Source organism: Haemorhous mexicanus, chromosome 12 (assembly GCF_027477595.1).
Source record: "Haemorhous mexicanus isolate bHaeMex1 chromosome 12, bHaeMex1.pri, whole genome shotgun sequence".
Classification (NCBI taxonomy): Eukaryota; Metazoa; Chordata; class Aves; order Passeriformes; family Fringillidae; genus Haemorhous; species Haemorhous mexicanus.
The window spans coordinates 15,248,002-15,501,433 of NC_082352.1; the positions used below are offsets into that span (position 1 = coordinate 15,248,002).

The window sequence follows — 253,432 nt, forward strand, 5'->3', positions numbered from 1 at the left end:
TTTTTTTTTCCTGGCTGGTCTTTCCAGCACTGAGAAGTCCTTTAACAAATGATTTCTCTGTATAGAGATGTCTGGGATTACCCAGGCCAGATACATCAAACCTTCACAAGGAATAGCTGGGCTGCACAGGGAGCCATGAATCTCTTTATGGAGCAAACCCAGGAATTAGCCCAGCAACGAGGCTGGTCAGGAAGCCAGTTTGTTAAATAACACTTCTCCAGGAGCAAAAGGAGCAACAGCTTTGCCAGCTGACTGGGGAAGGCTCCAGCTGCTAACAGAACACAGCTCCCTCCTCTGCTGCTCTGAGAGCCCTCCCTCCCCACACAGAGGCAGCAGAGCAGACAGCAAATCTCCCCTCAGAAAGGACATTTGAGGCTGTAATGGCACCTTCAGTCCCGTGGCTTTGCTCCTCTCCACTGCTCAGCAAGCTTTTCTGCCTCACTGGGCACACTGGTCCCTGCATGCCCTCAGCTCGAGAGGGGACCCTGGGGACCAGCCCCTCCACACTTTCAAGCTCACTGGGCTGCATCTCTGTGCAATCCTCAAACCCTGCACATAAGGGCAGCCTATTTTTTTTTAGTCTCACTGGCAAACTGAGCTGAAAAGCAGTTGGGGAGGAACATTCACTTGGGAAAGCAGAATTTCTCCTTCCCAGCAAGTAGCATTTGCAGGGCAGCAGACAAACTGGCTGACATTTGCAGAGAGCTCTGAAGGCACATAACCCTCTGGAAATGTGCATCATCAGTCCTGCTATTCTTGGCCCACTAAGCTTGTTTGTCTCCCACAAAAGCTGTGAGAGAGCACAACTCTTGCACACGTGCTGTCTCCCTGGGAACTAATCCTACGTTTGTCCTCCTTGACTTGAGGGTTCATTTGAGCCCACAGCAAAATTTCAAGGCCTAGAAACACCTGGCATGGAGTGAAAACAAAGGTCAGGTATCGAGCACAACCTCTCCTGGGGATGTACACCCAACAAGAAACCCTCTCTCACTATGCTCATAATCCAGGCAAACAGCTGCTCTTGGAGACAGAAGCAATTCAAGGAACTTCCCAGCACATCCCTCCCAAAGCCCTGCTTGGTCCCTTGGCAGGGCAGGGGCTGCTGCCAGCATGGGCTTCCTTCCTTCCCAAATTCCCCCCTTGACATCCCACTTGCCCCAAGTCCAGGTACGAGTCCACCACAGCAACAGCAGCTGTGCTTCCAGTAAAATAAATTCATCTAGAAGAGAAAAGGCAGCTGGCATCTGCTCCCTGCCAGAGCCCCCAGCAGACATTTCTACATGTTTTATAAGGCTCTTTTCACTCCCTTTCACTCCACATAAAGCAGAGTGCACGCATGATCAGAGGGATCAGGCACACAATCATGGAAAGATTTAGGTGGAAGAGACTTTCAATGTCTTTGGTCCAAGCCCTCTGCACAAACCATACAACTTCCAAGTTAAAACAGATTATGTGGGGAGGCACCCAGCAGGTATCTGCCAGGATGGAGATTCCCCACCTCTCTGGCTCACAGAAGCTTTCACCTGCCTTTAAAGTTACCAGACAAACATCTGTCAGCTATAAAACAGCTCCAAAAGATACCATGTGCCACGATCCTGTAGTCCTTGCTCTGTAAGTAAACCTCTGCCTAAAGCTTCAATGTCCTTGGCTCTTTGAAAAGAAGAAAAAGGCTCCTATTGTGGGTGGTGTTTGTTTTGAAGCAGCCATGTGTTGAACCAAAATGCCAACTGTTTCATAGCATACAGCAGAAAGGCACTGGGGTTATCTGCCCTGCACATACAAGTGCCAGAAGATGGGTAACAGACCAAGAATCCCAGAGAAATAAAAGCAACCTCTTTTAGCAACCTTTATCTTTGGTCCCTCTTCTTCATGGCCTCTTGCAGTCCCACAGCACCAGGCAGGCACTATCAAGGCCATGGCATCACCACCATCTGCTTCCCTGCCGGGGCAATCAGCTGAACATAAACACAGCACATCAGAGATGGGCTCCCAGACAGCTGATTGCACAAACCAAAGGGATCAGCCAGGAAATAGTAAAGAGAGGCCTGAGTCACAAACAGCCTGACAGAGCGTGCTGTAAATGGGCTGATGAAAAGGAAAAAAAGGAAAAAGGCTCCCAAAGCACCTAAGCCATACCACAGAGGAAAGGTCAGAAAGCAGGGAACATTCCAGAGTCAGGCCAGCTGTAAGTGAACCCAGCTCACAGCTCAGGAAAGCAGAGCTGGAACACGTACTGAGCGCCAAGATTTGCTCAGCTAATATATGCCAAACAGCAGCTCTATTTGTTTTCCACTGGATGAATAATCCTTTCTATCAGGATGCAATCAGAAGCCTAACTCTGATTTAGCTGGGACAGCCTTTCCTCTGATTAGGAACCTGGAAATCTCAGCTCAGCCACTCACAAGTTTCTTGCTTGCAGGGAGATTGTTTATAACAGCCCAGCAGATTAAATACAGCAAACATTCACTGCAAAAATCAAAGCAAAGCCAGAGCTGCTGCTGGCCTCTTTATACAGCCACAGAGCTTTTTAGTTGAGGGAGCAGAGCAAAGGATCATTCCTTTGCTGATCCCCTAAAATTAAAATTATGCAACTGCTTTGTATCACTCATTGCCATCCAAATTTCAGTGATTAAAGGTGTTCATTTCTTTCCAGACTCAGGGCAAAATAATTAGGACTTGCCACATCCATATGCCTGCACTTTGAACTTTTCCACATGTGACTTACACAAGCACTGCAATGACAGAATGCAAAAACCAAAATCTCTCCTAACACCTGATAACTGAACCTAGAGGGGCACAGCTCACAAAACAACAGGGCCAAGACCTGAAACAAATGCAAGCCCAGGATATGGAAAAAACAGGGAAGAGGATACAATGCTGGAAGCACCAGATTCCTGAGCTCTCTGGCCAAAATGTTCTGCATGCTGGATTTCCATCAGACTGTTAGTTGGGAGTCTGAATGTTTAAGGCTGTCCTCTACCTTCCTAGAGGGGTCTGACTCCTACAAATATGCACTAGAGGTTCTTAATTCACTCAGCCTTGGCAAAAAAAAAAAAAAAAAAGAAAAAGAAAAAAAAAAGCTGTATCCTAATGATAATTAGCAGACCCAAGCTGAACATTGGATCACTGTGGAAGTCACTGTCAGAAGTCCAAGACAGAAAAGCAAAGGTCTTCCTCCAATCTCCATCAAAAGGGAATGATTCCAAAGTGCCTTCTGGGTAGTAAATCAGTCACTTGCAGACCAACCAAGTCTTTGAGAATGCAGTGGAAATTTCAGACTCTAACACCAGAAAAGTTCCAGATGTCTTCAGCACAGGGCTGGCTGAATTCTCCCCACCAAGGGAATTAGCTAAACACAGTTTAGCTCATTTATCAGCTTAGTCCAGAGCACTTTTAAATCCCCACATATTGATCCAAGTTGCCAGAGGTGTTTTAACCCTTGAGACCTCAAGACGCTAAACACTGGTTGAGACAGCAATTTTAAACACACATCTTATTTTCTTCAGTGTTTCAATGACTGTGAATGAACTGCTCAGCCATCCTTGGAGTCTACCAGCTCTTGCTAGGAGTAGGGTTCATTCAGCTCCATTTTGTATGCAATTCCTGCTTGAAATACTGAGCTGAATCAACAGATTCTGTCCTGGAGGAAAAGACAACCCTGCCCTGAACCTCTGTGCACCACACAGTCTTAATCTGGCTCTGCAAATGAAGGGCAAGAAGCAGGACAGAAACAGAATAACCAATAAATTGGCATAAACTGCTGGCTTTTGAGGCCTGGTATGCCCCTCCTAAATGAAACATCCAAACCCACCTGGCTAAAGGACTGTTCCTTCAAGTACCAGAAGCAATACAGTAATCCCTCTGTTCTTCTCCTGGTTCTGGTCACCAGAGGCTGTCCATCAGCCCATGGCCAGAAAAGCTCATATCCTCATTAAAGGCAATGTTTAAAGCCCAAAGCAACAAAGGTAAGAGACTCCATGGCAGCACACAGCAAGTGAAAAAAACACAGAAGCTTCTGGTAATAATTCTTTGAAGGGAAAACTAAAGTTTATAGGGGTCACTACTGGAAGGCTCTTAGGGGAAAGGGTTAAACATCCTCAACTGGGAGATTGAAGCACTGCCTGGGAAATGTCAAATGCTGTCAAGATATGACAATGCTCTCTGTAGTGATGCCCTAGCAAAGGGCTCATCTCTGAGAACACAGACTGATCAGACTGGTGGATCATCAGCACTGCCAAGAGAAAGGAGTTTATTAGCAATTGGTACAGACAGTACAGCAACCTCAAAAAAAAAAAAAAAGTCACTTCACCAAGACATCCAGCATCTCCCTCCAGTACTCAAGTACTCACAGGCACATCTGCAGCCCAGCCCTTGTGTCAGGAGTCCTTTCAGAACATCCCGTCAGTGCTTTCAGGCTTCCAAACCCTGGCTGTCTGGGAGCTGTACTCAAGCCACTTCAGGAATAAAAAAAGATTTAGATGTTCCTTAACTTCATCAGCAGACTTCCAGGAATTTTCTCACCTCAGAGAAAATTAAATGAGAGGAACATTTTTATTCATTTGCTCCAAAACAAAATAAAGCCAGCCACTGCAGCAGTAAGACAGCTATCACTGGAGTAGAGCTCTTCAAAGCCCTGAAATTAATAGCCTTGCCTCTAGCTTCCAGCTGCATTGAATTGCTTTACACCACCTTAAACAAAATCCAAAATTAAATGCCTCCTACAAGTTATCAAAGAAACAGCATTAAAAATGTTATTGATGCCCACAGGATTAGGCATTAGCTTCTAAATTTCCCCATCCTTTGGACTCGATAACAAACCTTCAGATCCAACTCAACCCCAGCATTAGGCTGGTCTGCTGAAATGGTAATGAAAGTGCCTTCAGCAAGATCAGACAGATCTCAGAATATCCCTTCCTTATTAGCTCAGGTTCTGCTCTCTCTGGCCAGCTTGATTCCCACAACAGCCACTTGGCCCATGGCAGCTGAACAGCCACAGAGCCTGAGCAGCAGATGAGGCAAAGCCTGGGGAAGAAAAGCAGTTGTGAAAGAGACTGACAAAGCAAGGAGCACTGGGATCTGAATGTCACACCATCCCTTCAGAAATGTCCCCGTCTGGCTCCAGAACTATAGAGGCTGGTGCTCCAAGAAAGAGACACCTGATGCTTTCTCTGCCCTTGCTTGGCATGTCAATATTTAAGCAACAGATGCCTTTACATCACCTCCAAGATATTCTTTCAAGGGAAAGAAGAAGGGAGAGAGAGAAAGAGATGGGGAACAATATACCTTCCAAGGAAGATTAAAAGAATCAAGGCTTCACAAAACCAATCCAGGTCCCAGACATTTTTCTGTCTTTACAGGTGTTACTATACAAGGAATGGCTTACCATTAAAATCCATTTCACAGGGAGAAGAGAAAAGCTTTGGAGAAGAGCACAAAGGACAGTGCTGCAAAGTCTTTCAAAGCCAGTGGAGCCCACCTCCTCCTGGGGGTGGCCAGCTCTAATTGCCACATTGCTACCCAGTAATGATAGGAGGAAGGGAGTCAGGACAGCTGCAGAAAGTAAATGAGACTTCTCAAAGGAGAAAAAAGGAAAGAGAAAATAACTAAAATCTCTTTACCATGATATTTGAGACAAGAGCCATCAAAGCGTGAGAGTCAGTGATGGACAGCTGGAGAGAACAGACAGGGTTCAACAAAACTGCTCAGACAGGATAAAATCAGAGTGAAAATTAATATTCAGCAAAAGAAGTAGTCTTTTGCTTTGCCATAGAGATGCCACTGTGTCACGAGGTAAATATCCCATTCTGCTGCCCAGATGCAAACCAAGACCCCTCTTTTCCTGAGGGTGACAGCCACAGCTCTGTAGGAGGGGAAGGACTGGACACCATCTCTTCTCTAGCTGGGAAAGAGAAGCTCCCTCCTGATCTGACAGGTTCACTTTGACAGGCATCAGAGTGGGCTGTCCTGCTCACAGACATGTATGGTAGGATGGGCAATTGTTCATGGGCTTGTCAGAGCCACAGAGGAAGCTAAATCCAAAGATCAGTCACCCTAACTCTCCTTTCTGCTCTAGTTTCATAAAGGTAAGGTTTTGAAAATATCTCTGTGACTTATCTTTTGTGTCAATGATTCCATCTTCATCAGGGTTGGCACTCTTTTCTTAAGTAAAAAGGAAAGGGCAGAGGAAGCCTGACTGAGCAAGGTGTTTCCCTTCTGTGGGGGCATTTTTGCAGCCTTCCACCACTGGGAGGCAAATTAACTTGTGGTGCAAGGGCAGAGAGTTCAGCACAGCTCTGCTAGCAAAGAGCTTGGCCCAGGTCTCCCTTGTTGATTCCTGCTTTTTAACAAGCATTCAATTTTAAAGTCAGGATTTTAAAAAAGGGGGCATCCTCACAGCTGAGGAGACACAGGATACCACTCCCTCCTCCTGCCTTCCACAGCAAACTTAACACCCAGGAAAAACACTTGGGAGTCATCAGATGTAACATCTCATTTATTCCTTACAGCTGCCCCTGTTCTTTCCCCCATATTATTATGGGCAAAATATATGGCAATTACAGTCCCCCCTGCTGGTACATTCTCCACCAGCTTTTGAAGTGCAGCTCTGAAGCAGAGCTCCATCTAAATAGAGCCAGCTTTGACATCTGCATCCCAAAGCTCAGTGGGAAATGGGCAGCTCAAATCCTTAACAAAACATCAAGCAAGCCACCTAGGACACAGTGCCCTGTGCTGACTCCCTTCACTGCATCAGAGGTGACAGTGTCACTTGACAAATCACTCCTTCTTGCTTTACAGGACTCTTATGTCACAGCATTGCCTCCAAAGTTTCCCATTTCCCCTACAGAGCAAAGTTAGCTCAGCATTTAAACATTAGCCAACAGGTTTACCTGACACTAAATTTAGAGTCAGCTAAGGCACAGCTCAGGCCCTGCACAATTTACAGTGCTCCTGGAAGCTGGTGGTTACAATTCTGATAGCTGTGCATTCAGAAAAATCCCAGCCTTGTCTCACCTGCCAGAGCCCCCACACTGTCCACTGGGTCTGAAGGCAAATTTTTCATTGCCCTTCAAGTCCCAGAAGGCCAGGACTTGAAAGGGACACCCTAAGGAGACAGTCAGAGGGACCCTGGTTGTAGTGAGAGAATAAAATAAGTAAGATAGAAACTAACACGTCTTCCAGTTAGTTTCCAGATATCCTCAAACAACAGAGAATTATTCCACACAATAACTTCTGCAGCCTGGGGAGACAGAGCCATGCATTTGAATACACACACAACCAGGGGGTACAGGCTTGTAGCTGGGTGCTCTGCATTCTTCTCTCTTCATTTGACTCCTCAGCCCTAAATTTTGGTTCTGCAATAATTCCCCAAATAGGCAAACTACAGTTTCAGGCATCCCATTACCTGAGGAGGAAATGATCCTGGAAGCATGACTGACCACAATTCAATCTTTCCCATAAGAAACAATGGACAGAGGAATGTGTGCAGGCATTCCAGACATGCACACAACCTGAGCCCACAGGGATAGGAAGATGGATGGACAAGCAAGACCACTGGGGTTGTCAGCTGCCAATTCAACACCTGGTAATGACAAAAGTACAAAAGAAGATTCTGCTTTTAAAGTACCAAGAACTAACTGCTTATTAGTCTGAAGTTGAGTGGAAAATCCCTTTATAATGCAAAATTAAACTTCATCATGTCCTGGTGACCCTGTCTGACCCATCTTGAAACACATCATCCTTCTGAAAGATCTCAGCTGCTTCACCTGTGAGGCTGAGCACCGTACCCATCTCTCACAGCCAGTGCTCCTGCTGCCTCTTCCAATCCATTACATTTTCATCACCACCTTCCAACGCCTGCTGCTCACCGAGGACAATTAAGGATGAAGGATGAAGAATAGCAGGACAATGACAGCAGTAACCAGAGCAGGGTATTAAATAGCTGACAGCAGAGCTCTGAAACAGAAGGGACAGACAGTGAGGTGTTACTGTACACAAGCTTCCACAATGCAAATGCAGAAGAGACAGGGCTATAATCTCCTTCCAGGTAGAACCTAATCCCCTCAGCAGCAGCAGCACTACTTACACCTGCAAACTTACTTATCTAAGTCTTAAGGACACAGGAGCTTCACTTTGATCCAGATCCAGCTCAGCTCTGAGCTGTGCTGCCATTTCTCTCTGCTGTGGGGCATTCTCAGCATCATGACACAAAATCCTAAAGCAGAACACTTACACACAAGGTTGGGTGCAAGCATCCTGATGTCCTGTTCCGAAAGGAAGTTGCAGAGCAAGGAAGTCTGTCTTATCCTCAGAGAGCTTGCAATAAGCATTAACAATACGTGCACTACCACCCAAACTACTTTGAGGAATCCTTCCCACCCCCACTGTCTGGCTCACCAAGCACAAAATACCTGCTCTGGATCAACCCTTACTGTCTCTTCCTTCTCCCACACTGCCAGTTCCAGGTTGGACATCACCACTTGCCAGTCATGACTTGCTTTAAAAGTGGGTTTGTTTTGCATGTTATGTTCTATGTTTGCTGTGGTACTTTGTGAAAATACAAGCCTGAAAGCACATTCTTCTTAGCAGTTACAGGCACTAACAAAAACACACAAAAGAGAACAAAAAGCTCTCCTAATTCTAACACAAATAGCCTGGGATTTCATGAAAAGTTCAAGGCTGAAAGGAAGCGAGGAAGATTTAAAAGATCGTTCTGCAGTTAGGGGTGCACAAAACTAACACAGCAGAACTGCAGAGAGTCCCATCAAAACCTGCAAAGCCCTAAGTCATGCCTTGCTTTTGTTTCAACCCTCAGCTTCACATGAGGCTCAGAGTCCATCCACACACCTGTCACCCTTCCCCAGCAGCAGCTTTCAGGTATATGGACCCCTTACACTTGGTTAGCCAGTCAGGCCCTATTTCAGTAGCATCACTGCACCTTGCTCTGCTCTTGTAAGGGTCAAACATTAGCATTTCCATTTGCCCATGCTCATGAGCCAAGACTGCACTGCAGAGACCTGGGAAGGCTTCTTGGTACAGAGACAGCTCCTCTGGAATTAATGCACCTTGCATCAACAAAGTCTTAATATTTCAGCAGGAACCAAGACTTCATGTGTTGGCTCTATTCCAAAAACTTGGGCTACTTACATCACATGCACTAGATTCAAATAAAGCAGCATTATGATTTAGTTAATTTTTTCTGCTCCATATATCTCCACAGGCATAAGAAACAGGCTTCTGAATTTGAAATGGAGCCTGAAGTTTCTGCAGAGCTTCACTTCCCAAAAAGCAAATATTTACATCCACTAGCACCAGCTGCCTCTTTTCTTTTTTCCTCCATTTCATTTCCAGATGCATTGTTGGTACATCTGCTCTATTAATTAAAACTGATTTACACAAGACAAAATAGAATCATTATTACAAGCCTTGAGTGCAAACGAGTGATGTCTAAAATTGCACTGACATATTCCAAAATTCCCATGTCCCATTTTTGCACCTTTCCTGCTTGAAAAGTGTTTTGCTGTTCAAATCCACTGGGCATTCCTAGAGCCGAAAACTAAAAGATATTTCAGCCTAACCTGACTCTCCTGACTTGCTCTTAGCTCCTGCCACAAATGATTAACAGTGGGGAATGAGGGGAAGGCTGGTGGTGTTTGGCTGTTTGTTTGCACGATCTAACCATTTTTCAGGCTCATCTTTAGGAGAGCAAGGAGTGGTGATGTAGTTTAGCTTCTGGCCTTAGCTGACCTGCCAGTGCATAGCAAGGCAAAACCCAGCACACACCTCCTAAAGCAACACAGTGCTACAGCTCTGAGGAGCAAAGAGCTTCCCCACAGTGACCCCCACAGCCACTGGTGTCCTCCTTCCTCAGAGAGTGCTACTGGCCTCACTCAGGTTTGCCTCTTGTCAGTGACCCAGTGGCAACTTCAGGTCAGGAGGGCTCCTCAGCAATCTTGCCTTTCATTATCCCATTCTCTGAAAGGTGACATCTTCCAGACATGGCTCAGAAGGGCTTGAGGTGAGAAGGGGAAGAGAAGAGCACAGAGACAGAACAATTTCAATTTATGTCCCCCCTGGAAAAGATAACACCCCTCTGCCAACTACAAAGAAGGTTCTGTCCGTGTTTTTCCAACACTTTTCTGACACCCTGCTGGCCATTCCAACAGAACCTTGCCCTCACGGTCTCTGCAGGAGACATCAGCCATAGGGGCTATCACATTCCCCATACCTTGATCCCAGCTTCAATTTAATCTCTGCTGTGAAAAGCCACAGAAGTGGAGTCCTTAAAACTCACCTACCTTCAAGGGAAAAAGTAAATATACAAGTTGGCTCCAAGAGCAGATGGTGTCTAAAGGAAATTATGATAATTAAGCATCCAAGTTGTAGATTTCCAAGGGACTATTCCACTCTCGCACCAGACCTCTAGGCCAGTGCAGCAGTTAAAAGTTTCACCACACTTTATTAATTGCTAATTACTGCTTCATTACTTCCACTCATGCTCCTGAGACTGCTGCTGTCACTGTTTCCTTCAGGGGTCACTTCAAAACTGCAGAGAGTGATGTGATGAGTAAGGTCAGTTAGTGAAACATAAAAGGTCTTCTCAGCTGCTGCATGTGCTCAGCCCCAAACCAGCTCTGAGGCCTGTTACACTCACTAAGCACAGTTTGTCATCAGGATCGTACAAGAGGACTCAGAATTTGTCTAATTTACAATTGTACATTTGTAAATTTATACAATTTACATTTGTAACTTCAGTTCTGGCTCCCTTTTGGTAAGCCCCACTGTCCCACCATCCAGCCTAAGGAGCAGCGGCTGTCCTGCCTGTCCCCTCTATAATCTAGTGAGGAACTAGTCAGAGGAATTTACATTTGAGTTTAATCCATTTCCTACTCAAACTCTTCTCTCCAAAAAGTCTGAGCAAGTCCAGTCAGAGTCAGTCTCAAGTTTTTGCACATAGCACAGCAATACTGCTGGGAATTGAAAGTTGGACAATACCCAGAGCTTTGAACAGGTTTCCAAGTCTGAAAACAATTTTCAAGCACTGAACTATCACAAAGCTATTCACATAATTAAGAGCCAAACCACTTATATGAATATGAATTTATGGGCTTATACTACCCTGTTTCATAATGGAAACAAAGTTAATTTGGGTTTTATTCAGTGCCAGTGCTATTAACTATGAATCTTAAGCATAACTGAACTTCTCCATAAATCTAAATTTTGTTAACATCCTGAAATTAATTACTTTGTGATTTATAGTTAAGACCATAGTGCTGACAATTATTAAACACCAGCCTCCTCTGGTGTTTCCACAAAAAGTGCAAGCTCATCCTAGGTGTGGACCAGCCTCTCCAGTGTTCCCAAAGAGCAAAAGTAAGTTTTTGAACTAGCTTTCCTTTAATTCCCAATACATTAGCTGGATGCAGGTCCTTTCCAGTTTGTGCTAACACTCAATGCCATTTCAAAGAGCTGCTGTGTGGTTTTCAGGTGTGACAACAAGCTTCTGCTGCCAAATATCACCATTCCCACCAGCCAGGAATCCTACAGCCATCCCAGCCCTAGGTGCACTAATCCCAAACACATCCTGTGCTGCTCCATGCAGGGTTCTGCCTGCTGTCTGCACAGCTGGCAGCGTGGTTTGCTCCAGCTGCATGGCTGGGTACCATCAGCACCGCTGCAGTAGTGAGGCAGGGAGCTGCTCAGAGGGCTCACACAATTCTGAGGGCCCCACACTCCTCTGCTGAACACTCATCTGTCAGAGCACACCATAATTTGTGGGGACATGCAGCTGTTCAGCAGCCACCTTGGAATTAGGTTTAATTGTGACCCCAAGACAGATTTCATTACGTTTCAACTCAATGGTGTTGAGTTGCGTTCTGTCATCAACCTGGGGCAGTCAACTGATTATAAAGCAAGTATTTAATCACCTTAACCCTCTAGAGACTTAAATTAAGGCACTTCACCACAGTCCCTTTATTCCTTAGTCTTAATTGAGGTTTCATTACCCACTGGCTACAGGGTCATTGTTTTGAGGCACAGGTACCTGACAGCTGAGGACCTGGAGCTACCTCGGCATGAGCTTTCATTTATATCAGGCAGCATTTGCTCATTCATCTCTTTGATACCCAGATAATGATCTCTGGCTTCAGCAACAAATAAGTTTTGAGTATTGATTCACTTTCACCCTGCTATCCCCCAATCTAAACAAATCAATTCACCAGCAAGTGACAGGCATTTCTCCCTGCTATCCCCCAATTTAGATAAATCAATTCTTTAACAAGCGAGTCATCCCCATTTAGTAAAGCACTATGAAAATGCACTTCAATAAATCTCTTAAAGTTTCCTACAGAGGAAAAAATATCGTTTTAATATACAATTTCATATTATTGTTTTAATAAAAGGAGCCATTAACTGTGGTGCTCTAGTGCAAGTTGTATTACAGGTAAAATTTCATCTCCCCAGTCTCGATGGGAGACACAGAGGACCTGACACGAGACAGAAAAAGGACATTTGTTAAATAGCTGTTCAGCCAGGGAGAAAGCTAATTTGCTTTGGGCTCAGTGCTTTGTCTTTGCTTTCAACTACTTGAACTCAAAAACTGCCTGGCATGCTAGCATATTAAGATCTATCAAAATTCAAATAAGATGCATAATCTAAATAATGCAGTGTATAAATTGACTTTAAGGACTGAAGAAGTTGCATGTGCATCTTTTAAGGTCTGTAGCAGCAAAATGAAGACATCCATATTTTCCCTTTACTTTCCAATCTGCCATTTCATGTCTTTAGGCACTGTTTTTATACTGTTATATTGGGAATGCAAATATTTCATCAAACTTTTTATAAGCTTGAATACAATTCTAAGCATTTACATTTCCCTGTAATTCAGTAAAACCATAAACCCATTAAATAGTATTTCCACCAAAATCAACCTGACAATCCCCAGAATGAGCACTTCCAACCCAGTCTCCTGTTCCAAGGATGCTTCCAAAGTCCTCACATCCCCTGAAGAACATTTTGACATTAACAACCAAAGTCTTCAGCTTCATTAAAACCAAGAGAGGCAAGGCTATCATGCAGTTCAGCATCCATTCAACTCCACTTCTTGCACAAAGATTTCCCCAAGAATCACCACTAGCTGTGTAGAAATGAAGGTATTAGAGCAGGATTCATTTCCTGTGTCATCTCACACTTCAAGGACAAAGAATGATCTTCCCCAGGTCTCTAATTTGGCACTTCCTTCCAAAGAGAAAGACAATGGGAAAAACACATTAGCATTGATAATTGCAATCAGAATGAGTTAGCAGACAGTTCTACAGACAAACTGGACAGCCAACCCAAAGACAATTACCTGGAACCCCTGGCAGTGCAGCAGAGCCTGCTGAGGAGTAAGGCACACAGCTTTTTCTCAATCACACTACTTGGTGAAGGCAAGCAGCTAGGATGAGAACATCTGGATAAGAATAATGGACTTTGCAGACAAAAGTACATAACAACGTCATCCTACCTGAGCAGTTGTCACAGCCAGGAGAAACTGAAGATCCTTGAGACAAAATCCTTGCTGCTAAAAGTTACAGGAACCAGAGAGGGACATGGATTGTCAGGCTCAGTGACAAGGCCAAGGGAACTGTGTGCAGGCCTCCTCCACTGCTTTGACCACATCTGCAAGAGGAGTCTCTCCAAGGTGGTAAACTCCAGAGTTAAAGTTAGAGAGAAGCAAAGATGACTATACCCTTCACTCATGAAGGATGGATAAATGACAAGATTAGGAGAGCCTGGCTAAAAAAAAAAACCAAAAAACCCATTTAAACCTTCCCAGGCTCCCCTACTCCATTTCATTGATTTCTTCCATACTTGGTAATGAAACATGTAAACAGCAACACTGAAAACCGAAAATAAAAGGCTTTATTTTCACCAAACAGCAGTTGTTTTCCTTTTTTTAAAAAAAGTCTTAACATTTTCAACATTTGTCAATAAAATGAAAATATACAACAGCCATGTAAATCAACACCTTTTCTTCTACTTAAAAAAATATATGCATCTTTCTCATCAAAAGCACACACTGATTACTTACAACACAAAAGCTTCAGGTTGTACAACCCTGAGGGCTCCCACAAAAACATGAACACACTTGTGTGCACAAGAAAGACAGCACACAACTGGTGAACTGTTTGTTCAGGAGGTAGCGCCTCAAAGCCTTTGTTTTAAGGATTTTTAGCATGGAAAAGCTGGCAGATCCCAGCAACTACATGTTATGAGCCTCTCATGGCTGGTGGAAGTTTCCTGCATTTAAATGTCTCCTAAAGGCTCTGCTTGTTACAAGCCTAAGTGTCTACAGCCACTGGCTAATTCTTTTAGCAAATTTCATTCTCGAGAATTGAGCTCAGCTTTGGACCCATAAGAAGTCACAAGAGAGGGCTTGATGGCAATCCAAATTGTTGCCTGAAGAGTAAGCAATGAACAGCCAGAGGCTGAGCACTTCTCTGGCATAAACAGCTCCATTTGATCCTTCTGTCAAGTGACTGAAGTGCACAAAGAACTGGAACTCAGGATATCAGCATGGCATTCACAAAACAGCTGCAAGAATGAGATGGAGAAACCATTATCAGGCTTTGGCAAGGAAATTTTCATCTCAGTCCTCACTCACTGAAGTGCTAAAGAAGAGGCTGATATTCAAAGGCTAAGAGGTGAAAATTCAGAGGCTCTTGTTTAAGAATGGTAAATGGGGACACATACCCATAACCACCACCATTTCATACCGTCCAAAATGGTAAGGCAAGCTACACAGGATTTCCCCCATGACACCATTAAGAATTAAACCAACTGTAAATTAAAGGGATGTCAAAAGACAGTTTTTAAAGATGGTAATAGGAGGCTCTGAGGCTTATGCTCACTTGTCAGCCCTTGCTTCCATTGAATCAAAGATTCCATGTTATTCTGCATCCTAAAACACCCAGCTCAGAGGCCAGAAATCAAGGTCTGGCTTTCTTTTTTCCTATTTCCTACACATACAATATGGTGCACCTAGGATTGATAGCTCAAAACATCCTGCCAGCACCCTCAATGTCACACCAGTTTTGCATTAATGTTACCTTCACATTAACAATGTTTCTAACACCTTCTGCTTGCCTGTGAAACCAGGTCTAGCAGCAGCAACTCACACAGTTCTAGAATTATTTTAAAGTGGGATGTCACTAGTCATTCGCTGCTGCTGAGCTTGCACAATCAGGTGGAGCTGTCTCTTTGCAATGGCTGTGTTTAAATCCCACAGAAACTCCAACAGCTTGCCCTGGAGGAGTATCTCCATGGGCACGAACTGCAGAACCTGCTGGGGAGAGTCTGTGTCCAGCAAAGAGCTCATGAGTGCATTCAGATGCTGCAGGTACTGCACCACGGGCGCGGGGAGGCCTCGGTAGCCGACGCAGAGCAGAGCGGCGCCGCTCCTCAGGGGCTCCCGCGAAGTCGGGCACGCGAACGCAACGCTCCTGAAGCAGCAGTGCAGGATGAAGACCAGGCCAGCAGTGAAGCGTGTCAGGCAGGAGAGAACAGGCAAAACCAAGGCATCTCCTGCTGCCAGCTGCGCCAACGAATGCAGAACACACTCCAAAAGCTGCTGCTGGTACTTCGGTTCTCCATCGTACAGCAAAGAGAAGCTGAAAGTCAGCAGCGTGCCTGCGTCCATGGGCTTTATTTCCATACTGGGCTGGCTTTCTGTGTCACAGAGGGTGGGAAAGCCCACCACAAGGCACTTGAATTGGTCACTACAGCTTTCATTTAGGACTTCCTGATGGCACCTGGAAAGATCTGACACTTTTGCCAGTATGAGCTCCCCAGAAAGAACTTCACAAGAGTGACAAGGCTGCAGCATTGTTCTGCTTTTCAGCCTCCCCCCACCCAACTCCTTCACAGCTTCATTAAGATTTTCTAAGACCTGAACATCACAAAATGGAGAACACTTTACTCTTGGCAATCTTCTTCCTTCCAAAATGTACCAAAAGCTACATTCAAGGTTAGAAAATGATCCTTCCAGAACACACATGTTCCCAGCATTATTTAAACTATGTTCCTCAGCCCAGTGATTAAAATAGCCCTTTGCCACTTTATCATTCCATGTCAGGGTTTCCATCATCTTCCTTTCATTGTATGTACTAAAATATTTGTTTCTTTGCCCAAACCATTTTGCATTCATGCTGCAACCAGCCTGGGATTTCTTGACAAGCCAGTTATTTCTGCCAATGGGTTTCAGGTGGAACTTCTGCATGAAGACCTCTACTGCACAGTCTCTTAACTTGTTCAGTTTCACCTGCTCTGCTTCTTCCATGTGCTCAAAAAGACGGATATTCTCAGAGATAGTCTCTATCTGGCACTTGTGGAAGAACATGCAACACTCTTCATGTGTTTTAAGGAATGATTCTGGAAGTGTATGCTGGGAGAAGAGAGCTTTGTTGACCATTTCTGTTCCAAAGTTCTGTGTCATTTTAGGAAGAAGCAGATGAAGGCTTTCTCTGCCCATATAGCGAAGGCAAACCACATAGGCCTCTGAGTTTCCAGCTTTGCTGGTGGCTGGTTTAAAGACATGGACCTCCTCAAAAGAGCAGTTTAACAGAAAGAGCAGATTGATAGAACAGTGTTCAAACAGAGTGAACATCTTCAAAACAAAGGATCCTCCAGTGCCCAGGATCATTAAAGCAGTGACTGTTTCACAGTAATGAAGGGGTGAGACAAGAGCTTCCTGCTCACCTGGATTTCCCTGGCAATCAAAGCTGCCATCAGCAGTTACCAAGTGGACTGTGGTCATACTGCTCACAAAGCTCTGAAGTCCTGTTAGATGTCTTAATGTCATCACATCCCCAGTGTTATCTGGGCCAAAGTACCACCAAGGTAATGTGTTTGCTATCAGACGGTCATCCATGATCATCATAAGGATGTCGTTGGCTTCATGATAAGGGTTTAGAGTATTAGCTACCCAATTCCAGTGGCAAGGGACATGGTGGGACTTCAAGAAGTGGTTAAGGCTGGCTATAAAAGCTCCAGGTGCTTCACAGAGGTGGACAGAATTCAGTTCTCCATCTTGAAGAGCTTCTTCTGGGAGAAGAGAAAAGCTGCACAGGATCTCATGAAATTTGCACCATGCCTGGGTACAGAGCTCAGCATTCACAGATTTCTTCACATGCGATATTATTTTCCCTGCTTTATTGGTAAACGAGGTGTGCTGATGCCAGTCCTCCAGGTTCTTATCACTCAGTTGGTTCTTCACTTCATTCATTGAGTCCTTGAGAGCCAGGAGTGAGTGAAATTCCACATGATCACATGTAAAAGCATTGCTGGGATCTGGCAGCTTCCATTCATCATTCACTGGCTTAGTGTACGTAAACTTCTTCTCAAAGAGCTTCTCAATTTCAGAAAGAATTTCAGGACTGAACTTTTCAAGGCTGGTCTTCTGGGTAACATTAGGCTGCTTACATTTATCCATTCTTGGGTAGACTCACAACCTGGACAATATCAGGGGAGAAGAAACCATGTCATTCCAATCACACCAGTACCATAAAAAGCTTTTTATAAAAAAATAAAAACGTGTCCTGCTTAACAGCTATATTCTAGAACACAGGTAAATGCTTCATGGAATGATCCACCACTGAGGAATGTAAATGAGGGCTATCCTAAATAAAGTGTTTTGAAAATCAGGAGGTTCACCAGTTCAATTGCCCTTCTTGCTATTTACACAGCAAGTGAAGAGGAGTTTGCTGGTGCGGGCCCTTCACTGACTTTGAATATTCTGCTCCCTGTATGGATCTAAACACTTAAATACAAATATCTCTCTCAGTCACAAAAGAGAACACACCACAAGCTCTCCAAATTCAGCAAGTGGCCCAGAAATGTTATCATCTGATTATGGCAGCGTTTATCCAAGAGCTCTAAGTATGGAGAGTGGGGAGCCACAAGCAAAGGCAACTTTAAGAGGGAACACAGCTGCTGCTCCTCCAATTTCCCAAGTGGGAACAACCCTCCCACCTCTTCCACCAAACCCAGTGTAATGCTGGGGTAGCCCTCACTGGCACCCTCGAGAACTGCCCCTCAGCTGAAGGGCCCTGGAGGGATGCTGGACACCAGCCAGCGAGCAAAACCTTTCCCTTCCTCTGCTCAGCATTACTGCTCTCTGCCAGATGACTGCAAACCCTTATGCCTTCCTTTAATGACTGAAAAAGCTGTGATAAACCTGAAGTGAGAGGACTTGGTTGCAGCTGTGGTCAATGGGAATACGTGCTTGATGTTAAAGAAGAAAGTAGTGCTAAGTGCTGTGCTGTGAGTGGGTAAAGGCCAACAAACACCAGCACACTCCACACCAAGCTGACGAGGCTGCTGCAATCTGCTCCACTGCTTAGCACAAAACACACAACTGACTGGCAATAGCCAGAAATCAGCCAGCCAGCAATTTATTCCAAACTAAAATGTTCATTTAAGCAAAATAATTCAATGAAAATTACCACCCGAGAGAGGAAATCTCTCAGCCTATCTCTTTAACCACCCCTCAAGCCTTCCCCTTCCCACAAATGCAAAATACAATGACCTTAAGTGTTACATAACAATGGAGTTTGAAAAAATATTGGATTAAAACTGAAAGAGCTGAGAAAGTCTGGAAACAATGGCCACCCTCCTCTCAAACCCATGCAGCATCTCAGGCCACAGATCACATCTGTTTACCCTCTTCACCACCAGCCCCCTGAGGAGAGGAGAGGCACATGGTCACACACACAGCTAAGGTTTCATCTTGCCTTTCCTCAGTTTAAGGCCTTTCAACAGGTAGATTTAATTTCACTGTCTTCTATGCAGGTGGGCTCTAGCTTTAATCTCATCCTTTCTTGTAGTATGTTTTGGGTAAAGAAGAAAACTGGGAAAAACACAGACTACTGTTCCCTCGTGCAATTTATTTCATTTTAAACAGCAACTATGAGTATGGGCTTTTAATTACAGCTCACCCCAGTAATTCATAGAAGAGGTTTGGAAGGGACCTTAAACACCATCTCATCCCAACCCCCTGCCATGGGTAAGGGATAGCTTCCACTAGACCAGACTGCTCAGACTTCCATCCAACCTGGATGGCTTTGGACACTCCAGGGATTGGGAAGCCACAGCTTCTCCAAGCAACCTGGCCCTTACCACCCTCACAGGAAAGAATTTCTTCCTAAGATCCAACCCAAATCTCTCCTCTTTTAGTTTAAAAACGTTTCCCCTTGCCCCACCACTATCTGCCCATGTAAAAAGTTACTCTCCTTCTTTTGTATATGCCTCTTTTAAGTACTGGAAGGGGCTCTAAGAGCTCCCCAGAGCGTTCTGCAAGGCTGAACAACGCCAGCTCTCTTAGCCTGTCCCAGAGGTGCTCCAGCCAGAATACTAACAAGCTCAACCTAAATCAAGCTCACTCAGCACATAGCAAGAACAGCCAAACGCCTGCTTTTTCATCATCATTTCCAGACCCCTTCCGGCCAGGACCGGGCTCTGGGCTCGCCCCACCGCGCAGCTCCTCACCCATCCCCGCGCTCCGCTCCCCGCCCGCCGCCTCAGCGCGGCCCGGCCGCCTCCCTCCGCCCCGGCCGCTCGTAGCGCCGTGCCCGCCCGAGGCGCCTCCCCGCGCCGCCTGCTCCCTACGCGAGACCGCGGCTGCAGCGCGGCCTGGAGCCGCTCCCGCTCTTACCCGGCGGGAGAGCGCCCAGCCCGGCCCCCCGCCAGCCCGGCACGCCCTCTCCTCGGGGGGCACCGCCCTGGCCCGGGGCGGGAGGGTCCTTGTCCCTGCGGCTTTGCCCTCAGCGGCGGGGGCGGCTGGCAGCCCGTATAGGTGAAGGGCAGCCGAGTCCCGGGCAGGCCGGGGAGGCGGCAGCGCGGCTCCATCTCCTAAACAGGAGCCCAAGCGCGGCTGTTTCTCACGAGGAAAAGGGAGCAGAGGAGCCACCTCCGAGCAGCGGGGCAGCCCGCAGGACAGCGGTGCTAGAGGTTTTCCGCGCAGCACTTACCAGCGCTAACGCTGACAGGTTGCTCGGGAAGCAAAGAGGACACAGGCTGTGTTGGGATGTGTGGCCACCCGCTGGAGAGGCAGGGCCGGGGCTCAGCGCCCTGTGTGTTTTTTCCCGATGCCCTGGGCCGCCTGCCCTGGGAGCCTGAGCCCGGTGCGATCATCTCACAGCCCTGCAGGGACCCCGGCTCAGCGCACGCTGAGTCTCCGCAGTCAGCAGTGATGCTCCTCCAGAGTTTGCTTTGCCCTCTGGAACCCACAAGGCGGGTACTGAAGAAGACTCTTCACATAGTAACCCACCTTGCTGCCCTTTCTAAATCCCCGGGAGACTTGTTACACCCAGCTTGGGTTAGCAGGAGGCAAGAGCCTTGAAATATTAACAGTCATAATGAGCATCACTGAGCATCCATTGCAGCATCCCTGGAAACACATAGACACTTTAAACAGCAAAATAGCATCTAATCTGCACACAGTAGCAGAAAGGTCAAAGCATATTCATTATTACAGTAGACAGCAGGTGCAAGTTGCTTTTGAGACTTTAAATATTATGGGGAATTTCCTATATGCAGGTTCAGTAACATGGCATTCCCCAGCCCTTCTGGGAACAAATAGCCAACAATGGAGCATGAGTAAGCAGAAATCCTTTTGCTTTAGTATGAGGCTTCCTGCTATTGATTTTTGCACTCTCACGTATTCTTCATGAAGCTCAATCCAGTCCTAAGCCAGAAGTAGTTTTGGTACAGGTATTCAGTGCTATCAGTACTAGGCACTCCAGAACTGATAACTTGGAAAATTTTGCTTGAAGCCCCATAACGGAAAAAAAAAACCCAAAACTTTACATGTCCCTCTTAAGGATACAATAATGTATACATAAGAGATCTTTTCTCCCGCTCTAGATACATGAGAGAATTTGTATGTTAAAGTCATAACTGAACACAGAGATCTATAACCTGACAATTTTCCTCCCCTCTTTTAATCTACTTCCTTGCTTTCTAAAATGAAGCAATATTACTACAAAATAGAATCTTAAGTATAGAAAAAGCCCAGTGCTACCTATAAACAGGAATACTCTCTAAATCCCTTGAGGGGGAAAAAAGAGAGAATGTCTTTTTCAAGCCAAATCATGTCCTATTGACCCCTAATAGTGGTGTACCATAATAGTACCTACTGGCTGCCTCATCAGAAAGAAGTTTTACCTAATGAGAAAGAGCTGAGGTGCAGATGGAAGATTTCTCTGTCTCAGTGCCTCTTCACCCTTTAACAGGCCTGTTTGAAGATCATCTTTACTCAACCAAGATTTTTTGCTTTGTAAAAGTAGAGGCAAGATGGATGAAGACAAGTGGGCAGCTGGTGAGGTGTGGAGCTGATGGTGTGGTGGGTTCTCCAGTGCCTGGTCTGGTCTCTCTTGATTGTACAGGGCACACAGTGATGGCATTGCTAAAATCTTATCTTTAGCTCATGAGAATTTAAAGTTGGCGAGAAGGTCAAAGGTATGTTACAGTCTGAAATGTTTGTGTTTGTAGTAAAAGCCTGAGCAGAGCTTTCCTTTAGTTTTGGCTTTCTTACTGATATTTCCAGTGGTGCTGGGATGTTTTGGTTGCCTTCCTTCTTTGTTTCTGTGTACTCACATGCCAGCCACAAGGTTTTCACTGGCTGACTTCTGTGGGCCATAGGTAATTAAAGAATTGAGTTTAAGGGTTAACTTTTTAAAATTTCTTCTTACACACATCACTTTTCACATGTGCTTGAGTGCTTGGATAACACTACCAAGAGAACAGCTACAGTTCAGCTCTTAGGGCAAAGTGGTCTCTAAGCAAGACTTGACCTTTGCATTTCTACCCTGCCAGGCTTTTACCGTAGCTTGCAGCTTCTCAGTGTCACACTCCCCTGGACTCCTGGAGATAAGCCTCTTCCAAATCACAGGAGAGAACAATTCATCACTGAGTGCATGACAGCACAAGAGTCCTAGCTAAAGTAAATGTGATTGAATAGCATGCTTAAGAAAAATGTGGTTCTTTTTCTGAAATTAAACTTTCAACTCAGCTTGTGAGCTTCAGGATTCTTCTATGTTTTCTGAAATCTCTTCAAGTTAAAGCAGAAATTTGAGTAGACACTTCTGTCTTATGCAAAATAATCTCTCTTTTTTTGTTGTTGTTGTTTGGTTTGGTTTTTTTGGTCCGTTTAATATATTTAAAATGACAACATAGCACTTTCTTCCTGCGTTAGCCCTGCTTCTATGGAGCTAAACTTTTATCAGCTGATCTTCAGCTGATATTTTCCCAATCACACCGTATCCTCTGTGCACAGCTGTGGCACCAACAGCCCCAGATGGAAGCATCTGTCTTAAAGGGAATATTGGGCAGTTAAATGCAGGAGGTTAAACATCTCATTAAGAGCAAAGTAGTCTTGTTTATGCCCCTGATTTTTTTTTTTTTCTTTTGTACATATAGGGTATAACTCTACTATGTGATGGAACTGGAGAGTATTGCTGGAGTGTTTGGGAGCTCTTTCCATCATACTGGATGTGTGTAGGGAGTCATCTGGGAAGACTATGCTGAGCCATGGAAGAAACTTCCATAGATTCCATGGGATACCCAGTACTTCTCACCCTGCTTCTAAAGATCAGTCCCAAACCCACATAATTTTGCACCAGCTCTCACCATGGTTTTATATATCACTGTGCTGGATGCAGGATATTTGTCAATTGGGATGATAACATTGGTGTGGCAGAGCAGTTGAGAGAAGGCTGTCAGTGAGACATGAGAAGAATTATCCACAGTGATTATGTGGATGATTATGATTAGATTTATTGCTAATAGAGTATCTAAATTAACCAGTGTGGTGTCTAAATCACAACACTCTTGTCTATTGCAGTGTGGTGCACAATGCTGGGCCAGCTGGTTGCCCTTAATGAGGTGGGTTTCCATGACCTTGGGGACTGATCTGTAAGGGTCATTCTTCTTCTGCTTCTGGCTTGCAGTCCAAAGTCAGGCAGATTTTTGTTCCGCTTTCATCACCAGAGGAATTGCAGCCACTATCTGCTACAAGGAAAGTGAGTTGGGAAACTCCAGTAAACAGTGTCTGACATAGCCATTTGGTAAAATGACATACAATTGTCTAACCTTTGCTTCTTTAAACAAAAATCACTGAAATGAAAGGGAAAACCTATCAACTGTTCAATAATGTGTTATTATTGCACCACAGACAAGATAATGAGGAAGCATTGATCCTGTTGGAACAGCACAAATACATCCTGACAGACCACAACTACCAGTGGTAGTGGGTTCACCTACTGACCTCCAGAAATCAGCATTTTCCAAAGGGAGCTTTGGGAAAATGAAGACATGGTCCTGAGACCTAGTGAAAGGTCTGGCATTTCACTGTGTGAAAGTATTATCAATTATTGAAGGGGAAACCAGAACACAGAGCAGGATAAACTGTGGTCCTGTGTTGTTTTGATATGAGTAAGTGACCTTCCTAGGGAGAAATCATATTCTTCATATGGAGAAGCATCTTGGAGCCCCAGGCCAGCAGCTGGCTGTGGTGCCAGGTGCATTTACCTGTGTTGAATAGGGAAATATATCTATTGTCAAGGATTCTTAGTGATACATGGAGCTGTGTAGTATAATTTAATTATCTGAGAATTGTTTTCTTCTGTGACAAGCCTGAAAGCATTTCTTCCTTATCCCTTATAATTTTTAGTTCAAGTTATTTGTGTTTATTGTAGACCACAGGGGTACCTGGCCTTTTTTAGTCTCTAGTCCACCAGGATCTGTGGTTTCTTTTCCACTTATTGTCACTAAGGATTGTTTCAGCCCTCCACCACACCTCCCCCTGTATTCTCTGATTTTTTGCATGCCTCAAAGCACTTCCACATTGAAAAGCCCATCCTTTCATCCCAAGCCTGCCATACTGCTGATCCCTGGTTGTGCTCTTTGTATCCCTTCAGAAGGTTCAACTCCTTTCCCTCAAACCCCCAAATAATCCTTTTTATACTCTTTCTCTCTAAGTTCCTTGCCATGGGTGCTTTTGCTTCCACAAACTCCCATGGCCACAACCCCAGTCTTACCCTTTGCTGTCTGATACATCTCCTAGAGCTGAAGGATGGAAGTGTTGGTTGCTCTCTTACTGATTTCTGTGGTATCATTTATTCTCAGGTTTCGTCAAGTTGCTTCCTTTTTCTGCCTGAGTCTTATAAAGATGGTGAGGTTTTACAGAGCAGGCATATAATTTGTGAGTGCTGTGGCGGCTTACCTACCAGTAAACATCATAAACCTTTTACATTAACTGATCTCTGTCCTAAAAGCCTTTTCTCACTGCCCTCACAGGAGGGCTATTTAGGACTGCACATTTTGGCCAGCTGGAAGCTTTTTTCTGACGTCTGGCCTAACTGAACACGCATCTCCTCGGTTTCCTGCTGCCTGTCTTAAGTTTCTGTATCTCTCCTGCCTCCATGGCAACATTTTCAGGCTGTCATGGAAGCATTGCTTTGCTCTCATTTTGCTCAGCTAACCATGACAGGCTCTTTGAACGTCTGGTTTTCTGTTCCCCTGGCCAGCCCTTTGCTGCATTCAGTGTGGTCAGAGGTCTCTTTCCTGTCAATGTACAATGAGCAGTATGCTCACCACTCCAGGCAGATCTTGTTAGAGGTTGTTATTAAAATGATCTGTTGGGGAATAGCTTTTCTGGTATATGATTCAATTTTATCTACCTTTCTTGTGGCTAGTAACACTCCAGTGGCTCTCTGGCTCGCCAGTGTACAGACAATAATGAGTTTTCTAAACAAAGCCTTTCCAAATTGCTGCAAAATTCCTGATTAATTCTTGGCAGTAATTTTTAATCAAACCTAGAGTGTGTGCTTTCGGTAGTCGGCAGAAAAGCAGAATCTTTCCAAGCTTTAGCCATTTCACCTTCCTTCAAAACACTGAGGCACAATCCTGGCTTTTTTCAGTATGAGAGAACTGGGAGAAATGCCCCCCAGGTTAGTGCACCAGTAAGGGCATGGTAATGCCTGTAGTGCTTTGGGGGGATACTTTCTTCTGGGCAAGGCTGTCCCCACTGTGTAGACACTCTGTGAATATTTCTGCAGCTCAGTTCCTCTTCCCAAAAGAGTGATGTGCAGTAGGTGTGAGAAGACTGCAAAATAATTTGATACAGTGATAATGTCAGCACACAGGAAAGTGGAGACTTACCCTAAAGCATTAATTAAATGTTTTGATGAAATGCTTGCAAAATACTTCATGAACATTCTTTAGATGAAAATTGCTGTAGGAATGTACAGCATTGTTAGAAAATAATTTCAGGTGATTGTATCTGCATCCTGTAGCAGTTGAAGTTCTCACTATGGAAGCAGGGCTTGAATGACAGCCAAGGCAGTAAAATCAGTATTATAGATACAAATTGCTGCAGACACATACAGACAGAGACAACTGAGATTCCTTCAGGACAAAAGACTCTCAATAATTTTTTTCAGCATTACGCAATCTATTCAATACCTTCTTTTTCTAGATAAATCTGATTTGGAGCATTCCCTGCAGCCTAATTGGCATGAATGTCCTCAGTGCTCAAATTAATTTTGTCCTAGTAGGGTAAACGTTTATCTCGAACTTGTCCAGCCAATGCAGCATTACAGGTTAAAACTCAAGTAATTTCTGCTGCTGTTAAATAACAGGCATTGCAGAAAGATAGATAAAATGGCCCCTTTTTGATAATCCTGTTTTCCATGTAAATCCAAACTAGGAAGGAGATTGTCTTAGATGAGAGCAAATTGGGAAGAGCTCTCAGGCTGTCTGAGCTCTCTTGTCTGCTTTGCAAAAAAAGAATCAGATTAATGAACGTAATCAGATTAAGGCTGAAGAAGGGAACATATCTGGGGGGCATCAGAACTCTGCTGATACCAACAAGCTATATGGAAAATCAACATTAAGGGCCTAACATTGCTCTGTAATTTAATTTAATGGCAGCAAATAATGGGTTTCAAAGAAGTCCTGAGTAGCGGCAAGAGGAGCCTGGACTTCCAGAGGGCAGAAAGACTTGAGTGAGCTGGTAAGTGGCTCTAAGACCCTGGGTTTGGGTGAATGTTGCTTGGCCTGATGGTGGCTTCCAGAGTCCTTTGGCACAGTGGCTCACAGCCAAGCAGTGTGGGCCCTCGTTGGGCACAGGGTTTGGTGCAGTTAAATCTGCCTCAAACCAAGTCTGCTCTCAGTATGCTGTGTTTTGTACAGAAAAACAATGCTGAAAAAAGGAGGATATACCTAGAACAGGCAGAGGCAGATATGGCCAAGATTCAGAAGTACAAGAATGAGAATGACAAAAAGGAGACATATCTGAAAAATGAGGGGAAACATGGTAAAAACAGAGTTAGAAAGAGGGCATAGAAGGGAAAATTATTTATAGCTCCCTAATGTTGATTTTCCCACTGCCTCCAGCAAACCAAGAGCAAGATGCACCATGCCAGTGCAGCAATGTACTGTGGGTCCTGACATGGCAGCACATCACGTGCTTGTCTCTGTAGAAGAGGCAGTTTAAACTTTCTAAGAGAAAGCATGAAAGAAATGAAAGTGTGAACTTGAGGGAGAAAGGGAGGTCAAGAACTTGATGGGAAAGACCCTTGTTATGGTTTCACTTCAGATCCATTTTCTATTTCTTCGGTGCCAACTGTATTTTTCAACAAATAAAACAGAATTGGATTTTTAAATTCTGCTGGTTGTTGCAGATTCCCAGCCTGTGCTAGCATCGCTGGGTTTCTGCTTTTACCTTGTTTGATTTTGAAGTTCTCAGAGACAGTTTTCTGGGGCAACAATGGTCTGTTTGATGCAAGATCTTCAAGATCAAAAAGGAAAGAGGAATATAAGAAGTAAGAAATCCAAGACCTGAAATGGGTGCTGCCCAGTTTTCTGAATTTTTGTTAATGTCTGGATGATTTGTTTAAGAATTGACAAGTTCTAATTGAGGTTTTGTCCCTGCTTGGGATATTTATAAATTATACCCCCATGTGTCCTTTTGGATCTATTAAGCTGAGAATGCATATTGTAGATGTGGCCTTTCAGCTAGGGCGTGTAAGGTCTCAACTCATCACTGCTTTCCTTGAATTTTTTTGGCATTCAATTGTCTTGGAAACATCTCTGGCTCTGTAATATATGGTTCACATCAGTTGCTGGGTTCAAACACCAATGCACAAACAGATCCATATGACAAGTTTGTTTTTATATTTGTTTTCATACACAGCAAAGCTAAAATTAAAAAGACAGATGGTGGGGTGTCTGTCTTCTTTCCTGTGTCTCCCACATTCTGCTGAATGGAGGTTTAGCATATCTCAAATAAGTATTTCCTCTTGGGAAGGGTAAGACAACTAGATATGAACAAAAAACCCTGAGGGGAGCTACTGGGTCATCACCCCTGGTTGCCATGAAAGAATGGCAAGGCAATGATGTGAGATGTGGAAAGGTCTGGTGTCAGTGGTAGGTGCTACAGGTCATCTCGCAGGGTCTGCACACTCCCAGGGGTTTGAATTGCACGGGAGCAGGTGACTCCAGCTGGTTCCTAGGTGATGCAAGAGGTGCAAATCCAGGCAGATCCCTTGTCAGCCACTGAAAAGTTGTGTGCATGTGTGTGAAATTTCTAGGCTTAATCTGCATTACAGTGTGTGTGTGCATGCGTGTAAGCTTTCTGCAGAGCTCTAGAGCATGTATGTCATGTGGGGTGAGGCCAGAAAAGCAGATGTCCTGACCATGCCCCTCCTACTCAGGGATTAGAGATGCTCAGGGGACAGCAGAGAGAAGCTGGGACAGACTTCCCTGACTCACTGCCAGAGACAGCAGCAGCTTCTGCAGGTTCAATAGGCCTCTGCTCTTTGGTCAAATAAAACCCTGCAGCTCCATTTCCAGCAACCATCCCCTTCTTTTGGTTAACAAGAGAGGAGGAGGATGGCCTATGCTGAGGAAGACAGGTAAGGTGCTGTGAAATAGGGGATGCACGGACATCCAAGCTGGATGGGGCTTACAAAATTACATCTTTTCTTCACCTTGTTTCCTTTCTACTGGGCACTCAATAAATGTCAGATAAAGGCTGCTCAGAAGTAAACATCTTATTACTGGAGAGCAATCTGGCCATCTGCCTGTGCAGGTGCTGGTATTATGAAATATGGCAGCGAGTAGGTGACCTTGGGAGAGGTTATGGGCCAGAAGAGGCAAATATCTCCTGTGGAGAGGCACAGACTGTGAATACTTATGGCCATGTGCCCCCAAACATAATGCTTTAGCTGTTTATTGGGATATGTCTGCTTTTCTACATAGATTTGCTTTCAGCCAACTTAGAAGCAAATAAGAGTGGGGTTTTTTTCATGCCATAAAAGATCTGTCACCGGTGACAGTCCTGTGTTTTGCAACAGATGTGTTTCTCCAGTGGATGACAGCAATCACAATAAAGGGGATTGTGTTTTCAGCTGATCCTGTGATTTAATCCAAAGCGATGCTACCGAGCACTATTATTAGGTGTGCATTGTTAGAGCAGCTAGAGGGGCCTTTGTGCTACATGTATTAATTCAAGCTGTCAAAAAGCTTGCTCAGGCCTTGTGCTCATGCAGTTCCACGCTGAACACTCTGCTGGGTGACCCATGGGTCAAACTCCCCCTTTGCTCCTGCTGAGCAGGTATCTCCCATGCATTCAGAAATTATCAGTGCTTGCCAGTCCCTTTGATGTCATCCGGAAGGTTTCTGAAAGCTAAATATTGCAAGCAGATTAATTTTGGCATCTCTGTGCTCTCAGCACTGGGGACAGCTCTGATGTGCCCAAAGCCTTTGGGATGGACAGGGCTCTGTCAGGCCCCTGTGCACTTGCTGGAGCTCCTTTCAGGCAAGGAAACATATGCAGCATGGGAGATTTACTTCTTTGGTTAAGCAGTATTTTAATATCTTCTGTTTAAAAGGAAAAAAATCCACTGTATCTTGGCATAGCTCAGTCAGTCCTGATGTCTTCAGCAGACATTGAATGGGTTCCATCCCACATTCCTAAAATTTCTGAGGATATAGGACTAATATCCATTCTTTAATGTTATTTTGCAATTGTTTATGCACTTAAAAAAAAAACAAACTGCAAACTGAAACAAGCAGTATTATGGTCATGAGGAAGAGTAGATCCTGGTGACCTTGTTCTTTTCTCATGCCTGCCACAGGTATGTCAAAACCTTGGGCGTTACATAAAAATTCTCTTGGTTCCCTTGAATTTCTAAACAAGGATTACAGTTATTCAACAGAGAAACTGGGGGGAATTGTTCATTAATATATGTAAAGCACTTCTAGAGCTTTTGTCTGGGAGGAAGTGATAACGTAGTCAAGTGTAGTCTTTATTAATGTCATTTTTACAGCTCCTGCTTATTTCAGGAGCTCATGATGCACTTAGAAAATTCAGTATGTGATGGTAAATAAACTCTCTTATTTCCAAACTTTTCCTTTGAAAAGTACTTCAGCTAAGTATGACTCTTCATTTTAATCTATGTGTATGGAAGTTATTTCTTCCCACTGGATTGCAAGTTTATGATATTTTTGGGTATTTTTGACATCACAGTTTGTAACTAGGACTGTAAGTTTGAGGTATCATATGCTGGGTAGAACTTAGAGTAGTAACTAGACAGTTAAGAGGATAAATGCTCACAGGAAACACCTGTGCAGTACCTACTGACCCTGTCAGTATAAAGAAAGAAAAAGCATATAATTGAGAACCTTTGTTTCAATATCTGGTACTTTAGTTGGAGGAACGAGTTGTACATGCACAGTCAAATCCTCTTAGTGGCCTGAGACCTCCTAGAGTGAGGAGCACCTCACCTCAGAAAGCTTTTCTGTCTATCCTCTAAGACTGCTGAGAGCAGCATCACAGCATTACTAAGATTTAAACCCCTTGAAAAAAGAGACTTGGTAAAAAAGAACCAAAAGAAACATTCCTGGATAGATAGTGACTGCTTATCAGCACCTCCAGTCAATTTTACATCACCTGCAACCTCACAGTATCTGATTTTCTCACCTCTCAATAGTCAGATCAACTTTTCATAGAGAGAACTGCTGCCCCTCCCTGTGGGTTCACTCCAGGACCCAGTCCTCTACCATGTACAGTCATTAATTCTACTCATCAATGGTAATGATTGAGTTGCTTCCAAGAACTGCTATTAGTACTCCTGCTTTTGAGGATAGTTTCCAATCAACCTTGATATTGACTTTCAGAAAGTGTCTGCATTGTCCTATTGGAAACAGGATTATAGGATTATTTTGCTATTGATTGTGTTTCAAAACTGTGATTAAGGCATCTGAACAGTGGGCTAAGAGGTTAAAAGCTGAACTCTTCTCCTTTCCCATGAGACAGATGTACAACAGGTACTGTAATGTCAACTTCTATCCCACCTTCAGGCAATGGGGCTCCCTGCTGGATAAGACTTTTTTTAACCAAGGTATTTGCCAAGTCTCCCTCTTGAATCACTTTAAACTCTGGAGCCAAAATTCCTGGTTTTCACTTGTTTTGATGGAGACTGATGTCATTGGGCCTCTTGGCTATGTCTGGGCCGCAGGTGTGATCCCATGCCCACTCTATGGGAGAGAAGAGGCTGAGTAAGATCTCCATGTTTATCTTTCTGTACTGAAGGCACGAGGTGTCGAGAGGGTGGGTGTCTGACATGTGGTACCAGCCTAGATGGAAGTAGTGGGAGCTGATGGCACTCAGCACTTACAGAGATTGGCTTCTCCATCTCTGTAGATGATGCTTGACCCATGTCTCAGAGGTTTACCTGAATCATTACCTGCTGCAGATGACAGTGTCTACTCCTTCATCAGCACAGCATTCCAGCTGTGTTGTTCAGGTGTCTTCAGAACTCCACACATTTTTATTTCCCCATCACAGGCTGGACATCCCCATGCACACTCATATAGGTTGGCATTTCCCAGTCTAATTGTGCTTTTCCCTTTCTTTCGGAACTCGGGAGAAACCAGAGCCCATCAGAAGCAGGAGTGGTTATGCCTTGTGACATTTCTGTGATCTGGGTATCATTAGCCATTCTTCATCTACAGAATGAAACCAGCCAAGGGGATTCAAATGATTTCCCTGTAGTCAGGGGTAAACTACATGAGATTAAAAGTGATGCATCTTCAATAATAGCAGTGAAGCTTCTATTATTATAGTCTTAATGAAATTTCTTTTTCTCTGCACCTTTTCAGGACTTTTATCCTTTGAAGCTTGTTCTTTGAATGGGCTGGTAAGTCTCCCTGACCTGTTCTCCTCCTGCAGAAACAGCTACGAGGTGTGTAAGGAAGCAGCAGACTGGTTGCGTGCCCGTGCTGCCCAGCGGCCCAGGATCGCCATCGTCTGCGGCTCTGGGCTGGGAGGTCTGGCTGACATGTTGGACAGCAGGACAGTCTTCTTGTATGAGGACATCCCTCACTTCCCACGGAGCTCAGGTGAGCACAACTCAGGCCATCAGCACCCCAGCCACCAGCAGCCTGCAGCAGAGCCTCACACAGGGATCACTCAAGTCTGCAAACCAGTCCCACACTGGTGAAATGTGTGTTCACAGTAAAGAACCATAAATATCATAGCACAGATATAGGTGTTTGTAGCCACAATTCTCTTTACAGAGAAAAGCAAAGCTCAATTTCCCAAGAATTTCTTCTGGGAAAGGTAGCAAGAAAACCTCAGAGAAGAAGGGAAAACAATTCTTATCTCTGCTTGCTGCTCCTGTTGTTTTGCACCTTTGGAATGCGTTATGGAGGTTGTTTATCCAAAGTGATTTGTCAATTAGATTCTGCTGAAGATTGTTTTGTTTCCTTGACAAATGGAAAAAGTTGCATTCTGACTGTTGAGAGACATGAGTTTTCTTTAGTATTCTTTAGTATTCTTTAGTATTCTTTATAATATAATTATTGTATAGTTGTACTATAGTATAATTTTAATAAGGTGAGCATTCAGCATTCCAAAGCCTTAGAGCCAGATGCCAATCATTTCCTTCATCGGGGGCCCTACTTTTTGGTAGGTATTTATTTATTTATTTGATTTCCAGCTCCTGCTTTTGCACTGCTTGGCCCTGCGGTAAAGCAAAATCATCAACTAACAGATCTCTCTAAAGTCAAATTCCTTGAGACCTGTAACTAAAATGACACTTTGTTAATTTCCAGTGTCAGGGCATGTTGGCAGATTGGTGTTTGGGGAGCTGAATGGACAGCCCTGTGTGTGCATGCAGGGGCGTTTCCACTCCTATGAAGGCTACTCTCTCAGCACGGTGAGTTCTCCTGAAGGAAAGCGTTCACCTAGGGGAGAGGTATTGTAAAAGCTGCAGAAGTGTCTGCTTGCCTTGCTGTCTAAATGCAGGATGTTAGCTCTTGCAATGAACTTACAGTGCTCTTGAAATGAGTCTTTCTTAGATTTCAGATCTGCCCCCAAAGAATAAAATTGGGAGCTCAAACCAAGAGGTAGTTGGCTTCTGCTGAGTGAAGGTGATGCTGCACAGCCACACAAATTGGCTGACCCTGCTACTCTCACAGAGGGAAATAGTTTATCATATAAGGCAGATTAATTTACATGCTTTAACTTAGTCAGTTCAATCATGATTTAAATCAGCAATGAGAAAACTTCAATAAGAATAATCTGTTTTAATCTTCTATTGCATTTGTATAGTTTACAGCTTTTTTTTCCCTAGAGAAAGTTCCCAGGCTACTGCAAGCTGCTATAACCTCCCAGCTAACATACTGGAATGTGTGGAGATTTATGTTACCTACCATGCACATATGTACTTTTCTGCTAGAAAACAACAATAATATTTATTTGTTGGCTCTTTTTTTAATTTGTATAGCTCTGTGATTTTCCTTTTTTGCATTGAGGTTGCTTGCATTTGGATATAAACCGTAATTTCTGGCGCGACCCAACTTCTTATAGAAAACCAGCTATTTTAAAATCACTCAATACAAAATTAGCTTTATCAAGACATGTTTGTCTATTAAAATTAACTTACTTCTTGAAGAAGTGGTGCCCATTACTAGGAAATGTTTTGCTCACAGTAGCATTTGATTGATAGCAGGTATCATCCAAATTCCTTTGTGACTCCTCAAAATCAAACTTCTCTAAATTTTTTTTCTCCAGCTCCCAACTGTTCCTTAGCTTTGGATTACTCTCCAAGTCCATGTGCATAAGTAGTTACTTCAATCAGTACAGTGGCTTGATCTCTGCAAGACCTTGGCAGTGAGCAAAAACTATCTGCATGTTCTTTCTGTACCACCTTTATTTGACCTTAGTGCAACTGTGGGAAATGTGGTCTTGGATTCTAATACAAGATTTTGTTTCATTGCAAGATTATGTTCAATTTGTTTTAAAAGCATTAACATTCTTTTTAAATTAGAGGAGTGCTTAAAATTGCAGAAAGTTGTTTTGTCTCCACATGTAGGCTCTTTGCATCCACAAATTGTGATGTTACAAATGCAGTAGCAGTGGCTGTGTGCTGACTGTGATACTCATTGCACATATGCTTTCTTGCAGGTCACCTTTCCCATCAGGGTGTTCTTTCTCCTGGGGGTGGAGATCTTGATTGTCACTAATGCTGCTGGAGGTCTGAATCCCCACTTCCAGGTGGGGGACATCATGTTCATAAGGGATCACATCAGCTTGTTTGGCTTGGGAGGGCAGAATCCCCTGCGTGGACCAAACGATGAGCGGTAAGAAGGCATTGGCTCTGCTGTTACCAGTTAATCCTTTCTCCCTTCAGCCATGGGCTGGGGCTGCCAGTTGTGTCTACTGACAAATATTTACTGAGATGCAGAGTTTGGCTCCAGGTAACCACAAGGGAAGAGTTACAGCAGTAGCTGTATGTGCTGTACCACCTGCCCTGCCTTCCTTTGGCTGTTGCTTACTTGTACAAGCCCACAAGGAGCTTACACACAAACCCCCAGAAGGTTTTGTTTTGTACAAGTAGGCTTCTGATCCTTCTCCTGACATGACCAGCTGTACCACCTGCTGAAGACACACACTGCTCCTCTTCTTATCAGCCCCTCTCTCTGTTGGTTCCTCTTAACTGAGCAATCAGTGAGCTGTGCTGTCTCCAGCCTGGGTTTATCAACAGCCATTTCTGGTGTGATGGAATTGGGTACAGCAGAGGCCAGGCAGTAAGTGGAGAGCAAAGCAAAGATGAAGCCTCTAAATCTCCTGATCACCACTGCTGTATCCAGGTCTTCAAACTGGAGTGCCTTTGTATTCACTGAAGGCATTGCTCTGATGAGAGGCAGTTGTCTTGGCAGCTTCTTCAGAGACCTTGAGATCTACAAGAGCCACCTTCTGCTGGCTGAACTGGGAAGTCAGGTTTCCTGTACTGGCTGTGCAGCAGAATCTTTTCCTTACTGAGAGTGCAGAGTGGAGCTTCTAACATATCCTCACCCCTGAACTACAGTTGCCACCAGATTTGGATTTGCTTTGAGCAGGATGCTGGACTAGATGACCTCAAGGTCCCATCCAAAATGAATTTATGATCCCAAAATCCTTCCAAGACACCATCAGACTGGTAAGGTGGAAGGCCCATCATGAAAAATGGACATGTTTGCAGGGCAGGCATCTGGATTGTCCTCAGATCTTTCCAGAGAGAAAGTTCTGCTGAGAGTAAGGTGTCCTGCCTGGTTTTCAGTTAGTTCCTTCCGGATGTAACAGCAGACCTGGCTCTTGCTTCTGAAAGAATCTGAAAGGGGCTGGCAGCTGCCTCAGGAGAAATAATCACTGTGCTGCTATTCCATGGCAGGAGGACAGTACCCATCTGAAGTGGAACATCTTTACATTTTTGTAGGTATTGCCGTGGGTTGAAGGAAAGTGATCAAAAGCAGAGAAGCTACATGTAGTGTTTAAAGCTCTCTGGGCTTGCATAATTGCTCTGGAGCAGGAGGAGAAACTCCAATCAAACAACTGCATCTGGACAGCATTCAAAGGCAGCATAGCTGCCTCATTGCCTCCCCAAAGCAGCTTCTTGGTGAAGACTGCAGTGCTCTGGGAGGTGACTTCTGTACTGCTGACCAAGGCATCAAAATGAGCAAAAGGTCTTTATGAATCAGGTTTCAAAGTATTGCAGAGATTTAGCTGAGCAAACTCCTAAAATCCTGTCCAGCTGAGCTACCAGGAAGGATTTATCTAAGCACAACAGAGCAAAACTAGAGGCAATGAAGTGATGTGGAAATAATATTTTTTTAATAAATTAGAGATTGGGCTTCTGCATTGCTGGCCATCCTTCAGAAAAGGGAAGCAATTTTCATGGTGATGAATACTTACTACCTTAGACCAGAAGGGGAAGTTTGTTTTTATTTATATAATATTTAGTGTTTATAAAAACAAAATAAGCCACCTACTGCCCTAAGCATTCAGCTGGAAGAACATGTAAACAAGCAGAAGATTTAATAGCATAAATGAGGGACCTGGTCCACTCCTACTGAACTGCATTGGTGAACATGGCTGGGAGTTTATTTTCCAGGTTTCCTCAGTGGCAGCATAACAATCTTTGCCATCTACTCCTGCAGGATTCACTCCAGCAGGATTCACTCCAGCAGGAGCAAGACTGAGCTGCTATTTTAAGACCAAAAGCAAGAGACCCAGTCTTGAAGCAGAAGATGAAAGCTACCTAATATATGGCCCTGGAGCTCCAAGATGTAAAGTAGCTGCCTGCTGTGATCAGCTTAAATGTAGGGACTGATGCTCCATCAGGCCAGGCTCAAACCTCCATCCAGGGACAGCCTGAGGGACTCTGTGCCTCAGAGCAGCAACTGTCTGGTGGGGAATGTTTAAAAGACATCATGAGCAGTTACTGAGGAGAGAGAGAATTGGCCATCAGTGCTCCCTAGAGACAGGAGCCCTTGAAAGATCATTCCAGAAGGGTTCCTGCAGAAGGGAAGTAGTGCCAGACCTTCCAACAGCCATAAGCTCTGTGTGCTGACAGTTTTGGATGACTAGATCTAGCAGGAATGTCACTCCCAGGTAGGTATCCCATTCCTGGAAGTGTTTAAGGTCAGGTGGGACAGGACTCTGAGCAACCTGTTCTAGCTGAAGATGTCCCTGCTCACTGCATGGGTTTTGATGAGATGGCCTTTGAAGGTCCCTTCCAACCATGATTGCTGGCAGAATTACCTGACGATAAGAGTGGAATGAGAGAGATTGCATCCATGACAGGTCTGGCCTTTTCTCTAAAGAATGACCATCCCTGGACTCTGATGGAGGGAGCAGTAGCACGATCACACAGCTGTGTCCTTTACTGCCTTTCAGGTTTGGAGTGAGGTTTCCCTGCATGTCAGATGCTTATGAACAAGATCTGCTCGGCCTGGCCATGGAGAGTGCACAGGAGCTGGGGTTCCTGAGCTTCACCAGGGAAGGAGTGTACTGCCTGCAGGCTGGGCCCAGCTACGAGACCATCGCTGAGTGCCGCCTGCTGCAGGCGCTGGGAGCTGATGCTGTGGGTGAGCTGCCAGGCTGGGCTGCCAGGGTTCTTTGAGCACATGGATTGAACAGTTAATTCTGCTCAAGGCTGACTTGCTTCAGTTTTTGACTCTCTAAGTCTCCTGGGGCGGGAGAAATGAGCTCTGTGTATTTCTGCTTCATTCTGCAGTGGCTTGGTGCAGCTCCTGGGAGGATCTGCACAAAGTCCCTGTGCTTACAGCTGAGTAGGACAGGGATCCCAGCACAACTTTGTGTTTATTTCCTAAACACAAAGTCTCCCATGCTCAGATGGCTCCACTTCAGGAGGACTGAGTGGGGCTCAATAAAAATGAAGTCTTTTTGTAGTATTTTTCTTTTAATTCTGACATTGTAAAGATTTTCACTGTGCTTTTTCTCTACAAACCAGCCTTCCTTATGAGTCTTGTTTAGGGATGGTAATCATGGATACCTTCCCAACTGTGTAAAAGAAAACTAAATGCCATGATCCATATGATTCCTCCAGCTATGATTCCTTCCATGACCCCTTACTCCTGGAAGTCTGTATATTAATACCTGCAGATTTGTTGTGTGTGAGGAAAGGAGCTCAGCTCCCCTCAAAGCCATTTTTATTTGCAATAGCTTTTTTAGCCAAGGAAGAGCCAAATGACACAGCACATCAGTACTGCCTTAGCAAGTTTGCAAGCAGTCTGACACATCTTGAGGAGGGAGCTGTGGCACAAGGATCAAATGCAGGAGGTTTATTGTGCTGAGCAGAGTTGTAACTGTAGTCTGCAGCTATTTGAGCCTTGTACATATCACAGCCTTTAACTATTACAGAGTTCAGACACAGAGCTGGGGGGAATGAGACAAGGGTGTGTGCTTAGAGGTAGGATTGTGCAGCCTTGGAGAGATCTTGTTTTGGTGTAAATCCTGACTCATTCTGGTCCTTTCTCTCCTCCTGTAGGCATGAGCACTGTCCCAGAGGTAATTGTAGCCAGGCATTGTGGTCTCCGAGTCCTTGGGATCTCCCTCATCACCAACAAAGCAGTGATGAGCTACAACAGCCAAGAGAAAGCCAACCACGAGGAAGTGCTGCGCATCTCAATGGTCCGGGCTGAAGCCCTACAGAAACTGGTCTCACACCTCCTTGGGAAACTGGGGGAAAGCGCAAACTCTCTATGACCTCCAGCCACTAATCCTTCATATCATAACGTGTGTGAGCACTACCAAGTGTTGGGGGAGAGCTGTTGGTGGGACGGTCCCTTTCTCTCCCAGTTTTAAATAGACCTTTTGATCTTTGTGCTTTATCTGAGCAGGTGCAGAGGTTCACTTTGAATTTTGCCAGGGTGATCCCCTCGTCAATAGCCAGAGACCAAAGCAGCTTACTGGCACTTCAACACATTCCCAAACCCCAGTGTCAGCAGAGCCCCAGAGACTGTGATCTCCAGCTGTCTCTCTTGGGACACTCTCCTGCCCCAAGTCTCTGCTCCCCATTGCACATAAGCCAGGTCAAGGGTTGGTCATGGGGCTTGGTGCCTGCTGGGAATGCTTTGGTAGGGCCTGATCTGAAGCCAGTGGAAGCCCACAAAAAGACTGAGTTTTGGATACATGAAATGGGCCAGGCTAAAGAGATCTGCCTGGAACAAGCTATGGTGCAGAGCAGGTGAATTTTGCAATCAATTTTGCAATTGATTTTACAGCTTGGAAAACCACTGCATTGCCATGGGGTTCTATGACCTTCCCCTCCCAGAAGGTCTCCCAGAAAGCCTACTCTTCCTCATCCTTGGAACTTCATGACCAGCTCAGAGCTCAGTAGCTGTTTGCTACAATGCAGCACATCCCCAGCACTCTTCACACCTCTCAATTCTGTTTCATTGCCCAATTTAGCAGGACATGAAAATTCAGCTCAGTACAAGGCATGGCTTACCATGTAAACATTGCCAAGCCGGAAACAGAATCCAGGTCTATCTCTCCCTGGTTTTGATCAGCTTCTGGATGTCTTGGAGATAGTGGCTTCAGCACTGCAGATTGGTTTCCTGTTGGTGCCCAAAGACAGAGAGATCTGTTTAATCTCATGTTTCACATGAGCTTTGCTACTGTCCCTGCAGCAGATTTTGGAGCAACAATGGTTTGTGGATTTTAGCAATGTGAAATTACAAAGGAATTATTTTGAAAAAGATATAATATTTTTCTGGGACATTTTTGGTCCGCTTACATAAAGCAAATGAACCAAACAGTGAGTAAAGGACAAACAGGAGAGGTTCTCCCTTACCAGTGTGCTGATGGTCTGTCAAGAAAGGGGGAACATTCACCAGAATGGTGCATTATTCATTGTTCCTCAAAGGTCAAGCTGAGCTGTGGATGCAGCTGGATGTGAAACAGTGACAGTAATTATTAGATAACCTTTTTCCCTTCATTTATCTTGTAGTTCTCTATAAAGCCCATCACTGTCATAGCTAAATGTTTTTAGTTGACTCAGTGGTCTGAACTGAAGACACCCAACCAGTCATGGAGAGCTCCCAACCTGCCTTCCTAAATTTAGCTGACCGGTTGTTTACCATTGACACTTGCCCTCTGTCACAGCCTTCAGCCTTCCATGACATTTCTTCCATTTTTTTTTTTCCAGAGGGGTATTTGCTTGAAGCCTTTCATGATGCAATTACTGGTGTCAGCTGCAGTATTCATGGTGCAGATGTTGCCACCAGGAGGAACAGTTGTGCTGTGAATGTTTTCCATTAAATAGTAGCACTTCAGGTGTAGGGGAGCTCTTGGGGTGGCCCCCTTGTCTTCTGCTGGGCAATGTCACCTGTGGTCAGCCCTGAGAAATATCTGCCCAGGCTGGTCTGGAGGATTTGTGGAAGGACAGGGATTAATTGCTTGTGCTTTCCAAGCAGATTCACTTGTTCAGCAGCTCCTGGCACTTGGAGGAGCCCTCAGAGACAGCAGCTCTTCCCGTTTTGTGGGTCTGACTGTCAGGACAGTCTCTGGGATCAGTTCTGGTGGTGATCTGCAAAGGGAGAGAGGCTCCAGCTCCTTTTTTCACAATGCTGTTCCCTTTCCAGATCAAGCAGGAGTGAAGTGCTTGTCAAGGGGGGCAGCATGAGCGGGGAAATATGAAAAGTGGCAGATGTGCAGAGCAAGAAGGAGCCACTTCTACCTGCTCCCTTTTCAGACTTGTCCCAGTATGAGCTTGTTACAGGGCAGGGAGAGAGCAGATAATTTCCCCTGCCTAGAAATGGTGCTTCACATTCATCTAATTAATACTTGGTAAATACAAAGTCTCTCAAGTGGGAGTGGAAGGCAGCTGTGCAGTTCGCTGTAGCTAGCAGCAGCCAGAGTAGCTAGGGCTGGGATTTAAGCAAACTCCATTAATTAATCAGAGTCAGGCTGGGCTGGGATGTGAAGGGAAGCATCCAAAAAAACCTGCTGTTGTGCTGGTACTTCTCAGGCAGGGTTTGAGATGATGAGGAGCTTGGCAGCAGCCTCTGCTTTCAGCAGGCCCTGTCTGCTCCTCTCTCCAGCTGCACCAGAGGCAGATACCATGCTCTTGTGTCTGAATACAGCTGAAATGCAACTTAAAATTGAACTTGAAAATCACCGTACAGCTAAATCTTCAGCAAATTATGTCTGATTAAAAAAAATTTAAAAAATCTAAATTGCATCTGAGCCCTTAAATAGTTTGGGGCTCTTCTTTCAGCTGGCCAGAGCTGGCTTAGATGGCCCAAACTTTGCATGAGCATCCCAATTTTTGTACCTGTCCATGATAAGAGGAAGATGCCCTGGGCACTTTGGAAAGGATCTTATTCATTTGCAGGTGAGAGGGGAAATACAAAACAGAGTGAGCTCATCTGGTTTTGGAGATACTTTTAATACAATTTTGGGTTCTTTTACTGCTGATGTATTCCAAAATTCTGAAATACTGTGATACAAGATGGGCAAGACATGGGGAAGGAACTGTGAGGAAATAAAACATGCTGTGATCCTGAAAACTCTGTTTTTGTTTGCTGTGCCAATGCCACTGGTTAGAAAGAAGGGAAGTGCTTAACTGCTTCCCCTACATCCAACTGCCATCCATCCAGGCTGGAGGGTAACCCTGGGAAACCCCACAGAACCACATCCCTGGGGGACCAGAACTCAAGCTCAGGAATAAGCAGGACCAACATTTGACCAGCACTTGGCACAGGTATTTCTTACTGATCCCACTAGGCTGACAAACTTACGGAAAAAATGCCAAGAACCAAAGTACCTTGACTTAACTTCTGAGCAGCTGGGAAGTGCAATGGGCTGTGGTAATGCCAGAGCAGCAAGTCATCTATGCTGGAAGCAGGACACAGATCCCTTCATGCTCTGCCTTTAGTGTAGTGCTTTTGGTGGTTTCTGGCAATATCCACGGCTGAAATGACAACCTTAAGTTTCTTCATTCCTGTACTCTGTGCCACTTACCTGCTTCTGAAGTCCAGGGCATTGTGTTCATAGGGATAAACTGAAAGATGCATGAAAAGCTAAGACACCTGGCAAGGGGTAAAAGAGCCCCAAATGACATGATGATGATCCTTGCTGTCTCAGTGCTGTGGTTGGCAGTGAGCCCAGGTCCTGCCTGATTAGGGAATGCCACCAGCACAGGCTGTCCCATGTGGCTGTACCCGTGGCAAAGGGACACCTGGAACACCTGTGTCAGTGCAGGACAGAGCTGGCACAGCTCCTCCTTTACTCACTCACAGCCATGGACTCATGAGCCAGTCTGTCGCATCCTCTGTGCCAGCCTTTTCTTTTTCCTTGCTCATCAGTCCAGAGAAAACTTTCCAGATCACAGGGTCCTGCTGTTTCCAGTCCCCTGGAGAAGACAGAGGTGTTACATTGATGCCTTCATGTGAGATTCATATAAAAGTGTGAGGCCAAGAGGAGAAACCTCTGCCACAGCCCTTGGCTGGACCATATCATGAGTATTTAAATAGAGATCTCTGCTATTATCTGAGAAACAACCCTGTGACCCAAAAAATCTGATGGTGTGATTCATCCTGTTTCCTTTGCAAGCCTCGGTTTCCCACTTCTTCTTTTTATTTTTTTCTTCACATGAGGTTTACCTTTTGTATTCTTTCCTGTTTAAAAGTAAATCAGAAAGCTTTTAAAAACCTGTGCTGTCTCAGCTCAGCAGCAAGCGTGTGCCTTGCCTTCAAGTTATCAAATTTCCCTTAGATGTTTCTCTTTATTGAAAACCTGAAGTTGAATTAAGGGGATTCTGCTATAGTGGTGTGTTGTTTGGGGTTTTTTTCCAAAAGCTTTAGGTCTTCACTACAAGGATTTCATTTGGAGGAAAGAACTAAACTCTCCCCTGCTGTGCTGAATGTGCAGAGCAGGGGGAAGTGATGTGGGTCATGGCAGTGGGTTGATCTCAGAGTGTTGCTGAATTAAGTGCTGGCTCTGTAAGCAGCATGATGGTCTCTTCTTTCCAAAATCTGATGGCATATTCAGATTGAATCATAGACTGTCCTGAGTTGGACCCACGAGGAACATCAAGTCCAACTCCTGGCATTGCACAGGACATCCCAAGAATCCCATAATGTGTTGATGTGATGGATCCCATCATCCTTGAGAGTGTTGTCCAAATGCTTCCTAAACTCTGTCAGGGTTGGTGCTGTGACTACTGTGACCCTTTCTCTGGGTGAAGAACCTTTTCCTGATATCCAGCCTAGGTGGTGGGACAGGGGTGAAGGCTGGAGGAAACCATCTAGCCTTTTCTCCTGCAGAAGGGACATCCCAGTGCCTGAACATCCATGTGGGAGATGGCTTCAAACAGCAGCACAACTACCCCTTGCTTTCCTTTCCTGAAGCTTCACAGCCCTCTCTAAAAGTCTTTCTCAATTTTAGCAAATCCTTTCCTACAGCAATGAGCCCCTCTTGCACCACCAGCTGCTTCAGAGAGGCAGCCTGGAGAAGCATTTCCCCAGAGAAGGGAGGGAGTACACCTGGAGCCCAGATATTGCTCCCAGGGCCCACCTTGGAGCAACCTTGGCTCTTTGTTAGCAAGGAGGTGGGTATCATGGAGCGACATGAATGGCTGATGATCCAGAGCCATCCCCATGCTGGGCTGGAGCTCTGCTCCCTGTGGAGCAGCTGATGGACCAGTGTTGGTCCCTGTGCCCATTCTCTCCCCTGCCTGGGCACAACTGGGGACACATCTCTAAACCCAGCCCTGCAGAAGCAGTGAATGTCCCCTCTCAGCCCCCAGGAAAAATCTGCTCTGGAGGATGTGGGACAGTAAAGCAATGGGCTCTGCTGGGGGAAATTGTGCTGCAATAATGGAAGAAAAGAGGCTTTTTTTTTACTAATTTCTGTGCCAAACCACAGGAAATGTAAATGGAATACACAGGACACCCTTCAGTGTCCCATGTGTGCCTGAAGGCTGTGTTGTGCAGCAGGGAGGAGGAGAAGGCCATTGCACTGCTCGCTGTCCTAGTGTGGCTTTCCTCATGGGATGCTGGCACAGCATCTCTTCCCCTCTGTGTCCTGCCTTGCCTCAGCTTCCCACAGCATTAGAGCCAGGTGTGGCTCCATCTACACTGCACTGAGCTCCTCCAGGCCCCTGCCATTCGGAGGGAGCACCTCTACCTCCCTGTTCTTCCAGCCAAAAGCCAAAAATGAGAGGCAGCAGCACTGGGCAGGATGGGCAGTGCCCCAAATAACTCCCAGCAGCTGCCTGCTGCCGACTGCGTCCCCGTTCTGTGCACATCTGAACTTCCCTGATGCCTTCTCATCTTTAATTAAGCACTTCCATCAGCTCAGCCTTCTTGCTGGATCTGAATTTTTTTTTTTCCCTGTAGCCATGGCAACGCTTCCCCTGGGCAGGCTGTGCTGGAGCCAGTGACAAACCCCATGTGTGGCTGTTTTGTTTGGGCCTGGAAACTTCACTGCCGTTTGGGAAAACTTGGGAAAAGAAAATCCTGCAACGAGCTGGTGAGCGGCAAGAGGAGCCAGGGTGATAAATGTGTTTTGGGCTGAGCATCCCTTCTATCCCACAAGGAGCCCTGGTCCAGCAGGGATGGCAGAGCCTTGATCTCAGGATTCCTTGGTTTTTCCTCCAAAAGATGGCTGCAGTGTCCATGTTTTGTGTGGGTGTACTCCAGCCATGGGTGCAAGTGACAGCCCTGCTGTGGCCATTGCATGGTCCCTTGGTGGTGGTGACATAGGGACTGCCACTGCCCTGCTCCTCCTGCCAGGACCAGCAAATCATAAGCCATGAAGCTGCTATGAGGCAGAGGGATAATGACACAGTTGTGGTGACACAGGGCATGGACATGGTGACTGGGGTAGGACTCGGTGGCACAGGACAGGATGCAGGGACTCGAGGAAGGAATGGAGTGACTGGCAGGAGGAGGCAGCCAGACAGAGTGACAGGGCAGTTAGGTGTCAGGAAAGGGGTAGGTGACATTAAGCAGGGTGGATGATGTGGGAAAGGGGTAAGTGCACAAGGTAGGGATAGGTGACAGGGCAGGAGTAGATGCCATGGGACAGCGGTAGGTGAGAGTAGGGTTAGGTGACAAGGCAGGGACAAGTGTCAGCGCACTGGCTGCTGACTCCAGTGCCCAGTGCTGCTCCCAGTATCCCAGTATCCTGGTGTCTCGGTATCCCAGTGTCCTGGTATTCCACGGTCCTAATGTCCTGATATGCCGATGTCCGGGTGTCCCAGTATCTCGGTATCCTGGTGTCCCAATGTTCTTGTATCCCGATGTTCTGGTGTCCCGATATCTCGATATCCCTCTGTCCCGGTGTCCCGCTGTCCGGGTGTCCCGCTGTCCCTCTGTCCCGATGTTCGTGTGTCCCGCTATACCGGTGTCCCGCTGTCCCGGTATCCGCTGCCCCCCGTGCCCGGCCGGTGTCCCGGGGCGGCGGCGCCCTCTGGCGGCGGCGGGCGGCGTGGCGGCGGCGGGTATAAAAGGCGGCTGCGGGCGGCGGCGGGATCGGGAGCGGCGGGATCGGGAGCGGGATCGGGAGCGGGATGGCCGGCCCGCAGCAGGCCCCGCACCTCCACCTGGCCGAGCTCACCGCCTCCCAGTTCCTCGACATCTGGCGGCACTTCGACGCGGACGGTCAGTCCCGGGGCGCGCGGGACACTTCGCTCCTCAAAAAACCGGCGGGGAGGGCAGCGGGCTGAGCATCCCTGGGGGCGCGGGGCTGAAGGCGGGGGGGGGGGGGGGTGGTGAAGAGTCCCTGGGCATCCCCGGAGGAGAGGATAGAGCCTCCACCGCCGCAGCCTGGGGCTAACGGGTGAGCCCCCGGGGTGATGGAGAGACCCCGGGATGCAGAGACTCCAGGATGGAGAGTCTCCGGGGTGATGGAGAGTCTCCGCGGCGCAGCCCCGTCGGTTGAAGCTCCGGGTTCAGGGAAGCAATCGGTCTCTCAGGACTCCCCCGTCGGGAAAGGACGGGGAGGCCCAGAACTGGACCCCACTGGGAGCCCTCAGCCCATGGGACGCTGAGCCCGGGATATCCCGGGTCTCCTTGATACGTCCCCCGGGTGCCTTGAGAGCTGGGATTCGCTCGGGGCTGGTGTCACCTCTGGGTGCTGCTCTGGGCGTCTTGCCCTTCCCGGGGTGCCCAGTGTCCACCCTCGGTCCCCTCTGTCTCCCCGCCTCGGCAGTGCCCCACACCTGGTACCTGGAAGGAGCAGGGCAGCGTGGCCACCAGATTGGCCCCAGGGCCAACCCCTTGCCAGGAGTGACAGAGCGGGTGTCCCACGCCTGGAGCAGGCTGAGGAACGGTCCCTCCACGTCTGGAGTGCTTGGTCTCTGCCTGCCTGCTCTCCAGCCTCCCCAAACCTCTCCCCATGGATGCTGGCAAAAACCGTGTCCACTATGGGGATGTCACCTTCCCATGGAGTCACATCTGGGCAGCACATCCCTGTTTCTACCACTGTCAGCCCCAAAAAGGGGGGAAATGCAAAAACCAGCATTGTTTTGTGGGAAAACAGTTTCTTCCAGTGCTGCGGTGCCGTGAAGGAGGCTCAGCCTACTGGGAACAGCAGCCCAGGGGAAAGCTCCTGTCCTTCACTGAGTCTCCTGCTCCTGCAGGGAGGTTTGGGGACCAAAAACCTCCTGGGAACTGCGTCATGTAGTCTCCCCAGCTGTGCTGCTGGAACTGGAGCTCAGCTTGCTCCTGGCTGCATTTTGAGGTCCCCCCCCCTGCAGCCTCACAGCATTGGAGACACAGACACAAGTCACTGTCACTGCTGGCACTGGAACAGCCACCAAGGGGCTGGGAAGGTGGCACTCCAGTGGGAGTGGGTATCTCCCAATGTGAATGTCCATCTGCCTCCCTGCAGTGTGTCCCACTGTGCCCTTGGATGTGCTCTGTCATCTCCAAAACACCGCGGCAGGCACGGATCCAGCTTGGCCCACGGCCCCCAGGCAGGGCAAGGCTGTCGAGCTGCAGCACGGCAGGTGCCCAGGAGAGGAGGGACTCAGGCATTGGGAAGGAAGGTGGCCTTGACAAGGACAATGCTCAGCTGCACCAGGCAGGAGCTCCAACAGCTCTGGCAGCTTCCCTGTGCCAATGGAGGGACCTGGGGTTCGTTCCGCTCTGCATGGGACTACTTCACCCAAGCTCATCCCTGCATTTAAACCCCTTCAATGTGGCTTCCATGCCTTGAGCCGCTTCCCCTCAAGGCTTGTCATGCCCCAGAGATGTCCCCTTGGATGTCTTTGATGACCTCACTTTACCAGCCACAGCTGCCCCGAGGCTCTGAGGTGGAGCTGCATGGACTGGCTGTGGCTGTCCCGAGGGGATTTTCCATGACACTGCACATCCCACTGCTCTGCGGACGTGGATCAGACCTGTCCAAGCTGCTGCTTGGAGGAAGCCAAGATACTGGCCACAGCTTTTCTTGGCCTTATTATTTTTTCCCCTTATTCTTTTTTCCTTATTCAAAACTCCTGTTGATTTTTCTTTTTTCCCCAACTGAATTCAAAGCCACTTGGGGTTCTCCTGCACCCACAAAACCAAAGCCCCTGGGAAGAGCAGTGGGAAGCCAAAGTACCTCAGTGGGTAACACCAGTGCCCCAATATCACCCAAGCCCCTCATCCCCTCCTGAGAAGGATGCTGCTCATCATTGGGATGTGGTCACCGAAGAGAAAGGTACCCTGGGATCTCCCCAGTGCTTTGAGCTGGGATGTGGATGGGTTATTCCCAGCTGCTGTGTTGAAGTGGGGAGCAGATGCTGCTGAGGAGCCTGCAGGTGATAACGCCGAAGGTGGCGCAGAGCAAGGAGATGTGGTCCAGGCCTCCGGAGGCTGAAATGCAGAGCAGTTCTGGGGAAATGTTCACAAGGAAGAGCCCTGGCTATCCCTAACCCAGGCACTTCAGGGGAAAGGGCAACATCCCTCTGCTGTGTCCAGATGTTCTTGGAAGGGAGGATTTCTGGCAGGGAGGTGACACCTTGCCTGACAGCACCATGGAGCCAGTGTTTTCACTGCTGTCTCCAACTGTGATGTGACCCTGCTGCTTCCAGGCACAGCAGCTACCCCCTAAAGCCACCAAGGGCCAGCACTGTGGGAGCCGTGTGTGGCTGAGCCCTGGCTGAGCCATCCAGCCATTGAGCATCCCACAGGCAGGGCAGGCCTACAGATACCCCGGGTTCCAGGGGAACCACATCTCAGCACAGTAGCGGCAGTGAGAGGTACGAGGTACACAGGACAGGGATCTTTTGAGCTCCTGGCCATGCTGACGATTGGCATTGGGGTCACCCCTTCCTGGAGCTGATCCTGCACTCAGGATGGGGGGATGCTGTGCCGGGTGCCTTGTCTTTGCTCCCCATTTGCCCTTGTGGCCCCCACAGAGGGTTGAGAAGAGACAGTCCTGATTGGGAGATGCTTGCACAGGATGGGTTGCCTTTATTTAAGGCATCTGATTGAAGCATCAGATACAGAAAATGCAGGAAAGACCAAGATAAACAAAGTCCCCTGTGCTCCACAAATGAGTGCAAGGGACAAATCCAGGGCTGCATGTCACCTGGCAAATTTGGGCATCACCAGTATGTGTAACACTCAGCATCAACATTGGCTGGCATTTCCTTGTTGCCACAGCTGCCTTGGAGCCATGTCCTGGTGCAGAGGGAACAAGTGCTGTGTCCCCTGGGACCATCTGTCCCTCTCCTCCTGTGCTCTGACACTGTAGAAGTCTTACTGCATTTTTTTTCCTCCCACAGGAAATGGCTACATTGAAGGCAAAGAGCTGGAAAATTTCTTCCAGGAGCTGGAAAGTGCAAGAAAGGGGGCGGGTGTGGTAAGAGCATCTTCTGGTTTTGGTCCCTCCTTCCCCTGTTCCCTTGTGCCCAAAGACTCATGCTCATGTCAGCCCCACCTCCTTTGGGCACTCATGAGTGGGACTGGGACTCCTCTGGGAAGAAAGCAGGAGAAGACCAGCACAGGGAAGGGGGAAAATGCTCCCATTCCCTCTCTCCTTGCTGGCAGGACTCAAAGAAGGACAATCTGGGTGACAAGATGAAGGAGTTTATGCACAAATATGACAAAAATGCAGATGGCAAAATCGAGATGGCAGAGGTGAGTGGTGCTGGACCTGAAAAACCCCAGGTTGTTCATGTTCCACCCCCATGCTCATGTTTCACCTCCACCATTCCACCATGCCTGTGTTTCCCACAGCTGGCCCAGATCCTGCCCACGGAGGAGAATTTTCTGCTGTGTTTCCGCCAGCACGTGGGCTCCAGTTCAGAGTTCATGGAGGTGAGAGGGACAGGCTGCTCTGGGGGATCCCCAGGGAATTCAATCCAGCTCTACCAAGGGGAAACAACTGGGAGCTTCAACTGCCCAGAGCTCCCCTGGTCTCCCCAAAACTCTTGGCATTAACTCAGCACTGGGAGGCAGTGTTGGTTTATGGAAGAGCAGGAGTGGTGAGTTTTCCCAGTTCTCAGCACCCCTTGGATACTTCTCAGGGCAGTCAAGTGCCTCATTCCAGCCTCCAGGCAAGGTGACCTGTAAGACTCTGGGGCTTTTTTGTAAACTTCCCCTCATGGTTGCTCCTAAGTGCCTGAGGGATGTGCCAAAACCAACACTGTTCTGGGCCACCCCACAACCTTGCTGGGGTGCCCTTGCATGGGGTGAACCCACACAGGTGGGAGAGCAATTGCAGATGGGGAATAAAACATAGCTGGGGGTGGAAGGGAATGTGCAGCATCCTGGAAAAGAAGGAGCTTGTACATGGAAACTGAACCCTGGGTGGAGGGGAAGGCTGAAAGAGGAGCACTTCGTGATATGGGTGGTACGGGGGGGGGGGGGGATGGGGTGGTAAGCAGACACTATTGTTTAATTGACGGATGCAATTAAATATTATTAAATATTAAAGCCTGGTCTTGCATACCGGCATGAGGATAAAGGTGCTTGAACTCTTGGTGTGGGGCTGAATAAAAGCATCTAGCCCCAAGGGAGAGCAGATGATGCCACTGGGAGCTGTGAGATGGCCCCATCTCCCTTGGGGTGGTGGGGGACACTCTCAGTAGGGGTTTATGGGGGGACACACATCAGGGGGGAGTGGGGGACATGAGCCCCTGCAAAGGCTCATGGCAGTCCCTCCGCAGGCTTGGCGCAGGTACGACACGGATCGCAGCGGCTACATTGAAGCCAATGAACTCAAGGTGGGCTGTGGGCATAGGGTGGGCTGGGCTGGGTCCCTGCCAGTGGGACATCCCTGCTGGGACAGCCAGGGATGGGGACAGCCAGTAAAACCCTCTCCTCCCAGGGCTTCTTGTCGGACCTGCTGAAGAAGGCAAACCGGCCCTATGATGAGCCCAAGTTGCAGGAGTACACACAGACCATTGTGAGTGGGACCTGGGTCACTGTGTCCCCACCGAGGGTCTCAGCACCCCGGGTGGGTGGCAGGCAGGGGAGGAGGAGGTGATGGGTGACAGGGTGCTGTTTGTATCCCCACAGCTGCGGATGTTCGACATGAACGGTGATGGCAAGCTGGGCCTCTCTGAGATGTCCCGGTAAGGTCATGGGCAGCAAAAAGGAAGAGCTGGGGAGGGTAAGACACCTGAAATGCTTATGTTTAGGAAGAGTCTGCTCCAGCTTCCAGGGAAAACTGTTTTCCTCTTTAATTTACTCCTGTTTCTGAGCAAAACATGACTGTGATTTAAGAAAATGCCTTTTTCTGGCTGCTTCTTGCTCTTCCCTGTCTTTCTTGTTTTCCAGACTTTTGCCTGTGCAAGAAAACTTTCTTCTGAAGTTTCAGGTAACATAATAGTACTCCTACTGCTAATAATAACAACAAAAACAACCCATTCCCGTTGCTTGTACGTCCAACCCCTCTCTCATACCCTCGTACCTCTCTCATTCCCTTGTCACTTCCCAGGGAATGAAGCTGTCCTCAGATGAGTTCAATGCTATCTTTGCCTTCTATGACAAGGTAGGGAGCCAGCTCATGGGAAACCACCCCAAATAAATATAACCTGGCAAAAAATAACCCCAAATCATATGGTTTTGGTTGGGGCAATTCCCTTCTCTGGTTTGCGGTGGGAGAACTGGGTTTACCTCAGGCTGTGCCGAGTGAGGGTCTGGGGATGCCCATGTCCAAGGGGGAATTGCAAGGCTTGTGTCCTTCCTGCTGTTGATGTCCCTCCCACACTATCCAGGACGGAAATGGCTTCATTGATGAGAATGAGCTGGATGCACTTTTGAAGGACCTGTATGAGAAGAATAAGAAAGTAAGTCAGGGCAGAGTTTGGGTGCCACCCCTAGAGCCCCCCAGTTCCTTCTTCCATCTCCCAGCAGCATCTTTCCATGTCCATGCTCCATGGGTACCAGGAGATGCTGGTCTGAGTGCTGACCCTCCATCCTCATGGGAAGCTGCACTGGAACTGGGGGGAGTGTAATCTCAGCCTGGGGGTACTCCCCCCAGAGAAAGGGGATGCCCACCCCCAGTGCCCCCCATGCCTTGCAGGAGATGAACATCCAGCAGCTCACCAACTACAGGAAGAGCATCATGAACCTCTCCGACGGGGGCAAACTCTACCGCAAGGAACTGGAGATGGTGCTCTGCAATGAGCCCCCCATGTAGGACCCCCATATACACAGCCCACGCTCCTCCTCCCCGAAAACAAGCACAAAGGGGAGCCCCCATCACTGCAGAGCTCCCCCAACATTTCTTGGGTTTGCTGTAGGTTGCTAAAATCCCATTTGTGGGGGGGGAACTTTTTTTTTCCCATCTGCCTGGTTTGTTTAATGATATGATTTTTTTTTTCTTTGCGGGGGTGTTGTTTTCATTCCTTTGGTCTCTTGAGTTTTTATCATTTACCAAAGAACAGTTTACTAATAAATTCAAGTACTGCTAGACTGAAGCCCCTATTTCTCCATCCCATGGTGGGCTGCACGGTGACAGGGAGGAGGGGGATATCACACTCTGATCCCACAGAGGATGTGGCTGCTGGGTGGGGAAGAGAGATGGAGCATTTGGGAAAGCCCCTATGGAATGAGGGTCATTGGAAAATCCCTGGGGAGCAGAGTGCAGACAGGCTGGGTGGGGACACTGTACCTCCCAGTTATCCCTCCCATTCACCCCTCTCACACACTGCCAAAGTCTCTGGGACATCCCAAGGGTTGTTTCCCCCACTCCCAGTTTTGGAAACTAGCCCCAGGGTGACGATGCTGGTGGTGTCCCAGTGCAACCTTTCCCACTGCTGTACTATCCAGTGCAGCCCAGCTGAGGCCTGAATGGCCCAGTATGGTCCAGGGCAGTCCCACCTGGACATGTACAGCCCAGTACAACCCTGTACAGCCCATTATGGCCCAGTAAAATCCCACACAGTACAGTATGGCTCAGAACAGCCCAGTATGGTACAGTGCATCCTGTATGCCTGCACAGGACTGTATAGCCCAGCATGGCCCAATACAGCCCTGTATATCCCTCTGTGGCTCAATACATTTCTGTATGGACCAGTACCACACTATACAGACCTGTGTGATGTTGTACAGCCCCGTGTAGCTAAGCACAGCCCAGTACAGACCTTTACAGTTCCACATGGCCTGTACACCGCAGAATGGCACAGGGCAACCAAGTACAGCCTCTTAGAGCCCAGTATGGTGTAGTACAGTCCTGTACAGTCCTGTACAGCTCCATAGGGCGAAGAACAGCCCTGTATATCCCTGCAGAGTCTCATACACTGTGTTACAATCCTGTATAGTTCACTGTGGCCCAAGACGGCCCCGGCAGACTTGTATGACTCCATATAGTGCAGTGCCGTCCTATACAGCTCAAGTACAGCGCTGTGCAGCCTAGTATGGTGCAGTACCATCCTGTATGTCCCAGTATAGCCAAGTACAGCCTGGGAAAAGATGGTCCAGCACAGCCTAGTATGTCCCACCGTGTCATAGTTGAGTCCTCCTTATCCCAGTACAACCTACTACAGCCCAGTATAGTGCAGGACAGCCCAGTACAGCCAGTATTGCATGGTACAGGATGGTCCAGTATAGCCTAGCATGGCCCACTACATCCCAGCCGAATCTTGCATATCCCAGTAATGCCCAGCACTGCCCAGTACCGCCCAGCACCGCCCCGGACCGAGTAGCACGGCTGCACTGACCCGTAGCGACCGCCAGGGGGCAGCGCGGGCTGTGCCCGGGCGCGGCAGCGCATGCGCGGGGCGGAGCGCTCAGCGGGCGCCCGTGGCGTGAAGTGCCCGCCCGCCGCTGCCACCACTGCTGCTGCCGCCATGGCGCTCCTGCACAGCCGCCGGCTCCTCGCCGCCCCGCGCCTCGCTGCCGCTGCCTCCCGCGCCAGGTGAGGGCTGAGAGGTGGCTCAGCCCCTAGGGCCGCCCGCCGGCGTCGGCGGAGGGGTTTTCCCGCGGCTGAGCCCCGCTCCGAGGTGGCGGTGGGGGGAGGCTGCGGGAAGCGAGTTCCCCCCGTGCGGCCCGTGGCTGACGCCGCGCTGAAGATGGGGGTTGCCGGGGGGACGGACCGCGCTCGGATTGGCTGGGAAGTGGGGTCCTCGCGCTCTGATTGGCTGCGGCCCAGCCCAGCGCCCCCCCGCCTGCCCTTGAGGCGCCGCCGTGGAGGGCGCGTAGGCACCGGGGAGCCCCGAGAAACGAGGCCGGGGAGAGCCTGTGCTTTAACGGCGGGTTGGGGACACCCTGTGCCGTCACCGATGGGTTGGGGACACCCATCGGTGTGAGTGATTGTCTGGGGTGCTGCTATTGATGTACGCTGTGCTTCGGGGCAAGAATGATGTGGTCGATGAGAGGCTGGACGTGCCCTGGCCATGTGCGCTCGCAGAAACCAGCAGCGCAGAAACCAGCAGCGCAGAAACCAGCAGTGTCCTGAGCTGCATCACCGGCAGTGCAGGCATCAGGTAAAGGGAGGGGATTGTGCCCCTCTGGTCTGCTCTGCTGAGACCCCACCTGCACCACTGCATCCACTTTTGGGACCTCAGCACAAGGTCATCGATCTGTTCGAGCAAGTCCAGAGGAGGCCACAAAGATGATTAGAGGAATGGAGCACCATTTCTGTGGGGAAACACTGAGTGAAAGAGCTGGGCTTATTGAACCTGGAAGAGAGAAGGCTTCGGGGTGACCTAATTGTGGCCTTCCAGTATCTAAAGGGACTACAAGAGAGCTGGTGAGGGACTTTTGACAAGGGTATGGAGTGCCAGGACAAGGGAGAAAGGCTTGAAATTGACATAGGGTAGGGTTAGATTAGATATTAGGAACAAATTCTTCCCTGTGAGGGTGGTGATGCCCTGGCACAGGTTGTCCAGAGAAACTGCCTGTAGCATCCCTGGAAATGTTCAAGGCCAGGCTGGACAGAGCTTGGAGCATCCTGGTCTAGTGGAAGGTGCCCCTGTCTATGGCACAGGTTTGGTCAATGTAATCTTTCAGGTCTCTTCCAACCCAAACCATTGCTGTAAAATGGGGCTGAGGTGGTGCTGTCTGGCTGCCCTGTGTAGTGGGACCAAAGGGACCTCTGCACTGTGCAGTGGGCCTCATGCTCGGTGCAGCAGGTCTGCAGTGACCCCATGATCCATGAAATGGAGTAAAAGTAGTGCTGGCTGTGTTGGAGCTGTGCTCTCAGGGGTACAAACCCTGTCAGGAGCAGGGTGGGAGTGACTGTTTCTGTGAGGACCAGTCCTACAATGGCAGTTCTGGATTCTTCTGTCTCTGGTCAGCAGAGGTTTGGATAGAAGGATGCTGGAGCTGTGTGAAAAGCCCAGAACATCCAAGTTTCCATAAAATACAGCTGACCTGAGAGCCATGGGGCTGGGAACATCCCTGAGACCAGGTGACCAAGAAGCAGAGTGTGCAGAGGGATCTGGATGAGGCCTTGCTGCTCTGCAGAACCCTTTGACACTTGGCCCTCACTAGTCTGGAAGTCTCTAAGAAACAGTTTCCAGCCTACATCAGAGCAGGAAAGCAGTGAGATTTTTAAGTCTCTATTCCAGCAGTCACTACTGCTTCTAAGCCAGCCTTCTGGCTCTTCTCAGCAGGGACAGAAGAGCAGCTATCTAGAACTTGTGTTTTGTGCCCATGGACTATAGCAGGCCATGGGCACAAAACAGGTGAAGGTATGGAGCCTGCTGGCATAAGCTTTGCTTTTCTCATGCTTGTTATACAGCAAACTGTAAAGTACCAAATTGCATTGAGGTCATCCAAGAGAGATTGTTAAGTTTTGTAAGTAAGGAGCCTCTGTGCACAGCCTCCTCTTTCCATTCAGGAATAGTGACTTATTATGCAACAAGGGAAGCCAAGCACTGATAAGCAATTTCTCTTTCCTTATCTTCAGCAATATAATGTGGTGCTCCAGCTGCTGTCATTAATCTGTGCTGAGAATGCTCTTTCTGAAAGCAGAACAGAGGTTAAGAGATACGAAATGGTTAAAACAGCTCCATTGACACACAAATGCTAATTAGGACAATAACTCAGTCTGCTGCTCTGATGTATCACAAGACAGTTATTTAAATACTTTTCTTGGTGGAAAGCTTATCCGTAGCTCACTGGGCAAGGAATTTGTAGGCTTGAAAGGCCCTGTAGTAGCCAGCAGCCCATTGGCATTGTTCATGTGTAAATATTTGCTTTAGATGTGGTTTACGTACAGCCTTTGGCCCCTTGCTCTGCGCTGTCTTGCAGAATTGCTGTGGGGGCTTTGACAAAGTATAGCCTTTGGCCCCTCTGGCCGCTGCTCTGCTCTGTCTTGCAGAACTGCTGTGGGGGCTTTGGCAAAGCTTCTGAAATCCTGTATCTTACGTGGCTGTACCTCAGGGAACGTGGGCTGGCCTCTCCACAATGGAAACCTTCACTGGGCTTGTAAATGCTTGCTCTCCTTGCTCTTCGGGCTTGGCTTGAGTCCTTAAGCAATTCTTAGGTCTGTGCACATGAGGCATAAGTTCCACATATATTTTTAAAAAATGTTGCAAATTTATGCAATTTCTGGTGCATTTTTCCACCTTCTCTGTCCCACTGCACTTGAAGTTGTGCATTAAACCAGCTCAGAAGACCAGCATGGCTGAAGAGTACTGAGGCTATTTAGATCTCTGATGAGTATCTAAACTCTGACTGGGCCTTCTGTGTGGAAGTCCTGTAGCTGGAGACTGTTCTTCCTTTGGCTTACATTGTGTATCCCTCGGGTAGTTCAACCCCAGCTTAAGTTTACCTCTGGTTAGTTTTCTGCACTGAATACCTCTGGCCTGGCAGAGATGTGTAGTTTATAGCTTTGACCTTTATTCAAGCCCAATGTTCTTTTAATTGCTCAAAATAAAATACAAGGCAGTGCAGGGACAACAGTAAGGGGGCATAGCAGTGTGTTAGCGTTTGTGGCCTTGGATCCCTAGTAGATCTCTTTTTCCCAAACCCCTTTGGGAAAGCTTTGCCTCTGTGATCTCTTTGGTATCCTGATGTGTTTGGACAACTCAGCCTAGGCTTTTTTCTTCTGTCCTCTGCAAGCTCACCTCCCTGGAAACACCAGAGGAGTCTTGTTTTGCCTGGAAACCTTCATGCTGAGAACAGGAAAATAAGTCCTAAACCTCATTGGTGCCTTAAGCCAACACAAAAACCAGCTCAGAACAAAAGTACTTAACTCTCTAGAGTGCTGCAGCTTAGGTAAATGCCTACAGGATCAGCATTAATTGCAGCATGTTAGAGCTCAGTGACCTGCCTAAGCCTTAGCAGGATCGGGACCTAAATACCCCAAACACTGTAAGCTGCTTGGGGAAAAGCCCAGCAGAAAGAAGGTGCTGTTACCATCTCCAGAGTAGCAGCTCTTTAAAATAGATGGCCAGGCTCCTGCAGCCCTTGATACCAAAATAATCCTAGACCAGGTAAACTGAAGAAAGCCACACTACTGCACATTGTTTCTCTCTTTTTCTGCCTCTCCATTGCCAGGAGCACATTGGGAGGGGTTTGTCCAAAGCTGCCTGAACCCGCAGCAGGAGTTTGCCCTGACAGTCCCCTTGACGTGTCCTGCTCAGGTTGGTTCCCCAGGTCACTCCCTCCACACTGGCTGCAGCCCCTATCCCTCTCTGGAGGGTGTGTGTTGCTGGCATCTCTGACTCATCCTCCTTTCCAAGCTAATCCTGTACTTAAGAGGTAATTAAGACTAGTTTGTGGTCTAAAAAACGTTAAGCACATCTTCCATTTTTAAACTACCTGTGCCTGTGGTGGCTCTACCTCTTCCTCAAAGCCTGTCAAAAGGAGTAACAGGCTTTTTTTTTTTTTTTTTTTTTTTATTTGGAAATAGTGTACAGAGAGTTGTCTGAAGAGGGCAAATGATTGAGGCTCCATGAGATGCAATCTACATACATGGGAGAGTGCAAAATTTTTCTGTAGTAAGGAAACTTGGCCTAAATGGACCTAAAACAGGGACAGAGTGGAGAGGAAAGATGATTGTGTGAGTTCTGCTGATCAGTTAGAGCTTCCTTAACCTGGATGGCCCCACTGCCCACAGATCTGTATCTGCCTACAGAGTCTGCGCTACACACTCAGCAGGAGGTCTGGCTGGCCCTGGGCTGGCTCCAGGCTGCCTGCATTGCCTGGGGCACAGACCAGCCCCAGGACTGCATTCCCGAGTTGGGAAAATATCTTGTTATCAGATGACATAGCCTTTCCTGGGCTGCAAAGCATAGTAAAGCTGATCTGTCTCTGTCTGTGTGTTTCTCCTTCAACAATCAAGGCTTGAGTTCTGTCCTCCAGGAGATAAATCCAGTCTGCTTTGTATTTGCACCCTTTGTTCCCCACTGAGCTGGGGGACCCATGTGGTGAGTCAGGACGATTAGAGCTGCATGCAATGCCTTCAGGAGGGGGCTGTGACAGCCAAATCCCTCTGCCAGGCAGGTTAAAAAACACCACACTGCTGCTCCCGCACTGTCTGCAGGCCTGCAAAGCCTGGACATGGGACAGGGCCAAAGGAAATAACAGGTTTCTTTTTATAGCATGGTCTGCTCTGCCCTTGACATTAAGAGAGCCTCTCCATCTTCAGGGTGTGCTGCCAGCCAAGCAGAGGCAGGTGGCTCCTTGTGTTGGGGGAACCCAAAGTTCCTCCTGATGCAGGGAGGTTTTGTGCTTGACAGCAGGGGAAGGGTCTTCACATCAGAGCTTGTCACTTGTCACACAGGGAACAAACTGTCTTCTATGATTTCCTGGAAAACAAAGCATTTGTCTACAACACCAAAGGCAGAATTTGTAGGGCAAAGAATGGAAATACCTTTATTTTGTCAGCCAATGCTGGGAGAAAAACAAACTGGTTTTCATGTACTACAGCCTTTCCAAGAGTTTGGAAGAGACTCCATATTCATGCTTTTGTGCAATTGCCTGGGTCTGGCCAAGGTTCCCTGGAGGGGAATGACCTGTGCAATCCCACGTGCAGGCTCTGGGCACTTGTCCAGAACATAGGAGTTCAAGGCTTCAGTTTCCTGGGCTCTTTGTGGTGTTAGCACATATGGCAAACAGGAGCATTTCAACATGCTAATGACTAAGAGGGAGTCAGTTATCTTCAGCCACAATGAACTGAGGCTCTTTGCCCATTCTGCATTATACAATGTGACTTCAGTGGTTTGGTTTGGTTTTTTGGATAATTGTCTGAACACTATTTGTACTTTTTTTCAGTGGTTTAAAGACAAGATTTCCCTTGGGGGTTTCTGTTGGTGCACATTTCTGCCCAGTTCTCAAACCTCATGCTTAGCTTCTTGTTTCTCCCTTTAGCTCATGGTGGTCCCATGTGGAGATGGGTCCCCCTGACCCCATCCTGGGGGTGACAGAAGCTTACAAGCGTGACACCAACTCCAAGAAGATGAACCTGGGAGTGGGGGCGTATCGGGATGACAACGGGAAGCCCTATGTCCTGAATTGTGTTCGCAAGGTGAGCTGGCTGCTGGGCAGGGCCAGATCCAGGTGCCAGGTACCCTGAGGGAGTCAGGGAAGGACAAGGTCACTTAGCAAGTTTTGTCTGTTGGTCCTTAAAATAAGCTCTGTCTGTAACAAAGCAGGACAGTAATCGTGGATGTCTCCCTTAGCAGGACTAATGCTTTTGAGACATGACAGAGCTGTTAAGTAGTACAGGACAAAACAGAAAATACATGTCCTGTTCCCATTCAAGTAACTCTAACTCATTGCTGACTTCTATGAGCCCTGCAATGCACCTGTTCTCTGAATTTCAAGGTGTTTCTTGAACAAGATGATGTTGTTTAGGGCACCCCACAAGGGAGGAAGGAGCTGACATTGGCCCCTTAGTGGATTAGTCTTAGAAATTCTGCTGAGCCGATACTACCAGTTTCTCCATAAGCCAGTCTAAAACTCCAGCCCAGGGAGCTGGGTGTGGACATTGCCCTTGAAGGGATTATGGGGTCTTTTAGGGCTGTAGGGGTAGAAATAGGCTGTTAAATAGCTGGCAGCTGACACATGCATTGATTGGCTGCACTGACAGGGAGGGTGCAGGGAGAGTGCCTTTTCCATGTGTCTCATCAGTGCGGGGTTTAAAGCCATCCCTTGCCCTCCCTCTCTCTGTGCAGCTGGGTCACAACCAGGGAGCCTGGATGGTGTCACAGGGACAGTTTCCTGGTGGTATGTGAATGCTGCCAGGGTCTGTGCCACTTCCAGCCTGACAAGGCCCTGCAAAAGTTTTGCTACCCTACCTGGTTTGGGGATGTTTCCTATGTAGAGATGATATCTGCCTCTCAGTAACACTCAAGTCTTGCTTTCCTGCAGGACAATTCTTGCTTGGGCAAAGAAGTGTGTGTCCTAGTGGAGCAGCATTGACTTGTAATGGGCTCTTCTTGTGCCAGGTTTCCTTGGTTCCACTGTACCAGCACTGTCACCTACTGAAGGCTCTGGTGGTTATGGGGTTTTATCTGAAATGTTTACTGCTGCCCCTTGCTTGGAATTAGCCCTGCAGAGAAACTCCTGTAAACCAACCTTTGCCCCTTTCGAGCAAGAAAATGTGCAGAGAAGTGACCTTCAGCTGTCCATCATTCTCTCCATGGTGATGCCTTCCTTGCTGAGCTTGTGCCCTCCCTTCCAGGCGGAGGCCATGATAGCATCCAAGAAGATGGATAAGGAGTACTTGCCCATCGGGGGACTAGCAGATTTCACCCGGGCATCCGCAGAACTGGCTCTGGGGGAAAACAGTGAGGCTTTCAAGAGCGGCCGGGTAAGGAGAGGCTGGGACACGGGGCAGGGAGGTTTGTGTGTGGGTGCTCAGCAAATGTGGAAGAACCGGTGGGGTATTGATGCTTCTGAGTTGTGGACTGGCTGGCCCCAAGGATCACTGCTTCTTCTGAAGGCTGGGGTGAAACAGCCCTGTCCAAGGAGGGGATTTAACCTTGCCAGGGGCCCAACTCCCTGCCCTGGAGTCGGAGATGCTGACCCCTGTGGTCCCTCCAACCCCTTTTCCCTATTTTGGTGTGTTGCTGCCAGTGCCGACATCGTGACTGCGCTCTCCCTGTAACACAACATGGCTACTCAGACTCAGATAATTTTTTTTTCTTTTCTTGCAGTATGTTACTGTGCAGGGTATTTCTGGGACAGGATCTCTGCGAATTGGAGCCAATTTTTTGGTGAGTGCCTGGTGAGCAGTGGAAGGAAAGGACATATTTTGACCAGAGCTGAATTTTTATGGTTTTCTATCTGCTTGTATGTATACAACCTGTTTGAACAGTCTGTCTTTCTGTTGACCAGCAACGATTCTTCAAAGCCAGCCGTGATGTGTATCTACCCAAACCGTCCTGGGGCAATCACACTCCCATTTTCCGTGATGCTGGCATGCAGCTTCAGGCTTATCGCTACTATGACCCCAAAACGTGCAGCCTTGACTTCTCTGGAGCCATGGATGACATTTCTGTGAGTTACCTTCCATGTCTGGAAGAAGGGAGGTCATGTGGGAAAACAGGTGGTGATATTACTTTATCCTGTATGTGATGATGCGGCATGAAGCTGTGTCAGGGGAGGTTTAAGCTGGATATTAAGAAAAGATTTTTCACCCAGAGGGTGGTTGGGCACTCAAACTGGGTCCCAAGGGAAATTGTCATGACATCAAGTCTGCCAGGGTTCAAGGAGTGTTTGAACAATTCAGGCACATAGTGTGGTTCTCAGGGCTGTCCTGTGCAGGACCAAGGAGGTGGACTCTTAATGGGTCCATTCCAGCTCAGAATATTCTATCATTCTATGATGCCTGAAGGCATTAAATCAAGGCTAGAAGCCTCACAGAGCTCATCTAAGCTGTCTCATCTGCTGAGGAGAATGCTCAGATATCACTGATGATTTATTCTATAACATCTTCCTTAGAAAATTCCAGAGAAGAGCATCATCCTCTTACATGCTTGTGCTCACAACCCCACTGGAGTGGATCCCCGGCAGGAGCAATGGAAGGAGTTGGCAGCTACAGTGAAGGTAAGCAATGTCCCAGGGGTACTGTGCCATTCCTGGGCAAAACCCATCTCTGGCCTTTCATGGGTGGCACCTGGTCTTCGCTTTGCTAAAGGTTATTCCCTTCCCTGAAGCCAGGACGGGTGTCATGTTCCTGATAGGAGCCAGCCAAATGTACCCAGAAATCTTCTAGCTGACCATTGGGCTTTCTGCTGGCACCTTCCCAGGAAGCTGGAGTAGGGAGACCTGAAAGAGCAGCAGGGTTGAAAGCACGAACGGTGATTGCTGGAGCAGAGCACCCAGTGCTGTTGTATTAAAAATGCTGGAAAATCTCTCACAAGCTCTTGCAAGCTTAAGCTGCAAATAGATAGGGACAGATTCTATCTTCTCCTCCTTCCTGCTGCTCCATCAAGCCTGTAGCCAGTGAAATTTGGCTTGGAGATACCTGGCCTCGGTAGGGTCCTGAGAACTGGTAGATATCAAAGTGATCTCTGTGGCCTACAGAAGGGTAGATCTAAGGGGCAGTGTATCTGGGCTATCTGCCTAGCTGACTAGAGAGTTCCCAGGTGATTTTCCTGGAAACTGATAATTCAGAAGGCATTGAAGTAGACTATGTTATTACTGTTGAATTTACTTCTGCTTCCTGGGCCAGACTTGCACATCCCATAAATGCCCCGGAGGATCTTTAGCTGCTGTTTTGATGTGTGCTGGGTAGCTGCAGGTTTTAGGCTGCTTTCCCTGTGGTGAATGAAGGGGAATGGCTCTCTTTCTGGAGGAGAATCACTGCAGGTGGACAGACTGCTGTCTGCATGGCTTTTCTCAGCCTGCTGCCCTGCTCCTTGGAGGGTTGCTCAGCTTCTGTGACACTCTCTTCCATCTTTGCTGGCAGAAACGAAACCTCCTCGTGTACTTTGACATGGCATACCAGGGCTTTGCCAGTGGGGACATCAACCGGGATGCCTGGGCTGTGCGATATTTCATCGAGCAGGGCATCAACATCATCCTGGCACAGTCCTTCGCCAAGAACATGGGGCTGTATGGTGAGTGGGGCACGTGACAAGGAAATAATTTCATCCAGGCTGCTGGTGGGATCCCAGTACCTGCAAGGTTTAGCAGTCAGTGTCTTCCTGCTGCCTAAGTTCATCCTGCAGTACTGAGCAGGGATAACCCATTAGGAGCTGGTGGAGACCCTTCTAGAGGACAGAAATCCCCTGCAGCTGTGTGGTGTTGGGTGCCACAGTATAAGAAGAACATAAAGCTTTCAGAAAGTATCCAAAGGAGACTACAAAGATGGTGAATGGTCTAAAAGAGAAGCCATACAAGGAACAGCTAAGGACACTTGTCTTGCCCAACATGGAGAAGAGAAGACTAAGGGCACAGCTCATCATGGGCATCAGCTTCCTCTCAAGGGGCAGCATCTGCTCTCTGTGACCAGTGACAGGACCCAAGGGAACGACATAGAACTGTGTCAGAGAGGATTTAGGCTGGATTTTCGGGAAAGATTCTTAACCTAGAGGGTGATTGGATATTGGAACAGGCTCCTCAAGGAAGTGGTCATAGCATAAGCCTGACAGAGCTTAAGGAGTGTTTGGACTATGCTGTCAGACATAGGAATTGTAGGATTCTTGGGGTTGTTCTGTGCAGGGCCAAAAACTGGACTCAATGATCCTTCCAACTCTAGATATTCTGTGATTCTCTTAGGAGAGCGTGCGGGTGCCTTCACAGTGATCTGCAGTGATGCAGATGAAGCCAAGAGAGTCGAATCCCAGCTGAAGATCCTCATCCGCCCCATGTACTCCAACCCACCTGTGAACGGAGCACGCATTGCCTCTATGATCCTGAACACCCCTGACCTACGGAAGGAGTGGTAAGAAGAAATCTGTAATGTTCATGACAGTGAGGTCTCTTTATGCAGCCCTGTGCTGTGCTGTGCTTACTGTGTGCTCAGCACAGTCGAACTTAGCTTCAGCAACAGTCAGAACCATGTTTACTCTAGAGAAATCCCTGCTTATGTCCTGGCATCAGCTGGTGTCAGTTTAACCTGACAAAAACAGGTTTTCCTTGTGTTACCAAGGAAAAAAACTCTGTGTAAAGGAGGGGCTAAAGCTCCCAAAGGATTGAGGGCTGCAAGAGCTGTGTAAAAGTCTGAGGTGGTGTAGCCATGTAGTGTGTCTCATGTGGGGGAAGTGGAAGCATAAGCCCCCTGGGAATGAGACCCAGGAATGTAACCCTCATGCCCTAAGCCTGATTGCTGGCATCAACCTGTGCTGTTTTCCCAGCCCCTTGGTGCTGGGTCCCTCCCAGCAGCTGGCCTGGCAGAACAAAGGTTGGCAGTGTGCTGTGGCCTCACTGGGGGCTGTGTTCTTTTCGCAGCTTGACACTTGTGCCTGATCCAGGGCCCAGCAGAGACATTTCCTAGCTGTGCTTCTTTGGAGCTGGGCCTGTTTGCCAATGCCACCCCTGCACTCTTGGTTTATCTGCAGATAGTATTTTATCTGGGTTTGAGTAGTGCTGCCATGAGACATCCTACTGACCCGTGCCTTTCAGATATGAGAAATGTCTATATTCTGGTAGTAGTGTCCAACAGCAATGGAATAAATAAAAAGAGGTCACCTTCTGGTGTGACGAGAATGAAGCAGCTCCCCCAGCTGGAGCTACATCTTCATGCTCATCTGCATCCCTCTATGGGGCCCCTTCAGGTGAAGAGGTTGATTTTCATTAGCTGGGATGGGGAGAGCAGCATTGGTGTGTTCTGGCCTTACTCTGAATGGTTCCTGGGTTGGCTCCTCAGGCTCACAGAGGTGAAGGGCATGGCTGACCGGATCATCAGCATGAGGACTCAGCTGGTGTCCAACCTCAAGAAAGAGGGATCCTCCCACAACTGGCAGCACATCACTGACCAGATCGGCATGTTCTGCTTCACAGGGCTGAAGCCTGAGCAGGTAAATGCAATTCCAGTGGTCTCTTAAGTGTCATTTGCAGTCCTTGCCAGTAAGTTTTTGACTGCAGATGCCAAAATGAGCCCTTGTAAGCACTTCTTCCTCATAAGGAACATCCTCCAAGCCCTAAGCACTGGCACATCATGGGGACCCTGGTCTTGCTCTGTTCCCTGCTGTACTTGGGGAGGTTGAAAGTAAATGTAGCTGTCATGTCTATCAAAGCAAACAGTCACTGGGTGCTGCTCTAAAGTGACCTTGATGGTCAGCTCAAGTGAGGTGACTCTTCCAGCTGAACATCCGCAATGTTGCTACTTGGCCTGAGAGCTGAGCAGCATCTCTCTTGGTGCACAGGGTACTCTGTAGGTAGTGGGATGCCCTGTCTGCTGGCAGCCAGTTTGCATTGAGTTTCAGCAAGCTGGGTAAATTTGCACTTTGCCGACACAGCAGAAGTTGGCCTGCAGTTTGAACTTTGTTCTTTCACCCCAGGTGGAGCGGCTGATCAAGGAGTTCTCAGTGTACATGACAAAGGATGGACGCATCTCTGTGGCGGGAGTTACGTCAGGCAACGTGGGTTACCTGGCTCATGCCATCCATCAAGTCACAAAGTAAAGACAAAGGGGTGCCCTGGAGCTGGTGGCTTTCCCTTCCTCACCATTTGAAGATGAGGAGGGAAAAGAAACAAGCAGAATACTTCAACCACAGCACTTGAAGCCGCTGCTGAATGTATCTTGTAGATGAGTTGTAGAAGCCTTGTCAAATCCACCCTGTGTTGTGGAGCAGGGACATAATTGCTGGCTCCTGCTCATCACAGCCATTCTTCCCTGCTGTCCATCCTTTCTCCATCAGCCCCAGTACCTATCTATGCTGGAGGAAGCAAATGCTTAGCAATGCCAACCTACCAGTGTAGGCACCAAAGGCTTCTCTGCACACATTTCTCCATGAGAAGGCTTTGTGAGGTTTTTGGCTGCTGGCCCAAGCAGCAGCAGGCAGGGAGCTGGGTGAGCCGAGTTGGAGGGCTGCTCTGGTGTGCTCCTCCAAGCTCCTCAGCCAGTCCCTGCTGCCAGCAGGCTCCATCCTCTTCCATCATCCCAGCCTGGGGCTGGGCAGCACCAAAGCTGTCCTCTGACAAACAGCTCTGAGGACTTCTCACTACCAAACTCTGCTCCGTCGTTGGCTTCGCTGCTTCCATCTGGGACTCTCCTTTCAGGTGTAATTCACAGTGGCATCAGTGCGTGGGGCAGACCCGCATCCCTCTTTTCAACCTGTCTCACTTTCATACCTGGAAGTGAAACAATTTCTTACCCCCTCTCACCCACCCTCCCCTCCCCAATAACAGTCTCCTCTGAAAACTGCTCTCTGGTGGTCTCTGCCTCGCCCCATTCCTGTCATAAGCCCAGCAGTCCAGCCCTTTACCGCCAGCAGCCCTCCCTACAGTCTTTGTTGAGTGTCCCAAAGAGGCTGGCCCTGCAGTATGCCCCTCATGTGGAGGTGTGGGGCATACCTCTCTGCTCTGTTCAACCATATATCTGGTGACACCAGAAAACAGAGATCTTGAGAGAAATCTGAGCTGATGACTCAAAAATCATTCTGTCCTAAGCCAAGTGTTCCTGAGGTCCTGTGACTTACTGGACTCTGATTTTTAATCCAAATAAACTGGTGCATGGCTATGTTGAGCTGGGGACTTCATCCTGTCATTGTGCAGCTGGATCCTGTCCCTTCCAAGCACCAAACATTCCCTCTCAGGGCCATGCTAGCACAGGGGATCTTACGTGACCAGTGAAACCCTCATCTCCTGAGAATCCCATGTAGAGAGGCAGCTCCCACTGATGGCCCCAGGAGCACAGTGTGTGTGAACTGAGGTTGTCCAGGTGCGAGCTAGTGTAACGGAGCTGAAATTGAAGCCTGTGGTGTTGGACGTAGGTGTTGCTGGCGAGAGGACAAATTCCCAAAAGCTGTCTGCCTTGGGCCATGGGGCCATCTTTGGCCACTGCCCCACGATGGAGTGGAGCCTCCCTAGGCGGAGCTGGAGGCATTACCTCTGAAGTCTGTGCGCTGTCTCCATCCACAGGCACCTCTTCCCTCTGCAGCTGTACCAGGGTATTTAGCAGGGCAGTCCTCATTTCCCATTCCTGCCCAGGGCAGCTGTGTGTCCATTGGAGCTGGGACAGGTCCAGTCTGGTGCACCTGTCCCGGTCTAGTGCACGTTGTTGCCAGACTTGCTGGAAGGCTGGATCCTCCCGCCGCTCCCTGACAGAAGGTTTCTGCTCTCACACCGCTTGTTTACTGGCCCGATGCCCACAGCCGCTGCTTGCTGTCCTTTGTGCAATAAACCGCTTTCCATGCCGCACACGCCGTAGGTGCTGCCCCACGGCGCCGTGGGTTCCTGTGCTGTGGTCCCCGGTTCTGCGTGGCTCTGGAGCTGCCGCCTCCTGCCCTATTACCCGCGTGGGGCCGTTCTGCTCGTTCTCTGTACAATAAAAGCACCCTGGAGCACAGCCCTGTCTCTCGCCCTCTCCTTGCCGCAGGTCCCCGCAGGCTCAGCCTCTGGGAAGGGCTACCCGAAGGGGGATGTTCCCCCTTCAGATGTTCCCCCGCCTCCGAGGCCGGACTACAACCCCCGGCGTGCAGTGGGCAGGGCGGAGCCGCCGCCGCGTCGCCGCTGCCGCCGACCTCAGCCGGGGCTGGGGCCGGGGCCGAAGGGAGCGGAGCAGAGCGCTTTCCCCGCCTGGTGAGTGGGGCCGGGATACGGACGGATCGGGGGGACACACGCGGGGAGCCCAGCCACCAGCTAGGGCAGGAGTCTGTGCGTCCGCTGCGAACGCGGGCTGACCGTCACCGGCTCCGGGCCTTGCTCCTCTGGGCGGGGGGCGCCGCCAGCGCCGCGGGTCTGTCGAGTCACCCTCGGTGAAGCGTCTGCTCTCGGGGTTTCTGGTTGCCAGAGTATGGCGGCTTTGCCTGCAGGAAAGGACACCCTTCAGCATCCTCCCCCAGGCCACGGAAGAAGCATCGACCCCCTGCAGCATCCTCGACCGGGTGGGAACTTCAGCCCACGCAGACCTACCGGTCTGCCCCTCCACGGTCCTACCCACGGGGCACAGGGTGGCCCTTCCTCCCCTTCCCCAGAAATCTTTACAAAGGATTCATAGCACAAGCACAGAGTTTAAATAGCCCAGAAGCAAGGAGTGAGCTGGGCAGGTAGAGTCTCTGTAGATGTCCTCTAGTAATAAAAACCAGATTTCCTTGAAAAGAGATTTCTCATGTTCATGTAAAGTCCTGCAAAATCCTGCCAGGTTGTGAGGGTCGATCTCCTTCACCTTGGAGACACTGGGATGAGATTTGGACTTCCCAACCCCCAAGGACTGTGACGCTGAAAACACCAAATCTTCAAATCCAAAAGCTTCTGAGACATCCTCCATCTCCTGCTGGTTGTCACCCTGGGGGTGGCCTGGAAGGGGCCAGTCCTGCTTTTCCTGTTGACACAGTATTTCTGCTGCACACAGGTCATTCTTGTTGAGCCCAGCCTTGCTCTTTACTCAGGAGCACGTGCACAGCCGCTCTTGCAGAGCTTGCAGAAATTAGGGCTGGAAATCAGGAAGTGAGCCAGGACATTGGGTCTCGTGCCCACAGAAAGGCGAGTCCTGCTGTAAAGCTGCAGCTCCTCAGCCCCACAGCCAGGGCTCAGTCCCCCATCCAACAGCAGTTGTGTCCTCTCCCTGGATTTGAGGGACAAGAGGTGAGTTCTCCTGCTATTTCTCTGCTGGTGTGTGTGTCTGTGACCCCGCAAGCTAAGACCCAGTTCCCCTGTGCCCCCACCTGATGCTCAGGTTGTCCCTTGTTAATATAACTTAACGCTTAACAATGTCATTCTTCATCCCCTTGTAGGAGTAGGGAAGTGCCTGACTCCCGTGTTGCTGCATTCCAGTCTGTTTGTTTGCTGCCCTTCCTGCCTGATGGAGCCAGTGCTGGCTCAGGACCCTCCTCGAGGTGCCCAGCTGAGCATGGTGCAGGAGCACTAGTGGATCGTGGACAGTGGCGTGTGCCACCTGCGAAGGGACAATGGCTCAGGGCACTGGGAGCATCAACAGTGACTACAAGGATTGGGAATGGAGTGACGATGCTGGCGAACGGGCCAGACTCCTGCAGAGCCCTAGTGTGGAGACGGTGCCCAAAAATTCAGAGAGCCAAGGAAATGGTCTGGGGGCCACATCAGCTCTGGGAGCTGTCTTCATTGTGGTCAACGCTGCTCTCGGGGCTGGGCTGCTCAACTTCCCTGCTGCCTTCAGCATGGCTGGTGGTGTGGCTGCAGGCATCACCCTGCAGATGGTGAGTGGGGAAGGGACAGTCCCCCGTCCCACCCTGGGAGGGTGCACGGGAGGGACACGTGGTGCCCCAGAAAGGGCTTGGGGAGGACCAGACTCCCAGGAAGAAGCTCTTTTCAGTGAGGTGCACCAGAGATTCTCAGTGTATTCAGGGATGGCTGCTTGGGGTGGCTCAGGGAACCTTGCCATGTTGTTGGCTCAGTGTTTCCCCCCTGTCTCTCTCCCATCCCAGTGCATGCTGATCTTCATCATTGGAGGCTTGGTCATCCTGGCATACTGCTCGCAGGCCAGCAATGAGCGCACCTACCAGGAGGTTGTGTGGGCTGTCTGTGGGAAGGTGCCTGGTGTGCTGTGCGAGGTGGCCATCGCTGTCTACACCTTTGGCACCTGCATCGCCTTCCTCATCATCATTGGAGACCAGGAGGACAAGAGTAAGTGCCTCCCATGGAGCAAATAATAACCAGTTGTTGTCCCTTCAGCTGGAAGGAACAACCTGACCATCTTGGTTGTCCCCACAGTCATTGCTGCTTTGGTGAAGGAACCTGAGGAAGTTGGGAGCAGCCGCTGGTACACAGACCGCAAGTTCACCATCAGCATCACCGCCTTCCTGCTCATCCTGCCCCTCTCCATCCCCAAAGAGATTGGCTTCCAAAAATATGCCAGGTGGGTGGAAAGAGCCGTCTGGGGCTGGGAGCTGGGGTGGGTCAGCCAGCACCCACCTAAGCACGGTTGCAGAGAACAGGGACTGAAAATGCTGTGGTTCTAGTGCCGTATCTGCCCACTCATCCTCTGCCTTCCAATGCCTCAGTTTCCCCATCTGGGAAGCAGAGGAGTGGTTGAGCACTGTGCAGCCACAGTGTCATACTTCAGGGCTTGTGTCCCTCCCTTCTGCATGCTGGAGGAAGCAGGGAATGCTGCTTTCAGCAGCATTGTCTCCTATCTTTGGAATTGGCAATCCAGCAGAAAGGAGAGCCAGTAAGGGTCCTTAGGCTGGGTGGTCTGTGGGCCAGCACTGCTCCACCAAGAATCTTGTGACCTGGCTGCTGGAGCTGCACCAGGGGCACCAAGGAGTGTCACTGCTTCAACACTTGCCTCTTTCTTCAGCTCAAAACCCAAGTCTGGCAGGTTTGCCACTCAGAGAAGAATGGGATAACCCCCAAATTGTGTTGGCATCTGCTTGGGGGACAGCAGGTGACATTTCCTGGCATATTTCCATGGGAAGGGAAAGCAAAAATGGGTCTGATAGGCAGGAGTGGGGTAGCCTAGGCTGTGCCAGAAGATGGGGATGGAGAGGCTGGGAGGACACTCTCCATGAAGTGGGGAGGCAGAGCACTCACAGCCTCCTATCCCCTTTCACAGCTCTCTCAGTGTGATTGGCACATGGTATGTCACAGCAGTCATTATCATCAAGTACATCTGGCCCGACAAGGAGCTGGTGCCTGTGGAGATCCCCACCAGGTGAGAGCAAGAGACACGACGCTGTCAGTGCCATCACAGCACTGCAGAGCCAGGCAGGGCTGTGGGAGCAAAGGCTGCAAAGGCTAGGGATGAATCTTTCATCAGTCCCATCCCTGGTCCGGAGGACTCTACAGGTTGCTGTCAGAAGCTCCCAAATGGTTGCACCTCTGCGTGTTTCAGAGGAGCAGGTGGTGAAGAGAAGGAAAAGGACCTCTTAAAGGTCCCCATGGCTCCATCACAGGTTTTGGTAGCACTGATTGGTATTTATCTCTGACATATCCAGGCCTGGATTCCCTGTGCAGTGCTTGTACTCACCCAACAACAAGGGCTGTGTCTATATTTGGGTGATTTTGATTATTTCCACAAACACTGTGGCTTATTTCCTTCCTCACAGTGTGTATTTTTGGATCCAGTGCAGGAATTTTATGGCAGAGCCAAGGTTAGACCAGTTTTTTGCACTGCTCAACTAGATCCTTATTTTTTACTGATACTTTTACTTTTGTGTGCTCAGGTTTGGCTGTTTCTGTCTCAGTGAAAGGCCCTGGTCTTCAGGGAGTACCAGGTCCCAAGGAAACCTCATTCCATGCAATGGCATCATCCTGGGTGGGGGGATGCAGTAAGGCAAAGACACTGAGCACTCCCAGCTCATCCTCTCCTGGTGCACTGGATGGGGGTCACAGGGGATTCTGGTCTGACTGATAGGTGTCTCTCTCCTTCCAGCCCCTCCACGTGGACAGCTGTCTTCAATGCCATGCCCACCATCTGCTTTGGGTTCCAGGTAAGGCCATGAGCTTGGTATTCTCCTTCCATCATGTTGTTGCTTGGGTGGCAGACTAAAACCCTGCCTGTGTGATTGGCTGGTTGATTGTCTAAAACTCTACCCGTGTGCTTACTGCATAGCTTTGCAAGGAGACTGAAGCCTTTTTAACATCTCACCACCTCTAAATGGAGATGGATCCATTTTACCCCAGCTAGGACCTACAGGGCATCCTGTCCCTTCGCCTTTTCTTCTCCAGTGACAAACCTGGGGAATCACCATTTCACAACAAACACAGAATATCATGAGTAGGATTCCCCATGGTTCTGCCCATCACGTATCCCCACTGTCTCTGTGTCCTGGCAGTGCCACGTGAGCAGCGTGCCCGTCTTTAACAGCATGAAGCAGCCGGAGGTGAAGACCTGGGGGGCAGTGGTGACAGCAGCCATGGTGATAGCTCTCTTTGTCTACACAGGCACTGGTAAGTGAGGGGACACCGTGTGAGTGTGGCACAGTCTTTGGACTGGCTGTGAGCTTCAGGAGGGCAGGGACCCTCTGGTCAGCAAGGGTCAGAGGGAGAAGAGAGGAGAGTCCATCAAACACCTCTGTAATGTGCCTTGTGCCATATCCATCCAAGTCTGGTCCTTCAAACAGATGTTCAGGAGACTTGTCCCTGTCCCCTGCTGACTGCTCCCTTCCTGGCAGGCATCTGTGGCTTCCTAACCTTTGGAGCTGGCGTGGAGCAGGATGTCTTGATGTCCTACCCCTCCAATGACATCCCTGTTGCCCTCGCCCGGGCTTTCATCATCCTCTGTGTGCTGACATCCTACCCCATCCTGCACTTCTGTGGCCGGTGAGCGCTGGGAGAGATGGGGCTGGTGTGGGAAGGAGGAGCAGCACAAGGAAATCCCTCTGTTCTGGGTCTGTGCCCACAGGGCTGTCTTGGAGGGTCTCTGGCTCCGCTATACTGGGGTAACAGTGGAGGAGGACGTGGTTCGGGAGCGGAGGAGACGCCTGCTTCAGACCATCAGCTGGTTCCTCCTGACACTCCTTCTGGCTCTTTTCATCCCTGATATTGGCAAAGTTATCTCTGTCATTGGGGGCTTGGCCGCCTGCTTCATCTTTGTCTTCCCAGGTAAGGCATCCTGGGATGCTCAGGGGCTGACAAAGGTCTCATGGCCTTGTGTCTCGAAGAGGGAGGGGCAGGATGGAAACACAGGAACCAGGAGATTTTTAGAGGAGGACAAAAATGTGGTGGGAGGCCAGTCAGCAGCCCAACTGTTTTGGCTGGACGTGGAGCTCTGTAACAGGGAGTGCAGCTCCCTGTTTTATAGGGTGTCTGTTCAGTCCCCAGTGGACAGTCCTCATCTGGTTCTAATTTGCCTCCCCTGCCTTTCAGGCCTCTGTCTGATTCAAGCCAAGCTCTCTGAGATCCAAGAAACCAGGGCAATCAGGTAACTGAAATGTGCCTCCCCTCTCTCCCATTCCCCTGTGGATATTGGGGTGAAGGACCCCTCTAAATATGCCCTGTCCTCCTGTGTCCACAGCTGGTGGGCCCAGGTCAGCTATGGGGTGTTCATGGTCACCCTTGGAGCCTTCATCTTTGGACAGACTACTGCCAATGCCATCTTTGTGGATCTTACAGCCTGACTCCTCCAGGCTGGACTGCACTGCTGCTGCTGAGGGGATGGAGATTTCCCCTAGGACCAACGGGAAGTGGGAAGAAAACATAGTGGTGTCTTGGGAAGAACCAAAAGAACCGTTGTGACTTGGGGCTTGGCTGAACAAGCCCTGTGGTGGTTTGTATCTCATTGTCTTAAGGCTGCAGGCAGTCAGGCTTTTCTCAGCCCTGGCTCCCTGGTGAAGCCAGAGCAACACTACAAGGGGACCTGTCATCCAGGGCAAGCTCTTTCTGGCCCTGGGAGTAGACATCACTCCCTCAGGCATCACTTAAGGGTCATGGTTGGGCTTTGCAAAGCCATGCTGCTCTCATCTATGTACCCTTGTGCTGGTGGAGCTCCTCTCCACAGGTAAAACTCCTTCTCCCAACTTTGGAGAGAGAAGCAGTGTTCTGCATAAAGGGAAATAATAATCATGTTTATCAGACAGGGAGACATCCCACAGTCCTATTCTGTGTCAGTATTTGGTTTGAACTCTGGTTTCCTGCTGGTCTCCTGCCTCTATTCTCACATCTCCCTCTGCCTGGGCTGCACTTTGTGTTACAAAGGGTTGCCTTCAGCCTGTTTGGGCTTTTTCTTTTGAGGATCAGAATGACCCTGGGTAGGGACATGCCAGTGCAATGTTTTCCTTGCCAGGGGTTGCTCACTCAGTAGAGAAGCTGCTATGACTGCATCAACCTACTGAAGACACTACAACAGAGCAAAGCTCTTCTCCAGATTTACAATCCTGTTCTTCCAGGTGTCCAGGAAATGGGACTGGGCCAGGTTTTAAAGGATGCTTTTGGGATAAAGCAATCAGTATTAATTTGTTTTATATTGTTCTCTTGGTCATTTACACTCTCTATGGCTGGTGTTGCTCTGGGCTGTCCCTCTGTTGCCTGTCTGAGTGATAGTTTCATTCCTGCTTTTTCTGGTTTGAGCAGTTCCCCCAGCTGCAGATTTGGTTGGGGGCGTTAAACCTCTCTTGTTCTGTCTTTGAATTTCTTTTTATGTTGTTTGGCTTCTAAAACCCTTGGGGAGGGAGGAGTTCAGGGATAGCTGTTGATGCATCTTGTGACGAGGGTTCAGCCCAGATTTGTGCAAAACCTGACCCTGCACCTCCTGCATCTTCTGGAAGCAGCACAGGCTGTTGTGGTGGGAAGGAGAAGCATGGCTTGTGCTCCTACACTTCTCAGTGTGGCTCTCTCCTGCTGCAACCAGTGGCTGCAGGAGGGGTGACAGCACGTGTGGGCTTCCCCACGCGGAAACGTTTGGTCTTTCCTTGCTAACATTGCATGTACATGGGGACCTCCCCATTGCTGCTCGGGACAGGGAGACCCAGGTGGAGAAGGAGGAAGAAAAGCCCTAAGCACAGCAGGAATGTTTAAGAGATGCTGTGAAGGCACATATCCCTCCTGCCTCTCCCAAGGGATCTCCAGCATCTGTGCCCTCATCTTTTGACAAAACCAAGCTCCACCAAACCCCCACTTATATGGCACTGGCTGTGTCCCGAGCCCTTTTGCCAGGCTCCTGCCTGTGAGCAGGAGATGGGGCTTGGGGACCCTTTGGCATGAAGAAGATGGCCAAGTGTCCTGGATGTGGGGAGCACAGAGCCACCTCCCGTGGAGCCCATCAGAGATGCTCAGCAGATGCCAATGCCAAAATGCCTTCCAGTACCCACCCTGCAGGAAGATAGAAAGGCTTGGTACCTGGTGGATCTCGTCGCTCTGGCTTTCCTGAAGGTGTGTTAGGCATGAGGAGGTCCCTTGGCTGAAATGGACGAGGACACAGTGTCTCATTCCACCTGGGAAACACCTGGGCTCCCTTGGTGCCCCCACAGTGTCCCTGTGGCTGAGGGCTGGGCAGGTCTGGAGGTGCTGTGGCCGTTCCTGTTTGCCTTACTGTTCCCCTGTTTACAAACACTGGCCTTTTAACGTGTATTTTGTACATGCAGAGAGTGGAGGGAACTCAACTCAATAAAAGTGACATTGTGATGTGTGTTAGGCCAGCACGAGGTGGTTTCTGGGGGAGATGCTCCCGAGTGGGATACAGGGATGACGCCGTATCCTGAAATGCCATCCAGCCTTTCGAGCTTTGGGATGGATGGTGTGGAGCTGGGAAGCCTCACTGCCTTCCTCAGGCCCTCATTCTCCGGGGTATCTTGGCGCCCAGGGCCGGGGGATGCCAGGGGTGGCTCTGTGGGCCCCGGTCCTGGTGTGGCATCCCAGTGTCGCTCCCCGGGGCCGGTAGGCGGGTGTGTTGTGGCTGGGAAGGAACTGAAGGGAGTTTCCTCTTCGGGACTGAGGCCGGCCATCCGGGAGGGTGCAAATGGAGAGGGGATTTCCTTAGAAAGGAAAACCCGAGCCTGAAGCGTGGCGGACCGGGGCCGGGCGCTCTGAGGGACCCACAGCCACCATGCTGTGGGGGAGCAGCGCCTGGGCCGTACCAACGCAGCGCCGGGGAGGGACGCCAATTCAGGGGCCTGTACCACGGCGCTGCGCGGGGGAAAACCGTTCCTGGGCTTGTACCACCTTCGGGGGGAGGAAACAGCGAGGAGAGGGGGAACGCCCCCCGCATGACTCCGCGCGCCCTTTGGCACCGCCCGCTACTTCCCCTTCCCGCCCCGCCCCCGCGCGACACCCCTCGCTCATTGGCCGGCCTCGGCAGCGCGGGGTTGGCCACCAACGCGCACGCGCAGACGGAGAGGACTTCAGGGCTCTGATTGGCTGAGAGAGTAGGAAGGCTTTCGGCCCCTCCCGGCCAATGGCGCGCGGCTCAGGCTCCGCGCGGAGGGCGGCAGGATGCCCTCCCCCGAGGTCACACGGCGCTGATTGGCCAGCTCTCACGCGGCCCCGCGCTCTGATTGGGCGAAGGCCACTCCGCGGGGGCGCGGCAGCTCCGCGCGCATTCCGCCCCTCCGCTCCCCCCGCGCCCCCCCCCCGCGAGAGGACGGGGGAGGGGAAAGGCCGCGGCGCGAGCGCGCGACCCCATCCGCCATTTTGTATCGGAACGGCGGCGGCGCGAGAGAAGCGCGCGAGCGGCCCCGGCCCGGCCCTCACGACACCGCCGAGGTGGGAGCGGCGCCCGCCCGGCCCTGGAGGGGGTGCTCTGGGGGCACTGCGAGCTTCGGGGCGGGGGGGGGTCGCGGTGGGGACGGGACCGGACGCAGCGAGACCGGGCCGGCTTGCGCTGGGGGCAGCGGGGCCGGCTGAGGCACCCGCCCGGCCGGGCCGCCCGCCGGGGTGTGCGAGAGGCAGCGGCGGGACCCGCGGCCCTCTCTCCCCGCACTCCTCGGTCCTGCGGCCGCCCCTGAGCCCCAGACGGAACTCCGCAGGGTCCGGGGAGGGAGCCGCGGGTGTTCCCTGTTCGGTGGCGGGGGCAGGTGGCTGTGGCAGCGTCGCGAGGTGGCGGGGAAACCGCCAGCTCTGGAGCTGTGCTCATTTCTCCCCCTTCGCTTGTGTAACGCCGGTGGTGACAGGTGGAGCTTTGAGGACTCCGGGCCGGGCCTGCCCCGGCCGGGCTCGGCGGCCTCCGTAGGAGATCAGTGTTGTTGTAACTTGCCCGCAGAAAATACGGAAAAAGTGAGCTGTAGTAAATAATCCTGTGACATAACCTTCTTGCAGACCACAGGAGAGAAATCCTTCTGTGCTGTCCTCCCGTTAAGAAAACGCTGCCCAGTAAAATGGACTTGCATAATTCTCAACTAGAAACAGCAACAGTTGGCGGTCTCGACAGATGCGGTATCAGTACAAGAGCTTCTTTACAATAGTTTCCTAACTTAGATTAGTACCATTTACTCCTTATACAGGAAAGCCTGTGAGTACTCATAGTTTAGTTTCAACAAACCACAACCAATTTGGATTGTATTTACCACAGAAGTGAAATAATACTGAAAATACAACGCTAGTCTGCTGGTATATCATGTACTCAGATTGTTTCTGAATCCCACTTGTTGCAAGGAAGGATGGCAACTGCTCTCAGGAACTTTTTTCAAGCAGATAACCAAACAGGTGTGACTCTGTCAAGTCATTCTTTCATATACCTGATTCCTGTTTCTAAGGTAACCACTTTGGCATTGGCTAAAATTATGGGCAGGGTGAGTCCAGGTGGGGTGACTCTCTTATAAACAGGAAACAAACTTAGTTGGTAGTAGACTGGTCTGTCCTTTCCACCTTTGTTATTCTGATTCTTTCAGCCCTGTTGCTTGTAAGTTCACTCTTAAATGTTGACTCCGTTGGCCTGGTGTCTCCAAACCAAACTCACAGCCAGTTTGTTGCCTACCTGTGTCTTTGGAGAAATACCTTATCCTGTTTATCCTACATAGTGTTTCTAGATTTTTGATTTATGCTGAAATGGCCACTCTTGGTGTTCAGCTGAGTAAGTGGAAGAGAAACTGTGGGAACATAACAATAGAGGACAGTAATGTTTTGTGCCCCTGTGATGGGACATAACTAAATCGTGTTGGGAATTGTTATCACTGAGAAACATGGTTGAGGCCATCACTATTTTAGCCAGATTTCTCTTTTGTTCCATAAACATCCCCAATGTATGAGTATTGCAGTTTTCTTTGACTTTCGAAATAGCATATAGCTGTTCTAAAACACATTTTGGATGGTAAAAAAACCATGAAGTATTTGATAACAAGTCTCTCATTTTTTTCCCTGCAGCAGAAACTTTATTTTGCAGTTCTTGTCTGAAGGAGAACTGGGAAGTGAGAGTTTCTTGTTGTTTTGTTGTTTGTTTTTTTTTTTTTTTTTTATAACAGTCCAGGTTGAGATGTGTAAATGCCTGAAGCAGCCATGTCATGTTTGATATATATCTCATGTATTTGAGGTAGATTCCAAACTGCAACTTCACTGGCCTGAGTCTGTAGGAACAACTTAGGTGCTTAGTTCAGCCACACTCTGGAAATTGAAGCTATTGTGTCTAATCATCTTTTGACTTCCAGTTTACTGGAATTGGGTGCAGCTTTACAGTGGTTGGAATGTTCAGATGTCTTTTCTTTTGTAAACACACCTGAATTTGAACTGGTCAAATGAATCGGGAGCTTATTTTACTGCTAATGTGACATTCACTTTGGGGTTTTTCCTCAGTAGATTTCAAAGTGGTTGACATCCTGAAGTATAAAGTATAGTATGATTCAAAACTACCTTTCTCCCTTGGATTGCTCCCAGTGTTGGCCTTCAGAGAGGTGTGCTGCCCTCCATGTTTTGTATTTGGTCATGGGTTTAAAAAGAGGGTAAGGGACTGTTCTGGAGAGAGGTTTAGCACTGGTTCCTTTAGCATGTTTTATGTGATGTTTTGTGACAGGAGTTTAGAACCTAATCAGTAAACACATTGCTGTTTGTGTCACTTGATCTGTTTTATCCTCCACATGCAGCACATGTGTCCTGAAATCATACAACTCCTGAAATCCAGCAGCAGTAGTTACTTCTGCAAAATTCCAAAAAACAAGATCCAAATTTAGCTTAAAGTAATTTTGAAATTACTTTTTGTAGGTGTGTTTCTGAATTCTTGGAAGACTTCTGGTTTGTGAACTTCAGCATCAAGGCTTAGTTACTCTCTAGTGATTTCTGGTTAGCAGGGAGTGTCTTTGTCACACCTGATGGGTGGTTTCATATTGACCCACTCTGTTTTGTGATCTTTGGATTCTTGCCTGAAATTTTATTGCATTTATGTTTTAATCCAACAGAACTCTGCTCTTTAAAAGAGACCTACTGAAATAGGTGCCAAATATCTTTTGCTGATGGGCTGTTGTTTCCCTTAGGAAGTGTTCAGGGTGTGTAATGCTGTAGAATTTGGTAAATATTTTTTATCTCTTTAAAATGGGTTGAGTTGCACAATATAAAATAATAATATTGTAAGAGCTCCCGAGTTCTGTGCCAGGTATATTAATCCATTACTGTATAATAGAATCTGTGGCTGAAAGTAGATAATTTTGCCAGGTAATCTAAATTTTTTTTATAAACTGTGGCTGAGGCCTGACTTGTCCGAACCTGGCAGGTTTGTCCCATGAACTGAAAGCTTCCTGAATTGTTGAGGCCAGTGTAGGGAGATTCATTCCCACTAAGAATATATGGGTCTAAAAATAAAATCTGCTTCACATAGCATTCATAGCTTCCTTAATCAGTGCTGTAGTAATTGAATTTTAGTCTTGCACTTCATGACCAAAGAGGTACCTGTGCAGTTCTGCTTTGCAGGCAAGGCTCCCTTGGTTACTCTGTACTCTCCTGAGTTAGGTTGCATCATTTGAACCTCTGAAGTGCTGTTAATTTTGTGTCCAGTGGAGCTGTCAGGTTTGCTGTGTGCTGGGATACTCACAGTGCAAACCATATGTTTAGAACATAAGTAGGAAGCTGTTTCCTCAGCTATTGTGTTCCTTGAGTCTCTGTGTTTGCTCAGGCTCTTCCTTGAGAGGCTTCCTTGAAAGAAAAAATCCATTTTGCCTTCAGCTTGGATTGTCCAGTGGCACTGCCAGATTTTGCAGTTGGAAGGTGGCAAAGCTTGTTTTGCTTCTTCGCAATCAAAGCGTTCTCTGCTTTTTTTGGAAGATAAGAGATGCTAATAGGAGGGTGGGATGGTCAGTGTGTTGTACAGCAGCAGGGAGTCTTGAGCCCAGCTGGAGAATTTCAGTACTAAAACCTCTGAGTTTTGAGTGGAGTAGGTGTGATTCCTGTGCTGTTTGTATTGGTATGATGAAAAATGGCCAGAGAAATGTGGTTTTTCTTCCTAGAGGCCTTAAAGGAAAACTCTGAAATTCTGTTATTGCCTTAAAAATTGGCCAAGTTGAAGTTTTGTGCTATGTCCCGTAGGCAGTTCAAACAGCCTGTGAGTTCTTCAGGCTGGTTGCTGTAAGCTGCTGCTCTGATGGGACTGAATTCCCCTTGCTGACTGCTGGTTTTAGTAAGTGCAAGTACTGTGCTGAGGTCTGTGTGCTTGATTTTTAACAAATGCTTTTCAGAAGCTTTATATTGGTAATGTATGGTAAACCCTTCCAGTAAGATTGTCTTGGAAGGCATGTACTTGCCAAACCCAGTGACATTTTCTAGGTTATTTCAAAAGAGGAATTTAAAAGTTATTAAAAAAAAAAAATCAGGTCCTATACTACTGAGAAATCTTTTTAAACTTCTGTGCCAGTCCTCCCTTCTAGATGTTCCACAGTCAGTGGCCTTTTAAACTTTTATATATAAAGGTAATGAATTCCAGCTTGTACTAAAAAGAAATGGAAGTTTTGTGTAATTCTTCTCACCGCAGTTTTAGACATGCCCTGAAATTCTTTTAGAGACCGACTGCCTTGTCATTGAAGAATACTTTCAGTATTACTGCTTGAAAATTTGTTCTTTGTGAGATGTAAGCTTTATTGCATAAGAAGGATCTTGCATACCTTCATTGAGTAGTCAGGATTTTCTTTGGCATACTGAAAGTCTGCAAGTCAGTTGATTTGACTTTTCTTCCAAATAATTTACCCATATACTTGTGTAATATAGTAAATTTTTTCGAATGGCAGAATGATCTTCATTGCCTTTGTTGCTCCTGATGCTTTGAAGTGTAGGCAGATGTTAAATAAGGTATGGTTCCACATGTAAGCAAGTGAAAACCTTTGTATAAAGAGAGGTGGGAAGGAGAGTTCTACTTAGACCCAGCACAGCCTGTTCACTTCCTGCGTGCTGCTGCTGTTGGGTGCTGGCAGGAGGAGGCCCGGCCTGGGAGCTGTGCTGCTGCAGGAATGCTCCCTGGGCTGGTTCGCCCTCAGTTCCGCGTGCCAGGCCAACACATCACCCAAGCCATCCATTTCCATGATGAGGCACAAATCGTGTGCTGCTGGCTTTTGCCATGGAGAGCCAAGACCACAAAGCAGTAGTTTTTATTCTGAAAAAGGGATCTTCAGACTCTTGGCATGAAGCCCAGTGACCTTTGTGTTTTGATCAGGTAGAGCTTTCAAGCATTGACTCTCCAGCTTGATTTTTACCTTTGACAATGCACAGTGCTGCTTCTCAGAGCAGCTTGGGGCTTCATTTGATGCTCCCCACACTGTTGGATATGCAGGACTTGCTTTGGGATGTAATTTTGTCACACTGGCAATCTGTAATTTAACAGATGAGATGTCAAGTGCCAAGTTTTGTGTTGTCATAGAAATTTATTAAGCTGGCAAGCTCTGCTGTTGTAGCTCACTGAAAAGCTGTTTCAGTATAAGCCAAATGTTAGGGTTAGTTTATTGCAGTTCTTTGTGTGTTGCTCATTCACGATTGCTTGTTTTGGTGTACCAGGGTTGAGGCAATACTGCCTGGATGTACTGGGGCAAAATATAGCAGAGATGGTAAAAGTGTGTTTTTTATATTAATTTATGATGGAGGCTTTGAATGATTCTGACCTCTGATTGTTACTGTGTATCTAATTCATTATTCATCTCATTTTCTTCTTTCTCATGGTGCTGAAAACCATTCTTCTGATTGGGCTGTTTGCTGGCTCTTTCAGAGTGCAAAATGCAGAAACAAAAGTGGTTGGGTAGTGTAAAAACAACAGAGCTTGTGTTGTGAAAACTTAATGCTACTTCATTTTCTTTGTGAACATAGTTAAGTGACATTGCTGCAGAACTTAAATCTAATTTAATACTGTTTTCCAGGTGCCATGTTTCAGAACAGACAAAGACAACTGAGAAAGAAGAGCTGAAGCAAGTAACACAGAAATAGATAAAGACTCACTGGGGGAAAAAAAATTGACCTGTCTCTGAGGTGACTAAAGGGGAATAATGGTGATTTTGCGCCGGGCTCGGCCGCCTGCTTCCGCCCCAACCAGCAATGAATCTTGACTCGCTCTCGCTGGCCTTGTCTCAAATCAGCTACCTGGTGGACAATTTAACCAAGAAAAACTACCGAGCCAGCCAGCAGGAAATACAGCATGTAAGTAAAGTAATACAGTGCTACAAAATAAACATTGTAAAGAGAACTGGAGTTTCTCTTCTCGTTTGTATTTGTACTCTGCTGTGCTCTTGTATATGTTCCTGTTTGCTGTTTTCTGTGGTGTTGGGAACTGCAGGGTGTGTCTGATACTCCTGCTGGTTCATCTGCCAAGTCATTGAATACAGCTCAGAGCTGAGACCAATATTAACTTTGTAGCTGAATATCAGGATTAAGTGCTACTCCTGAAGGGTGGCATGAAAAGTTTACCTAACTTCTCCAGGTTAAATCTTTCCACTTTTGGCCATTCAATATAGCGCTGATTGGGAAGGGGAGGAAAATGTATACATTCAGTGTTCAGAGTTGTTGCACTGAAAGCCTGAGTATGTTGCAATTTACCTCTGAATGTTTGCTCCTCCCTTGATGGAAGTTTTTTTTTCCTGTTTTCATTCAGTGACTCATGGCTTGGTTGTGAAGCTGAGCTGTCTTGGCCCTGCGTTTTCGGAAGGCAGGCGGAGTAACTGCATGTTGAGACCCAAATATCTATGATTAGGGCAAGAAATCTGTTTTAACTAACCTTTTAAAAAAGAGCTCTGACTTGCAGGGTGGACTGAAAAGCATTATTTGCAGAGGAGGGCTTACGAGGAAGTGAATGCTACTGAGCTAGTTTTAGAAACTGGTTTAGTTCGGTTCCCAGCAGACAGCTGGGCCACTCAGTGTTGAGGGTTTTTCCTGCAGCAGTGCAATCCTGCAGCGATTTGAATCAGATTAGAAGGCCAGAGGGCTTAAGCAGTGAGTTTCTGTAACATTTGATGTCTTTAAAAATGCATTCATTGGTTATCTTGAGGTGAGAGGAGAGTAATTTCAGCAGTATTGGCTTTTCAAGTGTAAGATGGAATAGGTCTCTTGTAACTTTTGTAAGTTTCTCATGTTTTTGCAAGTTCAGTATTCCAGGGGCTCATTTGGGATCATGCTGTCCTTTTGATCACTGTTAGTTTCAACAGATGGTTTTTGCAGCAAGGTGTGACTACAGCATGACTTCATTTGGGAGAAGATATGGTTGATCTGCCATTCACTTGGAGCATAGCTCTCAAAAACAGGGACAGATTGTTCCTTACCCTTAAGCTAGGCCTCTTAGCCTTGCTCTGGTGAAAGGATGAGAGGCTGGGACCTGATCTGTGGAAATAGCTGGATTGTGTATGGCTATAAAGCAGATCTAGAATGTCAAGGCTAAATTTCTAAAAGCTTAATCCCTTGTCTTTTTTGTTTTTAAATTTTATTTTCCTGGAATTGCTTTACTTTTGTCGTTGCTGGTACAATATTTCTTTAGTTGAAGAGAATATATGTGCTGTAATTCTGTCTCATGGTACACTGCTTGGGATAAATTTTTGGCATGATTCACTCAATTTTACAAAGTTTCTATCTAAGCATGTAGAGTTGTGGAAATTCATACTTGGAGTTGTTCTTGTCTCAACTGACCAAAAGGACACTTCTGTTTAAATACGTCACTCGAGTGTAATAGTGGCAAAGCTTGAGGAACTAATTTCTGTTTAAATATGTTATCAGTAGTCATTTAATATAGCTAATGCTTAAAGAAATAGAAAGTATGTTTAAAAAACTCAGAAATATTTTATGCATTTGTCAGACACAAATTCTAGACCATTTCTTCCTCTGAAGTGAGATTTTGTGGTCTCTCCTTAAGTGGTAAGGAGAGCCTGGTTGGAGAGGGGGAAAGAGCTTTGTAGATGGGTTTATCTAGGAAAGCAAAATATAGAAATCTTTTTGAATCTAGAAAAACAGAGTTATTTTTTGTCTAATCCTGTATTTGCCCAAACACATTACCTGATCAATGCAAATACTTGTGGCTCAAGCTTTATCCTAAATCACAGACTGGTTGAGGTTGGAAGGGACCTGTGGAGGTCGTGTGGTCCAACCTCCTGCTCAAACAGTCACTTAGAGTGGGTTGCCCAGAAATATGTCTGGGCAGTTTTTGGGTACCAACATAGATGGAGACTCTACAGCCTTTCTGGGCAGCCCCTGTCAGTGCTTGGTGATCCCTACAGTAAAAAAAAAATAGTGGTTTTGATCTGATTTTATGACTGGATGCGCTGTCATGTAAATGTGTATCGAGGCTGCCAATACAAAGGTTTCTTTCAGCTCTTTCTTCAGGAAAACTGGCAATTCTCATTACCCATTTCCTGGAAGAGCTTTTTTGGGAATGTAGTTAGAATTGAAATATGATACACTGCACTTTTAGCCTTCTCTTCCCTTCCTTCCTGTATATTAAATTTTCAAATTATTGTCCTTTGGAAGATACCTCAGTGCAAGGAAGCAATCTACTTCTGATGCAGGCAAGTTGTGTAAATGGCTTTAGTATGTGCAGTTTTCTTTGGCATCTGATTATTTTGATGAATTCACCTTGGTCACACAGTACCAGGCAGCTTCTTAGGAAATTGATCCAGCTTTATTTCAGTCTTGTTACCACATCCAAATCTTTGTATTTGATTGTGATTGCATAAACAAACTGCCTGTTTTCTGAAACCTGAGCTAGGTAGTAGGATTTGCTGTCAATTCAGGATTGCTGCCTTTTGCACCAGTCTGAGCATCTTCCTGATCCTGGGGTATGGCTGCCTTCAAAGGCCCAGCTGTTACCACAGCTGGGCTTTTTACTCTGGACTGACATACCACAGGCATGTATTTTATAGCTTCTGGTCAAGAAGCAGAGCTAGATTCAACTTGGAAGTTTCTTTCCAGCAGAACAAAACTTAGCAGCCACTGGAATCAGCAGGCTCAGAGGGAAAGGGAAGCCTAGTGTCAGATAACAGTAGAAAAATTGAGATGAAAACAGTCAAACATCAGAGCCCGAGCAGACAGAGCCTAAAGCAACCCTGTTTGTCTCTTTGCACAAAGAAGCTACTGGCAAACAAGGACGTTCATGATGGGTAAAGCAGTGGGCTTCGTGTAGGCAGTCAGACCAGAGGCAGAGCTGCAGGTTTTTGCTGGCACATTTGTGTCTCTCCTGCAGCTAGAAAAGGGAAAACAGTGGGAAAAATATTGCTGGTAGATGAAGGTTGGAATTGTTACTAGCTGCTACTGTTTGGCCAAAGAGGCAAGCTGCTGTTGATAGGCTTCACATTTCTGACAGTATGGGTTCTATTAAAAACAAGTAATGCTGTCCACTTGGTTGGGGTGTAAAGAAAGGAGCAAGTTCTGAAACAGTTTGCAGCTATTTCGGACAACAAGCTGATGAGCTGGTCTGTACCTAAGAGTTAAACTTAAGGTAGATGGTAGGGGATGCAAACAAAAATGTAATTTTGTTAAGATTTAGTGGAGTGATAGGTGTTTTAAGTCAGCACGTGCAGATCACCCATTGCACAGGTGCTGTCCCAAGGCTGTGTTCTTGCTGAGTTAGGCACTGTGGGAGTAAAATGGGGAAAAGCAAGGCTATGGACTGTGTGGATTCTGGGTTGCTTTGATGGCAGAATCATGAGGGTGACTTGAAAACTCCTTTTTACTTAGCTTTGTAAGAATACCACCCTTGAAATGCATGGCTTCTGTGTCAGTGACTTGTGTCTAGATTCTTTGTTTATACTTCTTATTTGCAAATGGAGTTAATGATGTGGTTTCTAGGTTACTGATTAAAAGGAGCATTTATAGGAGTTTTGTTGAAACTGTAGATTATTTAACTACTAGCTGTACTGCTGTATCCATGGTGCTAGACCAAGATCTTGCTCTGTAATGACTGTGTGGTATTTTTTTGATAATTTTTTTCCAGATTGTGAATAGGCACGGTCCGGAGGCAGACAGGCATTTACTACGCTGTCTATTCTCGCACGTGGATTTCAGTGGCGATGGTAAAAGCAGTGGCAAAGATTTTCATCAGGTACAGTTTGCGCCAATACATCTGTTTATTAATTTTGATTGTTAAAAATCTGTGGTGGGATTTCATCCAGGTCAAGCACAAAGGCAGGTTAGAAGCTTCAAACAAACTTATTTTCTGGTTATGTGGGCTTTCAACTGCACGCACTTTTTGCCAATCCTCAAAATGATATCTGACTTAGTCTCTCGATCTGGAAAAAAACAGGTCGCATCAGTACAATTGCTACTTTTACTAGATGTGGTGCTCTAGTTTGAAAGCCTGTGTATTTTAAGAGTTTGTCCAAATCCATTAACTGACATTTCTGGTGCTGACTGTGTCTATTGGCAGGAGTGTTTTCATCCTTAAGCAATTTTGCTGCAGACTTTTTAGCTCCTAACCATGAATCAAATACTCCTGGGTTGTCTATTGCAATGTGTGAGGATGTTTATAGAAAGCAAAACATTGCACATAGGGTGGAGAATGTTTCATCACTTTGTCAGTCTTAAAAGCAAAGCACACCTGAAGAAAGCTTGAATGAAAAGAAGTTAGTTGATGTTAGAGAGGATTTGGGCACCTACATAAGTACTTTATCTTTTAGTTTTTCTGTACACAGTGCACAGTAGTTTGTTTTTATTGTCCTGTTGCAAAACTGTGAGTCTTCAAGTTATCTTGTTCTTTTCAGACTCAATTTCTGATCCAGGAGTGTGCGTCGCTGATTACAAAACCAAACTTTATCTCGACGCTGTCGTACGCCATTGACAATCCCTTGCACTATCAGAAGGTTTGTATGCTTCTTGAAGGAGATCCCAGTGTCAGAAACTGTACTGCATTGGTCTCTAGGAAACCAGCTAGTTTTCTCTTATAGTAAATTTTTCAAAACCTGAGCTTGCCTTGTTTTTGTGGGGGTTTTCTTTGTTAAACTAAGCAAGTTAGTCAATCACTCAGAATGACTGCAAACTTAATTTTAATACTTCATCTGATGTTGATACTTTCTGGCTTGTTTATGGCACCAAACCAAAACAAATCATCACTGCTTCTGTTTCTTTCAATAGGAAAGCCATTATAGTGGTTAATAGTGGGATATATGGAAGAAGCTTTTAGATGAAATGTATCCAAAAGTAGTTGGAAAGTTGTTTAGCCATAGAAGCTTTGTTTTAACCTGCAGCAAGAATACTTACTAATATTCCAAGCTTGCAAATAGACTCTATATAGTCCGACACATTGCAAATGAGATTAATCCCAAGACAACTTTCATGTTATTCTTCTTACCTATTTCAGAGTCTAAAGCCTTCACCCCATTTATTTGCCCAATTGAGTAAAGTCATCAAATTAAGTAAAGTTCAAGAGGTAGGTGATGCTTATTTAAAAAATATTGTAATTTTTTTTTTTCGCTTCGCAAATTAGAAAGGATAAGGCCCCCTTACTATGATGTTTGTTTTTGTTTGTAGGTGATTTTTGGTCTGGCTTTACTGAACTCTTTCAGCTCAGATCTGCGAGGTTTTGGTAAGTTTTCTAAAGTACTGCAGCAGGGACAGCCTTTTTCAGCAGTGTGCTTTCTAGATGGGTAGATGTGCCCTGCCTGACCTTAACCTTGCAATTTGTAGTGCCATTGGGAGGGACAATAGATGACACAGTCATCTTGTGTGAAGTTGAAGGACTGTTTCATGAATGACTTGCTTGATAATGAATGAAATTGGGGTATTGTGATATCTTAAATTGTAGTTGTCCGTTAATATTTGAGTTCTCAGGTATGAGATTTCTGTTTAAATCTGAACTGTTGAGGTCTGTGGTAAACAAACTCGAATTAAGAGTATGGTGCCTAGCTAAATGAATCTCAAAACAGAATCCCAGGTTTTGACTTTACCTCTTCTGTTTCCAAAAGCTGCCCAGTTTATCAAACAGAAACTCCCGGATCTTTTGCGCTCTTACATTGACGCAGACGTCAGTGGAAATCAAGAAGGTGGCTTCCAAGATATTGCAATAGAGGTCCTGCACCTTCTCCTCTCCCATCTCCTCTTTGGGCAGAAGGGAGCCTTTGGGGTAGGACAGGAGCAGATTGACGCTTTCCTCAAAACATTACGTAGAGGTAAGTGGTGCTGTTCAGGAAGCCTGGCCAGATGCAGACTTTGAGGTGAATTTTCATGACTTGCTGTCAGTGCTGAAGTGATGGGGACTCGCTGACTTAGAACTCAGTAAATTTTCATCGTTCTAAACTGACAGAAAAGTACCATTGTTCTGTTTGCTTTCAATGAGCAGTAATGTTATCTCATGTTCTTGAAAAGTTTTGATGAATAAACATTGAGTAAGGGATATTCAAGTCTGTGTTTGCTTGTATGGCATGGTATTTGTGAATTTAACTAAAGCAGCTTAGTGCATTGTAGTTGAAAACTCTCTAACAGAGTAAGGAACATAAATTTCAACATTTTAAGCATTGCTTTATTATATTAGATGCAGGTCCATGAGGAGACACTAGAACAGTGAGGGAAGTGCTTCTGACTTGAACTCTGGTTCATTTCCTGAAAGCTACCATTGTAGTCTGTTCCTTTCCAAAACCAGTGTTTGATGTAAACCTATCACACTAGGGAGGATTTGGACTCAAGATGATAATTGAACTTAACCTACTCCTTTGTTCTGCACAGACCTAGAGGAAGCTAACATTTGTACAAGAGCAAAATATTTGCTCTAATTTTTTAAATATAACTTCTTAGTTCATATGTATTTTAATAAAGATTAGTGTATTAGCTTGTGTAATTCCTGACACTTTGCTTTGGGATATTGGGCACTCTTCTTGGAATGGCCCTGGAGGGTATGGTGCTGTCTCAGGAAGGTCCTCCCACAAGGTGGCTTTGCTGCTCTCCACTGTGAGCAGAACTCTGATCCACAGATATGAGCCTCTCATTACTAGCCTCTCTTAAACTTTGCCTGCCAGGAAGGAAAAAATGAGTGTTTACTCTTTCTGTGCTTAAGTGCCTGGCTTAGTTTTGCTATATTTGTTAGACTCAGTAGCAGATCTTTTGTTTCCTAATATTTCCTGAGTTGGAGGAGTGGCTTTTGCTGGACTACTGTATTGTTTCCTGCCCTGTGCTTTTTTTGGATAACTGCTGTTAGTGACAATCTAGTTCTAAACTTACCCCAGCACAGCTGCTGGCCTTTTGGGCAGCTGCAGAGCTGCTGTGAACCTGCATGAGCCTAGTTTAGTCTACATTCTTCTTCTCTAGGAATATCCCAGTGGCAGTAGAGAACTGAAAATGGGATGGAGGGATGCTGCATCAGTGCTTTCTTGATTTCTGCAGCAGTAGGCCAACTCTAGCACAGCAGTGGAATAATTTTGAGTATTCTTTCATATGCAGATGGTGTTCTGAGGGTTTTGACACTTTGGTACTCTTGCCTTTAGATTTTCCCCAAGAGCGTTGCCCTGTGGTGCTTGCACCACTTCTCTACCCTGAAAAACGGGACATTCTAATGGACAGGATCCTGCCTGATTCTGGAGGGATAGCCAAAACCATGATGGAGAGTTCTCTGGCAGATTTCATGCAAGAAGTTGGCTATGGCTTTTGTGCAAGGTTTGTAGGAAAATGTAATTTTCAAGTGTGTAACTTTGGGTGGTGGTGGTGGTTTTCTTTCTTGTTTCCTGAAGTAAAAGATAAAGAGCGTAAGTACTTATCAAGTATTATGAGGTTGTTTATTTGAATTCTGGTTGTATTTTGCTTCCTTCTAATGTGTATTACATGCCTGTAGACACTGTGTAGAATTTTGTCATAGTAAGAAGTGCTACATAAAAGGATTCACATTGCTTTTGAAGGTTTCATAAGAATTTTACTATCACTCTTTCATAAGTTAAAATAAAAATGTCTAGGTAGACATAAATTCCAGCTAAATCCCACTAGAGTGTTGGAAGAACTTACTCTTGCAAAACTTAGCCCTCAGAATGAAGCTAACATGATTTTTTTTGTAAGAAACATAAGGTAGAACTTATTCTGTATTTTAAGAGAAAGACTATTGATTACTTTGGGGAGGTGATGAAATCTCCTAAACATGAGTTTCTGTTTAAACCAAGAACTAAAACCACCGTGTGTTGGAAGGTACTGAATTATTTCCTTTGTTAACATATGCCTGTTGATAAAACAGTTTATATACTCAAGCTATGTAAATCTTCCTGGCCTAGTTATGAAGTATACACAAAATGGAAAAAAAACTGCAAAAAAATCCTTCAGTTCTGAAGTTGAAATTCAGGCATCTGTTCTTTGTTTTCTCTCTTGTCTCATGGGAGATTTTTTGCTGGTGCCCTCTGCTCAGGGATGCCATGGTTCATATCAGGCTGAAGGGCAAACATTCACAGCCTACCTTTGAAGAGTGCATGTCAGCATTTTGAAATGTGCATTCTCAAAGCCTTTGTTTCACTTTTAGGTAGCAGAATCTCTGAAGCTGTGTGTCACAGATCAGTAATGGAAGTGTTTTTAACCGAAGAGTGCTAAACCTACCCTGTAATTTTGCTTTGATGGAGCATAGTCTGTGAAACATCTCTGTGACATCCCTGTCAGTTCAGTACACCTGGCTTTGAACTGGAAACGTGGCACAGTGTATTTCATGGAAATAATTGCACAGATTGGCTGCCAAGTTTTTCTTCTTGATTGTCCTGGAATTTTGTTATGTTGGATCATTTGACTAATTTGGCTGAAGTCTTTTGTTGTGCTGCAGTGAAACCTGCTTTCCTCTAAGATCTCTATTTTGTTGCATTTTAGTGTTGAAGAATGTCGCAACATAATCATGCAGTTTGGTGTTCGGGAAGTCACAGCTGCCCAGGTTGCCAGGGTTTTGGGGATGATGGCTCGAACTCATTCAGGATTGACGGATGGTATTTCATTACAAGTGAGTGGCCTGTTCTCCTGGGGCTTATATTTCAGCAGAAGGAGTTAAAATGCTGGCCTCTAGGAATTCAGCAATTGCTTGTATTATTCAATACTCGTACTTCTGACTGTTCTACTGTAAATGTCTGTAATACTTTCATGAATGAAAGATCCTCAGAGTGTTAAACTGATGTCATTGCTAGTCTGAACTTCTATTTGTACCTTTCTAGTGCAGGGAGTTCTGTAGCCAGTGGGTGTTGAGACTGCTTTATTTTTTACTAGTGTTTGATTCAGTGTATTTGACTTGCAGTCTATTTCGGCTCCTGGCAGTGGGATTTGGAGTGATGGCAAAGATAAGAGTGACGGAAACCAAGCTCATACCTGGAATGTGGAGGTCTTGATTGATGTTCTTAAAGAGCTGGTAAGTCTTGTGAGCACCTCGGTCTTTCATATGAATAAAGCAGAGCATATCTCACTATGATCATAAACCTTTTTAAGCTCCCGAATAGCTTTGAATCTCTCTAAGATTAAATGTTGGGGTTTTTTTCCCTCATGATCAAGAAAATTTTGAGGAATTCTGGGAAATGGAAGCTACTTGAATGAATAGCTTGAGTGCAGTTTGAGATTCATTCCACACTGCTCCCATGTATTCCAGCATGTCTTCTCTGAGGGTTTTTGTGTTTCAGTGTATTTCTGACAGTGGAAAGTTCTGTGCATCAGAGACCTTGTTTTGGAAACTTCTTACTGCAGGCATTAGTGATGAAAATGAAAGTATTTTTGTAGCTACTCATTCCAAAATTCTTCTTTATTGCGTCTTAGGTATGATAGCACTGTAGAAATAGGAAGGTTTTTCCACTGCTTTATGAGCAGCAATTTTTGTAATGAACTCAGTTAAACATGAGTACCATTTCCTTTGCTTGCCTTATATGGTATTTTTTTTGTATGTTCCCTATGGAGAAGTCGCTGTTTTGTTTTTCTAAACCTTGGGCCATAAAATAGCTTTGTCTTTAGTGCTCACCTATCTGTGAAATGAGTGGTTTGTGTTCCATAATGGCCACAGTTTCCTCCAAGCTCCCTCATCAATATTGTTTCACACTGTTCCTGAAAATACATTGGGTGCTTTACAAGGTCTTGGAGTTTACATTTTGCAAAAGGAGGAGCAAGTTCTGCTTGCCAGCAGATCAGACCCTTCTGGCTTTTATCAGAGGGTGTGGAGGCCTAGGAAAGGAGTAAGTTAATGTGCTAAGAGAGTAGCTATATGTTTGGGGTGTTTAAAGAGTTAATTAAATGTTTGGAAGGAGAGACAGCTACTGTAGTGCTGGGGAAGTGCAATCTCACAGGGTAGTTTAAGTCATTAACTTGCATCATTCTCACAAATTCTCACAACTATATAAATACATCTCTTTTTAAAACAAAACCCTTGCTTGCAACTAAAAGTTGGGTGGATGTTAAGCTGGGTACAATACTGATGAAGAGGGGCTCTTTCAAGGCAGTACTGAAGATGGTAATGTGCAAAGCTCCCAATCCTTGTTTGTCTGGTTGCAGAACCCTAGCCTGGACTTCAAAGTAGTGACATATGAATTGGACCATCCAGGATTTCAGATTCGTGATAGCAAGGGCCTGCATATTGTAGTTTTTGGCATCCAGAGAGGGCTGGGCATGGAAGTTTTTCCAGTTAATGCCATATACAGACCTTGGAAGCATGCAGAGGGCCAGGTATGTTTACCAACATTTTTGCTCTATCTGTAGAATATTCACAAAGTTGCTGAGTTTCTTGAATACTAAATGGAGTTTAGTAGTGTGAATGTTTAGATAATCCTCATTTGAGACCTTGGCCTGTGTGTTACGGAAGTACCGTGTGTGATTGATTGACTGCATTGTGTGAGACATGGTCACTTGCTGTGCACTGTGACCCTACCTTTGGCTCCAGCAGAGTTCTGGTGTGTAGTGCAGTTGAGCATGGAACTGCTGCTGCATAGCAGTACTCTGGAGTGCTTACCTGGTTACACTAAAAGGCCACAGCTTCTTGCAAACAACTATCCTCAGCATGTCTATACCCATCATTCTCGAATTCTAGAAGTGTGAGATTCAGTCTTGCTTAAAACACACAGTGAAGATTGGCTCAACCCTGCTGCTTAGTTGATTTGTATCATTCCCAAAATGTGGCACTTGATAAGCAGAAGGAAGCGTGAAACTCTAATGTCTAAACTACTTCTGATATTTTTTTTTATTCCAGCTCTCCTTCATCCAACATTCCCTCATAAACCCGGACATCTTCTGTTTTGCTGACTACCCTTGCCATACTGTTGCCACAGACATCCTGAAAGCACCACCAGAGGATGACAATCGAGAAATTGCTACATGGTAATAAACCTGCTCTCAACTGCTTTTCATACATAGAGTAAGATTAATTGTCTGGTCAAAGGTGATTTTATCTTAATTCAGCCAGATTTATTGTAGCTGTGTACATACCAGTAGATCAGCCATTAGTATTTGTGACATGTTTGATTAGTGAAACTGTTCATAGTATCAGAACTTCCTGTGTACTTCCATAATACCTTGCTTTTGTTGAAGTCTTCAGCTTGTTTGGAGAGTGTCTGCTGATGTGTTTTGGCTTATCCTGCAAGCTGAAAGGAGAGGATAGAGGAGGTGGTTTGAAACTTAAATCTGTCTGTCCCAGGATGATATTAGAGAAACTTGCTCTACTTGTATGAAAGAAGTCCTAAAATTTAATTAGTAAATATATGTGGTTATTGGTGAGTTACTGTATGAAGCTGACTGGTGTGACTTTGAGCTGACCTTTACACCCTCTTTTGGTATAGCCATGTAGCTTAATTCAGTACAGATACTTGCTTCTTTTTCAATTATACAGCCCAGAATAGGGAATTGAAGCATGAGGAATACAAGTAAATAGGCAATGATCACTTATCTGTAGAGCAGGCAAAACAAGTAGTCTCTTCACAACTTCCACAAGTGGGGACTTTGAGGTGTTTTAAAAAGTGTATTACTGGAAGTATTTATACTTTAAAAAATGTATTTGCTGGAAGTATGTGTCAAGTTCAATTATCCAAGTGACCCAGCTCAAGCTGAATTTCTTCAACATCAGTTTTCAGTTCCCTCTCCTCTGTAACATAATAAGGAGCTCCTAAGGTCTTGAGTTATTTTTTATGGTTTCTTGCAGGCTTAATTGTACCTGATAAGAGCTGCAGTGTCAGGTTGTTTGCAGTGGGTGTTGCTTTATATGTCCTTACAGTTGCTGCCATAAAATATTTGATTCCAGGATAAACTTGCTGCTTGGTAACTTTGTGGGGGTTGTCTATTTGTTTTTTCTTCTCTTTTGTTAGGAAGAGCCTGGATTTGATTGAGTCTCTGTTGCGATTGGCAGAAGTAGGGCAGTATGAGCAGGTTAAGCAGCTCTTCAGTTTTCCTATCAAGCATTGCCCAGATATGCTGGTATTGGCCTTACTGCAGATCAACACGTCCTGGCACACCTTGCGCCATGAACTCATCTCCACGCTCATGCCAATTTTCCTTGGCAACCATCCCAACTCAGCCATCATTTTGCACTATGCATGGCATGGACAGGTAAGTACTTTCACTGTAGTTTGTTCCTGTGACTTGAAAGCTTGTTAAATGGGTGGAACAGTTACAACAATGTTTGTATTGGTTTATGAACTGGTCAGTTTAAAACCCAAGAGGTAAATGATCCATGGTTTATGCAGAGTAATGGGATGTCTCTTCCCTGACTTGAAGCAAACTATTGTGGTTTGGTTTTCAATAATATTCACTGAGAAAATATTCCTGGAAAAGTACAGAGACCCAATTTAAGTTTGACTTTTAAACCTGCAACTTTAAACAAAGTTGACTGCAGTATTCTTTTAAGAAAAAGGAAAAAAAATGCAAAACCAAACAACCCAAAAGAAACCCCCAAACCCCTCACAACAGCATCACCTACCCTGCCCCCTCAGCTCTCAACCTCACACATTTAAAGTGTAAAAACTTGAAGTAGTAAGAGGTGAGAAGGTTTAAACCAAAATAATCTCTTATGTACTTGCCCAAAAGATAAAAGCTATTCTAGACATAAAGAAACTATCTGCTCCAGAAGTCAGACTCTGCTTTTAGAGTCTGGGTGTTTTCTGAAAACTTGAGACTGGCTGCTGAGCTTTTTCAAGGAGAGCTTCCATGCAGAGATATGGTAGCTGTGTCTGCAAATACCATACTTCTAATGGATATTTTGTTTGGTGTGGCCTTCATCATTGTGTGCACTAGTAGTTAAATGAAGAGAAATCATGTGAAATTTAAAATGGAGGAAGTCTCTGGGGTTGGAGAAAATCTTTATTAGCAAACATGTTTCCCTATTCATCTAGAGTAGAGTTAATGGCAAGAAGCTTGACCTCTGAGGGCATGCAGTGAGTGTTTTATATTTTCCTGATGGAAGTCTTTAAATTGAAGGATGAGTGGTAGAGTAGACGTGAAGTGCTTTTTGCATGAGGTCTTGAAATGGCAGAATAGGCAATTTTTCCACAGGGTAGGTCTGAGATCAGGGTACTGAATGATGATTGCCATGGGACATGGTGCTATTCCATGACACTTTTCCTTTAAACAAAACCCTTGCTGCCACAAAAGTGTTATTTGTGTTGTATTTTGAAATTTCCCCTGTATGAGCAAGGATCTAGGTACTGTGATTTCTTTTTTAAAGTGTGGTGCTGAATTTTCACTTCAGGACATCCTGTCAGTCATAACATTTTGTAAATACTTGTGTAGTCTGAAAGCGATTTGCCTTTGATAGAGAGGAATTGGTCCTGGACACTGGTAGGTAGTTTATTTTTGCACAGAAAGAGTTAAAATCAGAAACAAGTTCTGAAGCTAAAGAATAAATATGTTCATATGTTAGAGAGTAAATATGTCTGTATGTTAAGGTTTTTAGTTGTGAAATACCCTGTTGAATGTTCACGTAATTGATCCTGTTACTAGAATCCTGAACTACAATCCTAATTTAATTCTTCTCAGGGTCAGTCTCCTTCAATTCGTCAGCTTATCATGCATGCCATGGCAGAATGGTACATGAGAGGGGAGCAGTATGACCAGGCAAAATTGTCACGTATTCTTGATGTGGCGCAAGACTTGAAGGTGAGTTTTGCAAAATACTGCCATTATTTTTTGTCTGGTGCCTTATGCAGACTTGCTTATCTTTTAACGAAAGCTAAGCCTAATTTAGACTAATTTAGTAAGGATTACATTGTTTAGGCATGTCTGAATTTTTGTGGCTGCTGCCCCTCATCTTAAAAAAAAGCCTACATTCATGTGACTTAAAGTACTCTTCAGCTGAGTTGTAAAATCTGACTCCAGATGCTTTCAGCCTGGAGATGCTTTCAGTCCTATTGTGAGCCCAAGATATTGTACTTGGTCTTTGCAGTGGGATTGGTTGTCATGGCTTAGATGACAAGTACCTTGGGAAGCAGCACAGCAGAACTGCTTGCTGTGTGAATCCAGGAAGAGCTTTGACTGTTTTAACCTTGAATATTATTGAAATGAGTATGTAGAAAATATCAGATGTTTGTGTGAAGGTGGCACTGCTAAACATAATGGAATGGGGATTTCTCTACTAGTTCTTAGATTTTATACAAAAAAGACAAAAGACTGGAAGTTGTGACTAACTTCTTTGGGGCCTTCATTACTTCCTGAAGTCAGGTGCAAAATGATTGGGTGTCTAAAAGTGCAAGAGCACCAGCTGCTGCTTGAAGTCCATTTTGTAGCAATTACAGTGTTCAGAGATGACCTCTTGGAGCAGATATATTCCAGGTATATCTGAAGTGGTTGAGGTCTCTTGGCAGGAAAATGCTAGGTTCTTCTGCTGAACTTTGTAGCAATATCACTTTGGTAACTCTTGACCACTTGCTGGTGGTTTTTCATATCACAGAGGAATTTAAAACTGTCAGCACAAGGTCACTTCAAAGAAGGTGAAGTCATGATTTCAAATCAGAGCTCTTGCTTATTTGTCTCACAAGCGAGCTATAAGTGAAGTTGATAGTACCAATCTTTGTTGACAAAGAAAGCATCGCAGCATGTCATAATAAGACCTCTTTGCTAAAACATGTATGGGAACTACAAAGAAAAGAAAGGAGAAAGGGTGTCTGTGTGTCTTCACTAGTAGTCTTCTGATTTTCTTTCTTTAGGCCTTGTCAATGCTGCTAAATGGTACTCCATTTGCCTTTGTTATTGACCTTGCTGCACTTGCCTCTCGACGGGAATACCTCAAACTTGACAAATGGCTCACAGATAAAATTCGGGAGCATGGGGTAAAGCAGGATTTTTCTCTTTATTTTTTCACTCTTGTCAGTGACTAACTTAAGTCACTTTAACAGTTCTCTAAGTAGCATTAAAGTTGTCAAAAGTGTCCATGGTCTGATAGTTCAACTTTCTCACTGAACTATAGTAGCTTAGTGCAATTCTTTCCATGGTGCAATTGCCAAGTTTGAAATAGTGTATTGGATGTGGTTTGGGAAATTAAGATAACTTCTTTTCCTCAGGAACCTTTCATCCAGGCCTGTATGACTTTCTTAAAGAGAAGATGTCCATCTATCCTGGGTGGCCTTGCTCCGGAAAAGGATCAGCCCAAAAGTGCTCAGCTTCCTCCAGAAACCTTGGCGACTATGTTGGCCTGTCTGCAAGCTTGTGCTGGGTAAGAATTACGTTGCTTATGCTGAAAGAATAGTCCATTTGCAGCTGGCTTTCTGTTACAGCTGGTTTGGAATTTCATGTGGAGTATGGGGTTAATGAGAGCATATAAACTTGCAGGGATAGGTGCAGGAGTACATTTAATTTTGCATTGAAATTTCTGTTGTAGGCTAGATCACAAGAGCTTGAGTATTGTATTTATTGTCAAACAGGTGAGCTGATCTTGGTGACTGGAGGCTGTCTGGTTAGTCAAATAATCAGTTGTTAATGACTAGATAGATATAGGGCTGTAATTCAGACAAAGGAATCCAGGCCATGGCTACAGAATGGGACAGTGTCACTGTCAAACAAGTGGCTTTATAACAGATTTTGTGATTGTGTTAACCAGATGTTTCTGTGTGGTAACTGCTTTGGCACAAAGGACTCCTGCCATCCTTATGTATAGGAGAAAAGTGAGGAATGGTGTTTGTGTAATTGAGACTGAAACTAGATATGTGTAACTTCTGTTGCCTTTGAGATTCAAAGTAGTCAAAGATGGAAAATATTGAACATCTTTTGCAGGTCAGATTGTTTAGCTGAAGTCAAAAGAAAAGGGTTTGGATTTCAGAGCTGCTAGAGGCACGGGTAGAATACAGGGCTGATGGAAACTGCAGTTGGACAAATCTGTCTTTAAATGCTATATACGTACATGGTAGATGTGACTGAAAATTGTAAAACGTCTGTGGTGGTGTTTCTTAGTGCTGTCAAATCAAGGTGTGTTGAACTGCAGCAATATTTCAGAGGTAATGAGAGGCAGCATAGTGCAATGTGTGAGCCAGAGTGACTGGAAGCTGGAGATGGGGCTTGTTTTGCTGCTACATTTTGGCACCAAATGAGGCTGGCATGTGCAAGTGTGTGTTACATAATCTGGGGTTTATAGTGTGTCCTTGGGCTTAGTTGGTGTGGTGTTGAAAGTGGTAAAAAACATCTTTAAAGGTACCCAGGATGATTCATGGCTCTTATGTAGATAGTAGGAAATTAGTACTAACATAGAGTTGGTCACAATGAGTATTGGAACTGAAAGAGAAGTTGAGGTACCTGTAAGACTTTAGGAGACAATAAAAGACTTCTTGTTTTCTGCTGGAACCTCTGCAATTGAAGTTCAAATGCTGTTTCTAAAATAAAATGATCTAGCACATATTTTGGTCAGAAGGGATAGCTCTTAATTTTCAAGTCAAAATGCATCTTTTGAGACTGTAGTTCTCAAATGAACTTATATTCCTTATTTTGCATGCTGCAGTGTCTGTGATTTAGAGGTTTAATAGTTAACTGTAATTTGAATTGCATCTAATGTCATTGTGTTCTGAATTTTAATGTGTTACCGAGTTTTATTTATTCCATTAATTCCAAACGCCACTAGTTCTCTATTGGCACAATTCTCACAGCCTTTGGTTTCTTTTTATAGCTACTTTTATTCCCTTTTATACAAGAATGTGACCTACTTGCAGTCATTTTCTATTAGTTATTCTCTTTGAGCTTTAGAAAGAAAAAGCTTGGATTTCTTTCATGAAGCAATTGCTTTGATTAGCTGAGGTTTCAGTCACAAATGGAAGCAGGCGTTGTAAAGACTAGAAGGTTAAAATCACAGTAAATATGAAATACGTTTAGGAGGGTAGTTGCACTTCACTAGCTGAAGCCTGCCATCTCCTAAATCTGTTGATTTAGGAGCCTGCTCTTTAATTGGGCTGTAGTTAGTTCTTGTCTTGTTTTGTGACCTGGGAGACACTTTTCTTTTAGCCACCAGGTCCCTGCATGTTCTGAGACTTATTTTTGGTGCAGCTTGTTTATTACTGGTGAACACTGCAGTTGTGGCATCATGTAACTCTGAGTCTTCAAAAAGAAATGTGTTCCTTCTATTACTGAGTGTTTTTATAGTGAAGTCAGGCTTGATTGCAGGCACCACAGGCTGACCAACCATGTAATTTATTAACAAGGTGCTTAGGAGAATCCCTTCCCTTGTGGAGCTGCAGTGAGTTGAGAGGGGCAGCAGTGTCTTCTCCACACAGTCATGTCCTTCATGGTCCAAGGGTGTCAGTGTGGGGAGTGGTCATTTCTTCTCAGCCCTTGTCTCAAGCAGGGAAGAGGCTTCAGTGTACCTGTGCCTCAGGAATGAAAATACTTGTTCCCACTTTGTAAAAAAGTGTAAAAAAAGAGTAAGAGAAATGAATGTGTGATTCCAGCAAGCTCGAACTTCCATTCCCAGCAGTGACAGTTTTGTTGCTCTAGACTCTGGTCCCTGGCTCTCAGCCCACCAACTTCATTTGCCTGAAATGCAGACTGGTTTTTTTTGTGGGTTTTGGGTTGGTTGGTTGGTTGGTTTGGGAATTTGGGGTGGTTTTTTTTTTTTTTTTTTTTTTTTAAGAAAACCTGCAGTTCTGTGCTAAAACTACTGTGATGTTTACCACTTGATACATCAGTGTGTCTCTTGACATGATAAAAAAGTTAACCTTAAGTCTGCCTAGATGGTGGGACAAAACATTAGTGGTTCTTTCCAAAGCACAAATGGTCTAACCAATCACCAGTTGCACCAAATATGCAACTCAGGAATTGTAAGTCTGTCCTCATTCTGGGCTGCCATATTATCTATTTACAGCAAGTTGGAATTTGTTTTGCAAAAGCATGTTGTAGTATTTAGGCATAAAGACTGCAAATGAAACCCCCCAAAAAGGAGGCAGGCAAAAGATGGAGGTTGGTAACCACATGTGAACTGTAGACTCCCCTGACCCATTCCATGGCTGAGTGAAGTGCTGTATGGTCTTGAAATGCCTCCTGCATCAGAAGAAAGCCTGTGGTGCATTTCATCTGGTCATACGTACATTTAAATGTTGAGATTTCTGCGACTGTGGCTCATGTGAGGGCAAATACATACTGTAGATACTGGCTGTACTGTATGCCAAGCTCAGAGCTCTGTCTTCAAGTCTGGTTGCATTTCTGAAAAAGAAATCTCTTTGGGGCTTTTTAAAGGTGGATTTCTGATTGCATTTCCATACATTCCCCCCAAGGCCATTTGTTTTGAAGTCTGAAACAAGGCTCTGGTGAGAGGATGTTAAGAGTGTAAAGGAGCCAGTTTGTGAAACAGTTATTAACCTGTCCATTGCTGTGTATGGCCACCCCTGATACCTCCTCAGGTTGTCATCTCTCATGGGTGGGATTTTCCCCGCACTGCATAGTGGATTGCTGGCTCTGGAGAAGAGCTGGATGCCCTTAACTAATTCTGTGTGTCCCATAACAGGATACCTGCCAAAGCTGAACTGAAATCTTCAGTTCTTCTGCCTTAATCACCAGCATGGTTCCTTTGTTCTTTTCCCCCTCATCCTAAGAGTTGAGCAGTAAAAGCTTGTGAAAATTTAATTGAAATGAGGAATCTTCAGACAATGTTAACAGAACAGCAAAGCTGTATTAGGATAGTTGCACCATTACAGGAAGGAATCTGCAGCTTTATCTGTCTTCACCAAAGAGCTATAACTGAAGTTCAGGAAAGCATAAATAATCGGCTGTTTTTTCCAAAAGGAAAATGTTAGTGTTCTGTTATTATGTCTGTGGTTAGGTAAGTCAACAACAGGGCTGGCTTTCCTTCCAGTTTGGGAACCTGGCAGTCAGACATGGAACACTTTGGAAAGAGGTACTGGCTGCTCTGGGTTGGGCAATGAATTTGTGCCTAAGTTTGAGTTTTCTGATGTTTTTTGGTTATATTTTCCTTGAATAGTTACATTTCCTGTCTCTGTTTGGGTTAAGTGCCAGTGTGTGAAGCACGTCTTTCAGTCTGTGGATAGATGAGTTTTAGTGAAGCAGGTGGTGGTATTTACCTCTTCTTTTTTTGTCTGAGTACATAGCCCATGTATCTCATCTTTCAGAGAGACCTTGTGTGTAATGAGATTCAGAAGGAGAGTAACCATAAATGGTGACGTTTTCGTACAGGAAGGAGCCTTGAGGGGCAGATTTGAACAAGGGATCACAGAATCACTATCTGTATTTTAATTCCTGAGGCTAAGCTGTTCTATAGCCCTTAATGCGGACAACAGCAGACAAAGGCTCTTCTAAGAACCTCCTGGAGCCATGTAGTACATATCCCAGCATTCTGTAAGCCCTTACTTGCAGGTTGAACTGTAAAGGAATATTTGGATCATCAAAAACAAAGTAATAGTCTGTTGGAGATTGTTGTAGAACTACAGTTTAAACTTTTCTATTTAAATATAGCTGTTTCTCTTGGGAAATGATCTAAGGCAAGTTTTTCTAATAACAAAATGTAGCTTTTGCTGGGGTTGTTTTGCAGCTTCTTTTTGTGAAATATGGCCTCAACTTCTGTAGGAAAATCAAGTAAGTTAATGGCCTTATTTTTGTGAATGTTTTATGGCTCACTGTTGTCCTTCCACATCCCAGGAGCGTTTCTCAGGAGCTGTCAGAGACCATCCTCACCATGGTAGCAAATTGCAGTAATGTCATGAACAAGGCTCGGCAGCCCCCACCTGGAGTCATGCCCAAAGGACGCCCGCCCAGCGCCAGCAGCTTGGATGCCATCTCTCCTGTGCAGGTACAACAATCACATGCTGCGTTTTCAGAAGGTGCTGTTGATTTTAGTGCTAGTTCTGCTGTACTAGGAGAGCTCTCTCTGCAGGACTCAGTCAAACATCATCTGGCTCACATAGTTTTGTGCTTGCATGTCTTGATAGCTTGCTTGTAACTAGAGATAAATGTCTGAGGGATGTAGTTCAGAACTGTCTTTCACTTCACTGATGTCTGTAAGAAGTAACTGAAGTATTATAGGATGGGAGCACTGAGGAGGGACAGATATTTGGTTTACTTTAAATTACGGAGGCTTTATTTTAAAGTGCTAAAATTTACTAGGAATTCTGAGAATTAAGCACTGCCTTTGAACCTGATGTGTCTTGTTTGTAGCTTCACGGGCCAAGCCACAGTGCTAGAGCATAAGGACTTGTTATAACTTGGGCTCTTCAGCTCTCAACTGAACTGCTCTTTTAAAAACAAGGTACATTTCAGTTAATCCCTGCCACTCATCATCCCTTCCTCCTCTGGGAGCAACGCATTACAGACAGGTTTTGCTTCTAGCAGTTACATTCAATGGCAGATTTTTAACTAGTGAAAAGTATTTCACATTAAATAGTGACAATTCAGCATTTAAGAATGAATTGTCAGTAGATTATGTAAACTAAATGCAGACGGTGGTTTTCTTGTTGCTTCGTTGAAGTTCATCAAATGTACCAAATATCTTGGCAACCTGCTACAAATTACTCGTATGAACAAACAGCAGCAATTTTTACTCTGTAGTCATGTTGTCTTCTGGATAGATAATACCATTTTCTACTGTTCCTAGTCAGTTCCTTAGCTTGCTGCTTTGGCAGACTGTGTTGTGCCTTCCCTCCTATTCATAAACCAGGTCTTAATGTTTTTATTGTAGATGTCGTTCAGGTATTTAGCTGTGAAAAGTTGGCATAGTAGGGTCCTTCAGAGAGTCAAAAATACTCTTACGTTTGAAATGAAACAGCTTTCTAAGTCTTGAGGTGAGGTCTGAGGTTGCAAACTGCAGAGCATAAACTACTCTAGTACAAAAATCTGCAAGTAGAAGTAAATGCTACTTATTGTAAGCTTTTACTGTTGTGTTACACTCAGCTACAGACTGTGGAACAATCAGGCTTTCTGTAGAACCTGTGAGAGAATAGGATTTCGTGGGATTGCAGAAGAAAAATAAGAGTGCATTCTGTAGACAAACTAATCTTTTGGGGTGATCTGGATGACTTCAGAATTTACAATAACCATGCAGAAGAGCTTTTCTCAGAAATGTTTTGATACATAGCCGTCTTTATACAAAACATGCCAAAAATCATCTGGATTGTGGTTTATGGATGTCTGTATCATCTTACTTTCTTCATCAGATCGACTCGCTTGCAGGAATGGCCTCTCTTAGTTTAGGTGGCTCAGCTGCTCCCCACACCCAGAGCATGCAAGGCTTCCCTCCAAACTTGGGCTCTGCTTTCAGTACTCCTCAGTCACCAGCAAAAGCGTTCCCACCTCTTTCCACCCAAAACCAGACAACCGGTTTCAGTGGCATCGGAGGACTTTCCTCACAGCTTCCAGGTACTGCTCTTCAGGTGGAGTGTTTTGTTTTTGACGTGGCACAGCTAAGGCACTGTTGTTGCTGTGGTTGGAAATACTGAATGTGACAGCCCACCCCTTAAGGCAGGGTTGGGTGCTTCCTTCCCTTTACGGGTGGGAAGTCACACTGGACAAACAGCTGTGTCATAGGGAAGGGAGTTACACTCCAATATGGAGTGAGGAGTCCTCACTCCTGGGTCATTGCTGAAACAGTACTTCAGAGTGTTGGAGCTGCAATAGGTAAAATGTTTGAGTCGAGAGGATGAGTGTTTTGACAAATATAGCAGCCTTATTTTAGGTTGGGACTGGGATGAAGAACTGCTTATGTTAAACCTGCTTGATGTTAGACAGCAGTGAGGCTATAAAGCTCTGAGTTCTTGGAAATGACAAGTGCTAGGAGGAGTGGTAAGTGGATACTGTGAGGGTGCAATGAGATGACCAATTGCTTGTTTTCAGTAAGTGGTCTTACTACAGGTTTGCTTTTCAGTAGGTGGTCTTACTACGGGTAGCCTGACTGGCATAGGAACTGGAGCCCTGGGCCTTCCTGCAGTGAACAATGACCCATTCGTGCAAAGGAAGTTGAGCACATCTGGACTGAACCAACCTACATTCCAGCAGAGTAAGATGAAACCTTGTAAGTGGTAGTGTTGTCTGTGGCTGTGAAGTGTGGCTGTGGTCTGCAGTTAATCTGTGTTTCCTTCAGGGGAGGCTTGGATCTGTAGGTGGTAAATGTTAAAGTGTGGCTCTTGTATTATTATATTAGTCTGAAAAAGGTGCTTCTAAACATGTATCCTAATAGCTTGCCAAATGTCTGGGGGTGGGGGGTGTTAAAAAAGGATGCATTAGCATAAAAATATAATGTGCTATGGATTTGCATGAATAGCGTGTTTCTGTCCTTTTTCTGCTGTGCTGTGTTTTAAACAAAAACGTATGTGCGTGGTACCAGGGTGATTTTTGTTTTGTTTGTAACAAGGTTAAACCTGGGTAAGGAGCTGTTGCAGCAGAGAACTTGACAGGTGAAGCAGTTAAATAGACTGCAACATTGGATACAAATAAGACAAAAAGCTGGTGGAAAGATAGTTTTTGAAAGGAATAATCGGGTGCATAACACTAAGCCATTATCCTTAACTCATTTATGCCTCTGCAGCATGCTCACAGTGAGATGCTGAAGCAGTCAAATGGTCAGGAAGCACAGCCATATGCTAAGCCTTCCACATTGCTGTTACAGAGGAGCACTCAGAGAAGCCGTATGCAATACCAGCAGAATTACCTATCTCTTCAGATGTACAGTGGAGGTGGCTGTAAATCACCATTGGTTTATATTCTGGGTCTTGAGCATTCAATAGAAACTTGTTGGAAGCTCACTGGCTGGCCTGAAAGTTTGTGTGCAAGTTTGTGTGCATGTTTGTGTTGTGTAGCATGCTTTATTCTAGACTGTTCTGCATTCAGTTATTTAGTTGTCAGCTGAGGTTAGCTTGGGATGTACTGGGTTCTAGGAGTAGAGCCCTGTGAGGTTAATGCTATCTTAGGATGCAGTTTTTTGAAATAAATATAGCATATTGAAAACAGATTTTTAAATAGCAATTCCTGTCTGCTGGGAAGGTTAAATATCCTGCTCTTCAGAAGAACTAGCAGTTCTTTCTAGATTGGTGGAAGAGTTGAAAAGGACTAGGTGAAATCCTGACTGTCTGAAGTTGTCCCGAGTATGATACCTGTTCCTTTTTTTTAACAGCTGACTTATCTCAGGTGTGGCCAGAGGCTAATCAGCACTTTAGCAAAGAAATAGATGATGAGGCAAACAGCTACTTCCAGCGTATTTACAACCATCCACCACACCCAACCATGTCTGTGGATGAGGTGAGTTCCTTTCTGTAGCAGTTACAGCACCTGTCCAGAGACTTGCAATAAAGTGGGTCGTAATTATTCCTTCATGTATTACTTTTAGTAGGAAATAATAAAGGGCTCGTGGTGGATGCTACAGCATTGCTTTTTTGCTTTCACAGTGAACTTGCAGTTGTTCATTACATTCAGCTTTGACTTGTCTGGATTGAAGACTTTAGATGTCTAATTAGCACTCCTAAAATGCTGCTAAGTGGAAAGGATTCTGTGTGATGTGGAAGTTTTTTTGTTGAAAATAAGTGCTGAAAAGTGCCTTTTAAATAGTCTATATAAATTGTCTTACATGTATTTGGTTTTAAACTGTGTAAAAATGACTACAAGATCTAGATATATAAAAGTGTCACAAGTTCTACCTTCTGAGCTTTTGATAATTATTTTTGTTAGTCTCTATGAGAGTAATTATTGGTCTGATGTACTTACTCTTTGAAGTACTTCAAATTTACTTTAATATATTTGCACAGTTATAAATTATGGAAGACACAACATTAATTTTAATTTTTCTAATTTGAAAGTAGTGGCGTAGGCGGTCACAAAAAAGTTTTGTGTGAAGACAGTTGCTTTAAAAGAGAACTAAAGTCTGAAGAGGAAGCTGGTTGTAGTGATGTAGTGTCTGACTGCTGTCTAAAGTGAAGCAGTTACTTTGTGGTTGTGGTAGCTCAACATACCTTTGTAGTTACAAACACTCATGAAACGTGAACATGGGAAAGGGCTGAAATAAAACAAATCTGTTGGTAACAATTTCCAATTTCTTTGCAGGTCTTGGAAATGCTGCAGAGGTTTAAGGACTCCAACATTAAACGGGAACGAGAAGTGTTTAACTGTATGCTGAGGAACTTGTTTGAGGAATATCGTTTCTTCCCCCAGTACCCAGACAAAGAGCTGCACATAACAGCCTGTCTCTTCGGAGGCATCATAGAGAAAGGACTGGTTACTTATATGGCATTGGGCCTGGCCCTGCGCTATGTTCTTGAAGCCTTACGAAAGCCTTTTGCATCCAAAATGTACTATTTTGGTATTGCTGCACTAGATAGATTTAAAAATAGGTGAGTGTGGGTGTGGTACACTTCTAATAGTGCCTGTATTGTCTTGTGAACCTTGAACCTGCTCTAGTCGTGCAGCGCAAGATTGCACAGCTCGGCTTTGGGATTTCTTCAGTGATACACTGGCTTGAAACAAAATGTGTGAATGTGCTAGTTAAAGGGTAACCTTTCTAAATTAAAATGTTCATTGTGATACCTGTATTATTGTGGGACAAACTGAGATGCTGAAATTACTTAGACTATAAAAATCAGTGAAGTGTTGAGTTAGATGAAGTAACTAACAGCTTGTTAGACATGGGGTGAATGTAATTACTCTGCACAGATGCTTTCCAGTAGAGTGCTATTTGCACTGTTCATTATTGAAGGACTGACTGAGAGCTGACCTCTAGAACTTTGCTTTTACACAGAAAAGTATGGCTAAATAATCACAGAAAAAGTTATTTCTCAAAACTACTTATGATTGCAGATAGAGAAGATTCTGGGTGTGAGGTGTGCTCTGGTTTGCTGTCTAAAATGCTCTGAACCAGACTACAAATAACTTATCCAGTAATCTTGTTGCAAACACTGGATATAAATGCGGTTGTGTAGTAGGTCAGAAGTATAGAGATGTAGGAAAAGATGAGTTGCTGTGAATAAATCTTGTGCTTTAATGTTAAATTAATTCATTTAAAATAGATCTGCAACAAAAATTATTTTGTAGGAAATGCTTTGTTTATAGCACAGCTGCTGTAAAGAGTCCCGAAGTAACTATTTGGTGCAGAATGGGAATGACATACATGATAGTTGTTTCTCTGTAATACTGTTTGTGATGTGGGTTTATGCTTCTGACTAATGCATGTTTTGTCTTACAGATTGAAGGACTATCCCCAGTATTGTCAGCACTTGGCTTCTATTAGTCACTTTATACAGTTCCCACATCATTTACAGGAGGTGAGTGTGTTCATAAGCAACACCAACTTTCTATGATGTTAAATTCTTTAGAGCAAATTTTTGTTTTCCTTTGGAAAAGCAGTCTCATCTGGGGTGATTTTAGACCATGTTACATCCACAAAATCAAATGCCTTTTCTTAAAGGTTTTCTCTGGGGTAGAGTGGGCAGGTGAAGGTGCCTTTCCTGCCTCCATGAATCTGCTTGGGTTGTTTATGTTGAAACAGCTATCTGAATATAAGTGCATAATCAACCAATGCATGCATGTCCATGCATGAAGGTTTCAAAATGCCTCAGTGTATTCATATTTCAGTCCCTTAAAGAATTTGAGTTTTAGTCTAAAATAGAGGTCATTCAGCTGGCTTTATACAGTTTCATACTTAGACCTGATAAAATAATCCCAGAAAAATTTCTTTCCTGAAGGTCTGAGAGCCATGGGAATACCTTGTTGTCCAAAACAGTGTTCATCACATGGTATCTGCCTTGAATGTGCTTTTATTGGCAGAAATACAGAAAAACTGATTCCAGTGGCAGAGCTTAAGAGCATGAGCTAAATAAGGAAAAATGTTTGGCTCTACCATTAAGGTAGAGGCTCACACCCGAAGCTGCAAAGTCCAGTAGCAGTCTCGGTTTCACTAACAGATTTCAGACTGTACCCATTAAATGACAGTCTGATGTTTCCAGTTTCTGGGGAAATGTATAGCAGTGGGGAAGAAGGTAATTTTCCAGTATGGAACTATTTCAGAAGATGTAATATCTAGAACTTGGCTATTTCTGTACTGTGGTTTTACTTATTAATGCTAGAACTCAGACTGTCTAGCTGTCGGAGTCCTTGCAGAAGACTTCTTACCTGCTTTGTAGCCTGCTTCTTGATACTCACACGTTGCTCTTAGGCTCTTTCTCCTCTTTTGTTCTGCTGTTCTAGGCTTGGAGGGATAGGGATGGAGTTTTTTAGGTAGTACTCTGTAAAATATTAAGCATGTTAGGTCTTGTGATGCTTGACATCAATTTGTTGAGACCAAAGGCAGAGCTTGAGGATCCTCTGCAGTAAAAAAGTCCATAGTGACAGGATGTGCTTTATCAGGGTATACAGTTGTATTTAGAGATTCCTTTATGGCAAGACTGTCAAATATTTTAATGATTGTTGGCAAATTATTCAGCTCATGCTGAACGTCAGCCTAGAGTTGTGTTGCTACACATGAAATTTTGTATGTGCTTGTTTGCCCTATTTTAGTACATAGAATATGGACAGCAATCCAGAGATCCTCCTGTGAAGATGCAGGGTTCAATCACCACCCCTGGAAGTATTGCACTTGCCCAGGCTCAGGCCCAGGCCCAGGTTCCAGCAAAAGCTCCTCTTGCTGGCCAAGTCAGCACTATAGTGACCACCTCAACCACCACCACCGTTGCAAAAACCATTACGATCACCCGACCAACTGGAGTCAGCTTCAAGAAAGATGTGCCGGTGAGCATTGTGTCATTGTGCCCTTCCCAGAGGGGCAGATGCTGCTCTGGACTAACTGCATGCAGACAGAATCTGTTTTAATTTGTGTACTACAGATTTTCAAACTGTGATCCTTATTTTTGATTTAAAACATGTAACCTTTTAAAATATAGTAACATTTTTGTAGAGAGAAGGCGTTTTTCATCATCAAACTACCCAATTACTTTGGGGTCAAGTTGAAATGTGTTCTTGAGGCTGTAATTATAAAGACAATTACAGAAACATCATTTCTGTTAATGACTTGCAACAGGATTTTTAAAATAGCTGGCAGCTGCTATTCTGCCTGGGACTTAAGAACATATACTGCGCACATCTGACACAGTTCTAACTGCATTAGGTTTTTCACGTCTTTGGTAACTTGTGTAAACCATTCTGAAGCTTGTCAGAGTTATTAAAGGGTTGGCAGATAGATAGAATCGGCTATTGCACACAAAGTTTTTGGGCACCTGTCTTTCTACCTGGGACTGTCTTTGAATAGGTCTCTGTAAAGGAGGCAAAAGCCAAATGCAGCTGAGAGTGTGAACACACTTAGGGGGACAGTCATTAGTGTAGCTATTAATGTCTTTCACACCTGATGACATCATGGATTAATACTGAAAACTGCATCACCTTTCCCTTAATTGCAGTGTACCAGGTGCTAAACCCTGGGGTCCAGACCTGCAGCTGTAGGGACGAGGGTCACATTCCGTTGACTTAAGCTGGCAACTCAGAATGAGAACCTGGTCTCAGAATGAACCTCTGGGATTTCTCCTTCCCAAATCAGCACTGAGGTGCTCCTGGAAACTCCCTGCTGTGTTAAGTGCAGCTCACTATTGTGTTGTGATTTTTCTCCAAGCTATAATTGTACACAGGCTTAAAGGCCTAAAGGGTGCCATGTAGAGGCTTTTTCTGCAGCAGCATTCTTCTGCTGAGTATTGATCATCATTTTTAGGATAAAAAAAATCACTTGGCTCCTTCAGAGTGCTGCTGAAAATGAATCTGAGACACTAGATGTCCCCTGATAAAGCTCAATTCTATTTTTGCTTGACGGAACAGAGCAAAAGTTTATTTTGATGTCACCTCTAGGTATTGTTTGTGCTTAACTTCTTGTTCTCCCTCCAGCCTTCCATTAATACTACCAACATTGATACGCTGTTAGTAGCAACAGATCAAACAGAGAGGATTGTGGAACCTCCAGAGAATGTCCAGGAAAAAATTGCTTTCATCTTCAATAATCTGTCTCAGTCAAATATGACGCAGAAGGCAAGTATGAAAGAATGCTAGTAAAAATAGTTTTTATACTCTTAATCCTTTTTTTATATTCATTTTTAAGTGTGGGCTGATGATACTTCTACAAAATTCTAACTTGAAAAACTTCAGGAGGGAGCACGCTGTAAAGAAATTATAGTTTCCAGCACTTTGTGCTTAAACATCTTTGGAGATCGAATTTTCCAGGGAGAGGAGAGATGAGTAGAAGATACCTGTTCTTAATCTTAAATTGACATTCACATCATAAATGGACTGAGTAACATTAAATGTTGCTAGGTTAAGCTCTGGTATTTAGACATTTTGGGAATTTTTTTGAACTAGTTGAGGTGTACAGTCCTGCTGCCACCTGTGATGTTGTCTCGTGGATGGATGGCTTGAACTTGTAAAGTGACAACATTTATTTCCAGTTGTCTGGTAAAAAGCTGGGAAGTGAAGGAGAGGTGAATTATGAGTTATGCCTTGCTGATTTCATGCTTGAGTCCTTACTGGTTGACCAGATCTTTGGATAATGAGACACCGATTTCAAATACTTATTTTTTTGTGAAAAAACAGCCTTAGTGTTAGAAGCAGTTGACTGACCATAAACTGCATGTTGGTCAGAGCTGACCCCAGAAGGTTTTGATTATCTTCTTATCTGTTCTGTGGTGTGCTTTGTCTTTGGTTTGAGCACAGGTGGAAGAATTGAAGGAAACAGTGAAAGAAGAGTTCATGCCTTGGGTATCACAGTATCTTGTGATGAAAAGAGTCAGTATTGAACCTAACTTTCACAGCTTGTATTCAAACTTCCTTGACACACTTAAGAATCCAGAGTTTAATAAAATGGTTCTGAATGAAACATACAGAAATATCAAGGTGAGTAGTGCAAGCTTTCTAAAGGCAGCACAGGAATGTGCTGTTCTCCTCATGCTGTTTGTGTGGTGCTGATTCTCAAATATAGAATAGAATTCAAAAATATTCTTTCTAGCTTACCATTAAACTTACAGATTACCTTTAGGAATACTAGGATTCTTTTTAGTTAGGAATGTATGAAAGACTCAAATTGTGTGACAGGAGGGCAAATTTGCATTTGAATTAATTTATGTAGGTGGACTTCAAATTTGTGTGAGTTGTGCAAATTATAACCCAAGGGAAAATTGCTTATGGTCTAGTTGTTTTCTGTGGAGGAAAGTGCAAAGATAGAAAATTACACTCTGTTCTTTTGGCCCAAGAGAAATGGGGGGGAAATTGTGTCTTTAGAAAATGGGGGTGTAAAAGCTAAAATTTATTGGAGGGCTAAGATAATATGGATGGGAGGAGGAAGCAATAGCCCAGAAGTGATGACCAGATGAAACAAGTTTGTAAAGAGTGCACTATTTTTAAACCTGTTGGTGGAATTTCCTGACCACCATGGGTTACGCTGTAGTGCAAAAGCATCTCCTGGCTCTTGAGAATACAGCTGACCCTGCTCTGTTCAGCTGATGTTCCTCTGGAGTCAAGGAACAGAACTAATAGCAGAATACTTGTTTTATGATTTATGACATGATGACATGATTTATGTTTTGACATGACAATTAGATGGTTTCCCTGGAAGGTTAAACTGTAGCCTTCAGGTCTGTGATGAGGCATTAAGAGGAAGAAAGGAATTCTGTAGTCATTACAGTGCAGATCTATAGGGTGATGCCTTGAAGTGAAAGCTGTTCAAGTATCTTTGTAATGTGACTGAAACTCAGAACTTAATGTTCTAAAACTTTGCCTTCGTTCAGATCAGCTGTTGGATTTGGAGTCTGGTTATCTGCTGCTTGTTGCTCGAGATGCTTTTTTTTTATTCTTTATTAGGTTCTATTGACATCAGATAAAGCTGCAGCCAACTTCTCAGACCGTTCTTTGTTAAAGAACCTTGGTCACTGGCTGGGAATGATAACGATGGCTAAAAATAAGCCCATCTTGCACACGGTGAGCTTCTGTCTTTACAGATTGCCTTGGCGTGAATTGGAATGCTGTTATGCAGTAGCATAGGCTATTTTGGAAATCTTACCACCTTTCTGGTGCCTCTTTTATGTGCCAAGTTCAAAGTATGACTCCAGAGTTGGTTTTTTAACACTTCTAAATATTTATTTTATATCAGAAAAGTTAGTAGCTAAATTTATTTTGGCAAAAGCTTGTTAATCCATGTAAAAGTGTAGATGTATAAATCTTTGTTCAAAAAGTAACTGCTGCTTAGCAGTCTGTAAAATTCAAGGGCTGTCTTGACTCAGCCTTACCTGTATCTGAAAAGGAAACAGTGTATTAGTGGAATTGTGCAATGTGTTTGCTGTTTTCTCTACCTTCATTCCCACTTCAATTGTTTTTCAGGATTTGGATGTGAAGTCACTGCTGCTGGAAGCATATGTTAAGGGACAGCAGGAATTGCTTTATGTAGTGCCATTTGTTGCCAAAGTCTTAGAATCCAGTGTCAGGAGTGTGGTAAGTGTCTTTGTACAGACAGAGTTATTGCTCAAATGGCAAAATATTGCAGGAAGTAATCAGCTTTTGTCACAAAATGAAAACTACTTGAATTCAGTGGAGAGAAAGAAAAGGTATATAAAAGCATAAAGTCAAGGAGTGCTCCTTGTATGGAGGGAAAGTACATGGCCATGCATTTTTAATAGATGGTGTTAGCTGAAATGTACTGTTGTATCCCTGAACAGAACTCCATTGAGAAATGGAAGGATTCCATTGAAGAGGTTCTAGGATATATTTATTCCTAGTTTGGGTTTTTTTTCCTCCCACCAATTTGATCCTGATCAGCTTCTCAGTTCTGCTTGACATTGATCTGATCTTTCAAGAAGGACCAGGTCATTGTGTTTCCAGTTTTTCACTTAAGTTCTTAATATATTTCTAATTATTCTGAATTACTGGAATAATTATTACTAAAATACTAAATTCTACTCTAATCACAGCTGTACAAAGGTTTCCATTCCTGTATGCACACATAGCTGCTTGTGTTTCAAACATTTCCAGTCATAAACTATCCAGATGATTCAAGAAGTTTCTGTAATCCTGCTCTCTTCTTTCTCTTGTAGGTCTTCAGGCCTCCAAACCCATGGACAATGGCCATTATGAATGTTTTAGCTGAGCTACATCAGGAACATGATCTAAAAGTAAATTATTGGATATTTTCTGTAACTTCTGAGTGTAAGGTTTTATTGACATACTACTCAAGAAGGATATTGTGAGGGACTGAGCAGTCCTCCTCACTGCTTTAGCATGGGGAGATTGCTTGGGAGTTGCTTAATTTGGTAGAACTTGGATGAAACTCTTCTCCATGAGGTCAGCATCAAGATAGTTGTCTAATCCTCAGTCATTATTAGTCTCTGAAAGGGGTGGGATTAGAATGGGAATTTGGGAGTCAGGTGCCTCAGTAGATGTTTTGGGTTTTTTCCTTGTGACATGACCTAAACTGGAGTTGTTTTGCAGCTGAATCTGAAGTTTGAGATTGAGGTGCTCTGCAAGAATCTTGCGCTAGACATCAATGAGCTGAAACCTGGAAGTCTCCTGAAAGATAAGGATCGTCTGAAAAATCTGGATGAGCAGCTGTCTGCTCCAAAGAAGGATGTGAAACAGCCAGAAGAGCTACCACCCATCACAACAACCAGTAAGTACATCTCATGGAATCCAGAACCGCATTGTTGAAGTTCAAATAAGACAGTTTTTGCTTTCACAAAATAAAATATGAAGCTACATATTCTATTGTAATATTCCTGTGTGCTTGGGAGCACTTGGGTACTTTTGTAAGAAACAGGTCTACAGAGTTTGGAAATGGGTAGGGAATGGAAGCCATCATGAGGACTAATTCTGTATTATGTTTGTGTAGCTACTCCTTAGACTCCCTCCTATTAACAACAGATCAGGTGCTAAAACTGTCATAATAAACAACTCTCTTAAAATGTACTGAAGCTACTTTGGTACTAATTATTAGGCAAATGGAGAGTGAAAGTTGCTTGGTAAGTTTAGGAGGTTTCATGATCAAACTGCAAGCCTTTTATTTCCAGCTTGTTTCCGGGTTTAAATAAGAATTATATACTTGTTTTATAAGCAGTTGCTTTTCACTAGTGTCTCAATACAAACCTACTTGTGTTCTCCAGCTGCTTCTACAACTCCAGCTACCAGCACCACTTGTACAGCCACGGTTCCTCCCCAGCCCCAGTACAGTTACCATGACATCAACGTCTATTCTTTAGGAGGGTTGGCTCCACACATTACCTTAAATCCAACGGTAGGTTTTACAGCTGATTTAGTTTGCTATCTTACAGCCAAGGTTGATGCAGATCTCAGCTGGTGGGAGCTATCAGGATTTCAGTATAAAAAGAGCCTCTGTGCTCCTTTTGTGCAGTTAGCAGCTTGACTCTTAAGTCAATCTTTGCATTGTTACTCAGCTGCAACTTGGTTAGAAAAATAATATTTTGTTCTGGTTGGAGATTTATCAAATACTGTAATAGCTGCATGGGGAGCATGGGAATACTGCACAAGTTATGACAGTGCACTTATGAGTCATTGAGAAAATGCACGTGTGTGGGGTAGGTGGGATTCCAGTGTACTTCATTCTCTCACCTCTCCTAATGCCCTGCAGATTCCGCTGTTCCAAGCACACCCGCAGCTGAAGCAGTGTGTGCGGCAGGCGATCGAGCGTGCGGTGCAGGACCTCGTCCATCCCGTGGTGGACAGATCCATCAAGATTGCCATGACCACCTGTGAGCAGATAGTCAGGAAGGACTTCGCCCTGGATTCCGAGGAGTCCCGGATGCGTGTGGCCGCTCATCACATGATGAGGAACCTGACTGCTGGCATGGCCATGATTACCTGCCGGGAGCCTTTGCTGATGAGCATAGCTACCAACTTGAAAAATAGCTTTGCTACTGCACTGAGGGTAAGAGCCCCATCATTTGGAGTTTTTATCCAACTTATGGGTCTGTAGGCATCCAGCATTAGTAAATCAGTTCTCCACAACGTAGACTTGTTAATTAATTGTGTGGCTTAACTAGCATGGGGATGAATTCACTGGGTAAAATTTTGTGACTCTTGTGGAATTACAGTGGAAAGAAGTGTTGAGATTCCAGGTCAAACACCCTTAAACTGAGATGGTAGATCTTACTAAATGGCACACAAACTTACTGACTATCTTTTTATTTCACCCAGTGTTCTCTCCAGTTTAATCACATCATGGAAGCCTTGGAGGCTTGAACTTTCTGCAGGGTTTACGGCAGAAAAGAAAAGTGTGGAGGACTGAATTGATTTTGGTGATATCTTGGATTGTTTCAGCATGCATGCTTCAGGCAGATTATATTTACTTGTGCTGTTAGCAGATAGGTGGTTTAGACTCTTCTGCACAGCTTGTGAATTCATTGGGTTTTCTGGAGGCTATTGTCAGGTCTCTTAATGAAGCAAGTTTGAGCTAAACAGTGTGGACCAGCCTGTGAACTGCTGACCTCAACAGCAGGCGCTACCCAGAATTCTTGCCATCAATGTCAGCAACAGGCACAAGAGCATAAGGATCTTGGAAAGATCAAGACACGGCTGTGCTTTCAGCAATTAGAAATTAATCCGGTTTTTTTAATCCCTGAAGACATTGGTACAAATCAAGTTTTAATCCAAGGAAGTTTTTTAAGGGATAATTGTAGAAAACATTTTGTTGCAGAAAAGGCTCTGTATGAGGCATCTCAAAATTCTTATCTGGCTTATTGTTATGAAGTGGTTTAACAGAAGCAGTATAATTTTCAGGAATTAATGGAAGAGTTTTGCAGACAATGGAGTCCAAGTAGATGGGACAGGCTGCCTTTATAGATGTATTCCATTTCTAGTGGAAGTTGCTGCTTTGCATCCTGGAAAATAAGTGAATCTGTTCAGGGTTCTCATAAAGCAGACTCTGGGAAGGAAGGAAGGAAGGAAGGAAGGAAGGAAGGAAGGAAGGAAGGAAGGAAGGAAGGAAGGAAGAAAATCTGATTCCTTATCAGAAAAGGAACCCACTGAAAAAGGCTTAGGACTGCTCTTTTGCACTGTTAGTGGTGCACCTTTATATCTTCCAGTTACAGCCTAGGAAGCAGAAAAACTTCTACTGTGATGCCAAGTCTTCCCTGCATTAGCATCACTCTGTGTCTATCTGTCTAAAGCAGGCCTTTATTTCTGTGCCCTGGAGATGGGTAGATGGAGAACTCCTGCTGTTTTGTTCCTTGTTGAAAGTCTTAACTGTCGTCTTGCCTACATGTTTTATTCAAAGCTATGCAAAATTAAATTTAATATTGTATATTCTATGGGAAAGAGTGTGATCCTAAGAGCATTCCTTTTTATTGCTGGTGTTCTGTGTAAGCAGCGGTGCAGATTTTAAGGCTGGGAAATTTTACATTCTTCACAGATTATTTTGTTTTCAATAGGCAGCCTCCCCACAGCAGAGGGACATGATGGAGCAGGCAGCTGCCCAGTTAGCACAGGATAACTGTGAGCTTGCCTGCTGCTTTATCCAGAAGACAGCTGTGGAAAAGGCAGGCCCTGAGATGGACAAGAGGCTTGCAACTGTAAGTATGGGACTGTTGAAGAAGTATCCTGTGTGCTCATACACATCCAGATAGGTGTCTAAAATGCAGTGTGGTGTCTGTGTTTTTGGCAGGAATTTGAGCTCAGAAAGCATGCTAGGCAAGAGGGGCGTCGCTACTGTGATCCTGTCGTGTTAACGTACCAGGCTGAGCGGATGCCAGAGCAGATCAGGTTAAAGGTGAGTTCTCTTCTGATGCTGCTCTTCTCTCCCTCCTGATAAGGAAAAGTGTACGGCACAGCATCAGCTGAGTAATCATATATTGTTAGTCTTGTCTAACAGTGCAGCTGCTGTTATTTTGATTAGTATGAAAACACATAAATACATTATTCCAAATTGAGTATTTATGTAATTTTCTCAATTCCTTGAGTCTCTGTTTCTGTGCATTTCCTCTCACTGCTTTGTTGTCTTTATATTTTATTTTCTTTTGTCTCCTTTCTATGTTCTTCCTTTAAAGGACATACCATGTCCTTTTCAGCAGATCATTTCTCAGTATTCAGTTATTTCTGTTTCTGGGAATGTGAGTTTCATTTTTAGAGCAAAATCCCCCTCTTAGGAGGTGTGGAAGAAGAGATAGAACCTCAGTGCAGAGCAGTTGAATCCTACTCAATGTCTAGCCACTTTGTTTAGGAGTAGCTACCTGCTACACAAGCTGCCCTCATTTTTTAGTGCCTGAGTCTTATAAATGAGTTAAATGTCTGTTCCTTTTGTTGCAAAGGTTGGAGGTGTGGACCCAAAACAGCTGGCTGTTTATGAGGAGTTTGCACGCAATGTCCCTGGCTTCTTGCCCACCAATGACTTAACTCAGCCTACAGGATTCTTGGCTCAGCCTATGAAGGTAGAGGTTTCTGAATTAATCAGCTTGAGAGTACTATAGCCATTTTGGAGACTGTTGCAGAACCTGTGTTTTTGTTAGGACTCATAAGAGTCAAGTGTTTGTATTGTTTGGGGATAGTGGTCGAAAAAATGCATTTGTTCTAAAGATTAATGGTAACATAAAACTTCCATTCAATCTTGGGGATTTGTAACCCAAATTGGGACAAATTCTGCAGTTCAGAATTACTACATGTAGTTTTAATTGCTGTGAGACATTTTATTAAAATCTCAGATTACTTTTAAAGGTCATAGATGGCAAGTCTGAATTTTAAGGTAATTAACAAGTTTTTGTATGCATACATAAGGCCTTACTGACAGAACAAGAGGGAATGGCTTCAAACTGAAAGAGGACAGGTTTAGATTAGGTGTTAAGAGGAACTTCTTTCCTGTGAGTGTGGTGAGGCACTGAAAGAGGTTATCTGAAGAAGTTGTAGATGGCCCATCCCTGAAGTGTTCAAAGCCAGGTTGGGTGCGGTTTTGAGCAACTTGCTCCAGTGGAAGATGTCCCAGCCCATAGTAGGGCAGTTGAAACAAGATAGCCTTTAAGGTCCTTCCAACCCAAACCATTCTGTGATTCTGAAGAATAGCCAGTCAGTCAGTATTTGAGTGTCTCAAATGCAATCTTTGCAAAAATCACTGATTCTCACTTCTCTTAAGCAGCAAGCTTGGGCTACAGATGATGTAGCACAAATTTATGACAAATGTATGACAGAACTGGAGCAGCACCTGCAATCCATTCCACACACCCTGGCCATGAATCCTCAAGTTCAAGCATTGCGTAGCCTCTTGGAGGCGGTGGTAGTGGCTCGGAACTCCCGGGATGCTATTGCTGCACTTGGACTACTGCAGAAGGTGAGTGTTGACAACTCATCTCTCTAACAGCTTGCTTTGAATTTATTACTCACCTAGCTCATGGATTATCTTGCTGGTGACCTTGTTTCTTCATGCATCCTGTGGAACTTGCTAGGTGAACAGTACTGAACTGCTGTCTTTGGAAATCTGATAAATAAGATTGGGAGGGAGCCATTATGTTCACGTAGGATGTTGTACACATGGTGTTGAGACTGCTGTGGAAGAAGCAAGTGTACAGAATCCTGGGACTTAGTTTTCTTCAGATTTGGCAAGTAGAGAGCTGTTGCAGTCCAGAGTGGTCTGATTTCAGGATGATTTGGAGGCTAAAAAGGGGTTTGAACTGCACTTGTAGATAGTATTGAGCCTAGTACTAGATTTCTAGTGGCACACTTGGGGTTTATTTTGCAGTGACTGATATATGACTATGCATGATGGGTTGACCGTGGCCAGCTGCCCAACATCCATCCAGCTGCTTCCTCTTTCTGCTTTTCTGCAGAATACAGAGAAAACAGGGAAGACTAGATGATATTTGTTCAGATTATGACCATTTAATAGGGAAAATAAAGGCTATTTGCACAAATGAAACTAAAATCTCTACTTCCCATCAGCAGGGAGATGTCCAGCTACTCCTCACAAAGCAGGGCTTCAGCACATGTGACATTTTCCTGGAAAGGCAAACATCAGAACCATGAATGCTCTTTTTCATCCTCATTTCCCCGAGCTTTTATTGCTGAACATGATGTCATATGGTATAGAACATCCCTTTATTCACTTTGGGTCAGCTGTCCTGGCGGTGTTGCTTCCCAGCCTCTTGTCCATCTCCAGCCTACCCACTGGTGGAGGAAGCAGAGGGGGAAAGAAAAAGCCTTGATCCTGTGCTAGTGCTGCTCGGCAACAGGCAAAACTGTGTTGTGTTTTCAACACTGTTTCAGCACAGACCCAAAGCACAGCACCATATGGGCTGCTATAAAGCAAATTAACTCCATCCCAGCCAGAATTGTAGGCTGTACCAGTGGGAAGTGTTGCAGTGAGCTCTGTGATCTGAGCTGCCATCAGTGCCTGTGTAGTAGTGTAGAACAAGTGACAGACATAGAGAAAAATCCACTTGAGAATAGTGTAATGATACTGAGCTGTCTGCATGAGGATCCAGGAACAGTGCCAAAACAGAGGTAACAGAGCTGGAGGGGGACTTTTTGTTTTTGTCTGCTAATGCTTTTACCTATTAAAGGATCCAGTCCTGACTAGAAGTTGACCAAATAAATTGTGTTGCCTGTGTAAAACTCATCCTCCATTTGCTGTAAACTAACACAGATACATCTCTGAGTGTTGCAGCTCTTTCTCTAAGGAAGCTGCTCACTTACCTCTGGCAGGTTCTGTAAATATTTTCTCAGGTAGATTTCCATGAGCTGTATGCAGAATTGCTTGAGGAGGCATTGACTTAAGGAGACCGCAGCACAAAGTAGACACGTGCAGACACGGTCTGTCATGGTATTTGGTGCACATACAAAGCTAGTGGAGCATAGAGAGACCTGTAGGTTTGTTTCTGATAGCATAGCTGTGTGCAGTGCATGTATAGGTGCCATAGTAGCTGGTAAAATATCACAGTCTTACCAAGAGGTCAGCACAATTAATTTGTTGGTTTTTTTTTTCATGTCTTCTGGTGATAACTCTTGCTGATGTAATGTGCAGAAGATTTGGAAGAGGACTGGTTTTTTCCTCTGCTAACAGGTTGCATCTGTTCTAGGCTGTAGAGGGCTTGCTGGATGCCACTAGTGGGGCTGATGCTGATCTCCTGCTCCGCTACCGTGAGTGTCACCTGCTGGTGCTGAAGGCTCTGCAGGATGGCCGTGCCTATGGATCTCCATGGTGTAACAAACAAATCACTAGGTCAGTTACAAGGCAACAAGAACACTGATGTAGTTTTGACCATCTTTTGGGAGTTCCTGTATTACTCTGAATTTTCTGCCTGTTAATATTTTGCTTTGCTGCAATTTGGACAGACAGAAAAATAATCAGCTTTTTTTGTCAAAACTAACTAGATCTTATAATGCCGGTTCATTCCAAAACATTATAGGAATCCTTAATGGAATTAAGCATTAGAGCATGGTGTGGGCTTTTTTTCCCCCCCCTCATTTTGCAGAGAATATCTCTATGCTGTCACAATGTGACATGGCATATGCCTGCAGCAGAAGCTTTAGCTAGGCAGATCTGCCAATTCATCCTTGGAAGAGAAACTTCTTATGCTGAATAAACTGAAGCTCTTGAAGGGCTCTTATGACCAGTTGTGCAGGGCAATAATAGATGCTTGAGTTTGACTGTTCTGAACTTCAACATTACCTTAGAGAATGCTCTAGAAGAAGTTTCTTTTGAAGCTGGGTAACGAATCACAGTACATGTCACAGTTTCTGAAGTACTAGATTGAGTTGTTTCACTTAAACTGTGTTGTTGAAGTACACTTTTTGTAAGAAGTTCAATTTTTCAGGTGCCTGATTGAATGCAGAGACGAGTACAAATACAACGTGGAAGCTGTGGAGCTGCTAATCCGCAATCACCTTGTTAACATGCAGCAGTATGACCTTCACTTGGCTCAGGTAAAGAGAATCTGCTCTTTTAAAGGAGGAGGGATGCACTCACTCCACTGTAAGATCTGTGGTTGAACTCTGTCTTTTTCATGTTGACAGTCCATGGAGAATGGCTTGAACTACATGGCTGTGGCATTTGCCATGCAGTTGGTAAAGATCTTGTTGGTGGATGAGAGAAGTGTTGCCCATGTAACAGAAGCAGATCTGTTTCACACCATTGAGACACTCATGAGAATTAATGCTCATTCCAGAGGAAACGCCCCGGAAGGGTGAGGCTATAGTATTGTGCAATGCGTTACTTTTTTTGTGCTCATTTATGATTTGCATATTATATAGGCTATTATATTTGCATATTAATGTCTCATATTATTCAATCATAGAACTTTTAACTTTCTTTAAGGCTGCAGTCCTTTCTTAGTTTCAACTGTCACTCTAGTGTAAATGGGCTCATCTTAGTCAAAATAGAGGCAGCTGCAGCAGTATGTGAAACTGAATGCTCAAGCAAGAAAATCTCTCCATGTTATAGTCCAAAATTCTGTGCAACTGTGAGAAACTTGTTTGAATTCCTGCTTTATCTCAAATTTATGCAACATTATTGCCTGTTTAAATCTTACATATTTAGGTGTCAGTATGTTAATTTCTTAATTGCAAATAATCCAGTTGGACAGTCCTTTCTGTTTAGAGCTTACAGAGCAATCTTTCACCAGTCTCACATGGCTTATGTATCCACCAGCAAACTGCCCAAACCATTTGGTTGGCAAATGTTGCCACAGCACCTGGAAATACCTGTGGGACTTGCAGGCCTCCTGTTTGTAAAGTGGAAGCAGTTGTTGCTGGGTTTGAGAAAGACATGGATTATAGCTTGGTGAACTTTGAATAGCTGTGAGAGCAACCAGCAGCTGGCTGATGGCAGTGGCTGCCATTAGCAACACAGCTGCTAATAGGATGTCACAAAACCAAAGTCCTTTCATCTGCAGTTGGCATGGATAGATTGTCTTCACTGTATGGCTTGGCTTTCACTGCAGCCAAATCCAGTCAGGCCATTCAGTACTGGCATCTCCCTATCTGGGAGCATTTTAGGGCTCCTGAAGTCTGCAGAAGAGAAGCTACTTCTAGTCCCTATGGTGTTTTGTTGCAGCACTCCACTGTACAAATTGGAGTGGAACTTCAAAGCTTATGTGATTTCAGTGTTCCTTCTTTCATCATAAGTGTATCTGCTTTCATGACTTATTTCTACTTTTCCAGTGAGGACTGTAAGATAGAAAGTTTTAGTATAAGAAATAATTTGCTTTCTTTCAACTCTCTCTGACTGAGCTTCCAGTTCCTGCACCTTGTGGGGGAGGAGGAATTCTAACCCAACTCTTGCTCTGGTCTGTTGCATTAGATTACCCCAGCTGATGGAAGTGGTCCGATCAAACTATGAAGCAATGATTGACCGTGCTCATGGAGGTCCTAATTTCATGATGCATTCAGGAATTTCCCAAGCTTCTGAGTATGATGACCCACCAGGCCTGAGGGAGAAGGCAGAATACCTGCTGAGGGAGTGGGTGAACCTCTACCATTCAGCTGCAGCAGGCCGTGACAGTACCAAAGCATTCTCTGCGTTTGTTGGACAGGTAGAGCTTTTGGAAAGAAAGGTGCTTTTTATTCAACATAAGTAGGGTGTGATGCCCTCCATTTTAAAGTGGTGTTATAAGCTGTTAGGCATCCTTTTGAAAATTTCAGGTGTATGGCTGTTTACTGTCAAAGTTCTGTCTGGTTTTGATGAAGCCCTGTCTTCCACCAAATCATGCTCTTCAGATACTGTAGCAACAGGCTGTCACTTCAGACCATGAGTTCTGAGATAAGTTTGGTGGAAAAAGAACTTGAGTTGAAATAGCTCTTGGAAATAGTTCTGTCATGCTCTGTAATGAGCCTTGACTGGTGTTACTCCTTATGAGTAACAGTAAAAGCTCTGACAGCCTACAGGAGGATTTCACCAGTCGAGATTCAGGTATATTGTTTCAGGTCATGGGGGCAAGAGAATTCTATTTCAGAATGAAACCATTGATAAGGAAAATCTTGAGACTTCATTAGCTGAAGTGGTGTTTAAATTTAAACCATGTCTAACATCATGTTGGACATGATCCTTTTAATCATTGTTGAAGAACTCTGAAGCACCTTAACAGGTGTGGTGAGCATCACAATACCATCTGCCCTCTAGGTGTGATTGAGGAGGGAGATCCCCTCAGTAGCCCAGCATGTGGGGTTACAAACTCCTGTATTTGCAGGCATTCCCTAAAACTATGTTCTTTGCATGCTGCTCCTTGACTGCAGCTGCAGGAAAGCCCTTGACATGGCCTTTTTGCATTGTGTTCTTTTTAAGTTTGTGACAATACCACAGATATGCTGCAGACTTTGCAGCTACTAATGAAGAGAAGCTCAGGCTTTAGAGTATGCATGAAGATTGTGACTGTTGCTGTGGGGTTTTTTTCATTTGATTTTTGTACTGGTTATAGACAGCTTTCAGTTGGTCTGACTTCTACTGCATAGAACTTTTTGAATGTTTTTAATAGATATTGTGCTAAACATACATCTTAAAGAAATATATTACTATTTCTGTGATCTCACTTCTTTTACTTTAAATCATGCTTCTAAAGCACACTTCAGTAGAGTACTCACAATACTTAGTACACTTTTGTCCCACTTCACTCTTTATCACACTTGTTTGATTACCCTTTGTACATATTTGATCAGTTTTGAAAAGGCAGTTTAAATATATTGAAGTGCAGTGTTTATTTACAATTGTTTCCTAACAGGCTTTAGTAATAAGTTTTAAAGAATATTTTGCAATAACTACATTAAATAAGGTTCTATTACTGAACTCAAATGACTGCCAAAGTGTTGCTTCCTTCCCACAAGTCTGTAGGACAAGAAGAAGCACAGAACTTTGAAGGCAGGTGCCTAAATTCTTTGGGCTTTTTAGGAGAAAGGTTTCTCCAGAAATACTAGAAGTTCTCCACATTGTCTCCAGATTACCTGTTCTGCTGTTTTTATAGCTTTATGTCCACTAGGATAAGATGTTTATTCAAAGCCCTTAAGTTTTCTGCAGTGTACTTTGTTTCATTTTGATGGTTCTGATACTGTGGCTGACAAATAAAATGAGGCTTCTGGGGGTTTTTATATGTATATTATTTAAACAACTCCCCCAAAGCCCACCCAGTCTTTCTCTGTGTGTAATGTTCATGTAAGGAAAATTTGCTTTCCAAATGCAGTTTGCTTCTACAGCATGGGGCTGCCAAGTAGTGGTGATTCCTGAGCCAGGAGCTGGAGTCTGCCCTGCCCAGAGCTTGTACTCCTCATGTTCTTCATGCAAGGCTGAGTGCTGATGGCTCCTCAGCTGTGCTGATGGTTATAAAGATTTGGGAATCAAAAGATTGTATTTGAGAATAAGTGTGTTTGCTAAAATTGTGTTGCCACCCTCAAATTGCCTTGCAAACAATTATCTCTCAGGAGAGTACGGCAGAAATTAACTGTTGTGGCAGGCAAGGTGGTGCTTTGTAAAGGGTGTGTTGTTGGAAATAAATTGTAAAATGAGCTGTCTGTGGTTATGGTGCTGACGTCTTTTCCTTTCCTTTCCTGGTTAGATGCACCAGCAGGGGATCCTGAAAACGGATGACCTGATCACCCGTTTTTTCCGTCTCTGCACCGAAATGTGTGTTGAGATCAGCTATCGAGCCCTGGCCGAGCAGCAGCACAACCCTGCAGCCAACCCCACCATGATTCGAGCTAAGTGCTACCACAACCTGGATGCCTTTGTGCGACTCATTGCACTGCTGGTGAAGCACTCTGGGGAGGCAACCAACACAGTCACAAAGATCAACCTCCTGAATAAGGTTGGGAATCATCCTTGTCCTTGTTGCATTTAAAGTGTGTTCTCACTGTACCTTTGATAAACCTGAGGTGCAGACCTTAATGTGGGCAGCTGCTGAAGTGTCTGATGAGAACTTAGATGGCTTGATTACTGATAAACTTTTGAGTGAACCACCAAGATGCCAAGTGGCTTTCTTGTTCACAAAGATTTCATGTCAAATCAATCTGAAACTCATCTTAATGCCTTGAAATGAAATAGCAGCTATTGTTTTAAGGTTGTTGATTCCTCAGTGTTTGCCTTCATGTTATGAGGGTCTCGCCTTTGCTCTTGCATTACTTGGGTTATGGCTGGATCGTCTTAGGTAGTCTGAGACCTTCAGATACTGCCCAATCAGTCATTGTGACTGGGGTCCAAGGGACAAGGAGAGCAAAGCATAGTGGTTGGGAATTGCTGAAACAAATTAGAATATTCATTTATGCAACACTTCCAATATCTAGGGGTTTTGGTTCTTGTTAGAATCTACTGATTTTTTTTTTTTTTTTTTTTTACTGATTGTTAAAGTATTATCTGTAGTCTGACTTGCAGAGTAATTCTTGCTGTCTCCACCTGTCTTAATCCCTTTAGGTTCTTGGTATTGTGGTGGGAGTTCTTCTGCAAGACCATGATGTTCGGCAGAGTGAGTTTCAGCAGCTTCCTTACCATCGCATCTTCATCATGTTGCTGTTGGAATTAAATGCTCCTGAGCATGTGCTGGAGACCATCAACTTCCAGACACTCACAGCTTTCTGGTGTGTATTTGGGATTGGCCACAGTGCTCATCCTTTCTTAGTAGGATCAAGGATTTTCACTTAAAGGCTATCTCACTGTTCTTTGTGGTGGCCTCATCACCTTTGGAGTAACTGGTTCTACTGTGGACTGACTTGCTTGTTTTAGGGAAGATGACTGGTAGACCCCAAAATGCTCAAATGCCTTTGCTTTTAGGGCTATGTTTTTCCCTCAATGTTATGAAAACCAGTCTTATTGCTGTGCACTTCTAACCTGCTCTAACTTTTCTTTCAGTAACACATTTCACATCCTGAGGCCTACAAAAGCTCCAGGTTTTGTTTATGCCTGGCTGGAACTGATCTCCCATCGGATATTTATTGCAAGAATGCTGGCACATACACCACAGCAGAAGGTGTGGCTGCAGTTTATCTTTTCTGAATTAAAAAGCTCACACAGATGTTTATCTGGTGTGGTGCTGTTTCACATCTCTTAAAGTGCACTAGTAGCATGGCTGTTCTGTTTTTGTTGTCTTCCATATTCACAGTAACCTAACTGCATGGAGGAGAGGCTTTGTGTCAATATCTATGGAACACAGGGTGAATTGAATTTGATAAACATGCCTTTGTCAATGTCTGGAAGAGCTGTAGCCTTCCTTGTGGGCTAAATATTGTCAGCTCAATATGGCATGTTGAGGGTTCTGGAAACACCCAGGGCACATGGTGTGCAGCTGAAGCCCTTGAAATTAGCTGTGCTGCACTCAGTGGTTGAGCTGGCGGTTGCTAGCTCTTCATCCAGGTTTACATAAAGATCAATCTAATTATAGTTTTGAAATTAAGGTAACTGTTCTTCATTGCATATTTTACACCTGCTGTTCTTTTCTTGACAGGGTTGGCCTATGTATGCCCAGTTATTGATCGATCTGTTCAAGTACTTGGCTCCTTTTCTTAGAAATGTGGAACTCACCAAACCTATGCAAATTCTTTATAAGGTAAAAAAATATCAACTAATAGATGCTTCCAATCAAAGTAGAGGCATTCTGTCAGCAAAATAGAATTAGCTTGTTTTTTCTAACTTACCTCTGAAAGTTGAATTTAAATTGTGAGTGAAAGCAGGCTGCCCTCCCAGATTAGTTTCCTTCTGGTAATGTTAGTCACATGACATAGAATGATGGCTCTGCGAGCTTTTGGACAGGTTCAACAGTTATACACCTCTTACATTTAATATTTTATTTCACAGGGCACTCTGCGTGTGTTGCTGGTCTTGTTGCATGATTTCCCAGAATTTCTTTGTGACTACCACTATGGGTTCTGTGATGTGATCCCACCTAACTGTATTCAGCTAAGGAATTTGATCCTGAGTGCCTTCCCACGGAACATGAGGCTTCCAGACCCTTTCACCCCCAACCTAAAGGTAGAACTTACTTTAAAGGAGTTTGATAATAGGAAACGTTAATGCTCAAAAGACTCTCTATCCAGGTTAATGTTATCTAATTAAATCTTCAGGTATCTGCTAGGTAACTAATTCTGGAATGATTAGAAGGAAACTCTCATGCTGCCAAAGCACTGTCCTCTTACACTTCTCTGCCTGAGCTCTGCAGGGTGATGGGAGCAAAGCTGCAGTGCTCATTGTCCCTGAAGAAGGCTGTTCTTGCCTTGTGTGGATGTTTGTGCTTTTTGAAACTACCAGACTGTGTGGATGGGGAGACCCCAAAGGCAGTGACTGAATTTCTCTATGGCCTTCACCCCTGAATTTTTTTATCCTCTCAGTTCTTCAAGACATCATGTAATAAGCTTGTATGATAGATACCAAGTTTCTTCTAAAACCTGCAAAAGTCAGGTGTTGCCATTTATTGATGGAAGGAAGAGTGATCAGCAGCAGTAGTTGATGAAATATTGCTTACAGATCTGCTTTATAATTTGTTCCCTTGCTGATGGTTTAGTTGACTGGGTTTTCTGTCAACAGGTGGACATGTTAAGTGAGATTAATATTGCTCCACGGATACTCACGAATTTCACTGGAGTGATGCCACCTCAGTTCAAGAAAGACTTGGATTCCTATCTCAAAACCCGTTCTCCAGTCACCTTTTTGTCTGACTTGCGAAGCAACCTACAAGTAAGTTTGAGGTTTTTGAGGTTTCTGTGGGTATTCAGTTGAAATAATGTGGCACAAATGATCTCACTGGTTCAGCCACCATCTTTTCCTGCAGGAATTTTCTTGGTGTGTTGGCCAGTATGTGTTTCAGGCAGTAGAAAAGCCTGTGAAAATGCACACTCTGAATAAGTCTTCCACTTCCTGGTAGGATGTGTTGAAGCCTTTTAGAATCTGATTAAATTTTGATTCCAAATAGATTAATTGTTACAGAAATATATGGATCCTTATGCCAATACTTGAAGGGTAAAAAAAGTCAAATTAGCTAAAACCCAATTCAGAATTGTGGCTAAAACCTCATTTCAGACATCTCATGGCTTAGCTTGCAGTGGACTTGGGTCTGAAGTTGGATTTCCTCAGAGAATTGCTTAGACAGAAACATTCACACAAAGGGGATCTTTCTGCCAGCTGGTGAATTCACATTGCCTTACCTGATGTTTTCCTTTAGGCAGAGAGTAAAAACAAATCTATTGTGTCCACACTTTGCTGATGTTTTTGAATATATATGTATATATACACTATAATATATGCTTTTTAATATAAGCCATATTAAAAAGGCTAAATGCCAAATTGAATTTGTGGATGTCCCAGCGTGTTGTCTTCTGGATAATGAGTAAGATACTTGGATGCTGTTGTTGTACATGCTGTACCTTTGAGTGCTGAAGGAATATTGACTGTTAATGCTTTTCATATCTTTGCTATTAGGTATCAAATGAACCTGGCAACCGCTACAACATCCAGCTGATTAATGCACTGGTGCTCTACGTAGGTACTCAAGCTATTGCACACATTCACAACAAAGGCAGCACACCCTCCATGAGCACCATTACCCACTCAGCTCACATGGACATCTTCCAGAATTTGGCAGTAGACCTGGATACTGAAGGTGAGCTGGAAACACTGCTAGTTCATGCAATGTCATGTTTACAGCAAGTGGGCCCTTGCTTTAAAAAGGACATTGAGGTACTGGAATGTGTCCAGTGAAGGACAGCAAGGCTTGTGAAAGGTCTAGAAAACATTTCCTGTGAGAAATGGCTGAGAGATCTGGGTTTGTTTAGTGTTGAGGAGACTTGGGGGCCTCGAGCTCTGAACGTTGTTGTAGTGAATTGGGGGTCTTCTACCATGCCTGCAGTGAGAGGACAAGAGGAAATGGCCTTAAGGTGTTACAGGGAAGATAGAGATTAAATACCAGAAAAGATTTTTTCACTGTTAGGGTGGTCTGATATTGGATTAGGCTGCCCAGGAGGTGGTGGAGTTGCCATTCCTGGAGGTGTTTAAGAGGTATCTGGATCTGGTGCTGAGTGATGTGATTTAGTAGTTACGGGGTTACAGGGGTAGTGCTGGGCTGTTGGTTGGGCTTGATGGTCTTAAAGGTCTCTTCCAGCCTTGATGATTCTGTGATTTCATGTAGCTGATAGTGAATTCACAGAAATGAATGCTGCATTAGAATATAGGAGCAATGTTCTAACCAAAAGTTCAAAGTATTCAAGGGAATTAGAAATGCCTTCAGTGAAGAAGAATTGAATTCTTATTTCTCCATCAGCTGGGTAGGTACAGCTTTTACATATCTTCAGTTGGTTTTGTTACATGTACCTCCACAAGACTCCCAAACATTAATGTCAAGCACTACTGGTTGCTGCTTTATTCCCCTTTGTGTGCAAGGGAAGCAGTGTGTGCTCAGTGTTCTCTCCTGCAGGCCGGTACCTCTTCCTGAACGCCATCGCCAACCAGCTGCGCTACCCCAACAGCCACACCCATTACTTCAGCTGCACCATGCTCTACCTGTTTGCAGAGGCCAACACAGAGGCCATCCAGGAGCAGATCACCAGGTGAGAGGGACAGCGTTTAACTTGCCAGCATTCAGCTTTTTGCTTTCCTTCCTTCTATATTTTTGATCTTTGAGCTCTAAGTGTTCTAACTTTTGGATTTCAGGGTTCTCTTGGAACGACTGATTGTAAATAGGCCTCATCCCTGGGGTCTCCTTATCACGTTCATTGAGCTGATCAAAAATCCAGCCTTTAAGTTCTGGAACCATGAGTTTGTTCACTGTGCTCCAGAAATTGAGAAGTGAGTATAACTTAACCACAAAATCATTAAAATGATACCTCTGAAGCAGTTGAACCTTGAGTTTTAGGTGCTGTCACAGCATCCATTTGCTGCCATAAATGCACCTACCGTTGCTTTGCTTCTATGTGCAGGTTGTTCCAGTCGGTTGCACAGTGCTGCATGGGGCAGAAGCAGGCCCAGCAAGTAATGGAAGGGACTGGTGCCAGTTAGATGAGCTGCATCCTGCGTTGCAAGAGTGCCAGCCTGGAGGTCCCGTCCCATCAACTGACTGAAGACTCTGTAAGGCTCCTCCTGACCTTCCCAGCCCCCTTGATTGGGTAGACACAACAGACCCTGGGTGAAAGTCTTATGTGGGCATGTTCCAAAGTTTGAAACAAATTTTTTGACTTTCGGCCAAACTTCAGAAGATGCTGTGAATATCATTTGAACTAGTGTAAATACAAGGAACAGAAACATTGTCTGGACTTTTGGGTTTGTGCAAATTGTGTAAAAGGCAGGTGGGTAACTGGTGCCTGTCCATCTTGTAATAAAGGGGCAGCTGCTGATGCCAAGCACTTGTCTGGGGCAGACCTCCTTGTCCTGACATTCCCAGACTCCCAAAGAATATTGAAAAGCCAGTAACTTATTTTTCTTTATGTGAATGGGGGACCTTTAAATCACTAAGTTGTTTAAAAAAAAAAAAGTAGATGTGTTTGGAATATGGGAATTCTGTGGAATACAGGAGGGGTGAGGGAGGGGTTAAGGTTCAGTGTTGCTTTCCCCTCACCCTCATCAAATGCTGATAGACAGCAAGTGAAGTGGCAGTCAGAGAATGCCTCCTTTTTGTTGGAGAAGAAACAGGCCCTTTGGGTGAGGGTCAGCTGATTTCAGTAAATAAACCAGAGACCAGGCCTATAGCTTTTTTTTTTTTGTTTTTTGGACAGTTGTAAATTTTGGAAGATGAGGGGTTAAATCTAGACCTTTTCCCACCCTCCCCTGTGACCACACAGTATAAGTTTGTAAAAAAAAAAGAAAAAAAAGAAAAAAAAGAAAAAATTTAACAAAACAAAAAACCCAAAGGACCAATACAGCCCATTTTGTAAGGATTTTCAATGTTTTGTAAAGTATTGGTCCACGTGTTGTATTTTGTAGCCTTTCTAGTTCTTGGGCTTTAGTTCTCCCACTCTTGTACGTATGCATACTGTAGTTACACATTAAAGTCATGACATGCAGCACGTGCCACTGTGCTTATTCTCTCCAGTTCTGTCCTGGCCAGTTGGTGTCTTCCAAAACCTGTTCTACCCATCCAAAACCTGCAGTTTACCAATGTGTTTTAGGCACTGCCTGTTGAAAGCAGCTGGGTTTGTTCTCTAGCATGAGGTCAGTGGGCAGATGTAATGACTGGACAGGGTCTTGCTTTGAAGTGCATCAGAAGGGGCAGTTGTGTGAAAATAGAAATGGCTTGGTTGCAAGCTCATGTTCAGAGTTTGTCTCAGACAGGAGACTGCACTGGAGGAATAATGGAGTGTAGACAGCCCATCAGTTTCATTTCTAGTGCCTTCCACCCTGCTGTGGTCTCCCTGCAGCAGGAATCTGCCCAGGGTTGTGGTTAGTTGTTGTAAGGGTAGGCAGCTTCAGTGTTGGTAATATTGCAAGGTCTTCTAACCTAGCAGATGCTAGGAAATAGAGCTTCACTTCCTTCTTTTTACATAACATCAGCTTTTTATAGCTAACTGCTTTAGTTGACTGCTGTGATGTGGGCAGAGAGGTCAGAATTTTCTACTTGGGTTTAAGGGGTTCCATACCTGGCTTTGCATTTGCTGTATAGGGGAAAAAACAGCTCTGAGGGATCCCTGAGCCAGCTGTGCCAATGGCTGGCAGCTCAGAGGGAATTCTCCCTCTTTCTGTTCCAGACATTAGTCACCTCTGTGGCAAGGAGTAGATTGTGCCTAGGTCCTACAATTCCATGGCATTTCTTTGCCAGGTCAGCAGCTGTACTGAAACTGAGCCTTTTGGAGTTGGAACTGTGGACACAGTTCTCAGTTCTTCTTCACTATACTTTTTACTGTGCCTCCCATTCCAATCCCAAAGACACACAGTTCTACATTGTTTTCCAGAAATTGTATGTCCTTAAATCCCTATGATAAAACAGTACAGCATAATTGACAGCCCCCCATTTGAGGATTCTCCCATTCAAATGCAAACAGCTCCTGAATTCCAGCATCCAGTGGGATACAAAAGGATATCTTTTTTAAGGCAATATCTTTCAAGTCTAATGCCATAAACCACTGACCAGTGTCTTTTTATGTGGATGATACACATTTTGTGTGCAAGCTTTATTGCTTTTAAATCTTGAATAGCTGATACTCATTTAGTGTGGTTTCTTAACAGGTAGAATTGGGGTATTAAAATGATTAGCATTCCTGAAGCAACCCAAAGCTAATAAATCTTTGAGTGTTTGGTCTAGCCCTTTTCTAGCTTCCAGTTTAACAGGGTGTTGTTTTCATCTTACCCATCTTGTGCCTAGTTTTAATTGGATTGTTACCAGTTTTGCTTCTTGTGATCTTGCAGGAGTGCCAGTCATCTACATGAGAGGAGTCGCCTCATCTTCTATTTTCATGGGTATCTCTTCCTCTCTGGGTCTTTTTGATCCTGTAACATAAACACTTATGCCCCCAGGGCTTTTTCTTCTGGTTTATGTACTTGGATCCTTTTTCAAAGGTTCTTTTTGCATTTAATTCTCTTCCTAATAATGGCATTGGGCATTTGGATATGTACAGAAATTTTATAAAACTCTTTCCAATTCCAGATTTGAGTGGCTGGAAAAATGGCTTTATTTCCTTTTTTCCTATGGCTCCAGTTATATATGTGCTTTGTTTACTGAAGGCTTATTTACATCTAGGTTGCTCCTCTATTAGATATTCTACCTTTTCATTCCCCAGATTTCCTGTGATCAGGAGTTCTGTGGGGGATTCTATGGACCACTCAGCTGCCTCTCAGTCTAAATTCCAACTGAGTGTAAGCAGTCTTCCTTCTTGTGGAGCCTCCCATCTTTGAGGATTATCTGTGCCCTGGGTTCTCTGGGCATTTGTTTCCAGTGCCCATTCTGCTTACAAGGAACTATGTTGAATTTTTCCTACTACATGGGAATTTAGCACTTGAAACCTGATTCCCTTACATTATCTCCTGCCCTTCCAACTGTCACAGTTAAATTTACCATGCCTTTTCTGATCTCTTTTCTCCTTTCCTTTCCTTTCTCTTCTTCACCTCATTCTCTTCATTACACTTCCTTTTTATTTTTCTAGTGCTAAAACATGAGAATCTGCTATCAGCAATCCACATTCTTTTCAAGCCTTACCATTATTCTGCAATGCAAAGAACAGATAGCATCTGTTACTTTGCCCCTTTTTCCTTCCTGGGAACAAAATAACATTAATTGCAGGATCCATTCTGAGGCCATTTTCCCCAATTCTCTAATAGATAAAAAGGCCACCACAAAATCAACTTCTTAGTAAGCTAATCCCCTCCAAGCTTTAACCATGGTCCAGAAATAAATTCTTAAAAGTTCTCAAAATGCCCTTCTCCAATGAGGTGGAACTTCCAATGCCCATGCAGGCAAACAATTACAAACAGCAGGTATAACAAAGTCTTGTTATAGTGTTCAAACCTTTTATCTGCTTTGGTCATCACCAAATTTCTGCATATCTAAAAAACAAGTTTTAACCCAAACTTTAACTCAGATACAAAATAATAATACTCCTCTGACATGTACATTTTCCAATATGATTACTTTGGAGACACAGGATACCAAAATACCAGTTTTAACAATGTCTCCATGAAGGATAGTGGCAGCTGTGTGAGATCCTGCTCAAATTCACTATTGTCCCATCTGGGAAACCAGAACAAGCTCCCCTCAGTACTGTTAAACCACCCTGTCCCCAAGCAATGCAGGCAGGGCTGTAGCTGGGCTTTGTCATGAGTGCAGTGTGGGTTTTGCTTGTCTTCAGTACTTTTAACTGCAGCAGCAGCAACAATCCCCTTGCTCTTAGATGGGGCTTCACACCCTGCTGAAGTAGAGAGCATGTGCTGGGTAAGAAAACTCATTTTTATTAAACAGAGCTTGGCCTGTCAAGCATCTGTGTTTTGTCATGCAAAACCAAAGTGAGTTCAGGGTAGAACTGGATCAAGCAGAGGGTGTATATCAAATGCTCAGCCTGCAGCAGCTGTGCAACTGTGACAGTGCTCCTCCAGAGTAGTCTCAAGCCCACACAGAAATACCTTTTGTGGAAATAAAAGGAAATATTTGTTATACTGAGACTACATGAAGACCAGCTAGATGGGCTTGTACTCTTGGACATGTTCAACATAAAATATGTACAGGTGAAGAGTTTAGTGTTGTCAGCAGGTCCACCAGATATTTACTCTGAACCTATCTAAGGTAAGAGTTACCAGCTGGATTTCTGCCCTCTTAATCTGGACTAGGAACAGCTCTTGCCATCAACTTCTGATGCTGAAGGAGGGAATCCTCTGCTGTTCTGGCAGTGTATGTCTGCCTTCCTAAAACAGCCATTAGCATGGCTGGGGTTTCTTAAGGCATCTGGAAAAAGGTGGTATTTGTGCTACAGAGCTCTCATGGTACAATAAGGCCACTCAAAACCACCTTTGTGCTGTGAAGATACTTCTTTATGTAGAGGTAGCTAAAAATCCATGTGCTGTATGAGGGACAAGTGGACCTGCAGTCAGTCTTGCCATCTGTCCTCTCTGCTAGAGAAGAGATGGCCAGAGGTTGACCTTTCCCTCAGGATCAGCCCAGCCAGGGCCTGGCCAGGGGCACTGGGGTTTCTATTGTACCAGCTCTAGCAGCTGGTGCAAGATCCTCTTCTGTCCGTAGCGCACGTGCAGCGCTTGCTGCTCCCTTCGACTCAGTTTCTCATAAGCCTCCTTGTTATTTAGCAAGTCCTGCTCTGCTTTCAGGTCTGACCCATAGGACTCCAGGGTCAGCAGCACACTGTCATAAAGGAGCTTCTTGCAAGGGGTTTTAAGTCGGGAAAGGGCCTCATTTGAAAGGGTAGAGTTTTCCTCTTCATCACTGTCATCTTCCCAGCCATCTTGCTCCTTATACTCCTTGAATTCTTCTTCTGACATGCAGAGCACCTGTAGTGACCCAGGCAAAGGGATAAGTCACTGGCAGTGTGAGTACATCAACAGAACAGAAGAGCCATGTGGAGCAGGTGAGTTATTCCTCAGCTGCACCAAAGATTAAGAGACTTAAACAGGCGAAGATACCTAAGTGCAAGTAATTGTGGGTTAGAAGAACATTAAAACAGTAAATCTGGGTATTGGCAAGTCTTGTAAAGCATCTCAACTGTCACCTACAAAGTTGTGACAGCTTTTTAGAACAGCAGTGGCCATGGAGCCATTCAAGACAAATATGTGAGCACACACTGGATGGCTACTTCAGGAGAGGAAGATGACTTAACAGCATCTGGGAGCTGGGCAGCCACACCCCCTACCACTGTTCACATAGGACTGTTAGTGCCAAACTGCCTTCAGGAGCTTGTCCCCTTCACTGAGCCATTCTGCACTGCTGATCTGTCCAGCTGCACTCTATGCTCCCTTTTACAGCTCTTCTGGCCATTCTTACCTTAAGGGTCATGGACAGCTCTTCCTCTGTCAGCACCTCATCCCAGCCAAGCACAAAGGCACCTTCCTCCCCCACCATCTCCAGCTGGCACAGGAAGTCCCACTGCTCTGAGACCAGCTGCTGCTGCGCTTCACTTTTGGCTCCTGTTTCAAAGACAGCAGAGCTGTGAATACAGCAGGGATGGCAGTGCAGGGGGAGGGTGAATGGAGAAAGGAGACAGAAAACCAAGGCATGGCCCCACCCCCTGAAATGCTGTGGAACAGCTTATTTTCATGTCATCCCTGTTGAACAGAGATCCCTCCCCCATGCTCTCCCGGGGGCTGGGGTGCCACTTACGCTGCAGAGCCGCCCTGCGCAGTGTCACCATCTGGATGTCGGCTGTGTCGTGGCTGTTGCCGGGGTAGGGCTCTGCGAAGCCGTACATGTGCAGCAGCTGCCAGTTGGCCATCTGCCCATACGTGTTAAAGATCTCCTGTCCTTTCCTCACGGGCTGCGTTGTAACCATCCTCAGACATTGCTGCAAGCAGGGAGAGGAGAGCATCTGAGCTGTGCTAATCCAGCTGCTCAACAGGGGCTTTCAGAGAGCTCAGATGACCCTGAGCTCTTCCTAACCAAAGATGCAGCAGGGTTTGTTTTAATGAGATCCAGGCCAGACTTGCTGTCTTGGGCTAGGACCCCACCTTGCTGTGCCCCCATTCCCAAAAGTCTTACTGAAACAGAACCAAGCTGTAACAATGCCTGGTACAGCAGCTTTACACTCACGGGAGAGTATTCCAGGTTGGCATTGTGGTTGGCCACATGATTCAAAATATCTGCTACAGGCACCATCATAGGAGGATTGGGCCCCTTCTCATCTTCTTCCTCCTCCTCCAAAGGCTCCTGAAAGCTAAGACAAGCCAGTGGTACACATGGCTGCACAGGGCAAGCTTCACCTTACACTCAGATTCTTGTGCAACTGCAACCTCTAACACAGCCTGTACTACTTCCTTGTCCGTGCTCCTTTCTGGAGCAAAGCCCTTACTTCTCACCTGTAAGCCATGACAAATGCCACCAGCTCCTTATACAACTCCAGAGTGTGCAGTTTGGGGTCAAAGATGTCAGGGTGGGTCTCCATGAAAGGCAAGATGATGCAGTTGTACTCCAGCTGGATGTTAGCTAGATCCTTGTCCACAGCTTCTGGGATGCCTGTGCCCTGCAGGAGCCTTGTTCGCTCTTCTTGAGGCCTGTTGCAAGAAAAACAGGTTCTTCTCCATCTGTGCTAGGGTCAAGGGTCTATAAACTTCTTCCTCCTTAAAAATCTCAGCTTCCCTGTGCTCTCCAGGTCCTTGTTCTCTAGCTCTGCCTGTAACATAACTCCAGGAGGGCCCCTCAGGCTCCTGTCACTGCCAGCAAAGGGCTTGAATGGTGGGTTGGGGTCACCCAGCAGGACCACATCCCTTCCCAGGACAGTGCTCAGCAGGCCTGTGCCTGCCTTCAGCTGCGACCCTGAGCCTCCCCAAGCCCTTTTCTTTCACCTTACCAGAACATGGGGTGGTCCAGGCTCCGGAAGTCCTGCCAGAGGGAGAAATATGGCTGCCAGTGAGAGCTGCTGGCTGTGTACTCGTGAAGCAAGGCCAGCAGGAGAGGGACCCAACCAGACTGGCTCTGCAGGGACTCCTGGGCTACAGAACCAGACAGGATGGAGAAAACCTTAATTGTTCTGCATTTCAGAACCAAAACCTTATATGCCAAGCCTCCATGCCTGTCTTCAGCCTGGAGACAGGGCTTGTGCTTTTATTCTGCTTTGTCTTGGGTTTGTCCTGAACTGAACCAGGACCAGAAATGGCTTCTCTGGAGTTAGAGATGAGCTCTGCCAGGCCTCACGGCCTTGCCCTCCTCAGCCTGAGGCTCTGCGTGCCTTCAGGAACCGAGGAACTGTTCTTTTTCTTACTAGTGCTTCAAGAAAAGCAGCATGGTACGGGTGCCTGTCAGTTACAAGTTGGAGATGTTGCACTGATGGACTTTTCTCCCTGTCCAACTTAGCTCTCGGGGAAGTGAGGGGATGCCCAGTCCTCCCCTTTCCTATCTGGTATCAAACAGCCCTCCAGCATCCTGCACAAATCAGGAACGTTCCCGAGACTTTACCACAGACCCATTTACTCCTTTCAAAGGTACAGCAGATTCGAGTGACACAAGAAGCTTGCACTCACCTTCCTGCAAGAGTGCGTGAATGGAGGTGGTGTGCTGGGACAGCAGCGCCGTGCGAGGGATGGTGAACAGCACCTCTCCCGCCTCCAGCTCCTCGGCGGCCAACATCCCGTACCCCGCCACCGCGCCCTCCCTGCTCAGGCGGACCTGGGGCCGGAGGGAGCGGTGAGGGGCGGAGCGAAGAGACCAGGGAGAACCTATGGCATGCCCGGGCCGGCCCGCGGTGACTCACCTTGGGGTTCAGCTCCACCCCAGCCCGCCCGCACCACGCCAGGAACCCGGAGAGGGGGTCGGCACTACCCTTCCCCTGGGCGCCGCTCTCGACCGCCGCCTGTGGATGGAAACATGGGGTGACGGGGAAGCAGCCATGAGACCGATCGCGGATCCCTTCAGCGCCGCCGTCCCAAGAGCCTGTGTGTCCCCAGCTCCCCGGGAGCCCCCGGCCTCCCCCGTACCTTGAACTTCTTGGGCGCCGACGCCATGACGCTGCCAACACGTGGTCCCGCACCACGTGGTCCCGGTCGGGCCCTTCCGGGTAGCGGGAGCTCCGCCCCCACGGGCCGGGCTGACGGTGGCCAAAAGGGGACAGAAAGGGCCGGGGGAGCAGCGGTGGAAACGTGCCCGGGAGCCTCCTGCCCGGGGGGGGACTCGCAGTCCGTCTCTTTAGGGTCCCGCCTCCGAGCACCTCCCTGAAGGCTCTGAGCTCCGTATGATGCCTCTCTGTGGGAACAAGGGACCGCCGCGTGTCTTTCTGCGGGTGTGTCCAGCCCGGGGCCGGTGTACCTCGGGGGGCTGCGGTGCCTCGGTGGCTGCCGAGGGGCCGCGCACCGGTGCGGTCGCAGCTCCAGACATGGTGTAAAAGTAGCGGGCTCTGATTAATCAGGGTAATTAAGCTTATTCAGTCGACACCACACAGACTCCCACCGTACGTACGAGCTTAGATCTCCCCTCCAGGGCCGTCTCGAGGCCGCCGTTCCCCGGCCCATTAGTGCTGCCCCAGCCCAGCAGAAGAGGGGCTGATGCCATCTCTGGCTCCTCGAATGAAGCCAATTAGTGCGCACGAGGTGTTTGAAGATGCCCCACGGGCTGTCCCTGGAACTCCCCACCCCGTCTGCAATTGGGTTCCGCTTTCATCTTCAATCCCTTCCGAGCTGGGCAAGGCTGGACTGGCAGGGTGGATTTCCTATGGAGCAAAAGGGTCCCCTCCTGAAGAATGGGGAGGAAGGGCAAGGGAATATGTGGGGTGGCACCTGTAGGTGCCCACCACGGGCTCCGTGTCTCGGTAACCCAAGTCCCGCAGCCCCCCTCCCTCCTGCTTTCACGCGGCTCCTGCGAAAGCGCCGCCGGACTCGGATTCGAGCCGAGGCTGCTGCAGCCGCAGAGCAGAGCTCGGAGCCCTGCTCGGCCCCAGCCACCGCTGCTGCTCCTGCCCCGACGGGGCCCTCCTGCCTCCCTCTGCGAGCGGCGGAGGTTTCACAGCCGCTCCGGCAGCATCCCGCTCCTCTCCTGCCTGCGCATCCCTGCGGCAGCGGCGCCTTCCCAGGGCGCATCCCTGTGCCTGCTCAGCGCCCAGGGAGATTCCCAGAACCCGGGTGCTCAGTCTGGCCTGCGCTGGCAGCCTCGTTGGGGTGGCGTGGGAGTGGGAAATACCAGAGTCCCCATATTGTCCCTGCAATGCAGAGGAAAGGGGGGTTCCCCCCCACCTGTGACAGACCACCCACAAAGCTGAAGGTGAGCCTGGATAGCTCAGTTGGGAGAGCATCAGACTTTTAATCTGAGGGTCCAGGGTTCAAGCCCCTGTTCAGGTGGTGGCTTTATCCTTTAATATCATGAAAGGGAGCCTGTGGGCAGGAGCAGCATCTCTTCCTGCTGCTGGGGCCCTGTGGGGGCTGCAGGGACCCCAGGGCACCCCCCCCATCTTTCTTTTCCTATCACCCACTCCCCAAGCTGTTCAGAGCTGGCTCAATCCCACCCTAGACCCACACAGCATTAGGGAGATCTCATGTTAGATGATGAGGACAGACAAAAGAGCTATCATGGGTACACCTGAAAGGAGGGAAGAGGATGGATAAAAAAGGAAGAGGAACAGCAGAGCTGGAGGGAAGAAAGTCCAAGCAGGGCTGAAACTGGGGGTTCAGGGATGGCAGACTGAGTGGGGAAACCTACTTGGGGGCACCTTGGTACTGAGTGTGGTTGACTCTCAAGGGGATGTGCAGCACCCTCCACCTGCCTTCTGGCATGCCCAGGCCTTCTCTCACCTTTGGGTGTTCATCATCCCTGTCCTTACTCCCATCTGGGGCTGCCCTGAGCTCCAGTCTGGGTCCCTGCCCACCCCAGCTCAGGCAGATACTCCCTTAAAGACACCCCTGGTGCCAGGGAAGCCATCCCTGGCCCCCTGACTGGGGGGACAGTGATGTTTTTGCAATGACACTGCACCTACATCAACCCACGAGTTTATTTTATTGTCCTGACAAACTTTGCTTCCCAGCGGCTCCGATCCTTCCAGGGCATGTGCCATGGCTCAGGCCGAGGTCCGGCCCATGCCTCCGTCGTCATTCATTTCTTGCCAGCAAGAAAACAAAGAGATAATAAATAGGAAGCTTATTTGCAGGGAGGGCCCCGGGGACAGCCTGGGGTCACGGGCCAGGCTGTGCCTGGCTCCGGCCAGGGCTGGTGGGGGGGCTGCAGGCAGGACAGCCCAGCCCCGGGCCATGCACACTGTGGGGCTGGGGCACTGAGGGGTCTGGGGGGGATATAGCAATCTCTATTTAATTACATTAAAATAGACTATTTAAAAAAATTATTTCTAGTAGTTAAAAAAGTGTCGTGGTCCATCCCGTTCCGGCAGGGTCGTGGAGCTGTCCCAGAGGTTTGGGGACACACTGGCCGGTGCTGGGATGGACCCCAGTCTGCTTCACCCTGGGCAGGCCTGTCTGGGGGATGGTCAGTCATAGCAGGCTCCAGGGGAGGATGCTGGCAGGGTGGCCACCGCGGGTGACAAAGCAGGGCACTGTGCCACCCGCTAGCCCCACAGCCACCACAGACCAAAGGCAGGGGAGTGGGCACCCTCCCAGTCCCCACAGCAGGGCCAGTCCCGGGGCCTTAAATGACATGGCAGCAGTTGAACTGCCCCAGTGATAGGAGGCTCTCCTTAGAGCCCGGCCGGAGTTTGAAGGCCAGGGCTTTCTCGCAGAGCGGGAACTGCAGAAGCCTGTCCCGCAGGCTGCCCCCCTTGCTCTTGCCCGGGTCCAGCTTGATCACACTCTCTGCGCCCCCTTCAGGGCCTGAGCTCTCCACCGACTGCTGGGCCGGGCTGATCTGTTCCCCCTGCCCTGGGGACGTGTCTGCAGGACTCGGGAGGGTAGCAGGAGTTGTCTCTGCCCCCAATACCTGGGGAACTTCAGCTGAGCTGCTCTGGGGTGACAGGATGGCTCCCCTCTCCTTGGGAAACTCTGCTGAGGAGCCCCCAGGCTCTGTGTCCTCCTCCCTCCTTAGGGGCTCACCTCCATTTGCCCGCAGCATGGGGGGACTCCGGCCCCCACTAACTCCCTTCCCAGCCCAGGCCGTCCCCGAGCGCCCTCCCCGGCCCCCCAGCTCAACCCCCGGCCCCCAGACCTCCCCGCGACCGGGCGGGCGGTGGGCACGCAGGAAGGCTCGCATCTGCTCCTGGTTCAGAGAGCTGCTCTTCCTCTCCATTGCGCTGGGCCTTTCCTCCTCCTCGTCGTCCTCCTCTTCCTCCTCACAGATCTGCTGCAGGGCCGGGGTGCTCTTGGTGATGGTGGTGTCAACGGCAGGGACCTTCAGCAGGGTCCCGGTGGGCTGCCGGCTGCCAATGTCCCCTCCAGGGGTCAGCCGGGACGCCCCGGAGAGGCCACCTATCTCTGTGAAGGGCAAGAGGCTGCCGGCGCTGCTCGCAGAGCCAAATGTGTCTGACAAGTTGGGCCTGAGGAAGGGGAGAGAGGTATCAGTACCCAGCTGGGCATCACAAGGGCTGTGACAAGGAAAAGGACAGGGGACCGGTCAAGACCCTGCACTGGGGACTCAGGATGATGGGGAGGGTGACACAGGTTGGGGGGCAGCAGGAGGCTCACCTGCTCTGAACCTCCTTGGCCAGGTTGTAAACGAGACTGAGACGGTGGCCCTGCTTCTCCAGCTTCTCCCGCAGCATCCTCTCTGCCAGCAGGAAATACGTGGCCGTGATGTGGTTGTAGCGGTTGGCTTCCAGCGCCCTGTGTGGGACCAGGGAGTTGCAGCACACACAAGGGCCATGCTTGGAGGGACCCCCAGAGTCTTTCACTGGGGCTCCCATCCCTGCATCCCGTCACTCACTCCTGGATGGTGTCCCGATCCGCGATGTTCCCGCACATCATGGCCTGAAGGATGATCTCGTGCTCCTCCTCAGACACGCGCTTGTGGGAGGTGAGGGGCAGCAGAGAGCGGCTGGCAGGGGACGGGTCCACCCCCTGCAGCCACGTGTGGCCCTCGATCTGCTCCAGGGAAGCTCGCTGCTTCGGGTCCCGCTGCAGCATCCTGGAGATGAGACTGGGGGAAAGGAGTGACACTGCAACCCTGCAGCACTGTGTGAATCCCAAAGTAACAGCTTTGCCTGCTCTTCCCACCTCAGCTCCCAGGCATCTGCCAGGGCTGGGGCACCCACCCCAGGGGCAGCAAGCTGGGGTCTGGGGGATACAGTGAGGGGGTGGTGCTCACTCAGCGCACTGTGCCGAGACGTGTGGGGGGACAGTGTAGCGGCAGTCCATGATCATGGTGAGGGTCTCGCTGTCGTTGGCCTCCTGGAAGGGGGGGTGGCCACACACCAGCATGTAGAGGATGACTCCCAGGCTCCAGATGTCTGCAAGAAGTAGCAGCAGCAGTCCAGGTTGCACTCACCATGACCCAGGAGATTCCCCACCCCAGGGACCCTGGGAGGGGCTGCCCCACCTAAGCTCACTGGAATGTTCCTTGGAACTAACAGCCTCTGGGTTTTGCCCAATGGACAGGGGGACCATAGTCCCACCAAGGCAGGGAAGGACCTTCCCATCCCCACATCCAAACAGGTCTCAAGGCACTTCACCAAAGCAGTTGAGCTATTATCACCTTGTCCAGGTAGGGACAGGAAGGCCAGCCCTGAGCTCTGTCCCCCTCTCTGCTCCCCCCAGTCACACACCCACCCATGGCACTGTTTCACATCATTCCTCAGTTTCCTGATTCCCAAACCCCACCACAACCATCCTGGCACTGGCATGTGCTTTAGGAGAGACTACAACAATCAGAGAGGGACGTAACACTGATCTAGGCTCTCCCGCTGCATGGGAACTAGCTGGAGCAGGATTGCTGCCAGGGGATGTCCTGGGGACAGGGATGGAGCCAGAAGCATCTTCACTGGCTCCTCCTGCCCAGCACACAAATTCCTGCAGATGTGCGGGCTTAAGATGCTGAGCACGCCCTGGGGCGCTCCGTTAATACCTTCAGCTGCTTAAGTCAAGTGTTCGAAAATTTCTCATCTGCGTCAGTTTTCTCTCTTCATTTCCCTTTGCAGCGCCACCAGCTTATTTTTCTACCGCCTCCATAAGCTAGCCCTGTTCTCAACTCAGGATCCGCCTTTCCCTGAGCCAAGGCTGGGCTTTTGCCTTTAAGGGCTCGTGTTTTGCTTTGCTAAATCCTCCTGCCCTAATTCCAGCCAGCCAGCTCGGATCCTGCTTCCCTCCCACGTCCCCTCTGCCACAGCAGAGCTTCTTGGAGCCCCCAGCCCAGCTCCCTGTGCCTTCGGACAGTCATCCCAGACCCCTGCACTTCCTCTGCACCCATGGAGGAAGAGCACTGGGAGCCATGGGAAGGAAGTGGTTTTCAGGGCGGGGATGGAGCAAAGGAAACTTTCAGAGCTCCTCCGCCCAAACAGCAGCATCCCGAGCAGATTTCCTTCCTGCCTCGCCCCGCCAAATAACCACCAGTGCCAGATTGCTGGCAGCTGTATGCTCACACTGCTTCTCCTGGCAGCCACCACACCAGGCTCACAGCCTACTTGGGCTTTTTCCCCTCTCTGGCAACCATCGCTCTGTGGGATCTCTGTGGATGCTGGGATGGTCTCTGCAGGGAGGACCCTGCTGTGCTAGGGCAGGGCTGGGCAGCCAAGCACCCAAGGGATAGGCTTGCTCCGTACAGGGACAGCAGTGCCACCGTGTGCTCCTAGTGTAAGGGGCCAAGTGGAAGGTGGCAGGACCATGCTCCAGGCAAGGGACAGGAGGGAGGCAGGTCCTCAGGGCACCCCTCAGCCCTTACCAACAGCCGGGGCATCGTACTCATCCCCAAGCAGGATCTCTGGTGCTGAGTAGGCCAGGGAACCACAGCTGGTGGTGAGCATCTTGCCGGGCTGGAAGCGGTTGCTGAAGCCAAAGTCAGTGAGTTTGACCACCCCTTGCTCCTGGAAGAAGACCACGTTCTCGGGCTTGAGGTCGCGGTGCACCACGTGGAGCTTGTGGCAATAGGAGATGGCATGGACGATCTGGGCAAAGTAGTGCTTGGCCCGCGGCTCGGCCAGGCCGCCCTCGTGCCGCATGATGTGGTCAAACATGTCCCCACCGTCGCCCAGCTCCAGGATGAGGTAGAGCTTGGCGTGGGTGTCGATGACCTCGTAGAGGCGCACCACATTGGGGTGCTGCACCAGCTTCATGCAGCGCACCTCCTGCAGGAGCTGCCCCGCCGCCTCCCCCGCCAGCTTGCTCTTGTCGATCACCTTGACGGCCACGCGCTGCCCAGTGAAGACGTGCCGGGCCAGCTTCACCACTGCAAAGTGGCCCTTGCCCAGCGTGCGCTCCAGGTCGTACAGCCCTGCGATCTTGCCCTCGCCGCAGCCCTGCACCCCGGCCATGGCGGTGCCGTCAGGTGGGGACAGGCATCAGGCAGGCACTGTGGGATGGAGGAGATGCTGAGCAATGTGGGGTGAGGGACGGGGTGCTCCTGAATACCAGGTCCCCCAGCACCACTGACACCAACACTACTAGGACATCAGGTCCCCAGCAGCGTGGGCACCCCTGATACTCTACCTCCCAGTCCCCATCCTGGGACCAAGACCCCCATCTGTATCCCCATCTCCAGTTCCTAGTACTCTGGGAATCTCAATACTTCCGTCTTTCATCTCCTAGAGCACCCCATAATCCCCATGTCTGAGTCCCCAGCATCTTGGGCACTCCAACACCCCCCCTTTCAATTCCCAGCATCCTGGACATCCTGATACATCCCTCTACTTCCCAGCATCCCAGGACATCCTGATACCCTCTCCTCCAAATGTCCAGAACTGCAGCACTGTGGGCACCCCAATACTCCTGCCTCCAGTCCCTCACCACCCTGAGCAGCCCCAAACCCCTTCTGTCCTGGTTCCCAGCATCCTGAGCACTTCATACTCCTACCTCCAAACCGACAGCACCCCAGTCACCCCACACTCCCAGACCCCAGCATCCTGAGCACCCCAATAATACCAACTTCCAGGTTTTGGCATCCTGGCTACCCCAATATGCTCATCTCCACTACCCAGCACCTCTGGGCACCCTCACACCTCCATCTCCTCTCCCTAGAACTCCGGGCCACCCCCATAACCCCAGCCCTCAGGTCTTCAGCACCCCTGTCACTCCTGTATCCCCATCTCCAATCCCCAACATCCGTGCCACCCCCATACCCTCACCTACAGACCTCAGCACCCTGGGCACCCCCATGCTCCCCCTCTAGCGTCCCGGACACCCCGATACCCACCCCTGTCACCCGGTGCGCCCCGGCGGAGCCGCACTCACTGGGGCGCGGAGCTGCGACCGCCGGGGCTGCGGTGCCCGGGCGCGCCCGCCCCGCTGACGTCAGGGCGGCTCCGGGATCGCGCCTTAAAGGGCCCGGCCCGGCGGGGCTGAGGCCGGGGCGACGCTCATCGCACCTCCGAAGAGGCAGCCTCGGGTACCGCTGCCTCCGGCAGCTCCCGCGGCCCGGCTCGTTACTGCCTGTCTGGGGTAGCGGGGACTCGGTTGGCCTTAGCGGTAACGAGGGCTGGTGATGAACTAAATGAGCCGCCGCTCTGCCTGTATGTTTCCAGGAGGAGAGGGAGAGCCCCCAGCCCGGGCTTGTCTCCGGAGGGTCCCGCCGTTGGGGGCTCCTGGCCGGGATGCCCGCTCATGTGCATCTCTGCTGTGCCACTAACCCGCTCCACCACCCGCTCCCTCCCTCGCTGGAGCCTGAACCGCTGAGCCGGGAGCGCAGCCCTGGCCCCCCTTTCCCCCTCGCTTTAAGCCCGTCTTTTCCTGGAAGCGGCCCGCCGAGCGGCCGGCCGCCTCATTTAGCTCGTTACTGGCCACCGGGATGCGCACAAAGCAGATGTTGCTCCTGCAGATTAAAAAGCTCTCAGCGCGGCCGCCCTCGTCCCCGCTAATGCCTTCCCAGAAGTCCTGGCCCGCGGCCCCGCCGGCTGCAAACAGGCCCTAATGAGCTGTGCTGAGGGCTCCGTGTGGGGGCTGCTGTCAGCGGGGACCCGGGCTCCCCAGGGCTGAGGAATGGAGGAGCCAGGGCTGGATGGGATACTCGGCACCCGCCTGGGACACGGGAATGGAAGGGGTTGCCAAACCTGCCTCTTACCCAAGATGACTCTGTCCAGGCATGTGGGGTGCAGGAGGCATCCAGGTACTGTGGCAGGGGATCCTGACTTGGTGTTGTGCATTGGGGGACCCAGATGGGTGCTGAGTGCTTCCAGCAGCCACGTGCAGCTGGACAAAATGACACATGGCAGATAAGCTCCTGTGCCTGCTCAGCCTGTCCCTCAAATGCAGCAGGAATCAGATCATGCCAGGACAAGGGATGTAGGAGCAGAGGAAGCCTGCCAAGAGCCCTAGAGGTGGTGCTGCAGCCAGGAGCAGTGGCTCACACTCTGCTGAGGACATGCTGGGAGGTCTGGGGGGTCCTCCCAGTCTGGTAACAGCCTGGGCAGAGCCTGGGCTATCAGTCTTCTCTGCAGGGGATGTCAGAGCTTGCTGAACCCTTCTTGTTATGTCTTATTCCCCAATTCCTTGCAGGGCTGAAGCCACTCAAGGCCACAGGTATTCCCCAAAGGAGCCTGGCTCTGGGGAGATGCAGGTTTTGCAAACAAGACATGAGTAAGAGATGCAGTTAGCACAGGTGGAAGCCTGGAGAATCTGCAGATGGTATGCGGTCAGGAGCTGGAGGACTTCTGGAGGCTCTGCACTATGAGTGGATGCTTGCCAGGAGATACAGACAGGCAACATTCCCTTTGAAAACCAGTCAAGCTTGGCATGGTTTTGGTGAGGAGATTGTAGCCCTGTTATTTCTGTATTTGGGAACTAGGAGATGTCCTCAGGCTCGGTGCTGGAAAGGGAAGTGGGATGGAAAGGGAAGTGGGCTGCAAGGACAGTGGGGATCACTTCCAAAAAACCTGGGAGTTTGGAGCTAGCAGGGACTGTTCCTTCCTGCAGCTGTGCAAGGCACAAAGCAGGAGTCCACCCTCCCATGCACCACCCCACTGGCTGCCTCTCCATCCAGACAAAGCCCGTTTTCCAGAGACTCCCACCTACCTGGTAGTTAGCGAAGTCATGTGGTCACAGCACTTAATTAATAAAAAGCTGATATAAATCCCAGTAAACATGTGGGGAGGAGGCCACTGAGGCAGAGAGCGGTAGCAGCGCTTCCAGCGAGCTCAGTGGAGCAGCGACAGCAACCCCCTCTCTGCTGGGAGAGGTCAGTGCTTACCACGGGAGGGGGCTTGGGAGCGTGCGGGATGTGAGCCCATGGCTGTGGGGCTCCCCACAGTGCAGAGGGGTCTCTCCCAGCAAAGAGCTGGGTGGTTTTGTGGGATGGGGAGATGAGGAGTGGCCAGCACTGGGCTGCTGGAGCCAGGTTTGGAACCTCAAGGCTGCCCAAGCAAGCACAGGGTTTCCAAGGATTTGGCTGACATTTGGTGGATACCACCTCCTGGACCCTTTACTTTTGCTCCCTAAGAGGTTACCTACTTTTTAGAGCCTTCAGGCCCCCAAAGCCCACAGTCTGGCCCTGCAGCTTCTCCTGTCCCTCAGCTTTGTGTGGTCCATCTCCCTGACCAGCACTCAGATTCTAGTGGCACTTCCAGGCTCAGAGCCTGGCAGGAGCCATGTCAGATGTTTTGGCCACATGCTCAATGGTCTGGTGGCTGCTGTGTGTTGGGCAGAAGAACCTGAACTGACACAAAAAAGATCAAATCTCAGTCCATTCTCTGCTGGTCACCCCTTTCTGTGGGGAGATCATGAACGTGCTCTCATGTGGAGTGCCCCACAGCACATGACAGAACTTTGAGGGCTCCTGCTCCCAAGTGTCTGTGGGCCCAAAAAAAGGCTCTCAAGTCCAAGGGAACAAACAGCTGGGAGTGGTGGCTGTGCAGAGGCTGACACAGCACTTCTTGGGGTGCTAGGGTATGATGGCAGTGGAGGGGACAGGCCAAGCTGCCAGCAGGTGGGCTGATGCTGGCCAGGCCCCTCTGCACAGGTTGCCCCCAGGACCATGCTGAACGTGCTGCTGCTGTGCTGTGGGCTGCTGCAGGGGATCCAGGCTGTGCTGGATCTCAGGACTGCTGACCTCAGCTGTGGCCACCTGCAGAAGGCGAGCGGTGGGCTGGAACGGGTGGACAGAGCCCGCCAGGCCAGCCTGCAGCGCAAAGGCAAGGAGGCATCTGCGGAGCCGGCAGGTGAGTCCTGTGGTCGCCTGCTCTCCACTGAGCCCACCGGCTGCTCGCTGGAAAACCCATGGCACCAAAACTGAACTGGGCATCCCACACCCAGAGTCAGGGGGTCCCCTTAAAGCAGCACAGCTTCTCCTGGCCCTGGCTAGTGAGAGCAGCTTGGCAGCCCACAGGCAGTGGGGTCTTTTTTTTTCTGGGGACCCACGAGCAAAGGGAGAAGAATCAGAGCTGACCCTCCAGCAGCCTCCTTGTGCAGTCTCTCTGTATCTCACAGGAGCTCTCCCAAGGCTGGGGTTTGAGCAGATGGCCTTGGGGGTCCAAGAAGCTGATGGTGACCTTATGCAGAGAGGCAGCCTGCTGGAACCACAGGTATGGCTCCCTGAGCTTTCTTCCTGCACCCTAAGAGCGGGGCAGCCTCAGGCCACAGCAGCCTTGTCTGTGTCCCTGGGGCTGGGGGGTTTGGAGCCAGCACAGTGCTGCCTGGGACGGGACTATCTGTCCATCACCTGAGGAGCTGGTATGAGCTGAGGCTGCTCAGACCTGCAAGGGGCTCCAGCACTCAAAGGAGAGTGGTCCAAGCCTGTGCTTCTGTAATCTATTTAATAAAGCTCAAGTGCAGCCCAGGAAACCTCTGCAGAGCAGGAGCTCACTCCTGCAGTGCCCTGTGTTGTCTGGCTCAGCCCCCACTGCCTCTGTTCAGGCTAAAGTCCAGGCTGTGCTTCAAAATAAATGTGTGCAGAAAGGCCTTGAGACACCGTGGATGGTGGAGGCAGCAATGCCTGCAGAGAGTCCACACTGCTCAGCAGTGATTTCCAATAGAAAATAGAGCCTGGAGTTGAACACGACAGAAGCCTCTGCTACTGGCAATGCCAAGCTTCAGCAGCCACTCTTGGCTCTCTCCCACACAGTTCTTTTTTGCTGGCACGGTGGTCCAGGACCATCTCTTCGCCTCCTCTTCCTCCTCTCTCCCCTGCAGGCATCATCCACAGAACTGCAAGCTGAGGGCCGTGAGGAGCGCTCCCCCCGCCGCTGTGTCCGTCTCCTGGAGTCCTGCCTGGGCCACCAGATCCCCTGCTGTGACCCCTGTGCCACCTGCTACTGCCGCTTCTTCAACGCCTTTTGCTACTGCAGGAAAATCAGCACCAACTTCCCCTGCGGCAAGAACTAGCGCCCCTGGGGCTGCCAGCTGCTCGCCCCTGTGTGTGCCTCCTGCTCTGCAGCTCCAATAAACCAGCCCTTTGCAAAAGCCACTGCAGAGTGGGAGTGGTGTGACGTGTCCGCTTGGGGGGTGGCAGCAAGGTGAGGGTGGCCTGTGCACAGCTGGGCAGTGTCCACACATCCACATCAAACCAGATGTGCCTTTCCTGGATCCGTAAGTGCTGTCTCAGCAGCAGGGGCACCCCAGGTGATGTTCTGGCTATGCTGTTACCCACAGAATCGGGCTCGTTCCTTGGTGTGCACCCAGCCGATCATGACACACTCCAGAGAGACATTGATTGTTTATTTCAGAGCTGCCCCAGCCTGGGTGCTCGGTGCTATTCCACAAATTCAGCACACCCCACCAGGCTTTCTGTGCCATTATTTACACAGAGAACTTCAGGGTTAGTGACTTTCCAAGCACAGCCCCTCTATTAAAAGTGGATAGCAATTTCCACAGGAATCATGTAACTTAATCCAGGTAACTTCTACTCATGCTCAGGGGAAGGGTCTTCACCTGGGCAGGGTCTTTTTGAACCTCCAGGTGTGATTTAATGCTGCAATGAAGATAGCTCAGCTCTAGGATACATGGACCTCGAGTATTTCACTAGGTTAACAGGTACATGTAGACATACATCACCATCTTAACTTATTGCATCCTTAAAGCTTGTTCCAGGATATTTTTGAGTGAGGGGTGCTGCCTGCTGCCTGTTCCACTGATTAGGTCTCCTTTCTTCCTGGTTAGGTTTGAAAGTAGAGAGAGGTCTTACATCAAACAACATCTTGCCTTAATATAACCTTCACATATCCCACATTTTGCAACACCTTTACATCAAGCAAAACTATTTTATTTTTTCACAGAGCAGCTCCTGACAAAGCCCTTTAACTGGCTAGGTATTTCCTGACTAGTAAAAGCGATGTCTCGGCAGTAGGCGACACTGCGAACTCTACTTGCGTATCCTCCTTGTGCCTGTATCGCTCGCGGTGGCTTAGGTGGAGCGAAGGGGAGGCTCACGCCTGGCGCTGGGCAGCCGGAGCAGGGGCACGGCAGGCAGTGGCTTATGGCGGCCGCCATCACCTCAGGCCGGCCCCGCCTCGCGGTGGCTGCCGGGAAGGGGCCGCGGCCACGTGACCCGCCGCGAGTCACGTGAGGCGGCGGGCGGTAGCGCTGCCTCTCGCCGCTGCCGCCATGTCGTGTTTCCCGGAGCTCTATTTCAACGTGGATAACGGCTACCTGGAAGGGCTGGTGCGCGGCTTTAAGGCGGGGGTACTCCGGCAAGGCGACTACGTGAACCTGGTGCAGTGTGAGAGCCTGGAGGGTGAGTAGCGGTGGAGGCCTGAGGCAAGCGGGGACAGCCGTCCCCCTCTCCGCCTTCCTGAGGGGAATGTCTGGGCTGTGGGTTCAGGGGAGATGGTGGGGGGCTGTGGGGAGACGAGGGGAGGGAAGGGGCTGTCTGGCAGTGGGAAAACAGGCGATAGCGGCGTTTATGAGGAGCTGTTCCCTCTTTACCCCATGGCTGAGGCCGCAGCGGGTGTCCTGTCCTGGCCCCCCACCTCGCCTCAGCTGACTCAGTTTCCCGGTCAGCCCGGCCGTGTGATTGCAGCAGCTGATACAGTGGTGTGAGGGAACTTGAGCTCCTACTGCTTTCTTGAGGTGGCCGTGTAGCTGTACCCTGCGGGTTTTAGGAGCTTGGTGGGTTTTGGCAGGCCTTGCTGGTGAGACACGTTTGTGCCTTCACTCCCTAAAGGGCAGGAAGCCTTTTAAGGCCTGGAATAAGGTTATTGGTATAATCTAAGATCCCTCATATCCATGATTAGTGTTTAAGGAGATCAGGTCACATAGGAAAGTACCTCCTGTTATTGAAAGATCACTAGTGGAAAAAAAATCAAGTGCACATCTGAGTAAATCCACCAGTGAATTATCTGTTGCCTCTGATTTGGTGATCTCTTTCAAGGCTAATTCTGATTTCCAGCCATCATCTTTTTCTAGATCAATGTGTACGAACTTGCAGAACTCTTAAGGATTTCTTTTTTAACTATGAGGATGGTGAAACACTGGCACAGGTTGTCCAGCGAGGTGGTAGGTGCCCCATTCTTGAAAACATTCAATGCCAGGTTGAATGGAGCTCTATAAACAACCTGGTCTAGCTGAAGATATCCCTGCTTATTGCAAGCAGTTGGACTGCATGGCCTTTAAAGGTCCCTTCCAACCCAAACTATTCTGCAGTTCTATCATCACCTGTCGTCAGCTCATCATCTTAGTTGGTGCTAAACTGTTCCTCTGATCGGTGACCTGCTTAGCAGTTTTCACTCTTTGGTGTACAGGACCTGGACCACAAATCACAAAGATTAAAACCAGGCCTGTCTTGAAATAAATTAGAAGCACACATATCTAGAGATGTTGGTTGTCTTGATCAGTGGAACTACAATTATTGGATCATTTTTTCTTCTTAAAAAATTAATTAAGCATCAGTTTTGTCTAGACAATCATTGCTGAATGGTTAATTGACATTGACAGTTTAGATAATCCCTGGCCAGCCCAATCCTGGATGTAGGTTACCTGGAGTGAGCAGCTCCAGGTAACAATAGAATGGGAACAGAGTGCTGTGTTGTGCCTCAGTCTCTACCTTAAAAATCCCCAGTATATTTTTACTTAGGACAGAAGCTTTTTTTTTTTTTTTTTTTTTTTTTTTTTTTTTTTTAATTCTTTGCTTGCAGCAGTCACTGTAATTCCTGCTGTGGAGCCCAGGGCCTGAAAAAGAGCAGTAGGAGTGACTTCTGCTCTCTTGGTAGTCACAAGTCTCAGCATGCCCTCAACTGTGACTTTTTCACCTTTCCTGCAGATAACTTCCTCTTTGGAGTCTTTCTGTACTTGGAGCTTCTCTTTTCTTTCTGTTTCTGAACCAAGCTGCTTAAGCCTAGTTCTCCCTTGGAGTGGTGTTGGCTGCATTTGGAATGAGTCACATTGAAGTTCCCGTGTGTTTGTCATGGTATTGTTGCTGTTCTGTCCCCAGTAGCTCTCTGGTGGTGGCAGCTGCTGTGCTCTTGGTCACGCTTCATTCAGAACCTGAAGGCTCTTCCAAATTCACTGCCCGTCTTGTTACTCCTTCACTTGGCTCGTCGTGCCCTTTTGGAAAGTGATTTTTCTTCAAAGGAGCATTGTTTTTTATTACTCACATAGGTCTCTGGTCAAACAGTTTATTTCCTCTGTCTTTTAGTGCTGATTTTCCCCTTCCAGTACTTGTTTTCTGTGCTCCACTAACTTTTAACATGTTTCTTTCCCTCCCAGATCTCATCTGCCCTAAATCCAGGCAGTGGCTGATGTATTAGCAGCCAAATTAAGTACTGGGGCATAAATTACTGATACATTCTTCTCTACTCTCTGTTTAGTCTTTGCTGCTGCCTCTCACATGTCTGGCTCTGCAGTTAGTTCCAGTCCTGGAGCAAGTGGTTGCCTTGGCTATAGAGAAAGCCTGAAGGACCAAGGCTGTTCTGGGTCTGGCCCTGGGAATTAGGTATCCGGCTGCTTGGAGGACGTTGTCGTTCCAGGTCTGAAATGCTGCTCCCTCTCGTGTGCCCAGATCAGTCTGGAAGCATGAAGGGATTGACCTGTCTGCTTCAGGACTTAGGCTGGCAGTTTAGTGCTGCTGGAAGGGAGGAAATCATGCTTTTCTGCGTGATCTCCTGTTGTCTCTGTTTGTCTTATCATAAGGTAATCTGACCCAAGCTCTCCATTGCTGAGTCAGAAACAGAGCCAAATGGGCTGTCTGTGGTCAGGAAGGCTCCTGAGCTGGCCATAAGAAATGCAGAAAAACATGGATTGAGGGTGTGTGTGTGAGAGCTGTTTTGGTTTAAGCTTTCTCTTAAACCCTTTAGCAATAACATGTTTAATGCCTTCTTTCAGCTCCAAAAGTCCTGGTGCTCTGGTTGTTCCTCAGCTGAGGCCCTGTGCAGTATGCATGAGCTGTGAGCATTTGGAACCTGCCTGGTGATCGCTGTTGTGTCCAGTTCCTGCTTCTGACACAAGATGTCAGTGAAGGACCTGGAGCTGCTTTCCTCTGCTCCAGTGCTGTGAGCGTGGATCTGTGCTTGAGTGGAATCTGTTTGGGGCAACCAAACTTAGGAGTCACCCAGATTTCTACTGTCAAAAGATTGGTGAGTCATCTATGGCTCTTCAAGCTGTGGTGGCCTATCAGAGGTCTGATGTTCTGTCAGGAGAATGAAAAGCTGTTGATGCAGTTGAACAGTGGTGATGCTTTTAAGCAGCAGTGTTCAGTCTGGGACTGGAATGTAGGTTATCAACTGGCTTTACTGTTGGTCTGCAAAAAGTGTGCAGAGCCCAAGAAGTGCACAAAAGCATCTTGAACCAGGAGTGTCTTTACCCTTAGGTCAGTGTTCATGAGCATGTTATTGCTGCTACTTATTCTTGCTTCCACAGCAATAGTGTAAAAAGCTGCTTTCTTTCTGACTTGCCAGTGTTGTAGAGGTGATTGGTGGTGAAATCCAGCAGCAGGATGTGTCACCTTCTAGCTGGGTGATGAGGCTGAGGAGTGACAGGGATTTGGCTCAGGCTTGTGGGCCTCTTTTTGGAGAGGCCTTCTGGAGACTGTGCATCTCAGCACCACCACTTTGTGGGTGCCTGTGCCTCTGTCCATGCAATTGGCACAGCTGGGAGCTGGGATGCCTTGTAAACAGTGGTGTGCACTTGGAGGAGTGGGATCTGTCCATAGAGTTTGTCTTCTGTACACCAGGCTGTGTGCAGTGTGGGGTTTTGTTTTCATTGTCTCAAAGATCTTTTTTTCTCCCCTGCAGGCTGCTATTGCCTTGAGGTGTTCAGCACATCTCTTTTCACAAGAGAAGAGCAGGGGAGGCTGTGCTACCTGTCTCTTTTCCATTTTAGCGCTGTGGCTCTGGAATTTAGGCCCCAAGAAGGCTGGAATGAGGCTTCTCTTTCAGCCTAACCACATGGGTAACATGTCCTCTCTTGTGTGGGGGTGTTGCAGAGCTCCAGACTGACTTCAAGAGTACTTTTGGTGGAGCTCATGATATTCCCCAGTGTGAAGGGGGGACAGCATAGATCCTTTCCTGTGCAGCTCCTTTACTGTACTACCAAGTAGGGATAGGCCACTTGTTGGTCCCAAGGTGGGGCCATGCTTAGATCCATCCTGAGCTCCAAGAGTAGTTTATTCTGAACTCGGGGGCTGTAGAAGCCAGGCCTTAATGTGCTGGGGACCTTTCAATGGCATTCAGACAATGATGATTTGTCATTCTCCTGACATCTTGGAGCCCTGTGTGAAAAACTGACCCCTGTGTGTTGGGACTGTGCAGCAGGACTGACCCCTGACCCCAAGAGCTTTCTCCTGCCAAAGGAGGCAGAGTCTACAGGCAAGGTGAGATCTGAGGAAAGTAGAGACCATTCCTGTCCTCTGAATGCTGACTTCTTGTGTAGCAACAGAACAGTGTCCAAAATGCTAATTTTGGTGTCCTGCTAATTTTGGTGCTTTGTCTTTCCTGTATGGATGTGGCTGTGGCTGTTTCATCAACTCTCCTGTTAAATCAAGCTTCAGGAAAACATAATTTATTGGAAGAATCATGGCACTTCCATAGCCTGCTAGATCATAGTAGCAAACAAACACTGTGGCCACTGGCTTCCTGCAGGGTTCAGCAGAGGCTCTTTTCTGTTTGTTCTGGCCTCCTTTACCAGGCAGAGACCTGCTTCATAGCTTCTCCTAGCTAAACTTCAAGCAGCAGCTGAGGTCAGCTTCTCAGTGCTGGTGCAGCTTCAGCCCTTGTTTGGGTCCTGCCCCTTGTTAGATGATGCTGCTGTCTGGGTTTCCTGGCAGGTATTGCTGCTTGGCAGCCGGTCATTGCTTTCATCTTGTTTTTCCTCAGCTGTCAGCTCCTGCAGCATGAGACTGTTTTCTGCCCTGTTTGTTTTAGTTTCTCAGCGATTTGTTGCCTCTCCCTTAACCCCTGCACTAGGCTTCTGAGGTTACAGAAACCCTGGGCTGATGTCCTGCACTGGGCTTCTGAGGTTAGAGAGTGACTTAGAGCAGTCTGCTTTTGGAGGGGGAAAAAAGCTTATTGGGGATGCGGGGAGATGAGGAGGGGTTACCTTGCCTTTTGGACAGATTAGGAAGGGGCTGCCTAGCTGAGGGGCTCCTCATGGAACACAACCTGGCTGTGCTGGGTTTGAAGCTCTGAGTGGAGTGAGTTCAGTCCCAGGAAGAGATGGACTAGAAACACAGGCTGCTCTTTGGTGCTGAGGGTATCTCAAACTGGTGAAAAGTCAGAGGTGAGTTACTGATAGAGGAAAGAGCCAAAGATGATGCTTCTCTGTGTCTCACTGTGGCTTAGATGAATTTGCTGCCTGACAACAGAGAAGAAGAGGTAGCACGTCGCTGCTGATGGCGTGCAACCACAGGAAAGGTCTTAAATTCTGCAGGGAACAAAGGGTCTCTGAGTTCTTCTTGAAGGAGATTTCAGAGAATCGGCTCAGGAGTCTGAGGTGGCTATAAACAGACCAAACAAACAGCAACAAGGCAAATGGTAATGACTGCAGTCTCCTGAAGGGAGATGTGGGTGATGTAGCTCATCTGCAGACTGCTGTGTAATCCCGTGGCTGCTTTATGGCCTCCAGCCTGGGAGATGGCAAATGATATTTTAATTTTTTATGCAGGTGGTGGTGCCCCAGGTGTTTTGGAGGAAGATGTCGAGGTTACAGTGGATAATTTTTTTGAAAACATCAGTTCAGCTCAGAAGTTGCGGAAGCTGTTTCTGTGCCTGTGCATGAGAAGACAGATCAGTCCTTGCCTGGAAGTGTTTGAGCCCTTAACTTGATTCAGAGCTCTGCAATGCAGTTACAGCAGGAGAGAAGGAAGGGTTGGAAGTCTGAGCTGATGGGGCCATGGATCACTCTGTCTGAGAAACCTTACAGGAAAGGCTTTGACTGACAGATGTCTGACTGACTAATGGCTTGGTTCCTTGTTATGTCACAGCAAACTTGCAGGAGAGGATAGTTGCATTAGTGTGGATATAAAGTCTCTTGTGAAGATGTCATCTGAAATGTCAAGGTGTTGGCATAGCAGTGTGTTGATTAAGCTCTGGTTGTGTTTGTGGCTCATGTACAGGCAGCTGCACGAAAACCAGAGAGTTGACAGGAGGTGGCTGTAAGTACATGTCATGGTAATCCCAAGCACTACCCTACCCAGCTGAAAATGACAAATGGTTGTGTTCTTGCACAAGGCAGCTTTCTGGGAGCAGTGACCTGGCCATAATTTCCTAGGTTTTGCGGGGGAGGAGAGAGAACAAAAGTTTTGTGGTCATTCAAGTGCTCCCTTGCCAAATGCTGGCTCAGTCTGTTACATAAAGTGTGTGAACCTCTTGGAAATATGCCAGAACAGGCAAATGGATCTCAAAATCAATCACTGGGTTGAGGCCATGTGCTGTTGTTTGTGGGTATCTGGAGGAGTTCATCTGGAAGGGCTGGGCTCTAGCTGCAGATCTCCCTCCTTTTCAGCAGCAGGTGGGGAAGAGGCACTGCAAAGCCTTGCAGCCAGTGTCTTATCGACCTGCAGTGTGTGGGATCTCTGGCAGCTGCCCCTGTCACGGTGCTGCTCTTGCTGCCAGAGGCCAACTCCAGCTCAGTCCAAGCTTGTGTTAGGAACCTGAGCTTTTGGAGAGCCTGGGGCTTGCTCAGCAGTGTGTCCATTTATTAGTCACCGTGCTACTGGGACGACTCTTTTGGCAGCAGGTTTGTGAAACCACGGGATTAGCTTGCTCTCATCCGAGAAGCTTGACATGTGAATAGTCCTATTAAAAGCTCCTAAACCCTCTTGGCTGAAGCTTGGTGACTAGCCCAGCAGCTGGAGGAGGACAGGCTAGTGTAAAGCACTGATACACCGTGGGATGCACTGAGTCAGGGTTCATAAATCCGGTCCAATTTTTGGAAAATATGTTCCGTTTTGTCTGCTTGGATGCTAAAAGATTCAGAAAAGTTTAGTTCTGCAGTTTGTGGCTGGCCTTCCTTGTAAAAATGAATTCCAAGTGTTATATAAACATGGCCCTTATTCCAGTTGCAACATAATGTGCTGGCTGTTGTGCTGTGGAGTTGGGGGCACAACCCTTCATGGAGCAGGGCAAAATGTTCCGTCTAAGCAGCTCATGGGAGCTTGCTCAGAGCTGTTGGAGAGCCTGCAAGGCACAATGTGCAGCCTGCGTGCCTCTGGTCTAGATACAGTGCAACTCTGACTTCCTGGAAGTACAACAAACTTCTTTTTGTGTCACTGAGTCTGTAGCATCTAGTGACATGATTGCAAAGGAGCTGCTTGCAACCTCAAAAGCAGAGTTTCAGGTTGTGATGACAACAAAACAAACCAATGGTGCTGGACTTGAGGAAACAAGCTTTGGCAGCTTCCCTACCGAAGGCAGACCTGGGAGGATATGCAATAGCTGCTTCCTCTCCAAAGTCCTGTATGCTGCAAAACAACATCACATGCCTTTTGGGGCAGACTTAGCTTCCATTAGAGCTCTGCACAACTACTGGGAAGTGCAAGTAGGAGGTATATGAATGCAACTACTGCAGTTCCCTGTGCCTTCCCTTGCACTCTGAGCTTATGGGTATAATACTCTCACCAGGACCTTTTCTCTCATATTCATTGAACATATTAATTGATCAGTTTTTGTTCCATGTTTTCTCCAGTTTCTGCTAAAAGCAAACTAGTAAAGTCCTGATCTTTCAGAAACTTATTTTCCGCTCAGACTCCAAAGTTCATCATTCAAGAGCTTTAAAAAGTAGGACAAAAACTCATTAAGACATAGTTCAGGATTCATAGAATTATTGAATGGTTTGGGTTAAAGGGTCCTTAAAGACCATCTTGTTCCAAGCCTCCTTCCACAGGCAGGGACACCTTCCACTATACCAGATTGCTCCAAGCCCCAGCCTGGCCTTGAGCACCTGACAAACTGAGTGGTATTTAAGTCTCTGGCCTTTATTTTCCTTCCCTGTAAACTCCATCTGTTTTCTGCAACACTGAGCAGTGGGAACATCTTTGTAACTATGGAGTGCTGGGTCAAAACCATCTTTGCTAGAGCTCCTTGGAAATACCCAGAAGAGTCAGTTGGCTTGGAAGCTGTTTGACCCCTGATCCCTTGGGCTGAGACCAGTATCATGTTGTACAAGCTCAGGTTGGAGCCTGAGGAGAAACTCTTCAGCTTGTGCCCATGGCTGGGTGTAATGTCAAAAGGTCAAACTCCTCAAAGCGGGCTGAGTGCTTCCTCTGACCTCAGTGCTGTGGATGCTTGTGCCATAATGCTGAGGACTCTTATGGCTCAGTGGAAGTGAAAGGCAGCCTCAGTAATGCTGCTTTAGAAAAACCAGGGAGAAATGTCTTTTGTTTTCTCTGGATGGTGCGTTCACATCTGGTTTGACTCAACTCTTCCAGCTCCTCTCCTTACCCCATAAAGGTCTTGAGGATGCTTGCCTAACTGGCCCTCTGAGGTGAAGCTGAAGGGAGATGAACATTGTGTACCAATGCAACTAGTAGAGCTTTGAGGAGTAGGATTGTATGACGTTCCTTAATTCTGGATTCAGTTTTTCCACAGAGACGCTTAAATGCTTTTGGCTCAAACAGTGCTTTTATCTTGACATAACTCAGCATGTTGTGGTTGCTTGTTGGCCAGGACTGCAGCTTGGTTGGGCACCTGACCTGCAAGCAGGGGTAACAGAGGAAACAAAGGTTTCCTCTGCTTGAAACTGGAGAAAGGGAAGACTTCTGAGCATGTTCTTCCATCCTGGGCAGGGATTGCCTACTGTGTGAGGTGGATTTAAATGGCCTTCATCTTCAGTAGCCCCTCTCTACCTATTAATGCCTGAATTCTATTTACCAGCACAATTAGCTGGGCTGCTTTGATAATGTAAGACCAAGATGGTTTATAATTTCTAAGTTGCTGCTTCTGTCTTTTTGGTTTTGAAAGCTTTACAAACGTCTGCACATCACTAGTATCTGGGGAGACTTGCTGTGCATGCAGTTAGGTTTTTGGTTGTGATTTTTTTCAGAGGAGCCTGCATCCAGAGCCCTTTTGGCTAGACAGAGTGCTTAAGTTACTTGTTTTTTTTCCTCCCGCTGGATTTGTAGCAAGTACCTCCTAGAAAATCAGTAAGCTTCCACCTTGACCTAGCAGAGTGAACAGCTGGCACCAGTGCGTGTGCTCTGTTACACAGATGGTGCCACAGATTTGCCTTTAAGGTGAGGCAAGTCTGTTACAGTGAAGCACTGATCTTTTCCTGCATTTGGGTTGTCCATGATAAAGCTAAGTGTGTGACCTAACACATGGGATTTGTCTAGGTGATCTTTCAGAGAAGAGAGTGCCTAGAGAAGTGCTGAGCAGCAGCTTTCTTGGCTATGCTGAAAAAAAACCCAAATCCAGCCCAAAACCCTCTAGAGTGGAATTTTTCTTTTCTTTTCAGACTTGAAACTGCACCTCCAGAGCACAGACTATGGGAACTTCCTGGCCAATGAAGCATCCCCACTCACTGTGTCTGTCATTGATGACAAACTGAAGGAGAAGATGGTGGTGGAGTTCCGTCACATGAGGAACCATGCCTATGAGCCCCTGGCAAGTTTTCTGGACTTTATCACGTGAGTACCAGCTGGTCATGAGCAGCTTTTGAAATGCTGGTGTTCTTCCAGGCTTGAGAGCTCTCAGACCAGCTTTCTACTCTCAGCCCTGCGTCTGCTGTGTTTTATGCAGCTTCTTGAATGAAACAGGAGTGATTCTATCTGGAGATCTCAAAGCAGCAGCATCGTATCACTGTGTTATTAAAGGCTTCTGTTCCCAGGGAGCATGTGCTCCATTGGTACAGCTGCTTGGCTGCCTTCCATTGCAGTACTGATTCAGTCTCTTAGAGATACCATTTATCTTTGTCCCTTGTGTTAAATGTTTTTGGTTTTTTTAAACTGTGGTCCTGCTGCAAAATATAGGCATATGCCATGCATGTGCATTACAGGAGTTGCTTGCTAGTTCTGAGCCACTGACAGCCTTCATCAGGGCTGATGTGATTCTGCTGTCCCACCCCAGAGGCTCTGGCCCCACACAAACTGGTTCAGGGAGTTGAGCTGGCCAGAAATTGAACAACTTTTCCCTTTTGGGGTTAACCTTTGACTGGTTTGTTTTTCTTGGACAGCTCAGTGGGATCCAGCAAATGCGAGCACTAGGGGAAAGCAGGACCTGGAATGAGCAGCAGAAACGCAGGGCTGCAGCAGCCTCAGCACGTCTCTGTCAGTTGGTGGAAACACATGGGGCTTCCACAGCAGGTTCAGCTGATGTGAAAAGCTTGAAATAGCCCAGCACTCTCAGGGTATCCTCTCCCAGGGGTTTTGTACAACCCTCTGCTTCCCATTGTGCTGCTCTCATTTTGTTCGGTAACAAAATGGAATTGTTTGTGACAGAGGGATGCTAGTTGTCCTAGCTTGCATCTGAAACATGGAAGTAAAATTGACTTTTCCTTTCCTTAGTCTATATTCCTGTAAGCTCTAGTTTAGCTTGCAAGCTACATAGCCAGTGGTCTCCTGTAACCACCAAGGAGATGCCTCAAGGACAAGAGTAAGTTTCTGGTTTGATAAAATGTACTTTAACTTGCATTTTTGAGAAGGAGATCATACTCTATTCTCAAGTGGGATAGTTAATGTATCACCTCTGGTACAGTGAGTCTGGGCTCATCACAAATGCTCTGGCAAGTGATATTTAATCATGCATTTTTGGCAGTTGTCTCTTATCCTGCTTACCAGCAACAAGTTTTTGAATGATGCAGGCTGATGTAGAAAGATCTTTGTGGTTAATGGAAAAAAATTAAATTTTCATCTATCTGTGGCATCTCTTGTATTTGCAAATATTGAGTAAACACCTGTCTCTCTGCCACCTGCCTTTGTGTTCACTCCTTTCTGTGTCTGGGTGCTGCTGCTATCTCACTTTCTAACCCAGTGGCTCATATCTATTATTTTCTGTGTCATTGGGTTAAAGCTGTCTCCTAAGCCTTTCCTGTTTTCTAAGAAATATTTTTTACCTGTGAGCTTGTCAGTAAAATTTCTAGAGTTTTCATGTTTGGACCTAAACATGGAGCAAAACATTACTAAATGTCCATTTTGCAGCAGTGGTTCCAATGTATGAAGCAATTTCTAATTCATCATCTTAGCTGTATGGAGCAATCTCTTCTATTCTCTCAAACTTAAGTTAACTCTTAAAACACCTTTTTGCCCATCTTGAATTTTCTGTCAAGACATCAGTACTGTTTGAGCTTGGCAATATTAGGTAGGTGGTCCTCCACTGTTGCTTTTCTTTTGCTGTGTTACAGGATTATGAAAATGTCTCCATGGAATTATCATAGTAATTGCTAATGCTTCTGTCATATCTGTTTAAAGGCAATGGTTTGGGCAGCACAGCAGTATCTTGCAGACTTTAAAACTTTGCTGTTGCCTAAGAGTCTCACTTTAATAACCAATGTGTAGCAAACGTGAGCTGAATGTTCTCAGACCATGCCTGCCTTGGTTACACACTGCCTGACTTGGTAGGAAGGCTATGGATGGCCATGGAAATCCAGTTCCTCTTAACTTCAGTCCTGTTGATCTTTATCCAGTGTCTACATCCACCTTGTGTGTTGCAGAAGACCTTAGACATCTTGTGTAATCAGAAAGGCTGGTTCTTACCAGCTGTTGGAATCACTTTTTAAAACTGGTGTTCTGCCCTCAACTAGATTTAACTTTGATCTTGTTCTGCTTGTCATTCTGATTTTGATGAGTTCTCTACAGCAAAACATGATTCTCTGCAGATACCTCTATCTCTTGCTACTGCATAATCTCTTTTTCAATATATTGTTTCTGTTCAGCACAGAATGTTCTTTTCTCAAGTTGTCTTCACTTTTATCTCTTCCTTTCCTTTTTACCCACAAGATTTGCTTTAATGCCATTGTCTGCAGTGCTGCCTAGAGGAAGGCAAAAGGTGAAGCAGGAGAAAGTTGTTTTTCCATGTGGAATGTCTGCACTCTTGTAGAGTCTTTTGTGCGAGGAGGTCAAGTGTTCATTTGGGTTTTGTTGTGGTTCTGCTGCACCACTGTTGGAGGGGTCTGCTCTGGGTCTGCACTCAGCCCACCAGTGGAGTGTTGTTGAAGTAGAGAAGGTGTTACCAGCTTTGACTGGTCCAAGGTGGGAGTCACTATCAGGCTATTAGAAACTCTCATTACTTGTAATGACTCTACAGGCAGGTTAAAACAAGATACAGTGAGCCACATGGAGTTTGGAGAGGGTGCTGCTTTTGTCCAGTGTGTCTTTGTGTCTTAGTATCTTCTCTAGGTAAACCTAGTATTTTGGTGACAGGCCTAGTAGAAAAGAGGCTTCTTAGGCTGTGACTTCTTAGGCTGCCTTTCAGACTGTGTTCCCTGAAACTGTCCCTTGAGTTGTTGTAGGTCTTGGTTTGGGGCAGGGGACAGAAATTCCAGAGCTTTTTGTCTGCTGACAGTGTAAAACTTCCCATGCGTGTCCCAGATAGTTGGAGTGGAGAACAGCTCTCTTTGGAGCTGGTAGCACATGCTTGTGCCAGTGGTTTTCATCTAGCTCAGGCATGTATGGAGGCAGCTCTGTAAGTGTTCAGCCAAAGGATGTTGGCAGTGCTGGGGATTTTGTGTTTGTGCACCCAGATACTGTGTGATCCTGCCTGCCTGGGGGACACTGGGACAAGCCTTTGCCTCTTGATTTTTCATTCTGGGTGTACACACAGATAGGGGATGATTTATCTTTGCCTTTTGAACATGACTATTTCCCATTCCATTCTTTCAGGGTAGTTAATGAGACTTGAGCAGGAAATTATAAAGACTGCTTCTGGTAGACAGCTCAAGGCAATTGAGGCACCAGGTGGTCAGAAGAAGAAATTGTACTCAACTGATGTATCTGTGCTAATAGTATACAGGCTGAAATGAAATAAAAAACAGTAGAAAGATGTGGAAAGTTTGAGCAGGGCTGGAAAGCTTGAGTTCACAGAGACTTCTTTTGAGTTGTAAACAGAGATTTTTAACATTGAGTGGGATTGTAGGAGGTGTGTCTGGCTCAAATTGGAAGGAAATGTTTTGTAGCATGTCCAGTTCAGCTTTGAAACTCATTGCTGCTTGGATGTCTTTGTGTGTACTTTACCTTTTTGGCCTTCTTAGGACTCCTGGATAACCTCACGTAAGATGGGCACATCGGGGCCTCTTAACACTCATTGATAGTGGCCAAGCTGTGCATGGCTGATGCCAGGAGGTGGATCAAGCACTTAAAAAACAGTCAAGCTTTCTCCTTCCTGAATGTCCTGCTGAACCTTTGAGGTGGTTTTGAGTGGATCATCGGGTGACTGTTGTGTTTATTTTTTTGAGGATGCTCTAATCTGACTCAGGACACATTGCAGAGATCTGGGGAAATGTCTGTGGGAGCAGCTGTGGTCCTTGTCTCCTCTGGCCCCAGCACCAACCTGCCGGGAGCCATGCCGTTTGTCCCAGGTGGAATGATACCGTGTCATTTCACTTGCCACTTTGAAGCAGCCCCTGCAGTAAGTGGGGCCAGGGAAAGAAGCAGCAGTAGGGGCAGTGCAGGGGCTCTGGAGCAGAGGGTGCGTGCTCCATGCCCCGCTCCAGGGAGGGGAGGCCGCGCTGCCGCTTCCTTGCCGGAAGGTGGCACTCCAGCCCCGTGCTTCCTGTTGCCAGGTGCACAGCCAGCGTGGAAGAGGATGTTCACCTGGGGAGGTGGGCAGGAGTTAACCTCTATCCTGAGCATAGGAGAAAGGACAGTGTTTAAAAGCACGAGAACAAAACTGACCCCAGAACACGGCTAGGCAGCAACCTCAAAGTAAGGTCTTTGTTTCCCAAGTCACTTGCTGACACTGATTTTTTTTTTTTTTTTGTCCTGTTGTGCTCCTCTCCTGGCACCACACTGACTCTTTCCTGGCTCTGGTTCTCTCCAGGAACTCTTCTGTGGCAAGTGTTGTGTTCTTAGTACCAAAATAAGGGAAATCAGCCAACTTCCTCAATTTGTTTTTTCAAGTGGTGGCTGTAGCTGGCAGCCTCTGCCACTGCAAGCAGAAAGCTCGACTTGCTGAGCTGCTGCAGTCTCCATAACACACCTGCTAGCCCTGCATCTTGCCATGCAGCTCCTTGCTGGAAGTCTGCTGGTGCTTCCCCATGTCTTTCAGCCAACCATAGTAGGTTCTGAATGATAGGCACAAATTGTCTGTTAACATCTCTGCTCCAACACAAACAATGGACTGTTCGGCTGAGGGAATGCAGTGATGTTCTGTAGGGCAGCAACAAACAGGTATTAAGTGTTCTTGAAACAGCAAAAGCCACTTCCTGAAGCACATATTGACTTGTGGGATGGAAGTGGGTTTTAGGTTCTTCTTAGTGATGTGCTGCCTTGCCTTTCTGTACGGGCTTTGTTCTTTGTGTTAGCCTGACAAGAGTGCCATGGCCTGTCTTTCCTTCCTTCCCGTGTTCCTGTATATGGTTTAGATAGGACAACGTTATGATAAAGAATCCTGACTCCAGCCTGCTTTAGCCTGATCAGATTGTCAGCTTTAGTATTTTTCCAGTGGTAGGGAAAGGGGTTTAGTGGGTTTTTTGGATTGGTTTGTTTGGTTTTTGTTGTGTGTGGGTTTTTTGTTTGAGGCTTGTTTTTGGGGTTTTTTACCTCCCCATTTCTTCAGCACACTCTCTTCCCTGCTCTGGGAAGTCTGGCTTTGCAGCAGACCAGTGTCAAGGCCCTGGCAGCTGTTGGGCCCCTTGAGCCCTCCCAGCAAAGTGATGGGCAGAGAAGGGTTGTCTTCAGTGGGGGAGCTGCTGGCAACTGTGGGCACTGTGTGTGCTGTGGGAGTGAGGGCTAGGGGCAAGCTGGGTCTAAATACATCTTCCAGATCTGTGATCAAGCCTGTCATCTAGAGGACAGACTAGGTCATCTTTTATCTTTATCTTACCAGCCTGTAAGGGCTGGGAACCAGGTTCTTTTTTTGCCCCGAGGACGCAGCTGGGAACTTGGCTTTCAGTATGTTTTTGTGGTCACAAGATGTGTTTTTGATGAGGCTGCATGTACCTTTTCCCCTTGTGTGTGCCTTTTCTTCACTGACACTTCCCTCTGTTACCTTCTCCCTGACCCAGTCCTGCTCTGCCTCTCCCCTGCACTAGTTTCTGCTGCACAACTTTGAATTCAGTTTTAATTTTGCAGCAGTTGTTTTTCTGGAGCCAAATTTTTCAATTGCTACTTAAGCTGAAGAGCACTACTCTTTTTCTCTGGAATAGGAAGTTGCCTGTCTTCATTCTAAATGTACTGGAGTGTGCATCCTGGCATAACTGTGGAGGTTACAAAATATGACTGCGTCCTTTTGAAATCCTTTCCTGCAGAAGGAAAAAAACCTTTCAAAAGCTTTACATTAGATGGAGTTCATTGTGACAAGTCCAACAGTCTGAAGGATCTTTCCTAATGCTGCTGCATTTAAAATTACACTATACTATTTCAGTCAGGTTCCTTGGTGGCAGTGGGGTTAGGAAACAAAAATTACTGTAGTGGCTGGGGATTTTGCAATAAAAGGTTTAAGAGCCTTTTCTGGCAGAGATTGTTTTGGCAAAGCAGCACAGGTTTCTGACAAACAGCTTCCGTGTTTGCAGGGAGTGCAAAGTTGAACTGATAAGCCAAGTTCTTGGAGGGATTATGCAATATTCAAAATTAGAGGGCATGTAGCTAATGGTCTGGAAATGATCAGAGTTTTGTGTCCTCTGGATGGTGGCATCAGAGCTGCATCTGCTCACCTGCATTCCCAAAGGATGCTGGTCTCATACTGGTTTCCCGGAACCAATATCTGTGATGATGGACTGCGTTGCATGGTGGTGACTGTGAGAGTCACGGTGTGACTGCGGGTGCCCTCATTAGAAAGGGAATCTTTTGAAAGGTGTGTTTCACTGTGTATTACATTAAAAGGCTGCTTTGTTTTTTCCCTGATGCCTGAAAAACATTTCATTTGGCCAGTGGATTTGAATGGGAACACCCTTACTGTTAGGCTACAGAGCAACACTGTTCTTAACAGTGTGTTAACACAGTGCCTGGCAAACAGTGAGCTCTGGTAGTGATCAGAAAAGCTAACAAAAAGCTAACAAAATGTTACTGGTGGCAGTAAAGATGCTCAAAAAGTGAGTGATGAGCTCCAGATTTCAGCCCATGTGTCACTTAGGGAAGTCTTCAGTGAAACTTCAGAGTGCGAGAAGGGGCTCTAGCATGCAGGTTCTGGGTGAGAATTTATTGCACTGGATATCATCCCTGTCCAAGCTCATTTGGTGTCATCCACAGGCAGTGTGTGGACTTCTGTATCTTATTGGGCTTTGTGTAAAGCTGAATTTCTCTGGTGAGTCTGCAGTTTGCAAGAACAGTCCTTGTACTTCCCCCATGATCCTTCCTGCAGTCTTTTCCTCAACAGGCTGAAGAGAATGTCTGTTAGAGGCATAAAACAAGAAGGGAAGGGAGTGTGTATTAGGAGGTAATCAAAGCTGCTCAAATCAATTTGTGTGACTGCAGCTTTTCCAGAAGAAAACCCATGTGCAGTGCCTTCAGCTGAGTGTGCACTCACTAAGCAATTCTGTTTACATGTAACATGCTTCACTCCTTGACTGAAACCATTCCCAAGATCTTTCATGCTTGACCTTAGCAGCTTTTGTTTTCCTTTTACCTTTCCATTGATTTGCCTCACCCAATACTCAAGAGTGGCAAGTCCAGCCCAGAGAAGGTCTGGAGGCCAAATGCACTACTTCTGAAGGCTTCCTGGGGGCATCTTGGGTCCTTGTCCCCTCTTCCAGGTCCATTCTATAAGCTAGTTTGAAGTCTAGCAAACACTTTTGTAGAGCTTTGAATAAATACCACAATATTTAGAGGCTGAGCTAAATCTTATGTCTGCTTCCTATGGTTTACTGCATGTCAGATGGGATGATGAATTTTCTTGTCTTCGCCTGGCAGCAGGTGTGTATGCACAGAGATGTTCTGCACATTGGCTAGGTCCAGACCACACATTCACTGAGAAGCAGGTAAAGGCTTTTAGGCCTCTAAACTCATTCAGGTTTCTTAGCTACTAGAGACAGTTTGGGGGATAATGTGAACAGTGCAGCCTTTCCTCTTATTTTATATCCATGAAATGTTGTGGCGTTTGTGCTTTACAGGTGAGATCAGAAAAACTTCATGCAAATTTGACTTCCGCAGCTGGTCCCTGTGAAAGCAGCGTGATTACATGTTTTTGGTCAATATTTAAAATTTAATTAGGGCTCAAGTCTGTTCAACATGGCACGGAGTGCCAGGGCTCAGCTTTGCATATCAGCCTTGTGTTTCTCAAATGTGGAGGCATCAAGTTGAGGTAACCAGGGATTCTTGCACAGGCTGCAAGGTGCTCAAAACATTCCCTGATGTTTCAAGGGGTTTTTACACATCAGGAACACTGAGTCAAATTCATAAAGCCTTAAAATTAAAAGTATTTCTTGTAGCTTTTTTCCACATTAGTTTTTAATGCAGCTAACACTGTATCACTGCATGTAAGTTAACAGATGATACCAGTGGAAAACTGAGGTCAGTATCCCTAGAGACCTAGACTAGAGGATGGTGAAAATCATGTGGAGATACAGCTAAATATAGATTAATGCTGAGAACATTCCTGGATACTTGGTTTTGAAAGGCTGCCACAGCCTCTGTAGTACTGTGAAGTTATAACTCTTTGCTCTCAAATGGTCTTGTTGATCTAAGTTTAGCAGAGCACCCACTTCCTGGCTCAGCGCCCTTGGTTTGTGGTGGCAACCATGAAATTCTCAGCTTTCTCTTTGGCAGGTTCACGAATGTAGCACTTAGGTATGGTTTGTATTGGTGTGACTCTAGGAAGGACAGTGTGCAAAGATAGGGAGAGACCAGCAAGGACGCTTTGAGCAGAGATCATCACACACTGCATTTGCTCTCGCTGTTCCCTGGACTGTCTGAACTTCAGCTGCAGATGAGAGGTAGAACTGCTGCTGATCTGACCTGTTCTAATACAAGCTGAAAAGCTGATTAAAGGATTTGCCTCTGTTCACATCCATTGTCTATTACTCAAACAAGTCTCAGTGGGGCACTGAGATCTTCCTGATGTGCAACATTCCTCTCCTTTCCAGATCAGGACATCTGTGCAGTTATTTACTAATGATCTTAAGCCGACCCCACAGATACAAACATCTCAGCTGTTGGCACTATTCTTAGTGTCAGCCACTGCTCTTTTGGGCTTTGAAGTCTGTGTGTTGCTTTCCCCCATGGCTGCTTAACATTTGGAGCTTGAGAGAGGTGTGACAAGTGGCTCTGTGTACCAGCACAGTATCCAGTGGGATATAGATGGATCTGTGTATTTATGCACAAACCCAAGGAAGCAGCGGTACAACAGCCTGAAACTTTTCCCCCAAGTTACTTTTCCCAACATCCCCTGAGTGTGTGAACTGAATGAGCTGCAAGAGGGAAGCGCTAGATGCTAAAGTGACTATAGTCAAAACAACTTCATTATCTTGTAAAGCTGTCTCTGGAATTTATGCCGAGTTCAGAGCACTGCTCTGATCCCACTGGAAATTTCCCTTTTTTGTCCCAAAATAAATTCATGCTTCTATATTAATCTGAGTAACTGCCCAATGCAGTCACATAGGAACTTTTCCTTTGCTCACAGTAGTCTGAGTTAATGTCTAATGCTGGTTTTGGAAAGCATTAAAGCTGCCTGAGCAAGGCAATATCTTAACCCATCCTGACAAAACCCCTGCTATGCACCTCTGCATTGGCCCACTGCTGTCTGTTGGCTGTGACATGGAGGTCTGTCCTCATGATCCCTTGCGGAGCAGCTGTTTGAGCTACAGTTTTGGCTCTACTTTTGGAGGATCCCTGAGAATCTCAGGTCATGCAATATTCCATCATTAGTCATGCAAGTGACTACTTGCAGTATTGTTAACGGTTTTTTTAGTATCCTGGAACAGAAAGCAATAAAGACCAACCTATCTGCTGTAGGACAATGACTCTTTATGATTAGATTAGATTAGTAAGTGGAGGAGGGAGAAGTTGTAACTGTTTTGGGGTCACTGCCTTGCAGGGCTGTGCCTGAGTGCCTTGAGGCCAAATTGTAAATGCCCCATATGATGCATGTTCATGCATTTCATGTGCTCCCATGCTAAAACAGCCTTTCCAAATATTCAGTGGGCCACTGTAGTCTTTCTTGCATATCTCATTTATCATTGTCTGTACTTAAGTAATGCCAGAAGGAGAAAACTTAGATTGTCAAAGTACTTGTGTATGCCTTTTGCACTTGTGTTCTACTCCTGCTTGATTCTGCTCCATAGCTACCCATGGATGACTATGTCAGGATTTAGCTTCTGGGGGCTGGCTCTCCCCTCTTCTCTATCAGGATTCTCTGCTGTGTCTGCCTGAGACCATACCTCCCAAAACCAGCAGTAAGAATGAACTCTGGCCTGCTGCTGCTGGAAGGAAAGTTTCCCCCACCAGTGCCTCTCTTTGGGCTTCTCTAGGCTGTTCTTGTTATCTGAGTGTCACCCAATGCATATTGTTCTGCAGTGGGAGTTGCTGGAGGAGCTAAGATAGTGGCTCCAGTTGTCTCAGACTTCAGGAAGCTGTAAATCATTGTCTCTGTCCTGTTCTGGATGATGCTGAGGATATTTCTATGTTTGCTGACTCTTTTTGGTCCCTTAATAAGAAATTATACTCTCCTGTGAGATGTTACTGACACTTCTCAGTATTGACTAAAATTGTATTTCTGTGAATTTCTGGAATATGCAACACCTCTGTTCAGTGAGTGACAGGAAGAGTTATGCCTGATGTAACCGTGCATGTCAAACTCTGGCTGGTTTTGTGCCCATGTTCCCAGGTGAGCAGAAAGCAGCTCAAAGCAGGAGTGTAAAACATGTTTGTGTGCAAGAGAGTTTTGCTGTGAAGAGGCCATCCAAGTGGGCTGAAGTAAGGCTTCATGGTGTTGCAAGTGACAGACTAGTTCTATTTTCTTATGTGTCCCAGAACATGGTCCTCTTATTAGCTGCACTGAAAGCTAGTGAAGGTTAAAATGCTCTTGGGGGGCTCTGAGCAGGCATTAATCATGAAAGCTGAAACATTTGAAGCTGGTCAGAACTTTATAGGAGATGAGGAAGATGACAACAAAAGTTGCTCCATTACACAAGCAGTTAGAGCTTCTTAGAAACGCTGCTGCTGCTGTACTTAATTTATTTCTTTGGGCCTGGGAGGAAATGCCAGCATAGCCAGGACCTCTGCTGTGGTCTTGGGACAGCTTTGCTGATGGAGGCAGATGGGTCCTTGTTGAAACCTGACACAGCAATGTGACTGTTGCCCCTTCCACAGATGGAAAAAGAGGCTTTTCTAGCTGCACTGGCACTGGAAGACTTGTCCTGTAGCCATGAGTGGCTAAGCTGTGACTGGTTTTATTGAGATGAAGTAGGGACTGAATGTGAATGAGGATGGTTTGGCCTTGCTTGAAGTAAATGGAACTATTGTTAAGGATTAGGTAGTGCTGCTTCTGTCTGCCTGCCCTTAACAGGTTCAAGAAGACCTTTGTCCTGCTGCATTTGCCATGTTATTGTGAAGGTTTGAAATGTTTTCAGGAGGGAAATTTGAATGAGAATTCCCCTTCTGTCTCACACATATTGACTGTTCCTGCAGGGATGAATCCTTTGACAGCAAGATTTAAGGAGGTGAAGTAATCATTAAAACAGTCGTGCTTCCTTGGCATTTGGGCTATAGACCATGCATTTCCCAGACCTCCCTGAAGGATGAGGAAACAGTCAAATTAAGGGGTATAAATTAAACAAGGATGGCCATGTTTTGCTGTCTGGCACTGGAAGCCAGCTGGATTGTCTTTCCTGAGACCACCAGTCCAAAAGCAGGAGCTTCCATGTGTGAAGAGACTCAGATGTTGGCAGCTCTCCTGAAACCTGGCTGTGGCTTTTGTGCTGAGCTAGACTGGGAAGGCATGAATGAGCTTGGTGGGACTCCAGTGAGCTGCTCTGAAGACCTGAGAGCAGTAGGGCTCCAGACACTTCTCTTCAGTTCCTTTTTTGTACAGTTGACATTGGCGAGGCTCCTTGCAAATATGTTGTGGAGAGTGGTATCTGTAGTAAACTGAGGATAGGAAGGAAGTGTGCTGGCATACATGACTGTAGTTCCTTACCTATTCCTTCACTGTAGGCTGAGTTAAAATAACAAATTTGGTCTGGTTGTATATTGTTGCCTGGCTTTGTTGAGAGAAGTGCTGGCCATGGTCTTTTCTAAAAGCTCCTGTGTTGCACTAAGGAAACTTGTGTGTTGAGGGCAGATGGTGGAGCTGGGAAATGATCTTCTGTATCCTTGTTCTAGTGCACCTTGTGGAGAAGCATCTGTGTTAGGGTGCAGATGCTTTTATTTACCAGGAACCAGCTGCTTGCTGCAAGGGACTTACCTCAGTTCTCATAAACAGGCCCTTCTTGCTGTCCTGGAGATTGCAGTCATCTCCATGGTGAGAGCTGCACAAACAGGAGGGAAGATAATGACCTTGCAGATTAGAGGGCAAAAGGAGGTTTCCTAGTACATGAAGCTTGTGCTGATTGCCCTGGTTCTAGATTGAACCAGGAAAGGCGGGCCGTGAAAACAGAAGAGTGCTCTGCAAAAATCATAGGGCCAGGAGGTGCATTACTCAGCCTTGCAGTGTGGAGAGAAAAAAGCAGCACTTGTTTGAGGAACTAAGGTGTGGATTTGATGTTTTCATGGACATGCCCTTTGAGCATATTTGAGAGGCAATAAGCCCATCTAATAAAAACTAGCAAAATCTGCCTTTAACTGGCTCTGCTTACCTGCCTTTGATGTGGTTAAAGGGAAGCAGGTCTGCGCTGTTCTTTGTTAGCTTGGAAATGCAGCATCCCAGTGTGAGTCTGTTAAATATCACCAGAGCCTCACCATGCCTGTTTTCACCTCGGTCCCAGGATGCTGGCCTTAAGTTCCCTTTCTTCAGTACTCAGGTACCTGTGGGAAGCCTAACTCTCTACAACTCCAGATGTGCATAGCTCCTTTTGCCATTCTAGTTCAGGCCTGATCTCATTTGTTTTGAAGCAGCTCCTGCCAAGGAGCTTCTTCAGGTCTTATGCATCATCTAACTTTTCAGAGTTCTAGGAGTGCAGTCAAGGGAGTGTAAAATGCCACATACTCTGCTCTTCAGCATCTGTGCCTCTTCTCTGTGCTACTGAGGGATATTTGCAAAGGCAACTTCTGCTGACTAAAAAACCCGCTCATCTCACTTGATGTTTTTCAGGTACTCAGCTTGGTTGGCTTGTGGCTTAGCTGGTGGTGAAGATGCCTAGAGTATCACTGCTGTTCTTGCTGGGTCGATCCCTTTCTTTGACCTTCTACTTGGAGAAGGCCACCAGCCTTTCATGTGTTCCCAGTCTTCAGGCTAGCTGTGTCTCTCTTCTCTGGCTGCTCTGGGAGTACTGGGAGGTGTTCTTTCTCCTTTGCTCAGGGGAGGCCTCACCTGGCATTCTGTGCCCAGTTCTGAGCTCCTCAGTGCAGGAGAAAAGTGGACATATTGGAGAGGAAGGCTACAGAGGGCTTGTGTTGGTGGAACTTATGCCAGGTACCGTGATTCCAGATTGAATGTCCCATTGCTGCAGTGCCAAAGAATGAATCTGCTAATCCTGAGCAACATAAGTGGAGAACGTGGTTTGGGGTGTCATAACTTGGGCTAATGTGAAGAAGTTTGTAGCTCTTGGTGTAAGGTGTGAAAAACCTTGGGTGTAGTTTCTTGAGGGTGTGAGTGAAGGTTGTGCCAAAGCTGCCAGTCCTGTTGTTGTTGGAATAGAGTGAGGCGGCAGAAATGTGACCCTTCCTCCTTTCACTTGGCAGGATGGAGAAGTGTTGCTGGCACTGAAACTGTAGCCAGGCTCCTCTTGAAGGTGTGTGGGGTTAGAATGAGAAACAGTAGACAAATGACCGTGGGGGAACGTTAGGGAAAGCCTTTTCATTGCAAGTGTGGTTGGATGTTGAAGCAGAGCCCCAGGGAGGTTGTGAGATACACATCCTTGCAAGTTCATATGAACAGTCAAAAGTCTTTTTGCCTGAGCAGTTAGAGCTGGCCAAGCTTGGAGCAGGGTATGGGGCCAGAGACCTCCAGAAGTCAGTTCCAGTCTAATGATCTTCAGTGGTAGGTGGTACCCGGATGGTGTGGTTCAGCTGTGTTATAAATCACACCCTGGGATTATGCCTGACTGCCTTCTCCTAGGCTGGCATGATAAACAGATGCTAAGGAGGTGCCTTAGTACTTCTTTGTGGGAAGTGTTCATCTTTCTGGAGATGTTCACGAGGAGATGATGTGTGCCTGTTGCTGGGTTTCATATTGTATGTATTGTTTCAGTCTTCCTCTTTCATTCTTCCAGGTACAGCTACATGATTGACAATGTCATTCTGCTGATCACTGGGACTCTGCACCAGCGTTCCATCTCCGAGCTGGTGCCCAAATGCCATCCTCTGGGAAGTTTTGAGCAGATGGAAGCTGTGAACATTGCTCAGACCCCTGCAGAGCTTTACAATGCAATCTTGGTGGACACTCCCCTGGGTGAGTGGAGCTGTTCAAAATACCTCTCAGCTGCCTGTGGTGGAGCAGATGTCCCTTTCTTCCCAATCTAACTAGCTCCAGCTAAGCCTAAGTTGTGCTCCAGGAAGACAAAGTGGTGGGTAATGCACAGCTGTGGCTGTACTGTCTGTGGTGGCTGGTCTTGAGGTCAAGTTTATGTCTGTCCTATGCCATCTTTTCCTCTGGAGGACCAGCTACCTCTCTGTGCCCTTCAATCAGTGTCCAGGCCATCACAGTGGTAGGGCAAAGTGCTGGACAATTTGGTTTTTGTGAGCCAGGTCTTGAGTTTCCTTAGTGAAAGGCTATTGGGTCTTCTGCTGGAATGAATCACTTGATTTCTAGCACTTTTAGTTGTACCATTGGGTAATTTCTTGTATGTGGTTTTTATAGATAATTACAGAGATCTGCACATGCCCAATCTTGTTCTGAGACTACTAAAATTAGCACTAGTTAAATAAAAGCCCTTTATGTAAACAAAAAACAAACCCAAACAACAACAGCAAAACAAAGCTGAAATCTCCAAAAGCCTTTTAAAACTCATGGTATAGCAGCATCCTGGACTGAGGTACATTGTCTCAGGGCTACAGGCTTGTTTAGGAGGCACATTATGCTAAAACCAAGTGTCTTTTGAAGAGCTAGTCAGATAGATCTGCTCTTTAAAGATAAAAGGTGTAGGAAGTGGTTCTGGAGAAAATATGGAAGTCTTTGCAGTAGTAGGGGAGGTAGTCACAGGTGACTTTCTAGTTTAGCATCTGTGGGCAAAAACGTAATGAGATATGCCTGAGTCAGTGATTAGTCATTCTTTTGGGGTTGCTAGAAAGAAGAAAACACTCTTAAGTCATCATGCTGTCTTTGATAGAAATAGTTGGCTTTGGAACTGAAAGTGCTTTTGTAAATGCTCAGTGTAATAATGGGACAAATGAAGTAGTTGTCATGGAAAAATGACTTGTGCCCAGTAGAGAAGGGAGAACCTGCCTCAGGAGATCTGGGTTGCAAGGCAGGGCAGCAACAGAGCAGGAGAACTGAGGCTCTGCATGCAGCTGAGTTGAGCCCACTGTAGGGATGATGTGTGGGAAGAAAATCCTCCTCACAAGTAAGTGGGAATCTTCCCATTTTGGCAAGAAGATAGAACAGAGTATTTCAGAGATATTATCTCTCAGAGACCTTAAAGCTTCCAGCAGAATACAGAGTGAAAATGCCCTGTGCCAGTGTTGAGATGCTTCTGGACAACATGGCTGGTAATTGAGGGTCTTTGCCTCTTGCTTTCATATACTGTACCTGAGTTGGTTTTGCCTGCTTCAGCCCTGCCTGGGCTAGCTTCTCCAGACCTTTGCCCTGGCCATGCCCTTGGGGCTGTGTACCAACCAGTGTGGCATTTCTTCAGCAGAGGAACATGGGGAGTAGCTGTGTTGCCTAAACAAGCAGGCATGCAGTCTTCAGTTGTTTAACTTGCACTCTTTCCAGTGACCACACGCAAAGAAACAGCAGCTCTATCTCCTAAAAGGACTTGAGTAGCTACGTGGCTTGGTGGGAATGCCTAACCCCAAATGGCTTTCATAGGTTAACAGGGCTGTAAGCCTAATTTGGGATATTGGAGGGCCAAGAACTGAAATAGCTGTGTACTCATTCCTCAGCTACTCTGAAGTAGCCACTGCTTAGCTCTCCAAGCTGGCCAGCACATCCTGCAGTAAAAACCAGTCCTGGCACACTCTGTTTGCATTTTTGCCAACCATCGGGAGCAGCGTTCCCCTGGACACGTGGCGTTGTGCTCTGGTGCAGCAAAGAAACTTCTGTAGATGTTAACCTCTGTTCAGGACCCTCCAGACCCACACTGTGACTGTTGTCGTTCTAGGCAGCTCATGCTATAAAAGTGGTGCAGGCCAGAGGTGTGAGCCTGCATTGCAGCTGGTTTGTTGCACAGAGCAGAGCACTGGTCAGTTCTCAGCACGGCTGTGGTGTCTGTTACCCACAGCTGTACTGTGTAAGCTGAGAGAGATCAGATTTCTCTTTGTAGCAAATTCAGCAAAGTTGGTTACTGAGTGAGAGTTGAAGTCAGGAAGTCCTGTCAATGGGTTTTATTGTACCACTCGTTTGCATTTACACTGTAGATGTAAAAGACCCATCTATATCTGCAGCTTGCAGCACCTGTTTGATCTGAAATCTGTTTTCTTTAGGTGGCAACAACTTCTCCAACTCCCTCCCAGTGGTACTCTGGCAAAGTATTTAGGGCTGAACATCCTACCTAGTCCTAGTAATTTATTCTGTCTCCTGTTACTAACTTTCAGCTAGAGAAATAAAAGCCCTTGGAAGAAGTGGAAAATGAGACTGATAGACTTGACTAGGAGAAACAACTCCTGACTTCAGCCATGACCAGTGTCATGGGCTGTACGAGCCATGGCATCATCATACCTTCTTAATCTCCACTAAGATATTGTAGAAGGAGGGAGAAGCATCAGCTCCTTGTGTTTCACTAGCTTCTGTCTCACAGGTGCTTAAGCACTCCTGCAATGCTGTAGCAAGCAGTTCAAAGCTGCCTTGTCACCTCCAAGTGCCTGCGCCTGGGAACAGTTTGGAGACTGCTTATGTTTAAATACAGGCTTCTCTATCACTGATACTGGGGGCTAGAGCTGAGAATTTCTGCTGGGAATAGGCTGTTAACAAAACCATGGGACTAAGTGGTAAAGAAAGATTTTCATTTGAGAACCCCAAAAATTATTATGGCCTAAGGAACCATGGTGGAGCCTGAGGTTTTGAGTCATGACAATTTGGCTGCTGAAGATAAGGGCCAGGCCTAGGAGGGACAAGCTCAACACAGGATGTGCTTCTGCCTGGTATTGTTGAGGGGGCTGGAAAGTGCTGAGCACAGCTCTGGTTAGGGCAGTGCTAACTCTGTCTCTGGCTCTGTTTCAGCTGCTTTCTTCCAAGACTGCATATCTGAACAGGACCTGGATGAAATGAATATCGAAATAATTCGAAACACGCTGTATAAGGTAAATGAGTCACAGAGTTGCAGAATGGGTTTGGTTGGAAAGGGCCACAGTGGGTCATCTGGTTCAACCTCCCTGCTCTAGTAGGACTATCCCAGAGCACATGGCAAAGGATTGTGTCCAGATGGTTCTGGAATATCTCCAGTGAGGGAGGTTCCACACCCTCTCTGGGCAAACAGTTCCAGTGCATGGTCACCCACACAGTAAAAAAGTTCTTCCTCATATTCAGGTAGAACTTCTGTGCATCAATTTCTGCCTGTTGCCTCTTGTCCTAGTGCTCTCTCCTTTCTAAGAAAGGAAGGAGATGTAAACCTCCCTATTTATTCTTGGCATGGTGATAAACCTACTTGCATCCATTGGAAAGTAATGGTAACGCTCCTGGAGGGGCCTGACATCCGATCACACAGCTCTGCTGAGTCGGGGCACCAGAGCTGGGCAGAGAGGTTTTTCTCAAGAGTCTATGTAAGAGATTTTGCAGAGGTTGTGTCTTTGAATTTACTCGTGTCCCAGGCAGGCAGAAAAGTCTACTCACTTACCATATGGGTTTGAGAGGTGCAGTTAACTGCATTCACAGTGACTAAACTTAAGCTTGGTTGAAGGACTCCCATCAGCTTCGCTCCCTGTCTTGAGCCGTTCCCAAAGACCTTCCAACTGTCTGCTCAAGCCTTCTGTGGCTGTGGTTGAGCTTAGATGTTCTTGTTAGAGCAGTGTGAAAGATGCAAGCTGGAGAGAGTATTGGCAGAGAGATGTGGAGGGGGGCTAAGGATCTCCTTGTCCTGAGCTGTCATTTCCTCTGCAGGCTCTGTCTGGTTTTAGCTGGCAGTGTTGAAGCATGTGTTTATGTGCAGGCTGTGGCTATCGCTCCATCTCGACTCTCTGGATCAGGGGTGGGATGTAGATTTTATCTGTCAATCTTGTTTTGGCTGGTCACGTCCAGCCTGCAGTCGGTGTGACCTCTTCTTCCCAAGAAAACTCTGGCCTGTTTGGAGAGGCAGAGAGCAGGTCAGGCGTGAAGGGAAGAAGGCAAAGGGAGGGATAAGGAGCGGTGTGTCAGCAGTCATGCCCAGCTGCCTGTGGCCTCTGGCATGTACTGGTCTTTGCTGTAACAGGGAGGGACACCTGTGTGCATAAACACCACAGCCTTGCAGGGCACAGGTCTCAATGTGAAGCAGGAGGGGGAAGGCTGGCAGCAGAGTGGGCACAGGAAAAACTGGTTGGGAGGGAGGTGGGATGTATCCCTTTAGATCCCAGCTGCCATGTCCTTTTCCATATCCTTTTTGAGGCTCTATACTGCTTTGTAGTCTGCTCTTCCTACCCAGAAATGGAAATGTAGGTGCCTGTAATGCCTCAGTGTGTGTTGGCACTGGTTCTTGCTAAAGAGCAGCTTCTGGGGAATACGGGGGCTCTGTCCGTAACAAATCACAGGGATGAAGGGGTGGAAAAGGTGATTGCTGCTTAAAGACTACTTGAAGCTACCTCTCTCCCCAGGGACTGGAAAATGTATAATACAATGCAAATGAGAGAAATAAAATCAGGTCTGAAATCTGCAGAGAGCTGCTCTGAAAAGCACAACAGGCCTGGGGCAGATGTTTGCGTTCGTGTGGGGTTGGCATGGGAAGGGGAAGTGCTATCTCCCAGACATACTGGAGGCTTTTAAGAAATCTGTGAGTGTGTTGACAGAAGGTTTGAGCAGGATTCATAGGAGGAAGGCTATTACAAAGGCTTCTTGTTAGCAAGGAAGGTTCTCAAATGGAAATATGATTAAAATGGGGAACAGAGGTAAAAAATGGTTAGTGCTTAGTGTAGAATGCAGTCAGCAGCCAAGTCTTGCAATGGAAGTGTGCTGGCATTGTTATCTTTATTGCTGGCCTTGTTATCTTCAGTGCTTACTCCCTTTGTTCCATCTCTTGTTGAAGTTAAGCCAGCTGACTGTTGGCCTTTGCTGGTGACTTTCTTGTAGGAACCAGCTGAAGGAGCTTTGCAACTGGACAAGAAAATAAAGCAGGCAAATCAGTGTGGATAAATGTGGAGTGGTGTATAGGAGAAGCCAGGAGGGAACCCTAACTCTGCTTGTATAGTGAGGGTCTCCTTGTTCTTTCCTACTCCTAATTGGAAACTTGTGTAATGATTTACCTAAGCAATTGTCTCTATACAAAGTAACATATTCCTAACAGTAGGAAAGAACTGTATGAGTATTGCTGTGCTACTGCATCTGTGTGTTTGACCTGGATACTATCTCATTCCACTCAGAGTATGAACAGCAAAACAGGAGATGATGCTAGGCAGACACGTTTAGAGGCTTGGGTATGAGGGTTTAGAGCCTTTTCCTGCAGAAAACTGCAGGAAAAGGCTAGGATTCCTCACCTGGCAGAGGAGGCTGGTATCCACAGATGATGTTGGAAAAGTCCATGTGGATGGACACGTCACAGGCCTGTCTTCAGACTAGATTTGAGGACAGGTGAGGCTAGCAGGAGGCAGAGGGGGTGGGTTCATGAAAGGGAAGACCCATTGAGGATGATTAAAGGCAGACACCTCTCTTCCTGGGGAACGACTTCAGGACATTGAAGTTTTTCTTCCAGTTGCTGTCACTGAAGGGGCACCCAGTGCAGCTGTTTACAGACTGGTTCCTTGTATCTGATATTGGATCCCTCATTCACTGCTGGATTTTGAGTTCTCCTGTATTTGCTTCTAAAGCCTTAGGTTTGTGCATGAGCTCTCATAAGGGCAGAGGCAGTGACTGAATCTCTTCTCCATGTTCCCTTTCCTGTCAGCCTCAGAAGGCATCCATTATCCATGTCCTTGTTCCTGTGGTAACTGCAGACTCATGCTCTATGCTCTCCTCCACCTGAGCAGTGGCAAGTGCTAGAGAGGCTTTCTTTGATGAGTGATGCTCACCCAGCATTGTCCTCTTGCACTGTGTGGTAACAAATATTTACAGAACACAGTAATCCAGGTGCTTTCCTAGTGCAGAGGCTGAGAGTATCCAGTTTGTACATTCTTGGTCCATCTTAAGTCCTAGAGTTGTTGTGATAAAGCAGAGATTTGTGGTGTCTCAGCATCCTTTTATTCCATCCCTTTGAAGTGATTCTGGTTGCAGTTCTCTGCTCAGGGAGGTGTTTTATTATTTGATCACTTCTTCTGAGAACATTTTTGCTGAACGATACTTTTAGCTATCCACAGCCTTCTTAGGCTCCCCTTGGGAGACAGAGTCATCTTCCAGATGGATTACAGAACATCTCCACAAAGGATTTCCTGGAGGCAGAGTAGCTGTGCCTGGCTGTGTGTTTTCTGCAGTGCCTCAGTTGGGATAGAGACCAAGTGGCCGCAGTGTGAAAAGAGAATTAGAGAGAGTGGCTGGTTTCTTTCACAGATGTCCTGTCTCATCTCTTGACTCTGCTTACACAGCGCTACTTTCTGAGTGTAGGTCTTGCAGCTATGGTTGTGTGGCTTGGCATGTTTGTGGAGGCCAGAGCAGGGTCAGGAAACCACGTGAGACTTCAGTAAAATGAGTTAGGCGACTCAAAGGAGAAAAATAGGCTTTAACCTTGCTGCCTGGGGATCTTGCCCACAGTAAGCTCATGCAGTCACTTGAACAAACCCAACCACAACCCTTCATGTCTCTGGCTCCTGGGGAAAGCACAGTCCTTGTGTGGGCAAGTTCACATGGGGCCAGAGTGCCTGTGCTGTGTTACAGAGTATCTGGGAGCAAGCAAGCAAAGTCTGCCTGCTGTCTGTCCTGTGCTGAAGGGCCCTGTGGGGGAGTAGATGAAGCTGTGTAGAAGAATGCTCATCTGCCCTCTCTCTTCCAGGCTTACCTGGAGTCCTTCTACAAGTTCTGCAAGACACTGGGAGGTACCACGGCAGATGCCATGTGCCCAATCCTGGAGGTAAGTCTGGAAACTTCCATAGCTGGATGGTATTACAGTGGTGGTCATCACTCCCTGATCAAGCCCAGCTTGTCTCCAGTTGTTAAGCATTCTCCAGTTCGTGCTCAGCATCCCCATGCCTGCTTGACCTGCTCACTGGGAGACTTGGGGAATACTGTCTGTGTCTGACTTTGTTTCCCCGAGTACTGATATGTTTGTTGCCTCTGTGGCAACATCTTCATCCTCTCATGTGGATGACACGTAGGAGTGCTACCAGAGCTATTGGAGTCAGCCTGTCTCTGTGCCAAAGCTTGCTGTGGCAAGATGTGCAGGACTTGGGAGCAGTACGTGAGAGTCACCCCTTGACTTGGGCAGGATTTGGCTTGTTCCAGGGATGGGGATTTCCTCACCTGAATGCTCCCCAGGTACTGGGCATATTGGGAGCCTGCACTTGTAGCCTGTCCTAGCTGAGCACTGGAGAGCTGTACACATCCCAGCAGCCTCCTCATGCTGCCCTCTGATGTGGCTGTGTGCAGAGCAGCACTGATATCTGCCAGCCTCTGGTAAAGATACTGCATCCCAGCATGAGCCACTCTTTTCCCGCAGTTTGAAGCTGACCGGAGAGCCTTCATTATCACCATCAACTCATTTGGTACTGAGCTATCCAAGGAGGACCGAGCCAAGCTGTTCCCACACTGTGGCAAGCTCTACCCTGAGGGCCTGGCTCAGCTGGCCAGGGCAGATGACTACGAGCAAGTCAAAAACGTTGCTGACTACTACCCTGTGAGTGCTCTGGGGTGAGGGCTGTGGGGATTGGTACAAGAACCTGCTCTGCATCAGAGCTTCTTGGGGATCTGGGGGAACTTGTGACTTGACAGCTTGGGGAGAGAGGTGCCAGTCTTCTCTGATGCTGTTGGTCCTGTGCTCTGCTTGGGCAGGACTTGGCTTGCCTGAGATGTCATTGGCTTCTTAGTCATGGCTGTCATTTTAGGGGTGACTGGGAGACAATGTTCCCTGTCCAAGGGTGTGGGGACTGCTTTTTACCACCAAACCCTTGAAGTGCTGATGTGGCAGCAGTGACAGGCTCTCCTTGCCTGATTTGGGAATGGAAATGTATCTTCAGTGAGAAGTGGTGTTGCCCCACTTCCAGCCTTGAGCTCTGGCTCAGTTGAAGGTGAGATGCTGACCTGGGAGGACACATTTGGATTTGTCTGTGTTCAAGACACTTTGTGCATGGCTGGGGACGTGTTTGGAGTCAGAGAGCTCACTGTCCCCTTACTGAGCAGCCTGTGTGTGTGGGCACAGGGGTCTGGCCCAAGCGCTCCAGTCTGTACGTGGAGGGGGTCTGTACCTGATGCCCCTTTTTCTGTGGCTCGAAGCAATGATATGCCTTGGAGAACTGCACATTTTGGAGAAAGGGCAGGACTCTTGGTTTTTCTGTCCTCTGACTTGACAGGGTGGCTGGAGTATCTGTGACACAGGAGGCCCTCAAGTGCTGCTGAGCTTGGGTACAGGGTATATCCTCATATAATGCTTTCCTGCAGGAGTACAAGCTGCTATTTGAAGGGGCTGGCAGCAACCCTGGAGACAAAACCCTTGAAGACAGGTTCTTTGAGCACGAGGTGAGTGAGCCCTGAGATGCTTCTTGACATGTGCCATTTGCAAAGTTCCAGGTGTCAGGAAGCTGGTCTACTGCCCTGTCAGCAGCACTGTGGATGAACAGGGTGTGGGGGAAGGAGAAGCATGCTTGCCCTCTGCTCCTGCATGAGAATGGAGGCCTGGCATAGTGCTTGGCCTGTTGTCTCACCCAGACAGATTCTAGCAGTGTGAGGAGGCATGTTTGGGGCTGCTAATGGATATTTGGTCCATCAATAGCAAAGCCAGAGTGTAATTACATGGAAAATAAGGACTTTTATGGTACCTGAGTTATAAATATTTCCCCCTTGAAATGTCAGAGTCTGTCCTAAGCCATGTGCTATAGGTTAGCACTGTCCCAAGGACCTAGAGAGATGCAGAGCAGGATACCTGTGCAGAGCCTTCCAGTCTGCTGGGAAGTCATGGGTCCTTCCAAGCAGCTCCTTGACCAGCTCCTCCTATCTGAGTGAATAAATGACATGTCCTCCTCTGGGCTTTCCCCAGGTAAAGCTGAACAAGCTGGCCTTCCTCAACCAATTCCACTTTGGAGTCTTCTACGCCTTCGTGAAGCTGAAGGAGCAGGAGTGCCGCAACATTGTGTGGATCGCAGAGTGCATCGCCCAGCGGCACAGGACCAAGATTGACAACTACATCCCCATCTTCTAACTCTGCTCTGCTCCTGTCCAACCCTCCCACCCCTGGAGTCCGGAGGGACCCCTAACTCCCTGAATTGTCCCATGTCCAGACTCCAGGGATGTGCCATTTGTGGAACTGGATCAAATGAGGAAACTGTACAGTTGCTAGTTAAATTATTCAAAAGCTGGAGTCGTGTGTGCTGTGAGATGTCCAGGGGGACCAGTGGTCTAGGCTTAGCCGTGTGCAGCAGGAGGGTCTCCTGTTGTGTATGCAGTAGTCACAGTGTTCCTGTACTAATTGCTTTGTGTGCTTGTGCTCATAGAGCTGCTGGGGGCTGCCTCTGAGGGAGTCCCACTGCTACAGAGGAATGGGTCAGGTCTGCCATGGCTGGGGGGCCCTCTGTCAGTGCTCTGCACGTCTCCTGCTCAGTGTTGTTCCTGTGAGATGTAGTTAGAATGTGGTTTGTAGCGTAGCCCATGCTGCTGTGCAATCCCTGCATCCCCTTGTAGTGAACCCTGACCTGGGAGAGACCAAGCAACCCTGGCCAGGACTGGAATGGAGCCTGTGGGAATGTGAGGGTAGAGCCAGAGTGCTTGTGGAGCACAGTCCTCCCACTCTGGCAGTGTTTGCACTCATGCAGCCTCTCTGTGTCTGCAGAAGCAGCCTCTCATCAGTTTCCCTGCTGCCCTGGACAGGGCTCCATAAGCTGGCTGAGCTCCTTCCTCAGAGCTGTAGAGACCCACAGCTTGCAGTTTACTGACACAACCATGCAAGAGCCGGGGCTCCTCTGTGCTCTGCAGACAATGGTGGATGCCTGTACCCCTTCATGGTAGACATCCAGGCTTCTCCCCTGCAGAGGGTGGATTGGCACTGCCATGGAGCTGTATGGTACAGCTGGCCAGGGGACAGAGCAGCCTTAGTCACCCTGGTGGGGGCAGGGATGTCCCAGGCCCTGCCTATCTGTGGTCTAGGGTGGGAGCCGAGCTGTGGGCATGGTGTGGCAGCCCTGCTCTTTGCTGCTCTGTTCTGGCTAGCTCCTACTTGCACTTGAGTTCTGGGAGATGTGCAATGGCAGCAGACACGCCTTGCTGGAAGGAAACACGCTGGATGCTGTTGGGAGGAAGGATCAAGAGAGAGTGGCTCTGTCCCAGCTTGTGCTGTGGTCACCTCTGCAGCTTGTTTTCCTGTGATCCCCTCTCTACACCAATAAATATCTGCCTACTGCACTGTGCTCTTCTGCTTACTTGGGCACCTGCTCCCACAACCCCAGGTGGAGCATCCATCAGTCACATGGAATCTGGTAGTTGTGGTAGTGGAGCCTGGTGTGGTTTCTGTGTGAGTTGGGACACTTGTTTCTACCACAGGCATTGTTGTGGTACCACCCCATGAGGCCCAGAGTACTCCTTCCAGCCCAAGCCAGGACAGTGCCTGGTCTGTGGGTGCAGCTGGCTGCTGAGCTAAGGGATGCAGCCTTATGGGAATGATCCATAAGGTTAGGGAGCTGCATGGTTTGTCCCTGGTGCCTGGGGCTGTCCACGTGGGGCACTGTCACCGCTGCCATCCTTGCCCCAGCAGGGCCACAGAGTCAGAGCAAAGTAAAAGAAAGCTTTTGGCATAGGGCTGGGGAGGAGCAGGGAGTGAGCACAAATACCTCCTGGCAGGCTGAGCCCTTTTCTGGGAGTACCTGTGGCACCTGCTGCTGCATGTGAGACTCCTGCCACAGTGGTCGGTGTGGTGCCAGCCATGACCCAGCTTAGCTCTGCCCACAGGCTGGGCATCCCTGAGCAGCATTGCAGCACTGCACTGTGGAAGGAGACGCCCAGAGCCTGCTGGAATATCAAGAATGGATTTATTTAAAAAGTGACAATCACATAGTTCATCTCATGAAGAGCTCTGCAGCACTGGCAGCCTGGTCATGGCCCCTGCACTCATCAGGAGCATGTGGAGTGTGTAATGAGTGGCAGGGAGGCAGCGGCCACAGGGTCCCAGCCCTGACCCAGCCAAGAGGGGATGGAGACAAACAGCTCTGAGAGCAGTAAGGAAGGTGGTGGGTAGCTGAGGAGGTACATCCCAGCCTGTGGTGCAGAGCTGCTGAGTCAGACAGGGATGGGCCTCTTGGACGGTACATGGTTAGAAAAAATACAAAACCAAGGTCTCTAGAAAATGTTGATTCTTGCACAATAGAAAATAGATCTATCTGATTTTGGAAAGAAATTTGGTTTTGAATGTCTAGTGCTGATTGTTCCCCCATGATGCAGGAGGGCGGTGCCTTTGGCTTTGCACGCGCTCAGAGGCCCGTGTGCCTGGACAGCCGGGGAGAAGGCCCTGTGCAGGCCCAGGTCAGGCCTTCTTCACATCATTGTGGTGCTCTCGCCGCAGGGCTCGGGGCAGCTTGGGGTTGATGAAGAATCCTTTCAAGAACAAGTCTCGGACAAAGTAGGGCAGGTAGCGGTGTATGAAATACATGATCCCAAGGCCCTGCCCTGGGTAGTAGCGCACGGCTGGGTTGGCAGCCAGAAGCCCCTCTGTGATGCTGTTCACCACTGCGCTGAGGTCCTCCACTGCCACCTTCATGAACTGGATGAACTGCTGGTTGATCTCCTCTACATAGTCCTCCCCATAGGCCTGCAGCAGCTCCTGGGGCAGGCTGGCCAACAGCTGCTGCTTCTGCACGTTCCAGAAGGCAGGGTCACACGTTGTCCCTGCAAGGAAACAGTTCCGTGAGCTGTGTAGGCCCCCTCACTCCAGCCCCCCTGCCGTGGGTGCCAGCAGCCTCAGTCACCTTCCAGCCTCACAGGAAGGTCCAGCTGAGACCCTGGCAAAGATTGCCATGAGGAAAGTACAGTAGTAGCACCATAGTGGCACTTGCTAGCCTGAGACTGGACCAGGGGTCTTGGACCCTGCCTGGATTGTGGATGCTGCTGTCATAAACGTGACTGAGCTGCTTTGATCAGTCCTAGTGGTATGGGGTCTGCTGGCAGGACTTGATCCTGTTGCTGTTTCCCATCCATCAGAGCCCAATGGCCACAGGATAGCCACTGTCCCCGTATGGCTGGAAATGCCCAGAAGCTGCATGCTCATGCTTGCACCACCAACTGCTCATCCCATTGCTCCATCTTCTGCCTCCCTGGGATACTTGTCTTTTGCCCACAGGCACAGACAGGGAGTAGGCACTGACCCTCTTACCTGTTTTGTAGTAGCCGGGCAGGATGAGGCTGACTTTGATGCCCCAGGGCTGGAGCTCGCTGCGGAAGGTGTCCATGACCAGGCTGAGGGCTGCCTTTGAGGCCCCGTAGGCTGCCAGGCAGGGGAAGGGCATGTCACCTGGCATGAGTGAAAGAGTGAGTGAGGCAGTGCTCCAGCAGGGACAGAGAGGAATGGGAGCAAAGGGCAGGGCTTGTGTAGGGCTATGTTCCTGGCCCCTACTTAAGGAAATGGCTTAGGGTTTGTTTTGCTGAGAAAACAATTGAAAATAGCTTCAAATAAATGTTTTAATGGAGGAGAAAAAAGTTGTGAGGGAAGAGGAAATTGATTTTGTTCCCTGTCCAGCTAAAGCTTGGGAATGTCATCCCCAGTGGAGGATTAGATTATTCTAATGGGCAAAAAAAAGCATGGGGGAGAGGAAGTTGATTTTCCCTCCCTGGCCAGGCTGTCATCCCCAATGGAGGTCCATGGTAGCTGGGCTTGGGTTGCCCATGCTGCCTGTGACCAGGCTGACTGTCCCCACCCCCCATGTCTCCTCATGTGTTGGTGGCTGCTGTGGAGTTCAGCAGTGCTGCCAGCTCATCCTAGATGTTCCTGGTGCTAGTTGGCTGAGAAAGTTGGAGCACCTGGAGGTTGGGAATTGCATCACACCATGGGGATGCTCAAAGCTGTGCCTGGGCTGAGGGGTGCCAGCGGGGCCAGGATGGAGGCAGGCTGCTCACCTGCAGGGCTGCTCACGGTGACAATGCGGCCACCAGCAGAACGGAGCAGGGGCAGCAGCCCCTTGGTGAGCTCCAGGGAGCCAAAGAAGTTCACCTCCATGCAGGTGCGGAACTTGCTCAGCGGTGAGAGCTCAGCGTCGGCGATGGTGTCATTGAAGCCGGCATTGTTCACCAGGCCCCAGAGTCCTGTGGGGATGGGATGCTTGAAGAGGTGACCTGAATGGGGAAGCCCCACCCTGGGATTCCCAGCTGCTCCCCAGGCTGATGGGGGTCCTGCAAGGGTTCTTCAGGACAAGAGAACTTGGCAGACTTGACTGTTGGCACAGGTGCCTACAGGGACACAGCCCCCCGTGGAAATACATGGAAGTTTGCCACTGCCATGCTGGCTGCAGGCTGAGGTATCAGGGAGTTCTGTGGGGTCCTGTGAGATTACCAAAGGCGGCTCCTACCTGTGCTGTTGGTGTGGGCCTGGATATGCTGCAGGACGCGCTGGATGTCCTCTGTCTTGGTCAGGTCCATCTGCAGCAGCGTCAGCCTCGTCGAGCAGCTCTGGCGCAGCTCTTGGGCACCAGGACTCTGCAGGTCCAGCACGCTGGCAAAAACCCGAAAGCCCATGATGTCCAAGTGCCTGGCTGTTGCCTGCCCAAAGCCCGAGTCACATCCTGAAAGAGATGGTAAGAGCCTTGCAGTGGCCAGTGACAGCCACTGTCTGTTTCCAGCCCCCAAAGATCCCCTAGCTCTGCCTCTCTATCACTAGGAACCAACCCCAGGAACCAAACATCCACCCCAGCATCAGTTTTCCTTGCCTGAGGACCACCTCAGCTCTGCACCCCGCTGGAGCTCCTGACTCACCAGGATGTGACCTGGCCCTGGGGCATTCGCAGGTCATGGAGCTGCTGTTTTCTCTCCCTTGCCGGGCAACACTTCCTTTATCTGCAACCCCATCACCCCGAGCTGCAGGCAAACCCTCAGGCACCTACAGAACAGCCCAGAGCCCTGCAGCGGCCCTCAACCCTCAAAATAGCCTCTAAAAGCTCCATCAAGCACCATTGATAAGGCTCAGTGGGAGACTTTTGCCAAATGCCTTTTGCCTCCCAGAAAGTGATCAAGAGGCAGAGGACCTCTTTGCCTGGCTGGGGCATAAGGGGATTAAAAAGGGTGAGGGAAAAAAAGGATTCTGGTCTGCTCCTGCTACCCTGCATCCTTCAAGGGAGCATCCCAATGGGATGGACCACTTGGGAGAGTACTGGTGCTCCATGCCCGGTCCCAGCCTCATTTCCTCCATCTCTCCTCAAACAGGGGCGCCACAGGTGACACTTGTCACCCGCAAAGCCACCATCGGAGTGGCTGGGAGACAGCCCGGGCGGGAGCTGGCTGTTGCAGAGCAGTGACAAGGCCAGTGGCCAGGGTGGAGCGGCCAGGATGCAAACAAACAGCAGCAGCAAGGTACAGGCTGTTCCCAGGGCCGATGGCAGCACTGATAGCTCGGGGAGTCTGTGCCACAACCGCTGCCCAGTCACATTAACCATTAACAGGGGAGCGCTGCAGGGGCAGCCCCATGGCCCTGTACCCTCCTGCCCTGCACCTTTGGTGCTTGTGAGGACATCCTGAAAACAGACCCTATGTGGCACCTGGAGCCACCCTGGGGTGGACACAACAGTGGCCCTAGGGACTGTTACCTCACAAGATTCAGCAACCCTCCACCAGCCTTTGATGGGGGGGCGGGGGGGGGAGGTGGGCACAGGGACTGGCTGCCTCACTCTTCCATACCCCCAGGCTGGGATCAGGCACTTACAGCTCTTGGGGTGCCAGCTAAGCATCAGTTCAGCATCTCTGTCCCAGTTCCCAGCTCAGTTTTACTCTATTGGCTGCGTCAGAAACCTGTAATTAAACCTCTGGCCAGAGGCCAGAGTGATAACAGAGGTGCTCAGTTGGCAGGAAGGGGCTGCAGGGACCTCCCTTTCCCACACTCATCGTGGATGTGTGCCAGGTTGGCTCAGCATCACCCCAGCATTGTTCCTGGCATTGCCCCAGCATCACCCCCAGAACCCTGGTCCGCAGGGCATGCTGAAGGTGCTGTGGGTACAGCACATCCACCTCTCCCCTCCATAGGAGCAGTGCATGCTGCTAGCAGACAAACAGATAAGGTGCATTTCACCTTTCCAAGCAGTGCAGGAGAAAACTGCAATAAAGATAAGGTTTAAAAATAAAAGTACTCGTGGCCACAGCCTCACCATGACGCAGCTGACAGGAGGGTTACCTGCACTGCTCCCATGCAGCTAGTAAGAAAATCTTCTAGTCCAAACATGAAGCTTCCTATCACCACATAATTCTCAAAACCCTGGGAAACATCCCAAAAAACTGAGAGCCAGGTTTGCTGGCTTCTTATGGGCAAGTCTGGCAAGGAGGGAGCAAACACAGCCACATGCTGTCCAAGTTAGGCAGGGTTTGTTTTGCCTTAGAGGAGCAGGGCAGTCAGAGGGTTTGTTTCGGAAGTTCTAATTTATTCACACACATACCAAATAAAAAAACTCCTGGGAGGCTGGCAGGAGGCCCAAGGCCAGGAGGGTGAGGATGCTCTGGTGTTATTTAAGGTCTCCGCTGCTGCTCAACTTCCCATCCGCTGTGCTCAGGCATGGCCAAGAGTGCAGGGAGGGACAACGAACCCCCTGGGCCCATAACACGTGGCCCCAAAGCATGGCAGCTTTCCCAGGGCTATGTTCACTCCTCATGGCCACCAGCACATGAGCTGCTGGCCACGCTGGAGCTGGCACAGGAGCCATTGCCGCTAGCCTGGCCCCGCCGGGAGCGCTGGAGCCGTCCAGTCTGTGCAGTCCCAGCAAGGCTGGCGCAAGGCTTGCTGCCCTCCCAGGATGCTGCATCACGAGGAGATGCTGGCGCCAGTTCCCCCCGCCCCAGCTCCCAGCTTGCCAGCTGGTTTCACAGTCGTGCTGGAGGGAGGGACGTGGTCAGATCAAGCACAGGAGCCCAGCACTGGGAGCGCAGCAGAGGAGAGCAGGTACCTTGAAGCCCCTGCATCACATCCCCACAGACCCTGGGCCAGCACACAGAGACTTTTGCTGCAGCAGGAGCAGAGCAAAACCCGAGTCCAGGTTGCAAAATCCAGCAGCCCTCCACAGGCTCAGCAAGCCGGGACAAACAACTGCACCAGGGGCCAGCCGGACGTTTTCCAGAGCAGCAGGACAGCAGCAGTTCCTGAGAACTTTGCAGAAGCTCCAGCCATTTCTGCGGCTTCCCAAAGAGTGAGAGGTGCAAGCCTCCACTAGAATTTTGGCATGACAAGCTCCAATTTTACTTATCTTGAGCAAGCAAAAAGGTTTGGCCTCCAGCATCATCATAAAGGGTGCCCTCCCACCCACTCGGGGAGGGAAAGAGGACTGACAGCACAGCATCTTGCATCTATTGTCCAGAGTTGCTCCTCACCGGTACAGCAGAGCCCCCACCGGGGCTGAGCTGTGCCAGCTGGGCAGCTCCCAGTCAGCCTGCACCACTTGCGCTTCCTCGCTGCCAGGAGCCGGCTGAAGCTGCAGTCCTGGTTTGGTGTGGACACATTTCTTTCAGGTGAGTCAGGCATGGCACGCTCTGACATTTTGCTGTCTCAGGTATTCACCCTGCTCTCCTGCACCAGCACCAAGGTCACCACACACAGACATGCTCAAAATTAGTGCTACAGTTTTCTGATTGGAGCAGAGAGGGTCAATAACACGGCTGCGACCCGGGAGCTGCTGAACCACAACCACGTGCCTGCCCCTGCCCCCACTGCTGGCATGGTACGTGATGGAGGGCTGGCAGCACAGGTTTGCAGTGCTCACCCCAACACAACCCAGGAATGAATTCCCTTCCCAAACTGAGCGGAGAGTCCCCATCCATGAGCCATGAGCTGTGCAGTCTCCTTCTGGAGCTGTGGAACTGCAAGCTGGGCATCATAAGCCCTGAGTTAGAAGCCAAGCTTCTTCATTTCCAAGCCATGCGCTGTGTACATCCTCATCCCTGAGCCATAAACTGAGCACCCTCAACTCTGAACCAGAAGTTGTGCATCCTTATGACCTTTGTATCCTGATCCCTGAACCATGCACAACAGGTGAGGACCAATGAAAACCTAAGCAGTGAGAACCACAGCTTGGCTAAAGAATTCCCGTATGCCTGCAAAACTGCCCAGAGCCTGGTGGGTACAGTGGCAGCTCCCTGGATCTGGTCCCTCCATAGCCACCCCAGCTGAAGACCTTGGTGTGGAAGCTGAAGAGGGGTTGCCCAAGGGCTGAGCACCCTTGTGATGGACCTGCTCCGCCATGGTCACCCTAGCAGTGTGGTCAGTCAGGAGCCCTTGGGGCAGTGCCCCAGGCACTTGGAGGCACCCCTTGAGGATGCTCCATCTTCCACTGACTGGGAGCTTGCCAGCTGAGTTGGGCACTCAGAAGGACATCACCTCCTCCACCCCCATCAGCTCTGTAGGCCCTTGCCTGGGTGCCCTCTGCTGCTCCCCAAATCCCAGGACATCAATCTCACCTCCCCAGAGAGCTTTAGGGCTGTGTGTCCCACCACCCTGTCCAAGAGGCCTTGCCAAGGTGGAGATGTCACCAGGCTCAAGGACACCATCAACGGGGCACCTAGGCCGAATGGATTAACATGCTGAGCCCCTTGTTTCCATAGGCTCAAGGGACGCCAAGCTCAATGTGGCCTTGCGTCTCTGACAGGATTCACTGCCATCATGGATCCAGCTTCTCCAGGCATGGTATGGGATTTAGCCAGGCAGCACTGAGGGAGGCTCTGCTGGGTGCTGGAACAGGCACTGATCCCAACTCAGCTGTTTGTCTCAGCTCCATCCTGGGAGTGTGGGCACCTCATGGATGTGGAAGCACAGGATAAGGTGGGAATGGTGTCATCAGAGGGTATGGCAGTCTCCCGAGGAACTCAAGGAGGGGGTCTTTGCACAGTGCATGTCCAGGCATGATAAAATATCCAGCAGAATCCTGTGTGGGCAGGACAGGGCCCAGTGGCCAACACCTTCCGGATGCTGCACACATTTGGAGCAAGGAGTGATAAAGGGGTGATGTCAGCCCTGGGCAAGAGGGAACAAATTCTTGGCAGGGCACAGGAGAGGGAGGGGAAGGCAGAAGCACCTGTCCCCACAGCAGCTGGGCCACCACAGCCATGCACCAGCCCTGGCCTCCCCAGCCAGGCATGAGCCACCATCTGCCCACACCCAAGGTACTTCTGTGGGAGTGGGGCTGGGAAGGGGCACCCACAGCCCCCAACCCATCCAGTGTCATCACTGTTAACAGGAAACACCACCCAAGCCACTGGCTTGCATGGCATGCCATGTCCCCATTCCGTGTGGGAGCAGCCCTCATGCCCAAACACAGCCAGACAGGGCTGGGGTGGCAGCAGGCCTAGTGATGCTACTGCTGCTCCTCACCACTGGGGTTCAGGAAGCCACAAGCCTAATTAAATTAAATTAAAGCCAGAAGATACCTTAAGGGATGACCCAAATCCCATCCCCAAATCCCCAGTGAGTGGATAATGCAGGAGCCCCCAACCCAAGCAGCCTGGGTGTGCATCCCTGCAAAGCCTCAGCCTCCTTCCAGAGCAGGACCTGAGCCAAGGGGGGCACACACTGCCCCTGCTCCCCTAGGACCACCTCCCTGCATGACACAGTCAGCACAGGCAGCTGGAGGGAGATTGCTGATGGCTCCCACAGCCCAGGATAGACATGTCCTTCCAACAGGTCCTATGGGTCAGAGCAGGGGTCAGACAAACCCTTGGCCCCACAGGGGGACTCATGACAGAAGACAGAGCTCAGAATGCCGCTGGCAGGGGGTACATGGGTGACCTACCCCTCTGTGTGCCAGGGACAATAGCCAGATGGTATGAATTACAGTGGATTAGCCAAGTCTTCCTGGGGCCTCACAGTCATCACCTCCAGCCGGGAAGTTATCTCCCACTTAAAGAGAAGGGGGAAATCTGATTTTCTGCCTAGACAACCAACACAACCAGACAGAGATGACAAGGAGCCCCCAGGCCAGTGTGAATGCACCCACAGCTTCTGGATTAAAGGCCATTTCTTAGTAGCTTTACTGGTGCATCTGTATGGGGGACTGATTGCACAAAAGCAGCTGGGCAATAAAAAAAATTGTCAGAGGCCACAGCCCTCCCCATTACTGTCACTAAAAGCCATCCCGATGCCTTATCCCCCACCAAAGCTGTGAGCAGCAGATGCTGCTTGACACCAGTGGGGCTAATGAACTCAGGAGCTTGTTCATGTCCTGGGACAGCAGGACAGGAATGAGCCCAGCCGCCCCCTGCAATGCAAGGCCAGTGCCTGGTGGGATGCTCAAAGAGGCTGGGACCCAGGAATTAACCCAGTCCTGGCATGGCAGTGATGCTGCTGCGGTGAGCAGTGACCCTGGGCTCACAAGCTGATGGGGGTGGGGGGAGGAAGTGCCACCTCCAGCCTCGCTGTGACACTTCGCAGAAAGAGAGCACAGGAATTTCCTAGAAGCAGCCACTCACCGCACGCTGGGGCTGGATGGCATCTTCCGGCAGCTGCTGTCTCCAGCAAGGGGAGATCCTCTCCCCAAAAGGAGCAGCGAGACTTTCACAGTCAAGAATTTCATCTTGCAGCAGGCAGGGATGCACAAGAGAAGTCAGCAGCACAGACTTCACCTGGCACAGGCTGTACGTGAGAGCTAATCTGGGATGAATGGATGGCCCTCCAAAAGGAAGTTGTGAAGACCTATGGTGATAGCTGGGTTAATAATCACCTTCAAAGGGAACATGGTGAACTGGGAACATGGAGCTGACAAGCCTCAAAAGCCATCCATCAGGAAGAGCTGTCGCTGGGAAGGACACCCATGGCCCAGAGACAACTTGGCCAGATCACTCAAGGTCAAGTGCCACTCAAGATCAGTGCAAATGGCAAGGTGGCACTGGTAACACATCCTCCTGGGCTCTTGGAGAGGGAGAGGCTGGGTAGGAACCAGGCTGAGAAGCCAGAAAGCTCCACTGGCTGTAACTAGAGATGCTCCTGGGGAAGAAGGTGGTGGCAATAGAGCCATGGCTGGGGCACCTGCTGGTGGGCACCTCTAGTCTGCAAAAGGGCTCTCCAGGGACTCCCAGCAGCCTGGAGAACCACCAGCTGAGCCCCATATCCATTCCTCTTGTGTGCTAACAAGCAAAGAGAGGCATCAGGTCATGCCTAAGGTCTGCCACAGGCAGGGCTAATCCATCCACAGGCAGCTGAAGGGAAGAACAGCTCTTCTGCATGGACCACCATGAGCCATCACCACCCAGAGACATCTCATTTTAGCCAGGACAGCAAAGCACCACAGCCATGGCATGACCAGGAGAACCTCTAACCATGTGGTGGGACAAGTTAACTGTGGGAGAGCTTTGAAGTCCTACCCAGACAGCACTGTGGCCAACTCACAAGTGATGCCAGCAGGGACAAAGCCATGCTAGGACAGTGCTGACCAGAGCAACAGGTCAGAGCAAGCCCAGGGGATGGATCACCATGTTGAGCATCTCAGAGTTTGCAGCACCCCAATAAAGCTACAGCAGTTTTAATGGAGCACTAGGGGTAATATTTAGGGGTATTTTGCTGATGAGATATTTCTTTGCTTGCAGGGTGCCAGCTCATCACTCTCCTTGTCACAAGAGTAAACTCCCACCTCATGCCACAATCCCAAGCAAGCAGAAGTGGTGCAAGCCCTGCCCATTCCCACATCATGATGGTCTCTACAGCTGCACTATTAACTATTTTCTTTTGCCGCTACCAGATCCATGTGAAGCGGGGGACATTTTTTTTTTTAGAAACAGAGTAAAACACTTGAGCAAACACCAACTGAGCTTCTGCCAAGACAGCTTTTGAAATACACTGAGCTATTTAAGCCCCCAGGCTCAGAGCTGTGCTTCATGACATCCTCAACCCACCTGCCCTTTCCATACACAGCTCAAGCTGTTCCCTCCTTACTCTTCACCTGCAGCTCTCACCAGCTCTTTAGAGTAAGAGTTTGAGTATCATAAGGCTACTTTGGTGCATTTTCCCCAAAATACATGAAGGCAGCCCTCCAGGCTGATGTGCTTGGACATAGTTGTGCTGACCCAGGCAATGCCAGGGCAGAACCTACATGTGCCCTTCAGCTTAGGCAGAGCCCAGCACAGCAGCTGAAAGAGGGGGACAGAACTCATCCTGGGATGGCTGCACACCCCAGGTTGGAGCTTATCCCCACCTGGACCTTAGAGAGTAATATTGGGTTACTCATAACAGGATGAGGCCCTCGCAACCCAGAGAAGCTGCAGCTGCCCCATCCCTGGAAGTGTTCAAGGCCAGGTGGGATGTGGCTTGGAGTAACCTGGTCTAGTAGGTGTCCCTGCCCATGGCAGGGGGGTTGGAACAAGATGGTCTTTAAAGTCTTTTCCCAATCCAAACCATTCAGAGCTTCTATGATTTGGAGAGGCCAGACTTTCAGAGCTGCTACAGAAGACATCAGGGCAGGTACCTGAGCTTTCCAGCCCATCCCTTCTCTCTGTTCCCAGCCTGCCTGGGAGTCACTCACCATCTGGCTCCACAGGGTCAGCCACCCAACAAGAGGAAGTGCTGCCGCAAAGCCTGTAAAGCCAAAAACTGCTTTTCAAGATTACAGCCTTAGAGCCAGCAAATCCCAGGACAGCGCCATGTGTGACAGGGAAGCCAGCTCCCGAGGGGGAAGCTGATAAAGCTCAGGGGCTGGCAGCTCTCCAGGAGAGAAGGAAGCAGAAGTGATATGTTGGACATACAAGCTGAGACAGAAGAACAGGAGATGGTGGATACACCGCAGCCACTGAGGTGAGCAGGGATGGAGGTAACAGGCACATGCTGGGGAAGTTAAAAGTAAAAGCTCCTAAACTATACCTGTAGCAATGCACTGGCAGCATGAGGGCAGTTTTTGCACCTTATCATAGAAAATTTGAGCATTCTCCACCTTAATATAGAACAGTTAGGTTGGAAGGGATCTTATAGGGTCATCCAATTCCAACACCCCTGCCGTGGGCAGGGACACCTTCCACTAGACCAGATTGCTCCAAGCTCCATCCAATGTGGCCTTGGAGGCTCCACAGCACTACCTCAGATCTGAGACGACAGGAGGGACATCAGGAGATGAAGAGGTACAAAAGCCCTGCAGCCTTTCCTCCTCAGGAAAAAAAAGCCCCTCCAGATGGAGTTTTAGACCAGCACTGAAAGAAGGCTATGGGGAAAAGGCAAAGATTTGGTAGAAACACCTTGAAGAGCCCCCTCAAACAAAACCCTGGCTAAGCAAGTCCACCAACCCTGTGCTGTGCTCCCAGCAGTAAAAGCAGCAACTGGCTCTTCTGTAACCAGATCCTGGCTTGAGGGGAGCTAGACTCAACAGTGGGTAACCCAATCCCAGACCTCATTAAAAATGTGCTGCTCATTGGACTAGAGGGCAGCAACTGCCTACACTTCTCTCCTCCCGAAAGCATCCGTTCCCATCTGACAATCTCATTTCGGCAGGGAAGTCTTTGCTTTGTTGCTCTCATGTCCCCACATAACCCCGAGGTTAATCAAGCCAGCTTGGGTTTCTCTACCAACTCCAGTCTCCCACAGTATGAAACCTCAATGCGTTTTTCCTCCTAATTAGCTGTGCTCATAATTTTTGGTTAACGGTGCTAAAAACTCCCACCTCAACAGGTCTGTGTCATTAGTAGGCTTCAAAAGTGCTTATTTTATAGATAAGTGAGAAAAAGCCAAGCATATCTATCCACATGCCTGTGGTGAGCAGGGGTAGGTATCTATTTCTGAAGAAACCTCACGTGGGAAAGAAGAATCCTAAATCCATGGAGGGCTGCTGACAAAGCGGGGGGAGCGCTTCAGCCCTGCAGATAGAGGCAGAAAAAACAGCTTTCCAGCACTGTTCTCAAAAGCCAGCAGCAAACCCTATAACTAGAGATAAATGTTGCTTTTTTTTTTTTTTACTTCAAGTATACCAGGAATTGATTGTACACCAGAGCTGGAGTTTGGGTGTTTGATTTTGGTCCTGTCCCACCCCTCAGCTTGGAGGTAGCAGCTGCCTCTGCTGTTAATTTTTAATAGATTCTGGAAAAATCAGAGCAATTTCAGGGAATAAGCTGATTTTCAGCTTTCACTTATAAAATCACAGAATGGTTTGGCAGGGACCTGAAAGATCACCTAGTTCCAACCCCCTGCACTTATGCTGGGGAAAGATCCCAGGTACCTCTGAGCTGGATCACTGGCTTCAGAAGCAGAGTGAAAGTCGCCTATGGAGAGCTGCAGCACCTTTACACAGAGTATTTCTCACGGCAAGGCTGCTGGCAGGCTCAGCACCAAACACAGGTTGTGAGCGTGCTGTGCAGGTGCTCTGGCCATGCCAGGGTGCAGAGGTGCCTATCCCAGAGCCAGCCCTGAATCCTTGACCCTGGCATTTCTCAGTCACCTTGTTTAGCTGGAAAATAGATCTCAGACAACATCAAAATCTAGACGGGAGCAACACTGCTTTTTTTACCACGGAAAGTGATTTACCTTCACATCAGAAAGCAAGAGTCCCAACATCTGGATTGAATCACTCAGTCCTGCTGCAGCCAGCAGATGCTTCAACATCTGTGGAGTGCATGGGAAACACTGAAGCGCTGCAAGTTGCAAAGCCTTTATTAACCTTGAACATGATCTGAAGCTCTGACCCACTTCAGATTGTTAATGGGGCATGCAATTGTAACAAGAAGGCTTCACCAGGAAAACCACACTTTCCCTGCAGCCAGGAAGGAGAAGAAAGGAGGACATACAAGGGGCAGGTTTGGGTCTGGGCAGCTTGACCAACAACCACTTTTGCTCACAGAGATGATTTGTTGGAAGACAGACCAATCGGCAGGTGCTCCTAGCTTCCTTCACAGGCTGCACCAAGGAAGAGCAAGAATACAAGAGACCCAGACTGCTTCTCTCAGGCAGCCATCCTGATGTTTGGGGTTATTGGAGAGCTAATTCAGGTACTACCATTATAGACAGAACAACAATTCACTATTTTCAACTTTCCATCCAAGCTGAAACATATGAGCCAATATCTTGTGACAGTTCCTGTCCTTCCTCTGCTCTGGCAAAGCCCTGCAGGCAGGCAGACTCTATGGGCTGCTTTGCATTTGGTGCTTTTCAAGGCTCTGCAGTAAATCGGGCAATTGGCTACTGTCCAAAGAACCACCCCACACAGTCACACATGGCAGAGCTACACAACCGCAAGAGGCTTCTCCAGCTGCTCAGTGGAGCCCTGGCATGCTCCTGGCCATCCCTCCACCACCTCCAGGCACCCAGTTTTGTTGGATGGTTTCAATAGACTCACTGAATTCCACAGGCATCTCCTAAGACCACAGGAACCAAAGGATGTTGTAGGTTCATGTCTAAACTGACCCAGTCAAAGCCTAACCTTGCACAAAGCACTGCCAGCCTGAATCTGGAGAGGCCAAGAAATGGCAGCTCATCACCTCCCTCCAAGACTGCTCTTGCAGACCATCAGCCCTGTCCATGCTCCAGAGGTTTGACTGCTTTTTGTATCAATTCCCAGTGGGAAGCAGTATGGGATATAATACTCCTCCTCTTTGTTCACACAGCTCTGAGGCGTCCAGCGGCCCTAAGAACACCCAGCAGTGCCATTTCACATTTGGGAAGGGGGATGCACACACAAACCAGCTATTTGATGTTTGGAGCAAGCAGCTCTCAGTGAGCCACTGCCCCCACTGGCCCACAGGTGCCAGCCAGCAGCACCAGCACCCTGGAGTTCCCTGTCACACACTGTGGTGAGGGATGCCAGATATTGGCTGCCTTGCAGCTTCCCAGTGCTGGATCAGGCTCTGTTCAGGTAGCTGCCCATGCCAACCCTGCCCACACTGCAGGTATGTTTGGGTCCTTGTGGTTTTCTGAGCATGGCTAAAGCCTGTGCCAGGTGTGCCATCTTTAAGGCAAGGGCAGGTTCAGGACAGCAAACTAAGGGAGTCATGGAGATAGCTGCTGTCTCCCTCCCAGCCCAGGCCAAGCAGCTGATCTCTCCCCTCATCCCCACCAACCTCCTAGGGCTGACCTCTCTCAGCCCCTGGCTGCACAGGAGGGCATTCTCCTCCTCTCTGAAAACAGCTGTTACATCTCCTAGGAATACAGGATTAACACTTTCCTAACCCCTGCCCCCAGCCAGGCTGCATCCACTGGAGCCATGCTCCTGGAGAAGCTGGGATGCAGAACAAAAGCCCCAAGGTCACAGCCCCAGACAAACACAGCACTGCAGGGACTAGTGACCACTTACTTTGCTAGCCCAGGGGATGCCTCATGGGAAAGCACAGCATCCCTTGCTCCCCTCTAGCAGCAGGTGGCTGCCCATCCCTGCTGCAGCCACCCCCAGTCCCATGTGCAACAGTCAAAATGCAAACCTGCAGCAGATGGGAAACGCCACAACTTTCCAGCCCCTGCTGCTACCACAGGGTCAGCAGCTTTGCTCTGCAGCAGCTCTACAGCTGCTCTGCTATTTTCCCACTGAGCTGCACAGTTAGTTTTCCCTCAATCCCTGCCATAACTAAGTTTTATTTAGCCAGCAATGTCCGAACAGCACATGGGGCTGGAGCATCACACACAGAGCTCAACTCAGGGTTGTTCCCAGAGAGAGTGGGCAGCTGGAAGAGCTGAAACTCATCACCCGGGAGATAGAGCAGCACTGCAGCCACCTTGCCCCAGATAAGCATCACTGAATCTGCTGCAGGACTAAGACAATGGCCAAGATTTGTATATGAGGAAATGATGCCCAAAGATTTTCAGGCTGAAACCTGCACTGCTCCATCAGGAAGGGACTTTGTGCCATTTCTCAGTTGATCCGCAAGGTCCAGCACAGCACACAGCATGGCAGAAATTCTGTCCCTGACCTCACACACCTTCAATGAGGCCCAGCATTGCCAGTCATCCATGCTTATGCTCTCTGCCAGGCTTTGCTTCCCATTGGCAAGAGGAGGAAGGTCAGGCTGCCTTTCTCCCCAAGCTGATCCTTCCCCGTTGCTCCCACAGGAGACACGAGCAGCTACTCAATACCTAGTTGCCTGGAATTATTCCATAAAAGAATCAGGCTAATTACTATGCAAATACTCAAGTGAGGGATGCCATCCCCAGCAAAACAGCCCTCGCATCTGCCCCTTGGCAGGCACTTGCCAGAGCAGCAGTACGGAAACACCAATCCCGCACCGCGGGCTGCGCCTCGAACCTGTAAAACCACAAAGTATTTACAGCCAAGAGCAAACACATCAGAGCTGCAGAGGTGCCACCTCAACGCACTGGGGCAAGAACACCTTGTTCCAGTCACTGACTCACTAATTATATAGGCAATGCCAGCGAGCCAGGGCTGCCAGAGCTGGTGTGCCACAGGGCACCTGTGAGCGCATGGCTGTCAGACATCCTCTCCAGGCAGCCCTACCCTGCTTCAGCTTTGACCTTCACTCAGTTGAATCATTCATTCATCCACTGCCTTGCTCCTCTGATCTTCCTCCTCCAGAGAGGATTCCCTGCATTTTCTACAGCTGCCACAGAACCCTTCAAGCTGGAAGGGTCTTGCCTTAATTTTCTAGAAAACAAGCAAACTCCCTTCTCCAGCTTCAGCACCTCCAAACCCAGCCCAGATATCCCCACCAGGATGCAGGCTCCTGTCCTTGGGAGCACTGCCAAGGTCATGACCAGAAGTTTCCCTCCCCTCTGCATCCATGCGGAGCCAGCAGCACCTTCCAGGCACACCTGGAGCAAAAACCACCCCAGCTCCAGCACTTCCTTCTCATCACTCCACTACCATTGCCTCACAGCAATGCACTGCTGAGCCTGGCTTTCATCCTGCAATTCCACTGCCAGGAGGAAGGAGTGAGAAACCATGTATGTACCAAGATATCCTAAAGAGCTTCAGCCAGCAAGCCAGAGTTGTGCAAAACTTGGGAGCATAGCACATGCTCTGAGGAGCTCAGGACCACAGAGGAGCTTTGGACCAGGCAGCCCAAAGAGGAGGCAGGCAGCAGCTGGGCAGCATTTCCCAAGGATACCCACACAGTGGAGGACCCTGTCGCCAGCAGCTCCCTGGATGGAGCTCTGCATGAAACAGTGATGCTCAGCACTAGGTAGCCAGCTCTGTTGAAGCCTCTAGAGATACTATGAGAATCTTTCCAAGAACAAGTACAACTCCAGAGGGGAGGAAGGGAAGGGGAGAAGAGGAGAGGGAAGCCCTTGGGCCACCAGACAGGGTCCAAAGCCAGCTCTGTCCCATCTAATCTCAGGGCTTCCAGAGGAAGCAGCTCTCGGCATCATGCTGCAACTAGTGGTCAACACTCGAGGGGCCATTGCAACTCCCTGCTTCGCGGGGCAGATACAGCCTGGCCGGTTCTGCTTGGACGTGGAAGAGGATGAGGGATGCGCTGGCAGCGGTGGTTGGTCCCCAGCGGGACCCCACAGACAGCAGCGTCCTGGTGCCTGCGGGACACCCCACTCCGCTCCCCGCCGAGCCCAGGCGGTGCCGTCGGGGCGTCGAGGCCGTGTCCCCGCACTCACCTGTGACAAGGACGGCTCTGCCCGCCACCGGCAGCAGCCCGCGGGGCGCCGCCCGCCACAGCAGCAGCCCGGCGGCGGCGGCGGCCAGGGCCAGCCCCAGGGGCAGCGGCAGCCAGGCGCGGCACAGGCTCTGCAGCGCGGCCAGCAGCGCCAGCGGCAGCACCAGCCCCCGGCCCAGCGGCGGCCCCAGCCCCCGGCCCGGCCCCGGCGCCCGCCGCGCCGCCCGCAGCGCCAGGCTGCCGGCCAGAGCCGCCCACAGCGCGCCGTGCGCCCAGCGCTCCAGCCCCGGCTCCATCCCGGTCCCGATCCCGGGCCCGGCACGGCCCCGCCGCTGCCGCTCGCCCGCCCCGCCGCGCCCGTTTATAGCCGCCCGGCGGGGGAGCGGGGCGGGGCGGGACCGGCCGCCGCCAATGGGAGACGGGCGGGACGGGAGCGCCGGGCACCGGGAGCGCCGGGCATCGGGAGCAGCACCGACACCGGCGGCCGGGGAGGGGGGAAGGCGGAGCACCTTGGTACCCACGGCTCGGCACGGCACGGCACGGCTCGGCTCGGCTCGGCTCGGCTCGGCGTGGCTTGGCGCGGTACTGCACGGCACGGCTTGGGACATCGTGCTGCCTGGGTAGGCACGGCTCGGCTCGGCTCGGCTCAGCACGGTTTGGCTCGACTCAGTCCTGCTCAGGATATTGTGCTGCCTAGGTAGGTGTGTTCAGTGTTGCTTAGTCTGGCATGGCTCAGCCCAGCTCAGCTCGGCTAGGGACATGATGCTACCTGGAGTAGATTCAGTTCAGAACAGCTTGGGGCATTTTGCCAGCTCAGTAGACAGGGCTCATCTTGGGTCAGCACAGCTTAGCTCAGCTCAGCCCTGCTCAGAACATCTTGCCACCTAAGTAGGCACAATTCATCTTGGTCCAGCTTGGCACAGCTCAGCTCAGGACATCATGCCACCTCAATTTGCACAGCTCAGCACAGACTAGGACATGATGATGTGCCAGATAGTCACAGTTCGGCTTGGCTTGGTTTGGCCCAGCTGAACTCAAGACATTGTGCCACATCAGTAGGCACAATTCAACTCAGCTTGGCAGGGCTCAGGCTTCCTTTGGACATGATGCCACCCATTTAAGGCACAACTTGCAACTCAGCTTGGCACAGCCTGGCTTGGCCCAGCTCAGCTCAGCTGAGCCCTTCTCTGTACATTGTGGCATCTCAGTAGGCATGGTTCAGCTTGGTATAGCTCAGTTCGACTCAGCTCAGAACATTTTGCCACCTAGATAGGTGCAATTCATCTCAGCTCATCTCGGTTCAGCACAGCTCAGGACAGTCAGGACACTCAGGTAGACTCAGCTCTTTTTGGTCAGGCTTAGCACAGCTTGGGATGTCATGCCATGTACAGGACGGCTCAGCTCATCTTGGCACAATTCAGGACAAGGTACCACCTAGGCAGACACAGCTCAGCTTGACACAGCTTAGCTTGGCTTGGCTCAGCACATCTTGAGACATCATGCTACCTAAATAGGCACAGCTTAACTCAGCAGAGCTTGACATAGCTCAGCATGACTCAGCTCGGCACGGCTTAGGACATCATGCCACCTAGGCAGACACAGTTCAGCTTGACTTGGCTCAGCTTGGCTCAGCTCAGCTTGACACAGCTCAGCTCAGCTCATCTCATCTCATCTCAGCTCAGCATGGTTCAGCTCGGTTCAGTATGGCTTGGTTATGCAGCACCTATAGCACAGCTTGGCTCAGCTTGGTTCGGCACAGCTCAACACATCATGCCACCTAGGTAAGCACAGTTCAGCTCAGCTTGGTTCAGCTTGGCTCAGCTCAGCTTGGTTTGGCCTGGCACAGCTTGGCTTGGTGCCTGTCCAGGCAGAGCTTCCTGGCAGGAAGTGCCATTGCATCCAGGGAGGCTTGGCAGAGGGAGGCTGCCCAAGCCAGAACCAGTGCCACCAGCACCCACGCCCCACTGGGACAGGGGGAGCACAGGGCATGGCCACCGTCAGGGTCACCCCTCAACCGGGTCCCCCTGCACAGAGCACTGCCCTTAGACCATGCTAGGGGAGCGCTATAGGAGCAGAGGGTTGCCCAGCTCCTGGTGCCTTGGCCAGCCATGCTCAGTGCCCAGAGCAGGCAGGTGAGGTGTGACTCTCTCCCAGCTGCTCCCTGTGACTTGGGGACAATAACTCCAGGGGGATCCCAAACCATTTCTCACACCCAGAGCAGGCAGCACTTTGCCACTCACCTCCCTGGTGTGATTCTGGGGCTGCAGCAGGGTGAGCCATGCTGGGAGCTCAGGTCCTGGCTTGCCCCAGCGAAGCCTGGGGAAGCCCTGCCATGCAGTGCTGGGTGCCAGGTCCGTGCCACCTCCAGCAGCTCCTGGCAGGAGCTCCTGCACCACCTGGCTGGGGGACAAAGTCCTCTCCTTCCCAGGTTAATTACACAGGGTAATTGCTGCCGCTGGGCTCGCTTTATTAAGCACCTGCTTTAATATTTCACCAAGTCTCTGTACTCAGTGATCCTTCGTGCGTCCCTGCCGTGGGCCTGACTCTCGGCACTCTCTGGGCTCTCACATGCCATCATTAACATCTGTCCCTCCCTGGCAGAGCTGGGCCCTGCCAGCTGTGCTGCCATCAGCACTGGCTGCCCCACCAGACCCCCGAGCCCTGTGGTGGTGGCAGCATGTGCCGGGGATGCCTGTGCCATCCTTATTGGAAACAGCCTCCTTGGTACTGGCAGAAAACCACATTTCATCAGGGGGGATGGCAACAGCTGCAGAAGTACAGCGTTGAACAGGCTGGGGTGGTTTGGCTGGGGTGTGGTGGTGTCACCCAGCTGAGTTTGAAGTGCTCAAGGGAATGTTGGGAAGCCGGCAAGGTAGAGGAGGAGGAGGGATGCTCCCAACATCATGGCCGCGGGCTCTCCCACAGGAATCTGCTTGCTTGCAGCCCTGGGCTACTGAACCTGGTGAAAGCAATAGAGGTGGCCACAAAGCAGAGCCTCAGGGAACTTGGGCTCTGAAGAGGACATGATTAAACCTCACCACACATCACTTCACCAGGGCTTGAAAAGTCCTGTTGGAGAAAGGTTGTTTTCCATGAGAGGCCATCCCTCACTGTGCTGGCCAAGCTGGAAGTGCTGGGGCATGCAAAGGAGTGAAATCAGGGATATGGTGCTTTGCAGGGACAGACAGAATGTAGAGTCTGTACCCATTTCGCTGTTTCACAGAGGGTAGATGTGGCCATTCTCAAATTGCAACATGAATTTCAACAACCTCTTGAGAGCTGGGTTGGATATCCATCCATCCATCCATCCATCCATCCATCCATCCATCCATCCATCCATCCATCCATCCATCCATCCCTTCCAGATCTCCTCACACATGGTCTCGGGATGCCCTTCTTGTGGGACACCTCAGGATGGGTTTGTAGATAGCCATGGTGCTCTTTGTCACACCAGTCAGGGCTTTCTGTGGGTTTTTTTACCACAGGCCCCATGTGGTGGGCTGAACCAGCAGCACCATTTGCTGTCTCTAGCCACTCCCCAGCTTTCCCCCAAAAGGCTGGTGTACAGTTAGGGTGACTGGGGGCTCTTCCCTTGAAGACAGTGCCTGGCCTTGTTCATCTGCCCATTGCCCAACCCCGAGGGTGCCTCCCAGCCGCGCCGTGCTGTTGGGAAACGCCGGTGATAGCCCCATTACCTTTTGACCTACTTGAGCTCTTCCGTACCCGTTCTGCTAATTACAGCTCACCTTTCTCAAGGGAAGCAGGGCTGGTTCAACCACAGCCACCTCCCACACCTTTCCTGGGGCTGCTCGAGCAGGTCCCTGGGAGGGAGGACACACACACCACATCTTCCTAGTGCTCCCCTTGCCCTAGGCTGTTCCTCCAGCTCCTGGAGCCTCCCATGACTAACAGGTTTTGAGATAATTGTTCCACTCCCTAATCTGATCTGCAGAAGATTCATGACATTGTTTTCAAAGTGCCATAAGCCATTTCCAGGGTCTCTAAGCCCATGAGGGTTGTGATTCATCCGCATGCTGCTGCCACAGGTACTTAATCTTCTCCAAAACAGCAAGTCCTTCTTCCAGGGCTATTATCTCCTCAGGAAATGCCACCCAGGCAAGCGTCTGACAGGCCACTTTTGCCTTTTCAGTGCTGATGGATATTTGTGCCAGCTCTTGCTTCCTCACAAATGCCATGAGGTACAGTCCTTCCTTGGGAGCAGTTGTTTCAGGAGAGGGGACCATGGGGCTGAAGTTCCTTCAATGTCACTTGAGGGCTGAGTACCCACCATGGACTGTCAAACCCACAGGAAAGGGGATGCTGCACTAAAGCACAGGGGTCTCCCTGTCTCCCACACAATGTCCTCAAAGTGCCCTTGAATGGATAGGGGTTCATCCTTCATGGTGAGGATATGAGACACTGGAGCCCATTGACAGCTAGGGCTGTAGACAGTTCAGGGGTGACAAAGGCTGTTGCACCACCTGGAATTTAACACTCATTTTGCCCCAAAGCATCTTTCAAAGGACAGTGATTAATTAGTCCTGGCGCCAAATATTTGTGTCCTAATACTGAACTTTGTGCAGTTGTCTTGGTTCTGGTTGAACTTTGCTACTGTAGCGGGAACTCTGTTATTGTGGCATTCTTCTCTGGGGAGCTCAGATCCATGGGTGGCTGTGATTCAGCTAAACCAGGTTCACCTCCAGGAAGCCTTTCCTGCACCCAACATCCCTGCGATCCTTTCCCAAACCTAAGGCAGGGAAAACTGAGTCTAAAAAAGCCCAGCCTGGAGGCACTTCTTATGGCATCACCAACCTCAGCCGCAGCCTCCATGGTGCCACCTTAGCTCTTTGTTCTGGGATCTTCTTCCTCTTATTCCCCAGCAGTTTCCATTCCTTGTTTCCAGCTTAATTGACAAAGGACTTCTTTTGATCTTTCCTTATATTTTGAAGCTGTAAATCACAGGTGACCATTGGTGCTTATTGTCTGCTGCATTTGCTGCCATGCTGAAGGAATCAGCCTGAGACCCAGGCTTTGATCCTCCATCTGTAGGGGGTTTCCACATACCTCAGCTGGATGCTGGGCACAGCTCAAATCTTTCCCCTGCTGGGGAAAGATTCCCCAGGGCAGGACCTGCTTGCTCCTGGGGCGCTATGGCTGGAGCAGCTCCTTTGCAGAGTACCAGGGCTGCTCCCTAGGAGAGCCTTTCTGGCAGTGTGGAGCATCCAGCCAAGCACTGCCCCTGGGTCTGGCTCTTTCCAGACACCCTTGTCTTCAGAACATTCCTGCTTTTAACTTGTTTTTTCACGTTGCACATGATCCCCAGGTATTTACAAAACAGAGCTCCGTTTCCAGATGCATTAATGGCTTTGGGTGGTTTCACCTTCTGCCCTGGCCAGGACCTTGTATCACTGTGCCTGCACAGCCTTTGCCAGCCAGGCTTTCTGTACCACGGTTTTCCAAGCCAGAGCTGATTTTGGGCTGCAGGGACCTTACTCCTTCAGTGTGGCTGTGAAACAGTGATACTTCCAAAGTGATTTCATCTCCACTAATACTTAGTGTTCTCCTGGGTCATGTGTGGTACCCATGCCACACATGACACACATGATGTTGTGCTTCCTTTGCCAGCACAACATCAACCTCCCATCTCCCATCTCTGCCCATCACAGAGTCTGTATCTCAACATGGGAGAGATGGGGACAGGGGAAATGTGTCTCCCCCTTGGTCACAGGACAGATGCCAGGGAAAGATGACTGGGCAATGCTCCAGGTGACATTCTGCTCCCTCTGCTCCTAGGGAAGGTGGCAGTAGGTCACAGCAGCTGTGACCTGGTTCCCATCCCACACCTCCATCCTGCTGGGGAAGGTGGTTGCAGAATGGAGTGTGTTGTCAGCCTGAAGTTGCTTAAGAGGGTTGAGGCCAGGAAGTGGAGTAGGTGTCCTCCAGCTGAGGCAGGAGGAGGAATTTTGGGGGGGGGGGGGGGTAGATGATCACAATGCATCTGGAAGGTGGCCAGGGTGCACCAGTATTTGCAAGAAGTATTCAAGATGGCTCTGACCTGGGAAGAGAAGAGAGGTTGTGCTGTCACTGATGGGAATTGTGCTTCCCACACGAGGTGGTGGGGCTTCATGGCAACCACGAGGCCAGGACCACGGGCAATCCCCCACCCTGAACTTGGGGGTGGCACGGGGGACATGCCCATGTAGCATGAGGCTGGAGGTGACCTCAGAGTGTGACAGCAAACAGGATCCTGTGCTGGGACAGTCCCATGGAAAAGATGGAATGGAGAAGGCAGGGAACATCTATCACAGTAAAGGTGGAAGCTACAGAAGAGCAAAAATGCAACATAAAGTGGAGCCAGGCTCATTCCTGCTGTCCCCTGCTCCTCCTTGCTGCCTGGAACGGGGCCAGGGCAGGATGAGGGCCAAGGACAAGCTGTGGAGACACAGCTGATCATAGGGGACAGGAGCCTGTCCCTGCCGGCCAGACAAACAGCCAGGACCAAGGACGCGGCTGTCATTCAACAGGAGACATGAAAGAGGCAGGCTGTGTCTCTGGGTAGGGGGAGCAGGGTGCAGCCCTGCCGGGTGCCAGCCAGGGGAGAACAACAAAATGAAGCCCAGCGGCGAGTCGCTGAAGAACGGCGGGACACGGGGCATCCTTTCGGCACAGGAAGCGTCCTTTAGGGTGGCCTCGCCGTGCGTGTGGCCACCGTGCCCCCTCGTGGCAGCAAGACACAGCTCGTGGTCCTGGGCTGGCGTGGGCAGGAGCCACGCAGGGATGGAGGCAGGGTTGGGGATGGAGGAAGAATGGAAGTGCTGGGTGCCATGGGGTGCCCTGGCAGGGTCAGTTCATCCCACCTCGAGAAGTCTCCACCCCCCACTGGGGATGCAGCACCCCAACCCCATCTCTGTTGATGCTGCCTGCAGCCACGTGTCCCAGGTCCCATCAAGCCTCGTCTGTCTGCCCCAAACCCCCCTCAGCTTGCAAAGGTGCCTCCAGCATCCTGCCACCCCCTCTCCTTCTTAGGGATCACCGCTGCTGGTCATATTTTTGGCATGAAGCACTTGTGCTGTGGCCAAGCTAAGCACTTCAGGCGCCACTCAAGGGCAGTGTGTGTCCAGGGCCAGGCTGGGAATCCTGGAAATAACACCAAGGCTGAAAAAAAAAAGGTGGAAAAACCCAAACATGTTCCCCTGCACCCTGCCTCAGTTTTCCCCAGCAAGCCTTCAGGAGTAACAATCCTGGGGCTGTGACATGTGCAATGTCATTTTAGGTACCTGGAGTAGGTGCAGGGTGTCAAGAAGATGATTTCTCACCCCCTTCTCCTTCCTCCTGTGGCTCATTGCTACCTGTCATAACCTCTTTGTCCTCTCTTTGCAGCCCCAAGTCAAGCACCCTGAGGGCAGGAAAGCCAGACCATATCTTGAGGCACTTCTGGGACACTTGCAGTTCTCCGTGTGGCATCTTGCTGCTTTCGGGGCTACTCAGGAAGATCTCAGACACTGCAAGCTGGGGCAGGCTGGCATGTCCAGCCTCATGGGAGAGGAACAACCCTGGGCAGAGATAGCCAGGAGGAAAAAGCTGCCCTACCCGGTGGAGTTTTTCTTCATTCCTTGAAGGCCACAGAGACCTGCTGTGCGGGATTCAGGGCTGGAGGCAGCGCCGAGGTGGAGCTGCCGTGATGGATGACATGACACCGTTCCCAAATGCCTCTACCACAGGTGAGAGTGCCCAAAGCACTGGCAGAGGGGGATGCTGAGAAATGGTACCCACTGTGAGGAGCATCGCACCCAGTGTGGGGTTTAATCCGTGTCTGGCATGGCAAGAGCCACACTGGGACAGGAAGTGGCAGGAACATCTCCTAGGCTCCCACGGGGACAGGCAGATGCTGGCCTTGGTGCATTTACAGGAATAGGCAGCCTGTCTTTGCCAAGCACTGGTATTTCTGAGGCTTTCAGCTGGGGGACACGTGGCTGCTGAGCCCTGGACCTGCTCCTAGAGGGGAACAAGCAACCTGCCTCTGATCCAGGTCTGGGTCTGGCTAAACCCCCCAGAAGAGGTTTATAAAGGAGAGGTGAAGTGTGAGACAATTTTACTGTGCTGTGGCCTTGTGCTTGAGCCACTGCTCCTGTCCTTGAGTGTGCAGCCTTGAGCCTGGCAGCAGTCCTTGCTCCTTCTGGAAAAGTCCCCTAGCTGTCCCAGTACAGAGGGGATCATGCTGTCCCCAGAGGGACAATGGTGCCTACAAGCCACAGGGCTGGCTGAGTGCTTGCCCCAGGCAGCAAGGTTGGGGCTGCAGGAGAAGGGATACTGGCTTGGCCAGGGAGGGAGTATCACATCATTCTGGCCTCTCAGGTACAGGAACAAGAGATGCTGGCAGCATGTCAGATCATTTTATTGCCACAGCGGCTGTGGGCCAGACCCAGTGCCCAGAGGGGGTCTGAGTCCAGCCCCTTGACCGCTCTAATACTGTTGAGAAGATGAACCTCAAGCCTCCAAGCATGAGTGCTGAGCATCCTCCATCCCGGTCGCCACGGAACAGCTCTGGGGCATCACTCCCATTCTGCTCCCTGCACCTCTGGGAGCTGGAGGCCAGCAGGGAAAAGTGAGGCAAGGCCAAAGGTGCAGAGCGTGCCTTTCCTGGGACTGCAGGGGCTGCCACCACATCCTGCCCTGGGGCTGCTGGCAGTGGGGAGCAGCCAGAGCCCCCTCAAACCTCCATGCCAGGCACCTGCCCCAGGCCCAGGGCCTGCACCAGCTCGTCGGTGAGCCCGCTCTTCAGCGTCCGCCGCACTGCGGGAAGAGGAGAGTGTGGCACTGCCAGCACGAGCAGCTCTGGGTGCCAGAGTCCCCATACACGGGGACCTGCTCAGGCAGGGACAGGGTAATGGGGTGCAGTGGGCATGGACTGGTCTCAGGGTGGCCCGTGGGGTAGGGGCCAGACAAGGCATGGGAATGAGGACACAAAGGACAAGGGACAGAGCACAGAGACATGGAGATAGAACAGAAGACAGCGGCGGGGACAGAGATGAGAGGGAGTATGGTGATTGGGCAGAGCATGGGAAGAGAGATGGCATGGCAACAGAGACAAAGAGATGGGAAAGGGTAAGGAGACAGGGATGCAGAGCTGGGAAAAAGCATCTGAGCAGGGACACAGACATGGGACAGGGACATAGAGATGGGACAGAGTACAGGGGCAGAGCATGGAACAGAGATGGAACAGGGCATAAGGACACAGGGATGGGACTTACAGGACTTCCTATTGCCACGGGACCTCCTGCGCTCCTTGTTGGGGCAGGGTCGGGGGTTGGCATTGTGAGTCACCGATTTCACCAGCTGGTCCATGATTTCATCTGAAGCATCATCAGGTGAGCTGGGAACATCCTCCTGGGCTGGAGAGCCTTGGGTTGGGGTGCCATGCCCTGTTCCTGCATAGGGACAATGAGGATGCTGGCACCAGCTGTTCCCAGCCAGCTGGGCATGTCTTCAGTTCCCCTGCCATCCTGCTCCTACCCTGGCTGGCTCGGCTGCGGCGGGCAGGGATATCTGTGGGGTAGGTCAGCAGAATTTTCATGCTCTCGTGACCTGCTTCCATCTGCTCCTTGGGGCTGCTGGACACCACGGCAGGTGGCAGAACTGCCTCAGCAATGCCGGAGAATTTCTCAGTCTGCAGTGGGAGGAGAGGTTGGTGCTGGGGACATGGGGAGCATCATCACCTCCTGGTGGCACCCAGCCGAGTGTCACCATACCTCGGTGATGAGCCGGCCCCGGGTTTTGTTGCGCTCGCGGTGGGCGGCGCGTTTCTTCTGCTGCTGAAGCACGCGCTCCCGGCATGTGCGGTACTCCAGGGCGAACTCCTGCAGCAGTTTGCAGATGGACGTCACCTTCACATCCCGCACCGTGCTCGCTGGGTACCCCAGGTACAGCAGGAAGGAGTGAAACCTATGGGAACAACAGTCACAGAGGGCCACCAACAGGACTGCAAGGTTCCTGCTGAGTCCCCAAGCCACCAACCTGTTGAGGACACGCCTGTGCACCACCTTCAGGACGATGATACGCTGGGTGCTGTCCTTGAGGAACTCTGTCAGCTTGGTCTTCAGCACTGGCTTAGTCTCATGCTTGGCAATCACCTTCAGGTTGTGCCAGGAGGCCCTGCACCTCCGCTCCAGCTGCACCAGGCTGTTGGCCAGCTCTTCAAAGTCAATCTGGAAGAGTGAGGTGTCAGTCCTTGGCCATTCTGGCATAGCTGGGCAGCCAAAGAATCCACACCCTCCCCCTGCTCAGGTGTCACCTGCCTGGCCTCACCTTGGCGGAGTGGGTGATGGAGGCAATTTCTGAGTAGAGGTCAGTGGTTTCTGGGAACTTCTCTACCACCATCTGGCAGAGATGGTAGAGCAGGGACTGCCGGTGCACTGTGTCCTTCACTTCCGAGACCTTCTCCAGGTAGCTGAGCTCAAAGCCTCTGCTCTGAAACCCAATGGACTCAGCAGGGACTCTCATCCCTACTCCAGCAGACCTCCAGTCTGCAGATCCACTGGGTCCCCACCACCACCTCCCAGCTCCCCACAGACCCTTCTGGGTGCCCACAGACCATGACTGGTCCTCACCCTGCTCCTCACCTGGGAACCATTCAAGAAGTTGCCCATGGCCAGCAGTGTAGCCAAGATGCACTTGAATGTGTGATTTCTGGCCAGCTGCTCCATGCCTACCTTCAGATCAAAGAGCGGCTCTGCGATCTCCTGGGTGAGGGGAGAAGCAGGTGAGATCCCTTGGCCACTCTCTCCCTTAGGAGCTTCAGTATTCACCCATGAGGACAACCACCTCCTCATCAATCCAAGCCCATGATTGCCTTGGGGATATGCATCCCATGCTGGGGCACCTCCCATGTTTGGATATAACTGGTCCTCAGCAGAAACATGCTTGGTTCATGCTTAGCACTGCTGGGTGTCAGCAGTGGGAGGGCAGAGGGGAGATGGGGTACATGGCTCCGTACCTGTTCCAGGCTCTCATAGTCCAGCTTGAAGGCCCAGAGCTGGAGCCTGGCCGTGAGGTCACTGATGGAAGACAGGGAGAGCAGGAACTGCTCTGCAGAGCCCAAAGGCACATCAGGATTGGCCAACTGGGCCTCCTGGATCTTCTGTTTTTCCTCCTCAGTTGGGACCATGGTTAGGATTTTCTGGAGCAGGGAAAGAGAGATATGTCAGACTCCATACATAGGGTGTGTCAGCTCAGGCATCATGGCATGGATGCCTCCTAGCCTGGGGAAATAGCCTACTGAGGCCCTCAGAGGAGCTGAGCCTGCTTCTCTTGTGCTCACCTCAATCCCTTCCTTACTGACTGCAAACTCATCAAAGTTGAGTACAGCTGTCTTGATTATATGGACGGGTGGCAGCACAGTGAGGCCAATGTTGATGGCGTTGCTCCTCTTGGGGTCCAACACCACCACCACCTTCTTCCCATCAATGGCTTTCTGCAAAGAGGACAGGATGGATGGGGACAGCCCGGCAAAGGGCTCACCTTCATGAACTTATGAACACGGGGAACCAAACACAGACCAGGCAGTGAGCCAAACCAAATCTGTGCACTGCCCATAATCATCCCCACTGAGCCTCCAGGCTTCTGGTGCCCATCCTTGAGGTAGGGTAGGGGTAACAGGGTCCCCACAGGAACCCACAGCTTTCCTCCCACCCCTCAATTCTCCTCGGCCAGTGGGTGCCCACTGGTACCTTTGAGGCTGGCACTTCCTTTGACCGTGACTCAAAGAGATGCTCCAGTTTCGCAGTATTGATCTCGACATTCTGCAGGGATGCCCAAAGTGTCCCCTGGCCGAACCTGCCAGGCCCCACAGTGCCATCTAGCTGCTTCAGCTCCTTCCAGAAGAGCTTCACTGTCCTCTTCTTCTTGGCCTCAGAGGGGCCATCTGTTGTTGAGGGACCTGGCAGCCCTGGTGGGGGTGGGCAGCCGGGGACTGCAGGAGGTGGAGGTGGTGGTGGTGGGCAACCAGGGGGGGCAGGAGGTGGAGGTGGTGGGCAACCAGGGAGGGCAGGAGGTGGAGGGGGAGCCATGAATGTTCCAGCATTCATTGCTTCAATGCCAGGATGGAGGAAAGACCCATTGGTCATTGGCCCCGTGTCCAGGATGTCAAAATCTTCTTCTTCCCCCAAGTCAGTAAAGTCCAGATCCTTGATCTTCAGCTGCACGGGGATGGTCTCCAGGCGCTCCCATGTCAGCTCTGTGTCCTTTTTGATGGGCATCATTCCAGTGTTCTCCAGCTTCTGCGTGTGGGTCTCATCATCTATGCTGGACATGGCACGTACCAGCTTGGCATGGGCGCTGGCTACTGGCCCATCTGGAGCCCTGCCATGGGGCTGGGCACTCTCCTGCTCCTGGCTGCTGTTTCCCTTGGTGTCTATCTCCACCTCACCCTGGATCTGGGGGGATAGAGGTATTTCATGGAACACCTTCTCCCTCCCCGACTCCGAGGAGCCCTTGGCATAGAGCATGTCCAGCATAAACTTGGTGTCAGAGGAGATGGTGCTGCAGGAGTCAGTGATGTCAGATCGAGGCAAACAAGACCCTGCAGGGAGAGAGGGAAAAGCTGGGATAATCTGCTTGGAGGGGGCAGGTGGTGCTGGGCTCAGTGTAGAGCTGGAGTCCTGCTCTGCAGTGAGGTGTGCTCAGATGCCAGCTTTTTGAGCAAGGAGGTACAACCACCTCCTCCAAGGCTCTGTGTGTCACAGATACAGGCATAGGATGGGTACCAAGGGGCCACTAATCCCCACCCTAGGGACCCAGATGAGCTGGGAACACACACCCTGGCACCACCTACTTATGCTGGGTGGCTCCATCCTGGGATCAGAGGTGCCGTGGTCTCTTTCCCATGCAAGAGCAGTAGGATGCTCCAGTGTAGTATCGCTGAGGACATCGAGCCGTCCCTTGGCCATGGAAGAGATCTTCTCCTTCTGGGCTGCAGCCAGGTTCTCCAAAAAGCGAGCTCTGCAAGATGGGGTGGATGTTGGCCAAAAGCAAAGCAGGGATGGGGGCAATAGGACAACCAGCAAACCACGCCATGCCACACTGCACAGCCAGTCCCACAGCACAGAAACCCCCAGCACTGGCCACACCACACTGGGGACACCAAGGATTCAACCTCCTCTGAGCCCTGCAGAGAGAGGTGATGGCCCCACGGCTGTGCCAACAGGGTGCTGCTGTCACCAGTTGGTCCCAACAGACCTGGTGCTCACTGCAACCCTCATCCAAAAGCTGCAAAACCCAGGAAGGCACCACAGCAGAGACTTGAGGGCATGATCCTGCTCCTCATGCCTGTGTGGCCAGAGCCCAGATACCTCCAGCTGGGTACCAGTCCAAGGAAGCGCATGCCTGGAGACACACGCATGCCTCTACTTACTCAAACTTCTTCAAAATAGGCTTGTCCCCATGCAAGGAGGGGGCATCCTCCCGCCTGAGGGAAAACAGGGGTTAGCCCCCACTGCTGGCAGTCCTCCCGGGCTCATGCATCCTGCACACACCCACCTGGCAGCCCTCCAGCATGGAACCCTTGCCTCATGGCCCCAGGGTTCACAGGGAGCCAGGAGAGCCCTGGCAAGTCCCCTCCGGCCCAGGCACCACGCGGCATCAGGTGCTGGGACATTGATGGGACATTGTCCAACACCTGGAGTGGGCTGTGCCACCCCCAGCAAGGACACCTCACCCCAAAGCAGGGATCAGAGTGTGCCACTTCCTGTGGGGTGATGGGGGAGTGGGTTGGGGTCCCACTGGCAGGACTTGAAGGGGAAAGGCAAGGCATGGGGGCAGCAAGGTGAGTGCAAGTGACTGCTCCCCCAGAGGATAGGGCAAGGGAGAATTAATAAGACATTAAGCTGAAAGAAAGTAGGTTTAAATTGGATACTAGGAAGAAATTCTTCCCTGTGAGGGTGGTGGGCATAGGTTGCCCAGAGAAGCTGTGGATGCCCCATCCCTGTAAGACCAGGCTGGATGCTTTGAGCAGCCTGATCGTGTGGAAGCATTGGAACTAGATGATTTTTAAGATCCCTTTCAACCCAAACTATTCCAGGATCCTATGATTCTATGATCATGCTGGGAGGGAGCATGCACGTGCAGAGCCAGGCACTTACCAGACAGGGGCAGTTTGGTGCAGCCTGCAAAAGGAAAGACAGAAAGAGTGGGCAGAGGAGAAGGCAAGCATGGGCAGAGAGGAGAATGAGGAGGAGCTGGAGCAGAGCTGTGCATGCCCAAAGGATGCCTTGGAGCCCCTGACTGGACCCTTTGATAACTGCTGCCCCCTCATACATCTCTCCAGCTCCAGTGCCCTCCCAGACTGTTTCCCCAAGGGGAAAGGCAGAGTGTGCCCTGGGATGGACACACCTCACAATCCTGGGAGCCCACCCTGCTGCCCTGGGGGACCTCCATGCCCCCAGCCCCCCCTGGCTCCTTACTTGTAGACACTACGCTCTCCTGGGCCCGGGGGCTGCTCCTTCTCAGCCGGGGGGGAGGCCAGGGCCAGCCGCACGCTGGATGTGCTGTTGTAGATGCTGGTGGGACAGGGTCTAGAAGAAGTAGACAGGGACTGAGAGCAGGTCCCACAGGACTGCTCTTCACCCTTGCACCAGCAATGGATCCAAGTGCTGCTTATGTGGCATCTCGGTGTCTTCACCATCCCAGGAGCATCCCCACCACAGACCACCTCCAGCTGCACTTACTCGGCTGGGCTGCTTGGTGCAGAGATAGGCAGGGTGTCCTCAGCTGGGGGCTCCTTTGGAGTGCCAGGAGACCCCAGCAGTGGCTGGGCATCGGCACTGGGATCCTGGGAGCCACCCTGGGATCGCCACCCACGCCGGCCCTCATCTGTCCTCCTCCGCTCTTTGCGTCCCCCTGAAGGCGGCTCTTCCACATCATCCTCCAGCTTGAGAGCACTCTATGGAGGGACCAGAGGCATGGGACTGGGCACAGCAGCATCCCTGCCACCCCATGCACTCACCTTCCCTGATGGAGGCAGGTGGCACATGGCCAGATCCTGCTGGAGCCCCCCTCACCTCGTAGAGAGTGAACTGCTGCTTCAAGTCGAGGTCGGTGCCCTTGCTGCCCAGGTACTGCTGCACCACCTGCTCCATGCCCTGCTGCTCCAGGCAGTCAGTCACATCGTAGAAGGTGTCCTGGTCTGGGAGGGCTGCCAGCGTCTGGGCAGAATCAGAGGGAGGCTGCTGGCACTGGGGTGACCCACACTGAGCCCCAGCAGTGTGGCACCATGGGGACACCCCCACAGACCTTGTTGATCAGTGTCATGGTGAACACCAGGAGCTCCGTGTCAGCCCCGTTGCGCTGGTCCAGGATGGCCATTAAATTGGACCACGGACAGGCACCTGGGAAAAGAGGCATGAACAAGTGACATGCAGGCTGGGAGGGGACACTGTCCCCCAGCAGGGACCTCGCAGGAAGCTGGAGCTGCACTCACCTCTCGCCTGGTCCACGGCATTGACGGCACGGATGAGCAGCAAGGCGTTGGGCTCTGTGTACTCCACAAACACCAGGAGCAGCTTCAGTGCCATCTTCACCACCAGGCGAAACTGGGACAAGGGATGACAGCTGGGACAGCAGCAGTGACAGGGGCCTGCCAGCGTGCTGCTGGGGCACTGTGGGGTGGCTGTGCCCATGCCCCAGGGGCTTTGCCGTGGGGCCAAGGATCTGCAGCTGTGAGGCTGATGGCTGAGAGGGACTGGGAAGGGACCTGGAGCAGGAGTGTCTTACTCAAGCTCTGTGCCTGGGAATGTGGTGACATCAGGATAGGGAGGTCTGCAGATCCTGGGTGACTTCCAGAAGGCTGGGAGCAGGACCCAACACAAGCAAAGGTACCAGGTACCAAGCCCAGAGGCAGAGAGTGAAGTACATCCTCTGAGGGATGGTTCAAGGGGACAGCAACAAGCAGGGAAGGGGATGCAGTGGAGGGCACAGACAGCCCCCCCAAGAGCAACAGGCACTCACTGGGCTTCCTGACAGTGTGTACAGCCACTGGACAGTCTCGTTGTGGTTGATGACACCCTGCATTCCGTCCACGAAGAGCATGATCTGGCTCAAAGCTGCAAGGCAGAGAGTGGGCAGGCTGACACTGCAGCAGGCAGGGTTGGGAACTCCCATCCCTGCACAGCACCACGGCAGCAAGGGAAATGTCTGGCTGCTGGGAAGGCAGAGTAGCCCTGGCAGATTTTCTGGCTCACCCGCCCTGAGTGCCAGCCTTCCTCCCTGGGGACAAGCATAGAATCCTGGAATGCTTTGGGTTGGAAGGGACCTTAAAGACCCATTCCAACTCCTCTGCCACAGGCAGGGACACCTTCCATTAGACCAGGTTGCATAAAAGACCCATCCAACCTAGCCTTGAACACTTCCAGGGATGGGGCATCCACAGCTTCTTTAGGGAACCTGCTCCAGAGGAGCCGTGTGCCCAAATACCAACCCCGGAGGATGTAATTCTGGTAGTTCTGGTCAGCCTCTGTCCCAACTTTGATCAGGCATGTCAACCCCTCCAGGTTCACGAACTCTGGCACCAGGTCCTTGTCCTCCTGTGGGGAGAAGGCCAAGTGTTACTGCAGTGTGGCAGCCAGCCCTGGGGGAGCCCCTGTCCCCCACCACACCAGCATCACCTCACCTGGAAGAGCTGCTTCAGGGAGAAGAGGGACCTCCGCAGCCCAGGCCCCTGTGAGTTGTACAGCTTCTCTGGAAGGAAAGGAGAGATGTGGTGTGAGTGGCTCACTGCTGAACCTGGGCTCCCAAATGCTCCCAGCTTCCTGGGAAAGCCCCTCATCCTAACTTATCCTGATCCTGATCTCTGTGCCATCACCCCAGCATTGCTCTGGCTGTGCGACACACTGGCTGGAAGCAGCTGCTGTACCACAACTACATATTTCAGCCTCCCACTTTCCTATTTCCTTTTTTTTTGCCCTCTTTTTCTGACCAGCAATGACACAAATATCCCCTCTGGTTTCTTGTGCAGAACCTAAACAGGAACACAGGCAAGAGGTTGAGCTACTTTTAGCCATCCCTCCCTGGGCACAGCCATGCCATGGTTCCAGAGTTCCCAGCAGACCCAGGGCTTGGGAAAAAACACAGGATGGGGATAGGAAGGCCAGTAACTGTGACACAGGTTGCTCAGGGGCAGGACTGTCACTGGGGTGGACACTATGTGCTTATGGGGGTGGTGCCTCCAGGCAGGAGCCAGCGTGGAGCAGCCAGGGCATTGGGAAGCTGGAAGGCCCCATGAAGACACCAAGGCCATTGGGAGCCAGCATTTCCCACATGCAAAAACTGAGTTAGCCACACAACTTATTTGGGTCAGGCTTAGAGCTGCAACAAGGCAAAAACAAGACGTCCAAGTAGTCCTCCAGATATGCCCTGTAAAACACAGTGTCCCAGCAGCCTCCTCCACTTGCTTATCAGCTTGTCAGAGCTGGGAGGGAAGGCAGAGCTGCTGGGAGGAAAAGCAGAAGAGCTCAGGGCTCAGACAGAGCCTGGGAACTGCTGGCAAAGAGCATGACCATGACCCTGACCCTGGGCTTCCTGCCCCTTCCTGCATGGTTCAGCTGCAGCCCTGCACAGTCAGCTGATGCCCATCTGGCATCACTCTGCTCAGTGCTTGTTTTCCCCCTGCCAAAGAAAAAAAAGGCTTGAGACTCCTGAATATTTTGCAGGACCTCAGAGCAGGCTGCCTGAACCATGGCAGCACTTTCTGCTGCGCAAGAGCCCTTTGTTTATGTCTTCACAGCTATATTTAGAGCTTGCCTGAATGACCCAGAATAGCTGCAGTGAGTGGTGGGCTCCCAGCCCAAGAGGCAAAAGTCCTGATCTCTGAGGATGGAGGGGATTAACCCAGCGGGTACCCCATGAGGACCACATCCCCCGATCTCTGGGAGGGGCTATGGGCTGGAAGCAGCGCTCTCCATCACAAAAACCCTGTCCAAAACTCACTGCAGAGGCCAAACCTCCCCCATCCAGGGCAGTGGAGCTGCTGGACCAGGCTGGAGGAGGGAACAGCCCTGACTCACCGATGATGGCGTGGACTCGGACGGAGAGCTGCGTGCGCAGGATCAGGGTCGGCCGTCTCCCCTTCCTAAGGTGGGGGAAAACATGCTGTGAGTGCCTGCAGTGGGATCACCCCAGCCCCTGGCTCCTTGCCCATGGTGTACACACACATGTGGGGTCCCTGTGTCCCCACAGGGCTCAGGTAACCCATGTGCCCTACCTGACCTCCTCATAGAAACCCTCCAGATCATCCTTCTGTTCCAGCAAAGATAAGTCAAGGTCCAGGTAGTGTCCAGAGGGTGAGACCTGCAGCGTGCAGTCCTCCAGCTGGAGATGCAGACAGCGAGGCTGAGTGTCCATGCCCACCACAGGCCTACAGGCCCCCAGAGCATTCCCAGGTCACCCTCCCACCCACACCAAAATCAGCTGGCAGACACATCCTGCAGTGGAGTGGTATGTCCACCTGCCCCCAGTCACTGGCTCTGCAGGGAAATGCCCCAGCTCCTTCTGCCTCAGCCTGGTGCTGATTGTGGAGAAACATGGAGCCCTAGGCTGGAAAAGGCTAAGTGAGGGTGGTCCTGCCAGCATCCAGCTCCTTGGCAATCTCTGCATGGGAACCATGACAAGAGATTGATTGGCTCCCTGGGGCTCCCCCAGTCAGCAGGGGCTCGACTGGGGCAGGACCTGTCTCCTCCCAAGGCTGACAAATTGCCCCTGCCTGCAGGGACTGGGTCTGAGGGAACTGTCAGGCACCCAGCCCAGGCAGGGACCCCCCCAAAGCAGTGCAAATCCCTGGGATGTGCCCTGGCTGGCACACCCTCTGACTCAGCCCAGAGCCACGTGGCATCTTCCATCAGAATGTGGATAAGCATAGCCCTGAGACAAGGCTGGGGCAAGGGGCACCTTCCCAGAAAGTCCATGCATAGCACCCATGGTGCACAGACAATGGGCACAGCATCCACAAAGTCCTTGAGGTACCCTGGAGCCAGCAGCACCCAGGCAGGTCTTCTGGGATGTGGCAATTCACCCTCAAGGCATGAGCAGAAGCAGAGGGAGGGCAGTGCCAGCACCCTGCCTCCCCTGCACATCTGGATCTGTTCCTAAAGCACTTGCAACTCCCCTGCCCCACCCTCTCCCTGCTCAATCCATCTCCAAGGAACAAATCTGCAGGCCAGGAATTGAGGACTGGGGATAAACCCCGATTATTATAGCTGCTCATGGTGCAAACAAGAGCAAGCAGCAATAGGGGAGAGAAGTGGGGATACATCAGCCATCTAAAACCCCACCTCAATTTCAGCCCCAAATTGCAAAAGCTCCAAGCACAGTCCTGTGGCTGAGGAGCTCAGACGGGAACAGTCACAGCTTCTCTGCCTTTCCCATCAATGCCTTTCTCCACTGCAGCCCTGGAGATCCCACTGCAATACTGGATATGGCTCCTGCATTTCACTGGGATTCCTTTCCATGACATTCCTGTCTCCTTGCATCCCAGCATTGTGCATGAGCTCACACATATGAATTCACGGTGGGTGTGACATTAATACCACAGGGTAAAGTCAAATGACACATGCATTGAAGTAATTAAACATGGGCAATTTGGCAGGGCACTGTGGTTGGGTTGGACATTGATGTGTCCCACTCCACCTCCTGTGGTCACTGGCCACGCCAGCCAGCCATGTGCAGCAAACACAGGCTTGGCAAACACAGTACCTGGCACTGGGCAGGTACTCCTGGCTGCCAGCTCTGCCTTCACAGCATGAGTGCCTAACACTGACCCCACACAGGGTTTGCTCACTGGGGAATGCTTCAATTCCTCCACTGGGGCAGGCTGTCCTGCATCCCTGCATCGACCTGGACAGGCTGGCTGGCTGTCCTGCATCCCTGCATCCACCCAGCCAATTCCTGCATACTCCGGGGCATCCTCCCAGACATCTCTGTACCCTCCTGGCCACCCCTGCATCCCCCTTGGCACCTCTGCCAGCCTCCTGGGCATCCCTCAGGCATCCCTGCATCCACCCAGGCACTCTAAGTCAGCAAAGAGCAAATCACCCCAGTACAAAAGCCTTGCCTTCTCTGGGCTGCCACAGCCCCAGCAAGCCAGAGTTAACATCCCCAGCTCCTCTGGGGCTGGTGACATGTCCCAGCTGGCGGGGGAGGCCAAGCCCCTGGGACCTGACCCCGTGTATTTCCCGTGTGAGCTTGGCAACGTTTCCCACTAGGGATGCTCCAAGCACTGGGCCCTGGCTTGGCTGTGGCCTCCCTGGGGATGGGGAGAGGCCATCCCAGGTTCCTGCAGCCCTGCCAAAAATCCTAGGCAGCACTTCCACGCCAGGGAGCAGCAACTGCCCCAGGGCCAGGGGTTATTCAGACAAGGGGTTTATACCCTGTAGGATCAAGCTGGGATCTCGGTGTCATGCTGCTAGGGGCACCAAGTTGGGGTCACAGGTTACTGACAGCTCCCAGTGCAGGGTGGTTCTGGTTCATCTGTCTCCTGCCTGGTAAACCATTACAAAATGAGCCAGACTTTGAGGACAATGGGGACTTGAGGGCAAAGCAGAGCTGGGAGAGGAGAGTGTCCCACGCTCACACATCCAGCCCATGGCTCCTGGGAGTCCCAGACACCCTGCAGCAGGATGGATGTCCTTCACCCATTCACAGCGAGGTTCTGGTGTCTTGCTGAGGGCACGATATTCATGCCAGTCCTGATGTGGAACAAGGACCCACGACCTGGAAAAGGATTCTGTCTGTGTTGAATGCCCCATCTCTGGAAGTTTTCAAGGCCAGGTTGGATGGGACTTGGAACAAGAGGTCTAATGGAAGGCGTTCCTGCCCATGGCAGTGGGGTGGAGCAAGATGATCCCCTTAAGGTCCCAAACCATTCCAGGTTTCAATGGGGGTGTGATGGAAACCTCCTCACCTCCAATATGGAGACATTGTCCATGCACAAACGAACTCACACCACCCACCACAGTATCACATTTTCCTGTTCACCCCTATCACAGCATCCCCACATGCTCCAAGGCCAGGCAGCAAATATCCTCTTTATCTGTCAGCAAAGGAAACAATTTTACCACTTTTACCCCCTGTCTAACACTTTCTTTTTGCAGTAACCACAATTTCTCAACATCGCTGCGGCCATTCTAGAAAGGCTGTGGGGAAATTACAGGAAAAATATTATATTATTTAAATATAGTAGACAGCAGTTAAACACAAGGCACTGACAGGTCAGAAAGCACTGGCATCACCAGCTGCTGCTCTTCCTCCCAAAAGACACAGGGGCTGAAGGTTTATAGAGTTTCACCTGCTACAGGACCCACCCCAACCCCAGCCCCAAACCCCAGCCAAGTGCATTCACCACAATTTAGGTGCAGGGTTAAGAGGGGCGTCCTTTGCCAGGGCACTCAGGTGCTCGTCCACTCCTGCATGATGGATGGCAGCAAGTGGATGAGAACATGCCACTGCCTTATCATGGGGGCAGGAAATAATACCCAAGCCAGAAGGGATCTCTAGAGGTCACCCAGAGTTGGCCCAGAAGTGCAAACTTGCTTCCCACTGGAAGCTACTCCAGCTGGGCTCATTGCTCATTAACAGATCTCCTTGCTGTTCATCAACAGACCTGTGGCAGTGGGAGGACCCCAGTCCCAGGCAGCAGTTGGTGTCCGAGAAAAGCCATGGCATGAATTCCTGGCTGCAGCTCCCTTCCCAGGATCCATGCAAGGATGGTGTTGGGAGCTGGGGAGTGCTGGGGGCTGCTGAGCACCAACACTCAGTGCTGCTGACGACCCCTCCTCACTGCTTTTGTACCATCCAGGGGTGAAGTGGGGCAAAGACCCTCACCAAAGCCCTCCTCAAGCCTGTTAGGAAACAGAGGGCAACAGGGCTGTGGGATGGGGACTGCTCACTTCACACACAGAGATTGCCCCACCAGCACGTCTATTGAGTACAAGAGCTCTCAGCAAGTTTATGGCACTGAGGCCAGCGAACTGTTTGCTCTTCCCAGATTTCCGGGGGAGGAAGGAGAATGCAAAACTCTAGCCTGATGGGTTTTGCAATTGTTTGGAAAAATCCCCAGATTCAGAGGTGAGATAGTGCTCAAGGGAGTCGAAGGGGCATTTGGGGACTTACAGGACAGCCAAAAAAACCTGCCCTGTCAAAACCTGCCTGCAGAGGTTCAGAGAATGGCCACGCCCTGCCCAAGCATCACCCAAGGGTACTAGAAAAATGCTGGAAAGCGGAGAAGATAGTATCAGCCTGGAGGCAAACAATGCAGCAGCAGCAAACAAAGCAGGAAGGTATTTCCAAGCACAAACAGACTTCCCGGAGAGCATGAAAAAGTCATCAGTGACAGGTCCTGTTCAGGGAGAGGAAGCACCAAGGGTGTCATGGGGCAGGACAGGCTATTCAAGGCAGTGATGCTTGCACCAGAAACCTCTTGCTCATCATTTCTAAGCTGTTTCCAGCACAGGGAGCTGCTTAGCTGGGCCCAGCAAGGATAGGGCTCATCTGCTCTCCCATAGCAGCTCATCCCCCGGGTGCCTGCAGCTCAATCTTCCTCCAGCGATGAGGGTACCCCAGCCCAGCTCCCTCCTGGCTGCTGCACCCTCTTCTAGTGCTCTGCAGGTCCAGGCATGCTGCCCAGCAGGACAAACCTGGCACCGGGCATTCCCAGTTGAATTTTTTTACAGCCAGTTCCTTGGGAAAAATCCGACTGTTCATTTACTAATTTTGGGGTGGTGACTAATGGAGCTGAGTGCTACCTGGCACAAAAGGCACCAGGGGAGGCTTTGGCTGGTCATGCCAGGGGAAAGACATCTGCATGGCTTCAAGGGTGCCAGCTCTGAATTTCAACTGAGCTGGGTGGTTTGGGAGTCTGACCTCACTCCACAGGCTGTAAATCCTAGTGCAGGAGGCTCCCAATGAACACATTTGCTCATGTAAACACCAGCCAGCATCCCAGCTTGTCAGGTGGGACATTCTGCAGCCCTTGCTGCCTCAGAGAGCGCTGTGTGGTAAAGGCAGCATGGCTTAAAACCTATATAATCTAGAAATCTGGTTTATAAACCCAGAACAGGATCCAGGCGGTTCCCCTGTGATTTCACCAAGGGTCATGGGATGATACAGGAAAACTACAGGAAAAAAATATCCAGAGCTTGAGTTAGGTAGAGAACAGAGCCTGAAATCCCGGGATCAACTCATTTCTGCTGGGCACAGAACCTCCTTGCAACGCTCCCGCCCTCGGGAACGCAGTGTCCAGCCTCCCCTCCCCCTGCCACTGCCCCGTGCCACCATGGCAGCACTCCGGGCTGGCGATCCCGTTACAGCCAGCTCCTGCCCAGGGAGCACAGCACACGCCTGAAATTTGAGTTTGCTCCATTCGTCATGTCTCCAGGCTGTTTGTTCCCAAACAAACTCCCTTTAGTCACCGCCTAAAAATCCCATGACGGCGACATGAGACGCTGCTTCTTTGCTCCAAGAAACATGAAAAGGGGAATAAACGGGAGGGGTTTTTTTTTGGTGCAGGCAAAGGTCACAAAGTGATCCCCTCTACCCTGGAAGGCCAGCAAGCTCAGTGTCGGGCACACCGAGCTGAATTTCCCCCTCCTGCTGCTCCATCTCTCCGCTCTGGCTCTGAGCGGAGCTCCCCCAAGCCAGCCGCGGCTCCTGCCTCCCTTCCCTGCACTCCTGTAGTGCTGCAAGACGGAGATGCTCAGCTATTGCCAAGCTCTGCTGGGTCCCGCGTTCCTGAGGAAGAAAACAACCCTGTCCCCATCCTGAGAAGGATGCTCCGAGAGCATCACGTCCACAGGAGATACGCAGGGAGGGTGCCCTTTCTCCCCTGTCTCCTCCACTTCCCAGCCCGAGCCAGACTTGAGGACACACAAACAAGATACGGTGCCTCGCTTCACATTCGGCCTCCTGCCTTCCTCCCAGCTGAAGGAAATTGCTCAGCATGCATTTCCGTACTGCTCTCCGGTGACAAAGCTGCTGCCGGACCGGTGAGATGAGGGGCCGGTGGCCCTCCAGCCCCACCATCACCTCCCCAGCGAGGTGGAACACCGGAAGGTTCCCAGGCGGAGCCGGTGTGCTCCGCTCCCGGTTGCCGGCGTGGAAGTGCGAGGCCGGTGGGGAACACGCTGCCGGCCTCAGCCCCGACCACACAGGGATGGACGCCTACCCTCATCCTGCTTCCCCCTGCCAGGGTTCCTGCCTGCTCTGAGCAGCACATCCTCTTCCTCCCGCCGACTCATTCAGGGCCGACCGAGGCTGGCATCTCCCGCAGGGGCTCACAAATCCCGCCGTGACTCACACCGGGAGCACTGCCGGGGACACACCGTCCGATCCCTCGCCCCCCGGTCCCCTCTAGCCAGCCATCCCCACCCCGTCCCCCGCACGGTGCTTTCCCCGCCGTCCCCGTCCCAGCTCACCGGCAGCGGGGCCCCGACCAGGCGGTGCAGCGCGGGCAGCTGCGCCCCCAGGGCCAGCGCCTCCTCCACGGCGTAAACCGGGGCTCGCCGGGGCTCCGGGAAGCTGCCGAAGGCGAAGGGATCCGCGTCCTCCAGGTACTGCACCCGGCATGGCACCGTCGCCTCCGACGCCTCCACCAGCGCCATGGCCCCGCCGCCGCCGCGGCCCCGAGCGACGCCGCACCGGGGCGGACACGGGCTCGGCCCGGCCCCTCCGCCCTCCCCTGTCCCGGGAGAGGCCGCTCGGTGCTCGGCGCGCCCTCCCGCGGGCGCATCCAGGAAGAATGCTCCAGGCGCCGGGATGCTCCAGGCTCTGGGGGGCTCCACTGGAATGCTCTGGCATCAGGGGCGCTCCAGGATGGATGCTCCGGGTTCTGGGGGACTCCTTCAGGGTGCCCCGGTATCCAGGATCTCCAGACCCCAGGTTGCTCTGGCGTCAGGGGTGCTCCAGGCCCTGCGGGGCACCACTGGGATGCTTCAGGATGCTCCAGGCCCCATGAGGTTCCAGGCTGCTCCAGGGGACCAGGTTGGCCGGCTCACCCCAGGTGAATTGGAGCACGGATGGGCAGCTGGGCTGCGTCTCCCCGTCCTGGGGCAGGGGGGAAGCAGCACAGGGTGAGCTTCCTGGATCCAGGGGTGTTGTGGTGCTACTCTGGAAGTGGGGCATACTGAGCTTAAACTGCAAAGCGAAGCTTGTGTAAAACCCATTTTACTTTCTTTTTGACAGATCACCTGGACAATGACAATGATCAGATGTGATGGAGTGGTGGGCAGGGAGCTTTCCCCTTGCTCCTGACTCCAGCCTGCATTCTCCAGCCTTTGGCTTCTGCTGGCAAACATTTGCAGCACATTTGTTCCCAGGCAGAGAGATGAGAAAAGGTGATGCCACTGAGGCTCCCAGGGAAGTGTCCTGTGGCCCATTCCTACCTGGCCAGTGGGCTCAGACTGGCACCCAGCATCTGAGAGTGCCCATGCCATAGGCACTACCAGCCAGAGGTGCTACTCTGGTTAAGGTGTCCTGCCCTGTCCTGCAGGGACACAGGTCAGAGCTGGCTCTTCATGGAGCATTCTGCCAGCGTCCCTTCTTGCCCCCTGCCTAGCATCCCACCTCTCTGGGCTGCTTGGGCATAGCTTGCTGCCCACCCAGGACATGGAGTGTGAATTTCCTGGATTGGGAACCTCAGGGATGGGGTGTGGGAGATGTGGCAAGTCCCAGGGCGTGGTGGATGGCCTAATCAGCAAGCAGGAGATTTTAGGAGTATCTGAGAGGGGCTGAGGAGGTAAAGGGGAGACAGAAATTTTGGGGGTCCCCGTGGGTGGTCCCAGGCTGGTGCTCAGGCAGCACCTGAGGCAGGGGTTGATGGTTTCAGCTGGGAAAAGGGTGGGGAATTTGGTGGATGTGTGAGGACTAAGCCAGGCTGGGGAGACAGACAAAGCAGAGGCACAGAGGGAGAGCATGGGGGACTAGGGCGATGCCGGTGACACCGGGACAGTTGCAGAGAGGACTGAGAGTGGGACAAGGGACTAGTATGGCCCAGGGGGCTCCGGGAGTGTGCAGATGAGCTGGGATGGAAGGGGGGAATGTAAGGGGTGAGTAGGGGGGTGCTGGGGTCCGGGGCGGGTGCTACTGCCTGGGGCCGTAACGGGGGTGCCGAGGTCTGGGGCGGGCCGGTGCCGGCCGGGGCGGGGAGCGGCGGGCGGGGCCCGTGGCGTGGGGCCCGGGGGCCGTCCCGGCGCATCCCCACGTGCGCGTGACGCTGGCGGGGGCCGGGATCGGGACCGCGGCGGAGCGGAGCGGCGGGAGCGGCGGGGCCATGCAGCCCCCGGCGGCCTCCCCCGGCCCCGCCGCCCCGGCGGGAGCCGAGCTGCTGCGGTGGCAGTGGCGGGAGGTGCAGGCGCCCTGCCTGGTGGCCGCCTGGATCCTGGTAGCCAGCCTGGCCAAGATCGGTGAGTGTCCCCATGTCCCCACCCGCTCCGGTCCCCCGGGAGCAGACGTGTCCACCCCCGAGCAGGCAGGGGGGATGCGGCATCCCCGGCGGGCGCGGGGGCACCCGGGGCGAGGGATGTCACCGCACGCCGGGACACGGGTCATGGGGACAAATCCGGCTGGTCACCACTCTCAGCTGGATTGCGGAGGTCGGGGACCACGCCACATCCTCCGTGCCCTGCCGTGGGATGATGTGCGGCAACGGGGTTAAGGCACCACCCGAAGGAAAAGGTGGGGGCCCGGGCTGTTTTTTCCTGCGAGGGATGGATGGGTGGGCACAGAGGATGGAGGGTTCATGAGAGGAGAAGCCCCAAAGGATGACCCGTATTCCCAAAGGCTGGCACAGCACCTGCCACTGGCAGGTCTGGAAGCCATTGTTCCCCCACAGCCCCGGGGAAAGGCTCGGTGGGGCCAGTGCCGGGCAATGTGCCCCCAGCAGCCTGGGGATGGCAGGTGCCTGCAGTCTCCTCCAGTGGGTCACTCCGGATTGGGCTGGACTTGGATTCTTGTGCTCCCCAGCACAGAACCATGCAGCCGGGGGAGGCTCTGCTGTGAGAGGCTGTGTGGGAAGACACAATGAGGATCTGTGTGAGCTGTGCAGGGCTGGGCTCCCCACCAGCATCCGGGGTGCTGGGGAGGGGACACCCGTGCGTGGGTGCCAAGCAGGGGTACCCGGAGGGCTGGTCCCCCACAGTGCCCCTGCCTGCTGTGCTGGGCCCAGGGGATAAGATCATGACCTTGAGCCAGGTTTTCTCCTTAGAGACCCTGCTGTGGGCACAGCCCCCGTGGTGGGGGCACAGACACCCTCTGAGTTTCGAGTTGAATCAAGAAATGTGGGTTCAGAGTTTGTCTGGGGAATCTCTGATCAGCCAGGGATGTGTAGCAGCACTCATTACAGAGGAGACAGCTACGGCTGTGACCACCAGCTGGCCTCTTCCTGTCCCAGCATCATTGTACATCTTCCGTTCCTCTCCTTCCTTGCCTTCTTGCAAGAGAGACCTAAAGCCTCGCGAGGAATGAATTAAAAGGTATCATGAGTTTAAAAATACAGCACTCTGCTGTAGCTGTGCCACCTCCAGCTGCCGAGTGCGTCCCTCCTACCTGCATAAGATCAGAGAGAAAATTCCTTTCCCTGGCTGTTATTTTCTTCTCTCCATCCTCTCCTCAGAGCTGCTCCCCTGTGCAGGTTTCCATTGACGTGCTCCCCTCAGCCACCCTGATTTTGTGCGGGTGGGTGCAGGGGGGCCTGAGCTGGGATCATTCCCAAACCCCCAGATGTGCCACTTTCTTCCAGGCCTGAGGCTGATGGCCACTCTCTTTCTCTGTCTGTGAGACACAGCCCTGATGGATGATAGCTTCGAGCTGCCAGGTTTAGTGTATCCAGTGGGTCCAATGGATCCTCAGAGCCTGGAGCCAATAGCGACACCCAGACCTGGAGGCACAGCTGCAGGCAGCACCCTGCCATGGGTGTCCCCAGAGATGGCACCTGCAGTCCCCAGGAGTCCACAGAGGAGATGAACCAGGGGTGGAGGATTTTGGAGAGCAAAGAGGGCAGCACCAGCTGTGGCAGCCGTGGACGCTGGGCATAGGCTGGCGCAGAGGATCCGCTGTGGTTGTGGCTCTGGGCTGCCAGCTCACAGCCCTGTGACTGGAGGGGAGGAAGCGGCCCCACGCCCGGGTGATGGGGAAATGACACTGTGGGCTCTGTTCTCAGAGGCAGTCACGATGCTGGGGTGACCCAAGCCAGCAAACACCAGGGGCAGGGAAAAACTGGCTTGGGTGTTGCCTTCCTGCACAGCGAGGCATCATCCGGGCTTTGCTGCCTTTTCCATCCACAGTCAGAGCACAGGATGGGGAGCACAGAGGTGATGAGCATTGCCCCAGACATTCTCCTTACACATAGCTGCCCCACAGGCAGGAGTTTGCCAGGAGTCAGATGTTTTTCTATGCAGCAGCATTGCAACCATCTCTCCTCTCACCATCACCTCTGCCCCCAGCTGCTCATGTCTTGATTTAGGTGTTCTGCCATTTCCCAAGCTCTGGAGGAGCAGAGCAGGTTTTGGCCCTGAGTTCTCTCAATGGCAAATCCTTTATTATGTATGCCTGAGTATGGATTATGTCTCTGAAGTTAATTCACATGTGGCTAAGTTACTGTTGCTGTGGGAACCTTTAGTGCTGAAATCCTTGACTAGTGTGTATAAAATTAGAGCTTGTTCAGTCTGTCCCCACTGGCTGCTCTCTGTGACACATGGGAGCTCATGTGCTGCCATTTCCTGGGGAGGCTGGCAGCTCTCCCCATCAGCCGGCAGATTTTTGGACAAGCATGATCTTTCCCATTGATGCTTCTCCTTTTTTTGACCAAGTTTCTGGCTTGGTGAAATCAATCACAGAATAGTTTGAGTTAGAAGGGACTTGAGAGATTATCTAATCAGCTACTCTTCCATGGGCAAAGACACCTTCCATTAGACCAAGTTGCTCAAAGCCCCATCCAGCCTGGCCTTGAACACTTCCAGGATGGATGACAGCCAGGACCCATGTCCCCCCAGCATCCCTGCATGCTCTCCTGGGTCCCCCAGCCAGCCAGGACAGCTCCACAGCATGAGGAATGCAGCTGGGTTGCCGAAGCAGAGAGCAGGGATTTGGCAATGTTCCTGAGAATGCAGAAAGGGGCTGGACGCCTCATTCCCTTCTTGAAAACTTCAGAGCTTTGTTCCCGTGGGTGGGAAGCGGCTTCACAGCCTGCTGCAGGCGCTGAGTGAGCACCATCCATCCACCGGTGAAGGCAGCTTGTGTGGGGTGAGCAGGGCTCTGCAGTCACTTGTGTGGTCATTTAGCAGGAATTTGGCCTGGATGAAGCCCAGCCAGCATTTCCTCAGGCTGTGGGTCTGCTTGGAGGGCTGTAGTGTCCGTGTCACCAGGGTCTCCAGGGCTGTATTGCAGCCCATAGCTGTGAGCAGAGGTGGCTGGGGCTGAGGGGGGTGCCCCAGGTTCTGTGGCTGGAGTGTTCAGTGGCAGAGCTATGGCAGAGGCTTGGCCTGGGTGCTATTTCCTATTGAGGTGCTTGGTGGTGGAGCTGCAGATCATGCTGCCCCTGTGCTCGCTGCCCTGCCCCTGCTGGCTGCAGCAGTGCTCCTGCTGTATTATGGCAGGGAGCCAGTGCTGGGGCATGGATGGAGCTTGCTGTGCCAAGCAGCAACCTCTTGAGGTCCTCAACTAAAGGAAAAGTGGGCCTTAACCTGCACATTGGGTGGTGGGTTCAAAGACGTCTCTGGTTATGAATCAGATCTTTGTCATTCAATTATCTCCTCTAATTCAGAGCTCAGCTGTGGTGAAGGAAAGAAAATTACCTAAGAGGTGCTGAGAAAGGAAGAACATCAGGAGGCCACAACCTTGATTCTCTAGCTGTCCACATCTCAGGGACACCGGGACCTGTCCCAGAAGGACAGAGGAGGACCAGGACAGGTTCAGAGGGGAATGATAAGGGCATAGACACATGGAAACCTACTGATGAAGTACTGCCTGTTCCTGGGCTCCTCTCCAGGTCTGTGCCACTGGAGACAGCACCCTGGGCTAGGCACACCTTATGGTCTGTCCACTGGGGTTCCAAAGGAGGGAAGTAGCTGAGTGACCCAGAGTTGGTGCATGACCATAGCACAACTTTCCTTCTGGAGGGGTAGGTTGGCACAAGCAATGGGCAGCTTTAGTCCAGCTAAAGGGCTTTAGGGACTGGGTTTGGGGGTTGGCAGCAGGGCTGGGCTTGCAGCCAAGTGATGGCTCAGAGCCTACCCTGATGTCCCTTGTACCTGCTGGGTGCACAAGGACAGAGGTGGCTCTCAAAGTGCCTGGAGGAACCCACTCCCCAGGAGATTTCTTCATCTGATAGTCAAGTCATGCGACAGAGCTGGGCTGGATGTCACAACTGATGGCAGAACCCGGTGACAGGGGGACCAAATCACTGTGACCCTCAAGAGCCTTTCCCCAAACAATGCCCTTTTGGAGGGGCAGCAAAAATACAGCACTTTGTGCTAACAAGGAGAAACCCCCAGGGCTGGGGGTTGCCTGCCTGGAAGCTGGACTGATTTGGGATTACACAGGACACCCTGACAAGGGGGACAAGGGTGCCTGGAGGAACGAATCTCCTGTGCTGGCTGGCCTGGCACCCTGCTGGCTTGTGCCTGAGCACAGGCACAGGCTCACTGCCACATTGCTGCTGGATGAATACCAGGGCATCCTCCGTTTGCTTTAGAAAATACATCCTGTTCCACGGCAGCTTAAGATTTGGCCCAAACCTTGCATGGAATAAACTGATTATTCCAAGCATCTCTAAATCTGCAGCTCCCAGGTGCCTGTGTTTTTGCATGCAGGTAGGCTAGCTGGTGCTGAGGGAGGTTGTGCTCAGGCATGGCTTGTGCTGCAGTGGTTTGCATGCTGCTCTGGCTGCTTGCTCAGATGGATGCAAACAAGGTCACCCTGTCACCAGGGCTGAGCATCCTCATCTCTGAGTGGGGTGACATGTCCCGGTGTACCAGGATTTCTTCTCTTGAACAGCAGCCAGCAGTGATCGTGACACTGTGAACGTGCTTGCTGCCTGCTTTAAACCTTTAAGTGCAGATATCAGAAGCCAACAAAAGTAAAATGCCTGGCTGATTAGCTTATTAGACAGTGGCTGAGAGGAAGAGGGAAATCCTAAGGAGTCAGAGACCTGAAATCCTGGCCTGGGAGGTAGCTGGAAGGTCTTTTGTGCACATGTGGCCATGAAGCAGCCTTTCCATAGGTGCTCCCTTGTTCTCCTCCCATCCATCATGCATCACCCAACCCTTCTGTGAAGTCTGTGGATTTGGGATGCTCTGTCTGTGTGCCTGTTTGGCTGATGCTCTCATTTTTCTTTTTCTTCTAGTTTTTCACCTGTCAAGGAAGGTGACATCCGTCGTCCCGGAGAGCTGCCTTCTCATCCTGCTGGGGCTGGGCCTGGGGGGCATCGTGTTGGCCGTGGCAAAGAAAGCCGAGTACCAGCTGGAGCCCAACATGTTCTTCCTCTTCCTTCTGCCCCCCATTGTCCTGGACTCGGGGTACTTCATGCCCAGCCGGCTGTTCTTTGACAACATCGGTGCCATCCTCACCTACGCAGTGGTGGGCACGCTCTGGAACTCCTTCGCCACCGGCACCGCGCTCTGGGGACTGCACCGTGCCGGGCTCATGGGTGGGTCTGCAGGGCTGCCCAGCTCGGACCACGTCCCCAAAAAATAGGTTAGAGGTGCAAAGCAACCCCAGTTTCATAGCCCACTGCCTCTCCCTGCTGTGGATTCCTAGGAATTACAGCACGAGCAGGGTCCTGACATCCTGGGAATGGTGCTCTGGCAGGACGGTCAAGCGTGCAGGGCAGACGGGCCCTTCTTGGCACTGGGCTGACTCATGCCTTTGCTATTTTCATCTGCCGACCTTGGCTAGCATTGCTGGCTCGCTGCCATATTCCCTGTCCTTGGCTGGAGCCACTGGCCTTGGCTGGCCTGGGCTGTGTTTTGAGCTCTCCTGAGCCCTGAGGAGCCACTTGATGCCTGGACCCGAGGTGGGGCTGCCGAGCACCTTTGGTGGTGCCTGCTGGAGGAGCAGTGATGCACCTGGGTGCCAACAGGGACATCCCTCATGCTTCTCTCATGTTGCAGCAAGAAGGCACCAAGTCCCACTTTTCCAGGGGCATCCTGGAGGTCTGGGAACACTTTTGGGCTCATCCCACTGCACTCCCAGTTGAGATGCTGCAGCCAAGTCACTGGGATCAGATGAGGGACAGGGTTGTTTCCACCTGGTTAGAGGAGCTCTGGGGTGGGTGGTTTGCCTGACTTTGGTCCTTCTGTCCTAACAGATCCAGGTGTTGAAGCTGGGCTGATGGATTTCCTGCTCTTTGGCAGCCTGATTTCAGCTGTGGACCCTGTGGCAGTCCTGGCTGTCTTTGAAGAGGTCCATGTTAATGAGACCCTTTTCATCATTGTATTTGGCGAGTCTCTCCTGAATGATGCTGTCACCGTGGTGAGTTGCAGCCTGGGGGACTCTAACATTGAGCCCAACATGTCCAAGGTGCTGGAATTCCCCTGGATGGGCAGAGGATGCAGGTGATATCCCTGAGCTGGGGGCAGACCTGTGCCATTCTCTCTTGGCCTTTCCTCTTTCCTGGCCCTGGGAGACTTTGCTGAAATGAGCTGTTACCTGACAGGTTTGGGGTGGAAAATGCCTCTTCCACAGAACCCTTCCTGCCCCTCTCAAGGCAGGGCAATGCCCTGTGTTTCTCAAGGGATTTGCCTTGCCTGCAGGTGCTGTACAAGGTCTTCAACTCTTTTGTAGAGCTGGGCCCAGCGCACATCCATGCCACAGACTACGTGAAGGGGGTAGGTGAGTAATTGCCACACTAGCCCCTCCACCTCCTCCTCTGTTGTGGAAGTGGAGGGGAGCAAGCACAGGAGCTGTTGTCCTGTGGGGTGGGCACTGAGCACCACAACTCTGTCACCTCCATGTGTCACATACTGGCCATCAGCATAGAACTGTAGAATTGTGTGGAATGGAAAGGACCTTAAAGACCATCTTGTTCCAGCCCTGCCCGCCATGAGCAGGGACACCTTCCAGCAGACCAGGTTGCTCAGAGCCGCCCCCAGCCTGGACTTGAATACTTCCAGGGATGGGACAGCCAATCTGTGCCAGGGCCTCACCACCCTCACAGGAAAGAATTTCTTCCTAATACTCAGCCTAATCCTGCCCTCTGTCAGTTTGAAGCCACTCCCCCTTGTCCTCTTATTCCATGTCCATGTCAAAAGTCCCTCTCCAGCTCTTTTGGACTTCTCTTCAGCTACTGGAAGGGCTTCTGAGGTCTTCTCCAGGCTGAACAGTCCCAACATCAGCCCCAACTCTATCAGCCTGCCCCCACAGCAGAGGTGCTCCAGGGGATGCCTTGGGATCATCCAAAGCTTTGTACTCCATGGGATGCTTTGGAAGGGACCTGGGTGGGAACATGGCGCTTGGCCAGCCCAGAATGGCACGGCTGTGGGGCACAGGAGCTGGGCCCACTTCCTTATGGTTCACATGAGACTTCTCCTTCCTCCAGCCTCCTTCTTCCTGGTGAGCCTGGGGGGCACAGCCGTGGGGCTGCTCTTCGCCTTCCTGCTGGCCCTGATCACGCGGTTCACCAAGCGCGTGCGCATCATCGAGCCGCTCTTCGTCTTCCTCCTGGCCTACGTCGCGTACCTGGCTGCCGAGATGGTCTCGCTCTCCGCCATCCTGGCGTGAGTACTGCAGGGTCCCCCAGGGGAGCCCAGGAAATTGGGGTTGCAGTGCTGAGCAGCAAGAGGCAGTGAGTAGACCCACTCCTCATCCTGCCATAGGGCCATGCCATCTCCTCCTGCCCCTCTGCAGAGTCACCTTCTGCGGGATCTGCTGCAAGAAGTACGTGGAAGCCAACATCTCCCAGAAATCGCGCACCACAGTCAAGTACACCATGAAGACACTGGCCAGCAGCTCAGAGACCATCATCTTCATGTTTCTGGGCATCTCGGCTGTGGACACCTCCAAGTGGACATGGGACACAGCACTGGTGCTGGGCACCCTGTTCTTTATCCTGCTCTTCAGAGCTGTGGGTCAGTCTGTCCTGCTGTGTATATGGCTAGTAGCACACAGCCCTTTTCATGCCAAAAAGGGATATTGCCCAGGAAAGGTTGGGGTACAAGGCCAGCCATGGATCCTGGCTGGGATTTTGTGCTGTGCTGCTGGAGCAGGCAGGGTTCTCCCAGCATTCCAGGCTCTCCTCCTCCTTCTTCCCAGGTGTTGTTCTCCAAACATACGTGCTCAACCGCTTCCGCCTCATCCCCCTGGACAGGATCGACCAGGTGGTCATGTCATATGGTGGCCTCCGTGGGGCCGTGGCCTTCGCCCTGGTCATCCTGCTGGACAGGGAAAAGGTGAAAGCCAAGGACTACTTTGTGGCAACGACCATCGTGGTGGTGTTCTTCACTGTCATTGTGCAGGTGAGGATGGGCACTGTGCCCTCCTCCAGTGCTGCTTTCTTGCCCCAGAACTGGCCTGGGGACATGTGCTTTGGGAAAGTATCTTTTTTCAAGTGACCTTTGGTCCTTGGTGCTTTCTGGCACCCCATCCATCAGCAGGTGTGCAGGACCACTATGGGAACTGTTCTGATGGTGGGGCCATGGCCCACCTTCTTTTCCCACTGTCATTTTGTTCTGGTTGGATTGGTTCTAGGAGCTCCAAGAGTGCATGCCTGTCCAGGCTGCTCTCTTTACAAAGCTGCTGTTGGGCCCCACCTCTGGCATTCAGTGCCCTGGGAAGGGAAGCCACAGGAAGGATGAAAATGAGTCTAGGGGAAGGATGACTGGGGGTGCATACCATGGCACAGGGGTCGGGTTGATAGGGGCATGCATGGCTGGCACAGCCACTGTCCCCAGTCACTTTGTGCTGCTTCTGCTCCCCATGCCCCAGCCATGCACCCTCTCACCCTCCCAGTCTTTCCCTTGCCTTCTCCTGCCATTCTAGGGCCTCACCATCAAACCCCTGGTGACGTGGCTGAAGGTGAAGCGTAGTGACCACCACAAACCCACTCTGAACGAGGAGCTGCATGAGCACGTAAGTGATAGTGCCAGAGGCTCCCCAGCTCTCCTCACATGTGGGACTGGGTGAGGGCCATGTATGACCTTGGCATCCCCAGGGCACCCACAGCCTTGCCACCACTCACTCTCTTCCCCTCACTCAAGGCCTTTGACCACATCTTGGCAGCGGTGGAGGACATCGTGGGGCACCATGGCTACCACTACTGGCGGGACAAGTGAGTGTCTTAGACAGGATCCTCTGCTGACAATGAATGGGAGATGCATGCCAGCCACAGGGACATCTTGGGGTTCTCACAGGAGGACACCCCTGCTGTGGACAGGGCAGCAGGACCAGGAAGCCTATATGTCTGTCCATCAGTCTGGATAGGTACCATCGGATGCTGTTGTGCAGCAGACCAAGATCACAAAAGCATCCCAGAGAGAGGTCAGGCTGGGGATAATGTGGAGCTGACATTGCTTGCCAAGGTCAGAACTCGGTGTTTCCATGTTGGTGGCAATGGCCCTCTGCCTCTTCATGGATGGAACTGCCCTGGGCACTGAGGAGGGAACAGCCCTGTTCCTGCCTGGGCAGTGTTTATCTGAAGCACAGGGACAGGAAAAGGATGCAGAAAGCCTGTTTCCTGCAGGGGAAGTGCTCCAGCAGGGTGGCCCCAGTCCTACTCCCACTGCCTCACAGACCCAACAGTGTCTGGCTTCCCCTTGGGCAGGCTGAAGGGTCACCATGTCCCCCCCGTCCTGCTTTCCCTGGCAGTGTGTCCCTTTGCACAGCCAGGTCCTGCGTGCCCAGCCTCCCTTTGCTGTACCTGGGACACTCAGCCTTGTGTGGGTAGATATCCCTGGCTGTGGTACCCCATGGGAGCTGAACTGCCTGTGTCTTCATCTCATGGCAGGTGGGAGCAGTTTGACAAGAAATACCTGAGCCAGCTCCTGATGCGGAAATCTGCCTACAGGCTGCGGGATGAGATCTGGGATGTTTACTACAAGCTGAACATCCGTGATGCTATCAGCTTTGTAGATCAGGTACAGGCAGTAGTGGTGTCCAGGCAGCAGAATGGCCCTGGCAGGAGAGGTTCCCCTCATGTATGTTCCTCCCCTCATGTGCACCCTCTGGCCAGGCAGTGGGGACCTGTCCATCCCAGCTGTGTCCTTGCTGTCCTGATGCCTGCCTTGTCCTCCCACCTCCCAGGGTGGCCACGTGCACTCAGCTGCCAAGCTGGCGCTGCCCTCCATGCCCAGCCGCACGTCCATGTCAGAGTCATCAGTCACAAACCTCCTGTGAGTACAGCCATCCCTCTGAGCTCCTGGATGGACCTCGTGTGACCTCACAGCCACCCTCCTCCCTGGGGGCAGGTTGCACCAGGGCTGGCATGGAGCCCAGCCCGTCCATCTCCGTCTCCCCGCAGGAGGGAGAGCGGGAGCGGCGCGTGCCTGGACCTGCAGGTGATCGACACGGTGCGGAGCCGCCGGGACAAGGAGGACGCTGCCATGCACCACGTGCTGCGAGGGAGCCTCTACAAGCCCCGCCGGCGGGTGAGCAGTCCCAGGCACGGCGTGGGCTGACCCCGAGGGGAGCAGCACCCGCAAGAGGAGCAGGGATGGATGATGCTCCGTGGGGCCAGCTGCTCACCCTGTGTCTCTTTGCCTCTCCCTCGGCCAGTACAAGGCCAGCTACAGCCGTCACTTCATCTCTCCAGATAAACAAGAGCGCCAAGATAAAGAAATCTTCCGGCAGAACATGAAGAGGCGTCTGGAGACCTTCAAGTCCACAAAGCACAATGTCTGCTCCTCCAAGAGCAAGGCCAGGCTGAAGGAAAAAGGCAGGAAAAAGGCAAGTCCTCCCCAAGCTGCTGTTCTTTTCCTAGCTCTGGGATTTGGCCACCCCAGGATGCAGTAAGAGAGGTCCTTTTGGGGTGTGTAGTTGAAGTGTTGCAGGGCATCAACAGCTCCAGAGCCAGAGGGGAAAGCGGCTCATCTCTTCTCAGTCCTGTTGATGCTGCATGTGAGCATGCAGGTGCTGTGTGTCCATGTGTCCCCAGCATGCCATCAGTGCTGTGGGGTGGCTCTTCAATGAGCAAAGCCCTGGAAGAGCCCCAGGCTTGTTTTGCAAGAGCACTCAGTGTAAAGCAGCCTCAGTGTTGGTACAGATCCAGGCTCAGAAGTGTGGCTCTGCACCTCAAATTGAGCCTTAGGTATCTTCTTTTTTTGGAGGCTTTTGAAGCCATTGCAGCTGAGCAGTTCCTTGTGGGGCCATGAAGATGCAAAGCCTAAGGACTAGAACCCATCTGCCATGTAGCCAGGGTGGGAATGTGCATGCCCAATGTCGGCTGGCTCGCAGGACCACCTCTTGGGGTTTAGGGCTTTGCACAGGGCAGGTCCCAGCCAGTTCCTCTTCTTTCACAGAAGAACATCTCTCTGACCAAAGAGACACCCAACGGGAAGACTCACAGAAATGTCCCCTGGCAGGATGCAGGTAAGGCCAGTGGCAAGTGAGGATGGCAGGGCCTGACAAGGGGACCTGGTGGCATGGGATGGGATCACCTGCTGTGCCTGCCCACTGCCAGCTCGGTGGGATGACAGCACCAGGGTTGTGCTAGCACCAAACCAAGCCCCTCCATCTGCCTGCAGCTCCTGTCCTGGTGATGGTCAGCTCAGAGGAGGAGGAGAGTGATAGCTCAGAGACGGAGAAAGAAGACGATGAGGGGATTGTGTTCGTTGCTCGAGCCACTGATGAGGTCCTGCAGGGAAAGACAACTCCTGGTAGGCACCAATGCTCCCATGCCAGGGCAGCTGACATCAGGTAGCTTGTCCTTCCTCTACCTGTAGAGCAAAGCTGCCATGGCCTAACCCTAACCCAAAACCAAAGTCCCCAGAGCATGAATGGGAGAATCACTGTCCTCTGGTGGCATGGCAAAACCTCTGTGTCCTGCATCCCTGGGCCAGCACATGGTGTGATTCTTGGGGTTTTCCTGCATAGGGCAATGACTTGGACTCCATAATCCTTGTGGGTCCTTTCCAACTCAGGATATTCTAGGGTTCTATGGCCATTTGGCAGTGGTTGGTTCTGCAATGTTTGCAGGGTCAAGGAGAGACTGAGAGCTGTAAAAGCTCCCTCTCACTGTCCCTCCATCTGCATCTCCAGGCAGCCTGGATGTCTGCCCCAGCCCATGCATCATCCCTCCATCGCCAACCCTGGCAGAGAAGGAGCTGCCATGGAAAGGAGACCAGGCTGATCTGGCTGTTTATGTCTCCTCGGAGACCACCAAAATTGTGCCAGTGGATATGCAGAAGGCGTGGAACCAAAGCATCTCCTCCCTGGAGAGCATCGCTTCCCCCCCAGGCATTGAGAGTGGACCTCAGCACAGGAGATTTGCCTGCCCCGTGCTGGAGGAGCAGCCCCAGTCTGCAAGCCAGGCGATGCCAGAGCAGAGCTCCTGCTTCCAGTTCCCCAGCCACATCTCCAAGAGCGGCCGGTCACAGAGTGACAGCAGCCCGGACGGTCCTGAGCAGCAGGAGCTGCAGCCTTTGATGGCCACAGAGGAGCAGGGCAGGGTGCCACCCTCTGCAGAGCCCAGGTGGCTGATGTTCAACAGAGCAAGCCACCTCTGAGGCACCTTGTGGATTGGGAAGGGACTGAGAGCTGCAGACAGGCTATGACCTGGTGACTGCTCTGTCTTGCACTGCAAAGCTTGTGTGTGTCTCCATAAACTCCAGGAGTGGCGGGAGAGCCCAGTACTCCTCCTGGAGCTGTTCTCCAGGGTGTGCTTTGCCCATGCACCTACTGATGCAAACCTGGTCAATAACTGGTCTTTGTGCTGCGACAGCAGGTACCAGCCCCTGTCTGCCCAGGAAGGCACAGATCCCAAACCTCATTCTTCCTCTCTGGTCCTTGCACATCTCTGCAGCTGGGAGGTTAGAGATGTTTCTCCCAGGGCTGGGATCCCAAACAGACTTGATCCTATCATGGCTGTGCTGCCCTGCGGTGGTGGCTGCTGGAAAATGGGCTGTGGCTGCTCACAGGTGTAAGAGTATGAGCTGGTCTCCAGTCTGGCTGTGAGTAGGAGATCTCTGGGAAAAGGGCTGAGAGAAGTGCTGGTGCACTAGAGCCCACCCACACCCAGTGACCAAGCCATTGACTTCAAGGTGGCCACAGTGCTGGTTCCTCACAGTATGCATGGAGCTCAGCCAGGAGCTCAGAGATAGGCTCCTTGCCACGATAGCCCGGTGTTCCCTGGATTGTGGAGGCACCACAGAGGCAAGGCCATGGCTTTCTCAGGACTGGGAGCAGCGCTCCTGGGGTTTGGCTCCACCAGGAGCTGGGCTAGCAAACCTATATGCATAGGGACTCCTCCAACAGCCAACCTGCTGTGCCAGCCTCGCACCCGTCACCTGGATGTGTTCCCAACAGCTGCAGTGCTCAGCTTTCTGGCTTCACTGGGAGGCAGCTGCCCTGCACAGCATCCTTGGTGTTCGTTCTGCCCACGTCCCAGTCCCTCCAATTGCCTGGGGTGCATCAGCTGGGAGGACTGTTCATGGTGCAAAGAGTGGAGCGAGCAGCAGGTATGAATGTACATCAGGAGCAGGGGTGGTAGGTGTGAGCAGTGTGCATCTTCAAAGGTCTGTCCCCAACACCTGCATCCCAGCCACCCCTGTTCCCTCCTCAGAGGGTGATGGGAGCTGGTGGGCCACATGATGAATTATTGCTGGTGTGACCTCAAGGGCCAAGAATTGCACCCCAAGAACTGCTCAGCACACAAAAGAGCACAATGGCTGGGCACCAGCAGAGCAGGAGGGTTGAGGTCATTCCTCTTTGGGAAAAATGGGGACTTGGACTGTTAATGCTCCAAAGCAGATAAAAGGCTGCCTTTTCCAGCTTTATGGGTGTGCTGAGACAGCAGGTGCCAAGGGGACACTTGGATGCACTGGGTAGGTGAGTTCAATGTGGAGCAGGTGAGCTGGTGAGACTCCCAGCCCTGTCAGCAGGGCTCAGCAGAGGTCCTTCAGCTCTGTACCTGTTCCACCAGATGAGCATGAGGTTTTTAAAAGGTTTTTATATAGTTTTGCATTTCTGGTATGACTTATTCTAGTTTTGATTTCTGATATTGGGCCATACTAAATCTCTAGTTGGGTCAGTGTTTTCTGTAGCCATGGGCACCACAAATGACTCAATACTTAATATATTATTTGCAAGGATATTGTTATAATGTGAAAATATATGCAGAGTATTTTGTAATGTTCAATAAACTGGAGTTGGAGCAGATGTTATGGTCTGGTCTGTCTGTTGTCCGGGAACCTCTGCCCATCCTGGTTCGGTTTTCCTTTGCAGGCACCATGTCCTTGTGCCTCTCCATTCTTCTCCATCCAAGGCCCCAAACCCCCTCTCTTGATGTGCCTAACTGGATTTCCTGGTTTCCATAAAGTTTGTGGAAAATGTGATATTCTTTCCAAAGCGATGCGTGCCTACAGCTGTCGTGAGGCCGTGCAGAGGGAGCAGCCAGCAAGAGACCAGGTCCTTCTGCCCAGAGCTGTGGCTGCACAGCCTCCAGTGTGCTGGGAGGCCATGTCTTCCCATGTCCTCTTTCCTTGCCAAAAATATGTTTTAAAGGGATCTGTTTTGGGGTGTTCTGGGTCACAGGAGCCTCCTTGCATTGGTGTGTGCTGGTTTTGCTCTTCCCCTTGATCTCCTGGTCTCTGCTTTTCCTGAAGGAAAGTAAATGTGGTTTACTTGATTCACAAGGCAGATGTTTGGCTTGTATTGAACCTGGCATCCTCTATCAACCCCTGGTCTTTTTTGGCAGGGTCAAATGTAGCTTCTAGCCCTGTTAGCTTTACACTGGCCCCTGTGGAAGCTTTTGCTCCTTGTGACATTCCCCATCAGCCTTGCATCCCACCAACAATGTTGCTGGCTGAGCTGTGCTCTGCATGCTGGACCTCAGTGCCAGCACAGCCTGCAGCCACAATTGCCTTGGCAGTGCAGCAGGCTGTGTGGGCCAGGTGGTTTCCTGGAAGAGGTGGGTTGTGTCCTTCAGGTCCTCAGAGGAGGGAAAGCTGACATCTGAGCTTCAGGAAATGCTGGGACTGGTTGCTGCTCTCTCATCCAGGCATCTGAGCCTAGCAGCTAATGTGTGCGCAGGCTCTCCATGCCAGCAGCCAGCAGCTTGGAGCCCCTTCTTCCCACCCCCATCTTTGTTGTGAGCAGGTCTGGTGGCTCCTGGCTGGTTTTTAGTCTTGTACTTCACTCTCTGTATTTCACCTTTGAGTGTCCTGCCTGCACAGGACTGCTCTGATCCTTCCAGCATAGCAGAGAGTCGTCTCTTTCAGCCTAAAAATACTAAAGTGCTTCAGTGGAAAAACATGAGGAGTGGGCCAAACCACAAATGCATGTGCCCAAACTTGTGCTTCTCCAGGACAGAGTAAGGAAGAGCCACAGAAGCTGCTTGTCAGACTCTAACCCAGATCATACAACCCTCCGACTGTGACTGTAAGCAACCCCATCCCAGGGCAGACTATCACAGACCTATCATTTTGCACCCAGACTTCTGTTTAGAGCCTGCCATTAAACCCACACATTTTTTCCACAGGCATTTGCTTTCTCCAGTACTGAGCTCCTCCAGTTCCCCTGTGGTAGCAAAACTTGTGAAGTCAGCAGGGGATGTAAGGCAGATCTGACATCAGCTGTGTGGAAGAGCTGTGGGCAATGGATTGGTGTTGGCCATCTTACAAATGAGTCTTAAAATCACCACATCACTTTTGCACAATGCACATTGGAGCATCAGGTAAATTTCAGACTGGAAGGGGCTTGGGAAGCCCATGGTCCAATCCCAGCTCCATGCAGGGCTGGTAGCAAAGCTAGACCAGGTAGCTCAGAGCCCTGTCCCCCTGGATTTGGAATGTCCCTGAGGATGGATGTGTCAACTGTCCCTGTCCCAGAACCACACTGCAGCTACACCAGTCCTGCACAGAATGAATTTCTCCTTATGCTCAGTAAATATTTCCCCTGGGCAGGTTGTGCCCATTACCTCTTGTTCTTCCAAGTGCTTCTCTGTGTAGAGTTGGTCTGTGGTTTCGGTGTGCCACCTTGTTGGTAGCTTTCCTCTGCCTTATCTTCTCAAAGCTGGTTCATATATATATATATTCTTTTGGGAAGCCCCATATTGGAACTAGCACCCATTTGTGTCTCACAGGTACCATGTCCAAGAAATTATAATTTTCTTGAACCTGCCAGCTTCATATTTTCCACTGCAGCAAGGGTGCTGTTGACTCACATATGTAGTTGCTGATCCTGCTCTGTTTCTGGAGCACTTCTGACATCCTCTTGGGAGGTTTTCACACTGCTCTATACAGGCAGAAGCAGGGGGAAGCAAGTGAATAAGGAACCAGCTCCTCACCTCTCACTCACACAAAGCATGGCAGAGGCTTTGGCCATGGTCATGTTTGCATGGAGAACAGAAGGAAGGCAAATGCAGAATTCAGGAGAGGTGTTCAGTCTGATTGTATCTGGAGATACAATATTTTGGAGACACATCAGTCTGTCCCTTGCTCCCTTCATGTCCATCTGTCCATCCATCCCACCAGCGATCAGACCAAACACCTCCTCTGAATTCTGCATTTTCCTTCCCGCTCTTCACACCTGAAGCAGCCATCCCTGCTCCCTGCTTTCACTGGAAGCCTCCTCTGCCTGTTGGCGAAGGGAATAATTCGTTTTCCCTCTGGCATCACCTCCGGAGGGGGATGCCAGCCCTGGCCCTGGTCTGCCCCAGGTGCGCAGAAGTTGCTCGGCTGAGGGGATGCGAGCTGGCCGGGGCTGTGCTGTGAGTGGTGACGGAGCCGGGATCAGCCGGCAGCCGGGCTGGATAATGAGGAACAGATTCGCGCTGGGCAGTGGTTCCCATGCTGCGTTCCAGGGCAGAGCGGCCAGGATGGGAGAGCCTTTGTGCTCCGCGCTGCACCCCTCCGGCTCGCGTGGAGCCAGCCCCTCGGCTCCCCGGGCAGTCCCCGCCGGCTGCCGGCACTGAGCGGCCCCGGGCTCCCCGCAGCGCTGGGGACCGTCCCCAGCGGCTGTGCCACTCGTCGGGCTGCAGGGTGACTATCCCCAGAAGGCTTTCCCCGGGGCCCGGCTGTGCAAGGGAACAGGCTGCAGCGTGGACTGGCCGAGGACAGGCAAGAGCAGAGCGATCTCTAGGTCGGCAGGAGCTGGGCGGGGGAATCCACACCTTTCCTCGTGGCTCAGACTTCCTTGCTTTTCCCTGGAGGAGCAAACAAAACTGTAGTAATCTCTGAGGACTGTGTGATGAGGTTGCTACTCCCGGGGATTTCTGCAGAACAGCCAGAGTGGAAGCCAACGTAGTGGGGTCTTTGATTTTATGAGTACTCCAGATCTTCCCTGCAGCTAGACACAGCTGTTCCTCCTAGCCTCTCGGAAGGCAAGGACTCCTGAAGAAGCCACCTGTGCTCCTCCCACCTCATCTTCTCCTGGCATCTGTGGCCACACATCCAGGCTGTCCTGAAGGTAAATGAAATGTGTTGGTGGGTTGGCTGGAGAGGGAGGGATGGTGCTGAGGACACTTTGGGGAGGTGACCACCAGCCCAGTTAGTCTGGTCTACATCAGACCACAGGTCATCCTGAGCTTGTGGGCGGCCCAGGAAGAAGGGCCTGGAAAGGCCACAGGGTCCTGATAGTGACCAAACTCTGCAGCAGCTGTGCTGTGTCTGTGCTTTCCTCTGTCACAGCAATGCAGGGCAATCCCTGCCTGCACAAGCTTTGCCTCCTGAAGCCCAGCAAAGCCCATGCTGTTGGAGAGCCATTTAAAGCCTTGCTTTGGTTCCTTGGCTGACTGAGGGGAAGTTGGCTTTTGGCTGTGCACCCACCTGAGGCCTCACCATGTGTGGCTGCCTGGCAGTTTAGGGTCTCTGAGGCTGTCACAGACAGCTGGATGAGCTGTGGGGTCAGAGCTTAAGAGCCTCTCTGTAGGGATGGTTGGGACCATGGAGTATTACTTGTGCAGGAGTCACCCCCTCCAGATTTCTCCTGGACATTTGGGTCCTTCCTGCTCTCTCAGAAATCCCAGTCTCCCAAGGGCCAGGATATTCTCTTCTCTACCACACAGGTGATGTAGATACACCTGTTTTCAGTAGACGTCCCTACCCTCTTCTATTTATGGAGAAAGCTGGGAAAAGCTTCAGAAAGGTACCCCAGAAACACAGAGAAAGAAATAAAAAAGAAACAACTGTGAAGCTTTCCCAAGTGGTGTGGGGCTGGCTGATGGGACCCGGCCAGTGAAGGAGCACCAGCCACATGTGCTGGGATGGAAGGGCTGTGGAGCAAACAGGTGGGACAGGTTGCTGCCGGGGACTTAATCCATGATCCCTGCTAGCTTCACTCCGATCTTTGCTTTATTGTGCTAGTGAACAGATAGAACTGTTAATATTTTTTTTCCTTGGTAAAAATAGCTTTAAAGGCAAACAGGAAATTACAGACTGAGGAGTGCAATGAAGAGGGGAAAAAGTCAGGCAGCTACCTCGCTGCGCTTGGATTTGTCTATAAATATAGCTCCAATACAGCTCCAAGTGGGGTGTCGCTTGCCCAAAGGCAACCAAACCGCCCCCAAGCTGGTGGGGATCGGGGGACGGGGGTGTAGGGGAGCATCTCCCCTCGGCGAGGGTCGGAAGAGGGCCGGCCCCGCGCTGGCTGAGTACCCAGCTCGGCTGGCGCTGAGCTCGGTACGCGGTGCTCGGTAGCAGTACGCGGGCTCGGTGCGCGGGGCTCAGTGCGCGGTGCTCGGTAGCAGTAAGCGGGCTCGGGGCTCGGTAGCGGGGCTCGGTTGCGGTACGCGGGCTCGGTAGCGGTACGCGGACCCGGTGCGCGGAGCGCGGGCACGGCGGGGGCGGCCGCGCTGCCCAGCACCGCCGGCAGGTGTCGCTCCGCGCCGAGGCCTCGCCCCGGCCCGCCCGCCAAGATGGCGCCGCGCCCCCTCAGGGAGCCCCCGGCGGGGCGGGTGCGGCGGAGCGCGGCTCTAAGGCCCCGGGATCCCGTGACAGGGTAGTCTTAAGGGAAAAGACAATATACGTGTGGTAGTTTCAGGCCTCCTGTGGTGTGCCAGCGCCAGCTCCCTCCCGCTCTCCTGATGGCGGGTGTGATGCCCAGGTTCAATCACGCACTCTTTCTCAGACACCTTCATCTCACCCGGCAGCAAACGCAAGCAGGACCTGCAAAATATGACCCAAAATCAAAGCCTTCTTTTACTATGAGGGTGGTGAGACACTGGAACATGTTACCTAGGGAGGTTGTAGTTGTCCCAGCCCTGGAAGCATTTAAAGCCAGGTTGGATAAAGCCTTGAGGCAGTCTGGTCTAGTGGGAGGTGTCCCTGCTCATGGCAAGAGGGCTTGGAACAGAATGATCTTTAAGGTCCATTCCAAATTCTTAACATTGTATGATTCTATAAAGGAAAAAAAAAGCAGCATAGAACACACACTTGGACCTGGGTGTTTCTGTGTTGGGGAGGAAGTCCTTGACCGGCTTATCCCTCCTCCCACCAAGCTCCTCCTAAGGCTCATGGCCCCAGTCTAGCAGTCCTGTTTGAACCGCAGAGGCGTCTAAGCCCCCTCGAACCTTCCCGGAGCTGCTCTGTAGCCTGTCTCGATTTGGGAACACAGATTTATCTGCGAGGAGGAAGACAGCAACAACATGATAGAGGAAGGGCAAGTGAGAGGGAGCGAGGACAGATTGCTGACAGGAGGCAGGAGCCCTCCGCCCTGCCCGTCTGAAGGGGAAGCTGCTCATCTCCTTCAGGAGGCACACTGTTATTGCTGCTGATGGCATCGAATCAGGTTTCCTGCCGGTGCTCTCCATCCCTGGTGCCAGGGAGGGGAGGTGCCCACCCCTGCTGGAACCAGCTCACAGCATGTCAGTCATGTGCTGCTTCCTGGTGCTTCCTCTGCCTCCAGCCCACACTGGGAACAAAGGGCCCCCGGTACAAAAGCTATGATCCACATCACACCACCTCCTCACTGTGCCCTGTGTCCCACCTGCTCTGTGTTCCAGCCTGGCATCTTTGCTGTAGGCATTCCCTGAGGTTCACTCCTCTAATTGCCAGCTGTGGATGCTCCATGGCAGACTGCTCCTATCCCTGCCAAACCAGCCCTTCCCAGTGGCATATAAAGAGCCTTCTCAGTGCTCTGGATCTGCAGTCAGCAGAGCTGGCTCTAGACCCCCCCTGGGGAGAAGACCCTGACCCCAAACTGCTCTTTGCCCACTGCAGAGTGACTTGAACGTCACCCTGAAGCCTTGCAGAGCTGCTGGAGGACTGAGATATTTCCCCTTTGCTGCCAGCTGGGCAAGGCTAGAGGGGGACAAAGCAGATCTCTTCTGCCTCTGAGGAAACTGTCAGACCTGAGCAGGTTGTCATTCCCCTGATGGAAATACCAGCTGGATTAAGGGTACTTTGAGAAGCACCTGGAGGACTCAGAGTGGGACTGCTTGAGTTCAGTGGGCAACACAGCCCAGCTGTGATAGGCACCATGAGAGCTGGTCCCAGGGAACGCCCATGCAGCTCTATAAGGCATTGACTGGACCTGCTGCATCTTGGGAGATGCATCTTGAGGCTATTGCTGTGCCCCAGGGAGTGCTGAGCTAACTCAGCTGCTTACCTGCCTGCCTGCTCTGGAGAAGCAAACTGTAGGCAGGTGAGAGCTTTCCTTCTCTCTGGAGACATTCTGCCATGGGAGAATGGTTTGCAAGATCTGTCGGGATCTGCTGGGTAGAAGCTCTGCAAATGCTGGCTGTAAGTGTGGGGTTTGGGAGGGTTGGAGGGCTGGATGGGAACTTAGCAGTGTGCACCCAGGGGAATAGCAGTTCTGGGGATCAGAGTCCCTGACTGTCACCCCAGGTAGGACCTGGGAGCTGGTCCTAGCTCTGCAAACTGTGGAGCCAGTGGTTGGAGAGGGGGTCCTTGGTTCCCTGGTTAGAGCTGCCAGCCCTGCCTCCTAGCAGGGCATGGTTGGATTTAGGTTGGGTTTGGGAAGAGAAGGGATGGGTCTCCAGATCAGAGGTGTGTCCCAGCCCTTGTTGGTAATGGTTAGTGCTCAGTGGCATCCTCCAAGGGATTTACCCACTTCTCTTGGTGTGGGCTGGGCAGATGTCCCACAGGTGTGCTGGTTGCCCAGGCATGAGCTGGGCACAGAGCAGGGACACAAGCGGGGGGCTGCTGGTGGTGTGGAGCCATGGTGGAGGTGTCTGTCTGTCACCACAATGCTTACTCTGCCAAGCAGACCTGGAAAGGGGAGCAGGCCTGGCAGCTGTGACTGAGGATGGAATTTGCAGTAGTGTGTGACCCTGTGTCCCCCAACTCCCTTGTCTGTGGGAGAGGGGCTGGGGCAGGAAGGGTGTGGGTGCCCGCTGGCACGTCTGGCTCAGAGGTGAGCGTGCTGTCTCGGAGAGTACAGTAAACATGTGCTGTGGGGCTAAATGGCATGCAGCATCACTGCCAGGAGGGAAGGTAAACAGATGACTATTCTGTGCCATTAAATACGTGGGATCTGGAGAGAGATGGGTCACTTTTAGGCTGCTCTGCAGAAAAAGCTGACCTATTCTTCTTTTCAGAGACTGTGGTGAGTTTTGAAGCAGCAGTGCTGAAACCACAGCTGGATTTCTAAGCCAAGAGCACTTTGTTCTCAGGAAAGGCAGGCAATGCCTAAACTCTCGGGAGACAGAAAAGTAGCTCCTCTTAAACCGTTTAAGCTCTCTTGACTCCACATTCACAGAGGTGTGTCCCTGCCTGGCTCTGTGTCCTACAGACTCTTGTGGGGGGTTGGGATATTTTCTCCAGTACAGTCACATCTTGCCAACCAGTGCACCTGCCTAGTACTCAAAGCAGCAGAATGCTGAGACCCAAAAGGGGAGTTCAGTGCAGTGGGGAAGCACCCTCAGGGTGTGGGTGCACTGGGATGGTGTCTGATTGGGCAGGAGGCCAGGTTTCCATCCAAGCCCTCCTCCTACCTGTGCTGGCTGTGGTCATGACTACAAGGAGAAGTCTCTGGAGACTGTTGTAGCAGCATTAACCCAAGAGTGGTGTGCAGCGTGGCCACTTCACACGGCCTGGGGGCACCTCTGTGTGTCCCCTCCTTGGCCCAAAGTTAAAGGAGCCCAAAGCTGCTCAGACTGAGATGGGTGTCTTGGATGAGTGCAGAAGCAGGACTTTGTCCTGAGGACTCTGGCAGTGATGGATGCCAGCTGAGCCAAAACCCTGGGCACTTGGGGATGTCTGGAGCTGGTCTAACCAGCAAGTATTCTGCATGTATTAAGTCCAGCTGGCTTGTCTGGGAAGACACCGTGTCATCAAGGTGTGTCTTTGTACCTGGGCAGAGGCTGTAAGGCTGATATTGCCCTGCTTCTCTGTGGCACTGCACACTATGAACTTCAACTTAGTATCATAGAATGGTTTGGTTTGTAAGGGACCTCAGAGTTCCAACCCCCCTGCCACAGGGAGGAATGCCACCCACTAAACCGGGTTGCTCAAAGCCCTGTCCAACCGTGCCTTGAATACTTCTAGGGATGGGGCATCCACAGCTTTTCTGGGCAACCTGAGCCAGTGCCTCACTGTCCTTTGAATTTTTTGCTAACACCTAATCTAAATCTCTCCTCTTTTAGCTTAAAACCATTCCCTCTTGTCCTATCACCCTCTGCCTGCATAAAAACTTCTCTCTTTTTTGTAAGTTTCCTTTAAGTACTGGAAGGGGCTGTAAAGTCTCTCCAAAGCTTTCTCTGCTGCAGGCTGTACAGTTCTCTTTCAAACTGTCCACATAGAAGAGGTGCTCCAGCCCTAGGATCGTCTTTGTGGCCTCCTCTGGACCTGGTCTGACAGGTCCATGTCATTCCTGTGCTGAGGACCCCGAGACCTGGAAGCAGCACTCCGGGGCAGGTCTCATGAGGGCAGAGGGGGAGAATGACCTCTCTCAGTATGTGCTGCAGCCAACCTGCTGTGTGAATTTAAAAAAAAACCCCAATATTCCTCTCCTTTCTTTCCCTTGTGGCACACATAGGTATTTGAGTTCCCCAAGTGGGACCTTCCTGATTTCTGTCCCTACAAAATACCTCCTGTAAGATTTCCTGATGGTTAACTTGCACATGGCACTGAACAACATCTTGAATTGTCGCTGGAGACCTGGTAATTGAGTTGCTTCTTTCCCTTCAGATGGTGAGCGTGACCAGCTGTTGTTATGTAGTCTCTCCTTCGGTCCTTCTGGGAAATCACACTGTGATTATATTTCTGGCTTAAGAAATTTTTTGCCTAATCAGACTGGGCCTCACAAAGAGGTTGCCACTTAGTGGTAATTACTTGCTTTAGAGGCTGAATGTCTCCTGAGGATTGCAAATAGCGGATTATCAAATTAATTAGTTAAACCAAGATGTGCTTTTGTGAAGCCAAGACCTGCTTTACTTGTGATCTAAAATAAAGGTTTAAATGTTATTAAACCGCATACAACCTGTTCTTGTCTCCCTAATGGGGGGAGAGAGCTAGTTCTTTCCTGAAGTGTAGTTGGTACAAAGGGCTGCTTGCACCTCTACTTGCTGCATCACTTGTTGCCTTTCTTTCACAAACCCTGTTATGAGCAACATCTATCTCTGTTTTTAAGGCTTGTTCTGGGTTGGGTCTAATGCTGTTTCTTGGTGGCTTCCTCTGTTTTTGTGGCAGCAAAACTGCCAAGTTGAAGGGATATAGGGTGGGAGCTGGACTTCAATGATCCTTGAAGTGGATCCCTTCCAAGTTAGGATATTCTATGAGGGTTCATCGTGGATAGCTTGGTGGGATGGTAACATACCTTTCCTTTCAGGGTACAGCTTAATTCCATGGGATATCTGCATTGCCATGTCTGTGGACATGGGAGCTAGTGGAGAACCCCAGTCTGGTGATGAGATGCCTGGAAGTAGATTCAGAGACATCCACTTAGCAGTGGGCTAGCAGGAGCCATATACCCTGGAGTAGTGCTCTACCACAGCTCATTCCCAGGATCTCTATTCCCTCAGAAGTCTCTGTGGCCACAGGAGGTTCCCTGTGCTGAGGACTGCACCAGCGATCAGTCTAAGCTAACATGGAGCTCATGGGGGTATTTTCCTAAGAGCTGTTGGCCACAGTAATGTAATCATCCTTCTAACATCCATATTGCACAACTTCCCCTAGGTCAGGAGATGTCCTTATCTGGCATCTAAAACATCTGTCTTGTGTTGTTTCCAGCACAGCTGAATTCTATTCATAAAAGAATTGAGCATTTCCTGATTTGCACAACTGAAAATAAGCAGAACTCTCCTAAGTGTTGACCCAAAGGCAGAGGTCCTTTCCCTGCCTCCTACCTCTGTCTGTGCTCTCTCCCAGCTCAAGGTTGTGGTACTGCTTTAGGCACTTGAGAAATACTGCAACTCCAGAAACCAGATCCAGGAAAGGAGAAAGGAAGAGAGAGGAAAGAGATGAGAGTCTGAAATTAAAACTTCTGAAATGTTCAGAACGGTTGTACTGATCCCTTTTCTATCTCCTTTTCTTTCAACTCTGGGGAGGCCCTACAGCCTTCAAAGGGTGGCTCCCATCCTTCCTAATGCCAGTATTTGCTGCCTTTTGCTGTAATTCACCTCTAGGACAGGCTGTGCTTAGCAATGGTCAGCTGCTGCTGAAGGTGGGTAGCAAAGCAGTCCCCTTGGAGTAAAATTGCCCGTCATGTCCATGAGGAGCTGGGTTTGCTGGATGGGAAGCTGGGGCACTCAGATCCCTGCCAGCATGGATGACAGTAGCCTTTTGCAGTGACTTCAGCAATTAAAGCAACCCTGAGGAAGGCGCAGGCCTTGCGCGAGAGCGAGGAGCTGCTCCTGCGAGGAGACAGAGTGAGACTGTGCTGGGAACAAGCGTGGCATTGTTGTCAGCCTCAGTCAAGAGGGGCTTTTTAACACCCACTGAAGTGCTGGCTACAGCTACAGCTGTCTCCCATGTGCTTGCACGGGAAATGGATCTACAATGCAGAAGAGGGAAAGGCTACTTTGCAATTAAAAAAAAGAGGAAACTATATTAAGAACCAGCCATGAGTAAACAGCAATAAGATGTTCCCCTTAGCACCGAGCCATGGTAGAGGAAATCACGTCACAGCCTTGACTGGGATGGGGGTGAGCTGCACTCAGGTTCTTCTGCCTGGAAAAACTTATGGGGGAAGGTGCTCCTGAGCTTTAAGTGCAGTGTAGGAAAGGGAGGAGGTGTGAGATTGGGCTCTAAGCTGCTCTTGTGTTTGGCAGCCTCTATAAACGGCACTGCTAACTTCCCTGCATCCTTCTGAGTGGTGTTGACTGGAGAGCTTGTGGAGAGCTTTCTTTTGTCATGGGAAATGGGGTAGGAACAAGATTCTGAGTACCTCCATGGTGCCTTCCTGGTCTGTTTATGGGGATGCTGCAAGCTCCTATACCACTTTTCTCTTTCTGGCCATCAGAGAACTGAAATTAGGCGGCTTGACAGTATCTTAGCGGGTAATTCAGAACTAAAGGAGATGACAACCTTGTGCTCCTAGGCCTGTGCAAGCCACCTGAAGGAGACAAGAAAGCCAAAATCTTCTCACCCTGGATCTGCTACCAAAGGTCTGAGTGTAGGAGACCTGACCAGTTCAGTAACAGCATGGGAGCAGGTTCTCTGCTCTGCTCCATCCCCCTCATCACCATGGGCTATGGGGATGTCCCAGCCCTACTTGGCTCTGCATTGTGCTGCCTGGTGAGCATGTCTCTGTTTCAAAGCTGAGGTAGCTCCTGGCTTGTGCAGTAGCCCCCCTGAAGGAGCAGGAGCTTTGGCCTGCAACTGGAAAAGCCCCGAAGTGCCCAGGCTTGTTACCCAGGCTGCTGATTACCAGACTTTTTTGAGACTCCAGATCTCTATTTGGAGACTGGTTCCTCTGCAGAACCCAGGGTAATTGCAGTGACCTGTTTGCTGGATAAAAATAGTTGTGTGCAAGGCTGGTGCAATCACACACAGTATAATTTTTGGGGTTGTCCTGTGCAGAACAATGAATAGCATCTGATCCTTGTGGGTCCCTCCCAGCTCAGGATTTCTCTATGATTCTGCAATTTGTGCTGCCCTGGGCAGCCATGGCCTCCTGAAAGGAAACATACATGTAACACTGCAGTTGTAGAAACAGTACATAAAACTGTTTCTACAGTTTTCCCTAAAACACCGGGGTGTGAGAGGCCCGTTGGATCTCTTCTACCTCCTTTTATTCTGCAATGGGGATATGCCTCCAACAGAAATAGCCTGGTACTTCTGATAGCACAGGGCTTGTCATGTGCTGCAGAGACATCACTCCTGGTGCTCTCTCTTCTCTGGGAGTGGGCCAGTCCCTAGGGAGACTCCCAGCAGGCACCTGCAGGAGGATATTGCAAAGGTTAGCCAAATGTAGCTCATTGTGTAGGAGAGATCCTGGAGGAATAGATGAAGGACAAAGCTACTCTGCAAATGTAGCCTTATAGAGACCCTGAAAGCTGTGGTCAGAGGCTCTGCTGGGGAGGTATGCCAGGCTCCTCATCCTCCTAATAGGAATATGAGGGGGAAAGAGGCTCTCTTGCATGCACAGTAAAGATCTAAGATCTCAAATTAGTTGTTGCAGATGACAACTATGTTGTGCCTGTGCCTGTGCTGGGTTGTTAATACTTGAGGTGGCAGGGATGCTCTCCTTCACCCAGTTTGGCATTAGCAACTGCTGCCACCTGACATGGACACTGCCTACAGATGGAGTGCTGCTGTGGGGAGAAGCTGACAGGCTGTTCCAGGCCATGGAGGGGCCTCTGAAAGCCTGGGCTTTTTTAGAGCCAAGCGCTGAACAGTGAGGCAGCTGCTCAGCTCTGGTCACTGTCAGTGTCACAGCCCCTTTTAGCAGGACATCTCTTTGGCTTAAGGAAATGCAGCAGCACACCAAGCAGCTGGTGGATTGAATGGTCGGCTTTGGGGCTGCTCAAACTCCCCATTGCTGGTTGGGTCTGGAAACGTGATGAGGCTATCATATGCAAAGGGGTTTTAGGACAAACTGTTGTCAGTCTTCCCTGGGAGAGGAGTATCTGAGGGTGGTCTTGAGCTGGACTAGCTGGCATGGCCTCTGCTGCTGGCCCTGTGGAGCAGGGGTTGGGAAAGCTGTGGGACTCTGCCCCTTAAGCCAAGGCAGCAGAGGTATTGGCAGCAGTTGCTCAATCTGCTGCCAGCAAGGACCCTGTGCTGTT

General features: G+C 49.3%; 13 protein-coding genes, 1 long non-coding RNA gene and 3 other non-coding genes across 27 annotated transcripts; 11 read left to right on the forward strand and 6 right to left on the reverse strand.

The window, feature by feature from the left end:
- Nucleotides 1-13,877: 13,877 nt before the first annotated feature.
- On the reverse strand, nucleotides 13,878-20,111 carry CMTR2 (cap methyltransferase 2). Of its 3 annotated transcripts, XR_009487977.1 has the most exons (3): nucleotides 20,004-20,111; nucleotides 15,087-17,486; nucleotides 13,878-14,571 (listed from the first exon to the last, which is right to left on the reverse strand). XR_009487977.1 is itself a non-coding variant. In XM_059857231.1 (2 exons), the coding sequence occupies exon 2, from the start codon at nucleotides 17,465-17,467 to the stop codon at nucleotides 15,173-15,175; it is 2,295 nt and encodes a 764-aa protein (XP_059713214.1). In that variant the 5' UTR covers nucleotides 17,468-17,486; nucleotides 20,004-20,111; the 3' UTR covers nucleotides 13,878-15,172. The 3 variants fall into 3 exon arrangements, 2 of the variants coding, with proteins under 2 accessions (XP_059713214.1, XP_059713215.1); XM_059857231.1 differs by having other exon boundaries at nucleotides 13,878-17,486; XM_059857232.1 differs by lacking the exon at nucleotides 20,004-20,111 and adding an exon at nucleotides 19,688-19,920 and having other exon boundaries at nucleotides 13,878-17,486.
- Nucleotides 20,112-27,927: 7,816 nt separating this feature from the next.
- LOC132332950 (purine nucleoside phosphorylase-like) lies at nucleotides 27,928-40,398 on the forward strand. The gene is made up of 6 exons (XM_059857687.1): nucleotides 27,928-27,950; nucleotides 31,271-31,440; nucleotides 32,155-32,258; nucleotides 33,509-33,684; nucleotides 36,260-36,450; nucleotides 37,374-40,398. The coding sequence occupies exons 1-6, from the start codon at nucleotides 27,928-27,930 to the stop codon at nucleotides 37,589-37,591; spliced, it is 882 nt and encodes a 293-aa protein (XP_059713670.1). The 3' UTR covers nucleotides 37,592-40,398.
- Nucleotides 40,399-44,366: 3,968 nt separating this feature from the next.
- CALB2 (calbindin 2) lies at nucleotides 44,367-50,746 on the forward strand. The gene is made up of 11 exons (XM_059857238.1): nucleotides 44,367-44,496; nucleotides 47,610-47,686; nucleotides 47,875-47,964; nucleotides 48,064-48,144; nucleotides 48,996-49,052; nucleotides 49,157-49,234; nucleotides 49,348-49,403; nucleotides 49,609-49,648; nucleotides 49,769-49,822; nucleotides 50,049-50,120; nucleotides 50,357-50,746. Exons 1-11 carry the CDS (start codon nucleotides 44,406-44,408, stop codon nucleotides 50,471-50,473), a joined length of 813 nt encoding a protein of 270 aa, XP_059713221.1. The 5' UTR covers nucleotides 44,367-44,405; the 3' UTR covers nucleotides 50,474-50,746.
- On the reverse strand, nucleotides 47,276-52,102 carry LOC132332706 (uncharacterized). The gene is made up of 3 exons (XR_009487978.1): nucleotides 51,996-52,102; nucleotides 49,948-50,099; nucleotides 47,276-47,656 (listed from the first exon to the last, which is right to left on the reverse strand). It is a non-coding gene; the product is annotated as an uncharacterized LOC132332706 (long non-coding RNA).
- On the forward strand, nucleotides 52,037-65,689 carry GOT2 (glutamic-oxaloacetic transaminase 2). Its single transcript, XM_059857237.1, has 10 exons — nucleotides 52,037-52,192; nucleotides 57,598-57,754; nucleotides 58,913-59,041; nucleotides 59,388-59,447; nucleotides 59,569-59,730; nucleotides 60,175-60,279; nucleotides 61,145-61,295; nucleotides 61,957-62,122; nucleotides 63,047-63,197; nucleotides 63,681-65,689. Exons 1-10 carry the CDS (start codon nucleotides 52,047-52,049, stop codon nucleotides 63,801-63,803), a joined length of 1,350 nt encoding a protein of 449 aa, XP_059713220.1. The 5' UTR covers nucleotides 52,037-52,046; the 3' UTR covers nucleotides 63,804-65,689.
- A 120-nt stretch (nucleotides 65,690-65,809) lies between these two features.
- SLC38A7 (solute carrier family 38 member 7) lies at nucleotides 65,810-73,384 on the forward strand. Of its 3 annotated transcripts, XM_059857234.1 has the most exons (12): nucleotides 65,810-65,922; nucleotides 66,695-66,927; nucleotides 67,077-67,517; nucleotides 67,746-67,944; nucleotides 68,032-68,176; nucleotides 68,873-68,971; nucleotides 69,692-69,749; nucleotides 70,095-70,209; nucleotides 70,434-70,581; nucleotides 70,664-70,863; nucleotides 71,128-71,182; nucleotides 71,276-73,384. In XM_059857234.1, the coding sequence occupies exons 3-12, from the start codon at nucleotides 67,251-67,253 to the stop codon at nucleotides 71,376-71,378; spliced, it is 1,389 nt and encodes a 462-aa protein (XP_059713217.1). In that variant the 5' UTR covers nucleotides 65,810-65,922; nucleotides 66,695-66,927; nucleotides 67,077-67,250; the 3' UTR covers nucleotides 71,379-73,384. The 3 variants fall into 3 exon arrangements, with proteins under 3 accessions (XP_059713217.1, XP_059713219.1, XP_059713218.1); XM_059857236.1 differs by lacking the exon at nucleotides 66,695-66,927 and having other exon boundaries at nucleotides 65,816-65,922; XM_059857235.1 differs by lacking the exon at nucleotides 65,810-65,922 and having other exon boundaries at nucleotides 66,001-66,927.
- A 916-nt stretch (nucleotides 73,385-74,300) lies between these two features.
- On the forward strand, nucleotides 74,301-129,333 carry CNOT1 (CCR4-NOT transcription complex subunit 1). 4 transcript variants are annotated; one of them, XM_059857239.1, is made up of 49 exons: nucleotides 74,301-74,457; nucleotides 80,010-80,286; nucleotides 84,059-84,166; nucleotides 84,825-84,923; nucleotides 85,421-85,489; nucleotides 85,591-85,645; nucleotides 86,025-86,228; nucleotides 87,537-87,705; nucleotides 88,885-89,011; nucleotides 89,300-89,410; nucleotides 90,535-90,705; nucleotides 91,226-91,353; nucleotides 92,334-92,574; nucleotides 94,000-94,119; nucleotides 95,166-95,288; nucleotides 95,520-95,671; nucleotides 100,087-100,237; nucleotides 101,598-101,799; nucleotides 102,305-102,451; nucleotides 103,550-103,674; nucleotides 104,473-104,759; nucleotides 105,608-105,686; nucleotides 106,918-107,148; nucleotides 108,289-108,429; nucleotides 109,108-109,287; nucleotides 110,251-110,367; nucleotides 110,767-110,877; nucleotides 111,477-111,554; nucleotides 111,871-112,048; nucleotides 112,539-112,669; nucleotides 113,024-113,320; nucleotides 114,822-114,962; nucleotides 115,055-115,159; nucleotides 115,698-115,817; nucleotides 116,516-116,707; nucleotides 118,452-118,594; nucleotides 119,190-119,298; nucleotides 119,389-119,558; nucleotides 120,674-120,905; nucleotides 122,916-123,164; nucleotides 123,767-123,930; nucleotides 124,202-124,319; nucleotides 124,794-124,895; nucleotides 125,144-125,317; nucleotides 125,870-126,019; nucleotides 126,761-126,941; nucleotides 127,752-127,884; nucleotides 127,988-128,122; nucleotides 128,254-129,333. In XM_059857239.1, exons 2-49 carry the CDS (start codon nucleotides 80,185-80,187, stop codon nucleotides 128,330-128,332), a joined length of 7,131 nt encoding a protein of 2,376 aa, XP_059713222.1. In that variant the 5' UTR covers nucleotides 74,301-74,457; nucleotides 80,010-80,184; the 3' UTR covers nucleotides 128,333-129,333. The 4 variants fall into 4 exon arrangements, with proteins under 4 accessions (XP_059713222.1, XP_059713224.1, XP_059713223.1 ...); XM_059857241.1 differs by having other exon boundaries at nucleotides 102,305-102,436; XM_059857240.1 differs by having other exon boundaries at nucleotides 102,308-102,451.
- Nucleotides 100,566-100,701, forward strand: LOC132333070 (small nucleolar RNA SNORA50). Its single transcript, XR_009488056.1, has one exon. It is a non-coding gene; the product is annotated as a small nucleolar RNA SNORA50 (small nucleolar RNA).
- On the forward strand, nucleotides 109,781-109,919 carry LOC132333068 (small nucleolar RNA SNORA46). Its single transcript, XR_009488054.1, has one exon. It is a non-coding gene; the product is annotated as a small nucleolar RNA SNORA46 (small nucleolar RNA).
- Nucleotides 129,334-132,188: 2,855 nt separating the features above from the next.
- On the reverse strand, nucleotides 132,189-136,465 carry SETD6 (SET domain containing 6, protein lysine methyltransferase). The gene is made up of 9 exons (XM_059857247.1): nucleotides 136,388-136,465; nucleotides 136,165-136,263; nucleotides 135,935-136,079; nucleotides 135,265-135,406; nucleotides 134,774-134,968; nucleotides 134,508-134,631; nucleotides 134,082-134,262; nucleotides 133,746-133,888; nucleotides 132,189-133,255 (listed from the first exon to the last, which is right to left on the reverse strand). Exons 1-9 carry the CDS (start codon nucleotides 136,412-136,414, stop codon nucleotides 132,944-132,946), a joined length of 1,368 nt encoding a protein of 455 aa, XP_059713230.1. The 5' UTR covers nucleotides 136,415-136,465; the 3' UTR covers nucleotides 132,189-132,943.
- Nucleotides 136,466-137,667: 1,202 nt separating this feature from the next.
- Nucleotides 137,668-137,740, forward strand: TRNAK-UUU (transfer RNA lysine (anticodon UUU)). The gene has a single exon. It is a non-coding gene; the product is annotated as a tRNA-Lys (tRNA).
- Nucleotides 137,741-138,373: 633 nt separating this feature from the next.
- LOC132332709 (SNF-related serine/threonine-protein kinase-like) lies at nucleotides 138,374-143,792 on the reverse strand. 2 transcript variants are annotated; one of them, XM_059857244.1, is made up of 6 exons: nucleotides 143,717-143,792; nucleotides 142,212-142,838; nucleotides 140,643-140,784; nucleotides 140,262-140,474; nucleotides 140,024-140,161; nucleotides 138,374-139,875 (listed from the first exon to the last, which is right to left on the reverse strand). In XM_059857244.1, the coding sequence occupies exons 2-6, from the start codon at nucleotides 142,798-142,800 to the stop codon at nucleotides 139,035-139,037; spliced, it is 1,923 nt and encodes a 640-aa protein (XP_059713227.1). In that variant the 5' UTR covers nucleotides 142,801-142,838; nucleotides 143,717-143,792; the 3' UTR covers nucleotides 138,374-139,034. The 2 variants fall into 2 exon arrangements, with proteins under 2 accessions (XP_059713227.1, XP_059713226.1); XM_059857243.1 differs by having other exon boundaries at nucleotides 143,679-143,770.
- A 27-nt stretch (nucleotides 143,793-143,819) lies between these two features.
- AGRP (agouti related neuropeptide) lies at nucleotides 143,820-147,878 on the forward strand. The gene is made up of 3 exons (XM_059857248.1): nucleotides 143,820-146,634; nucleotides 146,903-146,997; nucleotides 147,605-147,878. Exons 1-3 carry the CDS (start codon nucleotides 146,451-146,453, stop codon nucleotides 147,794-147,796), a joined length of 471 nt encoding a protein of 156 aa, XP_059713231.1. The 5' UTR covers nucleotides 143,820-146,450; the 3' UTR covers nucleotides 147,797-147,878.
- Nucleotides 147,879-148,956: 1,078 nt separating this feature from the next.
- On the forward strand, nucleotides 148,957-182,841 carry ATP6V0D1 (ATPase H+ transporting V0 subunit d1). Its single transcript, XM_059857252.1, has 8 exons — nucleotides 148,957-149,144; nucleotides 158,294-158,465; nucleotides 172,295-172,473; nucleotides 175,402-175,481; nucleotides 179,288-179,365; nucleotides 179,951-180,127; nucleotides 180,889-180,966; nucleotides 181,484-182,841. Exons 1-8 carry the CDS (start codon nucleotides 149,015-149,017, stop codon nucleotides 181,643-181,645), a joined length of 1,056 nt encoding a protein of 351 aa, XP_059713235.1. The 5' UTR covers nucleotides 148,957-149,014; the 3' UTR covers nucleotides 181,646-182,841.
- A 604-nt stretch (nucleotides 182,842-183,445) lies between these two features.
- On the reverse strand, nucleotides 183,446-200,420 carry HSD11B2 (hydroxysteroid 11-beta dehydrogenase 2). Its single transcript, XM_059857737.1, has 5 exons — nucleotides 200,126-200,420; nucleotides 185,991-186,203; nucleotides 185,542-185,727; nucleotides 184,802-184,939; nucleotides 183,446-184,317 (listed from the first exon to the last, which is right to left on the reverse strand). The coding sequence occupies exons 1-5, from the start codon at nucleotides 200,418-200,420 to the stop codon at nucleotides 183,956-183,958; spliced, it is 1,194 nt and encodes a 397-aa protein (XP_059713720.1). The 3' UTR covers nucleotides 183,446-183,955.
- An 8,083-nt stretch (nucleotides 200,421-208,503) lies between these two features.
- On the reverse strand, nucleotides 208,504-224,813 carry FHOD1 (formin homology 2 domain containing 1). Of its 3 annotated transcripts, XM_059857249.1 has the most exons (24): nucleotides 224,577-224,813; nucleotides 218,375-218,481; nucleotides 218,178-218,242; nucleotides 216,785-216,852; nucleotides 216,593-216,698; nucleotides 216,124-216,218; nucleotides 215,597-215,708; nucleotides 215,410-215,504; nucleotides 215,178-215,321; nucleotides 214,845-215,059; nucleotides 214,581-214,691; nucleotides 214,260-214,283; nucleotides 213,533-213,586; nucleotides 212,954-213,120; nucleotides 211,851-212,701; nucleotides 211,442-211,594; nucleotides 211,118-211,300; nucleotides 210,744-210,863; nucleotides 210,430-210,591; nucleotides 210,139-210,329; nucleotides 209,874-210,066; nucleotides 209,638-209,791; nucleotides 209,376-209,552; nucleotides 208,504-208,917 (listed from the first exon to the last, which is right to left on the reverse strand). In XM_059857249.1, exons 1-24 carry the CDS (start codon nucleotides 224,760-224,762, stop codon nucleotides 208,835-208,837), a joined length of 3,816 nt encoding a protein of 1,271 aa, XP_059713232.1. In that variant the 5' UTR covers nucleotides 224,763-224,813; the 3' UTR covers nucleotides 208,504-208,834. The 3 variants fall into 3 exon arrangements, with proteins under 3 accessions (XP_059713232.1, XP_059713233.1, XP_059713234.1); XM_059857250.1 differs by lacking the exons at nucleotides 213,533-213,586; nucleotides 214,260-214,283; XM_059857251.1 differs by lacking the exons at nucleotides 216,124-216,218; nucleotides 216,593-216,698; nucleotides 216,785-216,852; ... (1 more) ...; nucleotides 218,375-218,481; nucleotides 224,577-224,813 and adding an exon at nucleotides 215,890-215,908.
- A 1,578-nt stretch (nucleotides 224,814-226,391) lies between these two features.
- On the forward strand, nucleotides 226,392-240,462 carry SLC9A5 (solute carrier family 9 member A5). The gene is made up of 16 exons (XM_059857253.1): nucleotides 226,392-226,562; nucleotides 231,500-231,802; nucleotides 232,463-232,626; nucleotides 232,908-232,986; nucleotides 233,693-233,870; nucleotides 234,001-234,221; nucleotides 234,406-234,608; nucleotides 235,132-235,221; nucleotides 235,350-235,420; nucleotides 236,096-236,225; nucleotides 236,392-236,480; nucleotides 236,609-236,735; nucleotides 236,863-237,033; nucleotides 237,606-237,675; nucleotides 237,831-237,962; nucleotides 238,345-240,462. Exons 1-16 carry the CDS (start codon nucleotides 226,430-226,432, stop codon nucleotides 238,809-238,811), a joined length of 2,628 nt encoding a protein of 875 aa, XP_059713236.1. The 5' UTR covers nucleotides 226,392-226,429; the 3' UTR covers nucleotides 238,812-240,462.
- The last annotated feature ends 12,970 nt before the right edge of the window (nucleotides 240,463-253,432 follow it).

What these genes read in the sequence shown, in the direction of transcription:
- CMTR2 (XM_059857231.1), bottom strand. Translation starts at nt 17,467, where the DNA reads ATGGATAAATGTAAGCAGCCTAATGTTACCCAGAAGACCAGCCTTGAA.
- LOC132332950 (XM_059857687.1), top strand. Translation starts at nt 27,928, where the DNA reads ATGGCCTATGCTGAGGAAGACAG. An exon ending in TCACTTCCCACGGAGCTCAG is followed by an intron (nt 31,441 to 32,154) that starts GTGAGCACAACT and finishes GTTAATTTCCAG; the next exon opens with TGTCAGGGCATGTTGGCAGA. An exon ending in GCTGGGAGCTGATGCTGTGG is followed by an intron (nt 36,451 to 37,373) that starts GTGAGCTGCCAG and finishes CTCCTCCTGTAG; the next exon opens with GCATGAGCACTGTCCCAGAG.
- CALB2 (XM_059857238.1), top strand. Translation starts at nt 44,406, where the DNA reads ATGGCCGGCCCGCAGCAGGCCCCGCACCTCCACCTGGCCGAGCTCACC. An exon ending in CAAGAAAGGGGGCGGGTGTG is followed by an intron (nt 47,687 to 47,874) that starts GTAAGAGCATCT and finishes CCTTGCTGGCAG; the next exon opens with GACTCAAAGAAGGACAATCT. An exon ending in ACTTTCTTCTGAAGTTTCAG is followed by an intron (nt 49,649 to 49,768) that starts GTAACATAATAG and finishes GTCACTTCCCAG; the next exon opens with GGAATGAAGCTGTCCTCAGA.
- GOT2 (XM_059857237.1), top strand. Translation starts at nt 52,047, where the DNA reads ATGCGCGGGGCGGAGCGCTCAGCGGGCGCCCGTGGCGTGAAGTGCCCG. An exon ending in GAATTGGAGCCAATTTTTTG is followed by an intron (nt 59,448 to 59,568) that starts GTGAGTGCCTGG and finishes TCTGTTGACCAG; the next exon opens with CAACGATTCTTCAAAGCCAG. An exon ending in AGTTGGCAGCTACAGTGAAG is followed by an intron (nt 60,280 to 61,144) that starts GTAAGCAATGTC and finishes CTTTGCTGGCAG; the next exon opens with AAACGAAACCTCCTCGTGTA.
- SLC38A7 (XM_059857234.1), top strand. Translation starts at nt 67,251, where the DNA reads ATGGCTCAGGGCACTGGGAGCATCAACAGTGACTACAAGGATTGGGAA. An exon ending in CCTGTGGAGATCCCCACCAG is followed by an intron (nt 68,972 to 69,691) that starts GTGAGAGCAAGA and finishes CTCTCCTTCCAG; the next exon opens with CCCCTCCACGTGGACAGCTG. An exon ending in CCATCTGCTTTGGGTTCCAG is followed by an intron (nt 69,750 to 70,094) that starts GTAAGGCCATGA and finishes GTGTCCTGGCAG; the next exon opens with TGCCACGTGAGCAGCGTGCC.
- CNOT1 (XM_059857239.1), top strand. Translation starts at nt 80,185, where the DNA reads ATGAATCTTGACTCGCTCTCGCTGGCCTTGTCTCAAATCAGCTACCTG. An exon ending in AATCGAGAAATTGCTACATG is followed by an intron (nt 91,354 to 92,333) that starts GTAATAAACCTG and finishes CTCTTTTGTTAG; the next exon opens with GAAGAGCCTGGATTTGATTG. An exon ending in GCTTTGCTACTGCACTGAGG is followed by an intron (nt 113,321 to 114,821) that starts GTAAGAGCCCCA and finishes TGTTTTCAATAG; the next exon opens with GCAGCCTCCCCACAGCAGAG.
- SETD6 (XM_059857247.1), bottom strand. Translation starts at nt 136,414, where the DNA reads ATGGCGTCGGCGCCCAAGAAGTTCAAG. An exon ending in TCACGCACTCTTGCAGGAAG is followed by an intron (nt 135,407 to 135,934) that starts GTGAGTGCAAGC and finishes CTGGTTCTGTAG; the next exon opens with CCCAGGAGTCCCTGCAGAGC. An exon ending in CCAACCTGGAATACTCTCCC is followed by an intron (nt 134,263 to 134,507) that starts GTGAGTGTAAAG and finishes CCCTGCTTGCAG; the next exon opens with CAATGTCTGAGGATGGTTAC.
- LOC132332709 (XM_059857244.1), bottom strand. Translation starts at nt 142,800, where the DNA reads ATGGCCGGGGTGCAGGGCTGCGGCGAGGGCAAGATCGCAGGGCTGTAC. An exon ending in GATCGGGACACCATCCAGGA is followed by an intron (nt 140,162 to 140,261) that starts GTGAGTGACGGG and finishes GGTCCCACACAG; the next exon opens with GGCGCTGGAAGCCAACCGCT. An exon ending in GCCAAGGAGGTTCAGAGCAG is followed by an intron (nt 139,876 to 140,023) that starts GTGAGCCTCCTG and finishes CCCCTTCCTCAG; the next exon opens with GCCCAACTTGTCAGACACAT.
- AGRP (XM_059857248.1), top strand. Translation starts at nt 146,451, where the DNA reads ATGCTGAACGTGCTGCTGCTGTGCTGTGGGCTGCTGCAGGGGATCCAG. An exon ending in GGCATCTGCGGAGCCGGCAG is followed by an intron (nt 146,635 to 146,902) that starts GTGAGTCCTGTG and finishes TGTATCTCACAG; the next exon opens with GAGCTCTCCCAAGGCTGGGG. An exon ending in GCAGCCTGCTGGAACCACAG is followed by an intron (nt 146,998 to 147,604) that starts GTATGGCTCCCT and finishes TCTCCCCTGCAG; the next exon opens with GCATCATCCACAGAACTGCA.
- ATP6V0D1 (XM_059857252.1), top strand. Translation starts at nt 149,015, where the DNA reads ATGTCGTGTTTCCCGGAGCTCTATTTCAACGTGGATAACGGCTACCTG. An exon ending in GCAGTGTGAGAGCCTGGAGG is followed by an intron (nt 149,145 to 158,293) that starts GTGAGTAGCGGT and finishes TTTTCTTTTCAG; the next exon opens with ACTTGAAACTGCACCTCCAG. An exon ending in TTCGAAACACGCTGTATAAG is followed by an intron (nt 175,482 to 179,287) that starts GTAAATGAGTCA and finishes TCTCTCTTCCAG; the next exon opens with GCTTACCTGGAGTCCTTCTA.
- HSD11B2 (XM_059857737.1), bottom strand. Translation starts at nt 200,420, where the DNA reads ATGGAGCCGGGGCTGGAGCGCTGGGCGCACGGCGCGCTGTGGGCGGCT. An exon ending in CAGAGCCGTCCTTGTCACAG is followed by an intron (nt 186,204 to 200,125) that starts GTGAGTGCGGGG and finishes CATCTCTTTCAG; the next exon opens with GATGTGACTCGGGCTTTGGG. An exon ending in CACCGTGAGCAGCCCTGCAG is followed by an intron (nt 184,940 to 185,541) that starts GTGAGCAGCCTG and finishes CACTCATGCCAG; the next exon opens with GTGACATGCCCTTCCCCTGC.
- FHOD1 (XM_059857249.1), bottom strand. Translation starts at nt 224,762, where the DNA reads ATGGCGCTGGTGGAGGCGTCGGAGGCGACGGTGCCATGCCGGGTGCAG. An exon ending in CCTATTTTGAAGAAGTTTGA is followed by an intron (nt 213,121 to 213,532) that starts GTAAGTAGAGGC and finishes CCCATCTTGCAG; the next exon opens with AGCTCGCTTTTTGGAGAACC. An exon ending in CCGTGGCAATAGGAAGTCCT is followed by an intron (nt 208,918 to 209,375) that starts GTAAGTCCCATC and finishes CTCTTCCCGCAG; the next exon opens with TGCGGCGGACGCTGAAGAGC.
- SLC9A5 (XM_059857253.1), top strand. Translation starts at nt 226,430, where the DNA reads ATGCAGCCCCCGGCGGCCTCCCCCGGCCCCGCCGCCCCGGCGGGAGCC. An exon ending in TCTTCACTGTCATTGTGCAG is followed by an intron (nt 234,609 to 235,131) that starts GTGAGGATGGGC and finishes CTGCCATTCTAG; the next exon opens with GGCCTCACCATCAAACCCCT. An exon ending in TGTCCCCTGGCAGGATGCAG is followed by an intron (nt 237,676 to 237,830) that starts GTAAGGCCAGTG and finishes ATCTGCCTGCAG; the next exon opens with CTCCTGTCCTGGTGATGGTC.